We start from the raw sequence: 281,361 nt of genomic DNA, 5'->3' as shown, positions 1-281,361 counted from the left end.
CTTTTATTAGCTTGGGAATTAGATAGGAATCTATTATAAAGGTAAAGGGTTGAAAAGTTACCTGGGTGATAATATAATCATTTGCTAATCAGGGATTATTATTATAAGGAATAGTGTGTGTTTAACAAGAAGTTTTACTTAATTGTCTAACCATTAGATTGTGACAATCATGTACTGAGTTTCATTTGTGTAATTAGATATTTTGAACAATATTTAGATTCTGCAGCTGGCTTGTGAATTATATTTTTCTATTTTCATAATAAAGATATTTCTCATTAGCCTGGGTTTGTGTCGTATAATTAGACCATGATATTTGAACTTGAATAAAAGGTTATGGTTTTCTCTAGACCACTTAACAGAAACGTAACGTGTTTATAATACTGCTAAGTGAACCATAAATCCTTCTACAGATTTTGGGGGCTCGTTGGCTGGGATATCTAGGTTTCTAATTTACGACTGTAGCTATGTCTGTTGACACTGAGACTCAGATTTCGTGGCATGCTCTTGAAAAGGATGTTTTTCAGAAATTAGCTGTGCAAGTTTTAAAACAGACAGATTCTGATGTGTATTTTTCTGACCTTGTACGTTTATTACATGCAGATATAGAGGACTCTAATCAGGCGTACTGTTCAGTATTGCAGCGTCTCCTACATGCTCGTACTAAACCTACAGGAGAAAATTATTCAGAGCTTATCTGTGCGTTGTTGGCTTTTAAAACTTCTATCTCTTCTGGTTTATCTCAACAACGTCAGCTTCAGAGTGATTTATATGAGCAATTAGAGGATTGTAAAAATTCTTTGCAAGCAGAACGGACTCGTAATGATTCCCTTGAACTGTTAGTTTCTAATTGTGAAGATCAACATTCCAACTTTGATCAGGTGATGTCTGAGTTACGACATCAATGTTCTGAGTTGAATGCTGAACTTGAAAGTCAGAAAAAAAGTACAGTGGATATTTCTTGTGTTAAGTGTACATCTTTAGTGACGCAACTTAATACTGTCCGGGCTCAGAAGGCAGATTTACAGCTTTCTTTAGCTACTTGTCATAAAGATCATGATAAGAGTGCCGAGCTTGTTTCCAAGTTGCAGAATGAACTTGCAGACGTAACTTCTGCTTATGTTTGTCTGGGTGAAAAGTTAGACGCTACCGAACGTCTGTCTAATGATAAGGCAGCCCGTGCTGACAGGCAATTATGTGCCTTACAAGCGGACTTTGTTGAGTCTCAGAACCGACTCACCGATAGCGAGTTACTGGTCACAAAGCTAACTGACTCGTTATGTCAGGCAGATGCCGATAATTTGGCTCTGCGCCAGAATGTTCAAGATATATCCTGCCAGAGAACTGCGTTAGTTTCTGATGTGAAAGTTTTACAAGACAAAGTTGCTGCTATTTGTAGTGAGAGGGATATTAAAACTGTCTCTCCCCCTGTGTCGCCTCTTCATTTTCCTACGCCAGCTCCAAGAACAGTCTTTCGTTCTTTTTACAGCTCTAGTGGTGAAGGTAGTAACAGGAATTCGCAGGAGTGTTCTGATTCTACTGCAGATGACTTGTTGCCTAGTAACAAACCCTGCCCTGAGAAATTAGTGACACTAGCTGACCGCCCAGTGCAGCAACCACGCCCAGTGCAGCAACCACGCCCTGTAAGGTCTATCTCAAATTCCTGTGACGTCACTGAACCTTCTGACTCTAAACCACGCCCGGTAAGGTTAGTTTACAGTGAGCCTAAACAACCACCAGATGGCACCAAAGCACCAGACATTTCACAACATACTCCACAAAGGTCACAGCACAATAATGAAACAGGGAAAGAAACTCAAAAGAAAGGAGGTAGTTATACTATACCACCCTATCACGTACAGATAATGAAGATGTTTAAACAAATGATAGAACCTTTTAGAGAGGGAACTAAGCTAACTATTGAAGCACATTTGGCCTCAATACATGAGTTCTTTGAGACTTATGCAGTGACAGAGGACAGTGATAAGCTTCGTTTACTCCGTTGGTCCTTTGCTTCTGAGTGTTCTGAGACGTTGCGATCCATCATCACTGGTACTTCGGATGTGTTAGAGGTGGAACAACAACTCAAAAGACGTTATGGTACATACGCTGATTCCATTGAATCTCGCAAAGCTGCATTCCATTTGCGTTGTGGACTCCAAGAAAATCCCCGTGAATTTGCTTTCCGTCTGAAACGACATTTCTTTCCAGACAGGACTCCTTCTGAGGACGAACTGGAGTATGGAGAATTCCGATCTCTCTTTGCAAAAGCCTTGCCTGAATATATGAGTGTGGTTGTGGCTGGTATGAAAAAGGCATCTTACTCATCGATCTTAGCCGTAGCCGAGGATTTCTATGATCATAAAGTCAGGGTTCCTGCAGGCCCATCTGAGAAACCGGTGCCCAAAGCACGATCTAAGGAATCTAAGCTGAGTGTTTGCGCAGTTCAGAATTCACTTGCTTTGGAACCTAGTAGCTCTGTAGTTTCCACTCCAGGACCTGTTTCATCTCGTCCAGCAGACCAGACTTCCTCTTCTGATGCACCACCCAATAGGGATGGACCCAAGACACAGAAGAAGAGACGGCCCAATAAGCAACAGAAGCAGAGTGACCTCAGTGTGATAATGGAACAATTGGCTCAGGTGGTGAATCGTATTTCTGCCCTGGAATTGACTTCTAAACAATTGGCAGCATCTGTCCCCGCGAGAAAGGAACAGACCTCAAGGAGAATGGATAACAATATCAGTTACAGGCCTTCCGGAACTCGAGTGGTCAAGTCTGTAGCAACTGATACCCAGGCTTCCATAGTAGACGACCTGGATGACACACCCGAATTGTTAGAGAATGATACCGCATGACTAGTCCGAGAACCAATTTCTCCACCCACTATTGTATCTTCTGTCCAAACAACATCTCCTGATGCTACACAAGACATAGATCTGGTACAATCCAGTGAATTATCTGAGAACACCGAGTGGCTTCCTTCATGGGATTCCATTAAGTCACACAAGTATTTCTTGGGTAGGTTAACGCCTATGGGTCAACGGTACACTATACCTTTGTTTCTCCAACAGGTTTTGTCTTGTCCCGGTTTACTTGATACGGCTTCAGAAGTGACTTTGATCACTCAGGGACTATTCCAACGTTTGCAGACTACCCTGGGTACCCAGAATCCACTGTCGATTATTCCCAGTGATTTGTCTTTGGTTGCATATGGACATCAGAACATTGAGACAGTTGGTCAAACTTGGCTGACCTTGCAGTTAGGCAAAATGAATGTTAAACACCCAGTGATTATTACCACTAGTCCAGGAGAGGAGTTTTTGATTGGAAACGATCTTTTGAAGAGATTGCGGCCTATTTTGGATTACGTCCAAGAAGTGGTCTGGGCTCAAGTGACTCGTCCCCTTCCTTTTGGAAAGGTACCAACTACACGCCTTCCCCAGGTTACCAGTACTGTGGAACGAAACGATACTTCAATTCGAATAAATTTCCTGCGTTCAGCGGATCCACACATTTTGGAGCTACGGTATGCCAATGTTCCAGAAGGGGGTCCCACAGACCGCGAGATTGTCAGCGTTCCCAAGGAACAAATATCTGACATTGTTCTCCAGGCTGACCATTTGGAGATTGTTCTGAAGTCTACGTTCCCCGTGCCAGATCCACCTCAAGAGACTGTCCAAGACCTGACCTCATCTGTTTCCAGTTCTTTGACCTCTCATCCTCGTCTACTGGCTGTACTTCACCAGGATGATACTGACTTGTTTGTTGATGTTCACCTGCACGGTTCTGTCCCAGTTCAAGCTCAACTGCTACTCCAGAGTGACATCTCCATGATTAGTGAATCTTTTTACTGTCAACTTCAGCGAACCACATCAGTTCCGTTTGTTCGGCGCCACTCTACTCACCTACCTATACCAGGTCAGGGGGTCAAGCCTCTTGTTGGGGTTTGTAGCCTTTCGCTGACCCTGGGTTCTAAGACTTTCACTCATCACTTTTCTGTGGTGAAAGGCCTACACACATCCTTGTGTTTAGGATCAGAATGTCTTGTTCGTCTAGGAGTCTACGTTGATTTGGTGAACGGTGTGCTTTGGAGCAGATTGCAAGGCACCCCGGTAGAAAATGTGGACCTGATGGATGGTCTGAAGGCTGGACAACTTCTTCCTCAAGTTTGTGAAGTGGTTTGTGCTGAAGACGTCAAGATTCCTGGCCTTGTGCAGGATTTTGCTCTGCCTCTTCGTTTGGCCCATGGTCAACGCATGCTCGATGATATTGGCTTTTTCAACCCAAATACCTCTTTTCTCGAGCATGGTCTTTCTCTAGGTGCTTTACCATGTCTTGAAGTACCTACCTCTTCTTTCCATGTATTGATTGTCAATGCTCATCCTACGGAAGTCTTTCTCTCCGCTGGAGAACATTTGGGTTTTCTAGTGGGTGAATCTTTTCCTGATGTTGAGGTAACATTGCCTATCATTGGCAGCTTGTCTTCCATTGTTGATCCCTGCCAGGGGGGGGATATACTGGACCATATTTTTACCTCACCTAAAGGACTCATTTCACTGGACTTCCTGTGGCCTTATGATGCAACGACTTCCCATGTAACAGTGGATAATGATTTTTTGATTTTATCCAGGAAGTTAGCTCTGTCTGACCAATCCAAAGCGGTGAATGCCATTGATTCTTCATCTTTGCAAGAACAGATTGAAGACCAAGTGGAAATCTCTTCCAACCAACCTTTTTCTAAGTTTGATGCTATGGTAAAGGAACAAGTGGACCTAGCTGATGCGTGCTCTTCTGATGAAGAAAAGGCTCAGTTCACACAGTTGTTGTACAAGTATCGAGACCTTTTTGCAGTGGATTCTTATGACACTGGACTGACTGATCTACATGTGACCAAGATTCCTACGGATCTCCACAGTAAGCCCGTCTTCGTACGTCAGTATAAGATTCCTTTGGCCTCGTATGAGTCCGTGCATGAGATACTTGATACCCTGGAAACTAGGGGTATCATTAGGCTTTGCAACAGTACATACAACTCACCCTTGTGGCCAATCCTGAAGAAGAATAACAGTTGGAGAATTGCCTTGGACTACCGACAGCTAAACAAGCGGGTACCCTTGTCTAGGTGGCCTATGGCCCATCTTGACCAGAGCTTGACTACCATCAAAGGAGCTAAGTATTTTACCAGTTTGGATTTAGCTTCTGGATTTTGGACAGTTCCTGTACATCCACCGGATCAATACAAACTAGCATTTACCTTTGGGAAGAAACAGTACACGTGGAATAGAACACCTTTTGGTTTTCTGAACTCTCCAGCTGAGTTCAACATATTTCTCCATAAAGCCCTTCCAGATGCGGAAGCTCGAGGAACTCTAGTCTATGTGGATGACATCCTGATCAAGAGTCCCACCTTTCAGAAACACCTGGAAGAGGTAGAACATGTGTTCCAACAACTGCAAAATGCAGGAGCTAAATTGACCCTTGCCAAAGGTCAATGGTGCCGAACATCTCTGAATTATTTAGGGTATGACATTTCCTCTGAAGGTCTTCGACCACAGAAGAAAAGGATACAGGCCCTACAACAGTTGAGGAAACCTACCAATTTGACGGAACTTCGTTCATTTTTGGGAATATGCAATTATTCTCGACAGTTCATAGATCAGTATGCAGAGATCTCTAGACCCTTGGTTGCCTTACTAAAGAAGGATGTACCTTGGACGTGGGGTCCTGAACAGGAAGATGCTATGCAAGAGATGAAAGAGCAGCTTAGTCGCTTTCCTTGCTTGTCCTACCCCGAGAGTGGTCGTGAATTTTTCATCGACCTAGGATTCTCCAAACACTCTATGAGTGCTGTCCTGTACCAGAAATACGACTCTGACAAGCGTGTGGTGGCCTATGCAAGCAAAGGCTTCACCGATGTAGAGAAGAAGTATTCTGAATGTGAGAAAGCTCTACTGTCAACTGTTTGGGCTCTTCAACATTTTCGGAGTTACATCCAAGGAGAAAAACTCATTGTAGAGACTTGTCATCAACCCATTAGTTTCTTGGGTAGTGACAAGATCAAAACTGGTCGTGTCTCCAATAGCCGAATAGTCTCATGGACTTTGGCTCTCCAAGGATGGCCTTTACAGGTAAAGTATGCACTGAAACATTGTAACACAGTAGCCCAAGGGATAGCAGAATTGCATGATTGTACAGAACAAGATTCTCTTACAGGTATACCGGAACCTGATGTTCCACCAGAAGAGGAGGAACCCCATCGTCATCATCTTTACGATGAACACCTATGTGCCAATATACCTCAAGTCTACGTAGATGGCTGTGCCTTTCACCAGACCTCGACCCATAATTTGGTCGCAGGAGTAGGTGTAGTGTGGAATGTCGACACACCTATGGAAACTTTGAAGTATAGATTGGGTGCTAAAACCAACCAATATGCAGAGATTGTAGCAGCTCTGGTCGCTGTACAGTCTGCGGTACAGAAGGGGATCCCAGAACTGATTATCTGTACAGATTCTGATTATGTGCGTCAAAACTTTGTGTCTCACTTACCCGTGTGGAAAAAGAAGGACATGTTAAATTCCAAAGGAAAGCCTGTCCATCATGGCGACTTGATTCTAGCCTTAGATCAATTGGTACGAGACAATGACATGACCATCTACTGGAAGAAAGTGAAAGGTCATGCTAAAGTTAATAGTTCTGACAAGATCGGAAATGACCTTGCGGATCAACTGGCCAAAGAAGGTGCTTTGTCAGGTGAACTATGGCAATGCCCTGAAGAGTTGTTTTCGATGGTACATGCTATTACTCGACGCCAAGCGAAACAGGTAGTTGAAACACCTGTAGTGCAGTGGGGTAATGATATCCCTTCCTTTGATCTTGTAACCGCTCAGAAGACCGATCTTATCCTGGGAAAGTTCTATAACTTCATACAGAATCCACAGGATCATCCATTGTCTGAAGACGACCAGAAGGATGAAGAACTGAGGATACTCTACACCTCCAGAGAGAAATTTTCGATTCACCAGAACCTGCTCACTCGGACGAGTAAGCATGGTATTGTGCAGTGGGTTGTACCCCGTGCATATCGAGGAATCATGTTGCAACATGCCCATGATGAACCTTGTGCAGGACATAGAGGTGAAGAAGTTACCTATGAGACACTGAAGCAAGTGGCCTATTGGCCTCATATGCGGCAAGATGTGCAGTTATATACGAGAGGTTGCTTGACTTGTTGTCAATTTCAACCCTCTACACCACTTCACCGAGCACCCTTGAGAAAGAAGGGTTTGGTCATGCCCTGGTCCGACATCCAGATTGACTGGATTGGCCCAGTGGTCCGTTCCTCCCGAGGTAATAAGTATATGTTGACTGTCACTTGTTTGTTTACAAAGTGGATTGAGTGCTTGCCTGCACCCAATTGTACGGCAGAGACTACCGCTACCTTGTTACTGAATCATGTGTTCAGTAGGTGGGGTTTGCCCATGAGAGTGGACTCAGACCAAGGATCACATTTCACTGCGGAGGTGATGCGACATATGTGGAAGATACTCGGAGTGAAAAGTAAATTGCACATAGCTTACCACCCTCAATCATCGGGACAAGTGGAAAGAGCGAATCGTACCATCATCACGATCCTGAAGAAGTACGTGTCTACCTCTGGTAAGAATTGGGACATGAAGTTACCTTTGGTACTGATGGCTATTCGTGCCACGCCTCACCGTTCTACGGGGGTGACGCCTTTTGAAATGATGACAGGTAGAGAAATGACATTACCAATTCATTTGTTGTATAGAACTAATGATGTAAATCTTTCTAGCGCTACTACTGCTCATGAATATGTCACCCATTTACGTAACCATTTACAGGGTGCATTTTCTTTTGCCCAGAAAAATCTGGAAATTGCTGCTAAAGGTAGAAAAGCCTATTATGATCATAGGACTACCACAAAGGAATACCAAATTGGCGACAAGGTATTCTATTACAATTTTGGCAAAACCAAGGCCAAAGAAAGTAAATTTTTGCCAAGTTGGCATGGTCCATTCCCTATAGTGGAAAAAGCTTCACCTGTGGCCTATCAAATTCGCATCAAATCAAATTCTCCAGGTGCAGATGTCCTTAAATGGGTCCACATTAATCAACTGAGACCATGTCATCCCAGTAAATTTGCCCAGGATGAAACCATTGTTGTGATGAAGACATTAACCTAGCAACAGCCTAGGCTGTTCTCTCTCTTTTCTGTTTTTCAGATGGCGAAACGAGTTCTGCCGATGCTGTTCCTGGTTGTCCTGCTGATTGGCGTTGGTACCAAAGTAATCGATCCTGGTCCACAGTCCCGTGTTGTCCTTCAAGATTCTCCTGGTTTCTTCTTCTTTCCGTTCCAGATCATCTTATTTCGATGTTTCTCTTTTCCATTTGGACTCTACTCCTACTGAAACTGAATTGGAAATCCTGGATGTTTTCCGTGGACATTCCATCAACTTTACCCTTGAAGTGGAACAATATTTGATGACAAAACCTTCCCACACCATTGAACTGAAAGTTGATAATGATAAGCTTCATATTGAGGACTTTCATATTGGCTCCTCCAATGTACATGAAGTTGTTGATACCCGCAGTATTGATCTTTTTATCACTGTTGTTATTCCAATTTTTGCCATCCTGTGGGTTCTCTTATTTGGGTTCTCTGTTTTTGCACTCTATGAGACCATCCGGATTAGACATCTTATTCAACAGAAACCATCACATACTGACTTAATAATGCATGATTTCATTGCGGCTATGAAAGAGTAATTTTGCTAGCCGTATTTTTGATTATGATCTATCTGTCTTAACTTTTGCTTTGGCATACCTTTTGTGCCTTGCTATGTAGTTATGATTTTTGATTTTATCATATATTGCCATTATTCAGTGATTTTATTATCATTTATTTGGCTGGGTTCATATATTTTACCCTTGCCTTTATGATTATTATACATTGATTATTGATATCTTTGATTTATTGCTGATTTTTATGGTATTGCTTATGTTTATGCATTTTTTTATCACCTTGGGTCTTGTCGATCCTTTCCTACTTAGTTAGGTTGAAGGTGAAATAGACTCCATTGAAGTTATTTCTCCTCCAAAAGGGGGGACTGTAGGGATATTTCCGTATTAACACCTGAGGTTAGGCCTCCATGATGTCATCAAGCCTGAACCATTGTTTCAAGAATCTCTCTGCAAGCAACTTTCCAGCATGAATTTTGCAAGAAGTAAGAAGAATGATGCATTATGGGGATGTACCCGAATGTTGCTATTCAAGGGCATTCATCTGTGCTTTAATAATGGGACAGTGTGAATCTTGAAGAAATTATTCTGTTCTTATCTGTCTAACAGCCCTGGGTCTTCCAGCATATATGATACTTTATACAGAAAGGCTATTCATCAAGTTCTGTTTCTGGATTGGTCCGAGGAAGTCATCTGATGAGATTCAAGAAAAGAAAGGTGCTAATTAATTAATAATTAGTTAGTCTGTGATAAGGTCCGGGGAAGCTCAGATCTGCTCACAGATGTTCTAATTGTAAACTTTTTCTTTCAATAATTAGACCTGTAAGTTACCTTGTGTGATTCTCTGCCTAAGAGATAGAAATTCGGACATTTAAAAACTGTTCTGAACTTAGCACAGATAAACGGAACTTATTGCTGATGATTTATAGCCTCATCAAGGATTTTCAACACGTGTAACTTTTACAACGGTATTCCTGACGTCTTCCAGCTGACAAAAAGTTTTCTCTTCCACCTAATCGTGCCGGAGAGGCTAATTAAGGGTGAGCATACGGAAATTACTTTTATTAGCTTGGGAATTAGATAGGAATCTATTATAAAGGTAAAGGGTTGAAAAGTTACCTGGGTGATAATATAATCATTTGCTAATCAGGGATTATTATTATAAGGAATAGTGTGTGTTTAACAAGAAGTTTTACTTAATTGTCTAACCATTAGATTGTGACAATCATGTACTGAGTTTCATTTGTGTAATTAGATATTTTGAACAATATTTAGATTCTGCAGCTGGCTTGTGAATTATATTTTTCTATTTTCATAATAAAGATATTTCTCATTAGCCTGGGTTTGTGTCGTATAATTAGACCATGATATTTGAACTTGAATAAAAGGTTATGGTTTTCTCTAGACCACTTAACAGAAACGTAACGTGTTTATAATACTGCTAAGTGAACCATAAATCCTTCTACAGTCCTCCATCTCAGGGGTCTCCAAAGTCACTCTGAGGGCCAAATCCAGTCAAGTTTTTGGGATTTCCCCAATGAATATGCATTGAAAGCATTACATGCACATAGATCTCATGCATATTCATTGGGGAAATCCCAAAAACCTGACTGGATTCAGCCCTTAAGGAGGGACTTTAGAGACCCCTAGACCCCTGCTCCATCTTTTAGAAAGAATATAAACCTCTTCCCCTCTTACAACTCCCCCTATCCCACGATTTGATTACATTCTACTATTTGAACTCTGAAATCCTGAGGGATATTGATTGAACATAAGAGCCCCATGTGGAAAGAAACAACGTCTGTCTTTTATGATGTAGCTGTGCTCCATATGCTTCGCACACCATCAAAGGTGTGGAATTTGTTCCTCTAGAACGTGGGGGGTTGGTATTGTATCTAACCATAGCCTGAGTTCAGAGTCAGAGGTGGCCCTGTCTTTGAAATAATATCATACAGTTCATTATCAAAATACAAAATTGACTACCTTTTCCTGCATGGTACCACTGAGGTGGAATAGACCCAGGAGTTTTATGATTATAGGCTTGCAAGAGTAACTTTAAGAAATTCTTAAACACACACGTTGGTAAAGACATTTTGAATTATGTATGTTTTATTGTACTCTGCATAGGTATATGCAGAATATAGGTTTTTAAAATAGATAAATAAATTTCCTTGTCCTGTGATTATCAAATTATGGCCCAATACCCATTGCAACTAAATTATAATGGCTACCCAGAAAGTATGAATCCTCCTGCATTGCCACATACCATGATAAAAAGGTATTGTCACAAGTGTGACATATTAAGTTCAAACTGTTTGATATGTTACACAAGTGTGACATTTGACAAGTTGTGGTAGCTATGCAGCCTACTCAAAATGCCTGTCACTGAGAAAAATAAGACTTGCGATACCGATACAGCTCTGCACTGTGGTCCACCTTGGGTCTTGTTCTAATTAATTCTGACCAAAAAAGAAAATCCTTCCTCACTATAGTGAGGAAAAGCAAACGGCCAAAGCGTACTATAACCAAAATGGCCATTTACTTTTCCTCACTATATTGAGGAAGGATTTTCTTTTGTGTTTCATTATCTTGTCCACACCAAAAAAAAAACAAAACCAAAAATCCAAACACCAAGCTAACATTTACTGCCAATGGAAGGAGGTCAGTGACTAAGGAGTATTTTCCACACGCCTAGAGGGAGCCACAGCAAAACTACTGCAAAAAGCAGCTAGAAACAACTTTCCCAGCATGCAAGAGTTAAGATGCCATAGGTGAAAATAAGCCCTTTCATATCCCACAACAGTAAAATTGTGAGTATCCATTCTCTAAGATGACAAAGGGGTACACGCAATATTCAAAGAGCACCTTGATATCAGTTTTGCTTTTGGTTCCTTTTCAAATTTACTAGTAATAAGTATAGACTTTGAATTAACTGTGCTATTGGGATTTGCAGATGACATGTCTGGGCAAGGGGAGTGGTCCTTGATACAAGTACTTCCTCCCTTCGTAGCTGAGAATGGGGGGGGGGGGGGGTTCTGTTAATTTGCTTTAGTTCAATTAAATCAAAAGCAAACAGAAGTAATAGGGTGATTGAGAGGCATTTTCAAAAATATTCATAGTCTAAAAATAAAGTCCAACTCATAACATTTAAATAAAAAAAAACCCCATCAATCTCATAGCCATAATCAAACAGGACAAATATCTAGATTTCCTGTTTAATTACGACTATGATTTTTGCACTGAAAACATTCAAAATCACCATTTTTCAGACTTTCTGCACCTGATTAGATTTTTCTCCAAATGTCCAGTCAGACTTAAGATGCTGTATCAAAAAATGCTCCTCCTACTGAGTTCCTATATGCATCACCTTGTACTTTCTCTCAATTTTTCACAGTCCTCTTACAATTTAATAACTGTGTAATCAGCAACTATAATTGCTTCACTAGTCATTTCTAGCTCTAGAAATATGTTAAAAAAAAAAAAGCAGCAGTACCAACACAGAACCCTGGGTAACCCCACTATCTACCTTTCTCTGTTAATACTGAGCATTAAACTCTACAGTACTCTTTTCTGTCTTTGAACTGTTCCTAATCCACAGTAGGACATTACCTCCTATCCCATGAGTTTCTATTTTCCTCAGGAGTAGATAATTTTGAATCTCAATATCCCCATCCTGTTCTTGTCCCATTTCTGTAAGCTCTGCCTTAACCACACAAGCCTCAAAACACTTATGATTTAAGTGTTTGAGGCTTGTGCAGATGAGGATAGAGCAAATTTGTCCCTGTTCATTTTCTATTCAGGAGTCTTTTGTGAAGAACTTTGGGCCTGTCCTAGTAATTGCCCAAAACAGTACCCCAAGCTATTTGGATGGCCTGCAGTGTAAAACATTCTTTCCAAAATCAGGATGCAGATGTTTTTAGCAATGTCCATCTTAAAATGTTTAAAATATTCATCTGTTTTGAAAATAAGCACCTTCCTGTTTTTCTTAGCTCTGACAGGAGAATATTGATTATCTAATCTGGTTGTGCTATCTAATATACAAAAGATGAGGAGTTTTGGCTAGAGGTGACTCTTACTGAAGAGGAAAAGATCTTGCCTGCCTGATCTAGTAGTTTTAAGGACATGAAATCTAGCTATGCTTGTTAAGTTGAGGAAATCAAGAGTTTGCCAGAAGCTAAATACACTTGCATATTTACCACCAGCTGTGGCACATTCTAGTCCAGGGATGAGCAACACCAGTTCAAGAGCCAGTATCCAGTTGAGTTTTTAGGATTTCCCCAATGAATATGCATTGAAAGCAGTGCATGTAGAGATCTCATGCATATTCATTGGGGAAAACCTGACTGGATTCTGGTCCTCAAGGACCAGAGTTGCCCACCCCTGTTCTAGTCAATGCTCATTAATGATTCAATTTGAGTAGCAGTCAATTGAACAAAGGAAGCATCTTAGAACCATTACTTAAATGATGTAATAACAGTTTAAGTTATTCAAGACTATGCAATACTACATGTATGCAATAATAGGAGAAAGCAGGAGGGGGAACCCTTTTTCTATTATTGAATTTCTGATGGCAACCTATAATAGATAAGACTTAGAAGAATGCACTAAAGCTGCAGCTAAATTAAAAATCAGCCAAATATTTTTGCTCCCATCACCAACTCAGTAAAGGTGAGAAGCACTTATCGGCTTGCATACTAGTCACTGTTATAAACCTGCATCTAAAGCAGGGGTCTTAAAGTCCCTCCTTGAAGGCCACAATCCAGTCAGGTTTTCAGGATTTCCCCAATGAATATGCATGAGATCTGTGCATGCACTGCTTTCAATGCATATTCATTGGGGAAATCCTGAAAACCCAACTGGATTGCAGTCCTCAAGGAGGGACTTTGAGATCCCTGATCTAAAGGGATAGAACCTGTAAGCCATTTGATCATTTAAAAACTTGAGCCTCAGAACACAGGCTAAGCTCCTAATTTCTGTAAAATTTTATAAATGTTGGGGGGGAAAAGTTGTGAACTTATAACCCTCTAATAGCATCTGTTACTTGCCAGATGAAGCAATATGATTTTTCTTTAGCACTCTCCAGACCAGTAGAGGTTAATCTTTACGAATGGGTATATATCCAATCATGACCAGCAGGTGGAGACTGAAAACAAAACTGTGGGACAGTATATAATATACTCCCTTCTCTATTTACATCAGTCTTCTTTCAGTCTCCAGCAGGTGTTGAGTGATCTGTACCCATCTCCCTTAGTAGGGCTGTTGGAATTTGTTTAGGGGGTTTCTAGTCCCTGTTTTTGGCCGGACAGAGCTTGGGCGGGCCCTGTTTGGGGGTCTGTCTGACCTCAGGGGTGTCAAACCCAGTGGGTCTCGAGTGGGGTCCCTCCCCCCATTCTTCCACCTCCCCACATTTTTTTTTAGAGGAGCCTCAGCAGTAAGCCTTGCCCCCTAAATCAAGCAAGGCATATTGCTTCGAGAGCCTGTGGAATCTGTTCTGTAAAAAAAAAAAAAATCCTGAGGTAGTGCCGGTCTGCAGGGTTGCTTCCCTGTCAGTTTGCTGTTTTTTTACAGTATTTTTTCATCTAACTGGCACTTTGTTTCTAGCTAGGTCGTGTATGGAGCAATTGTGCCCTTCTCCGGGGGAGTGGGACACAATTCGGTCCAGCCGCGAGGCACTCGCGGCCGGACTGAACTCGGTAGTTTGGGCAGTGAGGTGGTGGAGCTCTGTCGGCAGCGGCTGCAGGCGCCCAGAGCTCCCCGCCAATGGTGCCTCGCGAGTCGGCTGGGAGCAGTGGGGAAGCCCGGTCTTCCCCATCCGCCCACGGAGGGATTCCCTGAAGGATTCCCTCTCAGCTGATTTTTTGACAGCTGATGCTGACTTGCCTGTTTTAGCGGCTGGGACTGTTCAGGCTTCTCAGCTACAGGCCATGGAGGGAGCTTTTTTGGCGGGAACTTTGCCATTTTCTCTTTCTGGCCCCTCCATTTTGTCTGCAACCTCTGGTGACCTTCCCCCTGTATTGCAAACACAGGGGCAGGTTTCAGCAAGGACCCCTGCTGGGGCAGGGAGTCCCTGGGGACCCCCAGGGGTTTTTTGCCCCCAATTTCAAGAAATTCACCCAAACGTCCTAATCCCTTCCTTTTCCCCTCTCTCCCCCTCTTAGAATCTACTCATCAAAATTGCTTTAGACCTTACGCCTTAATTGTAATTTGTATTTCTCTTCCTGGAAATGTCCAGTTATCGTTCTGATGTAATCTGCTTAGAACTGAAAGGTACAGGCGGAATATAAGCCTGTAATGTAATTTCTTTCTTTGTGCAGACAATTGGGGGTCCCACGTGCACCTGGGGGGTTTCAGGGGTGGTTTCCCTCTGTGCCCCCTATGGCTTTGCCTCCCTCTTTTCGTTTGGCGTCCCCTCTTCCTCCTCCCTCATCTAAGCGCCTGCTTAGAGGAAGACTTAAGCAAACTAACAACTCTTAAACAGAGGAAGAGCTGATGGCTGGCATGTCCTGAGAGAAAGAAGTTACCAATAAGCGGATTGAAACAAAGTACTGTATAAATCTTTCAAGGCAAGGACATTAAATGACCACAGTAGTATAATGGGTACACCTCATGTCAAACTGATTGACAGGTGAGATAAGATAAGGATCGACCAATCAGCGTTCACTTCCGGGTTAAGCCCCGCCCATTGTCCCGCCTTAGTCTCCGCCCATAGCCCCGCCCCCACCCATGGCCACGCCCTAGTCTCCGCCCATGGCCCCGCCCCTCCCATAGGAATGAATGGTGGTAGCCCCGCCCATGGCCACACCCCCCACCCATGGCCCCACCCCACCCTTCACCTAAGCCCTGCCCCTCCCATAGGAATGAATGGTGGTAGCCCCGCCCATGGCCACACCCCCACCCATGGCCCCACCCCTCGAGCCCCGCCCCCCACCCCTGTCCCCACCCCTCAAGCCACGCCCCCACCCATGACCCGCCCCCTCAAGCCCCGCCCCCGGAAATACACTTTTGATGACATCACCGGAAGTGGGGGCGTGTTTAACCCCGAAAATACGCTTTCTGATGACATCACCGGAAATGGGAGTGCCTGCCCCCTACCGGAAATGCGCTTTTCTGATGACATAGGCGGAAATTGGGTAAATGACGCGGCGGAAATGCGCTTTTCTGAACACGTAGGCGGAAGTAGGGTAAATGACGCGGCGGAAATGCGCTTTTCTGAACACGTAGGCGGAAGTAGGGAAACAGACTCGGTCAAAACACCCACCCAGAAAAGAAGCGTCTTTATTTTAACAGTTTTTAGTTAAAAGACAGGGTTTAAGAGCTCACAGATAGAGCAGAGCACAAAACAAAAGGCATTCACAAAATCTTTCCTGCTTTTTAAAACAGAGTAGGGGGCAGAAACAAACGAGAAAAAAAAAAAAAAAAGTTGCATTTGCTTTTAACACCCTTTTCAGTAGGAATTCTGAGCTAATGGTTAATGGGTCAGCTCCCCTATTGTCATGGTAACAGCTGATAAGACCCTTGCAACACCCCTCCCCCTGATAAAACCAAGGGGAGAGATGCGGAAGTGTGTTTAAACATGTCTGAACTTGTCCCGGCCCCCCCCTACTGTTGTCTTAACAATCTGAAAAAAAAAAAAAACACAAGGCAAAAGTCTTTATTGAAGCAAATTTATTATGATCCACATGCGGCAGGAAGCTATGGAGGCATTAACCCTCTACTTCAAGCGGCTAAAAAGAGTGATATAACAGTTCGGAGAAAAGATGTGGTGGATTGGGTCACCGGTCAAAACGCATACAATTTACACAGACCGGCTAGAATCCATTTTAAAAGAAATAAAACAACAGACAGTGGCAAAGTGACTTAGTCAACATGTCAGCCTTTGCCCCCTTATAACAACGGTTACAAATACATCTTAACGGTAATAGATAACCTGTCAAAATATGCACGGGTCGTTTCTTTAAAAACAAAAACCGGTCGTGAAGTTACCGAAGCCTTTGAAACAATATTTAATTTAGGGCGTACATCTGAAAAACTTCAAACAGACAAGGGTAAAGAATTTTGTGACCCATAATGATGTTAAAGCAGCTGTAGTGGAAAGATTTAACAGGACTTTAAAATCCATAATACCTTTACTTACCAAGACGTCCTACAGGCTATGGTGTACATCCGTATGGGCACGCGTTTCCGGTTGCCGCGCGGCGGCACACGTACGGCACAAAGGAAACATAAGTTTAACCCCCACCCTGACAGGTAACACCCCCGGAAATACGCTTTCTGGTGACATCACAGGAAAAGGGAGTGCCTGCCCCGACAGGAAATGCGCTTTTCTGATGACATAGGCGGAAATTGGGTAAATGGAGCGACGGATATGCGCTTTTCTGAACACGTAGGCGGAAACAGACTTAGTCAAAACCCCCCCACCCGGAAATGAAGTGGGGTTTAAGAGCTCACAGATAGAGCAGAGCAGAAAACAAAAGGCATTCACAAAATATTTCCTGCTTTTTAAAACAGAGTAGGGGCAGAAACAAACGAGAAAAGTTGCATTAGCTTTTAACATCCTTTTCAGTAGGAATTCAATGTCTGTCACGAAGGCTCGTAGATTGAGTTACTTTCTTAAAGATCGTGATGTAGAAAAAGAGGGTTACCCAAAGACCGAAAAACTGTACGAATCAGACAAAGAAAATATGGATCCCTTTAACACGCAGGTAACTGAAAAAAGGCCTACCAAGAGGCCTCGTAACTTTCTTAAAGACTGTAATGCGGAGAAAGAGGGTTACTCACCGTCTGAAAAACCGATTGACTTGACGGCAGATACCGGGGAGCATACGCACGAATTAACAGATTCTGAAATACAAGAGTTTCCAGATGCTCAAAAGCTATATGATTCAGACATAGAAAATGAAGATGTAGGCTATGAACTATCAGAGGATAATGCTTCAGATATTGAATTTTATGAAGCCGCTGCTGAAGCCGAAGCAACAGACATGTTGGAAAAGCCAGGATCTTTCACGGTAAGAGAGAGAGAGACACACACGCACTTTTTATTACCAGTGGTCGTTGAAGGGGTTTATGAAGCTGTATGTGTTCATGTGTTTTAAAAAGGAAAATTTATTTCTGTATGTTTGTTTTTTTTTTGTAGGGAAGTGGCGGATCTTCACGATCACAGAAACCTGTGGACAAGGTGTACAAGCCGATGATAAATCTATCATGTTTGTGTTTTTTCTGCTCGTTTCAAAGAGAACCGGCGGTGAATGTGCGTAAACCTGAAGATTCTTGTGATTATGGACTGTGGACAGGCATAGGCCTTTCCAAAACACCAACAGAACTTAAATCATTTATAAAGGTCGTTGTATACTGCGTTCTAAATAAATGTCTGCAAGGCGTGAAGGATGAAGATTGTGGAGCCTGCTTAATACGTACTGGGGGGCAAAAACACCACGATTGCTTGATATGGGGACATAAGGAAATACAGCAGAAACTCAAAAAAACTTGTGACATGCTATGCCTAGGACGTGTGGTAAATGTAGTCACATTTGTAGGCTATAAAATGAAAATATTGATGCTTTGTAATGAAAGCATTAATATAATCATTGATTTAATCAGAGATATTAAAACCTCTATAAATGGGCCACGGCTACTCAACAGAATGGTCAATGTCATGAGAGATGGTACATATGTAGAGATTGTAAATGATTTAATCCGTGACACCGATTATAAATCATTCTTCAAAAGAAATGCTTTTTAAAACATGTTTTGTTTTTTATTCTCGGGATTGTGGGAAATACAATGTGTAACGGTATGTTTGTTTGTATAAAAGTTTAAACATTTTATTGTTGTAAAATAAAGATTTTCTTAAAAAAAAATAAAAAAATATAAAATGTGTGGTGTGTTTTAGAAATGTATTATCAACCCAAACTAAAACAATAGAAGGTGTGACAGGTTATAAGGAACTAGGTTCTAGACACGTAGGGGTCATTTTGGTGTCTAAATTGACTAACCAAGACAAACAAGTTCTATCAGAGGTCTTAGACATACAATAAAGCCTTTGTGAACGGATAACCTCTATAGAGGGGATTGTAAGTGTATAAAATAAACTATGAGAAGACCAGCAAGCATTCTGGTTTTTGTGGGTGCTACGCCGGGCCCCCGGATACATCAACTGCTAACATGGTGTGTAGAAAAGGGGCTTTTATTTTTGGTTTTAGGGATATCGTTTTTTCTTTCTCTGAATCTATCATTGCATTTAAAAACAGGAACGGGGATCTGATGGTAGAAATAAACTATCTCTTACCAGAAAAAGACAACGGATATTAAACAGTAAGTGACAAAAGTATTATATGGCACATATGTTGGTTTTTAAAAACAGCATGTACAAAACATTCTTTTTTCGTTATGATTAGACCAAGAAACGGCTGGAGAGCCCACATCTTCTACATCGACATGTTCTAACCAACAACCGGCTCCTTACCGGAAGCCAAAAGATAAACGAAATAGTAGGTATCCTGGTTTTGTAAGGAGACTAGGGTTAAAAGAAAATGTCATTACTTTTATAATGGTTGATGGGGAAAAAGTATTAACGGTTATGCTATGTTATAAATTGTAGATCGGGAAAATGTTAGAAAGTCACAAACAGACACCGTGAAGCCGACAGAAAAAGTTTAACAGCACAGAAGCACAGCCGGACAGCACAGAAGAAGGAGAATGTTATGAAGTTGATAATTATTCTGATAGCAGCAAAAAGTGTCAGAGGATGGTTCAAATAAGGGTGCATTAGGTCCTTCTGAAGATTCAGAACCAATCAACTATGTCCAATTTGTGAAAAGATGGGATCGTAAACTGGACAAGTTTCATGGTGTGCTTTATTCAGAAGAATTTCGTTTCATTAATTTAGACAGGATAACATCATTAAGTGATGCTCAAAATGCTATACGCCAAGGCACCCAACATATCCTGGACGATGTTAACAGCAGAGTATCGCCCGGTGACTACGTACAAGTGCACCTACATTCGTCACTTTTTCACAACTCCTTGTTTTCTGGTAAATTAAATCCCGAATCGCTAGATGCTGATGATTTCTTAGACCAGGTTGCTAAAATCCTTCAAAGTCACAGAGAAACACAGGTCTGTGATTTATACCGTGTTGTTGTACTTGTAATAAGAAACAAGGGTGGTGGGGGGTCGTAGGGTGTTAAAATCTATACTGTTTAGCCAGATTTTGCAGAAAAAAGGATGTATTTAATAGATTTGAATAACACAGGTAATAACCTGTGTTTTGCCGGTAGCCTTACAACCCTTATATCCCCCCCCCCCCCCGTAAAACTCACAGATGCTGAACTGTTAATAGGTGCTGAAAAGCTACATAATGATTTGGGGTGGTCGGTACATAAAAAAAGTCATGCTCGATGATGTAGCAACCATAGAACAACATTTAAAGATAAATATAAGAGTTGTGTTTTATACAAACTCTTGGTGTTGCTTTAAAACATCAGACCAGCCCATTTATCCAAAAAACGGTTTTCTTATCGCTACATGACGATCATTTCTACGGCATAACCGATGTCAAAAAATTCTATGGTGAGCGTAATTTCTGTACTTTTTGCCAGAAGCCCTATAGTCACGACCACTCCTGTACATTATGGTGCCGTCTTTGTTCGACACAGACATGTTTGAACAATGACGGTATACAGCAGAGGTGTCCTAACTGCAAGATGTGTTGTCGTTCTAAAGACTGTTTAGATAGACATACGCAGCTGGCGCAGAAAAAAGAAGTGGAGTGTTTATCTAAAACACTGTGTCTGAAATGTGAGTCCTATGTGAACGAAAAAACATAAATGTAAGGGTAGGATGTGTAAGCTATGCCGTGAACCCTTAAGCGGTGATGACATACACTTATGTTTTATGACACCCATCGATAAACTCAAAACATCTGAAAAGTATATTATTTACGATTGCGAGTGTATGCAGGAAACAGGCTGGCACATTCCTAATTACATATATGCCGAGGACTTGTACGATACAAGAAAATGGGAATTCAAGGGTCTAGAGTGTATTTTTGCTTTTATACAGGTTTTTTTTTTTTTGTGACAAAAAAAAAAAAAAAAATTTAAAGACTATACCTTCATAGCCCATAATGCCAAAGGCTATGACGGGTGTTTTGTTCTTAGCCAACTGTTAAAGGAAAAGATGGACACAGATCTGTTGGTTCAAGGTGGTAAGCTTTTACAAATCACAGTAAAACCTTTAGCTATAATAGTTAAAGGTTTTACTATAATAGTTAAAGGTTTTACTGTGATTTGTAAAAGCTTACCACCTTGAACCAACAGATCTGTGTCCATCTTTTCCTTTAACAGTTGGCTAAGAACAAAACACCCGTCATAGCCTTTGGCATTATGGGCTATGAAGGTATAGTCTTTAAATTTTTTTTTTTTTTTTGTCACAAAAAAAAAAAAACCTGTATAAAAGCAAAAATACACTCTAGACCCTTGAATTCCCATTTTCTTGTATCGTACAAGTCCTCGGCATATATGTAATTAGGAATGTGCCAGCCTGTTTCCTGCATACACTCGCAATCGTAAATAATATACTTTTCAGATGTTTTGAGTTTATCGATGGGTGTCATAAAACATAAGTGTATGTCATCACCGCTTAAGGGTTCACGGCATAGCTTACACATCCTACCCTTACATTTATGTTTTTTCGTTCACATAGGACTCACATTTCAGACACAGTGTTTTAGATAAACACTCCACTTCTTTTTTCTGCGCCAGCTGCGTATGTCTATCTAAACAGTCTTTAGAACGACAACACATCTTGCAGTTAGGACACCTCTGCTGTATACCGTCATTGTTCAAACATGTCTGTGTCGAACAAAGACGGCACCATAATGTACAGGAGTGGTCGTGACTATAGGGCTTCTGGCAAAAAGTACAGAAATTACGCTCACCATAGAATTTTTTGACATCGGTTATGCCGTAGAAATGATCGTCATGTAGCGATAAGAAAACCGTTTTTTGGATAAATGGGCTGGTCTGATGTTTTAAAGCAACACCAAGAGTTTGTATAAAACACAACTCTTATATTTATCTTTAAATGTTGTTCTATGGTTGCTACATCATCGAGCATGACTTTTTTTATGTACCGACCACCCCAAATCATTATGTAGCTTTTCAGCACCTATTAACAGTTCAGCATCTGTGAGTTTTACGGGGGGGGGGGGGGGGGGATATAAGGGTTGTAAGGCTACCGGCAAAACACAGGTTATTACCTGTGTTATTCAAATCTATTAAATACATCCTTTTTTCTGCAAAATCTGGCTAAACAGTATAGATTTTAACACCCTACGACCCCCCACCACCCTTGTTTCTTATTACAAGTACAACAACACGGTATAAATCACAGACCTGTGTTTCTCTGTGACTTTGAAGGATTTTAGCAACCTGGTCTAAGAAATCATCAGCATCTAGCGATTCGGGATTTAATTTACCAGAAAACAAGGAGTTGTGAAAAAGTGACGAATGTAGGTGCACTTGTACGTAGTCACCGGGCGATACTCTGCTGTTAACATCGTCCAGGATATGTTGGGTGCCTTGGCGTATAGCATTTTGAGCATCACTTAATGATGTTATCCTGTCTAAATTAATGAAACGAAATTCTTCTGAATAAAGCACACCATGAAACTTGTCCAGTTTACGATCCCATCTTTTCACAAATTGGACATAGTTGATTGGTTCTGAATCTTCAGAAGGACCTAATGCACCCTTATTTGAACCATCCTCTGACACTTTTTGCTGCTATCAGAATAATTATCAACTTCATAACATTCTCCTTCTTCTGTGCTGTCCGGCTGTGCTTCTGTGCTGTTAAACTTTTTCTGTCGGCTTCACGGTGTCTGTTTGTGACTTTCTAACATTTTCCCGATCTACAATTTATAACATAGCATAACCGTTAATACTTTTTCCCCATCAACCATTATAAAAGTAATGACATTTTCTTTTAACCCTAGTCTCCTTACAAAACCAGGATACCTACTATTTCGTTTATCTTTTGGCTTCCGGTAAGGAGCCGGTTGTTGGTTAGAACATGTCGATGTAGAAGATGTGGGCTCTCCAGCCGTTTCTTGGTCTAATCATAACGAAAAAAGAATGTTTTGTACATGCTGTTTTTAAAAACCAACATATGTGCCATATAATACTTTTGTCACTTACTGTTTAATATCCGTTGTCTTTTTCTGGTAAGAGATAGTTTATTTCTACCATCAGATCCCCGTTCCTGTTTTTAAATGCAATGATAGATTCAGAGAAAGAAAAAACGATATCCCTAAAACCAAAAATAAAAGCCCCTTTTCTACACACCATGTTAGCAGTTGATGTATCCGGGGGCCCGGCGTAGCACCCACAAAAACCAGAATGCTTGCTGGTCTTCTCATAGTTTATTTTATACACTTACAATCCCCTCTATAGAGGTTATCCGTTCACAAAGGCTTTATTGTATGTCTAAGACCTCTGATAGAACTTGTTTGTCTTGGTTAGTCAATTTAGACACCAAAATGACCCCTACGTGTCTAGAACCTAGTTCCTTATAACCTGTCACACCTTCTATTGTTTTAGTTTGGGTTGATAATACATTTCTAAAACACACCACACATTTTATATTTTTTTATTTTTTTTTAAGAAAATCTTTATTTTACAACAATAAAATGTTTAAACTTTTATACAAACAAACATACCGTTACACATTGTATTTCCCACAATCCCGAGAATAAAAAACAAAACATGTTTTAAAAAGCATTTCTTTTGAAGAATGATTTATAATCGGTGTCACGGATTAAATCATTTACAATCTCTACATATGTACCATCTCTCATGACATTGACCATTCTGTTGAGTAGCCGTGGCCCATTTATAGAGGTTTTAATATCTCTGATTAAATCAATGATTATATTAATGCTTTCATTACAAAGCATCAATATTTTCATTTTATAGCCTACAAATGTGACTACATTTACCACACGTCCTAGGCATAGCATGTCACAAGTTTTTTTGAGTTTCTGCTGTATTTCCTTATGTCCCCATATCAAGCAATCGTGGTGTTTTTGCCCCCCAGTACGTATTAAGCAGGCTCCACAATCTTCATCCTTCACGCCTTGCAGACATTTATTTAGAACGCAGTATACAACGACCTTTATAAATGATTTAAGTTCTGTTGGTGTTTTGGAAAGGCCTATGCCTGTCCACAGTCCATAATCACAAGAATCTTCAGGTTTACGCACATTCACCGCCGGTTCTCTTTGAAACGAGCAGAAAAAACACAAACATGATAGATTTATCATCGGCTTGTACACCTTGTCCACAGGTTTCTGTGATCGTGAAGATCCGCCACTTCCCTACAAAAAAAAAACAAACATACAGAAATAAATTTTCCTTTTTAAAACACATGAACACATACAGCTTCATAAACCCCTTCAACGACCACTGGTAATAAAAAGTGCGTGTGTGTCTCTCTCTCTCTTACCGTGAAAGATCCTGGCTTTTCCAACATGTCTGTTGCTTCGGCTTCAGCAGCGGCTTCATAAAATTCAATATCTGAAGCATTATCCTCTGATAGTTCATAGCCTACATCTTCATTTTCTATGTCTGAATCATATAGCTTTTGAGCATCTGGAAACTCTTGTATTTCAGAATCTGTTAATTCGTGCGTATGCTCCCCGGTATCTGCCGTCAAGTCAATCGGTTTTTCAGACGGTGAGTAACCCTCTTTCTCCGCATTACAGTCTTTAAGAAAGTTACGAGGCCTCTTGGTAGGCCTTTTTTCAGTTACCTGCGTGTTAAAGGGATCCATATTTTCTTTGTCTGATTCGTACAGTTTTTCGGTCTTTGGGTAACCCTCTTTTTCTACATCACGATCTTTAAGAAAGTAACTCAATCTACGAGCCTTCGTGATGAAAGGTCACTTGGACACACAAAGTCAGAGGCGTGAAGAAGTACAAGTTTTATTCACAGCATGCATGCTGGACCCCTGAGCTCCAAGCTGGCTCAGAAGTGCCGAAACCAGGAAGTTACAGAGATATTTATTCATTTTTCTGGCTATACAACTGAATTCTAGAAAAAGCTTTTCACGTGTTACTTTTCTTAACACTCATTGGTTCTAAGCTCACACTAGCAGGTCACTAGCAGGACACCTATCTAACTCTTACAGATAAATGTACAGAAGGGCAGGGTACATCATGGCTCAAACTCTTATCTATTCAGCTTACAATGTGGTAAGGTAGGGACATACATTTTAGGCAGATGCAGTCAATAGATTATACACTGTTTTCAGCTATGTAGGCCAGAGCAATATTTTAAACAAAAGTTAACCATTTCATGACCCTACATTCCCCCCTTTCAGGCTGGCGTACCTAAGGAGCCAAGCCTGACAAAATAAAGTTAGGGGTCAGGAAAGTCGGGGTCCCCAGTGGGTAAGGGACGATACTGGGAGAGGGCCAATGCAGCAGTGGAACGTTTGACAACAGAGTCCATAGTTCAGTGGAGCAGCTTTATGGCTATGGGGATCACACAGGGCAGGCAGCAAAGGAGCAGAGAAGACAGGGCAGCAACCAGCAAGATGATCTTCAGTGCTGAACCAGAGGGCAACCAGGAGCTGAAGGTACCAGAGATCCAGTCTGCAGTAAGGTCACGCCAGGTCTGGTCAGGAACATGAGCCAGTTTGGTGATACGATCCACATCGTTCTCAATCACTTTACTCAAGTTCAAGGCAGCAGTTGGAGAGGTTGAATTTATCACAGGCACAGCAGCTAGTAAATAGTCCAAAGCTAGACGATTCTGATAAATAGCAGTGCACATTTTAGCATTCGCTCTGCCAATGGTACTCAAAGCTCGGGAGGTCTCATTGGTTATCAGTTCAAGTACAGCTTATAGACAAATAATGCAGTTCAGCATATAGATTGGGGTCCGATAGCCCCAGGTGTCATCCTCGGTCCACATGGCAGGTCCATAAGCAGCAATGATCCGTTCTGCAGGCCAGTCATCACCCCATTCACCTATTTTAAGGGAATTGGTGGAAGTAGACCGCTTTTGGCGACCTCTGGTGTTGAATACAGGGGCTCCCAGGTGTTCACCATCGGCCAGCGGTAACAGGAAGAAGCTGGAACGGATCATGCAAAGCACACATGTACCAGTCTAGTTAGCAGGCAATCAAGAGTAGGCAAACAGATCACAGAGCCAGTATCAACTATCAGGAGCTGACCATCATTCATAGGAAGTTCCATTAAGCAGTGTCTGAAGGGCTGAAGACAGTGGGAAGCAACAATGGAGGTTCACAAGGCCCATCGTGAAGGTCGTGGACCTGACGTAAAAGTGAGGGTCTGTGAAGTCAGGTTTAACATGTCCAGCTGCATTGCCTCCCATAGCCACTGTTCTCCCATACCAGTCCCTCCTCATACAAAATAATTGCTAACATTAAGAGTCTGACCTATAGTTTCAGCAAACTATATAAACAGATTTCTAGTGATTACAGGATATTAGTATCTACTTTCATAATTTCATAAAACTGGGGAAACACCAGAGTGATAGACAGGAGCACATGAGTGGGATACAATTCGGACATATACATCAGTACCTGAGTCTCACCTTTTACCATCAATATACAATGCCATGCAGTCTCTGGCCTTCTGGACTTGGACATTGGCATTCCAGTTATATGGGTCAGTGATAGTGAAAACCATGGGATTACAGTAGCCTGTAGTACACAAGGGGCCGGAGCTAGGACCTATAGTAAGGGAGGCAGACGGGGTATTCTTTCTCATAAAGGACAGGCTCCACCATTAGTGAAGGTTTCCTCATAGGGGCAGTTCTTAAAGGCATCAGGTTATACATATATACTTAGCACATTTGGTATAATAACGCTGTCAATCTAGGGAGCCACACAAAACTGAATTAGGGGTAGTACCATGACCTTGAGAAACATCAAATAGCACACATGTATCACAATACAAAGACACCGGGCGAGTGGGGTCTACAATAAGAGTCTAGTTGATAAGTGGACCCTCAACATTATAAATGCAGATTTCCGCCCACTTTTAAACTTCATCACCAGTAGGTTGGAAACAGAAAATACCCTCAAATGTTTGACACTTTCTGTACTTAACTCCTTCATGCAAACAAACATCAGGCAAAGGGGCTGCACTTGTTAAGTACAAAATACAGAAGAAAGAAACATAAGTGAGGGCAACACAAATATCATATCTATCTATATATACTAACCTAGGAAACTCATTTTTCTTTCAGGCACAACTTAGAAAACTTCAAACAGTTATACTCAAGACACTTGCTAAAGGCAGTGTGAACCACAGGCAGTCAATTAAACTCAAACACTTATAAAGAATTATATTCAGAACACCTGCTAAGTACAGTGGTAAATATTCAGAACTTTTGAGGTCTTAGAAAGCTTCAGCTGAAGATCCGTGTTGTAGTGGAACCAAGTTTCATGTCCGGACACCTTTGACAACTGTAAGAGAAGAAATTAGGACAGTAAAAGGACCTATCCACCTAGGTTTCAGGGGGTCTGACTTCCAAGTTTTAGCCATACTGTATTTACAGGGACATACCCATGGACTTGTGTAGCTATCGATAGTGGGGCCCTTTCCAGGACCCATTTGTGGAACTCTTAAAGGGCTTTAGCTAAAGACTGGACCTGACTCTGGAGGATATCTGATCCCAGAGTAGCAAAGGAACCAGGATCTGGGTTCACAATGGGTGGTTGCCGGCCAGACATGAGCTCAAATGGGGCTTAGATGGGATGCATCTAATCTGAAAAAGAACAGAAGGCAGCAGGACAGGCCAGGACAGATTCGTTTCTTCAATTCATTTTGTGAGAAGGTTCTTAAGAGTTCTATTTATTCTTTCGACCTGACCAGAGCTCTCAGGATGGTAAGCAGCATATAATTTCTATTCAATTTGGAGGGCCTGAGTAATTTGTTGGACAACATTGACAATGAAAGCAGGGCCATTGTCACTGCCTATAAAAACAGGGAGACCAAAGCACGGAATTATTCAGGAGGTGTTTGGTTACTTCCCTGGCACGTTCAGTGCAAGTAAGGAAGGCTTTGACCCATCTAGTCAGGGTGTCTGTGAAGACTAGGAAGTGACTGAGGGAACGGAAATGGGCATGTGGGTAAAATCTACAGACAGAACCTGCATCGGATATATTCCAATAGGTTGGTATCCAAGAGGTGGCAGTCATCTGATTGGGAATTTTATTCTAGAACAGACAACACACTGTCGGACCGTATTCCGGACTAGCTGATCAAGGTGATTGATAAAGAAATGTCTCTTGAGAGTCATTTTCATAGCGGGTTCTCCAGAGTGTGCCAGATCATGGCATCTTTTGACAATCGTGAGGGCCAGGTGTTGAGGAATGAATATGAGGGTACCCGCTGTGCTTGCGTTTGAAGTATCAGTGTGTGGGTCTGGATTGGCACTTGAATTGGCGCATTTTGTATCCACCCCCCTTTCAGGACAGACTGGCCCAAAATAATGCATGCCCAAGTCTGTTCCTGAGAAGCGTACTGGGGTGTAAGGGAATCCAGAAAAGGAATGATTGTATACAGAGGAGTCGAAAGAGGGGGCAGAGACTGGCAGCTCGGGCTGTGCGGTCGGCAAGGGCATTGCCACGAGAGACAAGGTCCGTCACGCATCTGTAAGCATGGCAGTGCATAACAGAAACACGTGAGGGTAGTTGTACGGCCTCAAGAAGGTCAAGAATGAGGGGAGCATGATGGATCAGGCGGCCGGAGGCTATAAAGAAACCTCGATGTTTCCAGATGGCCCTATGGGAATGCAAGTTAAGGAAAGCATATTTGGAGTCAGTATATATATATTGCAAGACTGAGAGGCAGAGTGGCGCAGGGCAAAAGTGAGGGCATAAAGCTCAGCTTCTTGGGCAGAAGGGCCAGAGGGCAGGGGCCTGAGTCAGAAGTTTTTGGAGGCAGCGAAAAGACCGCTCCTGAAGTTGGGTCCAGACAAAAGGGGCTGAGTCAGCGCCTTTGGTGGAATCATACAGAGGACGAGCAATAGTAGAGAAATCAGGGATCCAGATGGGACAGTATCCTGCAATACTGAGAAAGGTGCTCAGAGCCTTGCAGTTATCAGGGACAGGGAGACTACAGACAGCCTGGACCTCGGTGTAGGAAGGGACCTGGTACCCTTGGAGATTTGAAATCCAAGGTAGGTGACACGAGGAAGGCATACTTGAAATCAATGTAAATATGGCCACAGGAAAATTTAAAAGGCAGACCCACTATCTGAAAGACTCAGATAAATAATAATAATAATAACAGTTTATATACCGCAATACCGTGAAGAGCTATGTGGTTTACAAAAGATTAGAGAAGGTACAAAATAATTGAACTTAAGATGTGTACTAACACATAAGAATTGTTCTCAATCCCTATTCTATATCAGGTTCCTACCCCAAAGAGCTGACTTATAAAATTAAGCTAAATGCAGTTCTGGATCCACCCACTAAGCAGGGTAGTCTGACACAAGCGCTCTCTAAAGCAGCAGTCCCTTCACTATCAGCTGACTGGCAAAAATATTTACTTCCTTATAAAAGCATTCCTAAAAATTACATTCTTATTCCTAAAAGTTACATTTTTATACTAAGCTTACATGATTTATAAACAGAAATACAAAACAAAGATTGGAATATACAGTAAAACTTTGGATTGCAAATAACTTGGTTTGGAAGTGTTCTATAAGACAAGCAATGATTAAATTTTAACTTGCTATACCAGCAACGTCTTGCAATACACGTACATACAGTATAGAAGCATCACATTTTCACAACTGAGCCAATGGTTCCTCTCTATATAACGCTGCAGGAATGCAGTGACTGTTCCAAACGAGCAAGGGCATGCAATACAAGTATGTATATTTTTGTACACTAGTGCCCTGGAATACAAGCATACTTCTGGAACAAATTATGCTCCCAAACCAAAGTTTTACTGTACTCACAAGTTTAAACATTGTTCATTTTTATTTTTTTACAATCAACATGGGTCTCAGTAGAGACTTACTCCCCCTTCCTACAGAATTTCACAAAGGAGAGAGAGTTGCTTAAAGATCAAAGAGATCAAATTACAGATGTAGTCCTTTTCAGAACTTTTAAATTTAGACAAATAACTACTAAATTTGGACAAAGAACTTCTTTTTAGCATGGAATATAATTTCCAGAAATCATATTTTTCGTTTATATGCATTTCTGAATATGCATATACATTTTATAACATAGCCAAAAATGCAAAACCACTTATCTGTTTCAGGAGAAACCACATTTGAAGTGCTAAACATTTCATGGCCCTTATCAGCACAAAAGGAAAAGTACTCTCCTCTCATGCTGTGAACAACTGACAGTTTAAACTTCACTAATACATTTGAACAGACAGAAGTCATAAAGAACCCGGGATACTGCAGGACTTGGGAATCAGATGAAGGGAAGAATTTGGCAAGGTCTGAAGCAAGGACGGTGAAGGGTTTTCCAATAGGAATGCAAAATAGGCTGACTGGAAGAGGAACCGACAGCAAACGAATGCATAAAAACTTAACGGGTTATGTCCTCTTCCAGGGAGCCAGAGGGGGCCAGCCCACACCAAATATCGGCCATTCTAACTGGCACAGACAAATAAGGGTTGATTTGTTAAGTATAATCAAAGACAAATTCCTTTTTTAAAATTAGCTAACATATCAAGGGATCCCCACAGGTAGACAGACATCCCCCCATTGTGCAATGGAGGACAAAAACACTTCCCTGTATTCCTGGCCCCGCCCGTCTCCGGGCTAGGGAAACGCAGTACTAACAGGTCCACACTCGCTTCGTCCTCAAGGACGTCTCAGACACTCAAACACACAAAACACAACAGATTTCAGTTCAGTTACTCAACCAGAAAATAACAGTTCCTATAATCCCTTTCCCACGACTTCAGCGACAGATCACGTGGCTTACTAGGCAGGAGACGAGAGACAGGATAGGGATGATCAATCCCCACTTACCAGATAGTGGCCACTCCAGGTACAGATACAGATACAGATACAGATTCTTGTACTTTAAACTGAGACTAGATAAGTCAGTTGAAGCGGTCCAACGTCCTGAGGTCTGCCAACCCCCCAAAAGGAAGGCAGCCGGCTAAGCAGACATATCAGCCGTAGGACCAGAAACAAGTGACCAATCGAGTAACCAGTGGTCAAGAGACCTTCAGGTCCCTGTTCGGGCGCCAAATGAAAGGTCACTTGGACACACAAAGTCAGAGGCGTGAAGAAGTACAAGTTTTATTCACAGCATGCATGCTGGACCCCTGAGCTCCAAGCTGGCTCAGAAGTGCCGAAACCAGGAAGTTACAGAGATATTTATTCATTTTTCTGGCTATACAACTGAATTCTAGAAAAAGCTTTTCACGTGTTACTTTTCTTAACACTCATTGGTTCTAAGCTCACACTAGCAGGTCACTAGCAGGACACCTATCTAACTCTTACAGATAAATGTACAGAAGGGCAGGGTACATCATGGCTCAAACTCTTATCTATTCAGCTTACAATGTGGTAAGGTAGGGACATACATTTTAGGCAGATGCAGTCAATAGATTATACACTGTTTTCAGCTATGTAGGCCAGAGCAATATTTTAAACAAAAGTTAACCATTTCATGACCCTACAGTGACAGACATTGAATTCCTACTGAAAAGGATGTTAAAAGCTAATGCAACTTTTCTTGTTTGTTTCTGCCCCTACTCTGTTTTAAAAAGCAGGAAATATTTTGTGAATGCCTTTTGTTTTCTGCTCTGCTCTATCTGTGAGCTCTTAAACCCCACTTCATTTCCGGGTGGGGGGGTTTTGACTAAGTCTGTTTCCGCCTACGTGTTCAGAAAAGCGCATATCCGTCGCTCCATTTACCCAATTTCCGCCTATGTCATCAGAAAAGCGCATTTCCTGTCGGGGCAGGCACTCCCTTTTCCTGTGATGTCACCAGAAAGCGTATTTCCGGGGGTGTTACCTGTCAGGGTGGGGGTTAAACTTATGTTTCCTTTGTGCCGTACGTGTGCCGCCGCGCGGCAACCGGAAACGCGTGCCCATACGGATGTACACCATAGCCTGTAGGACGTCTTGGTAAGTAAAGGTATTATGGATTTTAAAGTCCTGTTAAATCTTTCCACTACAGCTGCTTTAACATCATTATGGGTCACAAAATTCTTTACCCTTGTCTGTTTGAAGTTTTTCAGATGTACGCCCTAAATTAAATATTGTTTCAAAGGCTTCGGTAACTTCACGACCGGTTTTTGTTTTTAAAGAAACGACCCGTGCATATTTTGACAGGTTATCTATTACCGTTAAGATGTATTTGTAACCGTTGTTATAAGGGGGCAAAGGCTGACATGTTGACTAAGTCACTTTGCCACTGTCTGTTGTTTTATTTCTTTTAAAATGGATTCTAGCCGGTCTGTGTAAATTGTATGCGTTTTGACCGGTGACCCAATCCACCACATCTTTTCTCCGAACTGTTATATCACTCTTTTTAGCCGCTTGAAGTAGAGGGTTAATGCCTCCATAGCTTCCTGCCGCATGTGGATCATAATAAATTTGCTTCAATAAAGACTTTTGCCTTGTGTTTTTTTTTTTTTCAGATTGTTAAGACAACAGTAGGGGGGGGCCGGGACAAGTTCAGACATGTTTAAACACACTTCCGCATCTCTCCCCTTGGTTTTATCAGGGGGAGGGGTGTTGCAAGGGTCTTATCAGCTGTTACCATGACAATAGGGGAGCTGACCCATTAACCATTAGCTCAGAATTCCTACTGAAAAGGGTGTTAAAAGCAAATGCAACTTTTTTTTTTTTTTTCTCGTTTGTTTCTGCCCCCTACTCTGTTTTAAAAAGCAGGAAAGATTTTGTGAATGCCTTTTGTTTTGTGCTCTGCTCTATCTGTGAGCTCTTAAACCCTGTCTTTTAACTAAAAACTGTTAAAATAAAGACGCTTCTTTTCTGGGTGGGTGTTTTGACCGAGTCTGTTTCCCTACTTCCGCCTACGTGTTCAGAAAAGCGCATTTCCGCCGCGTCATTTACCCTACTTCCGCCTACGTGTTCAGAAAAGCGCATTTCCGCCGCGTCATTTACCCAATTTCCGCCTATGTCATCAGAAAAGCGCATTTCCGGTAGGGGGCAGGCACTCCCATTTCCGGTGATGTCATCAGAAAGCGTATTTTCGGGGTTAAACACGCCCCCACTTCCGGTGATGTCATCAAAAGTGCATTTCCGGGGGCGGGGCTTGAGGGGGCGGGTCATGGGTGGGGGCGTGGCTTGAGGGGTGGGGACAGGGGTGGGGGGCGGGGCTCGAGGGGTGGGGCCATGGGTGGGGGGTGTGGCCATGGGCGGGGCTACCACCATTCATTCCTATGGGAGGGGCAGGGCTTAGGTGAAGGGTGGGGTGGGGCCATGGGTGGGGGGTGTGGCCATGGGCGGGGCTACCACCATTCATTCCTATGGGAGGGGCGGGGCCATGGGCGGAGACTAGGGCGTGGCCATGGGTGGGGGCGGGGCTATGGGCGGAGACTAAGGCGGGACAATGGGCGGGGCTTAACCCGGAAGTGAACGCTGATTGGTCGATCCTTATCTTATCTCACCTGTCAATCAGTTTGACATGAGGTGTACCCATTATACTACTGACCACTTTAAGTGACATGCTTTATGGCCCATTGACCATGCTAGTTTCATTTAACATCTACATCAATACCTGCAAAAGTATGTGGGGAAGGTCCCATGGTGCTAATGGGTGGGGGTTACTGGACCAATTTATTTCAACTCAGTCACCATATGCTACGACAAGGCGATAAAGGGCTTGAACAGCATTTAATATGTCCAAAATGGAAACTGGCTTACTTAAGATGAGCCATATGCTGGCTGGCTGGCTTCCTTTGCTGCAGGCTATTAGATGTGATGTTTTGTTGTGTGGCAATTAGCCTGTACACTTCTCTGTATTCACAGTGGATGCATTCCAGCCATAGCCACGAATATGGAAAAAAAACTGTGAACTATTGTATGTTATTCACAGTTTTAACAAAAACACTGTCTTACAAAAAAAAAAAAAAATCATGAACATATACAAGTTTTTGGAAAAAAGACTACTACAATGCACTTGACCTGCCATCTATTGTTGATCCTGCATGCATTCCAGCTGTGAATCCCTGGCTCTTTTGACAAAGGCACTGGATGCATGGAGAGCAGGTTCCAGCTGCGCTTTACAGGTATGAGCAGGACATACTGTAAGACCAGGCTTAAAAAAAACTGCTCATCTCTCGCATCTTTCTCTTCCTGGAGAAATGGACGGTGAGATTTACCTAGTCTCATGTGATCTTGCTACCTCTGCTCTGTTTTTTTTTTTCTAGAGGTTCTGTAATTGCTTACAGTTTACAGCTGATAGACAAATATTGCTTTTCAAGACAGCTAATAATTGCAGTGCTTTTGATGGGTGAGGGTAAAGAGAGGGACGAGGGGTTTGAACTGCAAAGCACTCCTTCCTTTTCAGTGTCATTCATGTCTTCTGATTGGTCAGAGGCAAGGGAGGTGTATACAGCTGTTAGTAGAATACGGTAAGTGTAGGAAAGCAGGGGTAGGTATAAAGGATATTATGGATTGGGATATCCTTGGAACTTTTTTATAGTACATCATAAGTAAAGGAACTTTAATCATGATGTAATTTTGGGGAGGCGGAGTCAGCTGACAAAAAAAATCACGAATGTGAAACCGTGAGTGCCAAAACTGAATATAGAGGGAGAAATGTATTTTCATTTGCTCTGTCTTTCAGGATAACTTGGAGGGAGCCCTTATGACCAGCCTGCTCAGCTTACTGTTGTCACTAGCAGGTCCCAATATGCTCAAGTCCTCAGGAAGCATAATTTCTGTATCAAGGTTCTGCTAAGATTGTTTTCACAGCCAGCATGAAATCACATCCCTGAAGATGTTTGCAGAGAATAGGGATCAGTCCTATGCAAGGATACTGTACCAGCAGCATGTTTCAGTGCATGCTCAACCTGGTGTCTATGTATTTGCCTGTGACAAGCATCTAGGTACCTTCCCTTAAAAAGCAGGAGGTAACAGGCAGATGCCACAGTGGCAATAGTTCACATGTGTGCAGCTGCTGCACATATGTACAGGGGGAGCAGTTTCTAGGCCCAAGATTCTAGAAAAGATAGGGCAGCAAGCTTTACTTCCAACTGTTGGGTTATCTCAGAAAAATAGTTTAACAGGACGTGGAGATGTTCTACCGTTTTGGCAATAGGAGAAAACTGAGCAGGGTAGGGTTATTTTTCTGCTCACATCTAGGTTTAGCTGCTGTTAAGACCTCTTCCTATACTGAGAGTTAGCAACTAGTTTAGCTTTAAACCCAACACCAGCATCTTAGCTTCCTATAATTTTTTTTATTCCTGTTCCTATGGATAGTTATCTTCTATTTTGCTATATTAAGTAGCCAGCACTATTCTTTGAGCAAGAGAGCATTATAGGCACACTGAACATTTAGACCCAAATCTAATAACATTAGTGAATTGGGGGAAGGTTATGTTTAGACACTGCAGAAGTACAAACTTCCTCTACTAGAAAAATGTACTTGTCAAATTTAACTTTGATGCACCAATATGTTTATACAACTAGAGCCAATTTATGCTTTTAAATCTGAAGTCTACAGCTCTCTAAATGGCTGCACTGTTATGGGTTGCAATTAACCAGACAAAAATCTTCTAATTACCTTTTATTTTTCAGTATCACAGTGCAAATTAAGCTGTATTTGCCATCCTTATTGATAAGGAAGCTGAACAAAATGCATCCTGGCATAGAATACAGACCTAGTCAAGCTTCCCTTAAAGGAAAGCAGTGAAAATTTCTACAACTTGAAGTTTTATATTTATTTTTGCTAACTCTAGGTGGTTGCCTTTACATGAAGGCAGAATATCTTAATCCTGACAATCCAATCTAGGTCTTCAGTATGGAGATCAAGGAATGCCATATTTTGAACCTTTACAAAAGAAGGTGGAATCAACAATTGAAAGTTTTTAAAGTGACAGCCAGTTTTTGTACAAGTCATTAGTTGTATGGCATAATCTATGTGCTATAAGACTGGCTTTAACTGTACATATTCTGCTCACATGCAGTACTGTGCAGCTTCCAACCGACAGGATTGTCAAGCCAATATTAACATTTCTGAACATGTCCTCGGTGTTGCTAAAGCCAGTGTTCCTATTTCAGGAAAGAGTCAAGTCTTCTCTTGATGTTTTCAAACGAATCTTCTCCCATGTAATCGATCTGGCCCTGTTCCCATCTTTCCTTGCGTTCTTCTGAAGATATAGTTGGAGCTTCAATTGACAACTGCGACACTGCTTCTGCAATTTCCTCCTATAAGCAAAAAGGTTTATATATAAATGCTGATTTGAGAACATAAGTGGGACACATTAAACAAACAAACAAACAAAAAAAAAGTAAAAGTATTTTCCATGCAGAATAAGCAAGCACTGAAAAGCCACAAGTTCAGGTATTTAAACTATGTAGCTTCTCCTCCAAGATGCGTTCTGGAAACAAAGGCAGAACAATGAATAGAGGTTAAGTTCTGCATACCTCTCTACAGAAGCCACAAGAGAAAGCCAGTGAATAGACCAAGCCCGACAGCTGTGAACAGTAGAGAAGTAAGATGTACAGGAGTAGCTCAAATAAGAGATAAGAAAACTGGGCTTAGAAAGACAACAACTATTTACTAATGCTTCTTGTAGTAAGTTCTTATCTGTACAGTTAACAGCTCCAATATCTAGTGTGATAACATCTGTATACTAAATAGTGTATTGCATTACTGCAGTTAGTTCAGAGGTTAGAGTAATGCCAATGCAGCTTTGTTTTGTAAGAGTTTGTCGAGGTAGAAATTCAACTATTTTCCCTTGGACTTCCCAGGTGCATGCAGCTACTTAATGAGAATGATTAAGTAAACATGTCAAAGCTCATTTATGCTGGTAGTTGAGTTGGCAAGACTGCTGTATACATTTTTAAAAAAAAATTTCTCTTTAAAGCCTAGGAGAAAAGTTATCCAGTGAATTCTACCAGAAATGACTCAAATGGATTAGTTAAGTGGTAATGTTCATGCAGGCCTGCAAGAAGCCAAATCAAGTGGCACCACTAACTGCTAGAGGGACTAATAATGGATACCTTTTGCTACCAGGTCAAGGCATCAATATTTGCTATAAAATTGTGATCTAGTTCTTGAACATTAAGATTAGAACAGATTGGTGCATTTGGGTCAAATCTAATATCTGTGCTTTCCAGCTTACCAATAAGTCAATCTTGGGGTTGCGAGTTAAGCAGATAAGTCACAGAACAGCCCCAATGCCTATGTAGGTGGTCAGCACTAGCTGACTTAACACCTTGGTTAGAAGAGGTATCCTGTGGTTTTATATTGACCTACAGTAAAAACACTGATATGATAGTGAACTAGCAGCTTATAAGGGGGGAGGGGGGAGAAAATCATACATACCGCTTTTAAGCCAGAGGATGTATCTTTAACAACGCCATGTTCTGTTAGCAGTGGCAAGATTCTGGTGCTAAATGTCTCCCACCACAGTTTCAGGAACTCTGGCTGGACCACAGCTGGATCATGCATACCACTTACACTTTTTGTTTTGGGGTCAAAAGAAAAATGCCATGGTTTGATTCTTCCCAAAAAGTGTACAACTTTAGCATTTGCCCCAAATCTGTTAATGCAAGAGAATATATAATATGAAAACTCAAATCATTCTGAATTATGATTTTTAGGATCTAGTCAAGGGCTCTGGGTGTCTTAGCAAGATATGTCAAGATCTGGATGCATGCAGAGAAAAAAAAAAAAAGAAATAAGTTTTTCTTTCAACACAGGTGTAATCTTTTTTATGCTTCCTTAAAATTGGAGCAAGGTAAAGACAACAGCAACTCAAAGTACAAGTTGCTAGTGAGTCTAGAATGACCTGCTAACTTATTTTGAACAACTTTTGTTAACTATTTTGCTAAGTGCATACTAGTGCTGCTGTATCAGTCATTGGATTATCCATCTTCCAGCCTGACCTTTAACTCTCACGAGTTCTAGCCCAAATGCTTTTCTGGTTTGACAAGCCTATGCAGGATGTAGGGCTTAACATGTACTAGCTGTTTAATGCAGGACTGCTGTTTGGCCCAAGATAATCCATCAAGACTAGAATTGTCCCAATTTTTACTATCCATTAAGCTGTAGTAACAGTTTAAGTCTTTGCAAAACCCAATGTCTACTTCAGCCATTTTTCCTATAGTGTACATGATTGAGACCAACTGGAAAACAACTTTTGGCCATTATGTTAGAATTTGCTTTTGAATTATACAATTGTGTATAAAGTCTCTAGAGACCATAGAGAGATAGGACCCTCTCGAGCAGTACAAAGCAAGGAGCACAAGATTCCACTTAAGTTGGTGTATTTGTAGAGAATTATATACAATGGAATACAAAACATACAAGATAAAACAGCTAATTATAGTTCACAGAAACTAAAGTGAAAGTGGAAAATGGTCTTGTTGCTCACAATCAAGCCTACCATTTGAGAATCATGGTTAACAAGTTTTGCATGCAGATCTTAGTTTTTCATTAACCCCCCCCCCACACACACACAAGGCAGATAAAGGTCAAGTGCCCATCCAGAGCATTCACTCTTAAGAGGTCCCACGCTTCCTTGAACTCATGTCTCTACCACCTTTACTGGGAGACTATGCCACATATCTACTACCCTTTGTTAGAAAAAGGTATTTCCTTAGATTACTTGAGCCTACTGTCTCAAACTTCATCCTATGCCTACTCATTCCAGAGCTTCCTTTCAAATGAAAAGATTTGTCTTGAGACACATTTATGCCACATAGGTAAACATCATATCTCCTCTCCTGCCTTGCCTCCAAAGCATACATCTTAAGATCTTTGAAGTGCATTTAAATACATATAGGAAATGAGGTAAGGGTACAGTACTGTGGCTTGCCTTTAAGTCTTTTAGAAGATGTTTAGAGACTACACCAGTAGTTTCAGGTACACAGATTGACAATGAGGTAGTCTTCAGGTCTCCCTAGAGCATTTATCAGTTTTGGGAACCAGTGATGTGGCTATATAATAAAGTTCAATTTTAGTATCCTGTCTCAACAGAAGGTAGAAATTCAGTGAATTGGGCAATTTGATAAACATCTCTTCCCTACCTAAGCTGAAAGTAGACTAATACAGCTGTGTGTTTTAAGAGGCATCATTCAGCACTCAAGTACTGCTGCAGCCTGCCCTTTCTATCTGCAAGTAGAAATTGTAGGGTGCTGGATACAGCAGGGAAGGCTTGTAAGATTGGAGAAACCGGGGCTCTTTTCCCTGGAGAAGCAGAGCCTTAGAGGGGACATGAGACTTACAAGATCATGAAGGGCATAGAGAAAGTGGAGGGACACATTCAAACTTTCAAAACAAGGCCATTTGGAAAAATTAAGAGGGGACAGATTCAGAACCAGTGCTAGAAGTTCTTCACCCAAAGGGTGGTGGACACCTGGAATTCGCTCCCAGAGGGTGTGATAGGAGTGAGTACGGTATTGGGGTTCAAGAAGGAATAGACAATTTCCTGAAGGAAAAGGGGATAGAAGGGTATGATAGGATTACTATACAGGTCCTGGACCTGATGGGCCGCCATGTGAGCAGACTGCTGGGCATGATGGACCTCTGGTCTGACCCAGCAGAGGCACTGCTTCTGTTCTTATGTATTTGAATAGACCCATGCCACTACTTCCTAAGTAAGGCTAGGTCCAGAAAAACTGGGCAGAAGAGATGAACTACAGGTGTAGGGCAATTTTAAATCAGTGCCATTTTGGGTCCAAAAGAACTGAAGGAGAGCCAACTAATATCCTCCTACTTGGAACCATGATATCAAATTAAGCTTTGACATTCATTCCTACCAGAACACCTGGTCTTGGTCACAATGCAGAACAGATGAACCCTATGCAAACACAGAACCACAACCTAGAAGTCCTAATATACAGAAAGAAAACCCCTAGATGCCAGACTCTGAACACAGTACACCAAAGAGAATTGCATTTCTTCCTAAACTGTGCAGAATAGACCGATGTAAGCTCAAAACTGAGAAATCAATGAATTGAAAATTACAATCTGTTGCCTGGCGATTTTATTTTTCTAGTCTCTGGCTACACTTCCTTCTCTGTGCTCAACTTTCCAGGGCTACCTTATCCTATCCACTTGCTATTTTCTTGCCTTCACTTTTTACCTTTTAACATTAACATTAAACTTTCTTCCATTTTTCTGCTTCTCACTGTCTACTTTTTCTTGTCTTCCCTTCTCCATCCATGTGCACCATCTCTCTCCTCTTGTAATTTGGCATTGCTTTCCTCCTATTTCCCTAGAGCAGTGGTTCCCAACCCTGTCTTGGAGGAACACCAGGCCAATTGGGTTTTCAGGCTAGCCCTAATGAATATGCATGAAGCAAATTTGCATGCCTATCACTTCCATCATATGCAAATCTCTCTCATGCATATTCATTAGGGCTAGCCTGAAAACCCGATTGGCCTGGTGTTCCTCCAGGACAGGGTTGGGAATCACTGCCCTAGAGGTCTAGCATCTTACCCTTTTCTCCCATGTCCATTGTCCAGCATCTACCACCCTCTCCCCCCTCAGCAGAATCCAGCACTTTAACCCTTTTGTTTCCAGCGTTTCACTCTTGGGACATTAGGCATCATGAGTGAAGTAAACATGCTGCTTTTGGCAGCCCTGGAAGCTTTCCCTTTGCTACAGCTTCCTACCATGGGGGGACAGGAAGTTGTAGCAAAGGAGGAGCTTCCAGGGCTACTGAAGGCAGCATGTTTACTTCACTCATGCTGCCCAGCCCAAAAGTGCAGTGCTGGAGAAAAAAAAAAGTAACATAATAGCCTTACTGGGTCAGACAAATGGTTTGTCAAGCCCAGTAGTCCATTCTAACAGTGGCCAATCCAGGTCACTAGTACCTGGCCAAAACCCAAAGAGTAGTAACATTGCATACTACCAATCCAGGTAAAGCAGTGGCTTCCTCTGTCTTTCTCAATGAGATAATGGACTTTCCTCCAGGAAATTGTATAAACCTCAGCTACGCTACCTGCTCTTACCACAACCTACAGCTTAAACTTAAGAGTGAAAAAATTTCCTCCTATTGGGTTTAAAATTATTTCCCTGTAACTTTATCTCCCCTAGTCTTTGTAATTGACAGGGGGGGGGGGGGACGGGGACAGACAAAAAGATCTACTTGTACCCGTTCTACTCCACTCAGGATTTTGTAGACTTTCAAAATCAATCATATCTTCCTTCAGCTGTTTTTTCCCCAAGCCCTAACCTTTTTAGTCTTTCCTCATACCAGAGGAGTTCCATCCCCTTTATCTTGGTTGCTGCTCTTTGAACCTTTTCTAGTGCTGCTATTATCTTTGAGATAAGGAGACCAGAATTGAATGCAATACTCCAAGGTGAGGTCGCAGAAAGTGCCAGATCCTAATGGTGGAAGGGGTATGATATTCTGCAAAGGCTCTATGGGCTGCCATTGGCTCGTAGGCCTTGCATGAAGACCACTGGCCCAAGGCAATTCAGGTCCTCGAGAGCTGGAGCCAGGTCAGGTTTTCAGGATCTCCACCATGTATGAGATAGAGTAACATGCAGTGCCTCCTTGAGATGCAAATTTCATGCATATTTATGGATATCCTGAAAACCTGACCTGGCTCCAGCTCTCAAGGACCTGAATTGCCTACCCCTGGGCCTAGGGTATTGAGATACCTTTGGGCAGGCCCTAATTGTACAGTCCTAGAAGCTGCATGATTTGTCTGGTGAATAGCTTCCATCTACATATTACACTATTGATCTCCTGGATGAAGGCTACAAGGCTGCTCTCGAGATTGATCTCAGAGACTAAGCTAAATTTTACAGGAGACTGTTTGGTTCTTTTGTCAAAGGGATTCCGATCTTGTGCTCAGTTTTGTTCCTTTGCCCCCTGCACTGGTATAGTAACTCCCCTTCTGAGGTTCAGCTATTTATTAGTGTTTCAAGGTTCTAAGGTCAGACTAAAAGCAGGTATGTTAGTCTAAATAGCTGCAGCCATCATATTTGTTGTTTTAAAGAGCTGGATAAACCACCTGAGGTTCCCATGCCTGCTGTCTAGTAGCTATGTTTAGCAACACCATCTAAAAGCAGCTTAAGAGTTTAGCTTCAGGGTTACTGCTCTATAAACTAAAGTTATATTGGTAGAATCACAGCTCTAAGCTATGGTGGCTAAAGATACTCTTTTTTTTTGAAGGGGAGAAGAAGCAGAAGCCAATTAAGCTTCACCGATTTAAGTCTGGACTTAAGTAGGATTGGTAAAAAAAACATTGTTTAGCAGCAGCAAGTTTCCCCTGAATGGAGTTTTGAAATACGAGAGCAATTGTTGCTATAGTCGCTATACAGATTAATGCAACTTTAACTCCAATGTCAAGGTCACATTTAACAGTTGCAAGTTACTCACTTCTGATGTAAGCCAGAAAGTCAGTCACTGGTGATGCATACCCTGCAAACTGTTGTAGCCGACATAAGTGGCTGGTTCTTATGGGGTGGGGTGGGGGGGGGGGGTTCTAGGAAGTGAATGAAGGTTTTAGAACCCAGTGATCATTGTGGTGTGTAGTAAAATTGAGTTATACCGATTTAGATATTTCCAGAAGCATAGTAAACATGTTAAGTTTATACTTACACTTTGAAGGCTGGTAGATAGGAATATGTAGAAACACTGCTGAGATTATAAACAAACGGTAAATGTTTGTTGATATCTGTTGTTGCCCAACTACTGAAGAAGCTGTTCAATAGCCCTTGGTCCCCACCTGAGAGAAAAAAAAAAAAAGTTGTTGAAAATGCCATCATTTGTAGAGACAACACATCCTTAAAGTTTGAAGGCATGCATGGTTCAGTCCTAACCATTAAAATTAAAAGCATAGAGCTTTTGGCTCAAAAAGAAAGACTGCCAAATAGGACACAAGCAAGTTTGTCCCCCATCCCCACTACACGATGGGGGGGATGGCAAACTAGATAAGGACTTGGGGTTCTGGTGGATAAAACAATGAAGCCGGCGGCACAATGCGCAGCAGCCTCAAAGGCTAACAGAATGTTGGATATTATCAGAAAAGGTATCATTACCAGAACAAGGGAGGTTATCCTGCCACTGTATCGGGCGATGGTGCGTCCGCATCTGGAGTACTGCGATCAGTACTGGTCGCCATACCTTAAGGATATGGCGATACTCGAGGGTCCAGAGAAAAGCAACAAGGATGATAATAGGCATGGAAAACTTTTCATATGCTGAAAGGCTAGAGAAGCTGGGGCTCTTTTCCCTGGAAAAGCAGAGACTTAAGAGGGGACATGATAGAAACTTATAAGATCATGAAGGGTATAGAGAGACAGATTCTTCAGACTAGCGGGGGCAACAAAACCAAGAGGGCATTCACAAAAAATGAAAGGAGGCAGATTCAGAACAAATGCTAGGAAGTTCTTCACTCAGAGGGTGGTGGACACTTGGAATGCGCTTCCAGAGGAAGTGGTAGGTCAGAGTACGATTATGGGTTTCAAAATGGGATGAGATGATTTCCTGAAGGAAAAGGGGGGTTGAAGGGTACAGTTAGAGGGTTACTATACAGGATATTTAACGGTTAGAGAATAACAGGTTTAAGTAAAAGATCACTTACAGGTCATGGACCTGGGGGGCCACCATGGGAGCGGACTGCTGAGCATGATAGACCTATGGTCTGACCCGGCAGAGGCAATGCTTATGTTCTTACTTCTGCCTCAATTCCTGCAAGCTCTGTCCTCATCCGCACAAGCCTCAAAAACACATGATTTTAAAGTGTTCAAGGCATCTGCAGATGGTGCTTGCAGGGACAGGGACATTTGTCCCAATAATTCAAGTATTTCATTCAGGACCACTAAATACATTTGTCCCCATGTCATTCTCTACTGCCACATGAAGGACGCTCAATATGTATGCCTTCTATCATCCTTGATAACACTAGGTTCCTTAGTGTACCCAGAAGTTAAAAGCAATACCTGGGAACGAGAACTGTTGTAAGAAAAAAAGTTATGTAGATGTTGATATGAAGGTGTCCAAGACTAGGAATGGGCAGTAGTTGCCAATATGCCCTGGATTTTTATTAGATGTGTCTATACGAATGTGATGGAATCTACCTGGAAGTTGCATTTCATAGCAGACTGCTTTCCAGAGTCATACAGCAGTTTTAACACATTTTCACACTTCAATGAACAGGAGCAATGAATTATGGCATGAAGTATATGCCACGATTCATTACTCCCATAATTTGTTACTCTGAGCAATGGCTAAGCCTATACCCTGTTTTCAAGCCGTTGTACTCCTAACTGGAGGGAGAAATGCATCTTGTTTGATGAAGCTCAGCATCACTAAATTATTACCAAGAACTACAATTACTAGCCGAGAACACCATCCTAATCAGATGTATAAGCTGAAGCAGATTGATTAGCCTAGGTAACTCTCCCTGCTTTGGGAATTCTAGTAGTAATCCCTTTGACTTTATGCTTTCCAGGATAAACTACAGCATAGTATGCAAGTTAAAACACACTGGTACTAGTTGCACTTTACTGCTGTGACATGGGAGGGGGGGGGGGGGGGTGGAAGGAAGGGAGATTAAGGACCACAGCTGGCTCACTGTTTGTTCTGGTCAAGCTAGGTAGGAGTCCAACAGGCTGCACTCAAGTTCTTGACTCAGTTATGGATATGAGCAGCTATGCAGGGTATAGCCCCTCGGCTATTAAAAAAACAAAAAAAAAAACACACAAAATCACACATGATACCAGGAGGCTGGATAGCTAGGTGTCCCCAAGGGGCAGCAAACTTCTGATATGCAAGACTGCATCTTCTCCCAGGCAGAGGTCCTACCAGGTGGGAAACTTCTGGGACAACCTCCAAAAGAGGAAATCTGGGAGGGAGGTTTGCTAGTTCAGATACAAGACCCTAGCATTCAGGAGCAGTAAACACACTGCACTAGAATTGCTTTTTGTTCAAAGACAGACTAGTAAGCCATTTAAGTTACGTAGCAGAGATGTTAACTTTTATAATGTTTGGGCGTTTCCTAGGGCCACTATTAGTGGGTAATATGGGACTTAAGCTGAAGTCTGACATCTAGATGACTAGAAGTGCATGACTATTGTGCATGCCGTGTGAGGAAATCTAGGAATAAGTTACTGTGGATGTTTTGAAGTCGGCTTTGTGTGGCAGTTTGAGAAACATGGAACTGTTGATGTTGCTAGATCTCCCCTCCCCAAATTGCAATCATGTGTGGATATTTTTCTATTTATTTAAAAGCATTTTAAAGATTGTAAACTGCCAAATACTTTTGATAGACGGTATAGGTATAATCAAAGAAATAAACTTGGAAACATGTTTTTGAGGCATAAATTAGGTGCAGTTCTCATGTACGACAATGAACTACTTGTACAAGTCATCTATATGTCCTAAAAATGCTACATCTGTCGATACTTCTCAAAGCTGAAAAGAACAGCTGAAGAAAGTCTAATGAGTAAGGTAGTCCGGGTTAAAAACTATGCCTCAATGGATCATCGAGTATTCATTTTTATCCAGTATGCTATTGCGCTATTAAGTTGGGTTCAAAAGGATTTCATGAAGTTCCCGCAGAAGAGTCCATAAAACCTTTAGGCTTGCGAAAGCCTACATACTGATCTGGTTGGTTTCCTTAATGGCCAACTTACCAGACAGTGAAAGTGCATGTAGGTCTTGGTATGACAATATAGTAGATGCCAAAAGCACAAGCATGTTACTATAGCCCTTACAGTAGCCCTTACAGTATTAAGGGGCTCTTGGATTATGTAATGTGTACAAGGCCTGACCCAGGACAGGAGCTACCTAAATGTTTTAACATCTACCGTGTTTCCCCCCAAATAAGATCTACCCCTAAAATAAGCCCTAGTCCTGGGATTTGCCAGCTATTTCCCTTCCTCCCATCCCTTGTGCAGTAGAACCTTTGAGCGAGCACTGCCACCCCCTCCCCCCCCCCAAGCACCTGCAGCTGAATCCCCATCCTTCCTTCCCTCCCACTGGACCACCACCACAAGCCTTTCTTACCTCCCTATGCTGCATCGGGCTGGCTGCACACTAAACAGGCTGCGGTTGGGGGGAGGGTAGGATAGAAGCTGCACATGTGGGTGAGAGGAAAGGAAGAATTGGGGTGAAGGAGAGAAGGGAGAGACCTAGTGCTTTTTTGGGGGCTTAAAATTAATATAAGACACTTATTTTGGGGGCAACACGGTATTTACCCAGTACTCAGTTCAACTGCATTGAAGTCAGCACACGCAAGCGTTTCCCCCAGAAAGGTGTGCCAATTATTGTTCAGTACTTAACTAGCTCCATAAGATCAGCTAGGTGATATCCTATTCAAAAGGACAGGGGGAGGGGAGAATAGCAAGAGTACAGGGCCAGCACCAACCTGATTGGACAGGTCTTTGCTCTACAGAAGGGGTCTCAAAGTCCCTCCTCGAGGGCCTCAATCCAGTCGGGTTTTCAGAATTTTCCCAATGAATATGCATGAGATCTATGTGCATGCAGTGCTTTCAATGCCTATTCATTGGGGAAATCCCTCAAGGAGGGACTTTGAGATCCCTGCTCTACAGGGATGTAGCACCATTTAGAAACGACTTGCTCATGCAAGCTACACAAATGAGCTAGCGGTAGCCCCGACTGCTGTACCTTGCGTTTGTATTGCACCTAGGCAACTGCCTTATCTAATATAAAAGGTGACTATGTACATAAAAAGTTTAGAGAATGCTAGCTTGCACAGCTAGAGCTGTTCGAGCTGTACTATAGAAGCACTGCAGACAAAACATTTCAATATAGGATGGGGGGGTTGGGGAAGGGGAACATATTTGGGAAATTGATATTAATTCTTCATAATAATGTGATCACTAAAGATAGTCTTATATTAACTGAGAAGGGTGGGGTGAAATTATAGTACTATACATTAACTATCCCCCCCCCCCCATGTACCTCTTGGAAAAGTTTGCTGGCATGAGCAGCACCTTCTACCTCCTGCTTGTGCCCACCTCAGCTCCCTTTTATGTCCTGGTCACACGACCACACCATGGTTTCAGAAGAGCCTAGGCTGGCGCAAGCAAGAGGTGGAAGGTGCTGTTCATGCTGGCTGGCAAACTTTTCGGAGGTATACAGGGGGACCGAGGAGAGGTGCCGACGCACCCAGCCAAAACAGCATGTGGGGCAGTCTGTACCTCAGTTTCCTAAAACCTGCTGTCAGAATAATGATTCATGCGCTCAATTGGCTGGTAGCCACCTTGAATAGATTTTATGCTGCGATTTTATAGTATATGCCGAGAATTGGCTAAATACTTAGCACACAACACTATTAATCTTATTGTAAACTGTTTAGATTTGTGATAGACGGTATCAAGTAACTAATAAACTTGAAACTCAACTATCTTATTTAGAACTGGGCCTTTGGCAATGTAATAGGCTGGGAGAAGGTCACTTTGGATTTAGTTTACGGTGCATTCCAAGGACAGTAGTTAAGTCCTCCAGGGAAGATTATTAACCTCCATTGCATCAAGTTAACCTTAAGTGATTTGCCCAAGATCATACAAGGAGCTGAATTGGGATTCTCCAATTCTTAGCCTGCTGTGTCAACCATTAGGTTACTCCTAGGGGGGGGGGGGGGTAAATTGGTAATTGTTTAAATAAGTCATGAAGGATCGTTGTGCCATCTTCACTATGTGAATCATGCATTTACCAGTCTGAAGATGCATCTTATTTCCAGTCTACCTCCTTTAACATTTGCGATTTCTTGTATCATTGTTAAGAAGCTATTGTCTCTACAAGGTACAGAAATGGGTACCTTGTAGTCTTGTGTTATCTTCATCTCAAACTAGAGCTACAGATTACGCAAGGCAACAGTCAAGGCCACTGGAAAGGCTGCATTGAGTAAAATATAGCAGCAACTAGAATTAAAGACCAAAAATATCTTGGCCATGTTTTATGAATTTATATATCCACAGTAAATCTAACAGCATAACTTCACTGAAATCTTACACTAGAGACTCAAGTAGGGCCCTTTTGTTAGTAGGCGATACATCCAGGAGTTTATAACCCATTCAAGTACAAGTTTGAGCAGAAGATCTTTAAGACGGCTCCTCGTGCTTCCTGCACCTGAACCGGAAGCCTTCTTTCCGACGTCGCAACTTCAGAGGGAATGCTTCTGGATGAGGCATGGGACGCATGAGGAGCCGCTGCATGTGGCTCTGTGCACACTACGGCTGCGAGGGAGCTGGCCACAATGTAACACTGGGGGCATCAGACTGTGGGCTGCATAAAATGACCAGGCAGGCTAGATTTGGCCTGTGGGCCTCGAGTTTGACACCTGTGATTTAGAGGAACCAGTTCCAAAGCTTTTAGCCAAAGAGCCCTAAAAGTCTCAAGTATCGGGAGTTATGAAGCTTGAAAGCTATTACTGTTAAAGGGAAGTCATTGGGCGACACATTGACGAAAAGGGTTGGGAACTGGCTTGGAGGTAGGCTTCAGAGGGTAGTGGTGAACGGCACCCCCTCCGAAATGACGGAGGTAATCAGTGGAGTGCCCCAGGGCTTGGTCCTGGGCCCGATCCTATTCAACATCTTTATAAGAGACTTGGCAGAAGGGCTGCGAGGTAAAACATTATTCGCCGATGACGCCAAACTAAGCAATGTAGTGGGCAAAAGCACAACAGACAATTTCAATGTCCGCAACATGATGCACGACCTACTCCTACTGGAGCGCTGGTCTAGGTCCTGGAAACTCAGCTTCAATGCCAAAAAATGCAAAGTCATGCACCTGGGCAGCCAAAATCCATGCAAGACTTACACCCTTAATGGCAAGATCCTAACAAGAAATAAAGCAGAACGAGACTTAGGGGTGATCGTCAGTGAGAACATGAAGACTGCCAATCAAGTGGAGCAAGCTTCATTCAAGGCAAGGCAAATCATAGGTTGCATACGCAGGAGTTTCGTCAGCCGTAAGCCTGAAGTCATTATGCCATTGTATAGATCCATGGTGAGGCCCCACCTGGAATACTGTGTGCAATTCTGGAGGCCGCATTACTGTAAGGATATGCCGAGACTGGAGTCGGTCCAGAGAATGGCCACCCGGATGGTCTTGGGACTCAAGGATCTCCCGTACGAGGAATGGCTGGATAAGTTGCAGCTGTACTCATTCGAGGAACGCAGAGAGGGGTGACATGATCGAGTCATTCAAGTATCTCACGGGCCGCATCGAGGTGGAAGATGATCTTTTTTTTCAAGGGTCCCGCGGCAACAAGGGGGCATCTGTGGAAAATCAGGGGCGGGAAACTGCATGGGGACACCAGGAAATTCTTTTTCACTGAAAGGGTGGTTGATCACTGGAATAGTCTTCCACTTCAGGTTGAGGCCAGCAGCGTGCCTGATTTTAAGGCCAAATGGGATAGACACGTGGGATCTATTTACAGAGAAAGGTAGGGGAGGGTCATTGGGGTGGGTAGACAAGATGGGCCGTGGCCCTTATCTGCTGTCTATTTCTATGTTTCTAATGAAACATGTCAGCCCAATTTAAGCTTTAACTTCTTCCACCCAATCAGGCACTTGGCTGTTTTCACTGTTGAGTCATTAAGGATCGAGGTATTTAGTCATGTGGTAGAGAGTCAGGACATACAACCCTTGCTCTGTCCATGAACAGACTCAAGCAGATTACACAAAGGACCATGTTTAATTTGGGCTTGGATGCCTATGTATAGAGTTGCAAGACCTAGTTTGAGCATGCTTCAAATAAACTGCCTTGAAATCACCTCAAATGACCAACCTTTGTCCTAACTTTAAAAATAAAAAGGACCATAAACCCCTATTTAGGCTTTCCAATAAAGGTTTTGAAATTAGCAACTTGACATCGATACCCATCTTGTGATAAGTGAAATATTAAGTCAAAACCAAAAGTGTTAAGTGTGCCAATTAAAATGGCTTGTAGCTAGCACTGAAAACTCAATGTGCAAAATAAACTTGGACAGCTCAACTGCATACACTCAAGTGGCATCTTATTCTCACTTCTTTGTGGGAGCAAATTCCATAAAATTCTTCATGTTTGCCTTTGCTTTAAAGATGGTTTAGACCTACGACTAAACAGATACCATTTGAAAGTGTAAAAAAATATGGTCAAAGTCCTTTTAATGTTACATGGCATTAGGTTAGTCAGTTGAGGTCCCTTTGCCTCGAATACCAATTTAGATTGTAATCTGAGAGTGTCAAATATTCTGTTATCCGACAGAACTCCACAATTATTATACCTACCATCAAAGCTGCCTTTCTCTGTAGCAAACTGCAACAGTCTTTTGTATGTGTCAATAGAAGGCCGATACACAAATACTCCTGAATTGAAGCAGTCCGGCCAGCCTGGATCTGGTGCTGCAGACAACTCTTCTCTTTGAAAGAGCTCATCAATATTTGACAGAACCTAGTTATATAAAAGCAAGTTTAAAGCCGAGTTCAATCTAGATGCCACATGTACAGACTCATCTTAACACACTTACACACATATGGAGGGTCTAGATAAACAGCTTTGGAGTAAGTTCAACAGGAAGCTTCATTCTGAATGTAGTAATGCCCATGTATTGCAACAGGCATGTTTAGGATAAGATGGTTTAGATTTACCACTGGTATTGTGTTCAGACTTGTCTTAACATAATTTGCTTGTTACCACTTACTCTCATGAGTCAACTGCAGTACAGTCAGGCCCTTTCTACATGTATTGTAATGTTAATCTAAACTAAACTAAACCTTAAATTTATATACTGCATCATCTCCACAGAAGTGGAGCTCGACACAGTTTACAGGAATTAATAAAGAAAGGAACTCCAATGGAAAGAAGAAGGGCTTGGTAAAAAGGAAGGAAAGAGGGGACTTGGTATAATGGAGAGGAAGGGAGTAGTTACATTTTGGAGAAAAGCCAAGTTTTCAAATGTTTTCTGAAGCTTTGGAGGGAGGTTGAACTCCCAAGATGGGCAGTAAAGCTGTTCCACAGCTCGGTGATCCTGAAGAGGAGAGATGTTAATATTACAGGTTGGCATCTTTATCCCATGTCCTTAGGAGAATGATGGCTAAGAGGTACTCGCTTTAAAATGAAGCCAAGCAGTATCAAATTAACTTCATGACACTGAAGACTGCATTTGTAGCAAGCCTGTAGAAGAGTGATTCTGCAAAGGTATTAAACAGTATACATGCTGATCAAGCTGCATGTTAAGCTCATCTAAGACTATGCATTTAAGCTGTTACACTAAGTTTCTGATCCTGGAAACAAGGCAGATTCTAGACAGAACAATTTGTAAGGGAATTGTAACAATTTTAAGAAGCCAACATTTTGTAAATGCTGGACATGCAAGTTTGATGCCAAGCAATTTCAACTTAGAAGCTACACTTTTCCCCTGCTTGATGTATTCGTTATGTGCCAGACTCTAGAGGTCTGAGCAGGGTTGGAAAAAAAAAATGCAGTTTACAGAAAGCTAATGTTTTAAGTTTGTTAATTCTTGATCCAGTGCCTACAAGAGCAATTTTCCTTACCATTGTATCAGCATCCATGAAGACACATTTGGAATACTGAGTAAGAGTCCAGCAATGAAGCTTTGTTAATGTAATTCCCAGCTCAGGTCTCTGCATCAGTGCAAGGTGTGCCGAATCCCCACTGTCCAAGACATCCACTTCTTTGACGTCATCATAAATTTTGAAGAGTACTTTTCTATAAAATAGTATTAGGAGAAAGTCAAGGCTCATATTGTGATAGTTAGAATCAATCTTGCTACAATTGGCTCGGCATTTCTATAATCCTGTTATCAGCTCCCTTAGTGTGCAGATCTGTTGTCCGAGATGGTACCCCATATAAAAACTGAAGTCAAACAGGACAGCCCCCACCTCCTGCCCTCCACTGAGGCTTGTAAAAAAAATGCATTTACCTTGTAGAGGCTGGAAACCCATTAGAGTACTGGGTTTCAGACAAGGTCCTGCCCCGACTGCCATCTTCATGCTTTGGCCAAATGGAGAGAGGGAGAAGAATGGGCAGCACCAATACCAACATTTATCAATATGATCCTAAATATTGAAGACCCACTTCCTCAATCCTGAAGACTGAAGATTTAACTCTGGTACTGCCATGTTCTCGGTAGTATTTTCTATTTCAGTAGTTTTAGCAACTTAAAACCATATATATATTTTTTTTAAAGTTATGGTGTCAAAAGGTAGTTTTTGCCCTTTTCAGAAGAGCAAATGTCTGATTAACTATTAAGGACTGGATCCTATCAGATGGAACACTAATCTAGGTTTTCCTGTTCAAATAGCCAACCTGTCTTCCTTCAAACCAGCTTGAAAGCTTAAGAGTTGGATTCAGTTGAAAACCTACGACAGATTGTATGTGGGGGGGGGGGGGAATGTGCACCTCCTTGCAAGTTCCTAAATTACTAGGGTGACCTCCTGACCCCAGTCGAGTCAGGTAACTCCCAGCAGCTGGGTGGATTTGTCAGCCTGTCTTAAGGCCTTAAGCTGCCTTGACTTAATGGAAATATTTTCTGCCTCTCCCCCAGAGGACTGAATTTATAATGCAAGCAATTTAGAGTCTTGCAGTCTTCTTCGGGGCTGTGAGCTGGTACTACAGAAACAAGTTTGCCCCCAAGTCTCAACTACAACAGCAACTTCAGATCTCATTTCAACATCTTGACAAGCTAGCTAGTGTCCGAGGCAGCTTTGTGCTTCATATGAGCGTCTGCTGTTACAGCTTAGTAAAGTGAACTATTCAGACCTGTTATGCAACTAGTACATTTGCAAAAACATGACTCCTATTTTGGCAGTTTTTAGGGATGTTGCAACAGAGGTAAGCAAGGCACTTTCTTAAAGATTGTTAAAAAAAAATAAAAAGACTAGGGGATACTGAAGTTACAGGGAAATATTTTTAAAACCAACAGGAGGAAATTTTTTCCCACCTGGAATAGTTAAGCTCTGGAACGCATTGCCAAAGGTTGTGGTAAGAGCAGATTAAGAAAGGTTTGGACAATTTCCTGGAGGAAAAGTCCATAGTCTAGGGGAAGCCACTGCTTGCCCTGGATTGGTAGAATGAATATTGCTTCTCCTTGGGTTTTGGCCAGGTACTAGTGACCTGGATTGGCCACCGAGAACAAGCTATTGGGCTTGGATCATTGGTCCGACCCAGTAAGGCTGTTCTTATGACCTCAACTCTGCTTCAGACTGTTTTATGTTAAAGTTCAGTGGTATGAGAACATCTCTATCTCCATTATACTGTATACTTACTGTACCAACAGCTTTATGAAACTAATTCTTGCTTTGAAGATCTGCACGTGTTCCAAGTCACATGAGTCTTGATCGGTGCAGTGGTACTGTGCTGCTACATCTTGTAACTGAAGTCTGAAAGGCCTGGGCCAATCGGGTGCTTCTATCAGCCCTTAGTGGAGCTTTCTGACTTCACTACATACCCCCCTTTCACTTCTCAAAAAGAGCTGGTTTTCAGTTTAAACTGCATACAGACCCATGTTTGTGACATGTGCCTTACTGATACACTGCTACTGAACAGTAAGCCTACTACACTTCTCCCGCCATATTTGTGGGTGTTAGGGGCAGAGCTGGCCCATAAATATGGAAAAATTGCAAATAACTTGGAACCGACTGACCCCACCCCTGTGCAGAGCCATCAACAAAAATGGCTACCTGAGTTCCTGTGGTCTCACAGCAGCCATTTTTATTGATGCAGCAGCATAGGAAGATCGAAGCGCTTCACTGCTAGGCCACCAGGTGGTGTGGAGAAGTCTGGGAGTCAGGGGTGGGTCAGGGTTTAGAAACCCGTGAATAACTGAAGTCGTGAGTTCTAAACCTGAAAATTAGAAGGGAGAAGTGCTTCGTAAGTAATCTGTACTAGAACTCCTGTGGTTCATTGTATCCAGAACAGAATGATTAAAATGGCACAAGCCAATTCAGTGATATGGGGGGACAGCATTGGGGGGGTAGGTCTAAGGCAGGGGTGGGCAACTCCAGTCCTCGAGGGCTGGAATCCAGTTGGGTTTTCAGGATTTCCCCAATGAATATGCATAAGATCTATTTGCATGCATGGTCTAAGGAATACTCTAGGAAAATTCAGATTGCTGGAGATGCATAATTTGCTATTTCCAAGTTTACCTTTTATTTTAAATATGCTTATATTTAACAGTTGTAGTGACCAAATATAAAAAAATCAATGTACAATACCACCTTGGGTGTTACTTCATAAAGGCTGTTAAGTTTTATATTTATTGGGATTTATTAATTCAGCTGCATGCCACTGATACCCTCGCCTAGATGTCAGCTTGGACGGAGCATGACCATTGGCAAAGTGACAACTGTCAGGAAAGAGGGAAGTTATTTGTTTCACCACAAGTTCCTTGTATAGATGTCAAGTGACATGACAAAGTGCAAACGACATGACTTGTCAAGCAATATCTACAGCTCTGAGGTTTCAGGCCACTGGTACTGCACTAGCTAGAAGTAGTGGCATTTTGAGTGCTCAAAAACTGTGTGCCAAGGGACACTAGTGTGCCTCCTGAGATTCCAAGTGTGCCGTGGCATACTGAGGAGGAAGAGGCACCTGCCAGCTGACTTCCCTACACAGTACAGTGCCAGCACTGCCCGATTCACCGAAGGCCTGCATGTTCCCCCTTCTCTAGTATCCTCTGGCTTCCCCCGCCCACCCCAGCCTCACCTTTAAAGCTAGATACAGCAACCTGCAGAGGATCGCTGGTAGGTAAAATGATTTTATTTTTACTATAGTGATTGAAATGTATCAGTTTTGATAATTTATATCTGCTGTGTATAATGAATGGAAAAAAATTGCATTACAGTTAGTAAGGGGGATGGGATCTGGGGCAGAGCTTGGGTCTGTGGTTGGGGTACTCAGTTAAGACTTAGGGGTACTTAGCTTGACGTAGTTGAGAAGCACCGCTGTAGGCAATCAGCTGGCGCCATGCCTCTCCTCCTCTCCGGCCCTCTTCCCTGCTGGCGCCCCCTACTGGCGTCTCAGGGCCCATCTGGAGGGCCTCTGCATATGCGCAGACAATCGATGTGATGTCATGCTATGTCAAACACAGCGACGTCGGCGCACTTCTGGGTGCCTCAAGCCACGGCCACTACCTTTCAGGTGCCCAGGCTCGAGAAAGTTTGAGACACACTGTTCTAGACATTAAAGAGCCTTACTTCATAGAGTCCGAGACCTGAGGTGTTATAAGTGCCACCAGCTGCCTTGTCGTATTGTAGTGTCGCAGAGATGAGCCCAGCACTAGTGCTCCTTTCACATAGGAATCGTTTGTTGCCAGCGTGACAAAAGCCTGGTCTGAAACAAAAGCACGTTGTTAGTCTACAATTAAGACAGGATTGAATTCCCTTTATTCAGTTCTTAACGGATCACCATGCTTCATGTTTTCTACTAGTTACACTTCCCCCTCCCCATTCGCGGTTTCTCCATTTACGGTTTCATATAATCACAATTTTTTTCTGGGGAGGGGGAAAATAATAATAAAAAAAGAAGCAGTCTTAATTTTAAAATAACCCATATTTTTTCCTCCCTGCCAGCTTCCCGGCCTTATCTGGTGGTCTAGAGGGCTTTTGGGGCAGGAGCGATCTTCCTACGCTCCTGCCCCTTGCAGATCGCCATGAGGAAATGGCTGCTGTGAGTTCCTGTAGTCTCGAGATTACATAGGGAACTCCCTACAGCCATTTCCTCATGGCGATCTGCACGGGGCAGGAGCGTAGGAAGATCGCTCTTGCCCCAAAAGCCTCTAGACCACCAGGTAAGACCGGGAAGGCAGCAGGGAGGTGGGGGGTGGGTCAGAGCCAGATAATCGCGGTTTTTTGCCATTCGCAGTCCGGCTCTGCCCGTATCCCCCGCGAATGAGGGAGAAGTGTACATAGGTTTTATATTCAAGCATGTACCCTATTTCCCTCCCAATGCCTGTAAGTCTATGAACTGACGTTCCAGTTGACCCAAGTGATTACAGAAGGCGCTTTTGTCATTTGATGCTCAAGTGGCAGGCTTACAGTAACTTATTTCATCACAAATGGCACCAGCTCAGTTCAGCTTTTACCTTGTGCAAAAAAGCTTCCTCAAAAGCAGTTACTGAACCAACTCCTTCCAGTTAGAGAAAAAAAAAAAAAAGACCAGCGTTAAAGCATGTTGTCTGAAGCTCGTTTCCCAAGTCTGTAGGAAACGCTGCGCAACCTTGCCAATGTCAAAAGGAAAATGTGTTTTACTAGAATGAGGGAAAAGCAATTCTTTCATGAATTTTGTACTTCTGCTAAACTTTTTGGGTACAATGGCAGTATTCACATTCTTCCTATGATACTTGGAAAGAAGTAAGTGTGCCATGTTAAGACAAGGAACCCTGAGCTTGCAGCAATAGTTTTAATACTTTCAAAGCTAGGGTTGTGACTTACAGGGAATGAGGGGGAAATAAGCTTTGCGATCCGACAGTATCATGGTAGTCAATTAATAGATGCATATGATGAGGCATACTGGCAGTTTAAGTTAGAAGTACAGCGGTACCTCGGAATCCTCACGCCCCAGAACTCGGAACGATTTGGAATCCGAACTTTTCATTTTTGCCCCGGAATGTGAACTGCAAGCAGTGCTCAGGCCAAAGCTTCCCCTCTGAAGCAGCTTCCCGTTTCCACCTGGGAGGGAAGCTTTGGGCTGAACGCCACTTGCAGCTGCCATTGCTGATCTTGCTGCTGGGGATCCCAATCTTGCAGAGTTTGTGGGACCAAGTAACTGATTAATCCAATTTCTATTCTTTTCAATGGGAAAACTTGTCTTGGAACTCAAATGTTTTGGAACGGATTAAGTTTGGATTCCAAGGTACCACAGTATAGAAACGTTTATTGGGCTTTAAGTGTCTTGTCTAGGATCAGTTAAGAGAAAGCTTCTGTAAGCAATAGGTGGGCTCAGTCCTCCAGGACAGGGAATCAAGTTGCGTCCTTTTGAGAGACTTTGCTCTCCTGATTTAGAATACAGGACACCAAGTAGCCCTAAACTTTTAAATAAGTTGCGTATCTAGTTATAATTCATAGCACTTTGCGAATATGAACATATTGCTGTGAACAGGGACTATCTTAAGATACCAACTGAAAGGTGTTGACATGCAAGTCTGAGCTTAAATACAAGCTAATGACTAGTGTCATCTGAAACTTGTAATACTGACAACATTCTTACAACTAGATGCTTGACTGAGCCACTTGGGGTCTTAGGCCCCTCCCCATGCACTGAATAATGCACCAGGGAGGGGAGGTCCTGCCATTTTGGACTGCAGGCCTTGGATTTGAGACAGATAGGACAGTTAATCTATTAATCCTTATGCTCAAATACCTAATCTTAAACAGACCTTATGTATAGGTCATAATCTCCCCTACCCTCTCCTTTAGGCTTAGCCACATTTTTAAAAATTCTACTTTATTACCCTCTGGATGTTTGCCCTAAATGTATCTTTATCTTCATTAAAAAATTGTAGTTCACTCTTTCCTTTTGTATTGATAATTATTTGTATGTATACATTGTACGTTCATTTGTATAAAAGTTGTTTTATTTTTGTCTCCCAATTTCGAACTGGGATACGCGTTGAAGTACTTGATAGTGTGTACAACAAACTTAATAAACTTGAAACTTGAGGGAGTGGGCATACCTCCTGCTCCCAACTTCTGACAAATAAGGTGTTTTTTTTTTTTTTTTTTTTTGGGGGGGGGGTTCAGGGGGTTGTCAAATGTTAATTCTAAATAAAGAATTGAAAAAAAAAAAAAAAGGCTAAACTAGGTAAGACAGGTAAGCAACTGGTCTTGACTAGTTGCTTTTTTTGGGATTGCTAAAACCCATGGCTTTTTTTGTGCATTGCCAAGCAATATTACTGCATCACTCAGCTAGTTTGCATGACGTTTAATATTAACTAGCCAATTTGCATGGCTGGATCAGAATATGGGCGATTGAGAGGGAAAAACACAAGGTGAGCCGTTTTGTGCATCAGGTAGGCAAATGCAATTGTTGCTAAAGAAGTCAAAACTAGTTTAGTGACCATCGCTAACTTTAGTGCATCTAGCTCCAAGTCAGAGAGCGTCCACTTTAGGGAAAGTAGAACATTTGCTAAAGTATATGCAGAGCATTTATCTATATTATCACTGTCAGGTTCTGAGTATATCCGAGATAGAGTAGCCCGAGAATCTTGTCTCGATGGGCGTATTGTAACATGGGGATGGGATGCCGCGAGGCAGGCTGGTAAAGGGGAGGGACGGTAGTAGGTCAGTGTTAGGGAAAATGTTGGAGGTGTGGTTCATGCCAAAAGGTTAGCAAAGGATTGGGTAGGTAGAGTGATTGACAGCATGGGGGAGGTGATAAAGCTGGGACCTTAGAGGACTCTGCTTTTCCAGGGTCCTCCAGGGCAGGTTCCCCCCCCACCCCCACCCATTTGGTGGTGGCTTTGGTAGCTCTGGAAGGCGGGTCTCCCAAGCTACTGGGTGCTGGGGCTCATCCGGCGATGAGCAGTGGGATGGCTTGGAGCTGTGCCTTAGGGTCAAGTGACCTGGTTAAAGGGGCATGAAGTCATGCCAACCCTCGGACTCTTGCTGTTTGTGGCAGGGTCGGGGGCAATATATTGATGTTTACACCGAATAGCTTGGGAGGAGCTTGCTGATGCTGTTCTATTGATGTTTAATGTGTTGATGCTGTTAATATATGCAAATTAATTTATTTGCTGTTCTTGATTAATAAAATGAGCTGCAGCTATGTTCCAAAATTATGTGTGTTGTCTTATTAGTTAGTTGGGACAGGAGACAGGGTAGGGGGTGTATGGGCAGCAGTAGGGACTATCCAGATCCCGCTGTAACTATTGCAGTGCAAAGCTGTTGTTAAGTTGGAGCCAAGAGGCTTTTAGGCTATCCAGAACATGCCTTGCTCTCTGCAATTTCAGCTTCTCATTTTCAAGCTAATAGTGGTGGCAATATTGAGTCCAGAAGGAATGGTAAACAGATAGGTGAACCCACCAAAGAACATGTTTTAAGTTGATTGGGGAAATCTTGGACATGTGCAAGGATTGAAAGAAGTTGGATGTGTGTTTCGGGCTTGACCTGTGTTTGGTCTGTTTATCCTTCTAAGCACATTTTGAAGAGAGTATTACTGTATTTTCACGCATATAATGCGAGCGTTATACACGATTTTTACAAACTGTGCATAACCTTGCGCGTTACACAACTTTTTTTTAAAACATAGTTCCCCCCCCCAGGACCGCTCACACCCCCACCCCAAAGGACCGCTCGCACGCACTCGCACCCCCACCCCAAAGGACTGCTCGCACGCCCCCCCATCATGTAGAAGCTCCTACCGTTGTCCTGCTGCTTCCTCTTGGCGGTCCCGGCCCTTCTGTGAGCCCTGCTTCCTCTTTCGGCGGTCCCGCCCTTTCTCTGACATCAGAGAAAGGGCGGGACAGCCGGAAGAGGAAGCAGCGCAGTCGCAGGGTTCACAGAAGGGCCGGGACCGCCAAGAGGAAGCAGCAGGACAACGGTAGGAGCTTCTATATGATGGGGGGGGGGGGGGGCGGGAGGCTGTGGGGGTGCGAGCGGTCCTGCAGGGGGGGGGTGAATCGGACGTCGGGGGGGGGCATCAGGCTTTCAGGGTGGGGACAGGACTTCAAGGGGGAGAGGAGAGTTGGGGTGGCAAGAGGAGAGTCGGGGCAGGCGGCGATGGGAGAGTCAGGGCGGCATGCGCGGTATATAAAAATTTATTTACATAAATTACAATTTCCCGTGCGCTATACCCGTGTGCGCGGTATATGAGTGAAAATACGGTAGTATACTGTATATACAGTACATGCCAGATTTTTTTGTATGTTTTCTCTCTGCACTGTTTCTAGCTGCACATTCAGAACATTGCATTTCCCGGTGTTTTGAGTATCCACTATCAGACATTTAGCAAAACAGACCAACAGTTCCACACAAGATTATGCATCTTCCTGAAACTGCAACAAGAGAACATAACATTAAGAACATAATTGCCATACTGGGACAGACTGAAGGTCCATCAAGCCCAGTATCCTGTTTAACAGTGGCCAAACCAGGTCCCAAGTACCTGGCAGAAACCCAGAGTAGCAACATTCCAGAGCCGAGATTGATGCCATAATGCCTCATTTCACCAATGCCTAATAGTCAAAATCAGTGATGTCAGAATGCCTTGATTGTCCTATACTTGTTCACATAACAAAGAGTTGCCATACTGGGACAGGCCGAAGGTCTATCAAGCCCAATATCCTGCTTACAACAGTGGCCAATCCAGGTCCCAAGCTAGATCCCAAGTAATAAAACAGATTTTTATGCTGCTTATCCTAGGACTAAGCAGTGTATTTCCCCAAGCCATCTCAATAATGACCTAGGGACTACTTTTAGGAAATTATCCAAACCTTTTCAACCCTGCTAAGCTAATTGATTTTACCACATTCTCTGGCCAATTCCAGCATTTAATTACATGTTGTGTGAAGAAATATTCTGTTTTGTTTTTTTTAATGTCCTACTTAATAGCTTCATTGCAAGCAATTCACCTTGCTTGCTACCCTTTCCACTCCACTCAGCATTATAGACCTCTAATATCACCCCTAAGTCATCTCTTCTCCAAGCTGAGGAACCCTAAATGCTTTTGCCTTTCCTCATAGGGAAGTTGACCCATCTCTTATTTTTGTTGCCCTTCTCCGTACCTTTTCTAATGCTGCTCTCTTTTTGAGACACCGACCACAATTGCACACAGTATCAAAGTGTGGCCATACCATTTAAGGGCATTAACATTTTCATCAACCCAGAGATTATATCCGTTTACTTCTAGCTCCCACTGAATGAAAAACACCAGAATACAATTACACATAGTATTCAACTGTGGCAAATATTGCTTCAGAGAAATTGGACACCATCTAAAAAAAAGCCAGGCTTCATTCAGCCTGCAATAGATGTGGTGGTATTGCAGTTTAATGTATAGTTAAATCTGCAACAGTATTGCAACCAACACCAAGAGCAGATTACCAATATGAAGTCAATTCACCAGAAATAAAAATTGCGTTTACGATAAAGACCAGGGTGGGCAGTAAGGAAAATAAAAATACAAAAATGTTTCTACTGGTGGTATTTGGTATGTTTATACTATACGGAAGTGATCATGGAAGTTAGGATCAAGTGATATGGCATTTGGAAGTATTGGATGAGCAAGTATACTGCACTTCTGCATAGAATCAGGATACATGATCATGGCGGATCGTTTACTAAGGGTTTGGATTTGGACAATTTCCTGGATCGGTAACATGGAATGTTGCTCCTCATTGGGTTTTGGCCTCATTGGATTGGCTACCGTAAAAACGGGCTACTGGGCTTGATGGACCTTTGGTCTGACCCAATAAGGCTATTATGTTTTTCATATAAGAGTTAATTTTGAACACAGCAAAACAGGATTCTTTTGGAAGCCTTTTTAACAGTCAACCTAGTTAAGATAAGAGGTTGAACATGCACAATTTGTTCTTAGAATGAGGCAAGCAACAAGATGTGCCATAAAAATCAAAGGACCCTACTATTTATCATTTCCATAGTGCTGAAAGACGTTAATGTAGTGCTGTACATTTTTAACATGCAATATTTAACAGATCTAGCAAAAAGCACAGATTGCTAGCTGTTTGGATTCAGTGGCTTCCATCCTGCTCATGCACTTCAGAAATGCTACAAGCTTGGGCTGCATAATTGCCTGCATTTATGTGACAAGCTATTCTACACTAATCTGGAAAGTATAGAACTGTCATAAGTGTTCTATTTGATAGCCTCTGGTTCAAGATAGCTTAAATGCAAGTACTCTGTCCCTAGTAGGCTTGCAATATGTTTATGTACCTGGGGGGGGGCAGGTGTGTAAGCAACTTGCCCAGGGTCACAAGGAATCACAGTAGGAAGGAACCCAGTTCCCCAGGTTCAGCCCACTGCAATAGCCATATGTTGCATGTGTTTATTCCTTAAACAGTGGTTAGGACTTGTTCCAACACTGAAGTTACACAAAACTAGCTTCTGGCCAAGGTTTAGTGGGCTTTGGGACATTCTAGACTGTGTGTAGTCAGACACTGCTAGATTCAAATTATCTAGAAGCTTACAGAAATAGTGTTCCCCTTCTCAAACTAGAGAGTTCAATTGCATAGCCACATGAGAAGCTTAAAGCCAAGTTCTGCTAAAGTTTAATTGGAGCTAGACATACAAAAGCCTGATTAGTGCCAGGTTATTTAAAAGAACAAAGAATTCTATACTCTAGGAACCTGCAGAGCTCCTGGTTACACAACTTAAAAAAATTGTTGCATGCATCCCTGCTGCATTTGGGCACCTATTCCAACACCTGCAGTATTACAGCCAAAGAGTTGGTGTAAGTGGAATAGTGTAACTCAGTACTGGCACACCTAACAGAATCTAGGCAGCCAGATGCCATTATAGAATAGATTCCTAGTGCACATTTTCAGGGTGCCCAAAGGAAAATGCAAAATTGCAAGTTCCCCCCCAAACATCCGTCATATCTCCTTTCCTTCACAGCAATGGCCTTCAAATCAGAACCTTGCCATGATCTTTCAAGGGCTTCCCCATAGGCAGCACCTGTTCACCCCCACTCAAATGGCAAACGAGCCAAAGACTACTGCCAGGTATCTCCAGTCTACAATTACTAACCAGAATGTCCACGCCTGCCTCTAAGACAGGTGTGTCAAAGTCCCTCCTTGAGGGCCGCAATCCAGTTGGGTTTTCAGGATTTCCCCCAATGAATGTGCATGAAATCTATTTGCAAGCACTGCTTTCATTGTTTGCTAATAGATCTCGTGCATATTCATTGGGGAAATACCGAGACCCCAACTGGATTGTGGCCCTCGAGGAGGGACTTTGACATCCATGCTCTAAGAGAACCAGGAAACACAGGTACCTCCACTAACCAACTTTAAGAGCATATTGTTAACTCCCAACATGCACAAACCCCTACTGCACAGGGCAGGATGTGTAGGGGACATCAGGAAAGTGCTGGGATACAGGCTGTGCTGCTTCTCATGGAGGTATGATGCAGACAGTTTATATGAAAGTACGCTGCATTTCTGCATACCATGAAGGTGTGGTTACTAAAGAGGTAGGCGCCTTTCATCCTCCCAGGGAAGGGAGATTTGACTACTTGCTGAAACAATTTAATCAGCCCTGTTAATGGGTTCTACATCAAGGAACTTTGGCACCTTGAGCCAACTTTTTGCATTGTGCTCCATGCTCCATCCCCCACCCACCTCTGATCTGGTATTTCTCCCTAGAGCAGGTAAGGCACAGACTCGGGGCACTAATGGGGTGCCAAAATCCAGCCTTTATCCCTCATCCCTCTAGAAGTTAGTAGAGCAGACTGGGATCTTAGTACCCTTATATTTATCTTTTAGATATTTTATATCCTGCAAATGCAAAAAAAAAAAAAAAAAAAAGTCAAAGCAGCTTACAATAAGATGAAACATTTTTAAATGAAAGGAACACAAATAATAAATAGGAAAAACAAACAAACAAAAAAAAAAAACAGAACACAATCAGATTAGAGCAGTGGTCTCAAACTTGCAGCCCGGGAGCCACATGCAGCCCGCCAGGTACTATTTTGAGGCCCTCGGTATGTTTATCATAATCACAAAAGTAAAATAAAACAGTTTCTTGATCATATGTCTCTTTAGCTATAAATGACAATATTATTATTAAGACTCGGCCAAAAGGAAAGATTTATAAACTATAAAGAGTTCTACCGCTTGCAAAATTGTCATTTCTTTAATAAGACATTAACTATTTTTTCTGCGGCCCTCCAAGTACCTACAAATCCAAAATGTGGCCCTGCAAAGGGTTTGAGTTTGAGACCACTGGATTAGAGGATCATACAAGGGGCACAGGTGTGCTATACAGAGCAGGCCTATCACTCACTGCTCTTCAGGCGTGGGATGGGGGAAACCGATTACTCTAGGACAATTACCGGTCAAAAGTATTTTTTTTCAATAGGGCTTTAAATTTAGGAAATGATAAATCACTCCAATAAATGCTGACATTGTCAGCTTGAGCCAGGCACATTAGATAATTTGTTATTTCATTGCCCGTTAAGGCCTTTTGGAAATCCAAGTGGGCAAAATTACTTCAATCCTTGGTATCCCTATTCCATTATCATACGGGACCATTTTATTTGGAACTTCAATTATGTCCGAGAGCCTGCTTGATATTCACAAAGATAAGCTTCTCTTGGTAATGTCTGGAGTTGGGTTGTAGTTAATCACAAGAAACTGGAAAAATTGGGATCATCTGAACTTCATTCTGGTGGGAGTCACTGTTTGTATTATTGGTATAAACAAATGTTAGCGGAGCAAAATGGTCAGCAAATTTAATGACATCTGGAGCCCATTGGATATGTTTGTTAAAGACCGTGGCAGTATGATGGTTTTTTATTTTATTCAGATTTATTGTATTATTCATATTCTTTATACACATCCAGGAGGGGCAAGGAGGTTGGGTGGGAGGAAGTTGGGGTTGTTTTATGAATTTGATGTAATATAGAGTGCTGTTTATTTGATGTTATGATATTTTCTTGCACTTTGTATAAGTTATTATATAAAATCAATAAAAATTATAAATCAAGAAGACTCGCGACCTAAAATATGGGGGAGGCTATGCCAAAGTAAGGGGGATAGAAAACATAAGCTGACCGTGTGCACTCTGTGCACATCTGGGAGAGGGGAAAAAACAATCTATGGGAACTTAAGAGTGCAAGGAATAAGCAGGTGTGTAGAACAGTGGTTCCCAACCCTGTCCTGGAGGACCACCAGGCCAATCAGGTTTTCAGGCTAGCCCTAATGAATATGCATGGAGCAGATCTGCATGCCTGTCACTTCCATTATTTGCAAATCTCTCTCATGCATATTCATTAGGGCTAGCCTGAAAACCCAATTGGCCTGGTGATCCTCCAGGACAGGGTTGGGAAACCACTGATGTAGAGGATTGTGACAAAAGAAATATGGTGACATCCCCATATGTAAATGCCTTAAAATAATAATAAACTTTATTCTTCTATACCGCCACAGTCGAATGACTTCTAGGCGGTTCACATTGAAGAAGGCTGGACAATCAGCGAATTATAGAATGCAAGAAGTGAAAAGTCAGACACAGTAGTTTAAAGCAGCACCTCTATTGAATGGGTAATCAATGTAATCTAATCAGCAATGGCGTTAACATGATTATGGAATTATGCTTTGCACCAGCACCCTTGAGCCAGGTTGTCACCTGGTCCATAGGCTGAGCCAGCCTTGCCCATAAGAGAGAATTGGGCTCTGCACCTTCTCAGCTACAGCCAGTTCTTAACCAGTCGATGAGAATATTTGCTCCCTATCGGGCTCCATTGTGATTTATCAGTAACGGAGGGGCTTTCAGACCTAGCATAGACCTTTCAGACTTATCGTAGCCGATTTTAAGAAAGGTTTGGACAATTTCCTGGAGGAAGACATGGGGAAGCCACTGCTTGCCCTGGATTGGTAGCATGGACTATTGCCTATTCCTTGGGTTTTGACCAAGTACTAGGGGAGTGTGTGGCGCAGTGGTTAAAACTACAGCCTCAGCACCCTGGGGTTGTGGGTTCAAACCCATGCTGCTCCTTGTGACCCTGGGCAAGTCACTTAATCCCCTCCATTGCCCCAGGTACATTAGATAGATTGTGAGCCCACCAGGACAGACGGGGGAAAATACTTGAGTAACAGAATAAATTCATTTAAAGCGTTACAGCATAGAAAATTGAATAAATAAATAAAATAGTGACCTGGATCGGCCACTATAAGAACAGGCTATTGGGCTTGATGGACCATTGGTTTGACCCAGTAAGTATCCATTTCCCTTTCCTGTGTGGCTGTCCTGGTAAGAAGAGACATCATTTAAGCCCTGATGGTCAAAAGCTTTCTGTAGCAGTAAGACTCATTAAAGTAGTTTTACTGCCATGGAAAGCTCTCTTGCTGACGTTCAAAAAGGTTATCCGTGACTACTACCCATCCTCATAGCAGCCACCTATGGAAATGCATTACAAGAAACTCAGAATTTGCATGAGCTCCCCTTGCAATGCAAGAAAGGGAATTTCCCCTCCTCCTTTTTTGGGGATTCTAATTTTCCAGGAGCTCGGGGGTTATGGTAGCTTTGATGCACACAACACAGGCATCCATTAACCCCCCACCACCACTTTTTAAGATAGGCACAACTACTGTGCATGTGTTGTACACTTGCACAACAGCTGTGCCTTTCTTTAAAGAAATGAATTGCGGCTCTTCTAAGCAAGCACCATGCACAGTTCCTCCCCCTTGTAGCAGGGCTGCTCTACATGAATAGCATGCATTCGATTTGCATAATATTGAGCAGAGCATCAGGGCCCTAGTGTCCAGGGCTGACTGGTTGTTACCACCACCTTTGTGCTTTGGCTATGCTAGGAAGACAATGTACAATATTTTTTATTAGTGTCCAAAAGGATCTGTGCCCCATCTTATAAGTTATAGACATTTGAACTTTGATTCAAGATCTAGAGCAGGGGTCCCCCCAAAGTCCCTCCTTGAGGGCCAAATCCAGTCGGGTTTTCAGGATTTCCCCAATGAACATGCATTGAAAGCAGTGCATGCACATAGATCTCATGCATATTCATTGGGGAAATCCTGAAAACCCGACTGGATTCAGCCCTCAAGGAGGGACTTTGGGGGACCCCCTGATCTAGACTGTGAAGCAATAGAAGTAGCCCAAGGCATTGGTAGGGTACTCATATTAGTGCTTCTAAGCCACTGGTTATTTAATGGCTATGCATTAAACCTGGCAGTTATACAGGTTAGTAACTAAAACAAGTTTACCTTGTCTAGAGATACTTACTGGATTCAGCCCTCAAGGAGGGACTCCTGATCTAGACTGTGAAGCAATAGAAGTAGCCCAAGGCATTGGTAGGGTACTCATATTAGTGCTTCTAAGCCACTGGTTATTTAATGGATATGCATTAAACCTGGCAGTTATACAGATTAATAACTAAAACAAGTTTACCTTGTCTAGAGATACTTACTGGATTCAGCCCTCAAGGAGGGACTTTGGGGGACCCCTGATCTAGACTGTGAAGCAATAGAAGTAGCCCAAGGCATTGGTAGGGTACTCATATTAGTGCTTCTAAGCCACTGGTTATTTAATGGATATGCATTAAACCTGGCAGTTATACAGGTTAATAACTAAAACAAGTTTACCTTGTCTAGAGATACTTACTGGATTCAGCCCTCAAGGAGGGACTTTGGGGGACCCCTGATCTAGACTGTGAAGCAATAGAAGTGGCCCAAGGCATTGGTAGGGTACTCATATTAGTGCTTCTAAGCCACTGGTTATTTAATGGATATGCATTAAACCTGGCAGTTATGCAGGTTAATAACTAAAACAAGTTTACCTTGTCTAGAGATACTTACTGGATTCAGCCCTCAAGGAGGGACTTTGGGGGACCCCTGATCTAGACTGTGAAGCAATAGAAGTAGCCCAAGGCATTGGTAGGGTACTCATTAGTACTTCTAAGCCACTGGTTATTTAATGGATATGCATTAAACCTGGCAGTTATACAGGTTAATAATTAAAACAAGTTTACCTTGTCTAGAGATACTTACTGGATTCAGCCCTCAAGGAGGGACTTTGGGGGACCCCTGATCTAGACTGTGAAGCAATAGAAGTAGCCCAAGGCATTGGTAGGGTACTCATTAGTACTTCTAAGCCACTGGTTATTTAATGGATATGCATTAAACCTGGCAGTTATACAGGTTAATAACTAAAACAAGTTTACCTTGTCTAGAGATTAAGTCACCAAAGGAAGTAGTCTCATACAGGCTATATGTAATCTCATACAGGCTATATAATATCAGTTACTTTGTTGCATCCAAAAACAAATGTAGTGGTATTTTCATTCATCAAAATGCTACACTATCTCGAGCGATGATTCTGCTCGCAGTTAGTTCCCGTTCTCAGATAAGGCCTTAAAAAAGGTAAAAGGTCGAGGCATTAAGAATGTTAATTCACTACAACAGAGCTCAGATACTGCCCTACGCTTAAGGCACACACACAAAAAGGCTTTGCAGCCCTACTTGCATCAGTAAGCCTAGCAGCAAGATATCTTGCGTGCCCCTTCTGAAAGACCTGCGATTATTTGTACTATTAAAGGAGGCTACTTTACACCGTCCAACCAAGTGCACAGTCAGAGACATTAGTGAGGTCACGGAAGAACAGCCGCACGGAGCTCTCAGCAGTCAACCTCACAAGTCCTATAAATAGGTAGCGCTGCAAGTTGCATAGCATCAACAGAATCAGTTGCGACCTAGAGGCTGAGCGTTCACATGATCTCACGCAGATCAACTCGACCGTCCCTTCATCCCCCCTCCATACGCTATAGTTTACCGGGTGGGGGGGGAAGGTCAGAAACACAGAAAAGGAAATAGTCAATGAAACAAGCTCTTCTCCCCCAAGCTGGGCCACGTTAGCCTTCCAACGGATGCATCGCCCAGATCTTAACAGGCAAGCCCCCCCCCCCCCCGCCCCCGAACCCCAACCTCGCGCTCTAGTACCCGCGCAAGGTTACCGAGCAGGTGCGACTACAGAACGCCAGCCACCCCTCCACTGCCTACGGAAGAGGAGCCTAGCGCGCACCGGCCAATCAAGCTAAAACATCGGCGGCGGCGGAGCCCAGCGCAGCTCAACGCCGCCACCACTCCCCACCCCCTCCACGTACCCTTCATGGTGCCGTTCGGTGGTGTCCGTGCGAATGGGTGTCGCACCGCCGCGCAGATGCCGCTTCTCTTGGAGTAGATGGAGCGCTGCCGGGAAATCGCTTTTATGGGCGTCGGTCACGTGAGCACGCAGGCCTCCGGCGAGTCGCGCGCTGCCTCTTCTGCGGCCGCGGCGGATGCTGCTACTCAGCCGAAGGCTCGTTGAAGTGCACGCTCGCTTAGTAGCGGGAAGCTGAGCGGCGTGATTGATGTAGGCATCCTCGAGCGGATTGTGGGTATCCTTTCCCGGAAGGATGGCTTTCAGCGGCCTGTGGTTGTGCTGGAGGCCCCTGAGGGCTTGGCGTTAGGGCATTTGTAAAATTGCATTCGCGTTAGAGTTGCGTAGAAGAGTACCTGCCTGTGAACAGAGCAAAAAAAATACTCCAAAAAGAAAACTGCCAGAGGAGCTTACAAAAGAGACCAGTATAGTCAACGAGTTCTGAGAATGGTATTCTGGCATTAAAGAATAAAACAGGGTAACAAGCCCTTAATGAATAATTCTATGCATAAATATATTATATTATAATATTGAAACGGGATATCCTCAGTGTGAAGAATTGGCGAGGGGAGGAGAACCTCCAGCGCTTAACACACCAAGGCAGAGGCAGCAAGCCCCTACCTGCACACCATCACTGGATATCTCACATGTGCCCAACCAAAACAGTGAAAAATAGTGCAGTGAAGGATTACTAATTCATACAAGCAGATAATCAAAGCAAAAAATTAATGAAGGCAAAAATACCACTCTGAGAACCCCCCAGCCAACTCCAAAAGGAAATAAACTCAGACTTAGCTTGGATTAGAGAGTAGACAAAATCCTCCCAATAAGGAAAGTCCAACAGAAGACTGATTCTAAAAAATTATTCTTCAGCAACGCTTGGTTTTTCGACGATAAGGAAAGGGGGTTTTTTTTTTTGTTCAATATTTTTATTATTTTTAATTATTAAACAATAAGCAAAGTTATACAACAACTTTAACATAGGTATGACGAGTTACACAGGTATAATAAGTACACAGGTATAATATCGATACATGAGCATTTGGTAATATGATTAACAACTTATGCACTATAAGTATGATAGTGTGGCATCGCCAGGAATTAATAGGAATGTCACAGTGGCATATTGTAGAGAGAAACTAGCAAGGGCAACATCGATCTGTCATTGGGCAGTTTCATGACATTAATACATATCAAAAGTACAAGCTATACCATTATGAGTGAGTCTGATCAGAGGGAAATAATTGAGCTAAGGGAGAAGTCAGACGTGATTTACAGTAACTAATGATTAGGTCCCATATATGCATAAATTTGTGGAATCTATGCATCCTTTTGGCAGTTATGCCTTCATATTGTAAAATAATACAGACAAGATTCCACCATGCAACGAATGAAAGTATGTCAGGATGTTTCCAATCATTTAATATGGTTTTGATAGTTATCATAATTAGAGATGGGAAGAGAGCAATATGATGTTTAGACAGAGTAGAGTTTAGAGCAAACTCACCAAAAAGTATTTTCGCTAAAGATATAGTTTCCTTAATTGGTAAAATTTGGGAAATGTCTATGTAATAAGAAATAGCAAGATTGCGTTATAGCAGAGGATCTAAGAAGTTTAAATGTATGTAACCAAATGATGTGCTATTGTTCTTTGTCTAACTGTGTTCCTGTTTCTTTTCTCCAGATATCTTGAACCCCGGGTGTGCCGGTTAATGATTTTAATTGTAAAGTCTGATACCAGTTGGAAGCTTTACCCCTTTTCTTGCTAAATTTCATACTGAGATCTAATATGGAGGGAGTAGAATCAGTAGGTGTATGGGTAGTACAGAAGTCTGTAATGCAGTGTTTCAGTTGGAGCCAGGAGAAGTATTGGGTCAAAGGGAGATAATATTGAGTGGATAGTAGTGAATGGTATCCAGGATTTATTATGTAAGAGTTATTTGAGAGTCCAGATATCTGCTTTTTTTCCATAGAGGCCAACAAATGGGTTGACCTTGTATCAGTAATTTGGTAGAGCTCCAGATGGGCATATAGTTAGTAGATAACCATGGAATTTCCAATTTGCCATAAATATATTTGATTACTTTTGAAGTATCTTATATATGAAGGTGTACCAGAGGTTTCGGGGGTCTATCCAAAAAGGGAAAGAGAACAATCGAGGTATGAGCTAGTACTTTTTGTTCTATGTGGTGCCAAGTAGAAATTTCTTCTTCAGATGATCTCGTGGCTAACCGTTTTGAACCTTGTCTCATTATAAAGGCAATATGATACGTTTTGAAGCAAGGAGAGTTGACATCACCTTCAGCTCTGGGCCTTTTCAGTTTTTTTAGACTAATTCTCTGGGTTTTGTTGTTCCAAATAAATTTCGTTAGAATAGAGTCAATTTTGGTATAAGTGTAGTTGGAGAGATAGAAAGGTAGCATTCCTAGAATATAATTGATAGCAGGGGTAATCATCATATGGACCGTCTCTATCCTACCCCACCATGATAATTTTAGTGGTGTCCATTTAGAAGTGAGTTTGTTTGAAAGGTCTAAAAGGAGATCAGAATTATATTTTTGCATATCTGAAATGGTAGCTGCAACTTGAATACCTAAATATTTTAACTTAGTAGTGGAACATTGAAGTCCATGTGATTTAATAATGTGTATAGCAGGGGTGCCCAATAAGTCGATCGCGATCGACAGGTCGCTCGCTCAGGCGACCCCAGTCGATCGCAGAGTGGGTTCCCTTCCCTTTTTTTTTTTTCCCCTCCTGACTAGCCCGCTCCTGAATTCTGCTGCTGCCGCCGCTGCTCAACATTTAAAAAAAAACCGGCTTGAAGAACTTATGCTCCGGGGGCTAACGTGTGCTTGTACCGGCTTCCCTTCTCTTCCCTCTGAAACCGGAAGTTATGTCGGGGGGGGGGGGAAGGAAGAGAAGGGAAGCCGGCACGCACATGTTAGAGCCCCGTTTGCGGGCTAAAATGGGAGACAGGTCAGTTAAGCTTGCGATTTGCTCTTCTTGCTGCCAGGTCCTGCCTACTTTATGTTTCCTCAAAGGCAGGACCCGGCAGCATTTCTCCCAATAGGTCGATCTTGGGCCGATCAGCCTTCCTCTCCCCAACGTTGGGGAGAGGAATGCTGGTGGACCCGAAGCAGGGAGAGCTTGGCGGGCGGCCTGTTATCCGATGGCAGTGGCTTGGGGGAGGGCAGGGAGAGAGAAAGAGGGCAGGCAGGGAGACAGAAGGAAAGAAGAGAAACAGAAAAAAAGAAAGGGGGCATGAAGAGAGAAAGAAAGAGAGGGCAGGGAGAGAGGAAGAAAACGTTGGGGGGGGGGGAATGAGGTCAGGAGGAGAGGAAGCATACAGGCTAAAAGAAGGGAAGAAAGATTGGATGCACAGTCAGAAGAAGAAAGTGCAACCAGAGACTCATGAAATCACCAGACAAGGTAGGAAAAATGATTTTATTTTAAATTTAGTGATCAAAATGTGTCTGAATTTATATCTGCTGTCCATGTTTTACACTGTGGTCCCCTTTTACTAAACCGTAATAGAGGTTTTTAGTGCAGGGAGCCTATGAGCGTTGAGAGCAGCGCTGGGCATTCAGCGCAGCTCCCTGCGCTAAAAACTGCCATTGTGGTTTAGTAAAAAGGGAGGGGGGTATTTGTCTGTTTTTGTATGGTTGTTAGTGAGGTGACAGTGCATAGAGTCATCTGCTTTGACCTCTTTGAAAAACCCTGGAATAGGAATGATGATTAACATTTTCTATGCGTACAGTGTGCTTTGTGTTTTTTTTAAATTTTATTGTTGGTAGATCATTTTGACTTGGTCATTTTAAAAGTAGCTCGCAAGCCCAAAAAGTGTGGGCACCCCTGGTCTATAGCTTCGGGACAATTCAGTGGTAGTACTTCAGTTTTAGAGATATTAAGTTTGTAGCCCAAGATTTCAGAGAATCGAGCAATATCTTGTAGTATATGTGGTATGGAACTAGGGTTATAATAGAGTAGCATGTCATCGACAGTTTGATTTCTAAGGAGTCAAATTTTGCTCCGATGATTAAGGGGTTGGATCTGAATTTAATAAGGAGAGGTTCTAGAGCCAAGTTGAAGAGTAAAGGGGAAAGCGGACAACCTTGTCTGGTACCACGTTTCGGTTGGAAAGGATCTGAAAATAAACCATTGACATAAAGTTTTGTAGTAGGGTTGGTGTACAAAATTTTAATCATATTAATAAGTGTAGGAGGAAATTTAAACCAGTGCAGGACAGAAAATAAATCAGACCATTCTATACGGTCAAAAGCTTTTTCTTCTTCCAGTGCCATAGCTGCCATAAGCGTGGAGGAGAGGGAAGCTTGTGAGATCACATTAATTAATACTCTGGAATTATCGCTGGGAAGTCTACCAACCATGAAACCATTTTGATCTGTTGAGAAGAGATATGGTAGAACAGTTTGTATTCTAGAGGCTAACAACTTAGCAAAAATTTTTGCATCGGTATTTATTAATGATAATGGTCTATAGCTGGACGTAGATAAAGGATCCTTACCAGGTTTCAAAAGAACTATCGTGGTGACTTCTGTGAATGTGCCTTTAGTCTCGCCCGTAGTTATCATATGATTGAAGAACTGGAGGAGATGAGGAGCAAGAATATTGGCAAAGGCAATATAGAAGTCAGTGTTAAGACCATCAGGGCTGGGGGCTTTGTTCTTCTTCATGTGATTAATAGATAGCACTATTTCTGCAATGGAGATATCTGAACTAAGTGAGGTCTGATGTGACGGGAGAACAGTAGGATGTGGTAGATTGGATAGGAATTGATCTGGTATCGTAGTGGGATCAAGTTCAGTAGCATGCAGCTTATTATAGAAACATTAGAATTGTTGAATTATATCTTTGTGGTCAAGCAAAACATTCACAGTTTGATCTTTAATCCCAGATATTGTGTTTCTCTCCATTTTACCTTTTAGATATGATGCTAATTGGTGCCCACATTTGTTCTGTTCAGAATAGTATTTTGCATTCTGTGTAAAAGGTTGTTGTACAGTGGACTTAGATAAAATAGTATTATATGTGAGTTTGGTGCATTGAATTTGTTTTAGGAGTTTCATATGGGTTGGATTTGTTTGGTGTAAGGATTCTAGTCTCTTTATTTCAGTTTCTTAGTCTCAAGAGAATTTTGTTTTGATAGGGATGCACTGTAAGAAATTATAGCACCCCATACCGATGCTTTAAAAGCATCCCATAGTATGAACCAGTTGGTATCGGAGGTCTTATTAAAAAAGAAATAGTCCTCTATGTGTTTCGTAAGGTATGTGATAAATCCAGGTTCTTGCAATATATGGGGGTTAAATCTCCATGGTTTCAAGGTAAGAGGTTTGCATATGTTGTCAAGTTGTAAGATAATGGGAGCGTGATCAGAAATAGCAATTTCTTTAATTTGTGACGTGGCGATGTGTAGAGCTAGTGAATTACTGATGAGAAAGAAATCTAACCTTGAATAAGAAGAGTGTGGAGAAGAGAAGAAGGTATAATCTTTTTCTTGTGGGTGAGTTAACCTCCAAGGATCAAATAGGAACAAGCTAAAACCACAGACTCATTGACATTTTGTCATGACGTAATGGATTATTCCAAGCGTTTGGTCAAAGTCATGGCCCTAATGAATGGCGCTTATTCATTGATGCGTCAAGGAGTGAAGGAGTGCTTTTGCATAATGGAAAATGTATATCCATCTATTCCTATTGGACATGCTGTCCACATGAAGGAAACATGAAAATTTGCAGCTCCTCTTAGATCATATTAAGTACAGCGAGTGCAAGTGGAAAATTTGTGCTGATCTGAAGGTCATCGCACTGTTACTTGGTCTGCAGTTGGGCTACACAAAGTACTGCTGTTTTATCTGTGAGTGGGATAGCCGAGACACAGGATCCCATTACATCATTAAAGACCGGCCACTTCGTAATAATTTGGATCCTGCTGGAAGAAAAAAATGTAAGTCACCAATCTCTTGCCGATCTGAAACAAGTGCTGCTGCCACCTCTTCACATAAAGCTAGGACTTATGAAGAACTTTGTTAAGGCTCTGATCTAGGAAGGTGAAGGATTTCGCTATTTACATGAAAAATTTCCTTTCATAAGTGTCCAGAAGGCATTTTTGTGGGGCCACAAATAAGAGAATTGTTGCGACAGGCACTTTGATGAAGTCTTGCAAGGACGTGTCTGGATAGCACTGAACAATGTAATCGGGACTTTGTCCAAATGGTGGAGACAATGCTTAAGTATTCTGTGATCTCAAATACAACATGTCACTAAAAATCGTTTTCTTCACTCACCTCTGGTTTTTTTTCCTCTAATAATATTGGTAGTGTTAGTGATGATCAAGGGGAAAGATTTCACCAGGACATTGGAAAGACGATATCAGGGCAGATGGAATTCATCAATGCTGGCTGACTATTGTTGGACATTAATTAGAGATGCTCCTAATCTCGTTTATAAACAGCACTTCAATAGCAAAACAGTTCTAGAAAATAATATTTATAGGAATTCTTAAATTGGCGCAATGCGTTACATTATGACTTCTACATTATTTGCTCAAATACGTGATATGAGAAAACAGAATATTTTCATACACAGGAGGTCAAATTCTACAAAGTAAACCTCATTTTCTTCTTGCCCCAGAAAAAAAATTTAAAATTCGTTGCGCAGTGTTATCTCACTAGTTCCCATTTTTAGATCATTAATGTTTTAAAACGCAATGGTCCCAACACAGAGATCTGCAAATGTTAGAAGAATGGTCTAATGTGTAGTGTTTAAAATTTAATGCGAAGAAGTGCTGATATGCACAGATCGGGAGAGAGACCTTGGAGTGATAGTGTCTGAAGTTTTCAAGGCTGCAAAACAATGTGACAAAGTGGTGTCCGTAGCCAGAAGGATGCTGGGTTGCATGAAAAAAGGAATCACCAGCAGAAAAGTGAGGCATGAATGACTTTATACAATTTATGACTTTATACAAAAGTGAGGCATCAATGACCACTTGGAATATTTTGTTCAGTTCTGGAGGTTGTATCTTGCTAAGGATATAAGAAAATTTGAAGTGGTCCAGATGAAAATAATATCAGGATTGTGCTGAGAGACATATGAGAAGAGTCTTGAATACCTGAATATGTATAGCTGCAATCAGATGGCTGGACACATTGAAAACAACCATAGTGATGGCACTAGGACCTTTCCAGACTAGCACAAAACTGATTTCTTTTTAGATCTGCAGTTCATCAAGTCACTGGGACTCGAACACAAGTCGATGGCACCTAACAGCAACAGATGGAAAGGAGGGATATCCCATGCTGCTCCTTGTGACCCTGGGCAAGTCCTTAATCCCAAATTGCCCCAGATACATTAGAGGAGATATGATACAGAAGTTTAAATACTTGAATGGTATTAATCTGCAAACAAATCTTTTCCAGAGATGGAGAAATGATAAAACGAGAGGACATAATGGGCCCCTTTTACAAAGGTGCGGTAGCGAGTCTTCTATGGCAAATGCACCGAAGCCCAAAAGAACTGAATGGGCTTCAGTGCATTTGCAGTGGGAGAATCGCTCCCTTGGATTTGTAAAAGGGGCCCAACATGAAGTTGCAGCATGGAAGACTTAGGAGTAATGTCAGGAAATACTTTTTCACAGAGAGGGTGACGGATGCCTGAAATGCCTTCCTGTTCGTCTCAGTTCTGATCTCTACTTTCCATGAAAGATTCGGGCTTCACATGTTATTCATGCCTGACTTAAAATAAAAAGATGGCCTTCGCATTCATATAGGTTAATGTCATACCATCATGGACTTGATGTGCTTCTTTATTTATTTAAAACATTTGTGGCATGGATGACTTACAAATTTTCTGGGAACAGCAAGCTCTGTCGTGCCAAGAGCTCAAAGCTGCAAGGAATTGCCCAGGAATCTCTGGGCTCAGTGGCTAGTTCTGGGGAGGCTGGGAGTGACTTTTCAGCAGTGGGCTGCTGCTGGCTTCTCCACAGCTGCCTGTGCATCCCTGCGAGTTGTTTCTCCATTTTCCCTTTCACAGCATTCCTCAGTTCTTTAGGAAGGAGCACTCTAGCAGGATTATTTGGGTCCAGCCATGCTGCTCCTGGGGCCTTGGTGCGCTTGACCAAACACACAGATACACTGTCTCTACAGCCTCTGTGGAACAAGGATTAAATCATTCCAGGACAGTGAGCCCATTCTGCTTTGGCAAGCTGTGTAGAGCCATTAAGCAACTCTTTAATAACACATCTATGTTTGGTGAGGAATGCCAGCAAGAATCAACATTCCAACATTACTAACTTGCCTTAATATGCTTTAATGCACATTAATCCGTGCTTATGCAATTTCACACTCGGTCTGTATCTCAATTCTAAAAGCTAAAATTATTAAAATGCATTTTAGACAATAGGATCTATTTATTTATTTCGATTTCTATCCCATTGTCTCCCAAAGAGCTCAGAATGGGTTACAGGTTAAACATGAGTGGTATATAGTTAACAGGTTACAATTTACACTAGATTTGCCATAATTTCAGTACAAGTTTCTGGTGCAAGTTTTTTCCTAGCTAGACACATGTTATGGGTCTAATACTAATATGCATGATATTCAGTTTTCCAGTTATAATTTACGCTAGTTATTCATACAGTGCAAGTTTTCCAGTACAAGTTTTATCCTAGTTGCCATAGTTATAATACGAGATTTTATCTTATAAGCTTTCCTTACATGGCATATACCAGGTTCTGGTACCAATGTACATTTCTTTGTAGACTATAGGTCAAGGGCAGGGGGTTAGGTGAAGAGGTATGTTTTTATTTCTTTCCTAATGTTGAGGAGTCCTTCAAGGGATCTGATCTGCAGGGGCTGTCGATTCCAGTGGCTCGGTATGTAATGGGAGTACGAACGTCGTTTGGAGGTTTGCAGTTGCAAGGCATGACCAGGGAGCATGCATTAATGGACTGGATTTATTTTCTTGATATACCGCTTATACCAATGTATTAAGCAATTTACAAAACAACAAACTTCAGGAGCCTTCAGCCCAATGTGCTGCAGCGGCCAAGAAAGCAAACAGGATGCTGGGAATTATTAAAAAAAGGAGTATTGCGTTCAATTCTGGTCTCCTTATCTCAAGAAAGATATAGTAGCGCTAGAAAAGGTTAAAAGAAGAGCGACCAAGATGGTAAAGGAGATGGAGCTCCTTTCGTATGAGGAAAGACTAAAATGGTTAGGGTTCTTCAGCTTGGAAAAGAGACGGCTGAGTGGAGTAGAACGGGTACAATTGGATCGATTTTTCACTCTGTCAAAAATTACAAAGACTAGGGGGGACACTCGATGAAGTTACAGGGAAATACTTTTAAAACCAATGGGAGGAAATTTTTTTTCACTCAGAGAATAGTTAAGCTCTGGAACGCATTGCCAGAGGATGTGGTAAGAGCGGATAGCATAGCTGATTTTAAGAAATTTTGGACAAGTTCCTGGAAGAAAGGTCCATAGTCTGTTATTGAGAAAGACACGGGGAAGCCACTGCTTGCCCTGGATCAGTAGCATGAATGTTGCTTCTCTTTGTGGTTCCGGAATCTTGCTATTCTTTGGGATTCTGTTTGGAATGTTGCTACTATTTAAGGTTCTGGAATGTTGCTAATCTTTGGGTTTTGGCCAGGTACTAGTGACCTGGATTGGCCACCGTGAGAACGGGCTACTGGGCTTGATGGACCCAGTAAGGCTATTCTTATGTTCTTATATCATACTAGTATTTTAGCCCGTTACATTAACGGGTGCTAGAATATATGTCTGTCTGTCTGTCTGTCTGTCTTTATTTTTGTCTCTCTCTCCCTCCCGCTGTCTTTCTTTCTGTCTGTCTCTGACCCTGGCCCCCTTTGTCTGTCTGTGTTTCTGTGTATCTCCCTGCCCCTGTGTCTTTCTTCTTTTCTTTCTGTCTCCCTTCCTCCTGCTGTCTGTCTGTCTGTCTTTCTTTCTATCTATCTGTCTCTCTCCCTGCCTCTTATGCAGCAGCATTTCTCTCCCATCACTTCCCTGTGCAGCAGCCAAAGCAGCATTCCCTCCCCTTCCATTTTTCTCCCCCCACACCAATTCCCTGTGCAGCAGCAGTAGCGTTTCCTCTACCCCCCTTTCCCTTCCCGCGGTCTGTCCGGCTCCCTTAGACCCTTACCACCCCCCCCCCCTTCCCTTCCTGCGGTCCCAACTACGAACCTGTCGATTCCAGTATCAGAGATGCGGCAGAGCAAATCAGGGCAGTAGAAGGGCCCGAAGCAGCGTGTGAAGACTGCTGCACACGCTGCTGGAATCGCCAGGTTCGTAGTCGGGACCGCGGGAAGGGAAGGGGGGGTGGCAAAGGACTAAGTGAGCCGTCAGACGTCAGGAAGGTATGGGAGGGTCAGACCGGCGAAAAAACCTTACCGAGTGGGGAGCCGGCAAAGGAGTGTTTTCTGATTTTAAAAGCGATTCCAAGGTTGGCTGCGTGGGCGTTTAGGGGCATAGCAACGGGCGTAGGGCTTCGGGTGGGGAAGATCTGGTCTGCTGATGCTGGCCTCCTCTCACTGGGTCTCCGCGCCGTCTATGCGTGCCGTGCGTGAGGCCGCTGGTAATGTCGGATGGCACGGCATGGGCCCCGTGCAGCAGGAGCTGAAAGTGCTGGGGGCTCGTGAGAGGAGCCGCCGCTGCTGGCGGCCAAGGTAGGTTCTGGGAAGAAGGCTGGGGGCTCGCACATGCACACTCCTGCGACCACAGATCATGGAACACGCAGATAGGAGTGCGCATACGCGGCTAGCGTTTTATTAAATAGGATATAATAAAACTCAGAATCTAAAACAAGAAATTTATAATATTAATGTTTGTGGACGCCTTTTTCTAGCCAATAACTTGTTTTTCTGGTATAATTGATGAACTATTCACAATCTTTTTATATAAGCTTGGTGTTAGTTTGCAGATATGATCTCTGAGGATTGTTTGTGTGTTTGTCTTTTTATGTTTTTATATAATTTTATGTATGTAAATTATGTAAACCGTTTAGTGCTAAACGGTATAGAAATAATTTTTTTAAATAAATAAATCACGCAGCTACACACTTAGGGCTCCTTTTAGCAAGGTGCACTATGGGGTTAGTGCGTCGGACATTTCATCACGCGCTAACCCCTGCAGCAAGCCATAAAACTAACGCCTCGTCAATGGAGGCGTTAGCGACTAGTGCGGCAGGTGGTTGAACGCGCGGTATTCTGTAGGGCTCTTTTTACTAAGGTGCGCTAGCGTTTTTAGCGCGTGCTGCATCGCCGTGCGCGCTAATCCCGCGCTACGTGCCAAAAACTAACACCAGCTCGATGCTGGCTTTAGCGTCTAGCGCGCGGGGCAATTTAGTGCGCGCTAAAACCGCTGGCGCAGCTTAGTAGAAGGAGCCCTTAAAGTATGTCTAGCTGTAAGTAGCAATGAAACCTCTAGAAACAAGAGCGCTATCAAGAAATTTTCTATGCTCGTCTGATAGCTTTTTCAAATATGAGCTTGAGGCAGGGTTTACGGTTTCCATCAAAGATGTGGAACGAAAAGAAGTTAATGAATGTAGATAGTAAACAGCTCACTTGGACACGATGATGTTCAAACAAATGATTCTTTTCATTTTGAGCATAATTTTATTATTCCCTTTTTAAACTAACTTTATGCTGTTTGTCAGAGCCAGGTATTATAGTTTCCAGGAAAACTGGGTTGCGAAACAATTATTGCAGCCTTAAAGCACCATTAGTCTGAGTGTAAATCATAGGCTGAGCTAGTTTAATTGTCAAAAACTAAACACTTGGTTTTTGTTTTTGTTTTTACTGTAAACTGCTGATCAAGGAAAGAAGGAATATCAGAAAAGGGCAAGGAAGAGTTTGAAAGAGTGTCAGGTCAAAAGCGCGCCGGGACAAAGGCGCGAGCAGACAATTGAGCACAGTGCGGAGGCGCGCGCCGAAGATAATTACTGTTTTTAGGGCTTCGACGGGGGGGGGAGGCATGGGGGGGAATCCCCCCACTTTACTTAATACAAATCGCGCCGCGTTGTGGGGGCGTTGTGTGGGGTTTGGGGGGTTGTAACCCCCCAAATTTTACTGAAAACTTCACTTTTTCCCTGTTTTTAGGGAAAAAGTTAAGTTTACAGTAAAATGTGGGGGGTTACAACCCCCCAAACCCCCCCCAACGCCGGCGCGATTTGTAGTAAGTAAACTGGGGGTGCTCCCCAACAAAACCCCCCGTCGGAGCCCCTAAAAACAGTAATTTTCTTCGGCGCGCGCCTCCATCTTGCGCTCAGTTGTCGGCGAGCGCCTTTGTCTTCCGCGTTGTTGTCTATGAACCGTTTGAAAGATACCTTTTAAAGTTTTGGAAACATAAATCAAAGTATCAAAGAAATGTGCTGGATGAGATGTGCTTCAGGAGGTAAATTGTGAGGCCCTTTTACTAAACCATGTTAAGTGCTAATCTGGGTTTATTGTGGGGGCTTCACACAAAATGCATTAATCCCCCCTTTAACAAAACTGAGCAAAAGGTATTTTGCACCAGCCGATGCGCTGAATGCTCTGCACCAGTCTATTAAGCTAGGATTCTCTTGGTCTAATATACCAGCACTGAACATAGACGTCTCTACCACTGCCTAACTCAGGGGTGTCCAATGTCGGTCCTCGAGGGCCGCAATCCAGTCGGGTTTTCAGGATTTCCCCAATGAATATGTATTGAAAGCAGTGCATGCACATAGATCTCATGCATATTCATTGGGGAAATCCTGAAAACCCGACTGGATTGCGGCCCTCGAGGACCGACATTGGACACCCCTGGCCTAACTGTACCCATACCCAAACTCTGCCCCTAATTATGCCTACTTTCCGTGTAGGCGCCTTGGTGTAGACACCTTCCGGCTAATTAAAATTTTAAAACTGTTTTTTAAATCAGCCTGTAATGGTGCTTTCAATTATTGGTGCCAATTAACCAATGAAAAAAAAAAATTATTAGCGCTTAAATTGGGAGGCGTCCTCATTTTGATGCATACTGGTAGGCACCATTTATAGAATCAGGACCTTAGTGCCTCCTAAAGAGGAGTTGATAAATAGGTAAATACTCCTGCAATATTTTTTTTTTTGCAAGTCACTTACACTAATGGGAAAATTAGTGTGGGGCCTGCAAAAATAAATAGAACAAATCCTTAACGTATTACCGGATAAATCTGGTCTTGGTGCACTGGAAATTCCTATGATTGCACGCACTCAGCCTTGAGTTTGCTGCAGCTTAGTAAAAAGGCCCAATTGTCATTTCTTCATTCACATACACACGCACACCATACATACATAGGACTAGGTTCAGTAAATGATGCCCAGATTTGGGCACTGAAAAAATCTGCACAGACTGCTATTCTCTAAATGGAGCTCTGAGGTGCATGCTGTTTATTGAATACTGCTTAGTAATAGCTGCAGTATATAAAATCTGCTACTTACCACTCAATAAATTTGTGCCTCAAAACATAATACAGAGTAGAGAATGACATGGGTAAAAAAATCTGTCCCCGTCACTGCTCGTCACCGGACTACCATCCCTTTCACTGCCCCGTCCCCGCCGTTCCCTTCACCGCCCCGTCCCCATCCCCTTCACCGCTCAGTCCCCATAGTTTTCACCCTTCCCTCTCACCACCTCATTGCCCTTAGGCACCCCTCGCACGGTCCGTGCATCTCCCTCCCTCCCCTTTACCTTCTTGGCGCGTTTTAAGGTTTCAGACTTCTTAAAAGCCGCCGGAATGTTTGTGCAGTCGTGTGCGTGTGTGGGCGGAAGCTTCTCCTCTGACACAAATGGAAGTTGCGTCAGAGGAGAAGCTTCTACCCACATACACACGCTTCTGTGCGTACGCTCCGGCGGCTTTCAACAAGTCTGAAACCTTAAAACACGCTGCGAAGGTAAGGGGGAGGGAGGGAGACAGATAGATTCGGGTGGGTAGGTAGGAAGGAGGGAGGGGGGCTGCGTGCGATCAGTGACTGCGCGCGTTCCCTCCCTTAATTGCGGGGACAAGGCCATTCACCGCTCCACGGGGTGGTGGATGGCCTTGTCCCCGTACCTGCGGTGAGCACCTTTCACCCCTCCACCGTTTTGGCGGGTTACCAGCGGCTACTCGCAGCTAGCCACGGGTAACATCCACCGTGTCATTCTCTAATACAGAGTCTAATAGGACCCCCAAATAGTGAAAGCTAACACAAAGCTGTACCTATCCTCTCATAATTTCAGGAACTACTATTGGACATGGAAAGTGACCTGATAACCAGCATGCTCTCGTCTTTGTCAGGTTCAAGACCAGTTTATGTTGTGGCAACCAAGCAACTGCAGTCAAACAGGCCTGCAAAACAGAAAGATTGAGGGCAAGAGGGTCACAAAAAGTCACCAATAAAATATCATCTGCAGCTGTTATAGTAGCGATTTTTAAAAAAAGTGAGTCATTCTCCCAAAAAGTTTATGCCCATGAGGTTGACAGAGAGTAGCGAAGATTCGCTAAATTTGCATGTGCCCATCGCTGGTAATAGCGATGAGCACATGCGCAGAATAAATGCACCCCCCCCAAAAAAAAAAACCCCAACAACAGTGGGAGAGATGCCCAATCTCTCCCACCGCCAACCAACAAACCCCCCGGCAGCGGGAGAAAAAGACCTCAGTTGTACTTCATGGGTCTAATAAAAACTCCACTCAATATGGTTTCAAAATCAGAACACATTCATAAATTACAGTCTTTTCTTCCCAAAACTTGATTGATTATAATTATTAGGTTTCTTTGTAAAGAAAATTTTGGTATTTAACATCAGGGCTACGGTTCCCCCCCACCACAAACAAAGTTAAAAAAATTCAGCAATGCCTGAAAAAATGAAAGCAAAAATCAGAAAGACTTAGGACTCCTTAACGCGCGGAATAGCGTGCACTAAAATGCCCCGCAAGCTAGCCGCTACCACCTCCTCTTTGCGCTAATCCGGTGCGTGCGCTAAAAATGCTAGCGCACCTTTGTAAAAGGAGCCCTTAATTGCGCTGCCGGATCATCGGGGCTCCAAGGCTGCCTCGGTTTGATCCACCACCATTCAAGCCGCTCATAAAGACCTCTCTTTCTCTCCGGTTTCTTCACATCTGCTTCAGCTGTTTGTAAATTTTGGTTCAGGCCACTAGTGTTTCTCCAAGAGAGCTTGAGCACATTTATAGTTCATTTTGTTACTTTGCTAATGTGTTCCTCATTCTAAGGTCCTTGAAGGACCCCGTAGGCTGACTTTTACTCTTTTACTAAGCCACGGTAAAGTTTTCTACTGCGGCCCAGGGCGCTAAATACTCTGATGCTGATAAGAATTCTACGAGCGTTGGTGCAGCGTCGGCGCATTTAGCGCTTGTGCTACCATAGAAACCTCTACTGCGGCATAATAAAAGGGGATGATCAATTGGCTTTACAGGGAAGTTATAGATTTTGTAAATCATAAAAGGTTCTTTCTTCTGATTAAGGCTGGGATCTAATGCAAAGGTAACACAATGGCAGAACAATATCAGGTTCTACTGATGTCACTGACACCTGGCTGCAGTCCAAAAGAATCATACAGTAATTACCCTTCGAATCTGAGGCAAAAAAAAAAAAACCCTCTTAGATTTGGAGGGCGTGTCTCTATTGACATTGGAAGAGCACCAAAGATACTTTTTGAATATTTCTGTGTGGCGCAGTGGTTAAAGCTTCAGCCTCGGCACCCTGGGATTGTGGGTTCAAACCCACGCTGCTCCTTGTGACCAAGTCACTTAATCCCTTCATTGCCTCAGGTACATTAGATAGATTGTGAGCCCCCCAGGACAGACAGGGAAAAATGCTTGAGTAACCGAATAAACACATGTAAACTGTTCTGAGCTCCCCTGGGAGAACGGTATAGAAAATTGAATAAATGAATCACAAGGGGGGCCTAGAAAAATTAAGGTTTCAGGATCAAATATCATTAAGCAATGAAATAGTCACAGCCTGGATTTCAAAAATCCAGTCTCCCAAGGTCATCACCTTGAAAGAATTGCTTTGGGAAACTGTTTCCATTTGTATTCCTTTAAATGGAACAATAAGAATCTCAGAGGCTGATTTTTCCGTGAATAATAAAGCATTTGAGAGAGAGAGAAAGTCTAAAAATATTGAAGGTCTTGCCAGAGTACTTCTATATGCCCAAACCCAGAGAAACAGAAGAACATAAGAAGTTGCCTCTGCTGAGTCAGACCAGAGGTCCATCGCGCCCAGCAGTCCGCACCCACGGTGGCCCATCAGGCCCATGACCTGTACGGTGATCATTGTCTGAACCCTTAAATCCCCCTTGGTCTCTATCTAAACTCTCTCTATATCCCATCTCTACCTCTATCTGTATCCCTCAATCCCCCTATCTTTCAGGAATTTATCTAATCCTTCTTTAAAACCCTGGAGTGTACTCTGTCCTATCACAGCCTCCGGCAGTGCGTTCCATGTGTCCACTACCCTCTGAGTGAAAAAGAACTTCCTAGCATTGGTTCTAAACCTGTCCCCTTTCAGCTTCTCCGAGTGCCCCCTTGTACTTGTGGGCCCCATTAGTCTGAAGAATCTATCTCTGTCTACCTTCTCGATACCTCTCATGATCTTGAAAGTCACTATCATGTCTCCTCTGAGTCTCCGCTTTTCCAGGGAGAAGAGCCCCAGCCTTTCTAACCTATCTGCATATGAACCTTCCAAAACCATGAGATTGAAGACCCGAAAAGTGAAAAGTGAATGTGCATCCAAGATTTAAATCGGGAAAGCCTTACATATTGCATCATAGACTCTGCTGATAGACTCCCATTGGCTTCCTATTGCTCATCGAATTTCGTTCAAAATATTACTGCTAGTTTTTAAATCTATGATCTATAATGAACCCCAGTTCATCACTAGAATGCTCATTCCATACAACGTTTCACGGACCCTCCGATCTGCTTCAAACAATCTATTAACAGTTCCATCTTTAAAAATAATTGGAACTAGAAGACAAGACATGTTTTCAATTATTGCCCCTACCTTATGGAACTCTATGCCCCAGTACATTAGAGACAAAAAGGACCTCATTTCTTTTAAAAGAGCTTTAAAAACTTATTTTTTTCAAGGATGCTTTTAATATATGACTCCCAGACTTATAATTTTTTTGACCCTAGGCTTTACATCCCACAACTTTTTTTTTTTTTTTTCCTCCCTTCCTTGAGTTATTTTTCCCTTTAATGTATATTTTCTTCTACAAATATATTGTAACTTTCCCCCTTAACCCTCACGGTTCATGTATGTTAACCCAGTATGTTTTTTTATTTAAAGTCAGTGTATTTGTATTTCTATTTTACTTGAATTGTACATCGCTTAGATATTTAATAAGCAATTTATCAAGCAGTAATAAAACTTGAAACTTGAAACATCATTTACTCGGATTCAAATTTATCACCAACTGCGACAGAGAGCATGAGGTCCCTGATTTTATCAAAGATTGTTCTGAAGCCATTGCTCAAGTAAATTGGTCCAAAGGAGGATTTGGAGTATACCCTCAATTTCCACTTCTTGAACTTAATTGAGGATCTACTCACTAAGAAAATATGACCACATCACCACTGCTTACCTAGACTCACACTGGTTACCAATGCAAGCACGAATTCAATTCAAACTTTACTGCCTACTATTCAAAGCATTAAATGGCTCTGCCCCTTCCTACCTATACAACCGCCTAAATCAGATCCTCACTACTAGACAAAGAAGAACTCGGACCCCATTTACCTACCCTCCACTCAAAGGTACTCAGCGCAAGAAGATGCTTGACAACCTACTTGCGACGCAAGCAGCAAAACTCGACCACTCCATTTCCAACCTGCTGACAACAACGAGCGACCTCAAAACATTTCGAAGAGAGATCAAAACCCTGCTATTCAAGAAATATGTTCAGACACCTTAACTCCCACCCCCTCCCTCACCTCCCCGGTAAATTCCCTTCTCAAAGCCTCCACTTCTCTGGTAACTTTTTCCTTTTCTAAATATCAACCAAGAATACAGTTCCCTAAAATGTAAAGCTCCTGGAAATGTACAGCTTTCTTACTTTTTATCCTTGTTATGCCTAGAAATGTTCAATACTTATTTGTTATCTAATTCGCAATATCTCTTAGAAATATCCAGCATTCTTATCTCACTGTAACCCGAAAAAATTGTAACTATACTGGAAATGTCCAGTTAACTCTTTTGTAATCCGCCTAGAATTGCAAGGTACAGGCGGAATAGAAGTCACTAATGTAATGTAATGAATATGTAGAAGCTGATAAAGCTGAATTTCTTAACATATATTTCTCTTCTGTATTCACAGCTAAAGTACTGGGAGCAGGACTGCAGAAGACCAATGCAAATTGAAATGGAGAAGTGGTAGACCCTGGATGAATTTCGGAATACCGTGTTCGTGAGGAGCTAGCTAAACTACAGGTGATGGAGCCAGATGATATACATCTGAGGATACTGAAGGAGCTTACTGAAATCCTGGCAGCTCCACTGGCTGACATCTTCAATGTTTCTTAGAGCTGGGAATGGTACTAGAGGATTGGAAAAAGGCAAGTGTGATCCCTTTCCCCTAAAGTGGAAGTAAGGAAGAAGAAGGGATCCACAGGCCAGTAAGTCTGACTTCTGTGGTAAATAAATTAATGGAAACACTTTTAAAACAGAGAATAGTGAAATTTCTGGAATCCAATGGATTACAGGTCACTGGAGGCAGGTCTTGTCAGACAAATCTGATCAATTTCTTTGACTGGGTGACCAAAGAGTTGGATGGAAGGAGAGTGCTAAATGTGGTGTATTTAGATTTTAGCAAAGCCTTTGACACTGTTCCACACGGGTATCTAATAAGTGATAGACTGGGTTAGGACTTGGTTGAGTGGAAGGCAACAGAGGTTAGTAGCAAATGGAGCTCATTCTGAGGAAAGGGATGCTACTAGTGGTTTGTTGCAAGGTTCGGTTCTTGGGTATGTGTTTTTTAACATTTTTGTAAATGATATAACTGAAGGGCTATCTGGTAAGATTTGCCTCTTTGTGAATGATACCCAAATCTGCAATAGGATAGACACCCCTGATGGTGTGGATAACATGAGGAAGGACCTAGTGAACCTTGAAGAATGGTCTGGAATTTGGCAGCTAAAATTTAGTGCTAAGAAATGTAGGGTCATCATGCATTTGGGCTACAAAAACCCAAGGTTAGGGGGTGAAGAACTTTTGTGCACGAAAGAGAAGCAGGGCTTAGGTATGGTCATATGTGATGATCTTAAGGTGGCCAAATAGGTAGAAAAAGTAACAGCAAAAGCTAGAAGGATACTTGTGTGCATAGGGAGAAGAATGACCGGTAGGAAAAAGGAGATAATGATGTCTCTGTTTAAGACTCTGCTGCGATCTCATTTAGAATATTGTGTACAATTCTGTAGACTTCACCTTCAAAAAGATATAAACAGGATGGACTTGGTCTAGAGCAGTGGTTCCCAACCCTGTCCTGGAGGACCACCAGGCCAATCGGGGTGAGAGGATAGCCCTAATGCAGGGATGTCAAAGTCCCTCCTCGAGGGCCGTAATCCAGTCGGGTTTTCAGGATTTCCCCAATGAATATGCATTGAAAGCAGTGCATGCACATAGATCTCATGCATATTCATTGGGGAAATCCTGAAAACCCGACTGGATTCCGGCCCTCGAGGACCGACTTTGACACCTGTGCCCTAATGAATATGCATGGAGCAGATTAGATGCAAATCTCTCTTAGGTATATTCATTAGGGCTAGCCTGAAAACCTGATTGGCCTAGTGGTTCTCCAGGACAGGGTTGAGAACCACTGGCCTAGAGCAGGGGCAGGCAATTCCGGTCCTCGAGAGCTGGAGCCAGATCAGGTTTTCAGGATATCCACAATAAATATGCATGAGATAGATTTGCATCTCAAGGAGGCAGTGCATGCAAATCCATCTCGTACATCAGGGCTGCCCAAGTCTGGTCCTCGAGATCTACTGGCAGGCCAGGTTTTCAGGATATCCACAATGAATATGCATGAGAGAGATTTGCCTGCACTGCCTTCTTGATATGCAAATCTCTCTCGTGCATGTTCATTGTGGATATCCTGAAAACCTGGCCTGCCAGTAGATCTCGAGGACTGGACTTAGGCAGCCCTGATCTAAAGCACGTGTAGACACTAAAAATGAAAGCAAATACCAGGTTTGGAAATTTGCCAAAGAGCTGTGTTGGTTTCTATGTGCTTGTTATTCCAGCTCTGAAAAAGAGGAGATTATTGACAAAGATTTTAATTCAACATGTAATTAAACTCTGGAATTCATTGCCAGAGAATGTGGTGAAAGCAGTTAGTTTACAAGGGTTTAAAAAAAAGGTTTGGATAATTTCCTAAAAGAAAAATCCATGAGCCAGTAAACCATTTTTATTTTTAGGATGGACAGCATAAAATCTGTTTTACTCTTTTGGGATCTTGCCAGGTACTTGTGACCTAGATTGGCTAATAGGATTCTGGGCTTGATGGACCTTCAGTCTGTCCTAGTATGGCAACTCTTATGTTCTTATGATCTTTTCAAAGCTGCCCCGAACATTTGGGATGTTGTTGCCCTATTTCTTGGTCTATCCCTCTTTGGTCTTCAGATAATGTTCATTTGTTTCTACGTGGTAGGATTACTTTAAGGAATGCTCTGATTACTGACAGCAGGAGCAGGGCAGGGCATGCTAAGTTAGAGGGCACTATACCACTTTATACAAGTATATGGAGCCCTTTTACAAAAGGTCGTTAGAATGTGAGCTTAATGCTTTTTAATGCATAAATTCAACGCAGAACAATTTAAGGCATTTTAAAATATTTTTTTTCAGGTTATGTGCTATTATTCATGTTAGCGTGAATTTCCTGTAAAAAGTTAACATGGGAGCAATTAGGGGATGATTCTATAAGGGGGGGCAGTCTGTGTAAACACATGGGTATGTTATATGCTTCTAGAGCTGTACTGAATAGAATGTTTTACTATTTGACCAAATACAAATATTTGACTGAAAATGAATACTGAATATAAGTAATAGGCATTGGGCTTTAACCTAATCTAATATAATAAAATGGTAAGCCGCACATGCACAGTTCCCAAGTGTGCGCCGCTTTTCCGTGAGCTGTAGCGACACATAGGAAGTGCGCATGCGCGGCTTACGATTCTTTGAAAGACGCGGCGGTGGCTACTCTCACGATCCCCGCCTGCGTCAGATCATGAGAGGAGCCACCGCCGCGTCTTTCAACAAAAAAAAAAGTAAAGACCGAAGTTTTTTTCAATTTCAGAGACGCTGCAGCGGCTCTCTCTCTCTCCGGTCGTTGGCGTCGTCTTCATTCCTCTCCCCGGCACACCCGAACCCCTGTTCAGCCTCCCATCCGACCCTCCCTTCGGCTCCTTGCCGCCGTTCCTCTTCTCTTCCCGCCCCGCGGTCCCAACAAACGTCCTTACTCCAGCAGGGGCCGCAGCACTCTAAACACGCTGCTTGGCGGCCTGCTACTGCCCTGATTTGCTCTGCCCGACACGGGCAGAGCAAATCAAGGCAGTAGCAGGTCGCGAAGCAGCGTGTTTAGAGTGCTGTGGCCCCTGCTGGAGAAAGGACGTTTGTTGGGACCGCGGGAAGGGGGCGGCAAGGGACTAAGTTGGCCGGTAGTGCTGTTTTTCCGTGATGGAGGGACACGTGAAAAGAAAAGAAAACAAAATAAAGAAAACGTTGACCCCTGCCGAAGAAGCGGAAGGTGGAGGAGGGGCGTGAGGAGCCGGAGAGCTGTATGTAAGTGTGTGTGTGCGTGTGTATAGCCGAGGAGGAAGTGCAGCAGGAGCAAGGAGGTGGGGAGAGTGGATTTCCCCTACTTGGATGTCAGGCATCAAGAGGATTGGAGTAAAAGCTTTAGTCCTGTGAACCTCACTGTTTTCCTGGGGCTATTGCTGGACAGGGGGGGGAGCAGGACATAAAGGAGAAGAGCTACTGCTGGACAGGGGGAGGAGGGAATGGGAAGGGTGCTGCTGGACAGGGGGAGATAAAAGGAGAAGGGCTACTGCTATATGGGGGGAGCAGGGAAAGGGGGGGGGGAGGTGTTGCTGGACAGGGAGGAGGTAAAAATAAGGGAGAAGGGCTGCTAGCACCCGTTAATGTAACGGGCTAAAAAACTAGTAAATAATAAAAGAAGCAACCTGAAATCAGAGATCAAGTGTTTATTTCAGTAGGACTTAGCACAGTAGAGCACTGAATTATTCGTATTTGAATTTACATCACCATTCGGCTGAATACAAATGAGGCATTGGGGACGCAAGTCGGGGGTCAAAACAAATTGAATATGAATATTCAGTACATTCCTAATACATATGAATTATGGGTTCCTTTTACGAAGGCGCATTAGGGCCTTAACGCACGGAATAGCGCGCGCTAAAATGCCCCGCACGCTAGCCGCTACCGCCTCCTCTTGAGCAGGCGGTAGTTTTTCGGCTAGCACACGCTAAAAACACTAGCGCACTTTCGTGAAAGGAGCCCTATATGTTCTTCACTCATTTTAGGAAGCAGCACACATTTAGGGGGACAATTATGGGATAAGTCCCTTTAGACCAGGGGTGCCCAACGCGTCGATCGCGATCGACCAGTAGCTCAGGAAGGCAACTCGAGTCGATCGCACTCGTGTTGCCGTCCTGATCTACGGGCCGATCAGCCTTCCTCTCCAGTATTCTCCCTAGGGCCTTTTAGCTGGGTGGTCCACCCAGCTGTCATCTGCCGCTGCTGAACATTTTTAAAAAATACCCAAAAAACCGGCCTGGAGATTTCAGCCCGTAGCGAACTTATGCTCCGTGGCTCTAACGTGTGCGTTCCGGCTTACCTTCTCTTCCCTCCGAAACCGGAAGTTATGTCCGGGGGGGGGGGGGGAGAGAAGGGAAGCCGACACGCACATGTTGAGAGCCCTGAAGCAAGCGTTCGCTACGGGCTAAGGCGGGAGACAAGTAAATGAAGCATTTCCTCTTCTTGCTGCCGGGTCCTGCCTACTTTCTGTTTCCGCGAAGGCAGGACCCGGCAGCATTTCCCCCAACAGTTCCTCGCGATGCTGGTCGGCCGAAGCAGGGAGAGGTTGGGGCGGCGTCGGCTTTTGGGCGTGTTATTGGCGTCGGCTTTCGGGCCTGTTATTGGTGGCGGTTTGGGTCCTGGTCCCCGATGGCAGTGGCAGTGTCTTGGGGGAGGGCAGGGAGAAAGAAAGAAAGAAAAAGGGCAGGCAGGGAGACAGAAGGAAAGAAGAGAAACAGAAAAAAAGGAAAGGGAGGCAGAGAGAAAGAAAGGGCAGGGGAGAGGAAGGAAAAGTTGGGGGAGGGAATGAGGTGTGGAGGAGAGGAAGCATACAGGCTGAAAGAAGGGAAGAAAGACTGGATGCACAGTCAGAAGAAGAAAGTGCAACCAGAGACTCATGAAATCACCAGACAAGGTAGGAAAAATGATTTTATTTTAAATTTAGTGATCGAAATGTGTCTCAATTTATATCTGCTGTCTATATTTTACACTAAGGTCCCCTTTTACTAAACCGCAATAGAGTTTTTTAGCGCAGGGAGCCTATGAGCGTCGAGAGCAGCGCTGGGCATTCAGCACAGCTCCCTGCGCTCTAAAAACTGCTATCGTGGTTTAGTAAAAAGGGAGGGGGTATTTGTCTATTTTTGTATGGTTGTTACTGAGGTGATAGTGCATAGAGTCATCTGCTTTGACCTCTTTGAAAAACCCTGGAATAGGAATGGTAATTAACATTTTCTATGCGTACAGTGTGCGTTGTGTTTTTTTTAAATTTTATTGTTGGTAGATCATTTTGACTTGGTCATTTTAAAAGTAGCTCGCAAGCCCAAAAAGTGTGGGCACCCCTGCTTTAGACCATATGAGAACTAAGATGAGTAACTTTGTGAAGGCAAGTGTGTCACACCAGGAAACATCTTAATCTCATCAAGCTCACCACGGGAAAGGAGTCTTCTCTTAAACATATTACTTTTGAACTTTTGTGCTAGTTCATCTTGAAACAATAGACAGGTCAAATTTTTTGGGTAGGTCAGCTCTTTTCTGATGCGCCCCTAAGCACTGGAGAGTAAGTGCAGGCATGGAGAGACACTCTGAAGTTGTGTGAATGGCATAATAAGAGTCTCTTTAGGATCTGAGGCATTGGGTTGAAGGAGGGAGTCCCCTTTCCAAAGATGAACTGTGATCAATTGACACCACCTCTTTCTTCCAGGTGACTAATGTCGGGAAGTTCTGTTTTGTACAGCGACTGGTGGGCGCTTGGAATGCTCTCCCAGAGGAGGTTGTGATGGAGACTACTGTTCTGGGTTTCAAACGTAAGTTGGATGCATACCTTCATGCTAATCATATTGAGGGATACGGGAAATCCGGGTCTCCATAAAGGAGTACCTAAAGGGCCTCCGCGTGTGCGGATCACTGGACTAGATGGACCTGGGTCTGATCCGGAGAAGGCGTTTCTTATGTTCTTATTCTCTTTGGTTTTGGACCTGTCCCCTTAAAGCTACACGACAAGACCCCCCCCAATAAGCAGGCACCTACTCTAATGGAAAACTCGTCACTCTTACCAAATTCACTATCATGTCCACTGAGATGAAATGCGAAAGGCAGTTCTACTAAGCACTGCATAATTGACTACACTTTCCCTTCTGTATTCACGAATTCCGTATCTACGGATTCGGTCATTCGCGATTTTTGACCAAAGCCCCCCCCCCCCCCTCCTTCAAAATACAGCAGTAAAATTAATTTATAATTCAAAAAAATTTGACCACGTATCTCCATTGCTAATAGACGCACACTGGTTACCAGTAAATCATAGGATCTGTTTTAAACTAATGCTCCTAATTTTCAAAACTCTAACATCCAATGAACCTCAATTTATCTCTAAAACTCTAATTCCATATAAACCTCATCGATCTCTTCGCTCTACTGATCAATGCCTACTAACTGTTCCATCTTTAAAAATCATAGGCACCAGAAGAGCAGATATTTTTCTGTCGCCGGACCACAAAGGTGGAATAAGCTCCCTCAATTTATTAGAATTGAAAAAAATATTACAACATTTAAAAAACTTTTAAAAACATATTTATTTAAAGATGCCTTTGACTTTTAATAGTTCCTTTAAATTACTTATGATCTGGTACTATTGTTAATGAAGTATGCTTAAGCCATTTTGTTCTATCTTTTTTACCCTACCTTTTGTACTTTCCCTTTTTCTTACAAAACCCGAAATTGTAACTTTTTAATTTTCCCTTGCCCTCAAGTATGTTTTAAATGTTTTTATTTTGTGTTATGTTAATATAATTAATTATGTTAAGTTTCTTATCTCTTATTATTACACTATGTACATCGCTTAGAAATTGTTATAGGCGATCCATCAAAAGATTGAATAAACTTGAAACTTGAAACTTGAAACTTAAGTATTACCTGGTGGTCTAGCGGGTTTTCAGGCAGGAGCGATCTTCCCACACTCCTGTTCCGTGCAGATCACTCACAGGAAATGGCTCGAGAGACTATGGGAGCTCAAGGCAGCCATTTCCTGTGAGTGATCTGCATGGGGCAGGAGCGTGGGAAGATCGCTCCTGCCTGAAAACCCGCTAGACCACCAGGTAAGACTTAAGGGGGGGGGGGGGGGCTTACAGGGCTAAAAAATAGCCTTGGGAAGCCGGGGATAAGGGCAGAATCGGCCCGAATATTATTTGCTGTTTTTCCATATTCGCGGGCCGGCTCTGCCCCTAACCCCCGCGAATACAGAAGGGGAAGTGTACAGTTATACGTAAATGCATATATACTAGTAGTGCGTCTGGTGGAATTCACAGAGAGAGCCTTGACACTGGCTGTCCTGAAAGGACAAATCTCACTTAGGTCATCTGAAATTGTGCAGAGATTCTACGTAGTATGACAAAAGGGACCTCACGAAAGCGTTGCTATTTACATTGCTGAACACTTCTTGCTGATAGAAACTTGCATTGTTGAGAAGCTGAACTGTAACATCCCCTCCCCCGCTTTTATGAAACCGCATTAGGGTTTTTTATCGCTGGTCGTGGTGGTAAAAGCTTTTACCACCGTGGTTGGCGATAAAAATCCCTAACACAGCTTCACAAAAGGGGGGGGGGGATAGTTTTGTCCATGGAGTCCAGACCAGCCTCTGCCCTGTCTTCTCCTCACTGGAACCAGTCTAATGTTTGCAGCCCCTTAAGCAGGCGCTTGCAGCTGGGACCTTACAGTAGCCCATAAATACAAACCCTCTGATCTAGTAAGTGGAAATTCACCTAGTTCACCTTGACTACTGATCAAATGGAATGCTAATCCCAAAAACGTGAGAGGAGACAAAATCTATATCCAGGTAGTGCTGTATGGGGGGGAGGTCCGTTCCGGGTGCCATCTTGCTGAGGGTGCAGGCACCTATCCTTCTCTCCCCACTGCTCCTCCCCCCCCACTCCCACATGTGTGCACCACTTCCCCTGTAACTTTGTAAACATTCCTAGCACGAGCTGCATCCCCCAAGTTGCTGCTGCGCCGGCATCTTTCTCTGACATCACTTCCTGGACACGCCCCTAGAAAGTGACATCAGAGGAAGGGCTGAAGCTGGCGCAATAGCAGCTTGGGGGTTGCTGCTGGCGTCAGGAATGTTACACAGGTGTGGGGGAAGGGAAGTAGCGCGCGCATGACAGGAGGGGGTGGAGGAGGAGTGTGTTGAGGTGGGGGTTGGAGAAGAGGGTGGGGGAGGGGTACCACGCCCTGGCGCCTCTCAACCTTGCTACGCCACTGTATCCAGGTATGAGGGATGTTAAAGCAATTTGATAGTGTGTCTTAAATAACTCAGTACATGTTAACATAAATTAGCATGGAGTGGAGGACTAGCTTAGTGGTTAGTGCAGCAAGCTTTGACTGCACCACTCTAGAAATCAAAATGTAGTAAAAGTGAGCCAAGTAAAGGACAAGCAAGCCATTGTGACATCACTGATGAAGTTGGCTTTTAGGCATTGGTGGAATGAGGCATTGTGATGTCACAATACCAGCTCTGGTTATCAGAGGCTGAAACATTTCACACTATTTATTAATTCAATTTTCTATACTGTTCTCCCAAGTAGAGATTGACACGGGGGCAAATTTTTCCCCGTTCCCGCAGGAACTCATTTTCCTGTCCCTGCCCCAATTCTGCAAGCTCTGTCCTCATCGGCATAAGTCTCAAACACTTTAAAATCATATGTGTTCGAGGCTTGTGCGGTTAAGGCAGAGCTTACAGGAATGAGGCAGAGACAAAGCACAGCAACAAAACTCACGGGGACGGGACGGGGAAATTGGGTTCCTGTGGGGACGGGGACATATTTGTACCCATGTCATTCTCTACTTTGAAGCTAGTGATCTGGGCTCAATTTCCACTGTGACCTCGGGCAAGTCACTTAACCCTCCATTGCCCCAGGTAAAAATTAAAACTTACATTATAAGCTCACTAGGAACAGAGAAGGTAGACACCTATACACCCCCCCCCTTCACAAAGCTGCAGTAGCGACTGCCGCGTGGCACACGCTCTGCCACCCATTAAATCCCTATGGGCGCAGGAGCGATTACTGCAGGAGCAGTTGCTACCGTGGCTTTGTAAAATGTGTACAGCAATTATGGCTAGTAGCACCATGTGACAAGTCAATTAAGTATGTATTAAGAAGTTCTAATGCCTGTTAAAAATATTTTATTAAAATGAATGTGTGAAGCAAACAAGAAAAAAATCTGATTGAGCAATACTCTTTTTCTCTAGCTTCCCATCTTCCTCACCCTGAATGGAGTATACCATGTTTGTTCTCCTTTTATAGATTTTTTAGTTGCTTTAACTTCTGTATTTGGGATCAGGAGCTGCATGTGTTTAGGGGGAGGGGTGGCTATGGGATGGCAGAGGTTGTTGAGTGCTTAGAGTTGAATAACTGGACAGTGGTGAGTTGAAAGTCTGGACAATGACTCTACTGTTCGCTAGCTCGTTTGGATTGTTGACTTCAGGGAGATAGGAGAGGGGGAGAGAGTTTAAGGAGAGGAAAAGAAAGCAAAATTTGCTGCTTGTGACACCCCCTTCACTTGGTAAATATATGCCACAAATAATATTTGATTACTAATGTGATATACGTAAATGAAACAAGAATAAAGCAATAAAAATGTAATCATTTCAAACATCGTACGTTACTTACTTTTAACATTCAGGGCTTGATTTACTAAAGCTCCTTCATTCTGTTTTTGGACAAACACCGCGTAAGGCAAACAGAACATTTTTAGGAGACATTTTTATCATCGTGGACATTTTACAGTAGTGTTTTTTGAGATTTTATGATTTGTATTTATAATAAAGTAACTCACTCAGAGAATAGTTAAGCTCTGGAACGCGTTGCCAGAGGTTGTGGTAAGAGCGGACAGTGTAGCTGGTTTTAAGAAAGGTTTGGATAAGTTCCTGGAGGAAAAGTCCATAGTCTGTTATTGAGAAAGACATGGGGGAAGCCACTGCTTGTCCTGGATCGGTAGCATGGAATGTTGCTGCTCTTTGGGTTTTGGCCAGATACTAGAGACCTGAATTGGCACTGTGAGAACGGGCTACTGGGCTTGATGGACCATTGGTCTGACCCAGTAAGTCTATTCTTATGCTCTTATTTGCCTCCCTTTGTTCATTATTTGGAAAAGCACCTCCATGAATCAGGCTCTTTAACTGACCTTCTGCATCTCTGGCTTTTCATCTTTGCTGTAACTAGGCAAGGATTGACAGGTGCTACTTTTGAAGGCAAATCTATCTCATACACGTATCCTGAAAACCTGAATGGATTCATGCCCATTGGGACTGGAGGCCGTCCAGCACCAGGACCTTTCACATTTGCAAATACAAATACTGTATGTGAGTCCTCCTAGAATATAGAAAGACCTCATCTACTAAATATATAAGTGGTGGACCTTTAGGTACAGTAGGTTGCCTCTGTTCATGGAGGGCTCATCACACAATATGAAGGGTTTAGGTGGGATTTGCACCTGGATCCCATGATATGAATTCTACCACTGCACTGACCACTAGGTTGCCCCTTTACACTGTTGGGATGTCCGTGTGGCCAGTTTACTTGGAATACTGCCAGATAGACATCCCTATGGCTTGTTATTCTCTGGGGATTTTTTTTTTTTTTTAAATGGTTCTTGCAGGTGGAAATGTTGAACATAAAACCATCTAGCTCAAAGCTATAATTGAACTAGAAATTTTGACATTTTCCTGGTTTGTTTATAGTTATGAGCCATACATTTCTTTTAGATGTTACTGTCATCTTGAGGTAGGGACACTGGATCACTTGTTGTTTAACTGTCCCTTGATATTCAATTTCTGGAAATCAGTATGGGGTAAAATTAACAGGATATTGGAGGCTTCTGTCCCAATTTCTTATGATACTGTTTTATTTGGGACTTTATTGACACCTAAGAGTCCAATTGATGGAAAACAAAACAGACTTCTTATTATTATGATGGGGGTGGCCATGCAGTTAATAACGAGAAATTGGAAGAACTGGGACAGATTGAACTTTACTTTTTGGTGGGAAATTCTTTGTCAATATTATAGATATGAAAGAATGACTTCTGAGAAATTGGGACAGAATAAAAAATTTAAAGAAACATGGGGTCCATTAGTGGTATTTGTTAAAACCGATTAATTGAATAAGCCTTTAATAACTATCCATATCCAGGGAGGGAGGGGGGGATGTACTTTGTATTAATACTTGTTTGGATATAAGTGGTGTTTTATGTATTAATTGAGTGTATATTGACACTTTGAAAATTAATAAATATATATATTTTTTTAAACAATGTTTTTGACCAAACTTCTCAATTTGGACTTAGACATCATATCGAAAATGCCCCTCCATGCCACACTAGACCAACTCAAAATGAATTATTTTATCTTTACGGTCTATTATTTCCCTGGCTATAGTTTTCTGCCCTGTTTCCTTTTTTTAGTTCTCCCTTCTTTCTATATGTTACTTTTTCATTTTTCATTCCTTTCCATCTATTCCTGTCAGCCATTCTGTCTGTTTTATGCAACTTCTTTCCATCCTTTTCTCGTCATCTCTGATTTTCTTTTCCCTCCATCATCATCACTTTGTCTTCATGCCTTTCTTGTCTCACACCTTTTTCATCATCTTATTCCTACAGTCCTCTTTTGCTGTTCTCCCTCATTGTTTCTAGTTGTCCATCATCCTGTGTGCCTCTAGCTTCCTCCTAGCTTTCCAGTTCTCCTTTTCTGTCTATTATTCCTTCCAAGCCACCATTTACCTTGGTGATCTCATCGCAACGCCTATCTCCCGCCTTGCGTCTCCCATCTTTTCTTCTGTCTTTCTTCTTTTTACCCCAACTTGCATTTCCACCTCTGTCTTCTCCATCTCGGACTTTTTCAGCATCTGTTTCCCTTTCTCTTCCCTCTTTCATCGTCTCTTACTATTTTTATTTCCCCTCTATTCAAGCTTATCTCCCAGTTACCCTTCAGAATAGGAAACAGAGTAGGGCATGGCATGGAGAGTAAGTGCTGCCTGTCCATATGGTTGTCCATTTCCTCCTTTCTGTGCATCTCTCTTCCCATTTAAATTGGATTCCTGGGCCACTAGAGAACAGGAGATGCTTTTGCAGGGTCAGTGAGTACATGTGTACCTGCTCTGTAATAAAGTCGGTGATTTTCCCTTATAGACTACTAGTGTAATTGAATATATAAAAACCCACACGGCTCCCTGTGACCCTTGGCAAGTCACCCAATCTCCCCATTGCCCCAGGTACATTAGACAGATTGTGAGCCCACTAGGGTAGGGAAAAATGTTTGAGTATCTGAATGAATTCATATAAACCATTCTGACCTCCCCTGGGAGAACAGTGTAGGGGGGGGAGGAGGGGGGGAGGAAAGGGGTGATTTCTGTAATGTATAAAATTAATAAAGATATTTCAAAGGATATGTGTTTAAGTCCTGCCCAGACTCCCCCAGACTCAACCAATGTGTATGCATACCTGTAAAATATGCACTCAGTAAGATATGTTTCCCAAGTTGGTCCTAGACAGCGGCGCAGTAAGGATGAGAGGTGCCCGGGACGGTGGCAAACCTCCCCTGCTATCTTCCCCCTCACCCACCCTGCCACGCGCATGCCCCCTTCCCATTCCCCGTACCTTTTTAACTTTTCCAGCATGGGCAGCATGCCCACGTTGGTGTCAGCTCACCCTTTGACGTCACTTCCTAGACACGGGTCCCGGAAGTGACATCAGAGAAAGCGCCGGTGCCAACGTAGGCCGCAACCTCGTGCTGGGGAAGTAAAAAAAAAGGGACAGGGGAAGTCAAGGGGCGCGTGCGTGACAAGGAGAGGAGTGGGGGAGGGGTTCCACGCCCCAGGCAAGACTGCGCCCAGGTCAGACCGCCCCTCCCCCCTTACTACGCCACTGGCCCTAGAGAACCCCCCTTGCCGGTCAGGTTTTCAGGATATCCACAATGAATATGTGTGACAGAGATTGGTATACAATGGAAGCAGTGTATGCAAATCAATCTCATGCACATGCATTGTGAATGTCTTGAAAATCTGGTAAAGGGGTACTCGGGGAGTGATTCGGGAAACACAGGCCCCCTTTTACAAAGCCACGGTAGAGGTTTCTACCATGAGCTGGCGAGGTAAATGCTACGATGTTCATAGGAATTCTATGAGCGTTTGAATGAGCATTTACCTTGCCGGCCCACAGTAAAAACGTCTACCGCAGCTTTGTAAAAGCCAGTGACAGTGATTTACAGAATACACAGGTGGTTGTATGGCATTTATATATATATGCTTTGATTCTAATCATTTATGCATGCAATCAGCATATAATCACCCACTTTCTAGAATTACCGTATTTGCCGGCGTATAGGACGACTGGGCGTATAAGACGACCCCCCCAACTTTCAGTTAAAAAATAGAGTTTTGTGTTATACTCGCCGTATAAGACGACCCCTTCTTCCGCACACCTTCTCTACCGCCCCGGGTGCAGCACAGCCGGCCAGGTTCCCTTACTTTTGTGGCACTTCCCCGACCGACCGACAACAGCCCCGGTCCGACAAACCTCCCTGCCCTTAACCGCGAATCTAAATTACCTTCTTACAGCTGCTGTAAGAAGGTATTTAGATTCGCGGCTACAGGGCAGGGAGGATTGTCGGACCCGGGCTGTTATCAGTCGGTCGGGGAAGTGCCACAAAAGTAAGGGAACCTGGCCGGCTGTGCTGCAACCGGGGCGGGGCGGCCGCCCCTCGAACCGCGAGGCTACTCTCCTTCTCCTTACCTGCCATGCCTGCAGCACAGAGCCGAACGGAAGTCTTCCCGACGTCAGCGCTGACGTCGGAGGGAGGGAGGGCTTTGTTTAAGCCCTCCCTCCCCTCCGACATCAGCGCTGACGTCGGGAAGACTTCCGTTCGGCTCTGTGCTGCAAGCAGAGAAGGTAGGGAGAAGAAGAGCCGCGCGACTGAGTACATCCAGCCCCGCAAGTAAGGGCATGTAAACTGTACCCGGCGTATAAGACGACCCCCGACTTTGGGGATGATTTTAAGGTACTAAAAAGTCGTCTTATACGCCGGCAAATACGGTACTTTGCTTGTGTACTGCATGGGAACAGGAGGGTAGACACAGTTCCTCTTGATGCTGATGTGAGTCCTGCAAATGCAGTGTCTGAACTGGGTCAATCAGTGGGGAAACCAGCAGGTGGAAGGGGGACCTTAAAGTCTAGGAGTTACCTAGATGGTGAAAACTAGGGCAGCAGGCAAACTTCAGACCTGTGCTAACTACAATTGACCTTTTTTTTTTGTAGACTCTAGCTGAAGAGAACTGCAGGAAAATTTATAAGGTACACGTTGCTGCCATCTTGAGGACTTGAGCTGAAGTGGAGAAAGTTCAACAGAAACCAGAGAACTGGAACATTTACCATAAGAGGAGAGGTTTGCCCAGGAAAATATGTGTATCTTGAATATAAATAGATAACTGAGCACTGGAAGAACCCTCTCTGTTTGGTTACTTCTGACTGAGTTGTAGATTTGCCATGGTGTGCATGCCAAATCATAGAGAATAACTTGAAGTTATTACTTTCCCAACCTTTTCTTTTTTTAAAATCTATTTTCTTTTGAATACATGGTGCCGAACGATAGTGTTATTCATCACTGAAAAGTGTTTCATCCTGTTAGTGAAGCTGAAGTGCTTCTCTAATCTCCGTCATTCTATTCCCAGTATTTGGCTACTGGATCAGGATTTGGGGTATTAGGAAATATGCCTTATAAAACTCATCTTCCATATCTTGCTGGGCTGTTGCTGGTATGGACTTTGTAATGTCTGTTTTTGTTTAGAAAAGGATCTAAGAAAATGGGTAAGTGTACATTTGCAGCCTTTGCAAGTTCCAGAAGAAACTCATGAAGAATTTCATATACTATGACATTCTTTCTGAGGTCACTTTTCAGATATGTAGATAGTTGGATAAAATCAGAGGCTGAAGAGTGACTTGTCCCAGTGATGAGTCAAAAGCACGTGGGGCAATTGTGCGCTGACTAAGCCGCTCGGACAAATGCACGCAGGACGTCAGCGCGCCGGATTAAAACTTAACTTAAAAGCGCTCCGAGGGTTTTTTTTGGGCGGGAACCCCCCACTTTACTTAGAAGTATTGCTGCTGCCATTGGGGGTGGGGGGGGTTACCCCACTTAGGAAACTAATTTTTCCCTAAAAAAGAGGGAAAAATTACACTTTCCTCTGTAATGGGAGGTGGTTCCCCCCCCTTCCCCAACAGCAGCGGCAGCACTTCTAAGTAAAATCCCAAACCCCTCGGAGCGCTTTAAAGTTAAGTTTTAGTCCGGCACGCTGACATCCTGCGCGCATTTGTCCAAGCGGTTTTGTTGGCTTGCGATTGTCCTGCGCACTTTTAGTCTATGAACCACTTGTCCCTGAGTGGGCAGAAGTGCCCATGCTAGTTCATAGGAATAGTAATACTACTATGGGCTCCTTTTACAAAGGTGCGCTAGCGTTTTTTAGCGCACGCACCAGATTAGCGCCAGCCGAAAAATTACCACCTGCTTAAAAGGAGACGGTAGCAGCTAGCGCGTGTGGCATTTTAGCACGTGCTAAGTGTGTGCTAAAACCGCGAGCGCGCCTTTGTAAAAGCCCTGTGTGTTGCTTCTATAAAATAAAAATAGTGTTGCCAGATGCACCTGTTCCATAAAAAGGTAGGGTCAGAGGCTGGGAGAGAGAGGGGCCAGCAGTGCATGAGACAGTAGCATAGTAAGGGGGGGGTCGCAGCACCTGTCCTCCTCTCTGCCCCCAACTCCTTCTCCGCCCCCTTCCCCACTGCTGCTTCACATCCTCCATACCTCTGTAACGTTCCTAGCGCGAGCAGCAACCCCCAACCTGCTGTCGCGCCAGCATTGTCTCTTCTCCTGACGTCACTTCCTGGGGGACGGGGAAGGAGCGCGCGGAGGCGAGGGGGGGGGCAAAGAGGGCAGGGGAGGGGCTGCCAACACCCCGGGCGTCTCTCACCCTCGCTATGCCACGGGCGCGAGGATTTCATTTTCAATCCATGGATGCACTTTGCGGTGCTGACATTATACCTGCGGCGTAGCTGGTGCAAAGTCTGCAACGACAGTTCTGCCTATGATGCTAGCCAGCCCTCATGACACCTCCAGTTGTACTCTGAGCCAGTGAGCAAGTTTTCAAAATATGTGTGTATTGGTTTTTTTCTTTTATATAACTATAAGATTGAAGGAGTATAAAATCACTGAATTGCTGATAGTGTTATTACAATAATTATAATACCAGCTTCTATGTTTCACTCTAAACTTAAATTCTTAAAATAATCTATAAATAATTCTAATTAACTGGTTAAATATGTGAAAAGTGCTCAGAGTCTTATCTCTTGCATGCGAGCCACACTGAGATCATAGAGGGACCATCATGACACTTTTATGTCCCTTATTTAGTTTGTTATATAGCCATCACTCTAACACTTATATAAACATCCCTCCAGCGCTTTCAAAATCATCATAAGTTGTTAAAGCAATTGCTAAACATATTGCACTTATCTTGGAGGATGGTTTTTTTCTTGTGACTCTGCAAGCTGATTTTTCAGATGATATGTGAATTTTCTTAGTGATAACGGTGCAAACTGTGCAAAAGTGCTTTAGTAAAAATTCTTGAACTCCTGTTACATAGATCTTTTTGGATCCCTGTTAGGTTACACAAGTTAGACAGTTCTAAATCTAATAGATGCTGGCACTGTCATTTACTGTATGCCAAAACAGATGTTACTGCTATACCATCAATAAAATCATATAACAGTTGTTTAAATTTTCACCAACATATCAAAGGCTAACTACTGGTATCTCATCTCCTTCCTACTGTGTCTTCATTATTAATGCTTTACTCATACAGGTGCTTTGTTTTTTTCAAATTTTGTATGGACCTTCGGGTAGCAATCAGGCAAACAGTGCCAGTTGCTTAAACTCTACATGAGTCCAATCTTTATTCATATTTTATTAAATCTTTTTTCATTTTTCTTTTACTTAATAATATAAAATGAAAGGAACCTCACTTAACTTGTAGTGAAATGCTCCTGTATGTAGATATTGGGACACTGGATCATCTGTTGTTCTATTGTCTTTTGATACTCAACGTCTGGAAGTCAATATGGAACAGATTAACCTCATACTGGAATCAACAATCCCTTTGACGTTTGAGACAGTTATATGTGGAACATTGCTGCATATTAAGCCTCCTATGGATTGCTACAAATGCAGGATTTTCCTAATCATGACAGGGATTGCTATGCAAATAATAACCTGCAATTAAAAAAGTTGCGACCGCCTTAACTTTTCTTTTCGGTGGGCAATTATTTTTAATTTGGTTTGGGGTCCGTTGACATCCTTTGTTACTTCAACATAGTTGTCTTTTATTTTATTTTTGTTTATTTCTACACATATCCAGGATGGGGCGGGTGAGGTGGGGAGGGGGAATCTTTATGGCTTATTTCTTGATTAAATTGTTGGATGGGAGGGAAGGGATATTTTTTTTTCTGCATTGTTATTGAGGGAATTTAAGGGCTTACGTTGATTATTAATGTATGTACAATTCTTGGCACTTTGTAATAGTTTTGAAAATTAATAAAGATTAAAAAAAACATGTGTGTACTTGCAAGCTAAGAGAAGATAAGTTTCTGTAATCTTTAATATATATAAATCTTTTTCAAGCATAGTAAAAGCTACATTGGCCTAAAGATGAAGTTTGCAAATCCTTTGAGACTGAGTTCTAAGCTAAAATACAGTATCTTAAAGGCTATACAGTATCTTAAAGGCTATACCTCAGAAGGTCGTTTACCTCTAAATTTTGAGATTTAGCTATAACTGCAAAGTATATATGTATGTCTCTTGAGAAGTGTGATTATTCTAAAGATTTACATGTGTAATTGGTGGTCAAAGTCAGTACCTCCTTTATAAAATTACTCCTGTAGAGGTTCACTTTATAAGAGATGCCAAGGTTAAGGGGAAGGAAAAGTGCACATTTTTGTCTTTATATACTTCTCCCTCCGTATTCGCTGTGTTAGGGGATTAACAGAACCGCAAATACAGAAAAACCGTGAATAACTTTTTCATGTTATTTGCTGTTTTCTATTAAAAACCATCCTGAATATGGTGAAACCGTGAATAACGTGGGAGACCTGGCCTGTTCCTGAAGGAGAGGCAAAACACGGTGAAGAAAGTGCGATTTCTCTATGCAAGCTGATGTAATTTGGGGGGAGGAGCCAGCAAGCTAAAAACCACGAATAATCGAAACCATGAATGCTGAAACTGAATACAGAGGGAGAAGTGTAAAATTAAAGCGGAAATCCTGCCAAGATTACGCCAACCATGACCATTATGCTTACTCAAGAACAGGTGTAAATGTCTATATGAAGATGATTGAAATACATATTTAAATCAAAATATTTTACATATGTAATTTGTGACTCTGCCTGCACTCCACCAGGTGATGAGAATTTAGGGGGGGGAAAACAAAACTGCAGGAAAATGTACAGGGACAGGAATTTTATTAAAATAGCAAAAAAATTAAAAACAAGACAAGTGCATAAACCACATAAAATACATCCAAAACCTGGTCCTAATGTTCATGTGGACCGGACCTGATGCAGGTTTCATAGTGCTGCACCTACACAGGTTATCTTCACGTTCATTTTTTATTTTGTTTTTTTCATCCAACCTGGTTTTCTGATATTCTATATTATCAACTACTGGTGCCCCTGAGGAAGAAGTGTTTCTTCAAAACACAGACTATGTTGGGTCCGATCCACATGAACATTAGGGCCAGTTTTTTGATGTATTTTATTTGTTTTAAGCACTTGTCTAGTTTTTAACTTTTTGTTATTTTAATAAAATTCCTGTCCCTGTACATTTTCCTGCAGTTATGTTTTGTTTTCTTGTTGTACACCTTCCCTGCAAGTTTTTGTTGGTTCTCTTTTGTTTTGCTTTTGGAGAATTTAGGGGGGCCCATACCACAATATGCATGAGACACCCTTTGCCTGGGATACCTGAAGAAAGACACTAATATAAATAGAAGATGGAGCTGAGAGATAGAGAAATGCTTTAAAGTTACGATAAAAGAGAATAATTTGCTTGGCTTAATACAAGGTGCCCACAAAAACACTCCTTGATTTTAAATGGTTAGAAAACCAAAATTTATTGGAATATTCTTTCACCTTTGAGACTACAGTTTCATCAATTCATAAAGTTTCATATGGTATCTGTTGATTACATATACTCGATGTGCACCCCCGCCTGCTACTTGGTAAACATCGATGCGATAATCGAGCTCGGACCAGACTCTTTGAAGCATATCCGGTGTGATCACGTTTCTAGCTTCATTGATGCGTTTCTGCAGATCATCCATAGTTGCGGGTAGTGGGGGTACATATCCCCAAAGGAAAAAGTCACAAACAGTAATGTCCAGTGATCTCGGGGGCGACTTGAGGAACACCTGGTCATTTTGTCACATTGCATTGTCCGAAGGTTGTAACTTCTGCACTAATTGCAGTTTATGAGGGTAAAAGTGCAAGCAATTGTGTAAGATCTTGTTAACCGTGCTTTTTTTGGGACTTGTATTTGCTGTCATCTTATTTATAAGCATATTCCAATAAGTTTTGATTTTGTAACCATTTCAAATCAAGGAGTGTTTTTATGGGCACCCTTTATTACTGGCAAGCTGTTACATAAAGTTTAAAATAGATGCTTGTCTCAGTGACAGAACAGAAGAAGTGCCCTGTTTTCTTACCTAAGACCTAAGTGCTAGAACAGGGAACAAGCCACCAGACCTTAAGATAACATGATGTTATAAGATGGCCGATGCATAGGAATAGATGATAATCTCCGATAGTCTACATGTAACCCCCCTCAATTGCTGACAGGAGTGAAACTAATTGCACATGATTAACTAAAACCATTATAGAGTTGCTAATGTTAGGGAAGTTACTAGTGATATAAGAGTTGCAAGAAATCAATTGACCAATGAACCAAATATGAACCTAGTGGCAAAATGCAGTCACATGCAATTTATGATTGGATCTTAATGAAGTAATTGTATTGACATTGGAAAATGTACTATCTTATGTATGAATAATAATAAAGGAAATGATGTCATAAAGTTAATAAAATGGCCTGCGGTGAGAGATGCTTGGATGGGTACTGCCTAATTGAGTGGGCCTCAAAATACTCTCCAAAAGGACTTTATGTTTTAAACTTCAATTTGGGCATGGCTGGTTATTCCTTGGCCTCCCTCAGAGATGAAAGGAACGGGCTGAGCATGTAATCTGTCCATGCAGGTGTTCAGAGCAATCACCGGTAGCTCATTTGGCGAAAGTTCCTGTACCTTGTACATTCCGCTCTGCAGTTTCTTTTTTGTTTTTTAGTACTCTTTTGCCTGCCATCTTGAATACTTTTATGCCTTGTGTAATTTTATGAGCCATATTACATATGTAATATTTGGGTTTTATATATATTGTTACATATGGATGCAAAAGACTCCATAGAATTACCCAGTACTATATTAAAGTCCATGCTGTCCTTCAGTATTGTATAGTGTTATCCATACTCTTATGATAGGTTTTTAAATACTATTTCTATCAGTGAAACACTGTTTTATAATCAATAAGGCTTATGAAATTTGTTAAAAAAAAAATGAGGGAGAGGGAACCAGCTGTGGGAGTGCATCGACATAATCAATGCGAATTTCAGTTAATTTCTTTCTTCCTGTTTGCGGCTGTCGTTATTGTGTGTGTGTTATGTCAGTAGCTTTATATTAGTAGCAACATTAAAAATGTGAAAGCCCAAATCCTTCCCCACATGTGACATGAACATAAATCTATGAAACATATCTGAGAATGTAACTGGAGATGTTTTTTACCGCCAACATGGTTTCTTTACAAGTTGACTTTATGAGATACTCAGGAAGGAGAAAACCATATTTTCCTCTGTCACGAAGTTCAAAGGTGAAGGAGTACTTGATTCCCTTGTCATAGGCCCAGTCAGCGGACGATCCAGATGTGGGGTCTACAATACATGAACATTAAGAAATATCATGGCTTAACATCATTCAGACAGAACTGCTCTTCTTTTTCAGGACGGCAGGGAAGTGATGGGAATTCGGGGGACCAACGGGTCAGCGAACAGCAATATTTCGAACTGCCTATTACCAGCAAGGGACATTGTCTTGCTGATATGCATTCTTTAAAAACATATGCTTGTCACCATGCATCCTGTAGCACTAGACGCATACAATAATGTATTCCATGACTAAAATTGATTAGCTGGATCAAAATGTTGCTCTAACATTACAGTAGCTGCCAAAGAAGACACTGGGTCAAAGGGTAAATAGAAACATAGAGTTTGATGGCAGAAAAGGGCTGGCGGCCCAACAAGTCTGCCCACACAATAACCCTCCCTCCCACAAGTGTGGTATGCGAGGTGTGCCTGCTAGGACTGGCTCTAGCATAAGGTCTATGCCTGGAGCAGTTAGTTCTCAAACTGCTCAAGCTAAACACCAGTTTACCCTTTTTCCTGCTAGTCCTACTGTGCCCAGTAGAGGGAGCTTAGGGGCTGAGCTGCAGTCTTCCCCTCCCCCACACCTTCCCAAGTCTTGTGACCGGAAATGCTTTGCACCTGGGAGTGCTGGGCGGGGCTGCAGGTTCCTTAAACTCAGGTCTGAACAGTTAGAGAGGCAGAGGGAGAACTGGAGAGGAGGAGAACAGTCACAGGAAAAATACTGGCAGCCTAGCTCAGGGCTGAGAGCTCTGCAGGACCAACAAAACCCTGAGTGCATGGAGTTTGCTGAAGCTGGTGCTGAGATAACTCCTGACCTCTCTGAAGTTCCACAAGCCATGGAATTAGAGTTAGAACCAAGTGCAGAGGTTCAGCTGGATTCTCAACCCATGGAAGTGTGTCTCTCCAAGGCAAGTACTTATGTTTTTGTATGAACTGTTTTTGGTTTGTTTTTTTGAAGCTGTGCTTTACCCGCCCTGTTGAGGCTGAAGCAGGGAAGCACAGGAGTTTAAGACTGGAAAACTTATGCTTAATAGTTTGCTGAGTTTCTCCCTGTTTAAGGAGGGAGTGTGCACTTTACCCTGCCAGTGTGGTGGGGGGAATTAGCCCCACGTTTTGAGGTGGGATAGTGGGCTCTATTGTGTAGCATTAATCCATCACGTGGAGCACACCACCTGGTCAGCATTTTTATTGCTGAGGGAGAGCAGTGCTGTGTCACTGACAGTGATCTGAGTACACTACCAAAGGGAAGAGACTGTTTTTCTTTTGTTAGTTTTTCTTTTGAAAGAACTTTAAACTGATGCTCATTGATGAATACAGAGCAATTTTTGTTATTTGAATTGAAAGACTTTATTGGGTATGATATTGAAGCTCGAGGTTTTGGAAGACTGGATTGCTTGGTTGAAATTCCTGACAATTGTTTTTTTTAATGTTTTTGGTTTCACTGTTATGCAACCCAAATAAATCCAGTCCTTGTTTTTCTGAAAGACTTACCTGACTTGTGGGCAAAATCCTTGTTCTAAACCTTTTGCTTTTTCCTTTCCTTGTGGCGCCTTCCGCGGCCCACAAGAGATATTCCTTGTCCCCACAGCCCTGGACACATTGCCCTGAGGTGGTGGGTGACACAAGTCTACTCAAGACAAACCTCCCTCCCCCCACCTGAAAGTATCCATCTTTTAAGCAAAACTCATAGAAACATACAGTTTGACGGCAGAAAAGGGCCGGCGGCTCAACAAGTCTGCCCACACAATACCCTTATTCTCAGTTCCCCTGAGGGATTTGGTTTTAAGCTCTGATGCCCTTTGAGGGTGTTTTAGAGTGGAAGAGTAGCCTAATGGTTAAAGAAACAGTCTGAGAACGAGCGGAGTCCGTCTAAAATTCCACCGCAGCTCCTTGTGCCCTTGGGCAAGTCCATTAACAACCGTTGTCTCAGCTACAAACTTAAAGCTTGCGAGCCCTCTAGAGGCAGAAAAACGCATATCGTACCTGAATGTACACTGCTTAGATAGCTTTTGGGCTTGCAGACAATATATGAGAAATTAAAAGAAGTATTTTGAATTAGAAGAAAAAGTAAAAGATGGGTGGAAATCAAAGCGCATGGATTCTGTGCAAGAGCATTATTTTTAGTCATCTCAAAATTAACAATATGCCATAAAATGTTTAAATATTAGAAATTCTTACATATCGTAGATGCAGCTGGCCCATACGTATAGTTTGTTCTGTACAGACTTGACAAAGCACCCACTGCCGCCTTTGCAACATCATTCTGATATAAGGGGAAAGAGAAAGCATTATTTTAATACGGAAAGTACTTTTAAAAAGGTAGCCAGCTGTAGTTCAAGGATATTTTTAAATATTAATAAATACTGGCAACTCATTTGAAATATGTCATTTATAAGTGCAGGGAGGATGAGAAAAGGGAAGAGGGGAAGGGTCTGAGATGAGAAGAGGATGGAGAAAGATTGGGCATAGGGGTAGATGGTGATGGGAATCTTTTACTAGGGGGGAGGAATAAGATGGAAGGAAAATGCTTCTTTAGTCTTCATATGCTGAGGAAAGTGAGATCGTACTTTCATCATTCTCACTTCACCGTCCTTGTTCAATCCACCATCCTTTCTAGACTGGATTATTGCAACTCCATCTATTTAAACCTAACTAAAAAAAAAAAAACTCCATAGACTTCAGCTAATCCAGAACACCGCGGCCAAGCTTATTTTCGCAAAAGGCAAGTTTGACCATGTCTCCCCACTCCTGTCCAAACTTCACTGGCTCCCAGTTCACTCCAGAGTCCTCTTTAAATGTGCCTGTTTAGCCTTCAAGATCCTACATGGCATCCTCCCTCCCGTTATCCCACTCTTCTGGAATTCCTCTAACCCTAATTCCACTAGATCCTCCCAAAAACTGAAACTATCATTCCCCTCTACAAAAGGTATATCCCGCCTAGGAAAATTAGGAACATCTGGAATAACCTCACATCCCTGCTCAGAGTTTCAAGTTCCCTCCAATCCTTCCGCAAACACCTGAAAACTTGGCTCTTTTCAAAAATCTAACACTTCCCGCTTTTTGGTTCCCTGTCCCTCTTTATCTTCCTAGCTCCTTTCCTATAACCCTTCATTGTAGCTCCTTTTCAACCTAACCCTGTAAACCGTGCCGAGCCCTACGCTTGTGGAGATGGTGCGGTATACAAACCTGAGGTTTAGTTTAGTTTAGTTTAGAAAATTAGAGGTGAAAGAAGGATGGGGTATCTAGAACTTGGGTAGGCAGAGGGAGAGAGAGTCCTCTCTCTCATTAGCCCCTCCTCACCCGATGCAGATCCTCTCTCACACACACACATTGGAGCAGATATGCTCTCTAGCCTTCTTTCACAAATGAACATGCAATGTGGTCCGCTCTCCTTTCTCATGTCTCCCCGTTGTACTACTGGGACTCATCTCTTTCACACACACTCATAACCTAGAGAATGACACGGGGGCCAGATTTTTCCCCGTCCCCACGGGAACTCATTTTCCCGTCCCGTTCCCGCGAGTTCTTTTCCTGTTCTCACCCCATTCCTGCAAGCTCTGTCCTCATCTGCACAAGCCTCAAACACTTTAAAATCATAAGTAGTAACATTCTAGAGCTCAGATTGTGATGTCATAATGCCTCATTCCACCAATGCCTGAGCTCCGTCCTCATCTTCACAAGCCGCAAACACTTTAAAATCATAAGTAGCAACATTCTAGAGCTCAGATTGTGATGTCATAATGCCTCATTCCACCAATGCCTGAGCTCCGTCCTCATCTTCACAAGCCGCAAACACTTTAAAATCATAAGTAGCAACATTCTAGAGCTCAGATTGTGATGTCATAATGCCTCATTCCACCAATGCCTGAGCTCCGTCCTCATCTGCACAAGCCTCAAACACTTTAAAATCATAACAGTTTGAGGCTTGTGCGGTTAAGGCAGAGCTGCCAGGAATGGGATAGGGACAGGGACAAAACTCACGGGAATGGGGGTGGTGAAATTTAATTTCTATGGGGATGGGGGCAAATTTGTCCCCGAGTCATTCTCTATGATAACCACGCCACCAGTGCTGGCTCCCACTTTACCTCTCCCCACAAAGCTGAACTGAAATTTGCTTGCTGCTGAATCCCTCACAACCTGTTTCTCTCGTTGATCCAGTTTAAGCCAATCTGTGCTGACAGGATGAGGCGCTGAGCAGTGGAGCCTTGAGCTACTTGTGACCTGATTGATGCTTTGAGCCACATGGAATGTGGGAGTGCGGTTACTTCCCAAACCTGTTCTGGGAAACCCTGAACCAGTCAGGTTATCAGAATATCTGCAATGGGTATGCTTGAGAAAAATGTGCAAGTATCGTCCTCCGTTGCAAGCCAATTTCCCTTCTGCAGATTCATTAAACATTTAACTGCCCAGGACAGGTTTGGGATGCACGGGGACAGGTTAGTGACAGATAGGACTCCTTTCACTAAGCCGCGTTAGTGTTTTTAGCCCATGCAGCATTTTAGTGCGCACTAAACCCACGCTATGCGGCTAGAACTAATGCCAGCTCAGTGCTGGTGTTAAGGTCTAGTGCGGGCAGCAATTTAGCGTGCGCTATTCCGCGTGTTAAAGCCCTAACGTGGCTCAGTGAAAGGAGCCCATAGTTCAAAGCACCAGTTAAGACTAGGGCTACCAGATGTCCGGGGGTTCGTATGGCTTTTCCAAAACCCAGTGCTTTGCCCGGGTTTTGAAAAGCTTCTAGCAACGAGTGATGTCAGGATGGTGTCTGCACATGCGTGGCGGATGCAATGCAGGGATGTCACGCCCATGCGTGCGACATCATCGGGTCACACCAGCGCATGTGCAGATGCCGTCCCAATGCGCAAACAGGTTGAGGGGGGGGGCGGGCTGGGGGAACGGGGCATGACTCGGGTGGAACAGGGCGTGGCCTGGGGGAACGGGGCAGGCCTGGGGGGCGGGGCCGTGCATCCAGAATTTCATTCCCAAAAATCTGGTAACCCTAGTTAAGACAGCATAGGGTTACCATATGGCTCCAGAAAAAAAGAGGACAGATTGAGATATCCGGGTTTTACTTTCACAATGCAAGTAAAAACCGGATGTCTCAATCCATCCTTTTTCTGAGGCCATATGGTAACCCTAAGACGGCAGAAGAGGAGGATAAAGCCTTAGGTACCACTTTTCTCCTTCTGCTTGTGCAAGGATCATGGAGAGAGGAATACACACCCCTGCGTACTTGCCTGCACTTGGACGCTGTTCAATCCACCTGCAGTTTGGTTCCTATAGTTTTGCAGGAGGTAACACAGTTCTGCTCTTGTGATTTGGAATGGCCATTGTTAGAAACAGAATACTAGACTAGATGGACCCTTGATCTGACTCAGTAGGGCAACACTTATGCTCTTATGTACTGTGAGGGGGTGAGATTTTTGCATTCCTTACTGCAGCTAGAGAAGGACACGGGGACAGATTTTTGTCCCATTCCCCGCAGAAACTCAATTTCCCCGCACCATCCCTGTGAGTTTTCTTGCTGTTGCTGTACCCATTCCTAAAAGCTCTGCCTTAACTGCACAAGCCTCGAACACATATGATTTTAAAGTGTTTGAGGCTTGTGCAGATGAGGACGGAGGTTAGGCATTGGTGGAATGAGGCATTATGACATCACAATCTGAGCTCTAGAATGTTGCTACTTATGATTTTAAAGTGTTTGAGGCTTGTGCAGATGAGAACGGAGCTCAGGCATTGGTGGAATGAGGCATTATGACATCACAATCTGAGCTCTAGAATGTTGCTACTTATGATTTTAAAGTGTTTGAGGCTTGTGCAGATGAGGACGGAGCTTAGGCATTGGTGGAATGAGGCATTATGACATCACAATCTGAGCTCTAGAATGTTGCTACTTATGGTTTTAAAGTGTTTGAGGCTTGTGCAGATGAGGACGGAGCTTGCATGTACATTCTAATTGATGCCAATAATTGATTATTAGCGCCCAATTATCGGGGCTAATTAGTTGTATATGTAACAGCCCTTTTTGAGAGACAACATTTTTAATGATGAAAATCGCTTGACTGTCCTGTTGCAATTCGTTTGTTGAAAACGAAGATAGCTTCCTCAAGTGCTCTGCAACTGGCAAACATAAACACACTCTACAATTATAGATTTATGCTTAATATCCAGAAACAGTGTCATGGTTTGGGGAGTTAAATATACAATATGATTTCATGGTTTTTACAAGAGTAAGTTCTGGAAGTCAATTGCATCCTGGGATTTGTAGTAAAATCTGCATCGACCTTGGAATTCTCTTGAGACCGAGTTCCAGTCACCATAAATCCAGCATCCTACAGTTGCAGGTTCAGGCCCAGCACTACTCACTGTGACCCTGAGCAAGTCACCAAACACTCCATTTCCCCAGGTCCATTAGTTAGATTGTGAGCCCACCAGGACACATAGGGGGAAACACTTAGGCCATAAGCAGTGTATAAATACTAAAAATAAATATGTTACTCAAGTCACCCTCACGCATATACTGCAAACTCTCCTTTTCCTCATCCCCAGACACTTATTCTATCTCTCTTTTTCCTCTTGGCACATTCTCCTCTCTCACCTTCTTACTCCTTTCCCAAGCACATCGATCACTTCCTCATTTTTCCCCACCCTCATACACATAGCTCTTATTCCTTTCTCCCAGGCACACTCCCACTATGTATCTAACTTGCTCTGTGTCCTGCCTCTATGTCACACTCCCAAATTTTTATTTCCCACCTCCAATTTGCCATACCTCCCACCTACCCTAGCTCAGTTTGCCTTTTCTCTCTGGGCCCAGTAGCGTAGCAAGGGGGATAGGTACCTGGGGTGGTGGTGCTCCTCCCCCCTCCCCCTGTTCTCTGCCTCCTCGCCTATCTGTTCCTTCCCCGCCTCCTCTTGCTGCACGCATTCGCCCCATCCCTTCCCTGTACCTCTTTAACATTCCCGGCATGAGCAGCAACCCCCAACCAGCGTCGGCTCTTCCTCTGACGTCATGTCCCAGCTGCAGGTCCAGGAAGTGATGTCAGAGGACGTGCTGCCACTGGCGCGAGCAACAGGTTGGGGTTGCTGCTTGCGCCAGGAACGTTAAAGAAGTATGGGGAAGGGGTACACGCGCGCAGTAGTGGGGAGGGGGGGACAGGGAAGGAGCATGAAGGGCGAAGAGGAGGACGGGTACCGGTGCCCCCACTATTGCAGCGCCCGAAGAGGAATGTCGCCCCGCTCCCCCTTGCTTCACCACTAGGCCCAGATTCCCTTTGCTTCGTACATACCAGTTCTTCATGTGTAGGTGCCAGTTCATAAGTGTAGCTGTAAGGGTAGAGGAGCATCTGAGAATAGGAATGGAAACTGAGATAGGCCTTGATGGACTGGATATTATTGCGAATAAAGTTGGCCACGGCCTTTGTTTCCTTCTCAGATTCAGCAGCAGGTCCACAGTAGACTTCAGAACATGCTTTATTTGATGAACCAATACCTGCAAGAAAGATTTTAGCATTTTGGTCATGCAGAGAATAATTTTATATCTTCATACCTACCTTGTACAACAGAAATATACAGTATATAAGGCATGGGTATTTTATAAAGAGAACATAAGCATATACAGTATGGCCCAGATTCTCTAAACAGCACCGATTTCAGCAGCCGCCTAAAAAGTGGCCACCGGTTGCATGTCAGTCATGCCGCAGCACCATTTAGAGATTCACGCCTCCGGGAAAGATAAGTGGCGGAAATGTAGGCTGGGGTTTCAAAGTCTACATTTCCGGCGCCTATCTTTTCTGTGAATCATGCCTATGTAGGCGTATCAAGTTTCAAGTTTATTAGGTTTTTATATACCGCCTATCAAGGTTATCTAAGTGGTTTTACAATCAGTTACTCAAGCATTTTCCCTATCTGTCCCAGTGGGCTCACAATCTATCTAGCATACCTGGGGCTATGGAGGACTGAGTGACTTGCCCAGGGTCACAAGGAGCAACTTAAAGCCACTTCTGGTGTTAGCTATGCCTATGGTGGAATTAGGCTCTGGTAGGTATCTCCGGAGGTGCGATTCTGCCGCAAGAGGCACACCCTGTAAGAAGTTAGCCAGCACCTGTGCTTCTCCTCCTCACCAGCATCTCACAGCAAAGTACAAGTGCAAACTGTTTAACTGTTAACATCCTTTAATGTAGTCTCCCGGGATTGTCATGTGTGCCATCCAGTTTGTGAGGGACACACTGTGAATGCACAATATGATAAAGTCATTTCTGCAGGACCACCTGTGCCAGGCAGCATGGGAGAAACATCCAGAACTGTTGCACAACACCATAATCCTACATGACAATGCTTTGAAGGATGTTAACAGTTAAACCTACTCTCAAGCTGGTTGAATGCTCGGCTTAGTGAAATTGCTAATATTTATTATTTTTTTGTTAATAAAACGCTGATTTCAAATGTTATGTTTTATGCTTCTCCCCCTACCAGAGGCTGCTGCACTCATCTCTCATCTGGTGGCAACACTAAGACATCCAAAAACTCTTAAGAAAACTACCAAAATTATAATATAACAAAACAAAAAATTATTGGCAGTACCCTTTATTGAGCTCTCAAAGAACATCCACTGGCTATAAATAGACAAGAATTAATAAACATGAGACACCTCAGTGTGGGCCAAAGTTCAATGTATTAATAATAACTGTTTATGGCCCCAGGCAGAAAACACATAGGTGACCAGCACCAGGTTTAAAAAACCTTAATAGGTCCTGCCCCGTACATCATTTGGTCTCTATAATGATAAATAATTAATGTGAATAAACACTCAGTGAGAGGCTTTAAGAGCAAAATAGAGGGTCCAAAAAACCGGCTCAAAAAAGCCCCGCCCCTTGAATGAATAATTTAAAAAAATATATTTCATTCAAGGGGCGGTGACTTTTTGAGCTGGGTTTTTTTTTTGCCCCTCTATTTTGCTCTTAAAGCCTCTCACTGAGCGTTTATGCACATTAATTATACAGTTAAACCTCGGTTTGCGAGTGTTTTGTAAGACGAGCAAAACATTCTCGCAAAACTTGTCTCGCAAACCGAGTGTTGACTCGATTTGCAAGCACCGCCCCCGATAACCGCCATCGCTCCCCCCTGCTTGAACCGGCCCCCCCCCTGCCTGAACAACTTGAACTTACCCCCCCCCCCATCTGGCACCGGCACGCAGCCCACAGGACATGCCAGTGCTGCTAGAAGATCTTCCTGCCTCTGCCGGCCTTGAGCATGCTGTGTATGCTTAAGGCCTTCTAATTCTCCCTCTTGGAGATCTCCAAGAATCTCGGCGAGAGGGAGAATTAGAAGGCTTTGAGCATGTGCAGATGCATGCTCAAGGCCGGTAGAGGCAGGAAGATCTAGCGGCACCGGCACGTCTTGTGGGCTGCATGCCGGTGCCGGTGCCAGATGGGGGGGGGGGGGAGAGTGGTAAGTTCAAGTTGTTCGGGCGGGGGAAGCCGGTTCGCGCGGAGGGGGGGTGCCGGTTCGCACGGGGGGGGGGTGTGCCGGTTCGTACGGGGGGAGGAGTTGCAAGCAGGGGGGGGGGAGCAGCGCCGCTGGCCTTGTGGGGGGGGGGAACATATCAAAGTGAGTTTCCATTATTTCCTATGGGGAAACTCGCTTTGATATACGAGTATTTTGGTTTACGAGCATGCTTCTGGAATGAATTATGCTCGTATACCAAGGTACCACTGTATATCATTCTAGAGACTAAATAATGTACGGAGCAGGACTTATTAAGGTTTTTTTAAACCTGGTGCTGGTCACCTATGAGTTTTCAGCCTGGGGCCATAAAAAGTTATTAATACATTGAACTGTGGCCCGTACTGAGGTGTCTCACGTTTATTAATTCTTGTCTATTTATAGCCAGTGGATGTTCTTTGAGAGCTCAATAAAGGGTACTGCCAAAACATTAAGACATGTCACACACTTTGAAATGCTATACGGTATATTAGATTTCCAGTGATGGCGCATTTTTGAGAGAGAAAAAATTATAGTTGTCATGGCTTATGAATCAACCTTGGCATATGCTGAGGACTTACAGGTACAAATGCATTTTGCAGTTATGAGTATGTACTTCAATGAACACACTATTATGCTGGCTTTCTATCTTCTCATGTACTCTGAGTCACCAGTTAATGCAAACTTTTCTGTAACATTGCCCTTCTCTGCAAGTTGGGCTTCCAAGACTGAAATGATACATACTGCACCATTGAACATCAAAGTTCCTGTTGAGGTCGGTGCCAATGCAATTTGTATTGGAACTGTTGGACCGATTCTTTCTCCACATGCGATCCTTAAAAATCAAAACAAAACAGACAAAATAATACAGTAGAGGTAAAGAAATTGATCTTGGCCAGACTGACATTCAGGCTTAAACTACAATGTTTGGGAAGGGGTGGGAAGTGTCAGGAGGAGGAAGGAGGAGAACCTTTAGTATTAGTCAGCTGGAACAAAGGAGAGATAATTGAATAGATACATTACAGCTGTCCATGTCCAGACATAGCCATCGATGTTTAATACAGGAAGGATGTAGAAAGTCAGGCTGTTCAATAGTTTGGTCATAAGCTTGTCCTTGCCATATGTTTTGGTGGCCTGAAAATGAGAGTTGAAAGATGTACACTTTACTACAGAAATACTGTGTCCTTTGAGATACAGTGCATAATGGGGATCAAAAACAGACATTGATTAATGCAAATACTCACCCAGCTGAAGGAGAATACAAATACCCCCCCCCCAAAAAAAAAAAAAAAAAACCAACCCCAAAACCAAACTGGACATTTTCAAAATCAAACTGCTCTGACTCCTCTTTGGACTAACCTGTGCTAACAGCCCAAGTTAACTGGTGTGATTGATTAATACAGACTGCAGTTAGCTATAGAGAATGAGCCTACTGCTAGGGAATCCATTTTGAAGATCGTGCCAGCAGGGCAAGAATGACTGGGGATCACTTCTACCCAAAGACCACTGGACCATCAGGTACAGGGCAAGTAGGCCCGCTAAGATGGCGAGGTGTCCTTTGGGGGGCAGGGGGATGCAATCAGGAGCGGACAAGAGGTGTACAAGTCAAGATCTAGGCTTCATATGTAGTTAGAAATCTCCGACCGATGAGATTGTCAGTTATCTAGAATTTTTTATTTGCATAATTCCCCATTTACCGACCTCTTTTACAAACCACTGGCAGAATGCAGGAGAGATCCATTCTCGGGCATGAATACCACAGTCTATAAAAATGGCATTCTTCGCTGATCTTTGTTTTCCAACCTATAGAAAAATAATGTGAAGGTCTGTTGTTTAGATGCTCAATGCTATATTATGTATAGTATTTGTTAATTACATTATTCCTGTGGCATGTAAGATGAAGTTCAACGTTGAGAAATGTAAAGTATTGCATGTGGGAAGCAGAAACCCAAGGTACAACTATACGATGGGAGGGATATTATTGAATGAGAGTAACCAAGAAGGGGACTTGGGGGTAATGGTGGACATGACAATGAAGCCGACGGCACAGTGCACAGCAGCCGCTAAGAAAGCAAATAGAATGCTAGGCATAATCAAGAAGGGTATTACAACAAGGACGAAAGAAGTTATCCTGCCATTGTATCGGGCGATGGTGCACCCGCATCTGGAATACTGCGTCCATTATTGGTCTCCATACCTTAAGAAGGATATGGCGTTACTCGAGAGGGTTCAGAGGAGAGCGACACGTTTGATAAAAGGGATGGAAAACCTCTCATACGCTGAGAGATTGGAGAAACTGGGTCTCTTTTCCCTGGAGAAGAGGAGACTTAGAGGGGATATGATAGAGACTTATAAGATCATGAACGGCATAGAAAGAGTAGAGAGGGACAGATTCTTCAAACTTTCGAAAAATAAAAGAACAAGAGGGCATTCAGAAAAGTTGAAAGGGGACAGATTCAGAACGAATGCTAGGAAGTTCTTCTTTACCCAACGAGTGGTGGATACCTGGAATGCGCTTCCAGAGGGCGTAATAGGGCAGGGTACAGTACAGGGGTTTAAGAAAGGATTGGACAATTTCCTGCTGGAAAAGGGGATAGAGGGGTATAAATAGAGGATTACTGCACAGGTCCTGGACCTGTTGGGCCGCCGCGTGAGCGGACTGCTGGGCATGATGGACCTCAGGTCTGACCCAGCGGAGGCATTGCTTATGTTCTTATGTTCTTATAGTCCATTGTGCTCATCCATTGTAGAAAAGTAGTTAATACTCTACAAAAATACTGTTTTGGTGAACATACTTTATATATAAAACTATTAATCTGACATTGTAGTTACGGATGAAACCACATGGAATTGATAAAAGATTCTATACTCCCTGAAAGATGAATTGTTTCATTAGGAGGACAATAAAGAGAGAGGTTATTAAAGTATGTTACAGCCATAACAAGCATTATTTGCCCCTTAATAATGCGCATTATATTACCATAATGCATGTTAATTCAAATCACTGTGGAATACCTACTAATGAGATGCAAAGTATGCAAATGCATGTAAAACATATTATTACAAAATAAATGGAATAATGTAGTTTACAAGAAACACCTCAAGCTGCATTATTCCTGGAAAAATAACACTAGCTAAAAGCTTATCTGACCACTATTCAAAACTATTTAATGAGCCAGGAATGGCCTCTGGCTGGTTAAATATTTTATTTATTTATTTTAGTATTTATATACTGCATATAGCCTAAGTTGTTTACATTTAAGGTGGAACAATAGTCCCTGGATGTATCACGGGTAAAAAAAAATTCCAAAAGTTTATTAAAATATCATAAACATAAAATTACAGAACCGTGTTGCAAAAACTTTCACATTACACTAGTTGCTTCCTGGAAAAGTCACTATAAAGCAGTGGTCCTCAACCCTGTGCTGGAGGACCACTAGCCAGTCGTTTTTTTGGGATAGCCCTAATGAATATGCATGGGACAGATCTGCATTTCTTTCATCTTCATTACATGCAAATCTCTTTCATACATATTCATTGAGGCTATCCTGAAAACCCGACTGGCTGACTGGCTGATGGGGACCACTGTTATAAAGGAACCCTACACGGGCCGTGTTTTCTGAAACCGAACAATTAGCTTGAGTGTTGAATTACATAACTTGTATCTTTTTTTTTTCTCTATATCTTTATTCATTTTTCAGTCTAAAACCAGTGCGTAAAGGAATACATACAAGTAATTTGAAAAACGGCACATATATCAGTCAATAGATATATAATAAACCATTTTCACCCCCTCCCCCACCCCTTATTCCAATGTATTCAATAAAATCCTAATATAGTATCCCTCTTCCTCCCACCAATTCCCCCCCCCCCCCACCGGATGTACAAACCAAACCAAAAATAGGAAAATATACCATTTAATTAAGATTGATAAAATTGGTCAATGGACCCCACATCAGTTTGAACAGAATTCATTTTCTCGTATTTATAACACAAGCATAATGAATTCCACCAAAAGGTGAAATTTAATCTGTCAAAATTCTTCCAATTTTTAGTACCATTTGCATGGCTACCCCGGTCATTATACCAAGTAATCTGCTCTTATGTCTATCTATTGGAGGTGTAGGAGATAACAATGTCCCACGGATTACCGCTTCATACGACAGTGGAACTGCAGTCTCCAGAATCAAAATTAATATGGCCCCATATAGATTTACAAAAGTTGAGTATCAAAGGACAATAGAACAACGGATGATCCAGTGTCCCTATGTCCAGTTGACAGTGCCAGCATCTATTAGATTTTGAACTATCTAACTTTTGTAATCTAACAGGGGTCCAAAAACTTCTGTGCAACAACAACAACAAAAAAACATGTTTGTATCACACTAGTTGCTTCCTGGAAAAGTCATTATAAAGCAATGGTCCCTAACCCTGTCCTGGAGGACCACTAGCCAGTCAGTTTTTCAGGATAGCCCTAATAAATATGCATGGGGCAGATCTGCATTCTTATCATCTTCATTATATACAAATCTTTTTCATGCTTATTCATTGTGGCTATCCTGAAAACCCGACTGGCTGATGGTCCTCCAGGACAGGGCTGGGGGACCACTGTTATAAAGGAACCCTACACGGGCCGTGTTTTCTGAAACCGAGCAATTAGCTTGAGTGTTGAATTACACAACTTGTATCGAAAGGGCTTAGATTCAAATCATCATTATGCACTCTTAGCTCCCTTTAAAAGTGGTCTCTGCACTATGGTCCACTTTCACGTTCATGAACAACTTTTGCTACTAGTTGTGTAATTCAACATAGCCCATGTAGGGTCCCTTTATAATAACCTTTCCTGGAAGCAATTAGTGTAATGTGAAAGTTTTTGCAATATGGTTCTATACTTTTATGTTTATGATATTTTGGAATTTTTTTTTACCTGTGATACATCCAGGGACTATTGTTCCACTTTTTGTTATGGATTCTATAATGTACACTCATTTTTGAATGGCCATTAGAGAATACCATTGAGCACTGAATTTTTTGGTGCTGATTTTTGAGTGCAATTTACTGAATCTAGCCCTGTATTGCATAACATAAAGCATTTTATTTCAAACTGATATAACCAAAGTTTCTATATTGAGAAACATAAAATAGAGTGATAATGACACCTAAACACTTGTTGAGCAATATTCGAGTCATGGTTAGATATGCAGTAGGAAAAGGCTTCTTCCATGTTGTGTCTATGGGAGCTATCTTTAGTATCTGTGGCCTTAAATTCATGGTTATCTTTGATAACTGGAAAGCTATTCTTCCTGAAAAATCATCTCTTTACCTTAAGAAGGTACATTGGGCGCTCCTCAGTAGTAGTTCCAATCTGGATGCGAGAAACCAATTTTGGATATTTTGCAGCAATGTTAGCAGTCCAGGCAACAATCTTTAAATTAAGCAATGTTTTCAGTTATTGAAAGAGTTTTATGCTCAGTTTAATTAAAATGTCATTAAAGAAAAACATGGGCTTGGGTTGGGGTGGGGATGGGGAGAATGGTGCAGATTTAGATCTAGATTTTCCATTTTCAATAATTTAACCTTCCATCCTGTACCTTTTCCCATTTATTGTATTTTGAGTAACTGTATCTTCTATTGGATGAATTTGGTTTTCCGTCAAACTGTTTTTCAATCCCCTCTTGCACATTTTGAAATAAGATTCTGTGTGATAAAAGAATGGCCAAAAAATGACTTTGTTAACAAACAAAATATTGACTAATATACCTATGATATAATGGGTTGATACTGATTAATGTGGATATGGCACATTGACTTGATGTCACTTCTTCAAGGGTTCACCGCCATTTTTTCCAAAAGGAAGCACTGAAGTAAGCTGGACATTGACACCGGTAAATTGAAATAAAATTTTTTCTTACAAAGCTCCTTAAAATGCTGTTATTTATAAGTTTAAGAAGTGGAACATGTATGTTATTAAATTCCAAGCCGTCAAACCTGCCCTTCACCCCTCCCATCCCAACGCGAGAGACTTCCACAAGGCTGTATAGGCCAATATATCAGGGGAAAACACCAGGGATTCAAGACAAAGTTAGACAAATTCCTGCTGAACAGGGACGTACGCTGGTAGGGCTAGTCTCAGTTAAGGCACTGGTCTTTGACCAGAGGGTCGCCGCGTGAGTGGACTGCTGGGCACGATGGACCACAGGTCTGACCCAGCAGCGGCAATTCTTATGTTCTTATGTAACACAGTTCAAAGCGGGCTACTTCAGATATTTGGTGGACCCAGTGCGATCTGTTTCCCATGGCAGTACCTTGGGAGGATGAGGAAGTGCTTGGATAATAAGAAAAATGAGGGGACATGGATTATGGGCATTCTCTCTTAGGATTATTTGGATTGCTGATTGCTAGATTGGCCAGCTACTGTTGCCACTGACATTGTAAGGCTTCTTTCTTGTTTGCTATGTCCATTTTCCTTTGATTCCTTAATAAAAATGATATTAACTCCCCCCCCAAAAAAAAAAACACAAAACCTCCAAGGTATCGTTATGAAAGCTTTCAGTCGAAAAACACTTTAGTCTGAATTGTAGACATCATATTGTGAGTGCTTTTGATATCATATTAGTTTGCTGATTATTTCAAACTAACTCATATTTAGGATTTAGAGTGTTCAAACTCAAAGGGCTCCTTTTACAAAGGTGCGCTAGGGCCTTAACTCGCGGAATAGCGCGCGCTAAAATGCTGTGCGCGCCTGCCGCTACCACCTCCTCTAGAGCAGGTGGTAGTTTTTTGGGTAGCACGCGCTATTCGGTGCGTGCATTAAAAACGCTAGCACACCTTTGTAAAAGGAGCCCAAAGAGCATACTTAAGAAATTAACTCAAGTTTTAGTTTTATTAAGATAAAAAAAAGGCCATACAGTTAAGCTGAGTGGCCACTAACAGTGGGCAACATCAAAGCCTGCAATTTGATTAGCAGAAGAGTTGGAATGGGGGGGAGGGGGAAAAGGTGAAAAGGAGTGAGGGGATAGTAACAAGGGAATGATTTGATTGGAGGGTGGTAAGAGTTTGGAATTGGGTAAGAAAGGAAAAGGGGTGGACCTTTACAGAGGGAAAAGAATGTAAAAAATTGGCGGGTTAAAAAACAAGTAAAGAATCAAGGGTTGGCAGAGCAGGAGAGTATAGGGATTTTGAGTTTCCCTCCCTCCCACCGCTCCAGGATGTAATGAAGTGAGGGGTGAATGATGGGCGGGATTTAGGGATTTGGGGGGGGGAGGTCGGTCGCAGCTAGTCGGTAGGGGGCCTAAGGGCAGAGCCTTTATTAGAGGCAAAATTGAATTGGAAGACCTATGATGGTGAATTGTAAATATGTCCTCGTGGGCGACACCGCCACGAGTTGAAGTGGCTTCCCGGGAGTTAAGGGAAAGTTTGAGAAAAGAGAGCTAGTGTCGAGCTCTTGGAGGTAAATCCTAAATGATTAAATGTGCTTATGTTTATAAAAGTTTTGAAAATTAATGTTTGGAAATAATATGAAATAAAGCTGTATTTTTGGAATGGCTGATGTATGAGTCCCAATGTTAAATTGTGATATACAGTGGTGCCTCGCATAACGAACGCCTCACACAACGAACGCTGCACACAACGAACTTCATGTCTTGATTCACACAACGAACTTCGTTTCACACAACGAACTTCACACAACGAACTTCGTTTCACACAACGAACTTCGTTTCACACAACGAAGTCGCCCGAGCTGCCGATGTATTGCATCCTTCCGCGCAGGCACTGCAGGCAGTCGTTAGTCACTGCGCTTAACTGCCCTCTCTCACTGTATACAGTCGTCCTTTTAAGATAAACTCAATATTTTTTATATATCATGGCTTCTAAAAAAAGCAGGAAGGTGATTTCTGTTGAAATGAAACGGGAAATAATTAGAAGGAGTGAATGTGGGGTAAAACAGTGTGACCTCGTCAAAGAGTTTGGCCTCAGCAAGACCACCATTTTCACCATTTTGACAAATTTATCTTTTTTTATGTCATCTTAGCATATTTTATGCTGCAGAACAAATTATTTTTTTTAACATGTATTGTTATGGGAAAACGCGTTTCACATAATGAACTTTTCGCATAACAAACTTGCTCCTGGAACGAATTAAGTTCGTTGTGTGAGGCACCACTGTACTGTATATCCAGCTCAACTTGAAACTTTCCAAAATAAACCTAAATTAGATATTTTGCCTGTAACTAATGCAGTGGTTGAGAATAAGTGAAGTGAAGTGATATAGAATAGTTTAGTTTATTCCTGATTTCAGAGGATTATGATTTTCTTTTTCCTTTAATTGATGTGATTCCTACAGGTGATTATCAACCCTAATAATGTGGACCTAATAAATACTTAAGTTTGTTATATTTTTTTATGGAGACCTATTGTGTAATTGCCTTGTTATAAGTTGTAACAAATACATTTTTTTTTTAAAAAATCATGATATATATAAAGATTTTGACAACTGAGAGAAGTTTTTATTGCAATAATATGATATTTTAATTAATGTAGGCATTTTAATATAAGTTAAAACAAAAAGATTAAAAATAATAACAGGAGAATAGATAAGCAAAGAAAGGGTTCTCTAACGGCAAATATTGTTTTAAAGAAGATTATACAAAGTTAAAAGAAAATATAGCAAAATTGTTTGATTGAATAATGAATATACATGTTAACAGTTATTTCTTATTCAAGGTGTTCATTTCAAACTGGAACAACTTTCTTTATAAGAAAATTGAATGACAAATTAATAAAGTACAGGTTTTTTTAATGTAATTGATATTTTATATATGTTATAAGATGACAATTGACATTCTGTAAGATGTTTACATGTTGTGTAAATGTATGTTGTGTAATTGTATGAAGTTCTCAGAAATTAAAACTCTCCTTTCCCTCTCTTAGGTGTAAAAATAAATCCATTAAGCAATTTAGTCATTCTTTCTCCTTCAAATTGACAGAGCTCTGGAATAACTTGTCGCTCTCGTTAAGAAGCTTAGGCCTTTTCTTATCATTCAGGAAGGCCTTGAAGACAATTTTGATCGCCAAGCTCTTTGGAAATTAACTGCTTCTACCTCTCCTGTTTTAGTTTTTTTCCTCATCTAGTTCTTTTGTATTTTTCCTTTTCTTAACCGAGTCAAGCTCCAAATTGGTTGATGACCCGGTTTATAAAATGAAGTTTTAGTTTAGTTTATATGTTACAAATTGGTGATTAAAAAGAAAATTTAGATATATTTATATAATTTTAATTTTTGGTATATGAATGTTTTATTATGCACATGGTTGTATGATGTTTTGAACATTTTTATGTGTATGATTTTTAATTGTATTATTTTCTTGGGTATGCTATTGTAGACCCCTGACTGACAATGTCAGGTCATTGTTGAATACAGAACATTTTGTCCCAGGTCTACAGGCTTGTATACTTTTTAAGGTGCAACTTCTTCAGGGCCAAACATAAATCATAAAACAGTAATCCTCATATTATTTATGATATGTAGAAGCTGGTGAGCTGAACTTTTAGAAGAGAAAAACATTATGAGCCTCATCTGAAAGATGCACAAAATTAATTATTTTTGAAGAAAGTTCTAGAGACGAGGCTCTGAAACACAGAAGGGTTTGTAACTGGTCATGCTGAGTTTTAAGGACTTTCTGCTCTGTAGGGACCACCTACAGGGCAGTTCGGCTTATAAACATATTATGATGGGGACATAGGTGCATCTTTTTTTACTTGAGCAAGGTACCAGATAGCTCGCAGATGGAAACAGCTTGTTGTCATTATTGACCTGAACTAGACTTGAACCAATGACTAGGAGAGAAATCATCTGCCACTCTTTTGCACCACTTGGTTCCATGCTTTCTGTCATGTCATAGCTCCCCTGCAAACAAACATTGTGTGATCTAGAAGTTCAAACTAAATGAAACGTGAATGCTCGGCATAAAACCAAAATTGTTTGGGGTTTCAATTCTGGTTTAAAGCAAAAGCTGGTTTGTTTGCAAAAGCTTTAGTTATAGAGCACACATGGAATAATTTGCAACGCTGTCTAATACTTGTTAGTCTAGTATACAAAAATGTGAGCAAAAGACATACTCATATTGCATGCCATTCTGTTCTAGAAGAGTTTGGATAGTTTTGATCTGATCTGCTTCAACACGGAAATCCACATCTGTCTGAGGGACAATAGTGTGAGCTGAATCAGGGCGCCAGAAATCGAGCTGCAACAGAGAAATTCAATGAATCGGACTGGTTATTCAGTGGTTCTCTGCCAGTAATTCAATTATGCAAATATGTGAGCTTTGGAGACCACTCAAGTCTTGAAAGCTCATATGCAATAGAATCTTTGTATACTTCTTTTGTCAGTTTGCAAAAAAATGTTATCACAGTCTCTAAAGATTTCCATATTCCCTGGGAACAATGGAGGCAATTTAAAAAATGGCTCACATTGATGCAAAGCTCTTGCGTTTTGTTTTTTTCCCCTCTAGTTTTCAAAATGAAAATATGTGCATCCCATACTCTGCATTTTACAAACAGGGGAAGGAAAATAAAAAGTAACCTTCTAATGCAGGAGTGTCAAACTCGGTGTCAGGTCAAAACCGCAGAAGACAAAGGCGCGCGCCGACAACTGAGCGCAGTGCGGAGGCGCGCGCCGAAGAAAATAACTGTTTTTAGGGGCTCCGACGGGGGTGTGTGGGGGGGGGACCCCCCCACTTTATACAGATCGCGCCGCGTTGTGGGGGCGTTGTGGGTGGTTTGGGGGGTTGTAACCCCCCACATTTTACTGAAAACTTCACTTTTTCCCTAAAAACAGGGAAAAAGTTAAGTTTACAGTATAATGAGGGGAGTTACAACCTCCCAAACCACCCACAACGCCGCTGCGATCTGTATTAAGTAAAGTGGGGGGGGGGGCTCCCCAACCAAACCCCCCGTCGGAGCCCCTAAAAATTGTCATTTTCTTCGGCACGCGCCTCCGTCTTGCGCTCAGTTGTCGGCGCGCGCCTTTGTCTTCCGCGGTTTTGTCTATGAACCGTCAAACTCAATCACATTAAGGGGCCGAAATCCAAAACACAGGCTAAGTCACAGGCCAGACCCCGCCCCTATAATAATACTAATTGTAACACCATTTTTCCCATTCATTTTTCATATATACACACACAATATAATCTTAATCACAAAATTAAACCACACAAAGCACACTGTATGCTTCTCAACATTCATTCCTACCAGAACACAGATAACCACTATGCAAATACGGGGCCAAAAACTAAAAGTACTAATATTTTTTTTAAAAAAAAAACACCCTAGGATTCAAGATTATGCATGCAGTTCAACCCCCAGAGAAAAAAGAAACAAATGTATTTCTTCCTGAGCAGTGCAAAAGATAGCAGATTAAAATGCTCAGAACTGACACAATTCAAACACTGACTTGAAAATAAAATCATTCCCCCTACCTTTGTTTTCTCCCTCCTTCCATGCTGTGCCTCCCTCCAGCGGGTGTCTAACCTCCTGCTCGGCTCCAACCTTGCTGTTTTATGCACCTATGATCCGATGTTATCTTGTGACCGGCTCCCTCCTCCTCACAGCCGTGCAGCAGCTCCTCATGCGTCCTGCACTTGAACTGGATGCCTTCTCCCTGATGTCGCAATGTCAGAAGGAATGCTTCTGGATGAGGTGTGGGACGCGCGAGGAGCCGCTGCACGCAGCTCCATGCACACTACGGCCGTGAGGAGGAGGGAGCCGGCCACAAGGTAACACTGGGGGCATCAGACCACGCGGGCCACATCAAATGACCAGGCCCGCGGTCCTTGAGTGTGACACCTGTGTCCTAGAGATTTTTGCTGCTGTCACAGTAACTGCTTGGAATTTCAAAATGTAAAATATTACAGTTTTATTTGTTGTTACTATCTACATTTTTGTGCTGAGTTTAATGAGATAATCTTTAAACTTGGCAAAGCTACAGGCTTCTTAACATTACAACCTAGTGATTTTTTGTGTGTTTAAAAATGTTTGTACTGTAAAACTATTATTGTTTGACAATAAAAGCGGGGTACCAGATTACTGTTAATGACATCACAGTAATGAAGATTTTTGTCTGGGAGGCCTATCACAACCTCCACCCAAAGCCCCAAACAATCGCTGAACTCAAGGAAGCAGTGCAGATATCTGGGACAAACTGTCACAGGGACCAATTGACAAAGCTGTTAAGAACTTCCCAAAGTGGCTGAAGGCCTTTGTTAAAACTGGGGGTAGACCCTGACCAATCACAGTGACTGCAAAATTCAGACACATTGTTAATTGTAGCATCTGAATGATGGTATTTTACTGTGTTATGACTCAAACATTTTTAACATGCAAAAATCACTAGGTAGTAACGCTGAAATGTCAGTAACATCAACAAAACTTAGGATAATTAACCCCCCATTTTACAAAACCACGCAAGAGGTTTTTAGCGCTGGCTGGCATGCTGAATGCTCTATGCTGCTCTGACGCTCATAGGAACTCTATGACGGAGAGACCAAGATGGCGGTGGAGTAAGACGCGTTGCAGGAGGTTCCAAATTGCTACGGAAAATCAAGTTTCTACATTAAATATCGGGTTTTACCCGATTGTTTCCTATTTTGATAAGAATGTCAAAGCGAAGAGGGAGACAGAGGATAATTCCTCCCGTACCCTCTGTAGCCTCCTCATTGCGACAAACAGCAATTACTAGCTACACGGTACCTGTTAATTTGGACAGATCTGCACTCGAGGGTGGGAAGACCCTCGACCAGGACAACAAAGTTTCGTTGAGGCCAGCAGCTCCTCCACAACCCGGAATGGCCCAGGTATCGGCGACATCACTCCAGGAGACATCGGGTGACTTTTTGCCGATGGTTTTGCCGGCTTTACCTTTGACCCCGGAAGAAATTCGATCTGAATTGACTCCCTCTCATGAGGCCTCCTCTGTTGGAGGAGCTGATTCGCAAGCAGTGTCTGGGGGTGGTAAACATAAGAACATAAGAACTGCCATCTCCGGATCAGACCCATGGTCCGGCGATCCGCACACGCGGAGGCCCCGTCAGGTATACACCTGATTTAGTTTTAATTACCCATATCCCTCTATGCCTCTCGTAAGGAGATGTACATCTAATTTGCCTTTGAATTCTAGCACAGTGGATTCCTTAATAACCTCCTTTGGAAGAGCATTCCAGGCGTCCACCACTCCCTGCTTGAAGCAGAACTTCCTGACATTTGTCCTGGACTTGTCCCCCTTTAGCTTCAAACCATGTCCTCTTGTCCGTGTCACGTTGGACAATGTAAATAATTTATTTTCCTGCTCTATTTTATCGATGTCTTTCAGTATTTTGAACGTCTCGATCATGTCCCCTCGCAGCCTCCTCTTCTCAAGGGAGAACAGTCCCAGTTTCTTGAGTCGTTCCTCATATTCCAAGTTCTCCATACCTCTTATTAGCTTCGTTGCTAGTCTCTGCACCCTCTCCAGCAGTTTTATATCCTTCTTTAGGCCATTGAAAGCCTACATCAGGTATGCTCCCTCTTTATTTCCTCTACTACGAATTCCTGAAGAGATTAAAAATTTGGAGGAAAAAGTTCTACAACACTCAATGAAAATGGATTCTATCGAAAATCGGTTTCTGATGTGAAAGCTTTATCCAATCAACATTTAAGGGACAAAAATTTGTTAATAAGGAAGATAGAAAATCTGGAAAATACAAATAGGAATTTCAATCTGAGACTACTTAATTTTCCAGTTTCCAGATTACAATCGCCAAAGGATTTGTTTCAATTATTTTTGACTTCTGTTTTCAACTATTCAGAAACCACTATGTGGTGGAGGCTGGTGGGTTAGATCTCACTGGAATTTTAGAATCATCCCAATTGGAAATTACAGGCAGAGCAATTTTATTAGTAACATTTGTGTTTATACAGGACAAAAAAGCCATTCTTCGATTATTATTTTACAGATCTGAAAATGTTGTTTTCTTTGGACTCAAAATTGCAATATTTCCTGATGTTTCTAAATGGACGCAATCTAGACGTAAGAAGTTTTTGACTCTAGGTCAATCTGTTTTGAATTTGGGTGCTACCTTTCAACTGCGCTTTCCATGTAAATGCTGTATACTTCATCAAATTAATAGATGTGTATTCTAAGAACCAGAACAGTTACAATTTGGGGGGGGGGTGGCAAAGTTCCCACAAGGACCCCTGATATTAATTTCTCAATAATCTGGTCATTTGAAAATTAGATTAACAAATGTCTCTGTATATCTTTGATTTAACTTTTTCTTGCGTAAATCCAACTTCTCTTGGAAGTGATTGGTCTCGCTCTCCCTTTTATTATGCGGACTATATTTGTATTTCCTTAGTTCAAAGTTTAATCTTTGCTGTAAATATAAAATGCAATCAAAAGAAAGAAAGAAAAAAAAAAAAGGAACTCTATGACTGCTGGAGCAGCGCAGAGCATACATCATGTTGGCTGGCACCAAGAACCTCTTGCATGGTTTTTGTAAAAAGGGGTGTAGATGTGTGTAAATGTTGTTTAATAGAAATAAGTAAGTATGATGACCAAAAAAGAAAATAGTTACTTTTTTTGCCTCACCCTGTATATTTTTTATGGTTCTTTTTGTATTATATAGTCTTTGAGTTAATATCGAGAAACTGAATAATAAATAAATACCCCTCCCCCCAAGCTAAATGCCAAGCTGCCCTTAGGAATAAAAAAGGTGGTTTGGCATTTATCTTGCTCTGCTTGGCAGTGTGGCTTTGTAAAAAGGGGGTGGGGGTGGGTAGGTTTGTCCCGCTTTTATTGCAGGTATTTTTCTGAGGATAAAAACTTGTGAAAATGCATAGTTTTATCTGTATTGAGAGGGGGGGGGGGGCAAATTACTTTTGCTCTCAGTTTGGCTACTGGAACTGTGTATCACAAATCCAAAATATAACCAAGAATTTAGTATTTCAGCAAAAGGATTATGCACCAATGCACCATATACCATCGAAACATGTGAACTGACATCCTTAGCACCTCATAGATGACAGAACTTTGAAGATACCTTACCTGGACCATGCTGGACAAGTATTTCACAAGTTCCACTTGACCTTCATCCTGTGGCTTGACACGGAACGCCTTATCTCTGCAAATGAGGCAAAATAATCACATAACAGATTTCTACTACTACTATTTATCATTTCTATAGTACTGTTAGGCATATACAGAGTATATACTTAAACATAAAAAGGGGGTCCATGCCCCTTGGAGCTTACATTCTATTCAAGACAAACAGGACAAATGAGAGAATTAAGGAGTTTCATTTACTATGGGAATGGCTAAAATCAACATGGATATGAACAGAAGAATATAGGGTTAAGATTTAAAGGAAGCTTTAAAACAGTGGGAGCTTTTAAATTTGAATAGATCTTACCCATCAAAATGCCGTGTGAATGCTACAGCAAGAGCTGCTGCAACTAGACCTTGAAGTATCATGTACTTCATGGGGGTTTTTTTTGTCCCTGACAGAGGCTCCTTCCATCCTTATAACTGAACTTCTTATCACTCACTGAGTCTTTGACATCCCCTTAACGGATTTCAGATACTTTTTTTTTCCTTTAATCTTTCCTCTGTTTAATGACTTTGTATTCCTTCAGTCAGATCATTAACAGAGAAGACAGAACTATTTGGTGACCTAGAGAATGACACGTGGACAGAATATGCCCCCGCTACCACAGATAAACACAGGAAATCATCCCATGTCATTCTTTATTGTCTATCTCAACCTTAGTCCTTCTACACCAGCATTCTTCAATGCAAAGCTTGAGGGTCAGTGGCTGTGTCCATTCATACTCTGATTCTTATGTGAACCAAATATAGGATAATGAACCCATTGTAACATCACTGATGAGGTTGGCTCTTAGGCATTGGTGGAATGAGGCATTATGACATCACAATATCTGCTCTGGATACCAGAGACTGTCATTCTTTAGTGTCTATCTCAGTCTCAGTCCTTCTACACCAGTATTCTTCAATGCAAGGCTTGAGGGTCAGTGACTATGTCCATTCATACTCTGATTCTTACGTGAACCATATATAGGATAATGAACCCATTGTGACATCACTGATGAGGTTGACTCTTAGGCATTAGTGGAATGAGGCATTATGACATCACAATATCTGCTCTGGATACCAGAGACTGTCATTATTTAGTGTCTATCTCAGTCTCAGTCCTTCTACACCAGTATTCTTCAATGCAAGGCTTGAGGACTGGGTGGCTGTGCCCATTCATACTCTGATTCTTTCCTCTTTCCTTAAAGAGGATGACACGGGGATGGTTTCCTATAACTCAAAGCATGTAGGTTACAGTATTAAAATACCCAGTCCAAGGTGAAGAATGTTCACAGTTCCTATGTAATAGAGAGACAAACCCATATGTATTTGCAACTAACCTACTGGACCAAGTCAATCGGACTCTCTTACATGCCCTTGTGATTAATTGTTAGATTACTGTAATTTGTTGTTTATTGGTTGTCCTCAATATCAGATCAAACATTTACAGCTTGTTCAAAATACTGCTATTTAGGTTATTTTATGGTGTTATGATACGGGAACATGCAACTCTGCTTTTGTGCTTTTGTGTGAGCTGGTTGTCGATTTTGGCATGGATTAAGTACAAGCCCTCAGTCTTAGCTCATCAAGGTTGTTACACACTGAGCTCCAAGTTATTTGCACTCAAGTTTTAACTCCGTACCTCCCTGTTCAGAATCGTTGATCTTCACAGGCAAATTTAGAATACTTCCAACACTATCTATGAGACTGTTCGGGGTGTGAGTGTGTTGAGAGCGCAAATGGACCACCATAGCAGATCATTTTCTTGTTAGGGCCAGCACCACGTTACATGCATTGGCAAATAACCCGAGTACACCCACACTATCTGTGAATGCATGTAGGACAGTGCCCATGCCCTGTTTGCCCTCTATAAGGCACCAACATGTTATTATGCGGTATATAAAATTTTAAATGCATAAATAAGAGCCAAGTTTTATACATCAGTCTGACAATAAGAATCCAACAAGCTCCATGTTTTAAAAAAATATTGGACACGCTTCTGTTTTATTCAGCTACTTCCTCATACTTTTGTACCAAACAAACAGCATTCCACCATGCACAATCTGAACGTTCAGAACTATTCTTCCAACAAAATTAAAATTTGCTGAATCACTAGACCCATTAATACATCAAATAACCTAGCCTCTGCTTTATTTAACACTGCAGCCAAGGCCGCAGACCGCAGAACAACCAGTCTGTAAGTCAGTGGAGCATGAAATTTAAAAATAGCTTAAACTCATTCCCATACTGACTTTCAAAACAATTGCACACAAGAACAGGCAAATTGGGGAGTGTGTGGCACAGTGGTTATAGCTACAGCCTCAGCACCTTGAGGTTGTGGGTTCAAATCCTATGCTGCTCCTTGTGACCCTGGGCAAGTCACTTAATCCCCCCCATTGCCCCAGGTACATTAGATAGAGTGTGAGCCTTCCAGGACAGAGAGGGAAAACGCTTGAGTACCTGAATGTAAAACCACTTGGGCTATAAGTAGTATATAAATGCTACAAATAAATAAATAAACATATATTGAAAGGTCCCCACCTCCAGGCAACAGGACCAACAGACACCCGATCCCCCCCCCCCCCCTTTATAGGGTGTCCAAAGGGCCCAATGAGCCACATAAAAGAGGGACTGTGTCATTGAAGTCGAGAGGGTAGGCCTACAAACCCTTGTCCAAAAAGCCACCCAGTCACCCTCCCCCACTGTTTCCCCCAGATCATGCTCCCAAATGTGCTTCAAAGCCACCTTAAACTTAAACTTTTGGTACACAGTTGAGGCTTTTTTATTCTGCCCAATTAACCCCTCACAGAAATCTTGTAAACCAGTATCCCCCTTCTGAACAAATCCTTCATTGTCTTTCAGACATTGCCAAAGCTGTAACCAAGGGTAAAACTCCTAGACCACTCCTCAAAAGCCTTAAACCAGGGGTGTCCAACCTTTTGGCTTCCCTGGGCTGCATTGGCCGAAAAAAATTTTCTGGGGCCGCACAAACACGCAAATGCTGCAGCAAGACAGAGGAGGGAGGCGGCAACCCATTAACAGATTTCTGAGCAATTTCCCATTGTCATTGGCAAAATATCAAGTTTTGGCACTTCCCCTGAAGAAGCCCGTTGGTGTGAAACCGATTTAGCCTCCGTCTCAGATCCAAAAGATAAGTGCTTATATATAGTTCTAACATAATGCCAGATTGCTGATGGTTGCCTGCTCTTTATTGAAAATTTGAGAGAAATTGATATCAGACATTAAAATTATTGATGAATATAAGTATTTAAAAAACTAATATATTTATAAAAAAAGTTTAAATGAATTTAAAAATGTATAACAGAGGTTTTGACCTATGATGATATGCTAACCCTAAATTGGAGTTCTTCCACTGATTGGACCCCAAGGGTTGTTTGAGGTCTTTTCCCTCTGTTTTATAGAAGAATTATGCATCATTCATAACTTGACAGTGTTCTACGTTATTTATGACAATCTTTATAAAATAGTACCACACCAGCTGCTCGGGAGATGGTGTAAATGTATGTGGGTGAACTTCATGCTTAGGTATATATTTGCGGAAGTATTTCATGACTGCTCAAACCCCTCCCTAGAATGTGCCTATACTCAGGCTGCCCACAAGTACACATCCTCTTATCATACTCGTTGTATGCGTGTTCCCAGTACAGAACTTTTATAAAAGATATTCAATGAGCAAAAAAATCCATTCTAAAAATGACCTCCTAAAAGTCTATTTTCCTCCCATTAAATCCATTGTACTGGGCTCAATCCTTGTCCCAACGGTTCCCAAACCTGTCTTGGGGGCTCCCCAGCCAGTCAGATTTTTAGGATACCTACAAGGACTATGCATGAGAGAGTTGCACACAGTGGAGGCGGTGCAGGCAAATCTCTCTCATGAATATTCATTGTGGATATCCTGAAAACCTGACTGATTGGGAAACCACCGCCTTAATCTAATTGTGATGAAAAATGAAAAAAAATGAAACGAAATAACCCATAAATTAGGCTGCAATCCAAGATGAGGAATTGCAGTTTGGTTAACCTCTGGTCTATTGCTAGTACTCGTTTCTATGATCTGGGTGAGGGTGAACGTACTTTAGGCTAATATCTAAAATCAAAGGACAATATGTTGAAAGTGATAAGTATACAGTTTGACCAGCGGCCTTATCAAATACTGGAAACCATTACCGGATGAGATATTACACTCATGTGATGTCTTGCATTACAGAAAAGAATCACAGGATAATGTTGCTGAACTCTGCTGCTCTCGAGCGTCCCCCCAGCTTCTCTTGCAGTGCTCAGAATAGAATGTTCTGGAACCTTTACCTCTCAACCAGACTGAAAAACCTCAGGGATAAATATTCAACTGGTGGCGATGAGCATTTTGCTGACTGCTGCTGGCATTATTCCTGGATATTCAATGCTGAACCATGTCTGTTTATGCGGTGCAGGCTAATGCGTGGCCAATTAAGTCAAAATTCGGAACTTACCCCCCTCCTTTGACTTAGGGTTGCCAGATTTTCCCGAAGGAAAATCTGGACCCATGGTTGCGCCCCCAAAGCCCGCCCCATTCCACCCCGTTCTATCTGTGTCACACCCTGTTTCACCCCCTAGCCCTGCTCCCAAATGGCATGGTATGGACATGATGCAATGACGTCTCGTGCGTTTGACATCACCGCATTGCGTCGGCATGTGCGCGGATTCCCCGTCACGATGCGATTTTGACGGGAAGCTTTTCAAAACCTGGACAAAGTGTCAGGAGGAGATGCTGAAAAGTTCTCAGCCTAACCAAGAAGGGAATGATCTGAAACAATGTCAAAACAGACAAATTGGCACTTAATGAAATAAGATGGCATTCTTTTCAGCTACACTGGCAAAATAATGTTCAGAATGCTGAGAACTTTTCAGCACCTCCTCATATGTAATAAACGTGAGCTAAGTACAGGGCAATCAAATCATTGTGACATCGCTCATGAAGTTGGCTCTTATTGGTGGAATGAGGCATTATGACATCACAGTCTGAGCTCTGGTTACCAGAGGCTGAAAGGCTTCACACCATGAGGGGGCGCTGAAAAGTTCTCAGCCTGACCAAGAAGAGAATGATGTTGATATGGTTCAGTCAATGATCTGAAACAATGCCAAAACATAGAATTTCATTTCTGCAAATTGGCACTAAACAAAATAACACTCTTTTCAGCTACGGTTGCACAATAACGCTCAGAATTGAGGACGTTGGTTGGTTTGGGCTGAGAACTTTTCAACACCCATCCCGATCAGTGGCGTAGTGAGGGTGAAATGCACCCGGAGCGGTGGCACCCCTCTCCACCCTCTTCTTCGTCCCCACCCCATCTGCCACGCACATGCACCCCTTCCCTTCCCCCCTTACCTTTTTAATGCTTGCAGCACAAACAGCAACCCCCAACTGACTGCTCGCGCCAGCATCGGCTTTTCCTCTGACATCACTTCCTAGGTGCAGGTCCAGGAAGTGATGTCAGAAGAAGAGCCAATGCTGGCTTGAGCAGCAGGTTAGGGTTGCTGCTTGCGCCATGAACATTAAAAAGGGGCAAGGGAAGCGGTGGGGAAGGAGGGTGGTGGGGAGGAGGAAGGGGGCTTGCGCCCCCATCAAGAGGGTGCATGGGGCGGACTGTCCCTCCTTACTATGCCATTGGTCATAATCAGAGCACAGACTGGAGAAGTCTAGGCAGCTGGGCAGACATTTCCATGTAACGCTGATTCCCATGCCAAAATTTGGGCACCAGGATTTACCAGGTATAATTCCTGGCACCTGATTTGGGTGCACATCCACGGTATTCTATAACACTCCATGCAAATTTACAGAACACCCTGACCTATCTATGTCCTCAAAATAGTTAAGGAACAAGGAAAAGAAAAAGTGCCTTTTTCTGGTGGTAATATGGAGCTGGTTTACTGAGACACTCTGTTCTGTAATGGTGCCCAGGTAGCTTTGAAAATGAAAAGATCTCACTATACCCCTTTTTCTACTACAGTGCTAAAGAGAAAATATTGGAAATAATGTCTCTTCTACAACAGTCTCTTCTACAACTGCTCTTTGGTAATCTGAAGAATGAAAGTCTAAAATGACTTCTGTCTGCTGAATCTTTGTGGAAATGCCAAGAACACTTCTTAAGAGTTTTCAAAGATCTTAGAAATAAAACAAAAAAATATAAAGGAAAAAAAAATAATACCATTTTTATTTGACTAACTTAGGCCCCCTTTCATCATGTCACTCTAGGGTTTTTTTATTGCCTGTTGCTGTAGTAAAAGCTCTTAGGAATTCTATGAGTGTCAGAGCATTTACCGCAGCGGCCGACAATAAAAAACCCTAAAGCATCTTAATAAAAAGGGGACTTAATGCAGTTTATGATTAGCTTTTGAAGGTAGCTTCTTCCTGGGGTTTTTTTTTAATGATCTGAGGATGAAAAGGGGTTACCTTCGAAATCATGAATTACATTAACCCCCCTCTTTTACTAAGGTGCGCTAACCGATTAGCGCACGCTAATCGAATTAGCGTGCGCTAAACGCTAATGCATCCATAGACTTAACATGCACGTTAGCGTTTAGTGTGCGCTAATCGGTTAGCGCACCTTAGTAAGAGAGGGCCTACGTTAGTCCAATAAAAAAGGTATTATTTTTTTAAGAACATAAGAATTGCCTCTGCCGGGTCAGACCAGGGGTCCATTGTGCCCGGCAGTCTGCTCCTGCGGCGGCCCCCCCCACGTCCATGACCTGTAAGTGTTCCCTACCTAACCTAAACGCCAATACCCTGTCCTGTAAGGTAAACCTCTATCTGTACCCTGTTATCCCCTTCGCTTCTAGGAAGTCATCCAGTCCCTTTTTGAACCCCAGAATTGTACTCTGTCTTATCACCTCTTCCGGAAGCGCATTCCAGGTGTCTACCACCCGTTGAGTGAAGAAGAACTTCCTTGCATTCGTTATGAATCTGTCTCCTCTCAGTTTTTCTGAATGACCTCTTGCTTTTGTTGTCCCCGCTAGTCTAAAGAATCTGTCCCTCTCCACCTTCTCTATGCCTTTCATGATTTTATAAGTCTCTATCATAGTCTCCGCTTTTCCAGGGTAAAGAGCCCCAGCTTATCCAACCGTTCAACATATGAAAGGTTCTCCATGCCCTTTATCATCTTCGTTGCTCTCCTCTGGACCCTCTCGAGTATTGTCATGTCCTTCTTGAGGTATGGCGACCAGTATTGGACCCAGTGTTCCAGATGTGGGCGCACCATTGCTCGATACAGTGGCAGGATAACTTCCTTTGTTCTGGTAGTGATACCTTTTTAGATAATGCCCAACATTCTGTTCGCCTTCTTTGAAGCCGCTGCACATTGCGCTGCTGGCTTCATTGTGTTATCCACCAATACCCCCAGATCTTTTTCTTGGTTGCCTTCCCCCAGTACCCTCCCTCCTATCATATAGCTAGCTGTACATGGAGTTCCCCTTCCCTATGTGCAAGACCTTACATTTCTCCACATTGAAGCTCATCTGCCATCTTTTTGCCCACTCACTCAGTTTGTTCAGGTCGCTCTGCAGTTCTTTGCATTCCTCAACAGTTCTGACCCTGCTGGAGAGTTTTGTGTCATCTGCGAACTTGATAACTTCGCACTTTGTCCCCGTTTCCAGATCATTAATAAATATATTGAACAGCAGCGGTCCTTTATATTTTTGTTTTATGTCTACATATTACCTTTAAGAGTGGACTAACATGGCCACCCCACCATTTCTGTAACCATGGTTATAAATAATAATAATAAAAAGATATTCCTGTAGGTTTAAGAATTTTCAGCTGTACGTGTCACTTTTGAAATCCTGGACAGCACAGCTCTCTTTCTCCAGGAAGTGAGCAGCGCTGGAGAGAATTCTAAAACTGCCTAGGAGAGCAGTTGAGGGATGTTGAGTTGGTTTATGGCAGAGACAGGTGTTTGTTATATGTTGTCTCTGGAAAATTAGGGGCTCCTTTTATCTCTTCAATCTCTCCCTAAGCACGGGAAGAGTCCCCTTGGACTGGAAAACAGCTAACGTTATTCCACTCCACAAAAAGGGCTGCAGGACAGAGACAGCGAATTACAGACTGGTGAGTCTCACATCCATAGTATGCAAACTCATGGAAACACTGATCAAACTGAAACTTGATACAATCCTGGATGAAGAAGATCTACGTGATCCCCATCAACATGGATTTACCAAGGGCAGGTCCTTCCAATCAAATCTGATTAGCTTCTTCGACTGGGTAACAAGACAACTAGATGCCGGGGAGTCCCTGGACGTAGTGTATTTGGACTTTAGCAAAGCTTTTGATAGCATCCCACACCGCAGGTTATTGAACAAGCTGAAATCGCTGGGATTAGGGGAAACACTAGCTGCATGGGTTAAGGATTGGCTGAGTGGTAGACTTCAGAGGGTGATAGTAAATGGTACCCCATCCAAAACATCAGATATGACCAGTGGAGTGCCACAGGGCTCGGTCTTGGGTTCAATCCTATTCAACATATTCATAAGTGATATGACCCAAAGGCTCAGAGGAAAAATATCATTGTTCAATGACAACGCCAAACTGTGCAACATAGTAGGTAAAAGCACTATGCCTGACAGTATGACACAGGACCTACTACTATTGGAACAATGGTCATCGACTTGGCAGCTCAACTTCAATGCTAAAAAATGTAAAGTGATGCACCTGGGTAAAAGAAATCTGTGCAGGACTTACACGTTAAATGGTGAGACCTTAGCTAGGACCACGGAAGAACGGGATTTAGGAGTAATCATTAGTGATGACATGAAAACTGCCAATCAAGTGGAAAAGGCTTCCTCCAAGGCAAGGCAAATGATGGGTTGCATCCGTAGAGGTTTTATCAGCAGGATGCCAGAAGTCATAATGCCACTGTACAGATCCATGGTGAGAACTCATTTGGAATATTGTGTTCAATTCTGGAGACCACATTACCGGAAAGATGTGCTGAGAATTGAGTCAGTTCAGCGGATGGCCACCAGGATGGTCTCGGGGCTCAAGGATCTCCCGTATGAAGTAAGGCTGAATAAATTGCAGCTGTACTCATTTGAGGAACGAAGAGAGAGAGGGGACATGATTGAGACATTTAAATATATCACGGGCCGTATCGAGGTGGAAGAGGATATCTTCCGTCTTATAGGACCTTCATCCACCAGAGGGCATCTGCTGAAAATTAGGGGAGGAAAATTTCATGGTGACTTCAGAAAGTATTTCTTCACCGAGAGGGTGGTCGATCATTGGAACGAACTCCCACTGCAGGTGATTGAGGCCACCAGCGTGGCAGTTTTTAAAAATAAATGGGATATTCACGTGGGATCTCTAATGATGTAAAGGCAGGGGGTGGTGAACAAATTCAAGGCGAAGGGTCACTAGAGTGGGCAGACTGGATGGGCTTTGGCCCTTTTCTGCCGTCATTTTTCTATGTTTCTAAGGTGCGCTAGCGGTTTTAGCGTGCTACAATACCACATGCGCTAAACGCTAACGCCTCCATAGAGTTTCCATTAGTATTTTTCATTTTGCGCGTGGTTAGCGCACACTAAAAACGTTAGCACACCTTAGTAAAAGGAGCTCTAGGTTTTAAAGATATTGGATATTAGATATTGGATATTTACTGAATATTGGAAATTGGATATTTATTGGATATTGTAAAGGAATTATATTGATTTTTAATTAAACCTTAAAAATAGGTGGGATTAGTTTTTAGGGAAATTTCAATTATTCTTTGTTTTTTTGGGGTAGCTAGTGATCACAGTGTTTATTTTTTTTGTCATCAAATAGGGATATAGGGTTTTGCTTCCTTTGGTTTTTTTTTTTTTTTAGTCAGGGAGTAGGTACACCATTCGTTGAAGCTGAATCTCCTGGAAAGAAGAAGCGCTGGTACTCAACGGCCCTGCAGAGAAAAAATAAGGAAGAACACCTGGACCCTGTAAGGAAAAATTTATTACAAAGAACTAAATTCTTTGAGAAAGGTTTTATTTGGAAATTTATTCTAAAGCTGTATAGATATATACGTTTTATTAGATTTGTACAAATAAACTAACAAAAACTTTTAAAATCAGTATTTGTTTAAAAAATGTTTCACTTATTGTTCACCCGATATCTTTTATTTGGGGTGAAATATTATATTTTATGCTAACTTTTCCCTCTTTTTAGAAAAATTCTCACTTTGACTTGTAGGGTAACCTGACTACAGAAGGTGAAATAAGTGAGAATTGATATTAAAAAGAGGGAGAGGTTACATTTCACTCGAAGATCCTAGGAAATTATTGTTCATTTGAATTTTGCTGCCAAGAGCAAGGATATACTAAAAATTTCCAACTACTTCCTTTCATGCATCCAGAATTTAAGCTCAGAAAAGAATGAATATGTTTATATCAAAACCTGATGCTTTGTCTTTCATAAAATTATATCACATCGGTTACAATAAGATGAAAATAAAATGCACCGATCATTTTAAACAAATAGGCCTTTGTAGATGTGGCACACTATTCAGGAAAATAGCGAAGAACAAAATTGAAAATGGTTTTTGTTGCCAGCATAGTCTCTTCACAGGTTGGTCGGATGAAGGATTCAGGAAGAAGAAAACCATATTCACCTTTATCTCGGAGTTCAAAGACGAAAGAATATTTCATGCCCTGATCATAAGCCCAGTCGAGTGAAGAACCAGAACAAGGATCTACAATAAAAAGTCATGTTAAGGTTCAAACAATTTTTATTGATGCAAATAACAGCAAATACAACACCAGGGCACCCCAAAGGTACACAGTGCAAACAATGATGCATCATATACAATAATAATACAAGCATATAAAGTAGAGAATAAACATCAACCAAACTCCCCCCCTTCCTACTCTACATAGGGCATGCGAAATTAATGAGGGCGTAAAGGCATTCCAAAGCCTTGGACTCTTATAAGCCCGGAAGATGCCCACTACCCCCTCCCCCCACCTAAACTACTTATCATATCCTTAACTAATTGTCAGAACTTTTCAATATCCCCATTTCCCTTCCTCAACCCCCCCTTCCCTCCCCCCCAATGGTACTCTCCACCCCACCAGTACTAACCATTACTCTCCCTACCCAACTAATTGAGCGCCCAAATTAGGACACCCACCTTAAGACCGCACTCCAGCCTTTGGGATGCAAGACTTGCAGATAAGGCTCCCAGATATTTAAGAACATCTTTCACTTCCTAGCCCTTCCAGCATCTCGCGTCTACCAGATGACCAACTGATGCAATTGGTTACGGCAATGCCAATATGCCAGAGGGTCCGGAACCGTCCAGCACTGAAGAATACATTTCCTGGCCAGTAAACTCATCTTCCTACACAAAGCCCGATGCCCTCTAGGTAAATGGCCAAAAGCCTCTGGCAAATCCAAGACAAATTGATCTGGGGTACAAATTGATCTGGGGTACCCTGACATATAAGAGATTATACGCCTCCAGAAGCGTTGAATAATGGGGCAGAACCAAAAGGCATGTCCCAAAATATGAGCCCCCGTCCGACATTTATGACATAGTGGTGTAGGGAGACCTATGTTTAATGAGAGTAAGGATAAATCTTAGAATGGTTCGGAAACATAGCTACAGTGGCGTAGCGAGATTAAGTGTTGCCTGGGGTGGCAGTGCCCCTCCCCTTCCCTCTTCCCCCACCCCTTCCTCCCTCCCCTGCCACGCGCGTCCCTTCACTGTAGCTTTTTAACTTCAGGGTGAGCGGCCACCAACTTGTTGCCTGCGCCTGCGCCTGCTTCGGCGCTCTCTCTGATGCCACTTCCTAGGCAGGGGTCCTGGAAGTGACATCAGAGAGGGCGTTGAAGCTGACGTGGGCAGTAAGTTGGTGGCGGCTCGTGCTGAAGCTAAAAAGATACAGGGGAAGGGGTGCGCATGCAGCATGGGGAGGAGTGGGGGGGGGCAGAAAGGAGAAGGAGTGCCGATGCCCTCAGCAAGACGGCGCCTGGGATGGACCGTTCCCCCCACCCCTTAATACACCATTGCATAAACAAAGAGATACATAAACATTTCATGATGCAATATAAGTGAACAGACTTAAGATCTTGAATCCAAACCTTTCATATAATGCCACTAAGGCCCTCTTTTACTAAGGTGCGCTAATCGATGTAGCGTGCACTAAACACTAACATGTGCATGTTAGTCTATGGATGTGGTAGCGTTTAGCGCATGCTAATTCAATTAGCGCGCACTAATCAGTTAGCGCACCTTAGTAAAAGAGAAGGTAAGTTAAATGTTTGAATGCAACTTGTTATATCCCTAGCACCAATGTATTCTGCACCTCCTGTCCTATATCTGTGACCTATGAAAACTATCCCCCTCTTTTACTAAGGTGCGCTAACCGATTAGCGCTTGTTAATCGAATTAGTGCGTGCTAAACGCTAACACATCTATAGACTAACAAGCACGTGTTAGCATTTAGCGTGCGCTAATCGGTTAGCGCACCTTAGTAAAAGAGAGCGAGAACCAGGAGGCCTTGAGCATGCGCAGATGCTCAAGGCCCAGGCAAGAGGCAGGAACTTCTTTCACCGGCACCGGCACGTCCTGTGGTCTGCGTGCCGGTGCCAGATGGGGTAAGGCTGAATGCTGTTTGGGCGGGCGGGGGAGAGCGGGGGGGGGGGGGGCGTTTGTGAGCGGGGGAGAGCGATGCCGGTTCTTGGGGGGGGGGGTTGTACTCAGTTTTCGAGACAAGATTTGCGAGAATGTTTTGCTCGTCTTGCAAAACACTCGCAAACTGCGTTACTCGCAAACTGAGGTTTGACTGTAGGATGCAACTCCTATAATGTGCCTGTTGTATTTTGTAGTTAGAATGATAAACCCTCTTTATAATAAAAGAAAATAAAAGCAAACCGTACAAACTGTTGAGGCGATTGGACCACATACATATGTGGTATTATATAGGCTCGTTAAAGCTTTCACCGCACTCTGTGCTATTTTATCCTAGTAGAAAAAGAAGAAACAGGAAAACTAATATGAGGAAATCTTTTCATCAAGCACATCTTACGTCTGTGTTCTGTGTAGTCACGCTTTATTATATTGAACATGCACTGAGGCTTTGATTCTATAACCAGCATCTATCTCCTAGGCACTGTTCGATGTGGTTGACCATCAACCACTAGGTACCATTTACAGAATCACGTATTCTTAAGCGCTGGTATGCGTTGAATCCTTAGGCACACTGCCATATAGGCCAAGGTTTTCTTGGCCTAAATGAGCACTCCAAAATCAATCCACACCCAAACTCCACCCTGAATCTGCCCTTAACCATGCCTACTTGCTGGTATGTGCCTCGGTGTAGACGCTTACCTGGAAGTGGTAGGCGTCTACCGAGTTACCCAACAAATTCAGCACTGATTAAGACAATGAAAAAAATTAAGACCGATTAGGCACGCTGACCTAAGTGCGCTCATATTAAGTCTGCATTATCCAGTTAGCAAGCATCTAATGTAAACATGCTAGCTGGATAACACTACCACGCCCATTCCCTACCCATGACAGCCCTCCCTAAAAAATGACACAAAACCATAAATGGTACCCAATTAGGCCTCGATTCTGTACAGTTCAACACAAACTGAGTGTGCAACCAGTGGTGTAGTAAGGAGGGGGAGCGGGCAGGGGTATGTGGACCACCCTGGATGCCATATTGATGGAGGTGTCTATCCCTCTTTCCCCCCCCCCCCCCCGGCCACACCATGCCATACTCATGACATCTCTCTCCACTTTTTCTTTTTTTAAATTTATACATTTATTTATTTGTTACAACTCATAACAGGTTCAAGCAAGATCATTTTAAAGAGATACAAGAAAAATACAAAAAAACCGAATCTTCTATTCTGGGTTTTTTGGGTCTGGTTTAGAAAATTTGGGTTTTTGATAATTGTAGTGGAATTTTTTTTTTTTAACCTATGATGGCGTTTTTTTTTGTTTTTTTTTGTGTACCATGAATGCAATTCATTGCTATTTTGGTTACTGGTATGCTAAGGTTATTTTTTTCTCCACTACTACATGTTTGTTCTACCCTCTATGATTGAAGACTTTTTCACTTCTTGTAGAAGTTTAAATTATGTGGCTATATCAAAACATTCATAATCAGGTAGACAAATACCCCCCCCACCTAAAAAAAAAAGCAAAATTATCCTATCTACTCATGACATTCATTATTTACGAGGGGGTACTGAAAAGTTCTCAGCCCAGCCAAGAAGAGAATGATGTGGACATGGTTCACATGAGATCTCTCGGAAAGAGAAAGAGAAAATGGTTACTGCGGATGGGTAGACTAGATGGGCCATTTGGCCTTTATCTGCCGTCATGTGTCTATGAATTTCATTTCTGAAGATTGGCACTTAACAAAATAAGATAATACTTTTTTCAGCTACAGTGGCAAAATAACGCTCACAAATTTGGAAGGTGATTGGTTGGGCTGAGAACTTTTCAGCACCCCCTTGTACATTCCATTCTCTATCCTCCTGTTTTCTAGCTTTCAAGCCATCTAGAATGGAGTTTTATTTGGACGATATTTTTAAGCTCTCAAAAACAGGGACTCTATGGAAAAATTTGTAAAACAAGGACAAATGAACAACCTTCCTTGCTTTATAACCTGGAAACTTACTCATATGACAAAAGCTGTCTGTCTCAGTTCTAAATCCATATATGTAAAGTATATATATATATATTTTTTTTTTTCATTACTTACCAGTTTTTTCTGATTGGGGGCTGGATCAAATGTGTAGCCATAAGGGTACAATAGAAGCTGAGAATAAGCATGGAAACTCAGAAATGCCTTTAGGGATTGAAGATTGTCACGGATAAAGGTAGTAACAGCTTTTGTCTCCTTCTCAGATTCTTTTGCAGGTCCACAGTATGTCGGAGAACATGGGTCATTATCACTAAATTTAGCTGGAAATAGATTTACATTACATATGCAATCAGTTTGACGCAAAAGCCTTTCAAATATGTGTAGGTTGATGCTAAATATATAGGGGTCCTTTTATTAAGGTGCGCTAACCGATTTAGCACACGTTAAAGATTAGCATGCGCTAAATGCTATGGCACCCATAGAATATAATGGATGCCTTAGTATTTAGTGCGCGATAAATCGGTTTGCGCGCCTTAATAAAAGGATCTATTTATTTATACGAAAACTCCAAAAAGATGCCTAAATATGTTCTGTCAATCTTTCTTTATTAATAATAGTGATCCATGGACAGCTAGGATCACCAACAAAGATGTTCTTGATCAAATAAACCAGTGGTCTCAAACTCGCGGCCCGGGGGCCACATACGGCCCGCCAGGTACTATGTTGAGGCCCTCGGTATGTTTATCATAATCACAAAAGTAAAATAAAAGAGTTTCTTGATCATATGTCTCTTTAGCTATAAATTACAATATTATTATTAAGACTTAGCCAAAAGGAAAGATTTATAAACTATAAAGAGTTTTACCTCATGCAAAATTGTCATTTCTTTAATAAGACATTAACTATTTTTTTCTGAGGCCCTCCAAGTACCTTCAAATCCAAAATGTGGCCCTACAAAAGGTTTGAGACAACTGATATAAACCCAGAGTTGTCCATAGAAGGCAAGATTACCAGATACAAAGTGACTTATTTTGGACATGTGATGAGGGTGAATTCATTAGAATAGGAGGTGCTACTTAGAATGGTCAGTGGTAAAAGGAATCAGGGGCGACCAAAGGCCCATTGACTGGATACCATCAAGAATTACACAGGAATGATCATCAAGCAATTGAAAGAAGCCGTGGAAAATAAGGAAGCATGGCAAGGACTGGCCTACAGAGCATCCAAGGGCCGGACACAAGTATTAGTACTGTTATGTTTATGAGGTTATGGACTTTTTCTGATGGTCTTTTTCTCTTGTACATCTACCAAGTTTCAACTTTTCAAGTTTATTAGGATTTTATATACCGCCTATCAAGGTTATCTAAGTGTTTTTTTACAATCAGGTATTCAAGCATTTTCCCTCTCTGTCCCGGTGGGCTCACAATCTATCTAACATACCTGGGGCTTTGGAGGATTGAGTGACTTGCACGGGGTTTGAACCCACAACCCCAGGGTGCTGAGGCTGTAGATCCAACCACTGCACCACACACTCCTCCTTAGTAAGACTGCCAGAGCATTATTTTTGTGCTGCTGTTATAAAGGTATGTTCTGGTTATAAAGGGGTTTTCAGGTAAGATATTTCATGAAGGCTTTGCAGTGCCTATATGCTTCCAATAGCACAGATGATCTTTTAGAAAATTTTCACCTGCACTGAAGAAGATGTGAACATGCTTGTAGGCTCATTGAGGGTAATTTTGTAAGATCCCAAGAAACAAGTAGGCAAACGGTCTACTAAGTCCTGAAGGAAGAAAATCGTGGAGGCAGACATGGTCAAAGTGGAGGAGATCTTTAAAAAATCTATATTAAAATAGATTAAAATACTTCCTGACATGGCCGTGTTTTACCCTGCATGGGCTGCCTTAGGGGCTTAACTTTTACCTTATGGTGTCACTGAAAAACATCATCAAAAGCTGATTTTATAAAGCTATGGCCATCTAAAACTGCTGTATGCCCATATGGCAAGGGGGTATGGTCTGCGTGTGTTTTGGGTGAGAATAGGAAGAGGCCAAACTGTGGATTTCCTTTTCTGATTACAGAAGGGGAAGGGATATCCATGTCCAAAAAAAGATGGGTGTCTATATTTAAACCTGGCACATCCAGGTTACAGAAAAGTGCTCCTATTGCGCAGTTCTTCACTGGATGGAGTAAGAGAAGTAATTGCATTTCTTTGAAAGGGTGAATGAATATGTGGATAAAAGTGAGCTGGTTGATATTACGCGCTAAATGCTAACATGTGCATGTTATCCTAGGAACACGTTAGTGGTTAGCGCACATGTTGATTTAGCGAGAGCTACATCCGCTCTAAAACGCTTAGCGCGCCTTTGTAAAAGAGGGCCTTTATCGACATAAAAACCTCCAATAGCAAAATTATGCAATATCCTGCTGTAGCTAATCATTCAGTCTTAATGAGTTTAACAAAATCATCGTAAAGTCCATTATATTTCAAATATGTTCATGTTTGTTTGATTTTATTTGTTGTATTGAATTATGTATGTAATGATATGTAAACCGTTTAGGTTTAAACGGTATACAAAATTTTAAAATAAATAAATAAATGCCAGAAAACTTATCTTTAAAGACGTGTGGAGCAAAACGGGCCAGCAGCCCGTTATTCTACAGCTGAGGGGTCAGATTCATATATTAGATGGGGAAAAGATGGGTGGTACAGAGTGCTTTGGAATAAACAGACAGGAGGCTAAACTCGAGGCAAGTTGTTTATACAGTTAAACAAGGGATGGCAAGCTAGTCCTGGTGCAGAATGAGTGTATAGTCAATCATAAGAACATAAGAATTGCCGTTGCTGGGTCAGACTCATGGTCCATCGTGCCCAGCAGTCCGCTCACACGGCGGCCCTCTGGTCAAAGACCAGCACCCTAACTGAGACTAGCCCTACCTGCGTACGTTCTGGTTCAGCAGGAACTTGTCTAACTTTGTCTTGAATCCCTGGAGGGTGTTTCCCCCTATGACAGACTCTGGAAGAGCGTTCCAGTTTTCTACCACTCTCTTGGTGAAGAACTTCCTTATGTTCGTACAGAATCTATCCCCTTTCAATTTTAGAGTGCCCTAACTGCACCTACTTTCCAGGTAGGCATCGTTAGGACTTGACTTAAACGCCACTAGGCATCACGCAGATATCTGTACATAAGCTCAATTAACAACTAAAATAATTTTTTAAAATTGTTTTTTAATGGCATGGTCAATTACCATGCCATGTAACCAATTAATAAAAATTAACTTGTGGATTTAAGTTAAGTGTTGCTAGGCATCCGCATTTAGGGTACCTAGCTGCGCCTAACTTAGGCACCATTTATAGAATCTGACCCTAAGGGCTCATGCACCAATCAGTTAGTATGCAGTAATGTAGCTGCGCTAACCAATCAGCACAGGGCATGTCTACTCTCTGCCCCCATATCTGTTTCCAGTGCTAAAAAATTAAACTATTTTTTAGCACTTGAGTAGCGTTCGTCGATGTCAAAATTACCGAGGGACACCTTTAAGTTGCGGTAAACACTCCTTTGTACTTAGTAAACGGACCCCATTAATTTTTAATGCAGCAGATCAGTCAATGTGACATCGGGAGGTGTAGCTTACTGCACTGTGCATTATGGGTAATGTCATTAATTCATAGTAGTCACATTTTTTCCTCTGTATTAATTGCATCACTGCCTTTCCTAAAGTGCTGGAAATGTACCCAACACAGATGTTTTATTGTTAAACTCAAACCCTTTACAGGGCCACATTTAGGATTTGTAGGTACTTGGAGGGCCTCAGAAAAAAATAGTTAATGTCTTATTAAAGAAATGACAATTTTACATAAGGTAAAACTCTTTAAAGTTTATAAATCTTTCCTTTTGGCTAAGTCTTAATAATAATATTGTCATTTATAGCTAAAGAGACATATGATCTAGAAACTGTTTTATTTTACTTTTGTGATTATGATAAACATACCGAGGGCCTCAAAATAGTACCTGGTGGGCCGCATGTGGCCCTCGGGGCCGTGAGTTTGAGACCACTGAACTAAGGTAAACTAATCACGTTAGCACATGCAACCATGTTAGTGAACTCTAACCACTAAAGATGCCCATAGGAATATAATGGGTGTCTTTAGCAGTTAGCATGATTGTGTGCGTTAACACAATTGTGAGCTCTAACACGCTTAGCACTCTTTGTTGAATCCCCCCTTAATGTCACCTTTCTTATTTATCACTAATCATCTGTTCAAGGTGCTGGGCGATAAAAATATAGTGAAATGAAGTGAGAGGTGATGAGAGCAAGTGCAGCATTCAGATGAGGAGGCAGGAACGTTTTGCCTGACAGTGCTATGGATTTTGTGCTCTGTCCTGTGAAACACAGGAAGCCAGCCATGCTGACAAAAATGAGAAGTGTTGTGAGAAAATCTGAGAAGATTGGACTAGCGGGTGGGCTGCTAAATTGTGGGTTATCTGGAAAGATAAAAGGCAACTAGAAGGGGATCATGGTAAGAGTGGAATTACAGTAGTTGAGGAGATGAGTGCAGCCTGGTGATATATTGTCATAATTCTGCATTGCAAGAACTATAGCAACAGTACAAATATTTCCACCTGATCCAAGCTGATCCTTGCAGGCAAATCTAATCCTACCTTTGCTGCATTAAGGGGCCCTTTTATTAAGGTGCGCTAACCGATTTAGTGTGCGCTAAAGATTAGCGCATGCTAAATGCTAAGGTATCCGTTATATTCTTTGGGCGCCTTAGCATTTAGCACGCGCTAAATCGGTTAGCGCGCCTTAATAAAAGGACCCCCTAAGTCTCTGAACTTGGAATCCAACTTGGCTTATTGGAGGAGTCCCCAGATTCGGTCCTCAAGGGCCACAACCCAGTCACATTTTCAAGATTTTCACCGGGATGATGCATGCGACGGATTGGCATGCAGTGTCTTCAAGTGAACCACATGCACGTTTAGGGCAGAATCCAGTAAATGGTGCCCAAGGTCAGGTACCAGAATGATCTGTGCTAAGCTAGTGTTCTCTAAAGCAGTGTTCTTCAACCACCGATCCATGGACCAGTGCCGGTCCACAGAAATTTCCTGCCGGTCCACAGGGCCAGCACATGCATCAGGCCCAAAACAGTGTTCTTCAACCGCCGGTCCACGGTGCGATCGATGCGGCGTTATCTTCAAGCCAGCTCCCTCTTCCTAACTGATTCAGTGCACAAAGCCACGGGCAGTGGCTCCTAAGGGCATCTTACGCCTGAACCGGAAGCCTTCTCTCTGACATTGCGACGTCAGAGGGAAGGCTTCCAGATGAGGCACAGGACGTGCAAGGTGCAATTAGTACTATTATGGGAGCGGGGTCTGGGGTGGAGATTGGGTAGAGATGGGCGGGGTCTAGCCCACGACTTAGCCCAGTGTTCTTCAACCGTCGGTCCACGGACCGATGCTGGTCCACAGAATAATTCTTTTATTTCTGCCGGTCCATAGGTATAAAAAAGTTGAAGAACACTGCTCTAAAGGGTACCAGCCTGGAGCGAACTTCGTAGAACACTAGCTTAGAACAGATTTTGGCCCTGATTCCATAACAGATGCCTAAATTTAGGTGCCTAGATCAGTATGCCTATCTGATATAGGCGCCTAACTTAATGATTGAAAAAGCCTTAATCGGCGCTGTTAATTGAAAATTGCAATTAAATTGCAATTAATTAGATGTTAGATGCCTAATTTGGTAGGTGCCTACCACTTTGAGGTAGGCGTCTACTCCAAGGCACCTACTAAGAAAACAGGCATGGTTACGGGATGAATCATGGGCATGTTTTGCATTGAGGATTATGGGCGTGTTTTGACTTAGGCGCTGGTAGGCGCATAACTTGGGCACACTTATTTAGGCCAAGAAAACCCTGGCATAAATAGAGTGCACCTAAGGCCCTCTTTGACAAAGGAGCGCTAAGCGTTTTAGCGTGGATTTAATGCAGGGATCTCAAAGTCCCTCCTCGAGGGCCGCAATCCAGTCGGGTTTTCAGGATTTCCCCAATGAATATGCATTGAAAGCAGTGCATGCACATAGATCTCATGCATATTCATTGGGGAAATCCAGAAAACCCGACTGGATTGCGGCCCTCAAGGAGGAACTTTGAGACCCCTGATTTAATGTGTGCTAAATCAACGCGTGTGCTAACTGCTAATGCGTCCATAGGATAACATGCATGCATTAGCGTTTAGCATGCGCTAAAAAGCTTAGCGCACCTTTGTAAAAAAGGGGGGTAGGTTTTCAATGCCTACCGGCACCTAAGACCACTTTAGGCGCAATTCTGTAAACAGTGCCTATGCTATGATTGATACTTGCGCTTCTTGGTGCCTACTTGTTAGGTGCCATTTATAGAATCAGGGCTTTTGTGTTTAACTTTAAGCACTAGTATTTATATCTCTCAAAACCTGATGTAAATACTAGCTCCCAATTTATGGCAGTTGGGCATGCAATTGATAGAATTTTATAATATTACCCTTGCTTTGGAGAATGACCCTTGACCCTCCCATAGTCATGCACCTTTAGAATTGTGCCCTCTAAAATTTAGGTGTACAATACATGGTATAGAATAGGGTGCAGGACAGATCCATGCCTAAATCCTAATTAAATTCCAATCAACCCCAATAATTGATTATCATCTGGCATCAGTGCCAAAACTTGGATGTCCAACATTGGACAACCTATATAGAATCCAGGGGTTATTGTGGAAATCCTAAAATCCCAGCTCAGTTGCACCCCTCGAGAAGAACTTTGGGGATCCATGACTTCATGCATAAGTGAGCGACACATCCATACAGTTACACGCTTTTAAAGAGTGGTGCTTAGGGTGCTACTTTGTGCTCCATTTATGTGTGCAAAAGGGTGTGCAAACTGAGCGCTTAGTTATAGATTTGACCTTTAAATGCATTCCTGCTTTCTCGGTTTCCTTATAAATTGTTGAAACTGGCATAAAATTCTTCAAAATCAGTTTTCTAAAGCAAAGCTCAGCAGATTTCCTTTTTGTCTGCGGTACTTACTGCCCCATTTAGCATCAAAGTTCCTATTGAGATCAGTGCCGATGCATTCACTGTTGGAATTGTTTGAACGATTTTTCCTCCATAAGCGATCCTATTAAAAAAAAAACCCCCAAAGATAAAGGTTAGTGAATTTCAAGATCTTACACATGCCTCAGATTATGCCACAAAGACTTCCATTGGATGTTAGGATATGAAACTGGAAATAAGCAATCTACAGCAGTGAAAAGGAAAAAGAGAATACTTTTGCAGTTTTAAAGAGCTCTTCAGTTCCTGAGAGCCATCTCTTTAAGGAAGGGGGGAGGGGAGGACAAATCTTGCACATTAAAGCCAGTGCTGCCCGTATTATGTCAAGGAGGAGGGAGAAGGAACCACAATGGCAATTCACCTGCAGTGCAGAAATGCCCTGCTTCTATAAAAAGCGTCTGCCACTAGGCGCCCACATGTTTTAATTGGCTCAAGTGGCACTGTTATGGTAATTGAATATCATCATTAAAACCATTGAATTAAAATCTTTGAATTTACCTGTAAACCGTGCCGAGCTCTATCTTTATGGAGATGATGTGGTATACAAACTTAAGGTTTAGTTTAGTTTAGTTTAAAACCAATTTTTAAAAAATGAATTTTGGGGTAGACACCTAGCTCGGTAGCTACCATGTAGGCGTCTACACCAAGGCACCGACCCATGCCTATCCAAAAGGTAAGCGTGGTTAAGGGCAGAGTTTAGGCGTGGAAAGAGTTAGACGCAAATAGGCGCTTCCCTTAGGCGCTGGTATTTTAGGTCACAAAAACCATGGCCTAATATATTGGCGCCTAAGTTAAACGCCTAGCGGCGACTAACTCAAATTAGGCACTGCTAGGTGTGATTCTATAAATGGTGTCTAACTTTGAAAGACATGTGGTAGGTGCCATTTTCAACGGCACCTACCAATTTTAGTTGCCATTTATAGAATCAGGCAGGCCCAAAGAGATAAGTAATAATAATAATAATAATAATAACTTTATTCTTATATACCGCCAACAATCTTGCGACTTCTAGGCGGTTTACAATAAAAGAAACTGTAAATACAATAAAATAAAGTAGTTTATATAACAGTGCTATAATGGTGATTTCACATGTGATTGGATGCATTATTGGATATTTACCCGCTCTTTTACTAAGGAGCGCTAACCGATTAGCGCACGCTAATCGAATTAATGCATGCTAAATGCTAATGCGTCCATAGACTAACATGAACACGTTAGCGTTTAGCGTGCGCTAATCAGTTTGCACACCTTAGTAAAAAAGGGCCTTAGTGTTATGAGAGTTTTTATTGCTAGGTTTTGAGAAACCTGAGGTTTTAATACCTTGTGCAAATATACTGCTATGCAATTGAAAGGATGTATAGAATGATCAATGAAGCAAACTCTTGCTTTAATGCATTTAGAAATTGTGAGTGAGGACTTTGCAAGGTACTGTAGTATTAATTCCCCATCTATGATGCTTTACTCTTTTGCCATGAAACTAGTAAGGGAACTCATTTAGAAACTATGCAATAAGCTTTACATATATCCAGGCACTCTTCTAAGAAAACAAAATTGTTTCCACAGTCTTCACCGGAGAGCTGAAAACTCTATATTATAAACATAGTGAAATAGTGGAGAAGCAGTGAGAGGGAAATAGGGAAATTAGAGAAACACGTACTTCTTCCCAGCTCCAAACATAACCGTCAATGTTGAACACAGGTAGCACATAGACACTCAAGCTGTCCAGTAGTTTTGTCATGGTCTTGTCTTTTCCATAAGTTTTGGTGGCCTGTGAGAGAGCCACGTGGAATATGCATTAGAATTCTCAAACCTTAACAAAATGGACAACTGACATTATTGAAAAAAATTCATATTGTTTTTTGGATTATGCTAATGTTATCAGAAAAATAGACTCAGGGGTCCTGTTTACTACCATCTCAATAATGGCCTAAGAACTTCTCTTTTAGGTTCTTCAGATACAAAGGAGAGTAAGAGAGATGGGCTTATCTGTGTATATAGAAATAAACCAAAACCCATATGTAACAGCAGAAAAACACCCAGGGCATGACATTTAGCTGGCAGTGATCAGTTTTGATGACCTGGAAATTCAATGCGGGACCATATTCAGGCACCAGTGTTGAATTTCCAGGTTTACAGAACCAGCTATGGGGCAACACCTAAAGAGTGAACTGATTGTTATACAGTTCTATTTATGTCGTTAACCTAGCTGGTTAAATGCTGAATATTGACGCTTAAGTAGCCAAATGCCAACTCTGCCCTTGGAATGGCCCCAAAATTGCCAGTTTTCAGTGTGGTGCTAACCAGTTATTTTCAATTGCACCAAGTGGTCAAGTGCGACTGGAAATGAGCAGTTAGCCTCGAACAGGCAATTTAATCAGACAGGAGCCATTTCTGGACAATTAAGTCACTTTGAATTTCGACACCCTAATTCATACTGAGCACTAGCCAATATAAATTCATTATCCCTTACTGTCAAGGATCAGGAGACACTTGTTAATCATGATAGGGGGGAAAAAAATCTTTCTCCTCTGGATAAGTTGTCCATACATCTTATAAGCTCCAGAAGGAAGCTTTCTTCAGCATGATGAAAGTACAATAAGGAATGGTCTGCCTAAAAATATCCATGCAGAGTTGGTATTAAAAAACATGTGTAAAATATTATTAAAAACCTATTTTTAAAATTGACATTCAATTTACAGGATGACGTAGAGTGGAAGATCTATTAGTGTGCCTGGGGGTATAGAGTAAGAAGAAATAATAGATTTGTTCTTTTTTTAATATATTATTAGTAATAGTTTTAATTCAGTGGATATGCATAGATTAGGTCTGTCCTGAGAATTTTGGTGTTCCTTTCTTGACTGTGCTACCATGCCTTATTGTAAACCGCTTAAGTCCGTATAAGCTCGGTGGCATATCAAATTTTAATAATTTGTACAGCAAGTTTAAGCAATAAATTTGAGATATAAACCCACTCTACATACCCTGGCTTAGGAATGAGGTTCATTACTGGCTAGGCATGCACAAATTTCACTGCACCCAAAAAAGTTTGTCAGTTTGATAATGCTTTCCTTGAATTAGATACCGTGTTTCTCCGAAAATAAGACAGTGTCTTATATTAATTTGGGGTCCCAAAAATACACTAGGGCTTATTTTTAGGGATGACTTATTTTTTTCATGCACAACAATCAGCTCTCCCTTCCTCCCCTCCACCCCAATTCTTCCTCTTTCATTCTCCCCCCCCCCACCACGTGCAGCATCTCTCCTCCCCTCTCACCCATCCCGTTGTGTAACATCTTTCTATCCTTTCCTCCCATCCCCCTATGCAGCAGAGCCCCACTGATCCGACATACCTTCGCTCTGAGGCCTCCAAAACCAGCAGTGGCGGCAGCGCTCTGAACGGGCTGTTTTGCGGCCTTATCCACTGGGGCCTTCCCTCTGCTGCATCACTGATGATGTCATCAGTGACGCGGCAGGGGGAAGACTGCGAAGCAGACCATTCAGAGTGCTGCCACCGCCGCTGTCTTTGGAGGTCTTGGAGTGGATATACCTAGGTCTCACTGGGGTGGGGGTTGCTGAATTGACGAGTCTGATTTTTCGTCGAATCGGGCAGCACGAGTGTCAGAGATGGAGTGGGGGAGTGTCAGGAACATTTGGGAGGGCTTCGGAGGTCAATCTTAACTAGGGCTTATTTTCGGGATAGGTCTTATTTTTAGGGAAACACGGTAATATACATTCACTCTACATGTCTTTAGAAATTTCATCATAGCAATCTCTAATTAACAGACCTCTTTTACAAACCACTGGCAGAATGCAGGAGAGATCCATTCTCGGGCATGAGCACCGCATTCCATAAAGATGGCCTTCTTTATGTTAGTTTGCTTGCCAACCTAGTTTTTCGACAAAAATATAAAGTCTTTGTTTATGCACTTCTGAATATGCATACTTTAGACTGAGTTATGATGAACCTTACTGTATTTGTGTGCATTTTACTGAAAACACTTTGCAAACATTTTTTATGTTATCGGTGATATATCCTATTGCACCCTGCTCCCTTTTATGACATGCCAAAGAAGCACCTAAATAATGCCAACCTTTCTTTATTAAATTTTCTATACCATGCTCCCAAGGGAGCTCAGAACTGTTTATATGAATTTATTCAGGTACTCAAGCATTTTTCCATGTCTGTCCTGATTGGCTCACAATCTACCTAATGTAATTGGGGCAATGGGGGGATTAAGTGACTTGCCCAGGGTCACAAGGAGCAGCGTGGGTTTGAACCCACAACCCCAGGGTGCTGAGGCTGTAGCTTTAACCACTGCGCCACATAGGCTTAATTGGCACTGATAATTGGCAAGTAACACTTCATAATTGGCATTAATTGGACTTAATTGAAAGTTAAGCACCCAACTCATAAAGTGCGATTCTATAAAAAATGGATATATATAGGCCAGAATTCTCAAACCGGTGCCAATTTTCTAGGAGCTCATACCTCCGTTTAAAAAGCCATCCAAATGTAAATTTTTAACTGAGATTTGAGGTGCATACCAGCGTCTACTTAAGTACTTTAGCCCAGTGTTCTTCAACTGCCGGTCCGCAAAATAATTATTTTATTTCCGCCGGTCCATAGGTGTCAAAAGGTTGAAGAACACTGCTTTAGGCCACCAAATGCTAAAGTAGGCGTGGCTAAAGCCAGAAGTGGCATTAGATGGCCTAAAGCACCTCACAAAGATAGGCACTGGAAATACAGGCCTGGAAAACCCTGGCCTACATTTCCAGGGCCAATCTTTCACACTGGCACAGTTCTGAAACTGGCACCGATGCGTAATTGGCAAGCGATTGGTGGCTACTTTTAAGACCGCTGCCGATATTGGTGCTGGTTCGAGAATCTGGGCCATAATCCAACAAATGTAGTTAAAAGGGGGGCCTGGTTCGGGCAGACCGGGTGTAGGTTTTTGAGTTAGGCACTTTTGTGTGCACAACTTAGGTACAGGCAATTAGGCCAGGAAAATGGTGCTAAGCATGATTCTAATATAATATGTATAAATAACACAGATATACCCCCCTATTTTACTAAGGCGAACTAACCAGTTAGCGCACGCTAATCGAATTAGCGCATGCTAAATGCTAATGCGTCCATAGATTAACATGCACGCGTTAGCGTTTAGCGCGCGCTAATCGGTTAGCGCACCTTAGTAAAAGAGGGCCCTAGTGAAAATCAAATATCAGATTAAATAATGCTTTCAGGTAAGTAATGTAATATAAAAGGTCAAAGCTACAGCACGAGCCAGAAATAAACTAAACTAAACTAAACCTTAGGTTTATATACCGCACCATCTCCATAGTTGTGGAGCTCGGCACGGTTTACAGGAATTGTAATGAGAAAGGAACTCCAAGAAAAGGGCTAGATGAAGATCAGAGGAAAGAAGGAGATTAGAGGGCTAGGATGTCAAATGAGGAGGGAAATGTTAGATTTTTGAGAATAACCAGGTTTTCAGGTGTTTACGGAAGGTTTGGAGAGCACTCAGGTTCCGAAGAGGGGAGGTAAGGTTGTTCCAGAGCTCGGTGAGTCTGAAGGGGAGTGAAGTCCCTAGTATTCCTGGGAGGGAAATGCCTTTTAGTGAGGGGAAGGATAGTTTCGATTTTTGGGTGGGCCTGGTGGTATTAGGGGTTGAGGAGTTTCAAGAAAGCGGAATTAATGGTGGAAGGATGCCGTGGACGATCTTGAAAGTTAGGCAGATGCATTTGAAATAAACCCAAACGGGAGGAAAAAGCCTCAGAAGAAAGCCCACAGAAGTGACTTAAGGTGTTCAGGCAAAAAACCTCATAGGCATAAAACAACCTCCCCTGGGAAAATAAAAAAGCTCTGTGTGGGGCAATGAAAAGTCAGGGTGGTCATCTGAGATACATTTGAGTTTATTTCACTTTGACCACGATGAATTTTCATTGCCCCATACAGAGCTTTTTTTTTTATTTTCCCAGGGGAGGTTTTTTTTTATGCCTATGAGGTTTTTTGCCTGAACACCTTAAGTCACTTCTGTGGGTTTTCTTCTGAGGCTTTTTCCTCCCGTTTGGGTTTATTTCTGGCTCGTGCTGTAGCTTTGACCTTTTATATTACATTACTTATGTGAAAGTGCTATTGAATTTAATAAGCTAAGTGTGATTCTATAGTGTGCCCAACTTTTATAGGTGACATATATAGAATCGGTGCCAAACTGCTTACTGCATTATGTTACAAGGGCCCCTTAATCTTGTAATACATTTATTACCTCGTTCCAAAATTATTTTCTTTTATTTTGAACAGTGCTTACCACAACACATTGAACAGGAGCACATTAGTATCGCTTTTAAATAGTTTACATTCTTCTGTTGACGTGACCAAAAGACAGAAACATTTCTACCTTCAGTAGGTACATGGGGCGATTTTCGAAAGTGGAGCCAATCTGGATTCGGGAGACCAGTTTTGGGAACCTTTTAGCTATTCTGGCGGTCCAGGCAGAAATCTTAAAAACAGAGATAAGGACGAAGATCAGGGCAGGTATTAAAGAAAGCCCATTCCCAATATTATTTCAATTTACGAAAAACCATACCTTATTCCAATTGTTGTATTTTTTGTAAGTGTATCTTTTGGTAACATGTTTTTCACCATCAAACTGTTTCTCAATCCCTTCTTGTACATCCTGAAATAAAATTCTTTGAACAAAAGAAACACAGATGTATAAGTTTCCTGATAAAAATGACAACTAACTTTCTAAGGCCCAAAACATCAGTAGGGGAGATGAACCAGCTTGGGCAAGATAAATTCATTATTTTAAAATCTTACTTTAAGAAAAAGGAACTTTTGTTTTGTGGACTGAAAATCCAGGTACTCCCAGATGTTGCTAGGGCAACTCAAATACCGGGAAAAGCTCTCCTTGACTTGAAGAAACAAGTTCTTGCTGCACCTTATAGTAGGGTTACCAGATTTCACGAAGTATAAACCCAGACATAGAGGTGTCTATCATGGCCCGGAGTACTAAATGCTCTGATGCTGCTCCGACACTCATGAGCGCTGGAGCAGCGTCGGAGCATAGAGGGCCTAAATTCTCTAGAAGCAATTGTGCAAGAAATACATTTGTTTTGTACATCCTAATCTGCTATTTCTTTAATTTTCTTTGGTGGCAAAACCCAATACAGCCCCCTATTTGTCTCTACTGAACAGATTTCGAATGGTTAAACTGTCCTTTCACTAAAATGCGTTAGAATATGGGCTCAAAACATTTTCATGAGATACTTTCCCATTTGCACTTTTACAATTACCTTTTTTTGCAGGCTATATACTCATGTTCGCATTAGCGCACGTTACCTGAAAAAGTTAATGCGAGTACACTCAACTGCAATGTCTGCATTATTCAGTTGGGACATGTTATTTCAACTTTGTTAACTAAATAACTCTTTGACACCCATTCCCTGCCCACACCATGCTCCTTCTGAATAATAGCTCCAAAACGAAATGGCAAACATAGCACCCACTAACAGGCAGATTACTGCAAAATGCTTTAAAACAGTTTGCGGTAAGCTTTTTCCTTTGTGCTAAGCACATGTTAGGGCTTAATGCTCTTTAGTTAAAGTGTCTCTTAATGATCAATAAAGTTTATCCAGTTCAAATGAATAACAATGATGATCAATAAAGCTTATCCAGTTCAAATAGAATAACAATAGCTGCCATCTACCACACACAGATGCTAAGTTAAAACATACTTGTATTGCATGTCATGATGTTCCAATAGAGTTTGAACAAACGTGACCTGATCCGCTCCAACACGGAAATCTACCTTCATCTGGGTGCCCACCTGTTGAGCTGAGTCTGGATGCCAGAAATCGAGCTGTGAAAAACATTATAAGGATCATTTTGACAGAATTAAAAGTGTAATATAGTTCTGAAAAGTAGCTAAGAAAGCGAATAGAATGCTTGGTATAATCAAGAAGGGTATTGCGACCAGAACGAAAGAAGTTATTCTGCCGTTGTATCGGGCGATGGTGCGCCCGCATCTGGAGTACTGCGTCCAATTTTGGTCACCATACCTTAAGAAGGATATGGCGTTACTCGAGAGGGTCCAGAGGAGAGCGACACGTCTGATAAAAGGTATGGAAAACCTTTCATACGCTGAGAGATTGGAGAAATTGGGTCTCTTTTCTCTGGAGAAGAGGAGACTTAGAGGGGATTTGATAGAAACTTACAAGATCATAAAGGGCATAGAGAAAGTAGAGAAGGACAGATTCTTCAAACTTTCAAAAAATAAAAGAACAAGAGGGCACTCGGAAAAGATAGAAGGGGACAGATTCAAAACGAATGCTAGGAAGTTCTTCTTTACCCAACGTGTGGTGGACACCTGGAATGCGGACGTGATAGGGCAGAGTACAGTAATGGGGTTTAAGAAAGGATTAGACAATTACCTACTGGAAAAGGGGATAGAGGGGTATAGATAGAGGATTACTGCACAGGTACTGGACCTGTTGGGCCGCCGCGAGAGCGGACTGCTGGGCACGATGGACCTCTGGTCTGACCCAGCAGAGGCACTGCTTATGTTCTTATGTTCTTATGAAATAAAACTTGTTACCTACAAGTTTTATACCTACAGATCAACTTTCCACTCACATTCTCAGCTCTTCACCCCTTTATTCCTTTGTCCCTCATTTTTTTTTTCTCAGCCTCCTATTTCACCCCATTTTTTCCCCACTCCTAGTCTTACATTTGAAACCCTCTGCAGTTACCATTTTTTTAACTTCTTGTCTGTTTGAGCACAGGTTCCACTTTATGCAATGAAATACAGGGACTCTTACTAAAGGGTGTTAAATCCTTTGGCCCTATTCTGTAAATGATGTCTATAAAATTGGCACTGAGGACTGCAGCACCTAGGGGCAAATTCTGTAAAGGATGCCTAAAACAACTTCCAAAAACTTATGCATCCAAATAGATTGAATAAGAACGATTAACAACTTTAACCACCAATAATTGAATGGATGGAGCATGTTGGCAGGGAGGAATCGGCGGCGGTGGTTTCAGTGGGGAGAGGGGTGCAGGGAGCAGGCAGGGAGAGATCCCGGGTGGTGGTCAGCCTGTGTACCCCCAACAGGCAGCCCGCATACCCACTAGGGCAGAGATAGGCAATTCCGGTCCTCAAGAGCCGAGACAGGTCAGGTTTTCAGTATATCCACAATGAATATGTATGAGATGGATTTGCATGCACTGCCTCCTTGAGATGCAAATCTATCTCATGAATATTTATTGTGGATATCCTGAAAACCTGACCTGGCTCCGGCTCTCGAGGACCGGAATTGCCTACTCCTGCCCTGCCGTACCGCGTGTTGAGAAACATTGGTCTAAATGATGCCTAACTTTTAGGGGTCCTTTATAGAATTTGCCCCCTAATGGCTGTAAATCTTCAGTTAGGTGCTCAAATTGGACTTAGGCACTGGTAGGTGTTTTGACTTCTGTATGGTGTAGAGCAGGGCTGCCCAAGTCCGGTCCATGAGATCTACTGGCAGGCCAGGTTTTCAGGATATTCACAATGAATATGCATGAAAAAGATTTGCCTGCACTCCCTTCCTGGTATGCAAATCTCTCTCATGCATATTCATTGTGGATATCCTGAAAACCTGGCCTGCCAGTAGATCTCGAGGACCGGACTTGGACAGCCCTGGTGTAGAGTAGTGGTCTCAAACTCGCAGCCCATCAGGTACTATTTTGAGGCCCTTGGAATGTTTATCATAATCACAAAAGTATAATAAAACAGTTTCTTGATCATATTTTTCTTTAGCTAGAAGCTTATTGTGCGGTTTAGCGTGTGGTAATTTCATGCGTGCGCTAAAAACGCTAGCACACCTTAGTAAAAGGAGCCCTTAAAGAAAATGGTGTAGTAGCCGTGTTAGTCCACTTTCAAAGGTAACAAATAGATATAACATTAAAAAAAAGAAATAATATAATACTTTTTTTATTGGACAAACTGCATTTTTTGATTAGCTTTCAAAGGCAAGATTGCCTTCAAAAACTTAAAGAAAAACATTTTTCTAATTAAAATGAATACAAAATGCAACGAAATTCACAAGTGCTTCCAACCTGGAAGGCCCAGAAAACTCAAACATTCCAAAAGAATCAGCTCCGATCCCATAGGGAGGAGCGAAGGCAAATCGGCCGAAAGCCGTTGCCATATAAGGTAGGAGGGGGAAGGGGGGTAGATAAGCGAGGAGTGGGAGGGAGGTCGCCCTTTTCGGCGAAGGCAAGAGCTAGAGAAGGAAGGCCCAGAAAACTCGAACATTCCAAATCAGCATTTAACAAAAACTGTGATCTTACTTTTACAATCCTGGCCAAATGTTTTATGAAATCCACTTGATTTTCATTCTCTGGTCTCACTTGGAAAACCTTGTCTCTGTTAAAATAGAAGTGAAAATCAAAATCGGAGTTGGCAAGCTGTATGAGTCATAATATTTCTTTGGAGCAATCCTCTTCGAGCCTGGCAGAAAGGATTTTATCCTACCCATTAAAACGCCAAGTGCCTGCAACAGCATGAGCAGCTGCAAGGAAGACCACAAGCACCACAGACTTCATGATTCTGCTTTCCTTCGTCAACGTTTCTTTCACTTTTATATCTGCCCGATCAAGTGATTTCCTCTTACGGAAGATTTGATGTGATTAAACAAAGTTCACAGCTTGCTATGTCTGTGAGAAAAGTATAGACACTCATTTTTTTTCCATTCCTACATATGCAGAGAACTTGCAGACGCATGGCAAAAATTACTTTGCCACTTTCATTTAGAAATGCTTTAGGGACATAATCATGATTAACAGCTGAATGAGGGATCATTGAAAGTTGAGTGCGTCCGGTTAATACTGCTCTTTTAAAAAAACAAAACCAAAACTTTTTAACCTTCTTGACTTGGATCTTAATAATATACGAGGCGAATCAAAAATGAAAGGCAATTGTTAAATTACGCAATAACGGGAACAGAGCTAGCAAAATGCAACATATGTACTCGTACGTTGCCTGTTGGATAGTTCATCCACGTACAGTGCAGCGCTTGGCCTTTAGTCATGTGGCAGCCACGTGGCCAGAAACGTGGATGCTCCATTGCAAGATTGCAACGTGCAATAGTGCGCTTTCTTTGGGCAGAGGGAGAGAAACCTGTGGAAATTAACTGTTGGATATTGACTCAGCATGGACATAGCACCACGAATCAACAAAAGGTTTATGAGTGGGTGAAAAGGTTTAAAGTGGGAAGAACAGGAGTAACTGATGAAGATCGTTCTCGTTGCCTATCAACATTGTGCACACTAAATCACATTGACAGGGCAGTTGCCTTGATTAGAGAAGACCGACGGATAATGGTGTCTCAGTTGGCTGCAAATTTGGATATCAGCTATGGATCTACATTTGCCATAATGCATGATGACTTGGGATACAGGAAAGTCTGCACATGATAGGTTCCCAAACAGCTTACTGATCTGCACAAGCAACAGTGTGTGGCGGCTGCAACCCATTTCCTGAAATGGTATGAAGAACATTGTGACCAGTCAGGCTCCATGCCTGTGGGTGCTGGAAAGAAAGGGGACAGGAAACCCAAAAAGGGGGTGCCCAGGGCCCGGCCCTGCAACTATTTAGACCAGGGGTGTCCAATGTCGGTCCTCGAGGGCCGCAGTCCAGTCGGGTTTTCAGGATTTCCCCAATGAATATGCATTGAAAGCAGTGCATGCAAATAGATCTCCTGCATATTCATTGGGGAAATCCTGAAAACCCGACTGGACTGCGGCCCTCGAGGACCGACATTGGACACCCCTGATTTAGACCTTCCCGAGCATGCAAGAAACCCAGAGCCAGGGATTGGGAAAACTTTACACAGACCTTCACATGAACACAGAAGAGCTAGGACCCTGGAGTGTAAAGCCAGACCTGAGAGTAGGCAGAGTGATTATTATCCAGGTCACCACCGGGGGAGCCAAAGAGAGGATCAGCTGGGTACAGACTCAGGTAGAGCAGGGCATGTCTTCCCCCTTGAAAAGCCAGCAGTCCTGAACAAGCTGTTAGGAAGGTTAGGGAGAAGGCTCAGAGCTCTCCCTAAGGAGGAACCTCCTGGCTCAAGTGAGGGTAATGCCTGTGCTCCCATGGAAGTGGATGAAGCAGAAGCCACTTTAGAGGTACTTGCAACTGACCAGGAAATGCCAATGGAATTGCAAGCTGAACTAGCTTCTGAGGATTGTTGCAACACTCCTGAAGAAATGGAAGTAGGAGTGGCAACCAGCTTTTGCTAGACACAAGGACTGTGAGTTGTTTTTTTTTTCTTTTTGACTATTGTTGGCTGGGGTTTGGTTTTCTGCTCCCAGTCTCATTAGTGGACTTGCTGGACTGTGTTTTTGTTTATTCTCATTTTGGTTTTTTATGCAGAATTCCGTAAAGCTGTGAGTGTTCTATTATGGGGAAAAGTTTGCATTCATCTGGGTGGGAATTTTGAAAAGCTGTTAGTGCTTTTGGCTAGCAAACTTGAGACACTCCTCTTTGCCCAGCCCTTCTCCATTTTAGGCTGGAGGTTTTTTTTTTGGTCTTTTGTGCTATGAACGTTTGATTGATAAAGTGTATTCTCCAGGAACTGAATTTTGTTCTCTGACCTGTACTTACCTGAACTCTGCTAGAAGCAGACTTGGGAATAGAGTCTTTGGTGGAGAGCAGCTCTGTGAAGAAGTAAAACACAGGGAGAACTGTTTGCATCAGGAGGGAAAATCCTGAATGCTGCCAGAGTTTCCTTCTGGCCATTTTTTTTTGTATGCATTTTTTAGTATGTTGGAAAATTAAACCATTCTGAACTTTAACTTGACTAGTAAATTTTCTTTTGTTACCATCCTGGAACTTTGTTGGTGGTTTTTGTCTAGTTCCTGTAAGCCCTGCAGGGTGACTTCATTCAGTCACATGCCGGTGTAATTTTGGTCTGTGGCCACTGGAGGCACTGCAGAGCCACGTCTTAAGGCTCTGGTGCAGGCTACATTTGGTGTTAGAAATGGGATATTGCACCTCCTGCAGGTGGAACTGTGGAACAGGAAAGGAAAAAAAAATAATTTTTTTTGGGTCTGTTTTTTTGGCTGATTGAATGCTGAAGATATTTTGTGTATTTTGGGATTATCCATTGAAGTTTGTTTTTTTTTCTGCAAAGACTATTAATCTACTGATTAATTTTTGTGGACAACTGACTGCTGTATTGATTCTGAGAGCTATCTGGAGGCAGAGTCGGAGTGACCAGAACCGAAAAGAAACAGTTTCCTTGGGGAAAACAGTAGCCTCTGTTGTTGAGGCTCCACCTAATTCCTTTAAAAGTGCAAGCTGGTAGAATGACTTGCACGCTGATCCATTGATGCCCTAACCATGGTTGGTTTCACAGCTTTAATTTTTACTAGAGAACGACATGGGGACACATTTGTCCTCGTCCCCGCAGCTCAATTTCCCCGTCCTCTTGAGTTTTGCCACTGTCCCTCTCCCATTCCCGTGTCATTCTCTAGTTTTCACTACCTCACATTTTTTAGCAAAGACCCGACACAGTACCGTGTTTCGGTGAACCAATTCGCTTGCGTCAGGCGTCACTGAGTGAGAAGCTTCGCTGAAGAAGACATCACATCTATCAAGAGGACTGCTCTGTCAGTTTATTATACGAACGTACGGGACAGTGTATTCTGGTTCATTTTGTATTGATGTTTTATTATTCATAGATGTGATGTCTTCTTCAGCGAAGCTTCTCACTTAGTGACCCCTGACACAGGCGAATTGGTTCGTCAAAACACAGTACTATGTCGGGTCTTCGCTATATTACATTGTGCCGAAGTTTAAAAGGTACAGGGAGAAGGGAAGAGGCAAGTGTGCGGCAGGGGAAGGAGAGCAGGAGCAGGAGTCCTCCACCCACAGTCTCACCAATAGAGGGTGCTGTTTTACTGTCACATTTTTCAATTGTGAGGGACAGGCAAGTTCTGCAGGACTCCAGGGAACATACCTGTCCTTAGCGACTGAAAATATTCCACCCCCTAGTGGTAGCAATGCAGCTGGAGGACACCTGCTCAGCTTAGAGGGAACAGTGCCAGTGCCCTGAGGAAGACCGCACCCATCCCCCTTACTATCCAACTGCTTATATATACTGTGTTTCATTGAAAAAAAACCTATACATGGCTTGTTTTATTGCATAAGTCTGTCAAAACTTGACCAGTTCTGAATAAATTTACAATAAGCCTTCAGTGACCCTTACCATTTCATCTAAACAACTTCACCACTAGCTAGCAATTACCATCATGATTTACGCAAATGCCATTTTGCTTTAGACATAAGCAGTTACCATAGTTTTCAGTCAAGATGATCCTTATTAAAATTTTTTTTTTTTGCTTTTGGAGAAAGGTTATGGTTCTCATAGACTGGTACAAGAGTTTCCGGAAAAGATGTGGAAGAGGGTAAGTGTAGAATATGGTATGAAGAAATTGTGAAAAATAGATTCAACTGATCGCTAGTCAGGAAATGGCAGGGCCCAATCAGTTGGCACTGAAGAAAATATTACGACAGTTAAAGAACCAGGCACTCAAGTGATGTCAATTATGTCGGTAAGGTGGCCAGTGTGAGTGCAGGCTTATTAAAAATTTATTCAGGATGATATATCCCAAATTTTATTGAAATTGATAAAGGTTTGACAGTACATATATATATACTGTCAAACCTTTACCAATTTTCTTTTTCTTTTTTCTTTTCAGCTCCCTTTTTCCTAGTGCTTTCTCTCCAGATTCTTCTTGTGGATTTATGGGAAATTATCAGAAAAGATTTACCCTTTGAATTTTATTTTGGTTGATAATGTTTCTTTTTTGTCAATGTATTACTGGCCACTTGTAGATGTATACAATGAAAAGAGTTAAACTGATATTTTTATCCAGATAACTTTAGGGAAAGTATTTGTCCCAACTAGACTTAATTGGTTATCTTTAACCAGATAGCAATGAATGTCGGTGCTATCCAGTTTATTGATAACTGTGCCCTCAGCATACCCCTTTTCCTTAAAATCTGTTTTCATTGGCCATTGAATTGTACTGCCAAAGCTTGAACTTGAAATTTGACAAGCCATGAGAAGTTCAGTTGCTTGTTAAAATGAATAGGAAACGTAGATTGAGCAGTGGCCCCTGGTTTACTAATTCCATTCAGTGAGTTATAGATAGCAATTTAATTGAATGAAACAAAGCAATACAACGGTGCACATGAAATATGTAAAGCAAATTTTCTTTAATAACCCTGAAGTTCTTCTTTAATAGGGATTGTTGAGGACATAGTTTGAGATATATTTTACTGCCAGGAAGGTCTCTTGACAGGTTGGTTGTATTTGTGATTCAGGAAGGACAAAGCCATATCTGCCGGTGTCACGTAGTTCAAAGGTGAACGAATACTTGATGCCCAAGTCATAAGCCCAGTCATCAGAGCCACCAGCGGCTAAGTCTGCAGTAGGAGAAAAGAAATAAAAGAAAAAAAAAAGAATCAAACATTTAGGGCTCCTTTTACTAAGCCACACTAGCGTTTTTAGCGCACGCAGGATTTTAGTGTGCGCTAAACCCAAGCTACATGGCTAGAACTAACGCCAGCTCAAAGCATTACCATTACCATTTTTTTTTTAACCGTTTTTCACCTTTGACAAGTGGAAGCAACTATTAAAGATTTAGGGGTCCTTTTATCAAGCCACGCTAGCGGGGTTAGTGCTTTGGACATTTCATCACACGCTAACCCCCGCAGCCGGCTAAAAAACTAACGCTTGCTCAAGGCAGGCGTTAGCGGCTAGTGCGGCAGGCGGTTTAACGTGTGGTATTATAATAATAATAATAATAATTTTATTTCTTATATACCGCCAAAGCCATAGTAGTTCTAGGCGGTTTACAACGAAGAAGGGCTGGACAATCAGCGAAAATGGTACAATGTTACAATCAGATAAAATTAGGTTCAACAGTGATTCAACACTGCCACCCTCCCTCCCCAGCTCAATATCATCTACACAGTATTATCTGCCACTGAATATCTTCTATTGAATGATTTTTATCCATCCAGTATTGGACTAAATATGCTGTTAAAACTATGTTCATGATTATGGATTTGTGTTCATTGAGTCTCACCTTGATGGGTCTCATAGTATGACCCACATATACTAATTCACATGGACAGATTATAACATAAACAATACTGTAGTATTGAAAGCCATATTTTGTTTTGTCTGCACTCTGAAGATATTTTGTTAAATGCTCTAGTCTAAAGGTATGTTTTGGATTTGAAGATAATAAATGTTTTGTAACGCTTATATTTTGGGGAAAATAATATGCATATTCTTTCATATATGTTTTCCTACTTGTCCTGATGTAGGCAGCAGGGTTCAGCAGGCCTAAGTCCCTAGGCACGGGAATCTGCTTAAAGTGCTATTCTATAAAGGTTGCTTAGAGTTAAGTAATCTTTACAGAACTCTCACTTAATGCGGATCTTAATGGCACTTAACTTGGGCACCATTTACTGAATCTGGTCATTATCCCCCCCAAAAAAAACCCCTTCAATTTGAGTGTGATATGCTAAGGACGTACCATTCTCTTTAGAGGAAAGGAGACCTCAAAAGTACTCTAAATACCTCCCTTTATTTAAAGTAAAGTTAATACTTGGTTGAGAAGAAACATTTTTTTCCCAGTACCTGGCTTTTTAAAAACTTGCCATGGAGATTAAGACATCACATGAAGCAAACCATGACTCAGAACGCAGATGTTCATCCATGACCAATGAATCTCTAGTTGCTGATGCCATGTGAAGCAAAACGTTGGTTAGGCCATGGCCTTGGTGACCTATTCTTCATCATCAAAAAGGAATAGGGAATGGGGGACTTGTATACTAGAGAATGACACGGTGATAAAATTCATCACCTTTCCTGTCCCCAGGATAACCGCGGGAAACCATCTTCATGTCATTCTTTAAGGAGAGAGGGAAGAATCAGAGTATGAATGGCCACAACCACTGACCCTCAAGCTTTGCTTTGAAGAATGCTGGTGCAGAAGGATTGAAGTTGAGATAGACACTACAGAATGACAGTCTCTGGTATCTAGAGCAGATATTGTGATGTCATAATGCCTCATTCCACCAGTGCCTAAGAACCAATCACATCAGTGATGTCACAATGGCTTCATTATCCTTGGCTCACATAAGAATCAGAGTATGAATGGCCACAACCACTGACCCTCAAGCTTTGCTTTGAAGAATGCTGGTGTAGAAGGACTGAGGTTGAAATAGACACTAAAAAATGGCATGGGATTATTTCCCGCGGTTTTCCGCGGGGACGGGAACGGTGATGAATTTTGTTACCGTGTCATTCTCTATTGTATACTGCCTTTTTGCTGCTCTGGCATTTCAAAGCAGTGGGTACTGGAGGCTAAAGGGCTAGATTCACTAACCTGTCTTCCGCAGGCAATCCGTGGCCAATCCCAGCAGGCCCGATGAATTCACAACAGGAAAAAATTGGAGGGATGCCCTCATCTGCCGACACGGATTGCTAGTGTGTGATCCCACGCATGCGCATACCATCTGTAGATGGTCTGCGTATGTGTTTAAGACCCCTCTGAGTTGCAACGTTTTTTATTTTTATTTTAACTTTTTTGTAGCCCAGTGAGCCCGTAGTTTTAATCCACTATAAACCCGCAGGTTAAAACCATGGGCTCGCAGTGCGGGAAAGGGCAGGAGAGATTCGGGGTGGCAGGCGGGAGAAATCCGGGGATAAGTAGGCCGGCGATTCGGGGCAGAGCAGGCAGGAGAGATCGGGGAAGAGTAGGGCAGAAATTCGGGGCAGAGTAGGCAGAAGAGATCCAGGGAAGAGCATTGGGGCAGCAGGCAGGAGAGATTCAGGGCAGCAGAGAGCAGGGCGTGCAGAGAGCAGGACTTCAATGGAGCCGGAGAGTCAGAAAGACGTTTGCGACTGGTCCCCAGCAGTCGCTTCTTGGGTTGATCGGCCAGCCCAGTCGGTTTCAAAAATTTCTTTGGTGAATCGCGTCCCTGTCTACTTTGCATGCGTTCCCCCCTCATTTGCTTGCATGGATTGGAAGCGGATCGCAGGAGAGGTTATTGAATCGGGCCGGAGGGAAATCTAGTCGCAAAGGGGTCGCAAACCGATCAGTACACGATCGGTTTGCTTAGTGAATCTAGCCCTAAGTGACTTGCCTGGGGTCAGAATTTGATCTCACAACCTCTGGGTGCAGAGACAGCAGCTCAGCCAGTGAAACCACAGCCCTTCTTCGCTCTTCAGATTTCATTGAGGGAGGACTTTATCAATGAGCTACTACAATATTAGGCCATGTTATTTTACCACTAACATGTGCTATTTCAGCACAGGTCCCATTTTATGCAATGAGGCCTAGCTACTAATAACTAGAGTTAGCAGTATGTCTTTATCTTTGTGAGTGGGGTATAAATCTAAAGGACAGTAGATTGTAATTAGTGTCTTCTAGAACTTGTAGCTAATTGGCTGAAATGAACATATCTTTTCCTAATAACAATTTAATACTTTCCTTGTTTATGATGGCTTCATTATTTGCACTCTTATTTAAGCAGGCATATATACTTGGGATCATGTGATGCTCTGCTCTAGGCCCTTCTACTCTATCCAATGAAATCGGCATCACTGAATTGCTCCAAGCACTTTTCTACTTGCTGGAAGTTTATCTGTAAAGTTGGTGAATGGATGGGGTCCAAAGCACCAAGGAAAGGCCGCAATAGGTTAAAGATAGGAGAGGACAAGATGCAGGAGGGCCCTACCGACCACATGTTGTCATTTTGGGGGGAGAACACTGAAATGCTTAAATTGGTGGTGGTGCAAGCTCTTAACCCCTGACTAGAACAACTCCTGGAGCAAATAACTCATTTAGAATCATTGCTAGTGGAGACTTCCAGGCGCGCAGGAAAATCGGAGCAGCATGTCTCTGAGCTCGAAGATGGCTCCTCTACCTTGACTGTGGAACTTGCCTCAATGTGGGAACAATTGAGTAAGAGGGTTGTTAAATTAGAGGAGCTTGCGAACTGGTCTAGGTTGGGGGAACGTGCGCTTTATTAGAATATCTGAAACGGTACCAGAGGCTTATCCCATATTTGGAACATTGGATGGACTTGGAGCTTCCTTTGCCCCAAGGAACAGGCCCTTTGCGATTTGAGAAGTTGCATCTAATGGGCCGCCAACTGGGCATGGAACAACGACAGCGAGTGGTTATAGCTAAAATACATAACTACATGCACAAGGTGGAATTTCTCCAACTGTAAAAAGCTGAAAAGGATGTTCTTAAATAATAATAATTACTCATAAGGTTGTGACTTACAGATTGTTGCAGCGCCTGAACCATAAGTGTACCTTGTGTTGTATAGTGAGTTCAGCTGGCTTACTGCAGCTTTAGCTAGGCTGTTCTGCAATGGATAAAAGTCAAAGTTTTATTTTTTGTTTTAAATAATTTTTAATGCCTTACAGCATGCATTAGAAGTCAGTTAATATAGAATATTCAAGAGCAGGCTTGCCTGGTGGTTCAGATGGTAGGAGCTATACCTCACTATAAGAACATAAGAATAGCCTTACAGAATCAGACCAATGGTCCATCTAGCCCAATATCCTGTTTTCATGGAGGCCAATCCAAGTCACAAGTACCTGTCAAAAACCCAAATAGTAGCAGCAATCCATGCTACCGTCCCATGTCTGTCTCAACAGCAGACTATGGACTTTTCCTCCAGGAACTTGTCCAAACCTTTTTTTTAAAACCAGCTACTATATTGCTCTTACCACATCCTCTGGCAACGCGTTCCAGAGCTTAACCATTCTCTGAGTGAAAACATATTTCCTCTTATTGGTTTTAAAAGTATTACTCTGTAACTTCATCGAGTGTCCCCTAGTCTTGGTAAATCTTGAGGCACAAAAAAAAAAATCAATCCACTTGTACCTGTTCTGCTCCACTGAGGATTTTGTGGACTTCAATCCCATCTCCCCTCAGCTGTCTCTTTTCTAAGCTGAAGAGCTCTAACCTCTCTAGTCTAAATGTTCCAACGCTGCTCTGACATTTATAGAATCTGTCCTTTTCCTTTATAGAATATTAACATAGCCAGATATATATATACATATATGTGCTTAGACACAATCACTTATGCCCAGATGCCACCGAAGTATATGCCCACTTGCAAACTGTGCACTATCAGAGATATGCATTAGTTGTAGAATAGTGCTTAGGTGGCAAAAGCCCATAGATGTGCACATATGATTACACATATGTGCATATATGACAGTATTCTTATCATTAGTGCACATAACTAGTGTGTAAATGCTAGTTCCTTCTTTATAAAATTACCCCCTAAGTCAGAGGTGTCCAATGTCGGTCTTCAAGGGCCGCAATCCAGTCGGGTTTTCAGGATTTCCCCAATGAATATGCATGAGATCTATTAGCATACAATGAAAGCAGTGCATGCAAATAGACCTCAAGTATATTCATTGGGGAAATCCTGAAAATCCGACTGGACTGCGGCCCTCGAGGACCGACATTGGACACCCCTGCCCTAAGTGCTTTCCAATCCTTGTACCCTGAATGAGCCAGATTCTGGAAAAAAGTTCCTAGGTGGAAAACCCTGTCCTTTTTTAAGACCAATTCACTAAATTTTAGCATGAATATTAGCATGCACCTAAAAAAACTCACAAGCATAGCATGGTTGCTAACTGCTCATTAAAATCCTCTGTTCTAACTGACCTGAAGTGGAAGGGTTGGTTAGCACAGGGGATTTGATCTCCTGAGCTACACCATCAAGTCCTGACCGCCTCACAGAACATTAGATCCATCCTCATGCAAGGCCCTGGATCCTGGGTAGGGAACAGCTACCCTATTCTCATTTAAAGATCGTAGTAAACACCTCGGTACGTAAAATAATACCAGGTTGGAAAGATACAATGATTGTAACTCGAATAATGCCCTATAAAATCTTGAATTTGATCCTAAATTCCATTCCTTTTACAGGTTTGGATTGGAACCTCTGTCAAGTTTATAGTCTTCCAAAAATGAAAATGACAATATCATGTACACCATGTTTCTGTAGTAGTCTCCTTACCAATTCAGTATGATCCTTTGTAACGGAATTTTTATAGGAGTAGGGGAAGAGCAACATTTGAGAATAGGAGTGAATTGTCAAATAGGCCTTTATGACAGAGTGTTTGGAACGAATGAAATCAGCCAAAGCCTTGGTCTCCTTTTCGGATTCAGGAGCAGGGCCACAGTAAGTGTCATCACATGGTCTGTTTGAGGCGCCAACAGCTATAAAGAAGAATGAAGTTGGATGCGTTATACAGCTCTTATATAATAATGTGTTTACTAATTTAGAGTTCCTTTTACAAAGTTGCGGTATCGATACTGCCATGGTTGCACTGAAGCCCATAGGAATTGGATGGGCTTCGGTGCAGATGCTACCACAACTTTGTAAGGTGTGCCCTTATTCATTTATATTTATTATTCCAATGTAATTAGTTATTTATTTATTGAGACTTATTAACCGCCTTTATGAAGAGATTCACTCAAGGCGGTGTATAGCAGGTGTAATTCAACATAATAACAGTAGTAAAAAGAACAAATACAATGAATGAGGTAGAGTTAAAATCAGTAAATTGAAACTTAATAATAGGACTACCATGAAACAGTTAAAAAAATATACTTATAACAGCACTGAAATTCAAATAAGAGAGATATAATACATACTAAAAGGGAGACATAATATTTATGAAGAATCTAATAAACACAAATCAGAACATTCAAATAACATAGACATGACGATAATGCTTTTCTACAATACAGCTTATCTTATAGTCGAGGGGTCAGAAGCAGATATTAGATGGGGCCAAGATGGATGGTACAGCATGCTTAGGAATAAACAGACAGGAGGCTAAACTCAAGGCAAGTTGTTTATGCAGCTAAACAATGCATATAGAGAACGGATTTAGATTGTGTGTGTGGCAACCTAGTCCCGGTGCAGAATGAGTGAATAGTCAGTCACCCTATGTATTAAAGGCTTGGGTGAAGAGCTAGGCTTTCACCTGCCTCCTGAAGTAGACATAGTTTTGAATTAGATGTAGTCCCTCCAGGAGTAAATTCCAGAGTGTGGGGGCCACTCCTGAGAAGCCCACTGGTGGGTATCACATCGAACAATTTCTTTTGATGAGGGTACAGACAATGATGCTCCGTGGGAGGACCTCAGAGGTATCAACAGTGAATAAAAAGCTAGCTTGTACTTTAAGTATTCTGGCCTATTTTGTCTGGGGACCTTGAAAATCAAACATAGAGATTTAAATTTTGCCCTGTAAGGTACTAGTAGACAGTGTAGTTTGTGTAGGAAGTGTATGATGTGGTCACGCTTCTTGCAGCCTTCTTTCGCTCTGCAGCATTCTGAATTAGTTGCAGTTGATGCAAACTTCTTTTGATTAGACCAGTGAAAAAGGCATTGCAGTAGTCTAGTCATGATGTTATCATGGCATGGACCACTCTGGTCAGACTTGTTTTTTCAATATATGGAGAGAGATTTTGCAGCTACTGAAGATGACAGAGACAAATTTTAAAGGTTGTTTGAATTTGTGGGATCAGAATGAGTAATGAGTCTAGCATTATCCTGAGAATCCTGACCTGTGATTTTAGGGGGGCGTTCATACTTCATAAAAGATATTTTGAAGGCAGGTATTTGCCTATTGTGTATCCTCAATCTAGGCAACACTTATAGAAGAATCAGGCTCAGGGAGTGCATATTTTAGTACTTTAGCTTATTCCTCCTTTTTTGAGCACTCATTGTTTATGTGAAATTTGATTTTGGCTTCCTAAATGCAACTCCATCCAGCTCAGTCTTAGCTGTTAACTGATTAAACACAGGACCTGAAGAAGGTGTTACTTTCCAAAGCTTATCAAACATGTATTTTTAGGACAATAAAAAAAGATATCCATTCACTTTTCTTTTGTTTTATTTCTATTTATTACCTTAAAGTAGACTAACTTGAACTTGCAAGGGACAAGACTTTGGAATACTTACTACACCACCCAGCATTAAAATTCCTGTTGGGGTCAGTACCAATGCAGCTACTGTTTGCATTCTTGGACCGGGTCTTTCTCCACATACGATTCTGGAAAAAAAATGTTAATATTTAATAATACGCTAACAATATTTTTTTGACATCTAAACATAACAGTCAATTCATAATTCTTGGCTGCAAATACTTACATTGGTCCATGTATAGACATAACCATCAATGTTTAAGACTGGCAGGATGTAGAAGTCCAGATTGTTGAGAAGATTGGTGATTTCAGAATCAATACCATAATTATTGACAGCCTACATAAGAAAGAGGTAGTTAGTGTTTCTAAGTCTTCTGTATGAACATTTCTTTTTTTTTTTTTTAATTATTTATTCAATTTATAGATATACAATAACAATATCTATATAAAGGAAAAAAGAGAGATTACACATAATTAAACAAGAAAATAAAATATATTCCCTAAATTAGATAATCTCTCTAAAAATAAGTCCTCAGTTTGGGAGGAGCAATACACATTCCATCATGGGATCTGATAGATATCAAAGTAATATAAAAATTAAGCATATCAATAGTGCAATGTACATCTTCTGAATTATTAAGGACTAAGTCCGCATGGAGGTACTGGGAGGGATTACTCCTTTTCCCTCAAGGAAAAACTGAAACTGAGAAGGGTCAAAGAAAATATAAGAATGTTGATCCAAAAGGATCAAACATTTGCAGGGATATCTAAGTTGAAATATAGCATCCAAAGACAGTACGGATTGTCTCAATTGCAGGAACTCTTTCCTTCTAGTCTGGGTTATTTTTGAAACATCTGGGAAGTTATAAATCTTAGAATCCATAAAGGTCACCTCTTTAAGCCTAAAAAAAGCCTAAGAAGTGCCTCTTTGTCTTGTTGAAAGACAAAAGTCACCAGAAGTGTAGAATATGAAATGGCTTCATCCACTGAGGTTTCCAGTATTCTTATTAAGTCCATTGCACTTGTCGAATCAGGTAGCGCCTCTGGTTGTGAAGCCTTCTTAGATATTGGAAGGAAATATATCTTATGTAGAGGTGGAAGTCCAGACTCAGGGTATTTAAACACTTCCTTTAAAAATTTATTAAATAAGTCTCTAGGAGACATTACCAGAACCCTAGGAAAGTTAAGAATTCTTAAATTAAGCATTTTAGTATAATTTTCCATATTTTCAACTTTCCTTACTAGCAATAGTCTATCTTGCATTAAGGTAACTTGAGATTTTTGTATCCCTTGAACCTGTTGGTCCAAGGAGTCCACTCTTACCCCCTGAGTCTTCATTCCTTCCTGTAGTTCTTCAGTCTTTTTTCCATGTTCCTGCACAGAGCTGGTACAAGGAGTCTAATGCCTTCCAGATAGACTCCAACGTGAACTCTGCTGGCCTTTCCAGTGGGGGAATAGCTGGAATCTGTCCTCCCTCTAGCAAAGACTTATCTGCCCTCTCCTCGGTCTCTTCAGCTGCCACATGTACATCCAGGGACACCGGAGAGCCCTCCAGCTCAAGAAGGGAAGTAACTTCCTGTCCCTTCTGAGCCGCCGTAGTTCCCCTCTCTCGTGGCTGCTGGGGAGGGACAGGTCCTGCTGGGCTGAGTGATACCTCGCTATGCCGAGACCTCTCTTCGACTCGGCATAGCCGGTTCGCCCCGGGGTAAAGACGTTAGGAAGCCGTCCATCGTCCCCCGCTGACGCGAGGTGAGTTCGGGTTGCCGGGCTGTGGCAGCCGCTCTTCCCCTCCTTTTCGGCATTGGGGAAAACCTCGATCAAAAGTAAAAAGGAAATTTTCGGCTGGAGGATAGATTGTCAGCGTCCTCGCTGCACCGCGGCCATCTTGTTCCCCTTATTCCTGTATGAACATTTCTACATTAACTATTGATGATCAATGCTAAGGTGGTGTGAGTCAAATAAATCTTTTCAAGAAAGGCTGTAGGAACTATTGGTGAGGCCATGAAGCTAGTAACAGCAAGACTCGGGTTTGATTACTGGGGCTAAGAACATACTGGGACAGACTAAAGGTCCATCAAGCCCAGTATCCTTTTTCCAACAATGGCCAATCCAGGTCCCAAGCACCTAGCTAGATCCCAAGTAGTAAAACAGATTTTATGCTGCTTATCCTAGGAATAAGCAATGGATTTCCCCAAACCATCTCAATAATGGCCTAAGGACTACTCTCTTAGAAAATTAGCCAAACCTTTTTTAAACCCTGCTAAGCTAACTGATTTTACCACATTCTCCAGCAACAAATTCCAGAGTTTAATTACATGTTGTGTGAAGAAATATTTTCTCCAGTTTGTTTTAAATCTACTACTTAGCAGCTTCATTGCATGTCCCCTAATCGTAGTACTTTTGGAAAGAGTGAACAAGCGATTTACATCTACATTTCTACTCCACTCATTATTTTATAGATCTCTGTCATATCACCCCCTGAGCTGTCTCTTCTCCAAGCTGAAGAGCTCTAGCCGCTTTAGCCTTTCCACATGGAGAAGTCATCCCATCCTTTTTATTATTTTTGTCTTTCTTCTCTGAATCTTTTCTAATTCTGCTATATCTTTTTTGATATATGGTGACCAGAACTGCCCACAGTATTTGAGGTGCGGCTGTACCATAGAGCGATAAATCTTTGTTTTCCATTCCTTTCCTGATAATTCTTAACATTCTACTTGGTTTCTTAGCAGCTGCTGCACAATGAGCTGAGGGTTTCAACGTATCCTCAACAATGACACCTAGATCCTGGGATACTGTCATAGCCTAAGAATTCTCCTCCTGAATTGTCTATGTGATACAAAAAACAGGAACTCCCTTCATGGTTTGTTTGTTTTTTTGATTCATTCAGTGCTTATTGACTAAGTCATGTTAAGTGTTTAATATTGGTCCTAATGCATGCTCCCTCTGAAATAATTTCCGGGTCGCTGGGCCAGGAAGTTATACCAGAGGGAAAGCCAACACTGGCGCAAGCAACAGGCTGGAGAAACTGCTCGCACTGGTAAAGATTTTAAGAGGTATAGGGGTGGGAAGAGAGGGCAGGAGTGTGGCATGGGGGGGGGGGCACAGAGGGAGCGGGGGGGTGGGGTGGGGTGGAGAGGAGGGTGCAGGGAGCATCACCGCCCCGGGCCTCCTACCCTTGCTACACCACTGCATGCAACATTAACATATTATAGAAAAATACTGTTTAGAGAAATACTGTAGAATATTGTACTAATGTTTAAAGGAGCTTTCTCTGTGACACAATAGAGGATTAACCTAGTGCTTAGATCAGCAGGTTGCAAACTAGGGAAGTCAGGGAACAAATCCTGCTTACTCATTGGCTGGCCTTGTTCAAGTCATTTTATCCTATATTGCCTTATGTGCAACTTAATTGGTGAATCCACATGGACCTGAATATAACTTGCTTTTACCTTAGATTTGGAAAAGGCAAGTAGTTAAGGGGTCTTTTTAACTAAGCTGTGATAAGAAATGGCCTTAGTGCACCCTTATGTGGGCCATTCCTGCACACCAAGGCCATTTTTACCATGGCCATAAAAACTCTGCTTTTCTATTTATTTCATCAATGGCTCTGTGCTAATGTTATAGATGAAAGAAAGATCTCCAAAATGGATTTAGATCAAACGTAACAAGCACTTATATTTCTAGGGCACGAAGATAGCAGTAATGCAGTCAAGCAGTACTAAATTTATAAGAGCTACACATGACAGAATAGTATGCTTTTCAATCCACACTCCCTGACTGGTTTGGCAATTTAAGTTCCCAACTCGAACTTTTGGGTTCCTTGATAAAGATTTTCAAAACATGGCCCATGTCGGGACCTCTGTTAACATCCCAAAAGCTAAGTGAAAGTTTTCTTTTTTCCATATGTGAATCTTTGAGAAAACACATATGAATAAGCAAATTGTCTATTTAACACTATAAATGCGCCTGTTTAACTTTCAAAATCCTATTTGGTATCCTCCCTACCTTTATCCCTCTTTCTTGGAATTCCTCAAACCCTAATACCACCAGATCCTCCCACAAATTAAAACTATCCTTCCCCTCGCTAAAAGGCATTTCCCACACAGGAAAGCTAGGGACCTCCCTCCACTTCAAAATCACTGAGCTCTGGAACAACCTTACCTCCCCTCTTCGGAACTTGAGCTCTCTCCAAGTTTTCCGTAAACATCTGAAAACCTGGCTTTTCTCAAAAAATGTAAGTCTCCCTCCAATTTAGGAATCAAGGAAACTCTTATATCTTGGCATCCCAAGTCCTCTAAATTTTCTTCACACTTCTACCTCTAACCCTCTGTTGTAGTTCCTTCCTATTTCTCCTACTGTAAACCGCGTCGAGCTCTACGAACGTGGAGATGATGCGGTATACAAACCTAAGGATTAGATTAGAATACATTACATTAGGGATTTCTATTCCGCCATGACTTTGCGGTTCAAGGCAGATTACAAATGGATTCTCAGGACATTAGAAGTATTTAGGGAGTAGTTTGTACATTTCTTTGAGTTGCTAAGGATTACATTTGAATTGTCATGGTACTAGAAGTACATATGGAGTAGTTGCAGGTGATGCTTGGGACATTTCTGATTGAGTTGGTTCGGTTTTATGTGTTTTGAATAGAAGGGATTTTATTTCTTTTTTTGAAGGTTTTGTAGTCTATGGTCGAGGTCAATAGGTTGTAGAGTTGGAGGTCGAGTGTTGCAGCTCAAGTGGCTAGGAGGTCGTCGTACAGTTTTTTTTTTCTTTTGATTTTTTGGTTGGAGAGTGTGTGAATAGTGCGTGGGTTCTCCTATGTCTGGTTGAGGTGGATTGAATTAGTCGATTGTTCCAATAAGCTGGGCTGTCTCCGTTTATTGCTTTAAATAATAGCAAGTAAAATTTGAAGTACTATTCCATACACAGTGATTGGGTGGTGGGTTTGGCTATAGGCGCTTAGGCTCTTGGCCGAATTACACAATTCTGAGTGTAAATTTCACTAGAAATTTAAGTGCTTATTATGTTTGATCTAAATCCATTTTGGAGATCTATCTTTCATCCATATTCAATTCATTTTGATCTCCTGCCCCCTGGTGTTAACCCTAGTACACGGCTCCCCTACTTGTTTTTTGACTATGTTTCAAGTTTCAAGTTTATTAGGATTTTTATATACCGCCTATCAAGGTTATCTAAGCAGTTTTTTTTTTACAATCAGGTACTCAAGCATCTTCCCTCTCTGTCCCGGTGGGCTCACAATCTATCTAACGTACCTATGGGCTAGATTCACTACGCAAACCGATCATGTATCGATCGGTTTGCGATCACTTTGCAACCCCGGCCCGATTCACTAACTTTACTCCCGATCCAATTCCTGCCCAATCTTATCTGCGCAATCAAATGAGGAGGAATGGCATGCAAATGTAGGAAGGAAGCGATTCACTAAAAAAAGTTCAGGAGCACCGACTGGGCTGGCCGATCAAAAGAAGTGAGTGCTGGGAACCAGTCGCTCACCTCCTTTCCGACTGTCCTGCTTTCTGCCTGAAATCACAGCCCTGTAGCCCTGAAACCATCCAAAAAGCGCTCTGCTCTCTTCCGCCCTGCCTCTCTGCGAGCCCGTGTTTTTAACCCGCGGGTTAAAAGCAGGGCTGCACTTCTCGCCACTTTGCTTCTGTTGATCTATCCCGGTATTTCCTATTTTACAAACTTTGGCTATGATACCACTTTCAGCTTTATCCTCTTTTTCCATTCCTATGCTTATTCGACATCATCCCCCCTCTGCCCGGTATATTCGCCTAGCTCTAGGCAACTTGCCGCTCCTCCTGTGCTACATGAATCTTCTACTGGCATTTTCTCTGTTTCCGGAACAAACATTGGGCTTCTTAATGTAAGATCTCTCAGACATAAAGCACCATTACTTTTGGATCTTATTCAGACACATCATTTGGACATTCTAGCCTCTTCGATCCCCCCTCTCCCTCCCACGCTTGTGCTGAGAGCAAAAGCATGTGCGGACCATCTACCGGTAAATAAGATGGTCTATGCATGCATCCTGATCACTCTGCAGTGATCCATTCAGTGACTGTGGGGCGTGCCTCCGATCGCATTAATTTGCATGAGGAGGCTTGCTGAATCGATCGACAAGGAAGACTCTGCCACAGATCGGCCACGGATCGCCCAGCAAAGGTAGGCTTTATGAATCTAGCCCTATGTGCTAATGTTGCCATTATGTGTGGTCATTTTTTTTTTTAATTACTGCTGGAACACTTATAGCTACCTATTTTGTAGGCAGTAAGGGTTCTTGCATTACCTGTGCATTAACCAGTTAGCACATGGTAATATGGATGTGCTCACTGATTAGCACAGAACACCCACTCTCCACCCCTGCTATGCCCCTTCCAAAAATTACAAAAAGATAATCAGACCATGCACATCTGAAAAGTAAAGCAGAACACATTAGTGCATCCTGTGTTAGGGTAAGGGTTTTGTTTTTTTGCTGCATTAGGCATGTATTGGCAGAAGGACCCCTAAATCCATACTTGTTTCTTCTGGAAAACAATTTGCTAAATAATGACAAAGAGTATGTTTTTGCTTCCTGAATTTGCTCCTCATGTGAAACAAACATGTACATTTTAGCTGAAGGCATTCATGGACGTATTAATGAAAGCATGATAACACTGACCTCCTTGACAAACCACTGGCAGAAAGCAGGAGAGATCCATTCTCGTGCGTGAAAACCACAGTCCATAAAGATGGCATTTTTATTTGAGCCACTTTTGCCAACCTATGACAACCAGAAAGCACAAAATAGCTCAGTTTTCTGAGAGCATTAAAACCACTCTATTGAAAGATGATCCTACCAAGTCGGCAGGTGCAAGGCAGCAAGGGCTGAGGACACCCCAGTTTCTATCATTAAAACCTAATACGGTGATAATGCATTGTCCTTCAGAAAAGAAAAGCCTATGATATTTACAAGCAAGACTAATGATCCCAGTTTATATTCACTTAAGCAGTCAGAAAATTCAGAGTCACTTTGAACATGTTGTTATAAAAATAGGGGCTAATTTTTATCAGGCAGGAGGCAGCTTATCTAAGTGCCATGGCCAGCACTGCCCCTGGATATTTCTAGCATTGAATATCAGGATATTGGCCTGTGCTAACTTAGGCCCTCTTATACTAAGCCATGGTAGAGGTTTCTACCTTGGCCTGGAGTGCTAAATGCTCCGATGCTGCTCCAACGCTCATAGAACCTTGACCACAGCTTAGCAAAATGGCTAAGTGAATATTCAGTGCTGGACAGTTAAGGGACAATTCTATAAGAAGCGCCCAAAAGCTAGGTGCCGAATTGGGCACCGTTCAGCGCGATTCAAGTAAAATTGGGCGCTGTTTAGTGAATCACGCTATTTTGGAGGCACCCAATAAATAGGCCAGCTCTAGACACAACTAAAAGTTCGGTACCCATGCAAGCGCTTAAGCACGCTTAAGAGCAGCGATTCTGGAACAAGGAGCCTAACACGTAGTCACGCCCATGCCTAACGTATATAGCGCCTATTTTTTTTGAAGGCCGCCTAAATTTTCAGAGGTGCCTTATTCCAGAATTGCTCTTTCTTGATAGGCGCCTACGTTTCAATTATTGCCGATTAAAAAGCTTAATTGAGCTTATTATTCAATTTAGATAGGCGCCTATCTAGTTGGGCGCCTCTGAAATAGGTGCCTAACATTAGGTTACAGAATTTGAGCCTTAATAACTAGCAAAAATAGGCTTGCTATGCACTTGGCCAGATCTGGTTGCTACACGTAGCTGATCAGTGATCAATATTGCCAGTTATCACGCAATATAGCTAGTTAACTATTCAACGCTGACTTTGAATATTCTACGGAGATAACCAGTTATCTAGTGCTGAATATTCGCAGCTAGCTGTTGAAGTGCTATTTAATCAGTCAGTGGTCATTTCTGGCCATTTAAAGAGCTTTGAATATTGGAGGGGGGGGGGAGGTGTAGGGCAGTTGTTTAGCGATATGTCACCTTTTTCTCGCATTCACATTTTATCTTGTGTTGACATTAATAAAGTGCTTATATAAATGAAGTGAATGCTGGTGTGATTTTCAATAAATTCAGGCTTTTCTTGATCATTTGAGCCACAGAGTCTAACTGGTTAGGGATTAGCTGATATTTAAGGAAAAATGAAACATGTCTTAAAAGATAGAAACTATTCGATAATGGCAATGTGGCAAGTGTCAATAAACTCCAAACCAAAATCCCTATCTTGCTTAACTCTAAATGCAAGAACCATATAGTGGTATGAAAACACTGGGGGTAACTGAGAGAAGGAGGAAGATAAAGCATGGAAGCTCTGGAAGAATCCCTGTAAGTCCTGACATTATTAAACCAGGTGATGTGGGACAGGGAAAAAGACAAAGATCACTTTTCTCTTTACAGAAAAACTGCCCTCACCCCCTGCAACTGACATCTACCTTATCTATCTCTGCAGCTGATAAAAACAGTAGATTAACTGTGGAAAGATATTTCACACCATTGACTAAAGAGCATGCAAAGATGGGGGAAATGCGCTGTTTTATAAGTTCAATTAGCTACTGTAGCAGTAAAACTAGAGAAAAAGCAACAGGTCCTGAGGCTGTGGGTAAGCTGTGGTTTTACACCAAGGCCCGCCCAGCCAGATACCATGAAGAGATAAACAGACCATGGTCCGAAGGCAGAATTCTCAGAAGATAGAATTCACAAGAAATATCATCTAATAGTAAGTGTCAGGGATATTTGCAGATTGGGAGGGGGGTCTTGTGCTCAGAAATGCTAATATGGTTTGGAAACAGGCATTTCGGGGAAAAGGTTAGGTCTTATGGAAAACAGGGCATATGACGCAGGTGAAACCAGCCAATAAATGAATGTAGTTATGCAGTAGTGCATAGGAAAATAGCCAATAAGGAGGTATCATGTGATCTAGGCCAACGTGGTGTTGGCCACTAAGAAATGTATAAAAACCAGGCCTTTAGAAGGGAGAGGGCAGAACAGACATCAGAGGATCTCTAGGCCTGGAGATCACAGAACGCTATATGCTGAATGATTTATTCCTGTAAGCTGTTACTGATTGACTAAATAAATATATACTTATTGAAACCAGTATATAGCGTGCGAGGTCTCATTACCTGGACAGCTGCCTACATCATAACTCAGAACGCTACTCTGAAACATATCAGCGTAGCAGCACTCTTCACTGAAGTCCCCTGTGTATATTGTCAATTTTTCACTTTTTCTTTTTTTAAGGTGTCTTTTACTTTAACCCTCGGTTTTTCCTAAGGATTAATGTGAATCTGTTTATATTAACACATTTCATATCTGTGTCAAATCTTCTTCTGAACCTTCTAAATGTGTTCATAGAGGCATTTCTATCTTTAGCAATATTGAATGAGTGAAGCACTTAGCTTAATGTTAGAGCTGCATGGCCGCACTGGTTTCACCATGCCAATTCATTCATCCCGCGACCATTGCAACCATTTGAATGGTTGAAACGGTCGTGGGATGAATGAATCGGTATGGTGAAACCAACAGTTGCAGCACTAGCCCCTGTGGGGAACAGTGCGGCCATGCAGCTCTAACATTAAGCTAAGTGCTTCACTCATTCAATATTGCTAAAGATAGAAATGCCTCTATGAACACATTTAGAAGGTTCAGAAGAAGATTTGACACAGATATGAAATGTGTTAATATAAACAGATTCACATTAATCCTTAGGAAAAACCGAGGGTTAAAGTAAAAGACACCTTTAAAAAAGAAAAAGTGAAAAAGTGAAAAATTGACAATATACACAGGGGACTTCAATGAAAAGTGCTGCTACGCTGATATGTTTCAGAGTAGCGTTCTGAGTTACCCCCAGTGTTTTCATACCACTATATGGTTCTGGCATTTAGAGTTACAGTGGCAAGATAGGGAGTTTGGTTTGGAGTTAGAAGATAGAAATTAGAAAGCACAAAAGCATGATGAACAGATCTACCGGTTATAGATTATTAGATTAGTATAAGGGTTCTCAACCCAGTCCTTGGGACACACAAAGCCAGTATAGTTTTTAAGATATCCACCTTGAATATGCATGAGATAAATTTGCATGCACTGTTCCCACTGTATGCAAATCTATTTTGCACATACTCTAACATGTTTCATTCCAATCAACATTGCCTCAAGAGTTTAAAATATGCTTCATTTGAATTACTTGCTCCTGTCCCCATTGAGCCCTCCTCCCCCCCCACCCCACTGGACCACCATGGATCTGAGGTAGGCCCAGGGGATGTGTTGGCCTACCAGGACCAAAAAGTTAGGGAGTTGTTCAAGAAGAGATGAGAGGGAGGTGATTCTGTTGCTTGAAGGCTGGAGGGAGAGGAAATGGGAAGATGGAGGCTCTTGGGGGGGGGGGGGGCAAAGGGGGCTCCAAGTACTTTGAATGGGATGGGTAAATTTATGATCAATATTCAGTGCCAGGACCTGCACAGCTAACCTGGCCTATTTAGGACAGCTTTTGAGCTTTCCTATCTTGTCTGAGGTAGTGATGCTGTCTCGTGTACCGCTACTGATCTGCCACTTTCAACATGGACAGTTAGAAATGATATTCAGTTGTACTGTCTGGTTCAGTGTCGCTTTATCAGTGGTTAGCAGCTCAAAATGATTTAAGCAGACAGGAGCCCCTCCTTCTTGCTACAATTGCTTTGAATGTAGAATGGCTTGTATATGGCAAAATTCTGCGACTGGCAAAGTTCCTGCCCCTCTTTCTCTGCAAAGACAGTTCTCCTCCTTATTCCCCTGCACCTCTACTCCATTTCCTCCTGTGAACCACAGGGATTCAGCACCTGTTTAAGCAGAAGGCACTAGACATAGGGACTGAATTAGCTTGTACTCACAGGCCCAACCTCCCACAAGGAACCTATGAGGTGTTGGGGCTACTAAGGTGCCTATGGGTATACCGTAACTCGGTACCCATGCTTACTGCCTTCTGCTGATACTAGAGCTGGAGATGGAGTCCCACGGTGTCTTTGGAGGCTGGGGGGGATCCAATTGTTTGGAAGAGGTCCTGTGTTCCATAGAAGAGATTTGTGGAAATATACTGTGCCAGCATCAGTAGCGCCTCATAGCAGTCCAAAACTATAGACTATATATGATGGTTTTATAGAAGTGATAGAACTTGTGAGTAGTCTGATTACACACAGAAAGTTAGGATAGTTCGAAAACATCACTTAAACTATAGCTTGCAGCTTCTGTGTCTGAAATGGACAAAATCTGAGAGTTTTAAAAAATTATTTTTAGGTTTTATACTTAGGAAATTCTCAAAGACGCACTGACGGTTAGCTTGTGGTAGGGCGCTCTACTGCCGGCTAACCAACCAATCCAGAAGAACATTTAAAAAAAAAAATAAAAAATGGAGGTGTGAATGGCGCCTTCATTTAAAGCGCCAGTGTCATACTTATGGAAGTGCCTAAGGCTGGTGTGGGTGTGGCTTGTGCCAGAAGTGGCCTTAGGCATCCATAGGAAGTGCTTCTAGAATGTTGGCCTACATTTAAGGCGCTGGCATAAAAAAAAAAGGCAAAATTCTATCATTAGCGCCAGTTCATGATTGACGCGCTATTGGCAGCCACTTCTTAGGCAGCCACTGACACTGGCGCCGATTATAGAATTCCCCCCTTAGAGGCAGTTCTGCAATGACTCTACACCTACTGCAGCATATGAATCAAATCACTATACAGTTAATAGTAATGCATTAAACACTAATAAAGAGTGATTACTTTAAGGAGGTACATGGGGCGACCTTCATAGCTTGTTCCGATCTGGGAACGAGAAACAAGTTCTGGATTCTCAGCAGCAATGCTTGCAGTCCAGGCGGCTATCTATTTTAGAAAAAAAACAAAACCAAACAGCAACACGTAAGAAATCCTTGAAATGAAGCCCAGATCCAAGCACTGAATTAGTACGTAAAGCGGAGAGTGAATCACGTTTATGAATCATACCATATCCCAGTTGTTGTATTTCTCATAATTGTATCCAATAGCTCGGGCATTATTGTCAAATTCTCTCTCCAAAGCCACTTCTAAATTGTCGATCAGCACTCTGAAGTAAGTAAGCAAATATTGATAAAAACGGTTAATGAAATGTTTTTAAAACAAAAGTTGAAGCTTCCATATGGTGTTCTTTTTTTTTAATATCTTGAAGTCTCTAAGATTTGTATTTTTTTAAAATTTAAAATCATTCAGAAGTTTTTCTCATCGTTAAAATGATAATTAATTTCCTTTTTCTCCTGCCAATCATTCTTCACAATAGTGCAGGGGAAGGATTATTTCTAGGAGGTAGTTCTCCATAGATCAGTTGAAAATGTTATCTAAGGCGTCCTTTAAGATGCAGTAAAAAGTGGCCTTAGCATGACCGTATGTGATTTTTGCCACACACTAAGGCCATTTTTACTACAGCCATAAAACTTGTGTTTCCCTATTTTTGTGTAATAATAGCAATGTTCTAGTGTTGCCAATAGCATGTGGTAATTTTGTCAAATTACTTTGTGTGTACTTACCACCACCCATTTTATAGGCAGTAAGGGCCAGATTCTATAAACAGTGTACCACTCATCATAGTTGTCAATCAAAAAAAATGGCACTGTTTATAGAATCACACCTAGCAGTGCCTAAGCGGACTTAGGCATTGCTAAGCAGCATAGACATAGGCGCCGCTCCATTAGGCTAGCTTTTCACTTACCTAATTTGGCGGCACGACGCCTAAGTCAACCATGCCTATTTTCCACCCTTAATCATGCCTACTTTTAAATATAGCAAAAATGTAAATGTAATATATCCAGTCCAATCTTATGAGTATGAAAATATTATGTGTCTGGATGATAAACTTATTATTGTCTTTCAAAACGACGCCTCAGCCCCACCACTCCACCGCATATACTATTTCATACCGCGGGGAGCATATTGTGGCGCTTCATCATTGGCTGTCGATTTTTTGAAAAGTATGTTGTTAATTTTTTTAAATTTCTTTTTTAATACTTATTTGTGTAAATTCTTTAGAAATAAATATTTCAAAACAGTTTGGAATTATTTCCCATCATCTTATGTACTTTAAAAATAGATGGTACTTATCCTCAGCCAAAAACCCAGGGAGTCAGACCCGACATGTTTCACACGTACTGGTGTTTTTTCAAGGGTCTCCCAAGGGTGCCGCTGTCATCTATAGGAGTCGGATGACAGCGGCACCCTTGGGAGACCCTTGAAAAAACACCAGTACGTGTGAAACATGTCGGGTCTGACTCCCTGGGTTTTTGGCTGAGGATAAGTACCATCTATTTTTAAAGTACATAAGATGATGGGAAATAATTCCAAACTGTTTTGAAATATTTATTTCTAAAGAATTTACACAAATAAGTATTAAAAAATAAATTTAAAAAAATTAACAACATACTTTTCAAAAAATCGACAGCCAATGATGAAGCGCCACAATATGCTCCCCGCGGTATGAAATAGTATATGCGGTGGAGTGGTGGGGCTGAGGCGTCGTTTTGAAAGACAATAATAAGTTTATCATCCAGACACATAATATTTTCATACTTTTAAATATAGGCATCGTTGGGCATCCTTAGGTGTGGGAGGACTCCTCCACTTAGGCATCACTGGGCGTCCTAAGAGTTTGAAGCCGAACTCTTAAATTTATTAATTAATGGAGTTTTTTTTTATAGCAAATCTGATCGATGCTGGGGGGGGGGGCCCGCATTGCCGATCGATGCTGTAAGGGCCCATCGCCGATTGCAAAAAACAATGTTGATGCTCTCTTTCATCGGGCCTCCCTGACCATTTCGGGCCCTAGGCACGTGCCTACTTGGCCTATTGGTTAATCCTGCCCTGTTTAGAACCCATGCAGTGGAATGTGGTCAGGGCCTTCAGGGAATTCACCCCACCCCTTAAAGGCCCTGAGGGCACTGCTCTGACATTTATTGGTTGAGCAGGCAACAGGATGCTGACACTCAGCCAATCAAATTCAGATCAGTACTGTCAGGGCTTTCAGGGGGGTTCAGAGAATCCCAAGCCCATGAGCACTGCTTTTTTTTTTTTTTTTGTTTACTTTTTGTTTGATGCAGTTTGACTGGTTGAGCAGGCTGCCTCCTCAACAAATCAAAGTGCATCAAGCACAAAAGTAAACATGAAAAAAATTAAAAAAGCAAGGCTGTGGAGCTGAGGATTCACTGAATCCCCTGAAAGCCCTCACCGCATGCCACTAAACCCATGCCTTAAAATGTATGATAAAGTAAGACCTACTCATATTTCATTCCTTTCTGTGCAAGAAGCGACTGCACGTCCAAAGCCTGGTGAAACTCAACACGGAAGTCTACTTGCAGAGCTGGTCTTATTTGTGTGACAGAATCTGGGAACCAAAAATCAACCTGAAGCCAGAGACAAAATGAAGAGAGTTAAGAAAAATAGATTGGTAGACTTTTCAAGGAGCTAAGCCTTTCTTTTTCTATATATTCTAATCTTATCTTATCTAGTCTTTGATTTATATACCGGGTCATCTCCCAACGGAGCTCAACTCAGTTTACAAGTAATTAAAGACCAGCAAAAAAATGAACAAGAGCATAAGAGAAAATAAGGGTTGTAGAGCAATCAATTTGTTGAATCTTTAGGTAAACGGTTCCAGCTTAGTAAAAGGAGTCCTAAAATTCTTGCTTCATTGTACACTTAGGCGCCAATGGAGGCATTAGCGTCTAACATGCAGGGCATTCCAGTGTGTGCTAAGCGCACACTAAAACCGCTAGCGCAGCTTAGTAAAAGGAGCCCTAAGATTCTTGCTTCATTGTACACTTAGGCACCAATGGAGGCGTTTGCGTCTAGCGTGCGGGGCATTCCAGTGTGCGCTAAGTGCCTACTAAAATCGCTAGCGCAGCTTAGTAAAAGGAGCCCTAAGATTCTTGCTTCATTGTACACTTAGGCGCCAATGGAGGTGTTAGCATCTAGCGCGCAGGGCATTCCAGTGTGTGCTAAGCGCACGCAAAAACCGCTAGTGCAGCTTAGTAAAAGGAGCCCTAAGATTCTTGCTTCATTGTACACTTAGGTGCCAATGGAGGTGTTAGCGTCTAGCGCGCAGGGCATTCCAATGTGTGCTAAGCGCGCACTAAAACCGCTAATGCAGCTTAGTAAAAGGAGCCCTAAGATTCTTGCTTCATTGTACACTTAGGCGCCAATGGAGGCGTTAGCGTCTAGCGCGCAGGGCATTCCAGTGTGTGCTAAGCGCAGGCTAAAACCACTAGCGCAGCTTAGTAAAAGGAGCCCTAAGATTCTTGCTTCATTGTACACTTAGGCGCCAATGGAGGTGTTAGCGTCTAGCGCGCAGGGCATTCCAGTGTGTGCTAAGCGCACGCAAAAATCGCTAGTGCAGCTTAGTAAAAGGAGCCCTAAGATACTTGCTTCATTGTACACTTAGGCGCCAATGGAGGTGTTAGCGTCTAGCGCGCAGGGCATTCCAGTGTGTGCTAAGCGCACACTAAAACCGCTAGCGCAGCTTAGTAAAAGGAGCCCTAAGATTCTTGCTTCATTGTACACTTAGGCGCCAATGGAGGTGTTAGCGTCTAACACGCAGGGCATTCCAGTGTGTGCTAAGCACACGCTAAAACCTCTAGTGCAGCTTAGTAAAAGGAGCCCTAAGATTCTCGCTTCATTGTACACTTAGGCACCAATGGAGGCGTTAGCGTCTAGCGTGCGGGGCATTCCAGTGTGCGCTAAGTGCCTACTAAAACCGCTAGCGCAGCTTAGTAAAAGGAGCCCTAAGATTCTTGCTTCATTGTACACTTAGGCGCCAATGGAGGTGTTAGCGTCTAGCGCGCAGGGCATTCCAGTGTGTGCTAAGCGCACGCAAAAATCGCTAGTGCAGCTTAGTAAAAGGAGCCCTAAGATTCTTGCTTCATTGTACACTTAGGCGCCAATGGAGGTGTTAGCATCTAGCACGCAGGGCATTCCAATGTGTGCTAAGCGCGCACTAAAACCGCTAGCGCAGCTTAGTAAAAGAAGCCCTAAGATTCTTGCTTCATTGTACACTTAGGCGCCAATGGAGGCGTTAGCGTCTAACACGCAGGGCATTCCAGTGTGCGCTAAGCACACACTAAAACCTCTAGCGCAGCTTAGTAAAAGGAGCCCTAAGATTCTCGCTTCATTGTACACTTAGACGCCAATGGAGGCGTTAGCGTCTAGCGTGCGGGGCATTCCAGTGTGCGCTAAGCACGCACTAAAACCGCTAGCGCTGCTTAGTAAAAGGAGCCATAAGATTCTTGCTTCATTGTACACTTAGGCGCCAATGGAGGTGTTAGCGTCTAGCGCGCAGGGCATTCCAGTGTGTGCTAAGCGCACACAAAAACCGCTAGTGCAGCTTAGTAAAAGGAGCCCTAAGATTCTTGCTTCATTGTACACTTAGGCGCCAATGGAGGTGTTAGCATCTAGCGTGCGGGGCATTCCAGTGTGCGCTAAGCACGCACTAAAACCGCTAGCGCTGCTTAGTAAAAAGAGCCCTAAGATTCTTGCTTTATTGTACACTTAGGCGCAGTTATTTTATTTATCTATTTGGTTTTATAGCCCGTCCTCCCAGGAAAGCTGAGAACAGGTTACAACTTATAAGTTTACATACATAGCAAAGCATTGTAAAACATAACATGACAAACATGGTGTTACATAGCATGATGAGCATTGTATGACAAAACATAGGATGGCAGCTTAGTATGGCAAACGGTCTTATACGAGTATATATAAGCTTAGCACAGCATGATAAACACTCATATTACAAGTGTGGCTAGCATAGAATGGCATATATAGTATTATATATAAAGCATAGCATGGCAAACATACCCCCTGCCATGGCAATAACAGCTCCAATGCTCATAGGAATTCTATGAGTGTCGGAGCTATTACCACTGCGGCCGGTTCCAAAAATATGCTATGGTTTTGTAAAAGTATTATATATAGTGGTGAACATAGTATTATATATACCTTGCATAGCAAACAAAGCATGATATAGCGGCACTAGAAAGAAAGATAGTGGCAGTAGAAATGGTTCAAAGAAGAGCGACCAAGATGGTAAAGGGGATGGAATTCCTCTCGTATGAGGAAAGACTAATACGGTTAGGACTCTTCAGCTTGGAAAAGAGACGGCTGAGGGGAGATATGTGTTGATTTAGCGCGTGCTACACGCACACTAAAAAGCTTAGCGCACTTTTGTAAAAGAGGGCCTATGTTGCGATGCAGATCTTAGAGTTCTAAGAGGCTCATATGGGATCAGGAGTCTATTAATAAATGCAGGCTCTAGCTGCATGGGATTAGGTTGCCTAAATCTTGGTGCCAAGTTATAGAATCGCTACCTAGTCTTTCGACACAGAATGTAATTTCTGTGAATTTTATAGGTACGAGGATTATTATAATTTTCCAGGTAATGACCTAGAGGAGACCATAAATATCCTTTTCAAACTTGTCAGTTCTGTAATTAGGAATACATTTAGAAGACATCTATCCTGCTTCCTTTAAATCAGGGATCAGGTGCAGGCTGGATCAGCAGCAGCGGCGTGATGAGCAGTTTGACTCATAAGCTTGAATTTATCCCTGTTTTCCACTGACCCAGGCAGAATGTGTAGAAATCTGATGAATTTTTGTTGACCTAGAGAACTTTTGCAAATTCGTTATGGCTTTCAAGTGATCTGCGGCGTTGTTTTCAAAGAAAAGGTGTTTGGTATGTGTTGTACAAGGTCATCAAGTTATTTGTGATTCTATTTGCACAATGTTTTTACCTCCCCATGGAGTGAGATTTCCGTATTTTATTTTGGAATTCAGCATTTTCATCTTGATTCCATAAAGAGTTGGCTAAATTTGATGGCATGTGTATTTCCTTTTTCAATTTCTGAATGGCTAGAATGGGATTAATCAAACATGGGGGTAATTTTATAAAAGATCATTCATATGTTTATGCTATCATAAATATTAAATGCTGTATATAAAATTATCCCCACAATTAATTATGCCATTTGGGTGTAGGCATGCTTGGGGCAGAGTTTGGGTTGACTGAAGGCAGAGTTGAGATTTACGCATGCACTTTCTCAAATACGTGCATTTGGATGTATTGCACTTAAGACATCTCAAACTTGTGTGAATGTCTGCTCTTTTATTTTAACTATGATTTTGGTTTAACAGAGCTGGTTTTAAGAAAGGTTTGGACAATTTCCTAGAGGAACGGTCTAGTCTGTTATTGAGAAAGACATGGGAGAAGCCATTGCTTGCCCTGGATTGGTAGCATGAAATAGTTGCTACTCTTTGGGTTTTTGCCAGGTATTAGTGACCTGGATTGGCCATCATGAGGATGGGCTCTTGGGCTTGATGAACCATTGGTCTGACCCAGTAAGGCTATTCTTATGTTCTTATGGTTGATTTTTGTGGGGAAATATAGTAAAAGCTTGATTATCTGACCTTTGCTAATCTAACCATCTGGGATATCCGACAGACTCCCAATGACATAATCATGACTTTTTTCCCCCCACTTTCCTGGTTCAATGAAAGGGCAGCACCTATCTCTGTCTGACTTTGCTACTCAGACCCTGCTTTCAATGCAGCACTTGAAATATACACTTTCTAAGCCTTTTCAATGTGTTCCATGTTAACTGACTTTTCAATTATCTGACAATGAGCTGGTCCAATTTATGTCAGATAATTGAGACTCTACTGTTACCCAGGTTAAATTTGGGCCCACCCAAACTGGCAGATCTGGCTATGCCCCTAATGTTTATTTGGGATGTTTTGAACATGGTCATTTCAATCTCTTATCATAATAAATGGTTCTCCTTATTTTTTTCTTATGCTTCAAATTGTAATTATCCCTAGCATAAGTCTGGTTGGTAAGGAGCATACATAGTGAAGGTTTGACATAATTTGGTTATCTGAAAAATGAATAAAAGTATGAAAGGACATATTGGGGTTTTTTTTTTTCAGAAAGTTCAACTTTGCTGTTTGTATTTTAGAATATACTAGCTGATGCCCCGGCGTTGCACGGGTATTTAATTATAGCAATAACACTGTAAATGGATTCAAATAAAGATATTTTATAGTGGTGAATGAAATTATTTTTTTAGAGCTTTATAAAAAGTACAATATTCAAATTATAATGTGAAATATTTGACAAAATGAATACAATACAACTAACACAAAACTTGATTAGAAACAACATTTTTAGTTTCAACTCCAGGAGCAAGAACATATAAATTCTTGGGTGAACCCACCCTTGAGCGAGCAACATAGAGTTGACCATGGGAAAAACAGGGGGATCTTAAATCCACTCCACAGTATGTAATAGTCTGTCCCTGTGATTTGTTGATTGTGATAGAGAATGCAAGTCTCACTGGAATTTGCAAGCTCTTAAACTGAAAAGGAAGATGTGTTGCAAGTTTCGTTCAAATCGGGCAAGCCGTATTTGCGTTGGCAGCTTTTTACAATTTTTCCATTGACATGAATGGGTGAAATCAGATTTTCTGTTTGTAGCTCCGCCCATGTGTGCAGGTGGGCCGCGAGACCCCCAGAACATATCACCCCAGGTAGTGAGGGATCTGCATACCAAGTTTAGTTCAAATCGGGCAAGCCGTTTTTGCGTTGGCAGATTTTTACATTTTTGCCATTGACATGAATGGGTGAAATCTGATTTTCTGTTTGTAGCTCCGCCCACGTGTGCAGGAGGGCTGCGAGACCCCCCAGAACATATCACCCCAGGTAGTGAGGGATCTGCATACCAAATTTCGTTCAAATCGGGCAAGCCGTTGTTTCGTTGGCAGCTTTTTACATTTTTGCCATTGACATGAATGGGTGAAATCTGATTTTCAGGTTGTAGCTCCGCCCACGTGTGCAGGTGGGCCGCGAGACCCCCAGAACATATCACCCCAGGTAGTGAGGGATCTGCATACCAAGTTTCGTTCAAATCGGGCAAGACGTTTTTGCGTTGGCAGCTTTTTACATTTTTTCCATTGACATGAATGGGTGAAATCTGATTTTCTGTTTGTAGCTCTGCCCACGTGTGCAGGTGGGCCGCGAGACCCCCAGAACATATCACCCCAGGTAGTGAGGGATCAGCATACAAAGTTTCGTTCAAATCGGGCAAGCCGTTTTTGCGTTGGCGGTTTTTTACATTTTTTCCATTGACATGAATGGATGAAATCTGATTTTCTGTTTGTAGCTCCGCCCACGTTTGCAGGTGGGCCGCGAGACCCCCAGAACATATCATCCCAGGTAGTGAGGGATCTGCATACCAAGTTTCGTTCAAATCGGTCAAGCCGTTTTTGCGTGGTCGCGGCACATACACACACACATACATACATACACACATACATACCTCCGATTTTATATATATAGATTTCAAAATTGCATATGGAAATATATTTATATCTGTCTAGAATAGATAGATACATTTTTACATCAGATATTTTCTAATATGTACAATAAAAGCTGCAACATTGGTGTTTATGCAATAAAGTTGTGTTTACTTATTCTAAAGTTCTTTTATCCATGCTAAAAACAGCTAGGAAATCCTTACCATGCATATTAAAGGTTTAAAAAAAAGAAAAAAAGGTTTGCATGAACCCACATAAAGCAAGATTTCAAGATTTTATTTTGACTTGATGAATCGCTTATTTACATTACTAAGCGATTTACAAATTTAAAAGGTATAGGCATATACCAGTTTAATCTTTAAATATAATGGGTTAGACAAACAGACTTACAGACTAACAGATACATAAGGTAAAAAAGGGCAGAACTACAAGCAAGAGCTTGTTAGCAAGATGCTAGTTAATACCTGCTAGGATATGATATTATCTTACTAGCATGAGCATGTTAACAAGGGCAAGTTAATAGCATGATGATGCTAATCTGGGCATGCTTTTAAGAGAGTTCATCTAAACAGAAGCCGAGGGTTCTGAAACATAAAGGACATGACAAGTTCAATTTGTTTAATATACCGTAAATATAAAATCAGGAGGTAAATCTAAGCGGTTTACAATAAAAGATTTAAAATTTAAAATAAACTGAGAGGGATGACAGGAGCCTATGGGGGACTTATACAGGCTGTGAGACCTATTCCTCCATTTTGCTGAAGCTGAGTTCAGATGTTGAGATGCTAATGTGTGGCATGTGAGTGTGTATTCCCAAGGCCACTACCAGTGCTGGACAGACAATGAACAGGGCTGAAAGGAAACAAAAATGCAAGAAAGCGAGACACTCCATCCAGGAAGAACTGATAACGTGATGCCAGGCTAATGCGCTGAGGCACTGCTGTGCCCGTGTGAAGAATGGAAACTTCAAGAAGAAGAAAGTTCTAGACGCTATGCCTGTCCAGGGCCTCCACGGGGAAGAATGGAGGCGTGGACTAGGAGAGGGAGTTAGATAGGCATTTGGATTATCCAATAGGGTGGTACATAATAGCCAGGGGAAGGTCTTACTAGAAAGAGATACTTTCTGTATAAAATCCCCATGCTCTGGCAGTCTCTTTAGAGAAACTGCGCCATGCTTACAGATGCCGGCACTGTTTTTTTCTCTCCATTGTATATGTCCAAACTGATTTATTTCTGATTTGACAAATCCTGCTATAATACTAACTAGAATAATAAAAAGTTATCTGTTTTGGAATATACAATGTAATATTTTTGGTTTTATTTTTATATTTGGGTTTTTTCTCTCCATCACATCGGACACTCCCAGTGAAGAAAAGTTAGCAGCCTTTCACTTCAAAACAAATTAAAAATTATATAGGGTTGAGAACAAAAAAGTAAAACAAAATGTAAAAAAAAAAAAAACACCAATTGAAAACATGAGGAAAGAGGGAATCGGTGGATTACAATAAAAATAAAAAGGTGGGATTGGCATGTGGGATCTCTTCATGGAGGTAGTTAGGGGGTGGGCCATTAGTGTGGGCAGACTAGATGGGCCGTGGCCCTTTTCTGCCGTCATTTTCTATGTTTCTACCAACTTTAGGCGACTAGTGACTTAGGCCCATAATGGACTTAGATGTTTCTTTTGTGTTATTATTGATTATGCCCCTCTTTGCATTTAACTTTCTGAAAGGGGAAGAATTCTAGAAGTTAATCAGAAATGTATTGTTAATCTAATAAAGGATATCACCTGCTATTTATTTGTTGACCTTTTTTTCTTTGTATCCAAGCGGATTAATATGAGAGCCACCAGGGCTGGTATTAGACAAATTGGGGTCCATGGCAAAAACAAGGAGTGACATCACACAACTTTGGGGCTCTTTTACTGAAGTGTGATAAAAGTAACCTTAGCTCATCCTTATGTGGGTCATTCTTGCATGCTAAGACCATTTTTACCATAGGGGTAAAATGACAAATTTTTTATTTTCACTATTATTGGCCATGTGCTAATTTTCTCATTAGGGTGTGGCCATTAGCGCATGACCCCTTACTGCCACCCATTATGTAGGTGGTAAGGGCTCATGCACTAACCATGTGCTAACCAGTTAGAGCATGACAATGTAGCTATGCTAACCAATTAGTGAAGACCATTTCCATGCTCCACCCCCAGGCTCCCCCCCCCAGCACAAGCAAAAATTATCATTGGACTCTTGAGTGCACCTTGTGTAAGCTCTTTTTTGCTGCAGAAAGTACATGTTGGTGTTTACCACAGCTTCATAAAAGGTCCCCTTTGTTAGGTGAACCCATCTGGTAAAACATGTGGAAGGTCAGTTCTAGAACTAGGTGCCAGAGGTTTGCATGTGTATGTGTGCTAAAAAGCAACATGCACGTTAGCACCTTAAGCACTGTTCTATAAGGGTACACGTAACTGCATGGAAATGCAATAGTCCAAACACATGGACAGAACATGGGTAGGACATGGGCATGTCTTTCAGTTACAGGCTCACCTTATAGAATACAAATTCTTTCTGGCGAGCCCTAATGACAAAATTAAAGATACGTCAATATTTTTAAATGGTCAGGATTTTCCTATAGATGATTCCATAAAAATTTTGGGAGTGACATTGGACCGGCATCTCACTTTAGAAGAACATACGGATTTGCTAGTCAGAAAATGTTTCTCGGTCTTATGGAAACTCCGAACCATTAAAAAATATTTTGATGTAGCATCATTTCATCAGTTCAGTCTTCCATCTTAAATATGCTCGACTATTGCAATATTATTTATTTGGGTCTTAAATTTTAACGAGATGGTTGGTATATTAAAATGTAAATAAACTTGGAAATAAAATATAAGAAAACACTGAAAAGGCTTTGAGTTATTCAAAATTCAACAATTTGGCTGATTTTTGGTTTTAAAAAATGGGAACATATTACTCCCTATTATCAAAAACTACATTGGTTACCGATGGAGGCAAGAGTTTTGTTTAAATTTTCCTGTATCTGTTTTAAATCAATATTTGGTATGGCTCCTGTGTACCTGGTCTCATTTTTTTCTAGACTGTATTAACAGGCCTAAACGCAGAATCCATATGTTTGCTTACCCAACAGTAAATGCTTGTCGCTTTAAAAGATTTCTGGATAGAACTCTTGCATTTCGGGCAGGCAAATTGAATGACTGGTTGGGTAATATTATTATGTGTGCTCCAACTTATTTTACTTTTAGAAAATTAGTAAAAACACAGTTATTTGATCAGTTTGTAACCTGATTCACTGTTTTAATCTTTTTATCTTGTATGTATTTCTGATGATTTGTATTGTATTTTTTCACTGATTGTCCAGTACAGTACAGTACTTCCCCCGAATCTTGAAAAACCGCAAATACGGTTTTCGGCGGGGGAGACAGGAGAGGGTAGCTGAAGTGGCAGGAGAGAGCAGCCAGAGCGCCGGCGAGTGAAGAAAATCACTCGCGGTATGCTCCGACCGCGTCTTCCTGCCCTAAAGTCGGGCCTCACCAATCAGGAGCTGCTTTGGCACCATCTGAAACCTAAACGGTTTACATAATAATACATACATAAATTTATAAACCAAAATAAAAAAACTCATGAACACGAATAGACAAAGCCTCGGAGAATCAGCAATAGGGAAATCAATACCAAAAGAGGCCTGTGCAGATGATTATAAACACGGTCTCAGAAGTTAGCGATCATAAGGAATCAATATCTAGAGAAAGGCGTTTTAAGTAATTTCCTAAATGTGTACTTTTCACCACATTTCCGTATTTGACTAGCAAGTGAGTTCCACAGTTTGACCCCTGCACAGCAAAAGGTCATTGAGCTGGTCTCAACGTATTTTGGGTTAACATTTGCCTTTAATAAGGTTGAGTTCTCAGAATGTAGTGATCTATTTTGGTAATCATATTGAATAGTTCAGGTATAGTACCGGGTGTCAGGTCAAAAGCGCGCCGGGACAAAGGCGCGCCCAGACAATTGAGCGCAGCGCTCCGACGGGTGTGTGGATCCCCCCCACTTTACTTAATAGACATTGCGCCGCATTGTGGGGGCGTTGTGGGGGGTGTGGGGGGTTGTAACCCCCCACATTTTACTGAAAACTTCACTTTTTCCCTGTTTTTAGGGAAAAAGTTCAGTTTACAGTAAAATGTGGAGGGTTACAACCCCCCAAACCCCCCATAACGCCGGCGCGATGTCTATTAAGTAAACTGGGGGGTTCCCCAACAAAAACCCCCGTCGGAGCCCCTAAAAACTGTAATTTAGAGTGGTGCGGCGGTGCGCGCTGCGCTCAATTGTCAGCGCGCGCTTTTGTCTTTCGCGCCGTTGTCTATGAACCATAGTACCGTACAGGAATTGGTGACAAATCATCACTGCTTTGTACTGAATTCTGAAAGCAACTGGCAGCCAGTGTAATTGTTGGAGACAGGGCGTATGTGAATAAATTTTGACATTCCCGTTATCAATCTAGCTGCTGCAATAACCCTGTTGTTTCCTAATAATCTTTCCCTATGATGGTGCTGAGATTCATCTGAATATTTAAAATGTATAGTATTTATTACCGAATGCATATTTGATAACTGGCACGCTATTACGTGCACGATGGAGGTGATAAAATGAGGGGGGGGGGGAAGGAAAGTAGGGAGAGGAGGAGGAAGCCGAGATGTCTCCTTAATTGCCTGCTCTTCCTGTTCTAACTTTTGATAAGTGACTTCCTCCTCCATGTCCACAGCTAATTAAAAATGCCACACTGTCAGCCTTCAGATAATGACTTCTCTTAGGCCAGCTATTCTGGCACCATCAACATACAGAGGAAGTGTTAGAAGGGCATTAAAATCTTATTCCTGTATTTACTCAGGATACATCATGATGTATCCCAGCCAAAAGCTAAAAACATTACACAGCTTGCTTATGGACTAGAGGAACTGAAATCCTTCCTCACCTCCGGACGGCTCATGGAAAGGTAGAAAGCATTAAAAAAAAAAAAAAAAGCTTCAAGACCCCTGTAGAAGCGTGATAAGTTTTAAAAGTAAAAAATAAATTAGTAGAAAGGTTCAAAGGTTGTGAAAATAATTGTTTGGGGATGTGCCCAGCATGTCCTCTGTAGTTATTGCACTGAAATGTTTTTTTTTTTCCCATGCATTCCAATTGCAATTTGCACCCATGCACAATACCTCTTCCTAAGGAGATGGTAAGTGCCCCTGTAATAACGGCAGCACTTGGTAAATACCCTGCGCTAACTGCAGTGCACAGTCCACATCTATTCTCTACCCATAACCCATCCAGTCCCTGCTTCCTAACACAACATGCAGTTAATGCATTAATTAGTCCATGCTATTGTGCCATGAATTAGCATATTCATACAGTGAAGGCTCTTTTTACTAAGCCGCATTAGGGCATTAATGCGCGGAATAGCTAAATTGCCACGCGCACTAGATGCTAACGCTAGCATTGAGCTGGCATTAGTTCTAGCCACGTAGCGCGGGTTTAGCGCATGCTAAAATGCTGCTTGCGCTAAAAACGCTAACGCAGCTTAGTAAAAGGAGCCCTAACCCTGCATGCTAATTCATGTGTTATCTTCTTAATATCTGCAAAAAGGCGCTATACAAATCCCAATCCCTTTAGTGAAAGGGCCACTTAGATCATAAGTTACTGCTTAAACAACTTAAAATTTCACTTCTTAATAACATTTAAATACCCAATACTGAATTTTGTTTAACAAAAAAAAAAAGCCTCATTTTAATCATCGGGGCCTATCTACTAAGCTGCGTTTATTTTCTGTGGTTCTGTTTATAGCAAAAGCAACATGCAGGATTCTGAAAATGTTGAAAATGTAAAATTATATATGTTGCTTCCCAAATCCCATCTGCACCCTTAAGAACATAAGAACTGCCATCTCCGGATCAGACTTTCAGTCCATCAAGTCCAGCGATCCGCACACGCGAACGCCCAGCCAGGTGTACACCTGGCGTAATTTTAGTCACCCATATCCCTCTATGCCTCTCGTAAGGAGATGTGCATCTAGTTTACTTTTAAATCCTAGAACGGTGGATTCCGCAATAACCTCCTCTGGGAGAGCATTCCAAGTGTTCACCACTCGTTGCATGAAGCAAAACTTCCTGATATTTGTCCTGGACTTGTCCCCCCTTGTCCGTGTCACATTGGACACTGTAAATAATTTTTTTCCTGCTCTATTTTGTCGATTCTTTTCAGTATTTTGAAAGTCTCGATCATATCCCCTCACAGTCTCCTTTTCTCAAGGGAGAACAATCCCAGTCTCTTAAGTCGTTCCTCGTATTCCAAGTTCTCCATACCTTTTATTAGCTTTGTTGCTCATCTCTGCACCCTCTCCAGCAGTTTTATATCCTTTTTTAGGTTGGGAGACCAATGTTGGACACAGTATTCCAAGTGTGATCTGACCATTGCCCTATAAAGCGGCATTATAACTTTCTCCGATCTACTCGTGATTCCTTTCTTTATCATGCCTAACATTCTATTTGCTTTCTTTGCCGCTGCCACGCATTGTGCCGACGGTTTCAGGGTCCTATCTATCAGTACACCCAGGTCCTTTTCTTGTTCGCTCTTACCCAGAGTTGCACCTGACATTCTATACTCGTGTTCCTTGTTCTTTCTGCCTAAATGCATTACTTTGCACTTTTCCACATTAAACTTCATCTGCCATTTCTCCGCCCATTTCTCTAACTGACACAAGTCACTCTGGAGTTCCTCACTATCCTTCTGCGATCTGATTGCCCAGCATAGCTTTGTGTCGTCTGCAAACTTGATGATCTCACTGGATGTTCCTTCTTCTAGGTCATTGATGAAAATATTAAATAAGATGGGCCCAAGTACCGAGCCCTGGGGCACACCGCTAGTCACTTTCTCCCAATCTGAGAACTTCCCATTTATGCCCACTCTCTGCTTTCTGTTCTCCAGCCATTTGCCTATTCCATGGCTTTGTAGTTTCCTGAGAAGTCTTTCATGTGGAACCTTGTCGAACGCTTTCTGGAAGTCCAAGCAAATTTCAGTTGCTTAAAAACATTTAAATACCAATACTGAATTTTTTTTAATTTTTTTTTTGTTTTTTTAAAAAAGCCTCATTTTAATCATCGGAGCCTATCTACTATGCTGCGTTTATTTTCTGTGGTTCTGTTTATAGCAAAAGCAACATGCAGGATTCTGAAAATGTAAAATTATATATGTTGCTTCCCAAATCCCATCCACACCCTGGAATGCTTCCACATAACAGGGTAAGCAGCAACATTTACATGGGCAAATAGCTATGGAAATTGCTCTATTTTCTATATCTTGTTGAAGTGAACGTGTTTCATAACACTATACAATTAAGCGACAATTTTGTTTTCAGTATGTACTTAATACCTGGATGTTGGTGGCCAAGGACTTGATGAATTCAACTTCTTCTTCATTTTGGGGTATCACACGAAATACTTTCTCCCTTGAAAGTGAAAATGGCAATAGTTTGAAGAGAGCATTTAAAAGACCTATCCATCAAGAAGACCAACAAATGCATCTTAAACTTCCACCTTACCCATGAAAGGTATGAGGTTGAACGGCAGCAGCAGCTGCAGAACCCAACAGGAGAAATATCACCCACATGTTGTCCTTAAAAAAGAATGGTCTGCTTCTCGTTGCTTTTATAGGTTGACTTCTTGTTTTCCTTGCTAATTATGGTGCACTTTGATATAACTTATCATTTGATTAATTATTGCTCTGACCTTGTTTTGTTGACCTAGCTAAACAGTCTTTCTACATGTCTCGCTGCACAGCTGACCCGAGACTATATCTAGCTCAGGAACCAGGTGAAAGCTTGGCTCTTCTCCCAAGCTTTTAATGGAAGAAGCACCTACATAGGTAGTCACACACAGAAGAACATAACACCAGGTGAACATACTGTAGCAGGATTTGCTTGCCAAATGGCTCTAGCTGAGATCATTTTCATAGACCTTTTCTGACTCCACAAGCAATTTTTCCTTAAGTTAGTCACTCATGTCTTCTATATGTTCCACCTCTGCTTATTCCCTATACTGTCTATCCATATCTTTTCATGGGCATTGTGTTGATAATGTAAGTAGGATTCTGTGACATAGTTACTGCTGTAATTGTCTATTACCTTTGTTTGACTTAGGGCTCCTTTTACGAAGGCGCGTTAGAGCCTTAACGCGCGGAATAGCGCACACTAAAATGCTGCACGCGCTAGCCGCTACTGCCTCCTCTTGAGCAGGCGGTAGTTTTTCGGCTAGCGTGCGCTAATCCGGTGCATGCGCTAAAAACGCTAGCGTACCCAGGGCAGGATTAATTTGTTGAGGGTACCTAGGCACACGAGTACACTGGGGCCCCTGCCCCACCCCACACCACCAAGCGCCCAGGCAGAAACAGGAAGCTGCGTCAGAGGGAAGCTTTGGGCATGCAGCACCGCTTGCACAATTACAGTTCCCGTTGCCTTTCTTACTCGCATTGCTTGCTTGTTTTACTTTCCGTTGATGGGGGGGGGGGGGGGGGCGTGTTGCCGATTGGGGTGGGGCCCGCGTTGCCGATCGATGCTGGAGGGGCCCATTGCCATTTGGTAAAAATAATGATGATGCCCTCCTGACTATTTCGGGCCTTAGGCACGTGCTTACTTGGCCTATTGGTTAATCCTACCCTGAGCGCACCTTCGTAAAAGGAGCCCTTAATCCCACTGCACGCTGCCTTGGGTGAATTTCTTCAGAAACATCATAAATAAATTATAATAATTAATCAATCAATACATAAATAAAACTGAAGACTAACCAATTTTACATATCATTCAGCAAATTGTATGGTCTTCAGTAATCCAAAGGTACAACAAAGGGTTAAAATTATAAAGGGGGTATACTTCTCCCTCGTCATTCGCGGGGGATATGGGCAGAACCGGACTGCGAATGGTGAAAAATCTCGATTATCCGGCTCTGACCCACCCCCACCTTCCTGCCGCCTTCCCAGCCTTACCTGGTGGTCTAGAGGGCTTTCGGGGCAGGAGCGATCTTCCTACGTTCCTGCCCCATGCAGATCGCCATGAGGAAATGGCTGTAGGGTGTTTCCAATGTAGCCTCGAGAGACTACGGGATCTCCCAGCAGCCATTTCCTCATGGCGATCTGCATGGGGCAGGAGCGTAGGAAGATCGCTCCTGCCCCGAAAGCCCTCTAGACCACAGTTCTTCAACCACCAGTCTGTGGACCGGTGCCGGTCCGCAAAAAAATCTTGCCGGTCCGCGAAGGATTCGGGTTCCTGACGCAGCAAAAGGTGCCGGCATCAGCTGACATGCAACTTCCTGTTGCCGTCGCTATGCCGGCACTCCTGCCTTCCACCACTGACTCCTGCTGCGTCTGTCTCCTGCTCCAGCCTTTGTCTCCGCACCCCCAGCCACGCAGGGGCAGCTCTGTGTGCTTTTAACTTCGGCACACAGCTGCCCCTAAGCAGTATTTTAGCGCGGTTTCATGAGGCAGCTGAAACCGCGCTAAAATACTGCTTAGGGGCAGCTGTGTGCCGAAGTTAAAAGCACACAGAGCTGCCGCTAGCCTACATAGAGGAAACATTTGCTGGAGAGGGAAGGAGGGAAGGGAGTAGGGGTGCTCCTGGACAAGAGAGAGGAAGGGGCTACTGATGACAGGGGAGAAGGGAAAGTTACTGTTACTGGAGTAAAGTTACTGTTGGATAATAGGAGGAGGAAAGGGAGAAAGGGTACTCCTGGACAAGGGAAGGGAAGGGGATACTGCTGACAGGGGAGAAGGGAAAGGGAAGGGACTAGAGTTACTGTTGGATAAGAGGAGGAGGAAAGGGAGAAGGAGTACTCCTGGACAAGGGAGGGGAAGGGGATACTGCTGACAGGGGAGAAGGGGAAGGGACAAGAATTACTGTTGGATAAGGGGAGGAAGAAAGGTAGAAAGTACTGCTGGACAGGGGAGGAGGAACATTGGAAGGAAACAGCTGGCAAGGGAGATTAGAGGAGGGGAAGGAGTCAGGATGGAATGGAGAGATCAAATGAGGGAAAGGAGAGAGACAGAGGAATGACAAAGTAGAGAGAGACTGATGCTGGGAAGGGGGGTCAGATGAAAAATAAGGAAAGAGGGACAAAGATGCTAGATCTGGTGTAGGAGAGAGGGGCATAGAAAGAACGCAGATGCCATATGGGAGGGGGAGGGGTAGAGGGCAGACAGTGGATGGAAGAGGCAGATGCTGGATTGAAGAGACAGAGGGCAGACGCTGGATGGAAGAGAGTGAAAAGACGATGAAAGCAGAAACCAGAGACGACAAAAGGTAGAAAAAAATAAATTTTATTTCTATCTTGTGATTAGAATATATCAGATTTAAAATATGTATCCTCCTAGAGCTGATTTTAGACATAACTGGGGAGTGCAAAGCCCAGGCAGTGCGTCTTTAGCTTCCATCTGGCTTAGGGCTCTCTCTGACCAGTAGGCAGTTGCCCTAGTTGCACTCCCCCTAACACCATTCCTGCCATGTGTGACTGCGGTATTCTGTTAGCATGATATTTGTGTAGCATTCTGTAATAATTTGGCTTATTCAGTTTTCTTGATAGTAGAGGGGGTATATGTGAAGGGGAGGGGAGAAGGGGGTTTTGTTGATCCTTGCCCTGTATTATTTATATTTATAAAAAGACAATTGTACAGAATATTGTTTCTTTTTATACTTTAATAAAATATGTTCAATATAAAATCATAAATATTTGAGGCTTGTGCGGATGGGATCAGATGGTTAACGGGACCGAGCTCGCGGGGATGGGGCTGCAATGGGGTTTTTAAAAATTTCAGTCTTATTAGTTTGCCGGTCCAAAAAATAATTATTTTATTTCCGCCGGTTCATAGGTGTAAAAAGGTTGAAGAACACTGCTCTAGACCACCAGGTAAGGCCGGGAAGGCGGCAGGGAAGGAAAAAATACGGGGTTTTTAAAAGTTTAGACTGTTTTTTTTTTTTTTTTTTTCCCCCTCCCCAGAAAAAATTGCGATTATCTGAAACCGGAAATGGGGAGGGGGAAGTGTATTTTATTAAGAGGCCCTTTTACTAAAGTGTGACTTAGCATAATTTGTTAGTAAACAAGTGCAATGGCATTTATTTAATTTTTCTTTACTGTTCTCCCAGGGAAGCTCAGGATGGTTTACATTAATTTATTCAGGTACTCAAGCATTTTTCCCTGTCTGTCCTGGTGGGCTCACAATCTATCTAATGTACCTGGAGCAATGGGGGGATTAAGTGACTTGCCCAGGGTCACAAGGAGCAGCTTGGGTTTGAACCCACAACCTCAGATTGCTGAGGCTGTAGCTTTAACCACTGTGCTAATTCATGTCATAACCGAATATTGTTGAAAGGTTGGAAAATAGGCAGGTTATGGACCTTTTTAGTCATTCCTCATTTCGTTGTATATGACCCTGTCTACCAATTATTAAGAGCACTAAATCCAGCAAATAAGAAAGAGCTAAGCCATGTAAAATATTAAAAACCGATACATACAGCTTATAAGTTATCCTAGAAATTGGTAACCAATATAATTGAACAAAATAAAGTGTAATCCTTTTATAGTTAACCTAAGCAAGAACAATATTATGGATTAACTATTTTTGCCCACTTTATCATCTAATCTGATCTAACCTAATCTTGCATTTATAGTCTGCTTCTATCCTAACCCCCCCCCCCCCAACAAACATGGAGCTGCCCATGAGCATCCACCCTCCATCGAGAACAGTGTGGCCCGGATTCTGATTTGAAATGTTCCTCCCATGCACTACAACTATAATAGCACCGTGAGGAGAATTTACAACTGCTGTGATTTTTTTACTGACACCAGTGGAAAGAGAAATTTCTAACAGATAAGTGCTGGTTTCCTATGTTTTACACATATTTATATTATGAAGTGTTTTGAAAATGGACTGACTAACTTGAATTGCTAAAACAGAGTTTTTGTAGACCAAGGATGCTTTTTCCAATGATAGCTGTCTAGCAATCATAGAGTTTTTCCAAATCATAGAGTTTTTCCTTGGAAGAAACTGAGGTCTTTTCTCCGTATGAAATTGGAAACCATATCTAACTAGTCCATGGTTGTAGTTATTTTTTTGAATCATTTTGGTGATTTAAGATATTCAGCTTGTATTTATTTATTTTTGACAATGTTTCTATAACCATAAAGTTCTATGACATCACAATGCAGCTGTAAAGAGCCTTAGCTTATAGGAAGAGGAATTGCAAATGTTAAGAGCCTTAGCCAATAGGAAGAGGAGGAGATAATGGCCGTCATGTTTCTATGTTTCCATCTGCCATAATTTGCTATGTTATTTTGTTACTCGTATACCTGTATTTGATGTTTCATTACTGGTAGTATTTCTGCCCTGTTAATTGCATTGAAAATAGGAGTAATAAAATAACTAAAAATTGCATTTTAATTCACTATTGTGAATTTCACCATGAAATACATGCCAAAATAAGCAAGGAGCTGTATAAGCTTGCATAGCCAAATAAATGGGTTAAAACATGCAAATGTCAGCTCACAGCCATTATCCTGAGAAATAGTGCTACATCTTAAGTTCTCCTGCAATAATAACCACGTGACCTCATAAAACTGAACGTGCACTATTGACCTCCAATTGCACTTGCAAATTATTAACATGAATTGTTATGCGTTAATTTCTCAACCATTATGGCTCATATTATTGCACATTAGCACTTTGTCTTCTATGAAGCTGATGCAATAAGCTGTGAATGTTTTCACAATAGGACAACTATCTATCTCGGCACATGTGAAATATCCAGCAATACTGGTGTTTTGCCTTTTGCACATTTTTTGCATACATAGTTCCCCCGCTGTGAACCATTCACAGAAATCAGCTTCACCCGTTGTAAACTTCTGTGGGTCAGCTATGCATGGAGAATGATTTAAAAGGCATCATTAATGAACAGCCTCAATGCAAAATCATACAAAACAGTTCATCAATTAATAATAATAATTTTATTCTTATATACCGCCATACCGAAAAAGTTCTAGGCGGTTCACAACAAGCTGAGCTAGTACATACAATATAGATAAAATACAACAGATTGGAATGATAGAAGCTTATAACAGATAAAAGACGAGTGCATTAACAATACAATGCAGATAAAATTCTTCGGACTAACATAAAAGAAACTTATTAACAGTTAAAAGAATGCATTTAAAATACAACCTAACAAGCCAAGCAGATGCGAATAAAGTATAAAATACATCGGGTTAAAATTTGAAGAAACGTATTAAGAAATAAAGCAGAAAACATTAAGATACCAACCTATCGAAAAGTTGTGTCTTTAACAATTTTCTAAAATCAAAATAGGAGGAGGCCTCTAACATAGTTTTTCCAAGCCATAAATTCAGTTTGGCGGCCTGAAATGCGAGGGTTCTCTCAAGAAACTTCTTATAACGACATAATTTTATGGAAGGATAAGTAAACAAGTGTACTCTGCGAGTAGTCTTATTAACATGAGTCAAGGAAAAATCTTACCATGAAGTTTGAGTAAGGTGGATGACATAGCGGCTCTGGGGGAGATCCTTGAAAAAGCAATGTGTTGCGATACATGTCGGATCGACTAATCCCATGAGCATGAGAATTTAAGTTAAGTATTATATTCATCATAAGGATTAAGTAATACTCATATAAAACTTCTAAAGTAATACATTAATGCAAAACAAAATAAATAAGAGTGATGTGAGGAGAATGTAGGCCAATGAGGATATTGACACACCGGAATTCCCACCAGACTCAAATTTTGTCAAGGGTGGAGGAGGTGTATCTGAGGCCACATTTGTATGAAACTTAAGTGTGAGGCACACAGCTATAGTACACGGATCTTGCTGTTTTACAAACAGCATTGGGGGGATATTGTTAAGACTGACGCATGGAACCCTCACTGCATATCCATCACGAAAATTTGTGCCATCTTTGGTGATATTTCAAGGAAAAATGGGGCACAAGATTACCTGGTGATAAACCTAAAACTGATTTATAATAAATACAAGAAAATTTAAACAAAATTCTAGACTCTATCGGTAACCAATGGAGTTTCAAATAAACAGAGTAATATGCTCCCATATTTTAAACCAAAAATGAGGCGAACAGCAGTATGAAGTCTGCAAAAAGTCTACGTGCAAAAATGGTTCTTTCCACAAAGAAATGAGCTACACCTCCAAGACCTATAAATAGCTTGTTTGTAGCATTGCTGTAAGAGAAGTTTCCGTACCAGGTTTTCACCTGCTTATTTGCACATGGCCCAGTAAAAAACCTATGGGAGGTAAATTACTAATTTTCTGTGAAATTGCACAGCTTAGAACACTCACCGCTTTCTGAGGATGTTAGATGAAACTTTAATCTATGAGTAAGTTTCAAGTTTCAAATTTTATTTTAATTTGATGAATTGCTTATTTAACTTTACTAAGCGAGATACATTAAAAAAATATAAGCATATATATATATATATATATATATATATATATATAGACATGCCATTTAAAATAGTGGGTTAGACAAATAGACTTACAGACCAATCGATACATAAGATAAAAAGGGACCGAACTACAATTTAATGCTTTAAAGAACAGAGGAGAACCATAAATGGAAAGAACATTGGGGGGGGGGGGAAGGGGGGGAGGAGAAGTGGAAACCAAGAAGAAAACTAATATAAAATTTGGACATAATTTAAAGATTAAAAGCATCTTTAAAAAGGAAACTCTTTAAGTTACTTTTAAAATGATTCAAATCATTTTCCTCTCTTAAATGCTGAGGCAAAGTGTTCCAAAGTTGCGAAGCCATCACTGAAAACATATCATGTCGTCGAATTCCAATAACTTTCAAAGAGGGGACCACTATAAGCTTTTGATTAGAGGAGTGAAGAGAACGGGAAGTGCTATAAGGGATAAGTAATTTATTAATAAATTGAGGTTCATTAGTGGAAAGGGTTTTAAATACTAAAAGTAAAATTTTAAAAGTAATACGATGGTTAATTGGGAGCCAATGAGATTTAATCAGAAAAAGTGTTACATGATCATACTTTTTACCCTTATGAATGAGTTTAACGGCAGTATTCTGAATTATCTGAAGCCACTTCTTTTCTTTTTGTGTGATATCTATAATAATAAAACCCTAAGCGCGCATGCGAACTCCTACTTGCGTGTTCCCTGATCCCTGATCTGTAGGTCTGTGGCCGCAGGAGTGCGCATGCGCGCTTAGGGTTTTTTCCCCCTGTAAGACAGTTCGTCTTCGTCGGCATCGTCTTCGCCCCCCCCTTCCCCGGCACACACGAACCTCCGTTCAGCCTTCCATCCGACCCTCCCACCGTGGTCTGACCCTCCCATCCGACCCTCCCTTCCCGCGGTCTGGCTGGCTCTCTTAGTCCCTTGCTGCCGCCCCTCTTCCCTTTCCGCAGTCCTGACAAACCTCCTGACTCCAGCAGCGGCCGCAGCACTCTAAACACGCTGCTTCGCGGCCTTCTACTGCCCTGATTTGCTCTGCCCGTCTCTGATGATGTCCCCTTGTATTTGCACACTGCTAGTTAGTGTCAATAAACAGTTCATAGTCATTCACGTGCGAGACATCAGCACGCCGACATTGGAGCGCAGACAATTCGGCACAAGACACCAGCATGCCATAGGAAAACTTACTTTTAAAGAGCACTGATGCGGGGTATGAGTGGGGAACCCCCCAGTTTACTTCATACTCTTCGCACTGCCGTTGGGGGGGGTGGGGGTAAAACCCACCCACATTATAGAGAAAACTGAACTTTTTCAGATTTTTTAGGAAAAAGTTCAGTTTTCTCTATAATATGGGGGTTGCACCCCCCCATCCCCCAAACGGCAGCGCGGACAGTATGAAGTAAAGTGTGGAGGGGCTCCCCCCGCACCCCCGTCAGAGCTCTTTAAAAGTTAGTTTTTCCATGGCGCGCTGGTGTCTTGCGCCGAATTGTCTGCACTCCAATGTCAGCTCGCTGATGTCTCACGCGCTTTTGTCACGTCGCCCAATAAACAGCAGCCATAGATAAATATTGCTTGTTAACAGGTCATTATTACATTATGATTATTTCAATTCTTGATATACTGTAACATATCCACAATTTGGCGTCTATGCGGATTACAACCAAGTAATTTATCAGGTACTCAAGTATTTTTTCCCATGTGTCCTGGTGGACTCACAATCTAGTTATGGTACTTGGGGCAATGGAGGGTTAAATGACTTGACCAGGTCATAAGGAGCAGTGCTAGGATCGAAACCACAATCTCAGGGTGCTGAGGCAGCAACCTCTATGAGTATATTTATTTATTTAAGGTATATATACCGCCTATCAAATTTATCTAAGTTGTTTACAGTTAGTTATTCAAACATTTTCCTCATCTGTCCTGGTGGGCTCACAATCTATGTAATGTACCAGTGACAATGGAGGTTTGAGTGACTTGCCCAGGGTTACAAGGAGCAGCATGGGATTTGAACCCACAACCTCAGGGTGCTGAGGCTGTAGCTCTAACCACTTCGCCATTCCTTCCTCCATTTGTTGCAGTGTAAACTTGTATGGAATTAAGAGGCTTGAGATACACCTTTTTATAACTGCTCAGCATGTGCCAATAGACATTCAGGGGAATTCTGTATATGGCGCCAAACAGGCGCTACTTCTGTGCTGAAATTTTGGCATGGGAAAACATTGTAATAGGTGCAAGGTGTCATAACAGGATAGAAATGGCAGATCCATGCAAAAACACACTTATGCGCCCATTATAGAATAAAATCTGTGTTTCTGCAGTGATCTGAAAAGGGGCATGATCATAGCAGGGGTATGAGCGAGTCAGGGGTGTTCTCTTAAAATGTATGTAGTGTTTTAGAATAATGCAAATCTACACCCAACTTGCGGGCCGAGATTTATACCCAATTTAAGTTGGTGTAACTCCTCATGCCCAAAGTTGAGTGTGGATCAGTGGCATACCAAGGGCAGGGGTGGGGGGGGGGGGCAGACCATTCCGGTCGCATGCCCTAGGGGGGTGCACAGCTGGCCGGGTATGGAACTTCCCACCCTACTCTACAACATAACTTGCACCTCTTTGTGGCTGCCGTACTTATTCCGGAGCAGAGTCAGCAGTCGAAGTCATAGTGGGACCTTGCCGCAACTCCCTGCATCTGCTGGTCCACCCCCTCTGACGTCACTTACTTCTTCTGGAGCAGAGCCAGCAGCTGCAGTCATCGCGGGACCTTGCTGGCTTGGAGAGAGAGAGAAAGCATAGAAGGGTGGTGGAGAGAGAGAAAGGGGCAGGGTAGTATGGAAGCGTGGTGGAGGGAGAAAAAGGGGGCAGATGCTGATGGAATTAGTGTGCACGGAAAGGGAGAGAGACATAAGGGGGAAGGATACTGGATGAAATTGGGTTGGAGGAAAAGAAAGGAGGGCAGATGCTGATGAAAGTGGGGGTAAGGGAGAGGAGAGAGTGAAATGCCAGACCATGGAAGTGTGGGAAGTAGAGGAGATAATTCAGAATACTGCCAGACCATTGGAGGAGGGAAGGGAAGAAGATGGATGCAAGACCAATGGGGGTGAAGGGAGAGATGGAAGGGGGAGGCATACAGTTTCTGGAAGGGGCATAGAAGGAGAGAAGATGCCATATAGAAGGTGCAGAGAGAGGGTAGACTGTGGATGAAAAGAAGAGAGTGACAAGGAGTGGATGAAAGGAAGAGAGTGACAAGAAGATGAGGAAAGCAAAAACCAGAGAAGCCAAGGTAGAAAAAAAATTTCTATTTATGTATTTTTTTTGCTTTAGGGTAGATGCATCGCTGTTTCTGTGGTGTTGCATTGTATGCAGAGTCCAGCTTCCTGGTGATTCAATTTAACGTTTGTCTACGTATTTCTATTTTATCCCCCCTTTTACAAAACTGTAGAGCGTTTTTTAAAACCGGGCGTGGTGATAACAGGTCTGATGCTTAGAATTCTATGAGCGTCTGAGCTGTTACACTACAGTTTTGTAAAAGGGGGAGGGGTTAGTATGTGATTAGATATTCCATACTAGGCGAAGATGTTTTCTGTGTTCTGTGTGTTCGAAAGGCATGGTTTTCTGTTAGGATTGATTTGTACTAGTCTGGCTTGTTTAGTTTTACAATGGGTGTATTGATGTTGTACTGTTCACTGCAATATGTAAGATGCTGCCTTTTCCTAGGTACTCATGTGTGACGTGTGGATTGTTACTAAAAATCATGTATTTCATACAGATGGGGTGTGTGTGTGTGTCAAAAAATGATGGGTCCTGCTACTCACTTTTCTATAAAGGGTGATGATGATCTTAGAATACTTGTTATAGAATACTGTTCAATGCCAATCTTTTTTTTAGCAGTGCAAAGTTTGAGCGCCATTTACCGAATCCAGCCCATTGTGGGCCAGATTCTGTATATGGTACCAGCATGAGAAACAAACATACTAAAGTTAGGCATGGTTTATAGAGTATGGAGCTCATAATCAAAAAAATAAAATGACCCCCAAACCACCTAAGGGCTTGATGCACGGTCAAATTTTTTTTTTTTTTTTTTGTTAGACCTATTTGTAATTAAAGGCTGAAGCAGCTACAGGCGCTGTGAACAAAAATTTGTACAATGAGATGGACCAGCTGGCGTTCAAATAGTCTTTTCTGTTTGTTTCTAAAACATGACATGCTTAAGACCTAGAAAGCATGCTGAATAGACAGTTTTACAAATGCATTACTCATCCCATTGAAAATTTTACATCTGACCAGCATACTCAATTGTTCGCTCTACCCTTGCTCAAGAAAAGCAGGAAAGAAGTTGCGGTACAGGTCCTGAAAATAGTAGCATGGAAGATAGCAATTTGGAGAAAGAATAGCCGTAGCAAAAATCAGGATACAAAGTATTTAGTGCACAAAAATCTGGGCTGATTGCTTTATAACAAGGGACTTTACCGTGTGCTACACCCAGTGGCGTAGTAAGGGGGGAGGTGGACCGCCCCGGGCACCGTCTTGGTGGGGGCGCCGGCTCCTCTCTGCCCCCACACCATGCTTGCACTCTCCCTTCCCTGCCCCCCCTGCACCTCTATAAGGGCTCCTTTTACAACGCTGCGATAGCGTTTTTAACGCATGCAGAATTTTAGTCCACGCTAAACCCGCGCTACGTGGCTAGAAGTAAGGCCGGCTCAATGCTGGCGTTAGTGTCTAGCGCGTGTGCTAAAACCGCTAGCACAGCTTTCTAAAAGGGACCCTAAAATTCTTTGCCAGCATAAGCAACTATTCTAGCCTGCTGCTCGCGCTGGCCTGGCTCCCTCTGAAATGACTTCCCGGAAGTGACGTCAGAGGGAACGCTGGCGCGAGCAGCTGGCTGCAGAAGATTTAGAGGTACGGGGTGGGACGGTAAGCTGCGAGTGTGGCAGATGGGTGGGGGGGGAAGCGGAAAGGAAGGCACAGGAAGGGGAGGGCGCCACTGTCCCGGTTGCCTCTTACTCTCACTACGCCACAGGCTACATCCAGAGTTAATGCGGCACTTTTTCTTATTTGCAGGTCATGTGGTAATCTTCCCAGGAGCATATGGGATCTGCAGAAAGCTGATGCAGGAGCATTGAGCTAGCATACCCTAATTATAACGTGCTAGCCCACTGATACTTCCGCTCTCACTCTCCACCTGTGCCATGTGCCAGATAGAAAAATTCTTTAAAAAAAACCCCCAATAATCTGTGGTTTAGCATGGGTAAAGAGGGAAAACACTGTAAAATGCTTTAATGCATTTACTGGAAGCCCGTTTTTGCACATTAAGGCCCAGATTTTATAAAAGCCAACTAAAGTTAGGTGCCTAGCTGATATAGACACCTAACTTACCTCCCCCCTCCCCTTTTAACAAAACCACGCAAGAGGTTATTAGCGCCAGCCAGAGCGCCAAATGCTAAACACTGCTCTGACCCTCATAGGAACTCTATGACTGTCGGAGCAGCGCAGAGCATTCAGCGCGCTAAAAACCTCTCTTGCAGTTTTGTAAAAGGGGGAGCTAATTATTGAATAGGCTTAATTGGTGCCAATAAACTTAATTGGCTTGATAATTAGCTTAAAATAAAATTGTGTGGTAGGTGCCTAACTTGGTAAGCACCTACCAATTTCGTGTAGGTACCTAGGTGCCTACCATAAGTGTGTGTGTGTGGGGGGGGGGGGGTTAAGGATGGATCATGGGCAGATCTTGGGATATTTTCCATGTAAGTGGCTAAAATGGACTTAAGCACTGGTATGTAGGTGAAGCAAACCCTGGCCTAAGGTTTTGACACCTACCGGCATCTAAGGCCTCCTTTTATGAAACTGCGATAGCAGTTTCTAGCACAGGGAGCCGCGCTGAATGGCCCGCGCAGCTCCCGATGCTCACTGAGTTCATATGAGCGTCGGAAGCAGCGCGGGCCATTCAGCGCGGCTCCCTGCGCTAGAAACTGCTTTTGCAGTTTTGTAAAAGAGTCTATTTTAGTACACTAGGTGCGATTCTATAAATGGTGCCTAACTGAAGATTGGCAGGCCCTATGTGCTGCGTTCCTCAGTGCTTATTTTTAGGCGCCATTTATAGATTTAGGGCCTAAACCGTGTGTTAAAGAAAAAAAATTCTATAAATGGTGCTTAAACATCAGCACTGCAAAAAATCAGAGCTCAACGATATTCTATAATGGACACTCAAGTTGGTTTTGTTTCTCTGGGATTTTCTCGTATGTTATTTTGGGACGTTACAATTTTCAAAACGTGCTAAAAAATTATGTATGAAGTGCGATAGGGCAATGCTTGTTTCATTAAAGGACCTACCACAAAAAAATGACAAGAGAATTCCCAGGCTCGATGAGTCATCCTACTGAGTCGTGGGGAGAGTCTGTCTCTTGGGGTCATTCAAAGAAAATGTGTGTTATTTTGTGAACCAGAATGAAAAAAAGAGAGAACAATTTGGTGGGAAACTTATGTAGGACATATTGGGCCAGATGTAGGAAAGGATTTCTCCCATTTTGTGTCTATGGGAAAAATGTTTTGCACTTTTAGCCTATTGTGTTTACAGGCTGCAGGTCATGTCCTTTTATTTCTAAACATGCCACATGTGCTGTTTTGAAATAGATACAGCTGTTTCAAGCAAACATATTAAACCTATTACTATTCTTAATGTAAAAGACGAAAAGCAGCTGTTTTTACAAAACAGTAGTGGAACAACACAATGCACTAGACTCCTGTTAAGATATGAATATCTCAGGCCAATATTCAAAAGCACGTATCCAGATAACAGCCCCCACTATCCAGATAAGAGCTGCTAATCGGGATATTCAAAGGAGTTATCCAGACACCCCTGGATTCTATATATCAGGGGAAGGCAATTTTGGTCCTCGAGAGCCGGAGCCAGGTCCACAATAAATATGCATGAGATAGATTTGCATCTCAAGGAGGCAGCGCATGCAAATCCATCTCATACATATTCATTGTGGATACCCTGAAAACCTGACCTGGCTTTGGCTCTTGAGGACCGGAATTGCCTACCCCTGCTATATATGCTGCTCAAAATTGCGTGCTGAAATTTGACATGCATCGGGCGGATTCTGTAATTGCACATTTGGCAAAAATTGGCAACAATTCCGATTTGCACGCGCATCTTCCTGGTCGGGATTCTATAAAGATATGTGTGCAAATTTTCCATGTTGATCTGAAAACGTGCATGGATGAATCAGTAGCGTTCCTAGAATTTGCGTGTAGTGTTATAGGGCTAGATTCACTAAGCAAACTGATCATGTACTGCACAGTTGCGCTCACTTTCCGACTCCGGCTCGATTCACTAACCTTCCTCCAGACTCATCCGCACCCGATCCGATCTGCACATGCAAATGAGTAAAAAGGCATGTAAATTTCTTAACGCTTCAATTCATGAGACCATTTCGTCCAAACCGACTGGCCTTTTCTGTCCAAAAAGTTACGACTGCTGAGGACCAGTCGTTTACATCCTCGCCGGCTATTTCTGCCTAGCAACTGACGTGTGCATGTTAAGAACGCCATTAAAAATAAAAAAATCCAAAATATATCTAAACTTTTAAATATATGTAAACTTTCATATACATAAGCGTTAGAAATATTTTTTTATTTTTTTGGAATGCGCATAGCGAGCGCGGGAGTGAATCTCGGCTTTTTAATGCGCATGGCGAGAAAATCGTGGATTAACCCCATGCTCTCCTTGCGCATTGTACATTTCAAATATCAAAGCCAAATAACATCCTAAATCAAATATAACTTTTAAGGGAGGTAGGCGCATTCGGCGCCTGCTAATGATGTCCGCGATTAAACCATGCCCCATTTCTACGCAGTGAAGTCTGAAAGAGCTAGTGTATGCGTTATGAGCTTCAAAACCAACAAGGATACAGTGCGCACGCACGCTGATCGATGTTTCAGCGCTAACAGCAGCGTGTTTACGATTGGATCATTTGCATGGACAAGCTTTACTGAATCGATCAGCTACACGAATAGGATAGATTTCGGGACTTTAGTGAATCCTGCCCATAGAGTATAAAGAAAAATACGAGGAAACACTACGAGGCCTTGCACCAGCTGAAACCTGGTATAAATCCGGGCACGCGAGTCGGGCACAGATCCCCAGAATTCTAGAACACTTTGTGCGTCTTTTGAGAATGCCCCTAATCAGATTTCAACGGATCCAGAACACCGCAGCTAAACTAATCTTCGCAAAAGGCAAATTCGACCATGACTCCCCTCTTCTGTCTAAGCTTCACTGGCTCCCAGTCTTCCTCAGGGTTCGCTACAAATGCGCCTGTCTTACCTTCAAATCTCTTCACGGCATCCTTCCTCCCCTCTTTCCTCTATCTTGGCTCTCGAGTACTCACTCCACCAGATCCACTCAGAAATTCAAACTATCCTTCCCTTCTCTAAATGGCATTTCCCACACAGGAAAACTTGGAACGTCCCTCCTCTTCAGGATCACCGAACTGTGGAACAGCTTTACTGCCCATCTTCGGAGTTCGACCTCCCTACAACACTTCAGAAAACATCTGAAAACCTGGCTTTTCTCCAAAATGTAACTTCCCCCTCCCTCCACTTCCTGTTTACCAAGCCCTCCTTCCTTCCTTTGGAGCTCCTTTCTTTGTTTTTAATTCCTGTAAACCGTGTCGAGCTCCACTTCTGTGGTATATAAACTTAAGGTTTAGTTTAGTTTAGTTTAGTTTATTCTGCCCATGCTGCCCCTTTTTGGGTTGTGGGCTATAAGATTTGGGAGCCCAGGCTTATAGAACAGCATGCAACCAGATGCTTGTGCAATCCCTAAATTGTATCAAGTATCATCAATAATTGATTGCTAGCGTCCAATTATTGATGTTAATTGGCTCGCTAATCAGCTGGATTGCTCCCAAGTGAGAGAATCTGGGGGGGTTAGTTTGTGAGGCCTTCAGTGACAGGGGAATTAAGTACTGTACATGAATGCAACTCGCCTTGAGCTACAACTGAAAAAGCCATGAGCCAAGCCAAGATCAATCTACCAATCATCTAATGAATGAATAAATAAATAATGTATGTAATATCTAATATACTGCATTAAAATGGAAAACTGCTGTTTATACCTTAATGTGAGCTTTGTCTATGTGAGGGAGACAGACCTGCATGTGGCCATATTGACAGTGCTTTATTGCCTGGTTTGAAAGTATCTGCCAGCAGTGTTCCTGTTTGGAGTAAGGGCTTAAGTATGTAAATGCTATAATTCAACCTAAGTCAGGGGTCAGCAACCTTTTTACAGCAAAGAGCCAATTTATCCAAAATGTTGGACCCAAGTTTTACAAAGATCCACAAAGTATAGCTTCTCTCTCCTCCAACCCCTTGCAGGTCTCTGCAACTCTCATCCCTCCTCCTCGCCCTCCCTCCCCTGCCCCTCCCTCAACTCATAGCCAGGGTTCTCTCCCCTCTCCAGGCCCCGACTCTTTAATCTCCATCCCAACCCCACGATTCTTCCCCTCCCACCGGGCCCACCGACATTCCTGGTAGTCCAGCAGGAATCTTTTGTGGCAGGAGCATGGCTTTCTCACTCCTGCCTCCTAAAATGGTTGCCGTGACTCTTGCGGCAGCTCACAGTACTACAGGAAATGCCACAAGCAGCTGTGAGAGGTTACAGCAGCTATTTTAGAAGGCAGCCGCGAGGAGGCAGGAGCGAGAGGACCGTCACTGTACCACCGCTGTATCACCAGGTACCTTGGTAGGCCCGGGGTGGGGTGGGGTGGGGGTGATCGTGGGGTTGGGAGGATGATTAAAGCCACATGCAAGAAGGTTGCCTGTGACTAATGAATATGGATGGAGTGCATCATAGCAGATAATAAAAGAAATGTGGGGGGAGTGGGGGATATGGTAGATATATATGGATATATGTGTATGTTCTTTATTGCTATCACCTTTTTATTAAGACTTGTAGAATCCTACCATTACTAATACTTATCATTTCTATAGTGCTGCCAGGTATATGCAGTGCTGTTTACCAAAACATGGAAGAGATAGTCCCTGCTCCAAAGAGCTTACAATCTAGTTAAGACAGACAAACTGGACAAAAAGGTGCATCTATAATGCTCAGGTGGGGGAATTACAGAGGGTATGATAAGACAGTTATGGGTGCTTAGCAGGTGGGTTGGCGTTTGGAATTTCTAACCTAAGAATGGCAAAACTAAATCAAAATCTTGGGGTTAGTGGGCAATCAATATTCAATACTCAAGTGTACTCCACTAATTCAATTTAGAGGGCCCACTCTCAACGGAAGAAAAAGCCTCAGGTTTTCTTTAGGTAGGGCATAAAAGCTCAAACCTCCTCCACCAACATCATCGGATAAAAAAACCAACCTCCGGAGAGAATATGCCAATTACCACTTTCTACTCTGGCTGCAGGACTGAACTCGCTATTGCTTCTAATTGTGAGGAAACTGGTGGTATTTCAATAATAGCCAACGTTTCACAGTCTAAGACTGTTTCTTCAGGGGTTATGTATTAGAGCACATTGTAAATGATGTTCTGGGAGGGAATCGGCGATTATGCCTCCAACAGAAAGAGTAGCGATGGATCTATGAACTTGGATCAACAATGCCTGGGGGTTTAAATACGGGAATTGACTGATATTATTTTTATTAAACATTTTGATTTAACATCTTTATCTAAACATCCTTATGTAGTCACACAGACTGCTGCAGATTGTTAAAGTCGCCGCACTCTATGATTTAACCAGTCCTTGATGGTCGGGGCTGAACCAGCCAATCAGAGAAGATTAGCCAACGTCCCCAACGTAAGATACGTGGTGTGATTTGATGGGAGGTGCTCTCGATAAATTAAGAAGGAGTATTTACCACATTGACAGGACGCTGAAGAAGTAGAACAAGCAGCTCAGTGAGTACTCGTTTTAAAGGCCTTGTAAGATATAGATTGGAGTGAGTAAAGTTGATACAGATAGTATTTGTGATTTATTTTCACAGTGTGGTGGTGGAGAAAAGTGGAATATCTTAATCCCTGAAGAAACGGTTTTAGACCGTGAAACGTTGGCTATTATGGAAATACCATCAGTTTCCTCACAATTAGAAGCAATGCTTGAGTACCTGATTGTAAAACCGCTTAGATAACCTTGATAGGCGGTATATAAAAACCTAATAAACTTGAAACAATAGCGAGTTCAGTCCTGCAGCCAAAGTAGAAAGTGGTAATTGGCATATTCTCTCCGGAAGTTTTTTTAGCCGATGATGTTGGTGGAGGAGGTTTGAGCTTTTATGCCCTACCAAAAGAAAACCTGAGGCTTTCTCTTCTGTTGAGAGAGTGGGCCCTCTATATTGAATTAGTGGAGTACACTTGAGTATTGAATAACCTAAGAAATGGCAATTCCTCTAACCTTCTTATTCCATTCACAATAATGAATACCAACTGTTTGTAAGAAGTGTTATCCCGTCCTCTGTAGTTTTTCCCTTCCTACTTACCACCCTTTTTAATTTTATCTTGATGTATTTTACTCTTACCTCCCTCTTGATCTGCTTGTTTCTGTTTGTCTGTCTTACCCATTGAACTTATATATATATATATATATATATATATATATATATATATATATATATATATATACTTGTTATCTTGTTTTAAACTTTTTTAGCATTGTAAGCCATCTAGGTACTAGATGATAGACGGTATATCAAGTGTTGAATAAACTTGGAAACTTGGAAAGTAACAGATACTTCCTGTGATTTCGATGTACAGTAAAACATTGGTTTGCGAGCATAATTCATTCTAGAAGCATGCTTGTAATTCAAAGCACTCGTATATCAAAGCAAATTTCCCCATAGGAAATAATGGAAACTCAGACGATTCGTTCTACAACCCAAAAACTTTAATACAAAATACTATACGTACTTGTATTGCAAGACCTCGCTCATTTAGAACAGTCACTACACTCCCGCAGCATCAAACAGAGAACAACCGTCGGCTCAGTTGTGATGATGTGACACGTGTATGTATTTGTATTGCAAGACATTGCTTGTATATCAAGTTAAAATTTAATAAAATGTTTTGCTTGTCTTACAAAACACTTGCAATCCAAGGTTTTACTGTATATGAATATGGGTATAAGCATCTTTTAAGTCCAGAGAACATAGCCAGTCCCCTTTGCGAAGAACTGGAATTAGGGAACCCAGGAAGACATTCCTGAATTTCTTTATGATCTGATAGTTGTTCACAACTCAGGTCTAGGATTGTATGGAATACTCCCATTTTCTCTGTAATCGAGAAATACTTGGAATAAAATCCCTGCCCTCTTTCCTTGTATTTTCTCATGCTGAGAGCTCAATTGAGATTATGGACCATGATAAAACTTTCTAAATTGAAAACAACTATTTCTTTCTCTTCTTAACACCTAAAGTCTCTGTTTCTTTTTTGTGGTTTCTGAACATTGCTATAGGCTTATGCAGGTAACATTAAATACTTTCAATACTGCTTTTGCTGGAAAACAGGGCAAGGTGGTGCACGATCTAAAAAAAAGAGAGGACAATTCAGAAGGGAACACCAATATTCCATAGGAAAGAGTACTAAAAAATTATATTAACCCCCCCTTCTTTTATAAAACCGTAGAACGGTTTTTAGCACTGGCCGCGGTGGTAACAGATCTGACGCTCATAGGAATTCTATGAATGTCGGAGCTGTTACCACCAGAGCCAGCGCTAAAAAACACATTATAGTTTTGCAAAAGGGATGGGGTAAATTAATAGAAAAAGTTCTTCTTTATTGCTGAAAGTTAATGACATATTTTCTTTCCAATCATGTTTTTATGACTTTTTTGTTTTTAATGTATATCTGTCCTTAAAAGGGAACAAAACCAGCAAAACTCAATTAACATGCAATAAAACGCTGACATCTTGATTTATATCCAAACCTAAAGAGAACACATTTTGCCGCATTAATACTATTTTATCCCCTGGGTCTCAAATTATGCTATTTGACTGCTTTAGCATGCCTCTATAATTGAAACAGATGCATGTGCACTGTGACCCACTTCACTTATATTTTAAAATTAAAAATCGCTTAATTGTTTTGCATGGAACACTAAGAAAATAGTCCAGAGAAGACGAGCGTTCCAAGTATCTTATCAGTAAAATGATATGAATTATGTGGGAAGATCATTATCCCTAATTGCATCATTTTAAAAATGGGATTTCCTAAACATCTCTGGCTGCTTAGTTCATAAAATTTATACTGTAATAAACTAGCAGGAAACTAACAGTGTAGGTAAAGACAACATAGAAGTGATCATTTTAGGACATCGCAGAGGGTATAAGATGTTAAGATGTTATGTTTCTAAGGGGCACTTTTATTAAAATCTGCTGAAATCTGGGCTTAATGCAGTTTCATGTGAGATTATAGCATGCCCTAAGCCTAGATTTAACGGGGTACTTTTCAAGGGTATATATTTCTGGTGCTTACCTTTGTCAGAGGCATGATTCTAAATGGTGCCACTACATGATTGACTTTATGATACTTTGTACTTTTTTTTTTTAAATCTTTATTCAGTTTTATACTTCCAACAAGTGTTTCATAATACAATACAATCATACAAACTTTAATATCACTTTTTATCACACATATATTGAAACATAATATATAAATCCTCCCTCCCACCCTCCCTTCATTATAACTTAATAATTTCATAATATAATATAATTTGAAAAAATAAACCCACCCTCTCCCCACCCTATACCTCAATAAATAAAAGGGGAATAAATTTTTTTTTTAAATATAATCAGTCCTTACAATAATTTGCTAATGGCTCCCAAACATCAACAAATTTATTATAGCGTATTTTTCAAGGGTATTCTCTCTGGAATTTGGAGGAACTCATGTGGTATTCCACAGGGTGACCCCCCCCCCCCTCCCTGGCACTTTTTAACATCTATTTGACATCACTGGGTGAGAAACTTGCATCTTTGAATTTGAAGATCTTTAGCTATCTCAATGGATTTACCTGCATCTTTATACAGTACATAATTCAAGAGATTATGCCCATCAGGAACAACTGGATGAGAGGTTATAAATTGAAGTTAAACCCAGACAAAACTAATGGCTTCTTCTATTAAACTGTGCTAGCAGTTTTTAGCGCGGTAAGCTGCACTGAATTACCCGTGCTGCTCCCAACGCTCATAGGAACTCTATGAGCGTTGGGAGCAGTGCGGGCCTTTCAGTGTGGCTCACTGTGCTAAAAACTGCTAGCGCAGTTTAATAGAAGAGGGGGTAAGTTTTTCTTTGCTTACCCTTCTAAAAAGATGGTAGAGAGAGCTAACGTTAGCTGGGATTACCTATCCTATTGAATCTGAAATTAAAATCTTGGGAGTATATTTGGATAGAAATCTAACTATGAAAGCATTTACTTCGGCATTGGTGAAAAAATGTTTCTTTATTTTGTGGAAACTGCGGACTATCAATTCATATTTTGAACCTATGGCATTTAGATTGTTTGTTCAATCCTTGATACTCAGTACCTTGGACTACTGCAATTCAGTTCACATTGCTGGCCATCGTACAAATTGTAGGGACGCCATTCTGCCATTCTGAAACAGGGCGAGATCGGCATACTGATTTCACCGCCCCTGTGAAAGAATTATGAATTATTCCCATTCCCTCTCCCCTCATTAAGGAAGGAAAGTGTTAGCACTTTGTGACAGAATGCTGAGGCATTCCCCCTCCTTTCTTGTCACAAGACCCCTGTCACAAGACCCCTGTCACATATTAACCCTTATCTTAATCAAGCAGTCCTTATTTGGAAAGGACATCAGCTGACATGCATTGAGGACGTGCAAAGACTCAGGTGCTGTCCACGTGTTAATCAGGCCCTTGTCTAAGTGCTGAGTTGGAGGATGATCAAGAGGTAAAAGCACAAGGTAAAGGGAGGGTGACCACAATGTATAAGCATGTTTCTTTCTTTGTATCCACCAATGTAAAAGCATGTACCTTTGTACCCACCAATCATGAGATGTGTAAACGAGGGAGTTACTATGATGTCATTAGCTTAGAAGCATAATAAAAAGGAACTCGGAGCTAGCCCCTGGCAGCGCCTCCTTTTCGACTCTAAGATTGCGTGTGTGTGTTTCCTGTGTGGTATCCTACAACAAATATACTTAGACTATGAAGAATACAGAATATCGCAGTACATCTGATCTTTGATTTGAAAAATTCAGATCATATTACGTTTTATTATAGAGAGCTCCATTTATTATAGAGCTTCCATTTGAAGCCCGTGTGATGTTTATACTGGGAACACTTTCTTACATGGTCAAGCACCTGAGTACCTATTAGAATAGTCACATTGAATCGCCCACTATGTAATACTGTTTCATTTGTTTTTTCCCCCAGTTTGAGGTTGTATTTATAAGAAGTTCCAGCAACGCCTGTTTGCTTTTCAGGCAGTTAGCTGGGACAAGGAGTTACGCTCTCTATTTGGAAGATCTTGTTCTTACATACATTTCAGAAAGTTATTAAAATCATCCTTGTTTAAACATTTTTTAGAGAATTAAATTAATTAATGATTACTCTGTAGTTCACTGGGAATGCCCAGTTATTTATCTTTTGTGAACCGCATCGATCCATGAGGTTTTTTGGTCTAGAAATGTAATATGATCAGCGGCTGCTTTTAAGGCTGCTGCTGATAACGGCACCGGTTAGACAATCTGGGCCTTAGAGAGTAGAGGAAAGCAGATTCATACTTTTCTTTATAGAATACTGAATTCTTTATAGAATACCATATATCAGTGTCCTGCAAACTTTTCGGCCAGCGGCACATTAAGCTCAGTGTCTCAGCCAAAAGGTACCCGGAAGTGCGCGGACGTCGACGCGATGACATCATCACATCGACGTCCATGCATGCATCTTCTGTTGACTCACTCGCCAGGGTCTTCTGCCCATCTGACGTTTTCTTTTCTCCGTGCTCACCATCCATCTACCATCTCTGTACCTTTCCTTCCACTGCCATATCCAATATTTCTGTTTCTTTCCCACTATCATCTGTCTTTCCCTGCCTTGTGCCCTGAGTCAAACCTCGCTATTCCCCACCATGCAGCATCTCTCTCGTCTTCCCCTCCATTATCACATGCAAGATTTCTTTCTCTCCTCATGCACTATCTCTCCCTGCCCTCCATCTTATGTCCAACATTTCTCCCTCTCTCTTCTCCATGCATGTCTCCCTCCCCTCCATCATATGCAGGATTTCTCCCTCTCACCCCTTTCTACCTCTTTGTTGTATCATTCCATTCCTCTTCACCACCCCAACTCCAACAATTCTTCCTCTCTCCCTCCCCCGTGCAGCAGCTTTCTATCCCTCCTATCCCCCTGTGCAGCAGCTTTCCATTCCTCCCTCCTATTCCCTTGTGCAGCACTTCCCAAATGACCCCCTCCACTGTGAGATCTGACATATGGGTCTCCCAAAGCAGCAGCAGTGGTGGCGGTGGACGCTAGAAGAGGCATTGCTCGGAACAGGCTGCTTCTGGCCTGCCCTGCCAGGGTTTCCCTCTGCTGCATCATCAGTGATGTCATCAGTGATGCAGCAGAGAGAAAGTCCTGGCAGGGAAGACCAGGAGCAGCTTGTTCTGAGCACTGCTTCTTCCCGCTGGCCACCGCCACTTCTTCTGCTGCTTTAGGAGACCCGGAAGTGTTAGTGAGTCTGATTTTTTTTTTAGAAAGTGAATCTGGAAGCACTAATGCTGAGGCCACTTTTCAGAGAGGCTCTAAAATGGCTGCAGTTTTGTTTTTGCTATTAATGGCCCTGTTCTAATTTCAAATTAGCACATGGCCATTAGTGCATGAGTGCTTATTGCCACCTATTTTGTATGTGGCAAGGGCTCCCACGAAAATCCTGTGCTAATTGGTCAGCACACACCAATGTCCATGCACTGATTATACCAGGCACACTTCCTCTTCACCCCCAAACATGAAGTTGGCACATGGCGCCTGAGCACACTTCATGGCCACGGACTTTAAGCAGCAGTAAGCATGAGTTAGTGCTTATCACTACTTGGTAAAAGAGCCCCTAAGTGTGGTTGAATTTTGGATGACATTTTTAAATGTTTGTCAATTTAAATGTATTTTTCTGGTTTCTTTCAGAAATTAATATGTGTAAAATTAAAGGTATATACATGAATAAATTTTAGGCAATTCTTAATGCACCATAACATTTCTGAACTGAATGCACATCAGTAGAATTTAAATTGCTTTCCTTCTCAATTTGAAGAGATCTGTTCCACTCCACTTGTCAAAGACCTGACCCTTTGACTGGGCTATCACCTTACATTTGTGACTGGCTTTTGAGTAGTGCGGTGCACTTTACCCCATGATAGGAGCATAGTACTTGAGAGCTACTCACAAATATATTTCAGCTAGTCCAGTAAACAGAGTTATCATCACTTCACAGTGCAATTTTAAATGCATTTGACATTTAGATGAGCAAGGAGGGAATTAAATCCTCTAAAATGCTCTAGCAGGAAGTAATACTAGACCTGCAGAGCTGGTTGAACATGATTAAAATAATGAAGGCAAAGGCAGTAATTAAAAACTACAGCCACTATTTCTCTTTGCTTAGTTCTCAGTGGTTCTTTTAATTAAGCAGGCGAGTGAGCTTTTTATGTCTTTATCTTCAGCTTTCTGTAATACTTTTGGTTTTGTTTACTTGATTTATGATGACTACTTTCATTTCTACTGAGGTAATAACATGTAAGCTGTCTTCATATTGTATGCTACAAATACTGGCAGTAAGTTAGATGTTCATGGTGCAATAATCAGGGCAAGATTTAAGCTTTTGCTACCCACATAGTATACAGGAGTGGATGGTGAGGGGTTGGATCCTCCCTTGTAACTTGGAGAACAAGTGTGTGTGTGTGTGGGGGTGGGGGTGGGGGGGTGGAGAGGGTTGGAAATTGGAAAGCAGCTATGGTGGTGCTTCTCTGAAGTAGCATCCTTCAGTGGTCCTTAAATATGGGGTAGAAGGCTCCTTTATGGCCTCGCTATTTGGAATCATAGGCAGTTGCCTATGTTGTCTATGCCTTTAAATCTGGACCTAGCAATAATATATTTCAGAAGGGTAATGTGGGGAAAAGTATGTTTCACAAAGTTATTTGTGCCTTCAGTTGAAATTAAATGTGGAATTTTAAATTAAAATCCCTGTTTCAATTTGTTTTGAATATAAGCAACAAGAAAAATGGATAAGAACATAAGAACATAATAAATGCCTCTGCTGGGTCAGACCCAAGGTCCATCGTGCCTAGCAGTCCGCTCACGCGGTGGCCCAACAGGTACAGGACCTGTGCAGTAATCTTCTATCTATACCCCTCTATCCCCATTTCCAGTAGGAATTTATCCAATCCTTTCTTGAACCCCAGTACCGTACTCTGCCCTATTACGTCCTCTGGAAGCGCATTCCAGGTGTCCACCACACGTTGGGTAAAGAAGAACTTCCTAGCATTTGTTTTGAATCTGTCTCCTATCAACTTTTCCGAATGCCCTCTTGTTCTTTTATTATTAGAAAGTTTGAAGAATCTGTCCCTCTTTACTCTCTCTATGCCCTTCATGATCCTATAAGTCTCTATCATATCTCCTCTAAGTCTCCTCTTCTCCAGGGAAAAGAGACCCAGCTTCTCCAATCTCTCAGAATCTGACAGGTTTTCCATACCTTTTATCAGACGTGTCGCTCTCCTTTGAACCCTCTCGACTAACGCCATATCCTTCTTAAGGTACGGCGACCAATATTGGATGCAGTACTCCAAATGCGGGCGCACCATCACCCGATACAACGGCAGGATAACTTCTTTCGTTCTGGCTGTAATACCCTTTTTGATTATACCAAGCATTCTATTTGCTCTCTTAGCGGCCGCTGCACACTGTGCCGACGGCTTCATTGTCATGTCCACCATTACCCCCAAGTCCCTTTCCTGGGTACTCTTATTCAATAACATCCCTCCCATTGTATAGTTGTACCTCGAGTTTCTGCTCCCCACATGTAATACTTTACATTTCTCAATGTTGAACTTCATCTGCCATTTCGCCGCCCATTCTTCCAGTTTGTTCAAGTCCCTTTGCAATTCTTCACAGTCTTCTGTAGTCTGAGCTCCATTAAATAGTTTGGTGTCGTCCGCAAATTTTATTATCTCGCACTTCGTCCCTGTTTCTAGATCATTTATGAAGATATTAAATAGCAGCGGCCCGAGCACCGAGCCCTGCGGGACACCACTCGTGACCCTCCTCCAGTCGGAGTAGTGACCCTTCACTCCTACCCTTTGTTTTCTACCCTCCAACCAATTTCTGATCCATCTATGTACGTCTCCTTCCACCCCGTGGTTCTTCAGTTTCTGGAGTAGACGTTCATGGGGCACCTTGTCAAAGGCTTTTTGGAAATCTAGATATATGATGTCTATGGGGTCTCCTTTGTCCATCCGTTTATTGATCCCTTCGAAGAAGTGCAATAAGTTTCTTTCATTTTCAATATTGCACCACCCTAAAAAATATAAGTAAGCCCCACTGGTTCTATATAGTCAGTCTATAAACCAGGAGAATATAGAAACATATTCAGACCGCAGAAGATTGCTGGCAATCTCCCGTAGTCCACAGTGATATCAGAAATTCAACACTAAGGCCGTATCTGGCTGCCAGCATTGAATTTCCAGTCTATTTTTGGCCAGTTGGTACACAGCTGGCCATGCCAGTATTCACAGGCTAGCCAGCTAAGTCTCAACGGTCAAAGATATACTAATCTTTTAGGCAGTTGTCTTTGGCTACTGAACTTAGCCAGCAAGCCACTGAATATTGGCAGTGACTGGCCAGTCCTGAGACTGGGATATTTAGCATGAGATAGCTGGCTATCCCCTGCTGAATATCGGGTCCATAGAAAATATGATGGCATATATAGACCATATGGCCTATCCAGTGTCTCCACCCATAGGAGCTATTAATCTCTGCTATCCCTTCCTCTCATTTAGAGATCCTTATTCCTCTGTACTTGACCTGACTTCAGATACAGTCCAAGTTTCCACCACATTCACTGGGAATCCATTTCATTCATCCATCACCCTTTCATATAGAAGTAATTCCTTAGAGGGTCATTTTATGTCAAGTGATCCAGAGCTCCCCACTCAACCATCTCAGAAATTGACGAAATGTTTTCAGGGGATATACAAAGTTTTGGGGCATGAGTTCAACTAGGTCTAGAGTTAGGGGCTCCATTATTTGGGCAACTATTTTGTATCCATGGAAAATGTTGACTGGGGTTCCTTTTAGATGCTGGACCAGTTAACATGGACTTACCCTAGAAATTATAATTTATTAGTCTATCCTCTTACCTTTATTTTATGGCCTCCTAATCCAGAGCTCCTCAAATTCCCTATCATGCCTCTTCCCAATTCTGCACTTCTTCATGGAACAGGAGTTATATACCAAAATTTCAAAATGATATTGACTTGGGTGAGCCTGACCATTATAAGAAAGGATAACAACCAGGAAGAGTGAGTAAGGATCATCAGTGCCTGCTGAAGGCCTGCAAATAGTATAATCGGGCTTTGGAAAGGGCCTTGAGGGGTGTCACAAGTCTTTGGAGAAAAGGAGAAGACTAAGGTCAATTAATTTTCCCTGGCTGGGTTGGGTGGGTGGAGTCCAAAACCAAATCCTCTATTTTGATTACCTGTATTTTCTCTTTTTGTTTATTTTGGATAGGGGAAAACACCCTCCAGGGATTCAAAACAAAGTTAGACAAGTTCCTGCTGAACAAGAATGTGCACTGGTAGGTCTAGTCTCTGTTAGGGTGCTGGTCTTTGACCAGAGGGCTGCCGCGTAAGCGGACTGCTGGGCATGATGGACCACTGGTCTGACCCAGCAGCGGCAATTCTTATGTTCTTAAATGAAGTTTAACCTAATACAAAATTTATCCCAGTGCACACTCCTGAAATTCTAGCACAACCAATACAGTATCTACAATATATCATATAACTCCTGAAACTGTTTATTAATTCTGTAAGCATTCTTTATAATGAGTAATAGGCCTTGAACAATTCTTTGGCATTCTTCAAGAGTCGGGAGTGGTACTGGAGGACTGGAAAGGGCTGATGTAGTCCCTCTCCACAAAAATGGAAATAAGGAAGAGGTAGGAAATAAGTCTGACTACAAGCCAATAAGTCTGACTCCTGTGGTAAGTAAATTAACAGAAACACTTTTAAAACAGCGAATAGTGAAGTTTCTGGAAGCCAATGGATTACAGGACTTGAGGCAACATGGATTCACTAGAGGCAGGTCTTGCCAGACAAATCTGATCAGTCTATGACTGGGTGACCAGAGAATTGGATAAAGGGATAATAATAACTTTATTCTTTTATTCCACAACTAGTGTTTAAGCCCGTTATATTAACGGGTGCTAGTAAAGCCTCCTTCCCTCACAAGGCCCCTATTTTCAGCCCCAGCTCCAAACCCATTTTTACCCCCCCTAGCCCCCTTCTCCCATCTTTTCCCTTTCAGCTTCTCCCAGCTCCCTTTTCTCACCAGCAGCATTTCCCTCCCCCCCCCCCACTTCCCTGTGCAGGAGCAGCAGCAGCAGCAGCAGCAGCATTCCCTCCCCCTCCATTTCCCTGTGCAGCAGCAGCAGCATTTCCCACCCCCCCCCACTTCCCTGTGCAGTAGCATTCCCCCAGTATCCTCATATGTGACAGAATTGGAAATTTTGCAACTATTTACTTGCACTTCTCTTACATTCAAAAGTAAATCGTCATTTCCAACAAACATCACTGCTGTCTTTTGCAAATTCAAGTTCAAGTTTATTTATTATTTGATTAATCGCCTATTCCAAATTCTAAGCGATGTACAAATCAGCAAAATACATATTTAAAATATACATGAAGTAGACATACAAAATTAATAAAGGGATAAGTTTTCAAAAAATAATAAAAAAAACCTAATTAACACAATAGGGAAGGCAGGAAAGAAATACAATCTGATTATCCCTCATCTAATATTGTATTCTTTCTATACAAATGGTCAATTTGTTTTTAACATAAATCTACCTCCTTCCTTCCACCTGGAGGACTCTTGAGGCCCGTTGCTATTTTGGGGGTCACCAGAATAACCAAACGTTCTAGGCGGTTTACACTAAAAAGAGCTGGACAATCAATGAAATACAATAATACAGTAAAAAATACAAATATTTGTAAAATAGAATTTCAATAATAAAACTCTTATTAAGTAATAAACTTATTGAACAAAGTGGTCTTCATTAATTTCTGAAAACAGCAATAGGATAACATAGCTTGCTGAATACATTTACCTAACCAAGATTGTTGCCTACCAGCTTGAAATGCTAGGGTCCTATCTAAGAAGGTCTTATATCCACACCCATTCATTTTTGGATAAGCAAATAAGTAGAAGTGGTCTATGCAACTCAGGAAAAAGGTAAGCTGGAGACAATTCCGATATCAGCTTAAAGCAGATACAAGAAAATTTGAATAATCCTCTTGCCTCCAAAGGCAGCCAATGAAATAAACAATAATATGGACTAGATGTGGTATATTTAGATTATAGCAAAGCCTTTCACAGTGTTCCACATAGAAGTCTAATAAATAAACTGAGCGCTCTCAGTATGGGCTCCATACTGACAGACTGGATCGGGAACTTGTTAAGTAGAAGGCGACAGAGGGTAGTGGTCAATGCAGATCACTCTGAGGTTTGGCTGGGCTGTGGTTTGAGGTCTGAGGTCTGGCTGGACTAAGCTCTGAGGTCTGTGCTGAGACCGTTGCTTTTTAACATATTTATCAGTGATCTAGAGATGGGAATAACTAGTGAGATCGATAAATTTGCTGATGACACAAAGTTGTTCAAAGTTGTTAAATCGCAAGAGGATTGTAAAAAATTGAAAGAGGACCTTGTGAGACTGGGAGACCGGGCATCAAAATGGCAGATGACGGTTAATGTGAGCAAGTGCAAAGTGATACATGTGGGAAAGAGGAGCCCGAACTATAGTTATGTGATGCTGGGTTCTGAGTTAGGAGTCACTGTCCAGGAAAAGGATCTAGGTGTCATCATTGAGGTTACGTTGAAACTCTCAGCTCAATGTGCGGTGACGGCTAAGCAAGCAAAAGAATGTTAGCAATTATCAGGAAAGGAATGGAAAACAAAGATGAAAATGTTATAATGCCCTTGTATCGCTCTATGGTATACCTTGAATACTGTATGCAGTTCTGGTCTCCATATCTCAAAAAAGATATAGTGGAATTAGAAAAAGTACAGAGAAGGGCGATGAAAATGATAAAAGGAATAGGACCACTCTCTATGAGGAAAGGCTAAAGTGGCTACAACTCTTCAGTTTGGAGAAGAGAAAGCTCAGGGGTGATATGATAGAGTTCTATAAAATACTGAGTGGAGTGGATAGGGTAGATGTGAATTGCTTGTTTACTCTTTCCAAAAATACTAGGACTAGGGGGCATGTGATGAAGCTTCTAAGTAGTAGATTTAAAACAAACCTGAGAAAATATTTCTTCACTCAACATGTAATTAAACTCTGGAATATGTTACCAGAGAATGTGGTGAAATCAGTTATCTCTGCGGGGTTTAAAAAAGATTTGGATAAATTCATAAAAGGGAAGTCCGTATGCCATTATTGAGATGACTTGGGGAAATCCACTGCTTATTCTTAGGATAAGTGGCATAAAATCTGTTTTATTACTTGGGATCTAGCTAGGTACTTTGGACTTGGGCTGCCCACTGTTGGAAAAAGAATACTGGGCTTGATGGACCTTTGGTCTGTCCCAGTATGGTAATTCTTATGTTTTATGATGTTGCCAGTGGTGTACCTCAAGATTTAGTTCTCGGGCCTGTTCTTTTTAACATTGCTGAAGGGCTGGCTGGTAAGATTTGCCTCTTTGCAGACGACTCAAAAATCTGCAATAGAGTAGACACCCACAATGGTGTGGATAATATGAGGAAGGACCTAGTGAAGCTTGAGGCATGGTCTAGAATTTAGCAGCTAAGATTTAATGCTAAGAAATGCAAGCTCATGCAAGCTCATGCAAGCTCATGCAAGCTCATGCAATGCAAGCTCATGCAAGCTCAAGCTCATGTGTTTGGGCTGCAAAAACCCAAACGATACAGTTTAGGGGGGTGAGAAATTTTTGTGCACGAAAGAGGAGCAGGTCTTGGAATTGTATGTGATGTTCTTAGGTGGCCAAACAAGTAGAAAAGGCAAAAGTGAAAGGTAGAAGGATGCTTGGGCTAAAGGAGGTATTGATATCCCTGTATAAGATTCTGGTGAGACTTCGTTTATAATATATTGTGCAATTTTGGAGACTACTACACCTTCTAAAAGATATAAAAAGGATGGAGTCAGTCCTGAGGAAGGCTACTAAAAATGGTTGGTAACATTCGTCATATGGCGTATAGGAACATACTTAAATATCTCAATATGTATACCTTGGAGTAAAACTGGATGAAGGGAAATCGTACATGAGGTGAGTTTCAATTGAAAGGAAACTCTGGAATGAGGGCGCATAGGATGAAGGTGAAAGGGGATAGATTCAGAAGAATTCTCAGAAAATACTCAACAGGATGTGGTGGGATCCAATGTCTGGATCTCAAATTTTTTTTTTTTTTTCTGTTTTCTATGTTTTTTTCCCCATGTTTTCTTTATCTACAGTTTGGACACTATAGTACATAGAGTCTGAAACAAGCAACCACCTCAGAAAAAAATAAGCTCTTAAAGGCTAATTATTGTCAGTCTGGGTCACGTCATTTAAAAAAGTTTGAAGCATCATGGGTACATGCTTAAATAAAGGTTCAGTGAAGGCTCTTATCTTGTTTGGAAATGTTTTTATTCAAGCCTCTTTTTTTTTTTTTTTAATGCTAATAAGCAACAATTTCCAAGAACATCGATTAACATATCTTAAGAAAGAAAAAGAATAAACAGATGCTGAAACACTAGGAAAAATAGCTCTCATTGGCAAGGATCAATCTTCCTATGCTACAGAAGTTTAGGAAGTATGGTTTCAGCTATTCTGTGTAGGAAACCGTGTGATAACTAAAGAGGCCATTTGTTGAACTGCATTACGCATTTAGCATGGGAAATTAACACACTGCCAGCCAGTACCCATATTAACCATTAATTTAGTGACCTCGCACTAATTCTTGCATTAACTGACACATGTGGCAAAAGCTGGAGACTGGGCAGAGACTGAGTGGGGGCAGCAACTTACTCTTAATGGATGATACTGTACGGTGCATTAAATTTACAGGCAGCTTTAACCCGGCGCGGTGAATGTCACTTCAGTAGCTGAGACAAAGCAACACTGTGGAGACGATGATTCTCGATGAACAGTTTATTGTGGCAAAGTCTTCACATGTGAAAGCGACGCAAATAGTACACAGTATCAAATCCGTGGCATGGACCCGACACGGTCCGTATTTTGGTAATTGGCAACCTTCTTCTGGGGTCCGTTCTTATGAAGTTTCAAGTTTTCAAGTTTATTTAGGTATTTATATACCGCATATCAAGATTATCTAAGCAGTTTTTACAATCAGGTACTCAAGCATTTTCCCTATCTGTCCCGGTGTGCCCACAATCTATTTAATATACCTGGGGCTATGGAGGATTAAGTGACTTGCCCAGGGTCACAGGGAGCAGTGCGGGGCTTGAACCCACAACTCCAGGGTGCTTAGTAACATAGTAGATGACGGCAGATAACGACCCGAATGGTCCATCTAGTCTGTCCAACCTGATTCAATCTAAAAATTTGTTGGGGGGGGAGGGTTCTTTTTCTCCTTAGCTATTTTTGGGCAAGAATCTAAAGCTCTGCCCGGTACTGTTCTTAGGTTCCAAGTACTGAAGTCTCCGTCAAAAGCTCACTCCAGTCCATCCACACCCTCCCAGCCATTGAAGCCCTCCCCAGCCCATCCTTCCCCAAACGGCCACATACAGACAAAGACTGTGTAAGTCTGCCCAGTAGTGGCCTTAGCTCTTCAATATTTACTATTATTTTCTGATTCTAGATCCTCTATGTTCATCCCACGCTTTTTTGAACTCTGCCACTGTTTTCCTCTCCACCACCTCTCTCTGTAGCTCCAACCAAAGCATCACACACTCCTCAAAGAATAGAAACGCTTGACATCATCCAAAATACTGTGTTATGAAATTCAGAACACAGCAACGCGGTATGAATCCGACAGTATTTTGGATGCTGTCAAGCGTTTCTGTTCTTTGTGGTTTCATAAGAACGGGCCCCAGATGAAGGTTGCCAATTACCGAAATACGGACCGTGTCGGACCATGCCACGGATTTGATACTGTGTACTATTTGGATTTTAAAGTACATGTGTCGCTTTTGCACGTGGAGACTTTGCCACAATACACTGTTCATCGAGACTATCGTCTCCACAGTGTTGTTTTGTCTCCTGGTTGTCCCTTTTCCACTGTGGATCTATTTGGTGAATTCTTCTTGTTTGCCTCAGGTACTTCAGTAGCTGATGCATCCCCATTAACTCCAGTCCAGTTATCACGGGCTGTGAATTTTATCTGTGAACTGCATGGGCATAGGCTCCGGTTGCACGCCACTCAAACGATGGCGCTGTTTTGAGAATTGCGGCCTGCATCAAAGATAGGCGCTGGAAGTGTAGAACATGGTTTTGCAGTGCCTATCTTTGACACAGAATCATGTTTAGTGGCACCAAATGTCCAACCCCGGCCATAAAGATGCCTCTTTTGATGTTCAACGCTGGTAAATGTCCGCATAGGTGCAATTTAGGCACCTTTATTGTAGGTACTTCATGGCACCTACTTTTTTTTCTTAAGTAGTTTTTAATTGTTTTTTAACAGCTTGGCCAGTTACTGCACTGTTAATGGCCAATTAAAACACTTAACTTAGGTGCCATTCGGGTGCCTACGATACTTTCCGAATGGTGCCGTTTTGAGAATCCTGGCCTTAATGTAGAAGTTTCACGGTTCCTTCATGATAACTTTAGTAATTACTGCAGGATAAGTGCAAAACTTTAATTTGATGAAAAATCTCTAACCCCCTCCCCCCCAAGCAGCGCAAGCTAAATGCCGAGCTGCCCTTAGGAATAGAATGGGTGACTCGCGTTGCCCGGCAACACAGAAGGGGTGAGTCTCTCATGGCCTTCAAATTGAGGAGCTTTAAGCATTTTCCCTTGAATTCTATACAGTATAGGTCACAAATCTGGGCACAAATCTCAGATCTGCCTATAAACTAATTAGTTAATAAGCCATTAATAATCAATAATTGTTGTTAATTGGTAGACATTTGAGTCTACGTGTAGATCTCCCTGCACCTTATTCTATAAAATGCCTGCCTAAATTTTATATATTATATCAAAATTCCAGCAAACACCTTTTTTTCTTTTTATACATAATGAAATAATGAAATTATCACTAAAAAAGCTGATCCAGTGACGATTGGGTTTATGCGACTATTTCGCATAACCTATAGAGGCATTTCATTAGCCGACTGAGGATCAAAAAAATTATATTTAAAAAGATAAAAAGAAAAATAGGTATTTGCTGGAATTTTGATATAGTGTTTGACATTGCTACGTTCCGCCATTAGAATAGCTATTGTTATATTATAGCTGTAAGAAGATATATGATGGCACATCAATCAGCTAATCAGGATGCCTAAATTTTATAGCATGCAAATCAAAAGAGAGTGTGGCCCGTGAGAGGGGTCAGTAATGTTCCCAGAAATTAGGTGCGATGTTATACGAAGGTTCTTCAAAAAGTTTCTGCACTTTCATATTTTTGCAGGAAATGGTTGGGGGGCGGGAGAAGTGGTAAGAGGGCGTGTTGTGGAATGCCATGTGACTAGTCAGTCAGGCAAGCCGGCTTACCTTGCAGGCAGTGATGCAATTTGAGTCTGAGATATTTAATAATTACAAAAATAAAAGTGAAGAAATGCTTTGAAGATGCCTTGTAGAATAGGGCCATTAATATGGCCAGCTGCCATTTGTCAAAATGCCTTTAACTAAAAATATAATACATATCAATTTTAGCAGTCTCTAAGATTGATAATTTTGCAGTTTCCAATTTGACATATATCTTTGCCAGCAATACTTCTCTTCCCACCCCCTTATGTATTTTCCTTCTATGTACTTTTTCTTTAAAACTGTAGTTCTCCCCCATTTTTCCTATTGTTTCTTGTGACTAATAAAGCAGTTACCCAAGTATGTCCCATAATGAATCATGTACGTTTGATCTCTTAAAATGTTAATGTTCTTTTTATTTTTTATTCTTTGTACAACGCTTAGTACCTTCGGATAAGCGTTTAATCAAAAACTTGAATAAACTTGAAACTTACCCTTCTCCTCCTCTGTCAGTTCAAGACTTCGTTCCTTTCATCTAGCTGGCCCCTATGCCCCCTATGCCGCCTATGCCCCCTATGCCTGGAATAAATTACCCGAGTTTGTCCGCCAAGCCCCTTCCCTGCCCACCATCCTAACCAGCTGATTAACCGCTCCCCTTAACTGTATCCATGACATCCTGTTTGCCTGTCTTGGCTGTTTAGATTGTAAGCTCTTTCGAGCAGGGACTGTTTTCTTCTTCTTTGCGACTCTGTGCAGCGCTGCATGCGTCTGGTAGCGCTATAGAAATAATTAATAGTGGTAATAGTGTAAATACCATGTCCAAAGTTAGGTATAAGATCTGTGCTAAACTAGTATTCCATAAAGGGCACACTGCACAGAATATCCTTTGCAGGGTTCTAGTCTGCTGCGGTTCATCTTGGTACCCAACTTTGGGTGCCACTTAGACAATGCCCCCTGTGAATTTTCCAATAAATGCTGAGAAGCCATTCTGGGCCTATGTTAGTAATTGTGCTTAATATGCATTTAACAGAGCTTTTTGTGTCAAAATTTAGGAGAGCTGTTAGGTGATCCATTGATGAATTCATGCCCTAGGACCCCACCAAACACTTATCCTGGTCTTCTTCCCCCTTTTCTTTCAGCCGGCTGTCTGGGTGCCATTCCTGGCCTGTTAAATAGTCCAGACTGTCATGTTCAATACCTATATAAACACAGGGGACATGATAGAAACCTTCAAGATCATGAAGGGCATAGAAAGAGTAGACAGGGACAGATTTTTTAAATTATGGGGAACCACAAGTACAAGGGGGCACTCAGAGAAATTGAAAGGGGGAAGGTTTAGAACAAATGCCAGGAAGTTCTTTTTCACCCAGAGGGTGGTGGATACATGGATCGTGCTACCGGAGGATGTGATAAGCAGGAGCACGCTACAGGGCTTCAAAGAAGGTTTGGATAGGTACCTGGAGGACAAAGGGATTGAGGGGTACAGATAGGAGTAGAGGTAGGTTATAGGGATAAGATTAGAGGATTAGAGGCAGTTAGAAAATTAGTCAGGGGCACTGTTCAGGCAATTAGGCCTGATGGGCCGCCGCGGGAGCGGACCGCTGGGCAAGATGGACCTCTGGTCTGCCTCAGCAGAGGCAACTTCTTATGTTCTTATGTCAGATAAAGGCCAAATGGCCCATTTAGTAACTATTTTCTCTTCCTGTCTTTAAGAGATCCTACATGCCTATCCCAAGTCTCCACCACCAGACATCTATTACCCTTTCTGTAAATAAAAGTATTTCCTTTGATTTACTCCTGAGCCTATCGCCTCTTAACGTCATCCTATGCCCTCTCATTCCAGAGCTTCCTTTCAAATGAAAGAGACTCGCCTCATGCGCATTTATACCACATAGGTATTTAAACATCTCTATTGTATCTCCCCCTCTCCCGCTTTTCCTCCATAGTATACATATTGAGATCTTTAAGTCTATCCCCATACGCCTTATGTTGAGCACCACACACCCTTTTAGTAGCCTTCCTCTGGACCGATTCCATCCTTTTTATATCTTTTATTTTGACTGGGGATGGGGTCAGGTTGGATTCAGATGTGGTCTGAGGGATTCCATAGATATTGTATTTTTGATGGTGGTGGTGGTGGGCTTCCTTTTTCCCTGTTAGTACATGAGCCAACACTCAGGCCCTGACAGGAAAGTAAAGGCAGAGGGTTCTACCGACAGCTCTGAACTGTCATTCATTTAAAACAGTGGTCTCAAACTCGTGGCCCAGGGGCCACATGCGGCCCACCAGGTCCTATTTTGAGGTCCTCAGTATGTTTATCATAATCACAAAAGTAAAATAAAACAGTTTCTTGATCATATGTCTCTTTAGTTATAAATTACAATATTATTATTGAGACTTAGCCAAAAGGAAAGATTTATAAACTATAAAGAGTTTTATCTCATGCAAAATTGTCATTTCTTTAATGAGACATTAACTATTTTTTTGAGGCCCTCCAAGTACCTACAAATCCAAAATGTGGCCCTGCAAAGGGTTTGAATTTGAGATCACTGGTTTAAAAGGAGTTTTGTGTGGCTTGTTGTTTTGGGCGTTGCATGGAATCTGCTAATTTTAATACTAACAAGCTCATTAGCATGGGACTTTTGGTCACTGCTTCTGTACACAGAAAATCTGCAGCCGAAAGCCTCTGTGCAATGGCCTCAAAATAAATTTCATTTAAGCTGGCTAACATCAGTCTTAATGAAACATTGCCAGCATAGTGGATTTTGTGCATCTGCTGCTTAGCAAGGAAACTCTTGAATTCTAGGGAACTTTCTCTTTCTTGGAGACTAATGTTATAAGTAAAGTTTTATTCCCCGTTTCTTCTTCCAGGACCTTACTCTGTTTTTCTTCCAGGATCTCAATTTTCGCTTGCTGTTTCCAAGGTCTCATTGACCTACTGCCATCTGCTTCCAATAAATAATTCTTGTCATTTCTGTTTACAGTTCTTGCTCTTTCTTTTGTCTCAGGGTCTCTCCTAGCCTTTAAAGTAATTTCTGCTCTTTCTCTCCCTCATGCACTTACAATGTACTCACTACAACAAAATGCTTTAAGCACATTCTCTGTAGGCAGAGGGAATAGCATGCTTGTTGTAATTACTTTAAATAATTTTGAGCGGGTTTCTCTCATGCATTGTAACATTATATGAAACAATTAGGGGGGCTTTTACTCAAGATTAATGCATGTTATGTGCCACAAGGTACTGCTGCAGATAACATGTGCTAATCTTTTACTAGTAAAAGTCTGTCTTAGAGAATGCAATTTGTAATTTATGGATTCCATTAAGATTCATCTCCTTAATTGTGTATTCTTATATGCCTATTTTCATGCGCACAGGTTATAGAATTCTGTTATGTGTAAAGGAGGTGGGACTTGTGCATATACTGTTTTTTTCTGTGTGGTTTACACAATCAAATTGGTTTACATATTTTAAACACATACTTATTTTGCACCTGGGGCAATGAAGTGTTAAGTAACTTGCCCAGAATCACAGAGAGCTGTAGTGGGAATTAAACTCACAACCTCACGGTGCTGAGGCATTTGCTCTAACCACGAGGCCATTCCATGTGTATAATTTATTTACTAAATTAGGCCCTAACATTAACAATCAATAATTAGTTAGCATTTGAGTTAATTGGTGCTAATTGACACTAATTTGCAGTCACCTGTATAAAACCTTTAGCATGCAACTACTAGGGGAGTTTGGATATGGGAGGGGCATGTTTAGCACTTGTGTACTAAAGTTATAGAATGCTATCACTTATGCACCTGACAGCAGCTGTTTCAAGCATTTACATTAGCCATTATGATAGTGTAAGTGCTTCTGCCTAAAGTTAGGTGTGTAACTGTGGACTTATACTAGTATTCCATCATTTCAATTGGCACACACATTTTAGGTGGCCAACTGTAGACACTCTTTTGAGAGTTACTTCCTGTTTGTAAATGGAGTAGAGCACTAGCCTTTGGTTAGAGGACTGGTCTGGTTCCAATCCTGTCGCAGCTCCTTGTGATCTTGGCCATCTCACTTAACCCTCCATTGGCTCAGGTCAATGGCGTAGTAAGGGGGGGGTCCATCCTGGGTGCCATCTGAGTGGAGGCGCTGGCACGTGTCCTCCTCTCTGTCCTCCTTCCCCACCTCCCACCACATTGAGCGTGCACCCCTTCCCTTCTACCACTTTAATATTCACCGCTTCAGCGGCAGCCCCAGCCTGCTGTTCATGCCAGCGTTGGCTCTTCCTCTGACATCACTTCCTGGCCCTGTGCATAGGAAGTGACATCAGAGGAAGAGCTGGAGAGGGGACATCAGAGGAAGGGGTGCTCACGCATGGCAGGAAGGGGTGGGGAAGGAGTGGATGGGGGTGGGGGTGGAGAAGAGGGTGGGGGAGGGGCCTCTCTCCCTCGCTACACCACTGCTTCAGGTACAAAACTTAGACTGTAAGCCCTCCAGAGACAGGGTGATACCTCCTGTATCTGGATGAACTCACAACTCATGTTGAGCTCTTACTGAAAAAGGTGTAAGCAAAATCTAAATAAATGCATTTTGAGGATAGCAATGACCATTTTATTGAGGCATGAGCTTTCAGGGACTCTGCCATTTTTGTTGCATTAGCCAAACATGGCTGCCTTTTTTAAAATGCCAAGGATAGGTAACCAAATTGGGATGAAAGTGATGATATATGCAGTCTGGGCAATGTGTGAGTACTTGCACGAAGGCATTGCATGGGATCCACATCGGCAAGATGATTCAGTTCTTGTTTTGCCTCATTATCTATAGTTCTGCCTTTCCCAGAGAAATACAATGACAGCAAGTGGTACAGAACTGCTAGGGCCAGTCAAAGGGTATCAGAACCCCTAGGTGGAACACCAGCCATATACTACTGAACCAAAGGGTGTCCCAAAGCCCTTTCCCTTCTCGAAAAGAGGAGGTTGAGAAGGGACATGATCGAAACATTCAAGGTACTGAAGGGAATAGACTTAGCAGATAAAGACAGATTGTTCACCTTCTCCAAGGTAGGAAGAACGAGAGGGCACTCTCTAAAATTGAAAGGGGATAGATTCCGTACGAACATAAGGAAGTTCTTCTTCACCCAGAGAGTGGTAGAAAATTGGAACGCTCTTCTGGAGTCTGTCATAGGGGAAAACACCCTCCAGGGATTTAAGACAAAGTTGGACAAGTTCCTGCTCAACTGGAAAGTGCGCAGGTGAGCCTGGGCTCATTTAGAACACTGGTCTTTGACCTAGGGGTTGCTGAGTGAGCGGGCTGCTGGGCACGATGGACCACTGGTCTGACCCAGCAGCGGCAATTCTTATGTTCTTATGTACTTCGTAGTCCAGCATCTCACCCTTCCATTTCATGGTCCAACATCTCTCCTTTCCTACCTCCCCTCCCCGAGGTGTCCAGTATCTTTTCCTTCCTTCCCCCTTTCCTCCCTCCTGCCCCAGAGAGTTCAGCACCTCCCCTTCCCTCCCACCTCAATGACTTATATTAATCAACTTTATTCATTAGAATTTATTTTCTATTAAAAATCACCCAAGATGATGTAGAGTAAGACTGTCTCTTGTGTGTTTAATGTACAGCGCTGCGTGCGTCTGGTAGCGCTATAGAAATAATAAATAGTAGTAGTAGAATAAGCTGAAGACAGGCAAGAGCAATTATAACAGTAAATATATTGAAATAACAATACATATTGGATCAAATACAATAAATGGTGCCGAAAATTCAGCACTGATAAAACGATAAAGTGCTTAATGCTAGTCTATCAAGGGCACTTTGAAATACTCAACTTTGGGTAAGAGGACTCATGCCAGCTGAAACCTATGTAAATCTTGGCATGGAAATTGGGTGCATCTTCTGTGAATGCTCCTGAGCTGCCAATGCCTCTCCTAGGGCCACACCCACTTCTGAGCTATGCGCAGTCCAATTTAGGTGCCGTTTCAAAATAGCACATAGCCAGATTGGCACCCAGATCATAAACAGAGCTAATTAAGCACCAATAATTAAATCATTGGAGACCATTAACTAAATATTTTTGGTCACCGATCTGGGATCTGTGCCTAAATATATAGGCAACCTTTAGAGAGTCCAGGGGTTAATAATATAGCTTTATTTGTCATTACCATCTATGTTTATGTGCCGAGCGGAATGAAATTATCTTTAAACATGGGGAAGTTACAGATTTTGTGGCCTGACCACTAAGTGATTTTTTTTTTTTTTTGTGCGTTCATAAAGGTTTGCACTGTAAAACAAAAAAGGGTACCAGCTTACATAGACTTTTGTGCGATGCTGCAATCTTGCAATGGGTGCAATGTTGGAGGCCTTTCACAAATCCCACCCAAAGTCACAAATAATTTCCACACTCCAGGAAGTGCTGCAGGCGATCTGGGAGATCCTGCCATAGGGACTGAACGACAAGGCCGTTAAGAACTTCCCAAAGCCAGTCTTGATTCCAATAACGGCTCTGTAAGTTAGGCAGCATAAGGTGCCTAATTTAATTGGTTCAATCGGCACCGTAATTGTCTGCACCAATTTAAAAAATTGTTAAAAATATGGAGGCATTGTCCTGACTAAGGAGGTGCCTTGCAGGGCCTAAAGCCACAGTAGGCGTGGTTAATGCCAGAAGTGATCTTAGGCGCTGTTAGGTTCCTCTGCATTCTCATCAAAGGTAGGAAATAAAGGCCTCCAAAAGGCGCTATTGAATGATTGACACACGATCGGTGCCGCTTTTGTAAGCAGCCCCCTATTAAGGCACAGTTCGGAGAAACTGGCCCTTTGAGCCTTTGCAGTGACCGCAAAATTCTGCCACATTGTTAATTGTGTCGTCTGAACAATGTTATTTGCCTGTTTTAGTCTGAATATTTTTAAGCACAAAAATCGCTAGGTAGTAACCCTAAAATATCAGTAGCGTCAACATAGCTTAAAATAATTAACCCCCTCCCCCCATTTTACAAAGCCGCGTTAGGCTTTTTTTTTTTTATTGCCGACTGTGGCAGTGTTAGCTCCAACATTCATAGGAATTCTATGAGCTTCAGAGTTAATACCGCCTCGGCTGGCGATAAAAAAGCCCAACGCGGCTTCGTAAAAGTGGGGCGGAAATGTTTTTTAATAGTAATATGTAAGTACGATGACTAAGGCCCCCCTTTTACAAAGGTGCGGTAGCGGTTTTAGCGCGCGCTTAGCATGCGCTAAAACGCCATGCGCGCTAGCCACTGCCGCCTCCTTTTAAGCAGGTGGTAAGTTTTCAGCTAGCGCCCTAAGAACATAAGAATTGCCGCTGCTGGGTCAGACCAGTGGTCCATCCTGCCCAGCAGTCCGCTCACGCGGCGGCCCTCCGGTCAAAGACCAGCGCCCTGAGACTAGCCCTATCAGGGTACGTCCTTGTTCAGCAGGACATAAAATTTCTCATTGAGATTCAAAGCAATTGCTGAGAAAAAATGTCAAAACGCAATAAGGGGTTACTTTTTTTTTTTGCTTCACCCTGTTCATGAAAACATCTTAATAGACAGCATAGGGTGTAAATGGAGATGGACTGAAGTGAACTGACGGCACCTTCCCGATGAGTTTAAGAGAAGAATCTAATATAATAAAATGATAGGCCGCGCATGCGCACTAAAAAAATCGTCTTCCCTGATCCCGTCGTGGAAACACGAGTGCGCATCTCGCGCCCCCAACGATCTCTGTTCCTCTTTGCCAGGCATGTCCGCCGCCGACCTCGAGCTCCTGAGGGCCGGCGCCGCGAACCGCCCGGCTGGTGCTGAGGCCCCGCCTCCCGCTCTGCACCACGATCGAGAGAGGAGCTGCGGCGGCGGCTTTCAACTAAAAAAAAAAAATAGACAACTGCAGGTCACCGCTCTCACCCGGCTCTCAGGGTGCGGCTGAGCGCTGGCGGCCGGCAAACCCTAATTGCAGCGGCGGCTTTCAACTACAAAAAAATAAAAAAAAGCTGAAGATAGCAGCTCTCACCCGGCTCTCACAAGAAAATGGACAGGGGAAGAAATGCTGCTGCAGCTGCTGTACAGGAAGTGGGGAGGGAGGAAAATGCTGCACAGGGAAGTAGGGAGGGGGGAAATGCTGATGCACAAGGAAATGGAGGTGGAGGGAATGCTGATGGGAGCCGCATGCTGGACAGGGGGAGCAGGTAAGGAGTGCTGCTGGACAGGGGGAGCAGGGAAGAGGGTCAGGGGGAGAAAGTAAGAAGTGCTGCTGGGCAGGCGGAACAGGGAAGAGGGTCAGAGGGAGAAAAGAAGGAGTGCTGCTGGACAGGGAGAGCAGGGAAGAGGAACAGGGGAGCAGGGAAGAGAAATGGGAGCAGGTAAGAAGTGCTGCTGAACAGGGGGAGTAGGGAAGAGTGACTGGGGAGCAGGGAAGATGTGCTGCTGGACAGGGGGAGCAGGTAAGGAGTGCTGCTGGACAGGGGGAGGTAAAAGGAAGGGAGAAGGCCTACTGCTGGACAGGTGGAACAGGCAAGGGGTGATGGTTGACAGCCGAGGAAAGAGAGAGACAGAAAGCGGCCAAGGGGAGAGAGAGAGAGAAAGAAAGAATGAAAGACATACATACATATATTCTAGCACCAGTTAATGTAACGGGCTTAAAGACTAGTACATAATAATTATCATTTAGATATGCTTTTGTTGCATGGAGGGCATCAAAACACCATGCTACACTGGTTCATTCACTGCATCTATCTCTTACGAAACAACTCAAAGGGATTATCTGAAAGCAAGGAGAAAATAAGCATATGGTGGAAAAGCACAGGAATTAAGCATTAACTAACTGATAAAGGCAGTGAAAAGTAGGCACCTGTCAAGCACCTTAAAGTGGAAACAAGTCACATTTCTCTCTTTTTTTTTTTCCAGTTCAGAAAAGTTTTATTAGTTTTATGATGAAAAACAACATACAATACTGTAAAGCACTGCACAGCAGAAGGCATACAAAGAAATACCCCAGAACGAGCTATGCTATACAGCAGGGCTGCCCAAGTCCGGTCCTCGACATCTACTGGCAGGCCAGGTTTTCAGGATATCCACAATGAGAGAGATTTGCATACCAAGAAGGCAGTGCAGGCAAATTTCTCTCATGCATATTCATTGTGGATATCCTGAAAACCTGGCCTGCCAGTAGATCTCGAGGACCGGACTTGGGCAGCCCTGCTATACAGTGTTCTCCCGCGAATTTGCAGTTCGCGGATTCGCTCACTTGCGGTTTGCTCCGACCGCCTCTTCCTGTAACAAAGTCGGGCTACACCAATCAGGAGCTGCGTGTCAAAGCAGCTCCTGATTGGTATAGCCCGACTTTACTACAGGGAAGAGGCGGTCGGAGCAAACCGCAAATGATTTTCTTCACCCGCCGGCGCTCCAGCTGCCTTTTGACAGGCGAAAGAAATTCGCGGGGGTTCCTGGAACGGAACCCCCGCGAATTTCGGAGGAATACTGTACATAAGTTACAAGGGTGATAATACATCATTACAGTAGATATAAACGATATGGGGTTAGTAATACCAAAGGACCAATCAAAATACCATACTACAATGTTTAAATAAAGGTTCCCATTATATGAGCTACTCTACTCGTGATACACTCCTAACCAGGTTCTTGTGGAACAATAAACTCGAGGCTCATAAATAAGTGGGCGGCGTAAATTTCCCTTGTTTCCTTCAATATCACATTTCGTTTTTAATGAGACAAAGTTCCTTATGGATACATCCAGTTGTACCTGAAGATTCTCCTCGCTGGCTAATAGTTGACCAAGAAATATATGGCAAACATTTTCTGGAAACCATGGCTGGTATAGACTTGACACCGTCCTTGAAATCAAACTTGCTGTTGTCTTCTTCCAAACATACCCTTTATCTTTATTTAAAATATTTGATTAAACCCCTATCCAGCAGTACAAAGCATTGAACAAAATTTAAAAATTACAGAAAGACAGACGTATCTGCAATATAAAACATATATGTATTAAATTATTAGACAAACCAGGACTAAACAGATAAACACTAATCTTTGAAACAATAGGAAAAGGGGTGGAAATACAATTTTGAGAAAAGAATATATAAAAGGAAAATACAATAGGGGAAGGGAATAAAAATCATGAAAATGATTAGAAAATTAGTGGCCTGAAAATAAGAAAAATTTGGATTTATTAAGGTAGGTAGCTAACTGATTAGCAATTATATGCATCCTTGAAGAGAAAACATTTTAAACTACTCTTAAATTTCTGCAAATTACTCTCTGCTCTTAGATATAAAGGAAGAGAGTTCCAGGTTAAAGGGGCAGTTACTGAAAAATTAAGGGAGCGACGAGTGCCAATTATCTTCAGAGATGGGACGTTGAGGGTATGCTGGGATGCTCTAGGGGGATCATAAGGGATAAGTGGACAAATTGATGGATACTCCTTGGTTTGATTCGCTTATGATTCCCATATGGAATAATCCTAGAATTAAAATTCAACATCATACCATTGCATGGCGTTCTTGGCAACAAAGTGGTATCTGGACCTTAAAGCATTTATTCACTCAATATCGATGACTGTGCTTTACTGAAGTTGCTTCAATCTATCGACTGCCCATTAGTCAACAGTTCCGCTGGCTACAGCTTACACATTGTTTGCGTAAAGCTTACCCTAATGTGGATGCTTTATCCGTGAATCCTGATATAACATATATTGTTATATTCAGGATTCCCCCATATATTGATAAATTATTTGCCACTAAAGGCATTGCGTGCTCTTTGTACAAACTCCTACACGCGAAAAAATATACTGAAAAGTCTACCAACACTACAAAATGGTTTGATGCTCTTAATTTGCCTACTGATTCTGTGCCATGGTCTCGTATATGAATTTTCACAATAGCACAACAGTAACTTTTCACAAGGGATTCAAATCAATGACTTATTCCTCCAAAGATAGCAATACCTTCAACTATCTTGGTATACCCTCTTTAGGTAGAGTGGTCGGGTTGCTGGCGATTGAATATCTGGGGAAGTTCCTTGATAAAGCTAATAGCGAAACATGTCGGTATGACAATCCCTGGGCCAGAGACCACAAGTCACTAAGCTAAGTGTTGCTTTTTGAAAAGTAGATCAAATAGATCAAATTAAAACATAAGTAAAAATGACATATAAAAATGATATATTTAAGTTAAGTTAGGACCCGATGAAGATTTGACACGTAAAGCTTTGGGCAATGAGAGTGAATCGAGCCCTAAGTGGTGCCGCTGAGGATCCTTTAGAACGGTATAATAATATATAATATGCATGAGGGTATACCAAGATAGTTGAAGGTATTGCTATCTTTGGAGGAATAAGTGGTCTCGTATATGGACACATCTCTTTAAATCCATTAAATCGGCATCGCAATCAATGTATTTCCTGCTACACAGAGCAACTTGGACGCCAATTCTTTCTAACAAAATCGATGTCATCGCTCCTCCACTCTGTTGGTCTTGTAATTCCCATCCAGGATCTTATTAAATTGCCCTCTTCTCACAAATTTTTGGTCACATACATGCAATACCATATCAGACGTGCTTTCCATCTCAACAACAATTTCTCATTCTCAAATCATTTTTGGTTGTCTGGATGAGTCCTTATCCTTGTCGCATGGTGGTCTTAAACTCTTTCGCATTATGTGTACTCTTGCTCCACAGAATGTATTACATAATTGGAAGAACCTCGCCAATACAGATTACAATATTTGGTGGAACACACTACGTTTAACTGCTAAGTATGAAAAGGCTATTGCAGAAAAAACTAACTTCCTCAGCTCATATAATGTCACATTTCTCTTTAATATTGCATCATCCAGAATTCCAAAGAAAACGAATATGATTTTTTTTTTTTTTTAAATTTACAGGGCATCTACATTAACACTGATCAATGGGAAAAAAATGATGCTATTCAATGAGTTAGAATAAAACTGAAGTGCCTATTTATTTTGTTGTTTTTTTTATCCCATTTTACTCATCCCATCCGCTGAGTAATACTAGGGTGACATGCAGGTCCTCCTCTCTGGCTGAAGACTGGTCCAAACGTCTTAGTAACTGAATCCTTCAGCACCCTTCATTTGGCTGCAAGAGCGACCAGGGCAGACACAGTTATTGTTCACTTCTTTCTCTCCCCTTAACTCCCAAAGGATCCAAATGAATCTCATGTCTGATGCCTCTGAACTTTGCAGTCGGGTGACTCAGCCTTGGCGTAGATGAAAACCATGCGACTCATATATCTCAGGGTGCATCACTATGGCCATGTCACAGGACTGGCCTTGAAACTAAAACATAAAATTCTGTTAGGAGCATGGCTTAATTTATGTACAGGGGCACTGCAGCAATGATTTGAATCCAGATAGCAGCTAAAAGTTAGTTCTGAGACTCTTGGTTTGGAAAATGAATCTTGAGATGTATAGTATGGACCTCATTTCCCCCCCCTTTTTACAAAACTGAAGCGCGGTTTTTAGTGCTGGCTCTGGCGGTAACAGCTCTGACACTCCTAAAATTCCGCTGTGGCCGGCGCTAAAAACCACACTACGGTTTTGTTAAAGGGGGGGGGGGTTTGTTATTTGAAAAGTACAACATGGCTTCTATTTTAAGCCTACTTTATAAAAACTACATAAGTCCCTAAGGGCAATATTCTATAACATAAATGGCGCCAACATTGGGATCATGCCCATCTTATATTTTGTAATTGGCTTAATCGTCGTGGCAATTGACCACACTGGTTTTCAGCCAGTGGTGCAGTGGTTAGAGCTACAGCCTCAACCTCACCCAATGAGATTGCCCCAGAATTTCCTACACATGGTGGAGGGAGGCTGTGGGTTCAAATCCCACACCGCTCTATGTGACCCTGGGCAAGTCACTTAATCCCCCATTGCCCCAGGTGTGAGGGAAAAAAAATGCTGGAGTGCCTGAATGTAAACCATTTAGCCTATGCGTGGTATATAAATACAAAGAATAAAATTTAAGAGTTCGGTGCCGAACTCTTAGGATGCCTAGCAACGCTTGATTGGAGGCACACTCTCATGGCTAAAGATGCCTATCTTAAACAGTAGGTGTGGTTGAGTTAGGCATCTAACTTAGGCGCGGCCAAACTAGGCGAGTGAATAGCTGGCCTAATGGAGAAGTGCCTATGCTTAGGCACCATTAAGCGTGATTCTATACAGTAAATGGCACCTAGCAGTTCATTGACAACCGCGCTGAGCGGCGCCTACAATTTATAGAATATGGCTTTATGTGCCTTTATAAACTAGGCACCTAGAATCTGCCCCAGTATTGCTCAAATGCTGATGTATCTGTTTCTAGGCAGGCGTACATCTGTGCATCTATTCTATGCATGTTTTCAGGTATTTGATAAAATACCTACATCTCAACTCTGCCTCTACTCCTCTCAAACTGTACCCCAGAACTTTCTACACACAGTGGAAGGAATTCAATAAATAGCCCCAAAACTTAGGCATCAAAAAAATTCAGCGCTAAATGTTATGTTATAAAAGAGTGCGCACCTTAGGTAGAATAGCGTTTAGCGTGGATCCCGTGCCAAAGTTTTGACACCGGACTTACGCCTGCTGAAACCTGATGTAAATGCCAGCACCCAAGAAAGGTGTGTTTAGGTAGTACAGTAGTTTGTAATTCCACACACAACTTTTTCAAATGCCCCCGATGTGCCCGTGGCCTTGACCCCTTTTGAGATACATGCCATGGGAGTTAGGAACAGTGCCTTATAGAATAGCATGCTGCCAGATGTGTGCACAAATTTTAATGAATGCTGATTAACATAATTAGCACCCAATTATTGATGATTAGAACAGAGCCTTCCCAAATTATCCCCCAAACAGCATAATTTATTTTGCATCTTGCCCCCGCCCCTTCTGTCCTTGGATATGGCATTTGCTGCCACCCTCCCTGCCTGTGGGCCTATCAACTGCCACTCCAGTATACCTTAGCAGTGGTATGGATTCGCTTCTTGCACTGACCCCGCAGGCTTCTCTCTGCTGCATCCCGTCAGAGAGCAAACAGGAAGTGACATCAGAGAGGTGGGTCAGCACAGGGAGTGAAGAGGAGCGGTTAAGAGAGAGAGGGAGGGGAGTTGCTGGCCCATGGGCTGGTAAGTGGGGCAGAAAGGGGAAGAAAGCAGCTATTGCTGAATTGTCAGGGGGGGGGGGTGCTGAGCCAAGCTTGGGTGGGCCTAGGCCCACCTGTAGCTATGCCTGTAGGCCCACCTGTAGCTGGTTCAGAGCTCATTATCTAATTTATTTACACATATAACTTTGGGTGCCATACATAGAATCATGAGGAGTGCATATATAAGTATATGACATCTTGTTGCTACACATATTTCTAATCAAGTATACTGCAGTGCATTTTTATAGGAGGCTTTTTCTGTGTCTTAATGCTGATTTTACTTACAGGAAAAAACTTTATGAATTTGCTCCTTTTACCAGGAAGCAGGGATATTTTACAGGTCCTCACTGCTTACCCAGGAAGAATTCAGAGTCCTGTTATAACAAAAACATTTTCAGCAATAGACCTCACACATTTTAAGTTGTTAAAACAGTCAGCATAATTTTAAAAAAACTGCACTAGCTGCTTAAAATGGGAATAGGTGGTGTATGGACATGACAGGACTGGATTGGAGGCGTGAGTTTATGGGTCTTTACCATGCTAGCTGTCATGACTGCTGAAGGATCCCTAGCTAGCTGACATAGCTGGGTCACGGTGTAGATGAAGAAACTCCATTTTAGATCAGTGGGTCATAATTAGTACAAAGAACAACCTGTGACTCCATTTTATTGCTCTGAGAAATCACGTATGCATGCAGGCCTGTTCTTTGTATCTGTCTTGTACCAGGCACGGCCAGGAGGCAAAAGGATGTTGCTGTGAGTTAGCCTTGATGTATAGATTATAGGATGGATTTATGGTTTTGTTTTTCTCTCTGCTGTTACCTTTTGGTCAGAGCTGGTTAGAACTGGTTTGGACTGGTTAGGACGGACCCTATATAACTTTTGTGTCCGAGATCCTCAGGGTCTTCTGTTTATGCAGCCAGTTCTGCCCAGAAGTCCAGCATATATGCTTGTTTAATAAAAGCCTTTTTACATCTCTTCAGTCTCTGGCTCAAGTCTCTGCACTACTAACGGAGGGCCTTATCCTAAAAAGGTACCTTCATTTGGCGCCCGAACAGGGACTTGATCTACAGACTTGAGCCTGTTTGGCACGATCGTCTCCCTCGGAGGATTTCAAACCTTGCCTCCTACGAGACCCGTAATAGCCGGCATTAACCTGGTGGTTGACCAGGAACGGTTTCTCGTCGAAGACAACGGATTGCACCTCGAGAAGGAACGAATCGGTGGAGATTTCTGGCTCCTGGTTTTGTTGTGCCGGTACCGGACCTGTCTTGGTAAGTGAGAAGTTGATTCCTTCTCTATCCTGTCTCTACCTCTTCTGTCTAGTAACTTCTTAATCCGTTGTGAAGCACAGAGAGGTATATAGGATTCTGGTTTCTGGAAATTGGAACTTTTGTTGTGTGCATATATAGATTGTATAATATGGGTCAGAGCACCACCGACCCCCTTCAGATCATGCTTAAATATTTTACAACTGCCTTTTCTGGCGATTATGGCGACCCTAAGATTTTTTATTGTTTTCTTCATCCTTATTTTTATTGTTGTCAAAGGCTTAGTATTTGGAATTTAATCAACTTTTTGTCATACTTGTCAAATTAATAAAACAAAAGCTCTGGGGACACCTGACAAGACACAGAGAACGAGAAATTGGTGATGTTGAGAAATTACCCGGGGAGATGGAAATAGCATTTAGGTTGGAAACCTGGGAAAGGTTGGTAAAGCAAGCCAGCATGATTGTTTTGCCGAAAGTTGCAGACAGGATAGTGTAAGTTGCTTAACAGGGTAAAATGCATGTGGATCAAGACAGAATTAAGAATGTGAGTTTGCACTGATGAACGAGAATAAGGACTGTGATTTTAGATATATGTTGCGTGCAGTGGATTTGTTACAGACAGTGAGTAATTTAAAGAAAGTTGAGCCAGATAGTTTATGTGTTCTCGCAGTTGTCAAAGTGTGTCTGCTGGTAATAAAAAAAAAAAAGAAAAAAAAAAAAGCAACCGTTTGTCAGACATGTGGGGTTTGTGTTGGGCACATCCCTGCCTTTGTATTCCAGTGTTGGGGGATTTAAAGTACAAGACTAACAATGATAGAGGTTAAGTATCCATATTTTTCTGAAAATTGAAATATTTGCTAAACATGGGCTTGATAATTCAAGTTCAAGTTTTATTATTATTTGATGAATCGCCTATACAAACATTCTAAGCGCTGAACAAAAAAAAAAAAAAAAAAAAAAAAAAACATTTTAGAGGACAAACAATTTTAAGACACAAGTACAAAGTTAAATAACAAAGTTTTTAAGAGTTTTATAAAAGAGATAAGATCTTTTTCTTTTCTGATGTACAGTAGCAGTGCATTCCACGTTTGTGGCGCTGTAACAGAAAACATGTCATTTCTTCTTGTACCCACAATTTTTAAGGAAGGGACAGTTAATAAATCTTGTGATGATGATCGTAGAGAACGAGGGGCATAATAAGGAATGATCATTCTAGACATGAATTGAGGCTCATTGAAAGCTAGAACTTTAAAAACCAAGAATAATATCTTAAAAGTAATTTGGTGGCTAATAGGTAGCCAATGGGACTTAATCAATAGCGGTGTAATGTGGTCAACTTTTTTTTTTTTTCCTTTATGAATGAGTTTTATTGATAACGGATGGATTGAGATTACTTCTTTTGTGCTAACAGTCTCCCTTGCTTTCCCGTATTGTGTCTTTATCCTGGTGTTCTTTATGAATTCTTTCTTCCCATGCATGTTTGTATAAAGTGTTATTATCAATCAGATTCTAAATACAATTGGAAAGAGAAATACCTTTCAAATAAACTTGGTAGCTCAAACTCCAGAGGAAGGGGGTAGTTATTATGTAAGGACAGTGCAGAGTAAAGTAGCTACATCTAGTCTGCAGCAGTGCCCACTCCTCAGAGTGTAGCGGGACCCAGGTGGCAGACAAGGGTTCCAGGTCTGCCTGCAGGGAACATGGCTAAGTGACCTCAGGGGTGGTGTCACGTTAAAATGTCTCTTCTTTGTCTTCGCAGTCATACATACAGAGCTGTTCTGGACCTGTTACAATGAGCCTTTTTCTACCCAGAGAAGGAGGACAATGTTCTGCTTTCAGTAACCTTGAAATGACCTTGCACTTAACATTTAACATGTTTCTTTTTTTCCCCTTTGAATTGACATTGCCATACTTCAGAATACCTCTATATTTAACATTGTACACTGTACCTAGTAAGTTTTGCTTATTTTTCAAGATTGAAGCACACCCTAGCAGTTGCGTCCCTGTCTGCCTTATGAATGTAATTGGCAGGGCACCAAGCCAGAGTGATCACATTCTTACGTTTTCTCTTTCGGATGTTCCAGTAACCATTAATAGATGCCTTTTATGATTATGTGATTATTATGCCATGTGTTATATCGCACTTTACTTTGCCACTGTGTGCACACAATTATGATTCGTGGTATGATGGACGTTTGTTTTTGTATAACTGTGCATTTCTCTGCAGATCTAAGTTCAGCTCTGAATCCTTGCCAGCTGGAAGAAAAGTTCCATGCCTTTTCTGTTTTCTATGTTTGTTTATGCCCTTTAATCTTTGTGTTGTCTATCTGTTTGGTTTGTGGGGTACCCCAAGGAAACCAACTATACCATTGGCCATTTTTGGAGATTTTTCTCTCCCTTTTTGCATTTTTGTTTTTTTCCTATCTAAATTGCCTTTCTAGCTGTTCACGCCCACGCTGCCCTCTGGCGCCAGCGCTCCTTCCTCACCTCCTCTGGATCCCCTATCCAACACCACCAACTCATCCTGGACCTTTTGGATGCTATCCTGCTACCCTCCAAAGTTTCTATCATGCACTGCTGGGCCCACCGTCGCCTCCGTGATTTCATCAGCCGCGGTAATGCCTTGGCTGACCGCTCGGCTCGCCAGGCGGCCCTCCAAGGTCCGCCCACACCCCCTCTTCTGTTATCCCTTTCCTCCCCTCAACCTTTCCTTCATTCCCTTTCCCCCCAGTACACTGACCCCGAGCGCAAGTAGGCCACGCAGCAACCTGGCCATTGCACCCTCCCATCCGGATGGATTACTATACCCTCCTCCCACACATCCACCCCCCTCCTGTATGTTCCACAACTCCTGGCCCTCACTGTTGTCCACCGTGCACACGATTTTTCTCATGCCGGTAACCCAGCCCTCCGCACTCTTCTCCGACAGAATTTCTATATCCCGAATCTCTCTCAACTCATCTCCCATGTTCTGCTCCGCTGTGTCATTTGCCTCCGACACAACCCCTCTTCTGTCAGACCCCCCGTTCCTGGCCACCAGCCTATCGGTTCACATCCCATGCAAGTCCTCTCTACAGATTTTACCCACTTGCCCCCCTCCCATGGGTTCCGTTACCTCCTGGTTTTCATTGATTCCCACACTGGGTGGCCAGAGGCCTACCCAGTGTGCACAGAGAAAAGTAGGGAAATAGTAAAGGTTTTACTCCATGACATCATCCCTCGCTATGGCCTGCCCCTAGTGATTGGCAGCGATAATGGCCCCGCCTACATATCACAAGTCACACAAGCAGTCTCTTGGGCTCTGCAAATCACCTGGAAATTACATACGGCCTATCACCCCAGAGCTCTGGCCAAGTTGAACGCATCAACAGAACTATTAAAACCCTCCTCGGCAAAGCGGCAGAAGAAAGCCGCCTGCCATGGCCCAAACTGATCCCTTCTGTTCTATTTCGCATCCGCTGTACCCCAGGTAAACGCAATCAGTTGTCCCCATTTGAGCTCATGTATGGCCGACCCCTGCCAATAGTCAGTCTAGACCCTGAGTCTCTTGAACAGATAGGGAACACTATCACAGACGCAGAGATAAAGCAGCTAGGAAAGACCATTATGAAATTACAGAACTGGGTCATTTCTAGAGCCCCGCTACCAATTACAACCCCTGTCCACCTCTACAAACCTGGGGATCAAGTGTGGCTGAAAGTATGGAAGAAAGAACCACTGAAACCCCTTTGGACAGGGCCTTTCACTGTCTTACTTGCTTCCCCCACAGCTGTCAAATTGTCCCGCCACGAGTCTTGGATTCACTACAGCCGTGTGAAGCCCGCTGCTGAGTATATTTGTGAAAAAGGGCCTACTGACCTTCAACTGAAAATCACGCGGCTACCCCACACTCTGGAAGAGTAATCACGCACGTCTGATCCGGAGATTTGACAAGATATTTAACATGAACTCTGTTGTATATTTACTGCTTGTGATTTACGTCTTGCCAACATTGTCCATGTCCCCTACCCCTCCCACGCCTGGGTGTGCCCCTTGTGTGGCACTAGTGGACAATGGGGGCAAAACGGAAAATGTTATTAGATTTCAAACTAATTATGAGTGTAAGGGTCAACTAGTGACCCCTGTATGTATATAAAACAAGGTTGAATATTCTATATTGTCACAAGCCCGAGTCCATTGCCGGCCTTGTGCCAGGAAAGAGTCATAAAAATCACTCCCTGAAACTAGTCCGGGCTGACCATGTTATCCCTGATAGACAAGAGCAAGATCAGGAAGCACAGGCTGTGTTTAAACCTGAGGCAGAACACAGCCTGATGGAAATTGTTAAGGGCTCTTTAAAACCTCCATTTTGTGTCAAGCTGGCTAAGCAGGGGAAAAGGAAAACACAGCTGAAGGAAGTTCAGCCCCGGAGTAGGGCTGGGCGTGGTACAACAGCTTGGCAGCATTTAGAGGGCTGGCTGACCAAGAGGAAGGGAGACAGAGGAGAAGCTCTCAGGTGGAAGGAGCCTCCAGGTCCCCCTGAGAGCAGGGACATTGAAATGCTGGACACAGAATCAGATGATACAATCCTGCTTAATCCTGAAGGAGAACCTATGGATTGCAACTCTTTACCAGAGGTGGGAATCTTGGAAGAAATGGAAATTAATTAATGTGGAATTTTTTTTTTTTCCCTAAGTTTTGTTGAATAATTCCATTTCTGTTGAACATAAGGATTTATCTGAAGTATGCTAACTAAGGGAATGTATGTTAGCCTAAGCTGTGTCTGCATGAGAAGTTTTTGTTTTTTTTTGCTTATCAAGAGTGCTGCTCTAGGAGGCACTGTAGCAAGTTCCTTTCAGGAACTGGGAATATCCTGTGAGCTGAAGACAGGATTTATACAATGCCAATTTATTGAATAAGACTCTGAGAGAGTCAAGGACTATTATGAGACTCTGCTACACCTGGGACATTGATAAAGAACTTTGGCACCGATATCCAGACCAGGCTGGCTACTAGGATATTTTGTTTGTACTATTTTTTTTGCCAAAGATCTTTTTGGAGTATATTTTCTTTTGATGCATTTTCCTGAGAATTGTGAATTGAACAATAAATTTGATTTTCATTCCTTAACTTACCTGTGTGAGGCCATTCTGATTAAACTCATAGGTTAAGTTCTGCACAACAGGGACTTCCTCCATTTTGGGGAAGCACGCTGGGGAGAATTTTTGTGAGCGTAGGCCGGTTACTGCAAGCCATAAGGGCCGGCCACGCTACACGTGGTATCAGAGTGGGATACAGCACCCCCTGTTGTTGAAAATTTTTTTTTTGGAAAAAAAAAAAAAAATAATAATTGTTTTTTTTTGGGACTTACTTTTGAATTTGTTGGAGCTGATTATTGAGAAGCTGTGGACTTATGCTGGCGGACTAGTGACTTACAGACACCGGAAAACAAGCCACAGGACAACCGGAAATCAGCTGCGCTGGGACCTTGGAAGCCAGTATTCCAGTTCTTTTGGAGAGCAGTTCCAAGCTCAGAGAGGCTCGGAGTCGGACGCAAGACCCATCCTGGAGGAGCAGTGGTATCCAGACCAGAGTCGGAGTGTTCCCGAGTACCAGAGTGATACAGTGCGCAGACTCATCAGTACCGCGGGTAAGAGTACCTAATTCAACGGGCTGTTGAGGATAATAAGTATCACTCAGGGAGGCTGGTCGGCTACACTGTGGGAGGAGGGTCAGGAAAAACTTAAAAGGAGCCACACTTGGTTTTGTTTTCTTTTTGGATTCCATTTCAGGTGTTGGAGATGGAGCAGCAGCAGGTTTTGGCCTTGATCGCTGGAGAACGCCAGAAGCAGATCCAGGAGATGCAGGAGGTCTTCCAGACAAGCCAGGACCGCTGGAACCAGGCGCAGGACCGCGCACAGACACAGCACCAAGAACTCATGGCTGCAATGGGGGAGCAATCAAGACTGTTTGCACAGTTTCTTCAAGCCCCAAGGCAACCGATGATGGGTGCACCGCTATTAAATCCAGCACCCCAACAGCTGGTAGGAGCCAATCCTTTGGCTTGGATGCACTTACATAAAATTACACCCACTGATGAACCTGATGACTTTTTATCAGCCTTTGAAAGGACGGCCAATGCCGCTGGTTGGCCGCAGGAACAGTGGGCAGCACGATTGCTACCATGTTTGGCGGGCGAGACTTTGGCTGCCTTCCAAACCTTGAACCCTGATTTAGCCAACAACTACCAAAATGTTAAAGCACACATTTTAGACTACTTAGGCTACACACATGAACATTATAGGCAGAAATTTAGATCAGCCATAATGGGTGACTATGAAAGACCTAAGGCCCTTGTCCAACGCCTAACTAAAATGGCTGAACGCTGGTTACAACCTTGCCTAGCTGACCCTAGGGCACTCTTTGCTGAAATTATTAAAGAGCAATGCCTAGAATCTATGCCCAAGGAGCTCAGAGGCTGGGTGCAAAAGCAAGGTTGTAAGAGCCTTATGCAAGTTTTGGAAGTGTCTGAGGCTTATTTGGATGCTAGGGGTTCTGCAGGGGAAGTTAGGGTAGTTCCTTCTTCCCGAGGTGAGGTAGGGAAAGAGTCTATACCTACCAATAGACACACCATTCCCCAAAAGCCATCCTTTAGGGAAATGAAAACTCCTGAGCCCGGGGGTCCCGCACGTAGGGAGGGTCCCAAATGTTTCCGCTGTGGTAAAGTAGGCCATGTACAGCAGAACTGCCAGGTTAAAAAGGACCTGGTGGCTTTGAGGGGGACGGACATACCGGAGGGGACGGGATCCTACCTTACTCAGGTGTCAGTAGGGGGGCAGCTGTCCGTGGCTCTGGTGGACACTGGCGCTGACCAATCCATGGTGGCAACTCGACTCTGGAAAAAAATCTTTCCTGATGATCAGAAGGGAGCCGGGTCGATTGCTATCAGATGTATTCATGGAGATAGTGTCCAGTATCCTCTCAAGAGCACCACGATCTTACATAAAGACAGGGTTTATAGTTTGAAATTGGCAGTAGTGCCGGAAGCCCCATTTGACCTTATATTAGGCCGGGACTGGGGGGGTTTAGGAGAATACTTAGGGAACAAACAAGGATGGGTGAACACTCGGTCGCAAAAGCCCTCAACCTCGGCTGAAGGAGAACAATTAGGAGAGGTATTTCCTTTCCAAGAGGGCGTGTTCCGTAGATACCCCCAGAGACATGAAGTCCCTAATAAAGTAGGGAAAAAGAAGCAAAAGCACCAGCGAAGGCAGGCTCTGGGTCAGGTATCAGCGAGCCAGGAGATCCCCACCCTTCCTAAGGAAATTATGATGATGTTCCCCACTTTTGCTGCGGAACAGAAAGCAGATCCCTCTCTGGTGGAGGCCTGGCAACAGGTTGCTGAGCCTAGGCAGGGTAGACAGGCCTTTAAGATAAAGGGAGGGCTACTCTACCACCAGGAGGTAGAGGGTATAGGAACCTCGGAAGAACAGTTGGTGGTTCCAAGAGGGTTTAGGAAGGTCGTTCTTCACACTGCTCATGACCATCCCTTAGCAGGGCATAAGGGGGCAGAGGCCTCATTGAAACAGGTTAGGCGTAGGTTTTTTTGGCCAGGGGTGCGGCAGGATGTACTGGACTATTGTACAGCTTGCCCTACATGCCAAAAATTGTCCTTAGGGAAACCTCTTCGAGCACCTCTAATTCCTATCCCTAGAGTAGCTGACCCCTGTAGTAGATTGGCTATGGATATCGTGGGACCCTTGGAAAAAACCCCACGGGGATACAGTTTTATTCTAGCGGTGATGGATGTAGCCACTAGATTCCCATGGGCCTTTCCTTTAAGGAAGACGTCATCTGCTGCCATTATGAAGGAACTCACAGGGTTATTCAGTATGATAGGGTTCCCTCGTGAGGTTCTCACAGACCAGGGCAGTAATTTCATGTCCAAGGAAATGCAGGACTATTGGCGAGGGTTTGGAATTAGGCCCATTCGGACGTCAGCATATCACCCTCAGGCTAACGGACTGGTCGAACGCTTCAACCAGACCTTAAAACAAATGTTAAAGAAAGGCTTAGATGGGAACATGAAAGATTGGGATTTATGGGTGCCCTTTGTACTTCTAGCTTGCAGGGAGAAGGTTCAAGACTCACTAGGAGTGAGCCCATTCGAAATGTTATTTGGGAGGAATCCTAGGGGCATTTTGGATGTATTAAAGGAAGGGTGTAGTCCCTCAGAGGATGCCGACACCAACTTAATATCCTACATGACACAATTGAAGCACCGGCTAACGCAGGTGGCGCAAATTGGCAAGAATAATCTAGAATGGAGCCAGAGGAGGCAAAAGATTTATTATGATCGGAAGTCCCGGGAGAGACATCTGCAAGTAGGAGATAGGGTGCTAATTTTGGTGCCTACTGACCCACATAAATTCTTAGCACAGTGGAAGGGTCCGGCCACTGTGGTAAAAAGATTGAATGAGGTGGACTATCAGGTTAGAGATGAGAAGGGACGGGAGCAAACTTACCACATCAACCTGCTCAAGCCCTGGAAGGACAGGGAAACTTTAGCACTGATAGCACAACGAATCCAAGAAGAAGATTTTGGGCCCCAGGTGGCAGACCTTGCTCAGGAAGAAGGGGTCAATGTAGGTACAGAACTCTCTGACGCCCAGGTGCAACAGGTAGGAACATTGATTAAGACCTTCGAAGACGTGTTCTCTGCTACCCCTGGGCGCACTGAGGTGGTGGCACATGAGATCATTACTACACCGGGTAAGATAGTGCGGGTCAAACCGTATAGGTTGTCGGAAGAAAAAAAGAAGCTAGTACAAAATCTAGTGGACGAGATGTTAACCTTAGGAGTCATTGAGCCCTCACTTAGCCCATGGTGCAGTCCGATTGTAATTGTACCCAAGGCAGATGGGTCCCCTAGATTTTGTATAGACTTCCGTCAACTTAATGAGGTCTCACAATTCGACGCTTTCCCCATGCCACGGGTGGATGAGTTATTGGACTGTTTGGGACAGGCCCAATACTTATCCACACTTGACTTAACGAAAGGGTACTGGCAGATACCCTTAATGCCAGATGCTAGGCCCAAGACAGCCTTTAGTACTCCTGCTGGCCTATTCCAATTTAGGCGCATGCCTTTTGGACTTCATGGCGCTGCTGCAACATGTCAAAGGCTAGTCAACGAGGTGCTGCGGGACCACCATCCCTACGCGGAGGCATACCTCGATGATATTGTCATCCACTCGAGTAATTGGACTCAGCACTTGGAACATGTTGCGGCAGTCCTGAGGTCATTAAGAAAGGCTGGCCTAACGGTCAATCCCAAGAAATGTTTTCTGGGACAGAGGGAGGTAAGATACTTGGGCTATGTGGTAGGCCGGGGTCAGGTGAAACCACTAGTGGACAAAGTCCAGTGTATTAAGTCCTACCCCTTACCTGTCACGAAGAAGCAGCTAAGAGGATTCTTGGGGCTTATAGGCTATTATAGAAGGTTTATTCCCCAGTTTGCTACCAGAGCGGCTCCACTCACGAACATGTTAAAGAAAGATAAATCAGATACCTTATACTGGGAAGCGCTAGGACAGGAGGCCTTGGAAGACCTGAAAGGATGTCTCTGTTCAGAGCCAGTTCTAAGGGCTGTTGATTTCTCTAAACCCATGATCTTACAGACTGACGCTTCCACGAGCGGATTGGGGGCTATTCTCAGCCAGGAGGTGCAGGGAATAGAACACCCAATCCTATATCTCAGTCGTAAGCTTCATGACAATGAAAGAAAGTACGCCACAGTGGAGCTAGAATGCCTAGCCGCAAAGTGGGCTATGCAGTCCCTAGTTCACTACCTAGAGGGCCAGGAATTCACATTGGTGACAGACCATGCAGCTCTCAAGTGGTTAAACACGATGAGAAACAACAATGCTAGGCTGACCCGGTGGTACCTTGCCCTCCAAACATTTAGATTCAATGTAGTACACAGGCCAGGTCATTTAAGCACTAATGTGGACAGGCTTTCCCGTTTGCAGGAGAACCCGGAGGAAGTTAGACCATGCCCGGGTGGTCATGGTTTAAGGGGGAGGGTATGTCACAAGCCCGAGTCCATTGCCGGCCTTGTGCCAGGAAAGAGTCATAAAAATCACTCCCTGAAACTAGTCCGGGCTGACCATGTTATCCCTGATAGACAAGAGCAAGATCAGGAAGCACAGGCTGTGTTTAAACCTGAGGCAGAACACAGCCTGATGGAAATTGTTAAGGGCTCTTTAAAACCTCCATTTTGTGTCAAGCTGGCTAAGCAGGGGAAAAGGAAAACACAGCTGAAGGAAGTTCAGCCCCGGAGTAGGGCTGGGCGTGGTACAACAGCTTGGCAGCATTTAGAGGGCTGGCTGACCAAGAGGAAGGGAGACAGAGGAGAAGCTCTCAGGTGGAAGGAGCCTCCAGGTCCCCCTGAGAGCAGGGACATTGAAATGCTGGACACAGAATCAGATGATACAATCCTGCTTAATCCTGAAGGAGAACCTATGGATTGCAACTCTTTACCAGAGGTGGGAATCTTGGAAGAAATGGAAATTAATTAATGTGGAATTTTTTTTTTTTCCCTAAGTTTTGTTGAATAATTCCATTTCTGTTGAACATAAGGATTTATCTGAAGTATGCTAACTAAGGGAATGTATGTTAGCCTAAGCTGTGTCTGCATGAGAAGTTTTTGTTTTTTTTTGCTTATCAAGAGTGCTGCTCTAGGAGGCACTGTAGCAAGTTCCTTTCAGGAACTGGGAATATCCTGTGAGCTGAAGACAGGATTTATACAATGCCAATTTATTGAATAAGACTCTGAGAGAGTCAAGGACTATTATGAGACTCTGCTACACCTGGGACATTGATAAAGAACTTTGGCACCGATATCCAGACCAGGCTGGCTACTAGGATATTTTGTTTGTACTATTTTTTTTGCCAAAGATCTTTTTGGAGTATATTTTCTTTTGATGCATTTTCCTGAGAATTGTGAATTGAACAATAAATTTGATTTTCATTCCTTAACTTACCTGTGTGAGGCCATTCTGATTAAACTCATAGGTTAAGTTCTGCACAACAGGGACTTCCTCCATTTTGGGGAAGCACGCTGGGGAGAATTTTTGTGAGCGTAGGCCGGTTACTGCAAGCCATAAGGGCCGGCCACGCTACAATATGTAATAATGGAGATTCACAGATCTGTTTCGACCCCAAAGCAACTAATAGGGATACTTGGATAGAGGTCAGGTCAGTCTGGGATCAGGGCCCCCTGATTCAACAAACCCTGGTCACTAATCCCCATGTCCCAGCCTCAGTCCTCTTTGATGCTTGCCATGCCATGGACCAGAACCCCACCTTCCTTGGACGTTGTGGTGCCCTAGCATGGAGGAGGGAATATATGCACAATGATAAATACATGTGCCTGGCGGGACAGAAGCCGTCCCACTGTGAAGGGTCTTCCGAACACTACTACTGTAACTACTGGAAATGTGTATCTTGGGCTACTTGGGGTATGACCCGACTACCCACCACCCGAGCCATATTATTCAAAGGGGTGACTACCTCTGACTGTGGCCTCCAGAACTGTAACCCACTTAACTTCACTATTCTACAGCCGTTTAAATGGAATCTCGACGATAGCTTCCGGAAAGCTCGCTATCTTGTGGGCCTACAGATATATGGTAAGGGTACGGACCCTGGTACTGTCTTGCACATCAAACTCGTTGAGAGACACCGAATCCCTGAACAACACAGCATTGTGTTCCCAGACTTTTATGGACATATGAAACTTGACCAACAAGACTTTGTGCCCTCTGCCACCACTCGCAACCTTTTCATACAGTTCGCTGAAACCATAGGAGCCACCTTAAATCTGACAAACTGTTATGTCTGCGGGGGCACCCAGCTGGCCTCTGAAAAACTCCATTCTGGCAAAACACTGCATACAGCGTCTCGGACCATCCTTTACCACTCGTGTTGGACACCTGCAGTGCCAATCCTTATGGACTAAAAACAGCACCTCTCAGCCCGGTTGGACTTATTGGACCGGAGATCCTAAGTTAGAAATACCCAGACGATGGAATACTACTGGCAATGCTACCACATTAAATGTCTACCTCCACCTGCCTGCTTCTGCCCCTTGGGCTGCACCGGAAGGATACTACTGGATCTGTGGGAAAATGGCATACCCCACTCTACCCTCAAATTGGACTGGCACTTGTGTTCTGGGCACTATCAAACCAGCCTTCTTCCTCCTCCCGTTATCCGAAGGAGAACATCTGGCTGTCCCAGTATTCGATCAACGGGCCCGTTCTGAAAGAAGTTTGGAAATTGGTAAATGGGATGACACTTGGCCCCCGGAGCGCATCATTGCTGTCTACGGTCCTGCTACTTGGGCTGATAATGGTATGTTTGGGTACCGGACCCCAATCTACATGCTTAACCGCCTCATATGACTGCAGGCGGTTTTAGAAGTTATCACCAATGAAACAGCTAGGGCCCTGGGAGCCCTGGCCAAAGCGAACACTATGATGCGTACCGCCATCTATCAGAACCGACTGGCCTTAGACTATCTATTGGCCGCTGAAGGAGGGGTATGTGGCAAATTCAATCTTTCCAACTGCTGTCTACAACTGGATGATGAAGGATTTGTGGTTGAAGAGGTCATAGACAAAATTACCAGATTAGCTCACGTTCCTGTCCAGACTTGGAAGGGTTTTTCTGCTGATATGTTTGGACTCAACTCACTGACTGATTGGGCCTCCAAACCGGGACTCTTTAAAGCCCTCACCATAATTTTCCTGGTATCCTCTGTCATATTTTGTGTCCTTCCTTGCCTGTTACCATGTTTATTGAAAACCCTCAACCGTACTATTAGGACTACGATTGATAAAAGTACCACCGCCCTAGTCCTGGCCCTTTCCTCCTATCACCCAGTCCCCACCTCTGATACAGATGGCCCTGACCTCCCGTAACCCAGCTAGTCAGCTAGCATACAGAAGAAAAGTTGGGAATGAAGGATCCCTAGCTAGCTGACATAGCTGGGTCACGGTGTAGATGAAGAAACTCCATTTTAGATCAGTGGGTCATAATTAGTACAAAGAACAACCTGTGACTCCATTTTATTGCTCTGAGAAATCACGTATGCATGCAGGCCTGTTCTTTGTATCTGTCTTGTACCAGGCACGGCCAGGAGGCAAAAGGATGTTGCTGTGAGTTAGCCTTGATGTATAGATTATAGGATGGATTTATGGTTTTGTTTTTCTCTCTGCTGTTACCTTTTGGTCAGAGCTGGTTAGAACTGGTTTGGACTGGTTAGGACGGACCCTATATAACTTTTGTGTCCGAGATCCTCAGGGTCTTCTGTTTATGCAGCCAGTTCTGCCCAGAAGTCCAGCATATATGCTTGTTTAATAAAAGCCTTTTTACATCTCTTCAGTCTCTGGCTCAAGTCTCTGCACTACTAACGGAGGGCCTTATCCTAAAAAGGTACCTTCAACTGCCTGTAGTGCTGTTGAACTTACCTCTACTTCAAAAGTAGTCGATAGGTGCAGCTGTGCTATCAGCAGTCCTATAACTTGGCTGTATCCATAAAGGAAGTTGCTGCAATGGCTTATCCTCCTTTCCTGCTTCCCCCTTATCAGTACCCCCTCCCCGCAACCCTCCCCATTCCCACCAGTGATTCAGCTATGGGTGAGCACAGGCCCACCTATTCATGGCTCAGGCCCATCCTGTCTGGCCCCTCAACACACTTCCACTGTGGCCACCTGGGTCCCCTTGCTTCCTGTCTTCCTTCCCTGTCTGGGGCCTGACAATTCCCTCCCTATGTACCTCACCACATTCACAAGAAACATCAGCAACGCACATCTGCTGCCTGTGCTTGTTGCTATAAGTTTCCCTCTGCTGTGTTGCACTAGAGGAAATAGGAAGTGACATCAGGGAGGACAGGACATGGCAGACAGAAGCCTGCAGAGACCAGTGCAGGGAACAGAAGTGTGTTCCTGCTGCCACGCACGAATATGGTGAGGTACACTAGGGAAAAGGAGTTGTAACACTTAAACCACACTGAATATTGCCCCCTTGTGTTTTTTTAATCTTGCCCTTTTTTTTTTTTTTTTTTTTTACTAGTAGTGCTAACAAACTTAGCACATCAGCATATGCTAGTCAGGAGGCAAATGTCTGGTAAGGACCTCATTATTCATTTATTCAAATGTCTGTGATGCCTGACCAAAGATTGCTCCAAGATTGGTTATAACAAACAAATTCATAGGGTACCTGATAATATAACACAAAGACAAGATTACAAAACACTCCTGCTCCCAACTTTTAGGTATGGGGGGAGGAGTGGGTGGGGGGGAGAGGGGTTGGGTCGGGCTGGGCCAGGCATAGGGGGTGCTGAGCTGGTCAGGGGTATGTGTGTGTGTGTGCCAAGCTGGGCATGCATGGGTGAGGGGGGGGGGGTGTTCAGCACAGGGGCGCTTTGTCGGGTGGGAGAAGGCTTTTTTTTGTCATAGGCCTGATATTTTGCAGCCTATTAAAAGAAAAAAAAAAAAAAGCCGGCAGAAGCCCTGACAGCAGTGACAGGAGGCTGCTTCTCCTATCACTACTGTCAGGGCTCTCCCTGACTCAATTTGATCCGTGCAGTCGGTTGGGGGCGTACCTCCTATCGCCCCCATTTGCATGAAGATGGTTGGTGAATCGGTTGGCCTGCCTCCAATCGCACACGGATCGGAAATGGATCGGAAGGTTAGTGAATCTAGGCCATATGTACAGAAGAGATAAAAACATAAGTGAAAGATGTTAGTAATCACTTCACGCTTTTTATTAAAGGTAATTGAATTATGTACTTTGTATTTGAAATTTAACTTCTGGTCCTAGCCTGTACTTAAATGTCAGAGTGCCAACTCAGCTTGGCTGGGTCAGCATGCAGGGGAAGTGGCGGTGGTGGTAGAGGAGGGGTAGAAGGAAAGAATATTTTTTCCTCTTTCTCCCAACTGCAAATCCTATACCTTCACACATACAGGTATTCCTTTTTTATCTTTCAGCTTACTTCTCTAGGCCCGCAGAGGACCTCAACTGTAATTTCATGTTTATGTGATTATAGCATTCTATAAACTACTTTGGTATTGAACCTTGAAAAAAGCACGGGCATGATTTCACAATGTGTATAATTTTAGCTGGGTTAAAGGGACATGTTCCTGGGCGTATTTTTGGTGGGATTAGGAAATGGAACACATATACTGTATTTCATTTTCAAACCTAAGTGTGCTATTTCCAAGATGATTTTAGTTGACACAAAAAGCAGATGCACGTGCCACGAGCAAATTTTATAGTGAAAGTGCATGCAGACTCTCTTTGAAAAACTGTACTTATTCCATGGTTCCCAAATAGCTGCAGACTTTGCAAATGGACAGATTTTTTTTTTTTGGGGGGGGGGGGAAATTGCCACCATTATGCTGAATTCTTACTAACTAGCTCACTAAAACTTGGTTCGCTAAATATTCAAATAAGTTAGGCTCCTAAACTGGCCTCTATGCAATTTTACAAGAGCTGGGTGCAGAACTTCATACTTGAAATTTCACTAACAGGGAAATTCTAAAACCGGCACCTAAGTTAATTGAAGAATGCCAGTAGAAACGGCGAGCTTGAAATGCCTACAGGCACCTAAATAAAAGGCACCGCAATCACATCTATGTAGCCGCTTTAGGCTGCCGAATGCCAAAGTAGGCATGGCCAATGCCGGAAGTGGTATTCGGTGGCCTAAAGCGCCTATGTATAGGGTTGCCGGATTTTACTATTGTAAAATCTGGATCCCCCCAGGCCTCCCCAAGTCCACCCATCCCCGCCCTGTTATGCCCCAATCCCGCCCTAGTCCTGCCGGGTTTTGGAAAGTCCATCTGGGAACCCGGACAGTCCTCTAAAAAGAGGACATGGCTGGGTTATCCCGAATGTCTGGAAACCCTATTTAATGCTGGAGCTGAATCAGGTGGCAAGAAGTTAGTGGGAGAACTAAAATTCTGATGAGCAAAGCACTGCTCAATAGTATGCTACTAATACCGTGTTTCCCCGAAAATAAGGCAGTGTCTTATATTAATTTGGGGTCCAAAAACACACTAGGGCTTATTTTCGGGGATGTCTTATTTTTTTCATGTACAACAATCATCTCTCCCTTCCTCTCCTCTACCCCAATTCTTCCTCTTTCCTTTCTCCCCCCCCCATGTGCAGCATCATTCCTCCCCTCTCACCCATCCCCTTGTGCAGCAGAACCCCACTGACCCTTCCACTGTGAGACTGACATACCTCCGCAGCAGGGGTGGGGGTTGCTGAATTGACGAGTCTGATTTTTTTCAGCAAATCAGGCAGCACTAGTGTCAAGGATGGAGTCAGGGAGTGTTGGAGGGGGGGGGGATGCTTTGGGGGTCGATTTTAACTAGGGCTTATTTTCAGGATAGGTCTTATGCTCGGGGAAACAGGGTACTTAGGAAGCTTTGGGGCTCTTTTACTAAGCTGCACTAAAAAGTGGCTTGTGCTATTTTTAGCGTGTGGGCTTCCTGTACACAAAGGCCACTTGTGGGACAGCTATAAATTACCTGCAGTTTCCTTTTTTCTCATTAATGGCCTATGTTGTTAGGTGGTAAGAACTCCTTTGCTTACTCTGTGCTAACCGGTCAGTACACACCAATGCCTATGCGCTAACGGATTAATGCAGGACCCATCTACTCTCTGCCTCCAAACACGCCCCTTGCACTAAAAAATAAAAAGCATTTTATAGCGAATGGGTAGCACGCACCAATCCCAGAACTACCACAGGACGCTCGAGTATGTGCCTTTTTAACCTGCGATAAGCACACACTAATTTATCGTTTATGGTTTAATAAACTTGATAGACCGCCTTAGTTGTAGCCCAATTCAAGGCGGTTTGCAATAAAATACATCAAAAGAAATTGAAAATAGAACATTTTTAAAAATAGGATAGTGCACTACTTTCATGCAGAAAACATAAAAACAGTCACTGCAAAGATGTGCTCTCCGTTAGTTTGCACAGTTAAGAAAAAGCTCGTTCGAAAAGAGATGTCTTCAAAAGTACACAAAATCGAGTATGAGAAGATTCTAAACGTAAATACGTCGGCAAAGAGTTCCATAGGCGCAGTGGCAAAAATTGCTGAATTTTGGGTTCTGTCCCATTTTGTTTTTGAAGGGTGAGGAATCACTAGTCTATTGTGGGTCCCTTTACTAAGGCGTGCTAACTGATTTAGCGCACACTAAATGCTAAGGCGCCCATTATATTCTATGGATGCCTTAGTATTTAGCGCATGCTAAATCGGTTAGCACGCCTTAGTAGAAGGACCCCTTAATGATCGGAGAGCCCCCGATAGAGTATATGGAATAATTAAGGTTGTCAGATAATCTGGAACACCCAAATGTAATGTTTTATAGGTCAAGATTAGAATTTTAAACTGTATCTGGAAATAGACAGGTAACCAGGGCAATTGTTTTAATAAAGGGTTACTAGTCATTAGAGCAGCTTAAGAACATAAGAACATAAGAATAGGCTTACTGGGTCAGACCATTGGTCCATCAAGCCCAGTAGCCAATTCTCACAGTGGCCAGTCCAGGTCCCTAGAACCTGGCCAAAACCCAAATAGTAGCAACATTCCATGCAGCATCCTCAAAGAATAGCAAGATTCTAGAATCCCAGAGAGTAACAACATTCCATGCTACCGATACAGGGCAAGCAGTGGCTTCCCCCGTGTCTTTCTCAATAACAGACTATGGACTTTTCCTCCAGGAACTTGTCCAAACCTTTCTTAAAACCAGCTATGCTATCCGCTTTTACCACATCCTCTGGCAATGTGTTCCAGAGTTTAACTATTCTCTGAGTGAAAAAATATTTCCTCCCTTTGGTTTTAAACGTATTTCTCTGTAACTTCATCGAGTGTCCCCTAGTCTTTGTAATTTTTGACAGAGTGAAAAATCGATCCACCTGTACCCACTCCACTCAGGATTTTGTAGACTTTGTAGCTTAGTAAATGGTCTCCTTTGTATAGTTTCATGAACTGGGAAATGTTCATTAGAAATACAGAGGTTAACAGCATTGTCACTTGACAAGGGGAAACTCTATGTGCTAGTTCTAGTTTTATTGTATTAGATTATACAAAGTCCTGGTTTTCTTAGGGAATTGAAATCAGTCCATTCAAGCATGACAATATAATTCTGATTCTTTATTAGTACATTAGTGAGTTTTATTTATTGGATATCATTGCTAAAAACCTAGGTAACTTTAAAGCAATAACTTATTCTAAAGCTGGACAGTGGCCATCGGCCTGAGAATTTATATATCTATATACATACACATGTAGATATATTTATACATAAAATATGCACACAGAGATTTTGGCATTTCCTAAATCCTTGTCTTTAAATGTGAGTTTTATGACCTAAGAAGCCTTAACATAAAACCAGAAGCATTTCAGTGCTAACTGTACCTTGCAATGCTTCTAACAACATATAAATCGTAAATGTAATATTTTAGAGTTTCAATAAATCTATCTAAAACAGGGATTCTCAACCCAGTCCCGAGGACACACCCAGTCACTCAGGCTTTCATAGTGGATATAACATGCTAAATGATGGAAGATAAAGACCTGAACGGTCCATCCAGTCTGCCCATAAGTTATACTCATAAAAAAAATACATGATTAGATTAACTTGTCTCTTCTTTGATATTTCTGGGCCGTAGACTGTAAAGTCTGGTATTGACCTAGGTTCCAAATTCTGAAGTTTCTGCCCAAGCTCACTCCAGCCTATCCAACCATTCTGTTATTTGCAGGATATTACATCACATTACATTAGTGATTTCTATTCCGCCAATACCTTGCAGTTCAAGGCGGATTACAAAAGAAGTTATCTGGCCATTTCCAGAGGAATTGAATAGTAGAGTGAATTGCTACAGAGAATTGGGATTAGGGCTTAGTCTTGCGGTGTTAGTTTGTCTCCAAGGATGTCTTGAATAGGATGGCTTTTATTTCTTTTCTAAATGATTTGTAGTCTGTAGTTGATATTAGTAAATTGGAGAGTTGGTAGTCTAGTTTTGCTGCTTGAGTGGCTAGAAGGCTGTCATACAGTTTTTTTCATTTGACGTCTCTGATTGGGGGGGGGGGGTGAGTGAACGGTTTGTGCGTTCTCCTGTGTCTGGTTGAGGTAGTTTGGATTAGGCGGTTGTTTAGGTAGGCTGGGCTGTCTCCGTTTATGGTTTTAAACCGTTAAGTCTGGCCAGTAACATCCTCATATTCCATTTTAGCGGAGTTCACTTTGATGCCCACCCCAGCCCATCCTACACCAAATCACCATATACGGGACACAGACCATGCAGGTCTGTCCAATTCCGGCCTTAGTTCTTTAATTTACATCTTTCATTTTCTAATTAGATACCCTGAATGAATATGCGTGAGAGAAATCTGCATACATTGGAGGCAGCACATGAAAATTTCTCTCGTGGCATATTCAGTACTGATATCCTGACAAACAAACTGGCTTGGTGGATCCTGAGGAATGGGCTGAGAACCTCCGATCTAAATCAACATGAGCATTATTATTATTATTATTTTTTTTTTTTACATAGAGGAGACATGATAGAGACGTTTAAATATATCACCGGCCGTATTGAGGTGGAGGATGATATCTTCTTTTTTAAAGGCCCCTCTGCCACAAGAGGCCATTCGCTGAAAATCAGGGGTGGGAAATTTCATGGCGACACCAGGAAGTTCTTCTTCACCGAAAGGGTGGTCGATCGTTGGAATGAACTTCCACCTCAGGTGATTCAGGCCAGCAGCGTGAAGGATTTTAAAAGGAAATGGGATACACATGTGGGATCTCTAGGGGGGTAAATTCAAGGGGGTAGGGTTGTTGGAGTGGGCAGACTTGATGGGCTGTGGCCCTTTTCTGCCGTCATCTTCTATGTTTCTATGTTTCTATATTATGAGGAAACAAAATACATCCAACATACAATGGCTTTAAGAAAATAAATAAAAATAAATACTATGCCGGTTAAGCACTTTGGCTCCCTTTTACTAAGCCGCGGGAGCGAGTGCCGGGCGGCAAATGCTCCGACGCCTATTCAAACCCTATAGGTGTTAGAGCATTTAGCGCAGTGTATCACAAGCTGTGCGCCGTGGCAGATTCCAGGTGGACCACAAGACGCCGGCAAGGAGGAGAGGCGCTGGCTCCAGTTGACTGCTTACAGGACGTGCCTCTTGCAACGAGAGACACGTCTTGTAGGCAGTGCTGACGACTCTCCTCCTCTCTCTGCACCTCTCCCTACTTCAGGATCCTCCACTAGAGAAGTGAGGGGTTCAGGGTCATGGCCGGAGGGCCTCCGTGTATGCGCAGACGTCAACGTGATGACACTGTGGGACACTGATTTAGCATGTCGGCCTACGCTATCGGGCTTAGTAAAAGAGGGGTTTCATCTTGACTCTGCCTGCAGAATCTTCCCACAAAACATATACACTTGAAACATGGCAATAAAACATACATTGTGTAATGTAAAAAACATCCATTACAATCCATCCATTACAAGACAGATCTTATAGATATAATATAGAGAATGACACGGGGAAAAAAATCTGTCCCCATCACTGCCCTGTCACTGGACCACCGACCTCTTCACCGCCCCATCCCCGTCCGCGCCGTCCCCTTCACCGCCCCGTCCCCGCTGTCCCCTTCACTGCCCCGTCCCCGTCCCCGCAGCATCCACCCTTCCCTCTCGCCACCTCACTGCCCTCCGGCACCCCTTGCGCAGTCCGTGCATCTCCCTCCCTCCCCCTTACCTTCTTGGCATGTTTTAAGGTTTCAGACTTCTTAAAAGCCGCCGGAATGTTCATGCAGTCACATGCGTGTGTGGGCGGAAGCTTCTCCTCTGATGCAACCGGAAGTTGCATCAGAGGAGAAGCTTCTGCCCGCACACGCATGCGACTGCACGTACACTCTGGCGGCTTTCAACAAGTTTGAAACCTTAAAACATGCCGTGAAAGTAAGGGGGAGGGAGGGAGATAGATAGATTCGGGTGGGTAGGTAGGAAGGAGGGAGGTGACCGCGCACATTCCCTCCCTTAACTGCGGGGATAAGGCCATTCACCGCTCCATGGGGTGGTGGATGGCCTTGTCCCCGTACCTGCGGCAAGCACCTTTCCCCCTCCACCGTTTTGGCAGGTTACTCGCGGCTACTTGCGGCTAGCCGCGGGTAATATCCACCATGTCATGCTCTAATATAATACATACATTAGAGATATGAAACTAATATATAAAAAGATTGTAGAGGTGATTTTTGATGGCATAGGGATTATTTATATGTATAAAAATCTGACTTACAAATATAAATGATCATATATATGATCTCTTAATTGTCCTGTTTGCCTGTCTTGGGGACTCTCATGTGTATAGTGCTGTGTACATGGGATCTGATATACCACCTTCCTTTGTGTACAGTCAAAGTTGTTCATGTATTATATACAGGCAACTATTTTGTATTTGAGGGAATAGGGGGTTAAGTGACTTGCCCAGAGTCACAAGGAACTGCAGTGGGAATTGAACGTGGTTTTCATGGTTCTCAGACCACTGCACTAAGCATTAGGCTACTTCTCCAATCTGCAGTGGTCCGAGAACCATGAAAACTTAGTTCAATTTCCACTGCAGTTTCTTGTGCCTCTGGGCAAGTCACTTAACCCTATTTCTCTCAAATACAAAAGTTACCTGTATATAACACATAAACCACTTTGACTGTAAACTTGAGAATATGGTATACAGTGGTGTCGTAAGAGGGGGTGGGGTGGTCCGGAATGGGCGTCGTTTTGTTGGGTGGGGGGGAGGCGCCGGCCCCCATCCTCCTCTCCGCTCCCCCCGCTCCTTGCCATGTGCATGTGCCCCTTCACGTCCCTCGTACCTCTTTAATTTTCCTGGCACAGGCAGCATCACAAACTCACTGCCCGCACTGGTGTTGGTGCTCTCCGACTTCACTTCCGGGTCCCGCACCTAGGAAGTGATGTCAGAGGGAGAGCAGACAATGCGGGCAGCAAGTTTGTGATGCTGCTCGTGCCAGGAATATTAAAGCAGTACGGGGGGGGGGGGGAGTTCTACTCACCTTCGTTATCAATCCCTCTGTACATAGCACAGTATATGATGATGATTTAGTGCCACTTATACAGTACATCTATGGCCATGATATGCACAGCAGTAGAGGCATGTTGTGGGTGTTCCAAATATTCACATATTCCATGTTTCAGAATGGCAATGTACTTATATTTTAGAAAACTTTCCTATTGGCATTCACACCTGATTGGAACCAGGAACAGCAAAGGCGTAACCTCTTATTTGAGCACAGGCACGGGAAGAGAGAGCTGAAGAGGGCCAGCTATTACCTTTCTGCTGTTTGAAACCACCTTGGACTTGGATCATTCCTGAAGGTGCAGTTTTGCAAAATCCAGTACGGTACTTCCCCCGATATTGGCGGGGGTTCCGTTCTAGGAACTCCACGAATATTAAAAAACCGCGAATACGGTTTTTCACCGGGAGAGGCAGGATAGGGCAGCTGGAACGCCGGCGAGTGAAGGAAATCACTCGCGGCATGCTCCGACCGCCTCTTCCTGTACTAAAGTCAGGCTACACCAATCAGGAGCTGCTCTGACACACAGCGAATGAGTGAAACTGCGAATTTGCGGGGGAACACTGTACTTGCAAGGGAAGGTCCTAGTTCTTATGCGTTTAGGTAACAAAATTTACCCCCCCCACCCTTTTACAAAGCCACAGTAGCGGTTGCTGTGTGACAAATGCTCCGACGCTCATTAAAATTCCTATTGGCGGCAGAGTGCTTACCGCAGCCGCCGCCGCCACTGTGGCTTTGTTACAGAAGCCCTTAGGCCTGGATACTCTAGACCAGGGTTGTTCAACCTGCGGCCCGAGGGCCGCATGCGGCCCAGTGAAGTATTTTGTGCGGCCCCGGTCGAGGGCGATGCAGTGTTTTCCTCTGCTACCCCCGGGTGTTTATTGTCTTGCTGGCTCCCTCCTCTGTCTTGCTGCAGCGTTTGTGTGGCCCCAGAAACATTTTTTTCGGCCAATGCGGCCCAGGGAAGCCAAAAGGTTGGACACCCCTGCTCTAGACGGTGCCGATATTGGTAGCTGCCTAAAAAGCAGCTGCCGATCACCTGTCAATCATACGACGGCACAGTATGTAGAGAATCATGCTTCCAGGAAAGAGGCATCGGAAACATAGAGTTTTCCAGGCCTACCTTTGTCATGAGTCATGCTTATGTAGGCGCTTTACGATGCCTAATGCCACTTACGGAATTAGCCACGCCCATAGGGGCATTAGGCACTGGTAGGCACCTCCGGAGATGAGATTCTAGCACCTTTTCTTTAGGCGCTTTAAAGTGAAAGTTATTTACCCTTTCAAACAGTGTTTCCCTATTAATGTAGGCACCAGTAGGGTGACTACCGGCACCTAAGTTAAGGCGCCATTTGTAGAATTTCTCTGTGTTTCAGGACTTACATTTATAATGTAAGTAATATCACTTATAATACATTTATAATATAAGTAATATCAGTGTTTTAAAAAAAATTTTGTTTTAATAAAATGACTTTCTGATCCGTGTGCCACCCAACTCCACAGATTTTTTTTTTTACTGAGGCCTTATATTTATTTTGCCAAAGGCTCTACAAATTTTTTAAAAAATAATCTGCAAATTGTGAATATCTTTGGCTAGAGCTTTTTCAACCTAGATGACCTAATAAAATTGGGCTTTTTATACCTAATGCTTTAAAGGACGACTGCTAGGTATCAGCAATCACCATTAGAGGTGGGCCTATTTAGGGCAGACCTTGGAAAAGAGAGCCTTTGAGGGCAATTTTCAACAAGGTAATATCCAGTCTGCAGCAGACAATGGCTTTTAAAGGGATGGGGGTTTTGTTGTATCTGTTCAATTTTGACGTGTTGTGCATTGTTTTTTCAATAATTAAAAGATTATTCTCATAAGCTACTAACAGCCACAGGCAGAACTGAATCCCGATATTAAATTCTGGGATATATCTAGGCTCCAGCATTGAATATCCAAGCTATCCACATACTGGCCAATATTAACATAGAACATAGAAACATAGAAGATGACGGCAGAACAGGGCTAAGGCCCATCAAGTCTGCCCACTCTGCTTACCCACCCCCTGTCTATGCCCTAATGACCCAATTTTCTTATCTTGACCCTCGTAGGGATCCCACATGGGTATCCCATTTATTCTTAAAGTCTGGCACGCTGTCTGCCTCGATCACCTGCACTGGAAGCTTGTTCCAATGATCAACCACTCTCTCTGTGAAGAAATACTTTCTGGTGTCTGCAGCAGCCACTCTCTCCTCCTCTTCCTATTGGCTAAGGCTCTTAACATTTGCATCTCCTCTTCCTATAGGCTAAGGCTCTTTACACCTGCATTGTGATGTCATAGAACTTTCTGATTATAGAAACATGATGGCAGAAAAGGGCTACAGCCCATCAAGTCTGCCCACTCTGCTTACCCACCCCCTGTCTATGCCCTAATGACCCAATTTTCTTATCTTGACCCTCGTAGGGATCCCACATGGGTATCCCATTTATTCTTAAAGTCTGGCACACTGTCTGCCTCGATCACCTGCACTGGCGCACCATTACTTTGGCGGATAAAGTTACGGCAGTAAAAAGATTGTCCTAACTTTATCCACTTATTTAACTGGCTAGCAGTCTGAATATTGCTGCCAACTAGTTAAGCACTGGTTCCATCCACGCTTTGCCCACAGACCAGATAGTGCAGGGACAGTGAATACAGGTAAGATCTTTACAAAATTCTGCTTTTTTTTTTTTTTTGCGTTTCCAGCAGTTAAAGGCTGTATTTATAAGCAATACCAGGGAAGGCCGATATCTTTCCAGGCCACAAATTAGGAACCTGAATTTCATTCTTTATTGATATCTTCTCCCTCTTATTTGCATTTTAGAAAATGATTAAAGAAAAACATATTTAGGAAGTTTCTAGGGGTTTGATTATATTAGGTTGTTAAGACTGATTTTTGTGAACTGTGATTTTATTGTAATTCGCCGTGTATGCACAGTTTTCTTTTCTTTTGTTACGTGCGGGCGGAGCGGATGGAAATGGCACGCAGCGACTAGGGCGGCGGACCACAGATAGGGCGGCGGACAACAGCAGGGGCGCCCCCCCCCCAGCGGCAGTCGGACGGAGGAGTCCCCCGCCGATCGAGTGCGGCTGGCCCTGCTCGTAAACTTCGGGAGGGGGTGTGCCGATGGTGCGCCAGAGTCGGCGCACGCGGCCGGCTGCCGCATGGATGTAGGACGGGTGCGGTGGCCCGCGGCGGCTAGGGCTGCAGACTACCATCGGGCCTGAATCGGCACCCATGGCTGGCAGCAGAGTG

At 42.5% G+C, this 281,361-nt stretch overlaps 4 protein-coding genes across 6 annotated transcripts; all 4 read right to left on the bottom strand.

The window, feature by feature from the left end:
- Nucleotides 1-35,025: 35,025 nt before the first annotated feature.
- On the bottom strand, nt 35,026-68,856 carry GYG1 (glycogenin 1). Its single transcript, XM_033958924.1, has 7 exons — nt 68,714-68,856; nt 55,120-55,255; nt 51,457-51,631; nt 50,191-50,353; nt 42,548-42,674; nt 37,312-37,528; nt 35,026-36,188 (listed from the first exon to the last, which is right to left on the bottom strand). Exons 1-7 carry the CDS (start codon nt 68,718-68,720, stop codon nt 36,033-36,035), a joined length of 981 nt encoding a protein of 326 aa, XP_033814815.1. The 5' UTR covers nt 68,721-68,856; the 3' UTR covers nt 35,026-36,032.
- Nucleotides 68,857-103,903: 35,047 nt separating this feature from the next.
- Nucleotides 103,904-133,417, bottom strand: LOC117367245 (mast cell carboxypeptidase A-like). Of its 2 annotated transcripts, XM_033959671.1 has the most exons (12): nt 133,297-133,417; nt 132,933-133,008; nt 127,973-128,097; nt 123,447-123,552; nt 123,179-123,280; nt 119,557-119,658; nt 118,879-118,989; nt 118,600-118,690; nt 115,662-115,864; nt 110,554-110,638; nt 108,239-108,384; nt 103,904-104,464 (listed from the first exon to the last, which is right to left on the bottom strand). In XM_033959671.1, the coding sequence occupies exons 1-12, from the start codon at nt 133,365-133,367 to the stop codon at nt 104,441-104,443; spliced, it is 1,242 nt and encodes a 413-aa protein (XP_033815562.1). In that variant the 5' UTR covers nt 133,368-133,417; the 3' UTR covers nt 103,904-104,440. The 2 variants fall into 2 exon arrangements, with proteins under 2 accessions (XP_033815562.1, XP_033815561.1); XM_033959670.1 differs by lacking the exon at nt 103,904-104,464 and having other exon boundaries at nt 105,543-108,384.
- Nucleotides 133,418-142,966: 9,549 nt separating this feature from the next.
- On the bottom strand, nt 142,967-165,309 carry LOC117366862 (mast cell carboxypeptidase A-like). Of its 2 annotated transcripts, none has more exons than XM_033958823.1 (11): nt 165,190-165,309; nt 165,006-165,081; nt 162,413-162,537; nt 161,263-161,365; nt 161,074-161,175; nt 158,461-158,562; nt 156,333-156,443; nt 154,652-154,742; nt 147,714-147,916; nt 145,876-145,960; nt 142,967-143,686 (listed from the first exon to the last, which is right to left on the bottom strand). In XM_033958823.1, the coding sequence occupies exons 1-11, from the start codon at nt 165,258-165,260 to the stop codon at nt 143,496-143,498; spliced, it is 1,260 nt and encodes a 419-aa protein (XP_033814714.1). In that variant the 5' UTR covers nt 165,261-165,309; the 3' UTR covers nt 142,967-143,495. The 2 variants fall into 2 exon arrangements, with proteins under 2 accessions (XP_033814714.1, XP_033814715.1); XM_033958824.1 differs by having other exon boundaries at nt 143,499-143,686; nt 145,871-145,960.
- Nucleotides 165,310-169,922: 4,613 nt separating this feature from the next.
- Nucleotides 169,923-205,805, bottom strand: CPB1 (carboxypeptidase B1). Its single transcript, XM_033957626.1, has 11 exons — nt 205,701-205,805; nt 205,532-205,607; nt 192,025-192,149; nt 189,727-189,826; nt 189,505-189,606; nt 184,400-184,501; nt 177,940-178,050; nt 177,751-177,841; nt 175,795-175,997; nt 174,036-174,120; nt 169,923-170,151 (listed from the first exon to the last, which is right to left on the bottom strand). The coding sequence occupies exons 1-11, from the start codon at nt 205,766-205,768 to the stop codon at nt 169,964-169,966; spliced, it is 1,251 nt and encodes a 416-aa protein (XP_033813517.1). The 5' UTR covers nt 205,769-205,805; the 3' UTR covers nt 169,923-169,963.
- Between the last annotated feature and the right edge of the window lie 75,556 nt (nt 205,806-281,361).

The sequence above is a fragment of the Geotrypetes seraphini genome, chromosome 9, assembly GCF_902459505.1.
Source record: "Geotrypetes seraphini chromosome 9, aGeoSer1.1, whole genome shotgun sequence".
Taxonomy (NCBI): Eukaryota; Metazoa; Chordata; class Amphibia; order Gymnophiona; family Dermophiidae; genus Geotrypetes; species Geotrypetes seraphini.
Note: the sequence above shows the minus strand (reverse complement) of the source record. Positions and strands in the feature narration are given on the sequence as shown.

Excerpts from the sequence above, each read along its gene's own strand:
- LOC117366862 (XM_033958823.1), bottom strand. The coding sequence starts at position 165,260 with ATGAAGTCTGTGGTGCTTGTGGTCTTCCTTGCAGCTGCTCATGCTGTT. Across the intron at positions 156,444-158,460 it reads GCCAGTGGTTTGTAAAAGAG|GCCACCAAAACTTATGGAAA; the intron begins GTCTGTTAATTA and ends GCTCTCTCACAG. Across the intron at positions 147,917-154,651 it reads CTTTGATGCTAAATGGGGCA|CTAAATTTAGTGATAATGAC; the intron begins GTAAGTACCGCA and ends ATCTATTTCCAG.
- LOC117367245 (XM_033959670.1), bottom strand. The coding sequence starts at position 133,367 with ATGAAGTACATGATACTTCAAGGTCTAGTTGCAGCAGCTCTTGCTGTA. Across the intron at positions 123,553-127,972 it reads CAGAATGGCATGCAATATGA|AATCTTATTTCAAAATGTGC; the intron begins GTATGTCTTTTG and ends TTTATCACACAG. Across the intron at positions 118,990-119,556 it reads GCCAGTGGTTTGTAAAAGAG|GCCACCAAAACATATGGCAA; the intron begins GTCGGTAAATGG and ends TCTCATTTTCAG.
- GYG1 (XM_033958924.1), bottom strand. Across the intron at positions 42,675-50,190 it reads AGAGAAAGGCAGCTTTGATG|GTGGGGACCAAGGGCTATTG; the intron begins GTAGGTATAATA and ends TTTTTCTCTCAG. Across the intron at positions 36,189-37,311 it reads CATCCTCTGGCTTAAAAGCG|GAGGAAATTGCAGAAGCAGT; the intron begins GTATGTATGATT and ends TTTTGCTTATAG.
- CPB1 (XM_033957626.1), bottom strand. The coding sequence starts at position 205,768 with ATGTGGGTGATATTTCTCCTGTTGGGTTCTGCAGCTGCTGCTGCCGTT. Across the intron at positions 192,150-205,531 it reads CCTTGGCCACCAACATCCAG|GTTGATTTTTGGTTCCCAGA; the intron begins GTATTAAGTACA and ends CTCTGGCTTCAG. Across the intron at positions 189,827-192,024 it reads CAGAAAGGAATGAAATATGA|AGTGCTGATCGACAATTTAG; the intron begins GTAGGTCTTACT and ends TACTTACTTCAG.